Source organism: Jaculus jaculus, chromosome 17 (assembly GCF_020740685.1).
Source record: "Jaculus jaculus isolate mJacJac1 chromosome 17, mJacJac1.mat.Y.cur, whole genome shotgun sequence".
Lineage (NCBI taxonomy): Eukaryota > Metazoa > Chordata > Mammalia > Rodentia > Dipodidae > Jaculus > Jaculus jaculus.
The window spans coordinates 47,293,945-47,582,302 of record NC_059118.1 but is presented as its reverse complement, the minus strand read 5'-3'; the positions used below and the strand labels follow the sequence as shown (position 1 = coordinate 47,582,302).

The window sequence follows — 288,358 nt, the reverse complement described above, 5'->3', positions numbered from 1 at the left end:
AACTAGTCTGAATTTCCAGCAATGTCTTTAGCTGCTCTGCTTCGGCTATTTATCTAACCAAGAGACTCTCCATTATTTAGTGAAGTAATGTGATTAGATATAGTTCCCAATCAGATCAGCTTGTAAGCTCTTTCTATAGTGTGTAGCCTCCAGTAAAATCACTGCATTAACAGCCATGAACCACTCTTGCAGACCCTCTATTTAGTAAAATTACACTAAGTAAAATCCATAGTGTAGGATGAGCGACCTGACTTAATTTTTATGCAAGATTAACAAATTGCTCTATCATCTCTAATTTTAATATCATGTTCTCTCTATTTAGACTTGTGAAATAACAGTCAGGTAATTGGATATGCATTATAAAATGTTTCTAGCTTCATTTTCCCTTTTAATTTTGGCAAGCACAATTTCCTAAATGATTCTCCAGTTTACATCTTAAAACAAAGCAGAATTCTAGGTTAAATATGATCATTTTTCCCCTAGAAGTTTGAGAAAAGAGCATTCTATATCTCTTTTCTAGTAATTCTTTTTGTAAAAATATTTTATGCTGAGCCAGGCGTGGTGGTGCATACCTTTAATCCCAGCACTCGGGAGGCAGAGGTAAGAGGATCATCATGAGTTCAAGGCCACCCTGAGACTACAGAGTGAATTCTAGATCAGTCTGGGCCAGAGTGAGACCCCACCTTGAAAATCTAAACAAATATATATATATATATTTGATTTATTATTTATTTGTGTGAGAGAGAACAGGCACACCAGAGCCTCTAGCCACTGCAAACAAGCTCCAGATGCATCTTCCTTGTGCATCTGGCTTTACATGGGTGCTTAGGCTTCGCAGGCAAGGGCCTTAGCCACTGAGCCATCTCTCCAGCCCTCTTTTTCCACTAATCCTTGGCTATCTCTGTTTTCTTCTTGGATTCTACTCTTCTTCCCAATGGACTTGTTTTCAGTTTGCATCCCAAGCACCTGATTTTTCACTGAGTGAGAAGTGGATGCAGGGGAGACGACTCAGCAGATGTTGGTTCTTGCTTGAGAAGCCTGCCAGCCCAGGCTCAGTTCTGTAGTGCCCATGTAGCACCATGTGCACAGGGGGGCACATGAATTTACAGTTTGTTTATTGCAGCAGAAATTCCTAGGGTGCTCATGTGCTCACTTGCTCTCTCTCTCAAATAAATAATAATAATAATAGCTAAAATGGATCGGCCTCCCACCAAAGACAAACTATTCCCAGAGTAATTTTATCCAGATAGTATGTGCCAGAGCAAGAAAAGATGAACTCCACGTGGGCCATTCCTTTGAGGATCCTAAGTTCAAAGGTAGTTTATACTGCAGAGCAAGACCTTCGCTTCTCTGAGGAGTGGCAGCTTCTTGACTTTCTTCCAGGAATGCTCCAACAAGTCCCTGGATGCCTGGAAGCAGCAGCAAAACTCACAGGCAGGTAAGATGGGGAGACATCCATCTTGTGTACTTAAGTTCCATGGTGACCCCACCATGTAGGTAGGTGTTCTGAAAAAACTGTCCTGGTGGAGCTGCTCAGCGTAAACTCGGGAAGCTAAAGCCAGATGACTGATCTAAATTCAGCTGACAACATGCCATTGGAGGTTGGCTACCAACAGCCAGTTGTCGCATACCTGTTCAGATCTTAAAAACTGGGTAAAAGGGGGCTGGAGAAATGACTCAGCCATTAAAGGTGCTTGCTTGCAAAACCTGATGGCCTGAGTTCAATTCCCTAGTACCCACATAAAGCCAGTTGTGTAAAGTGGCACATGTATCTGGAGCATTTACAGTGACATGAGGCTTTTGCATGCCCATTCTCTCTCTCTCTCCCCCTCTCTATCTCTCCCTCCCTCCCTCCACCTCTCTTCCTGGAAATAGATAATAAAAGATATAATATATATATAATTGTGAGAGGGGTACAAGAGGGGATACTGGGCGTGCATATGATGAAAATTTTAAAGAGGGGAAAGGTTAAGGCTTCTTTCATCCTGGTCAAGAGCAGTTACATTCCTCCATAACACCTCCTTCCTTCACCCAGAGCTCTGGAGCCCCTCCCCAAGGGCTCCTCTTCCTGCATTTGCATCCAGCTGCACATTTATAGTGCGGTAGGAATCCTGCATCCAAATGCAAATCGCCTTTGCAAGGTCAAAATTCTTTTGCTATGGGACGTAGAGGCTAGCCTCTAGGAATATTTGCATGTTGACTGGTAAAATAGGGACAGTGTGGCTATAGAAATGAAGGGACAAAGAGGCCTTACAAAATCACATTAACAAACAAATGAGACATGAAGGTTCTTTCTTAAAGTGTTTACATTTTGTTTTGTTTTGGTTTTGGTTTTTCCAGGTAGGGTCTCACTCTGGCTCAGGCTGACCTGAAATTCACTATGTAGTCTCAGGGTGGCCTTGAACTCTCTGAGATCCTCCTACCTCTGCCTCCTGAGTGCTGGGATTAAAGTCGTGCACCTCCACAACCAGCTTGTGTTTATATTTTTTGAAGCAGGAAGAGACTAAAATTTAGAATACTAAAGTGCATCCAACTTAAAAGCACAAGAAATTTAAAAAGAAAACAAATTATAGTTAATTATAATAAATTGAGATGCAAGCTGAATTAGTCTCCATAATTATAACTCACAAAACAGCCAGTTTGGTGGGGTTACCTTCTAATGCTCTGCGAAAGAAAATGGCCATATTTCCAAGAAGAGTCCTATAGAGGTTGTAACTAAAGACAGCTTAGTTATAAAGAGTATTCAAGGTAACTTTAGAAAGTTTTTAATACATCTTAAGCAAATTTTTAAAAATTACTCTTTCATATAACACAAGGCAGTGGCAGTATTGTCTAGATTATATTTTTTTAAAAAGAGCTGAGCATGGTTATATATGCCAATTTCCCTGCATGGGGGAGACTGAGGCAGGAGGGTCATATGCTCAAAGGGAGTCTATACTACCTAGTCTAGACCTTATCTCTTTAATACGTCTCAACATACAAAAACAAGAAGAACAACAAGAAAAAAAGAATTTTTTTTCTAAATATAAGTTGAAGCCTTGTAGAGGTGTCTGGGGAGACGGTTCAGTGGCTGTGAGTGCTTGTTGTGCAAACATGAGGACCTGAGTTCCATCCTCAGCACTCACACAAAGAATAGATTTGAAGCTGGAGAGATGGCTTACCAGTTAATGTGCTTGCCTGTGAAGCCTAGGGGCCTAGGTTCAATTCCCCAGTACCCACATAAGCCAGGTACACAAGGCTTGAGAATGTGTCTGGAGATTGTTTACAGTGGCTAGAGGCCCTGGTACACCCATTCTGTCTCTCTTTCTGCCTCTTCCCTTCTACCTCCCAAACTCCCTTCCCCTTCTCCCCCTTCTCTCTAATAGATAAATAAATATTTTTTACAAAAATAAATGTGGCCACATGCCTGTAACCCTATAGTTGAGGGAGACAGAGACAGATGGTCACTGGTGCTCACTGGTAACCTGTCAATTTGAGAAATGGTGAGCTCCAGGTTCAATGAGAAACTCTAGCTAAAGGAAATAAGGTGGACAAACAATATAGGACACCCAGCAGCCTCCCTTGGCCTCCACTGTACACACTGCCGAACACACACACACACACACACACACACACACACACACACACACACACAAGAAGCCTTGCGTTACTTAGTACCTTGAGTAATTTCTTAAATCCAAATGGTTGATATTGAGAAGACAAGAATCTAAAGCCAGTGATATGGATAAGTGAGTAGGTAGTAAAAGGCCAAATGGAAGTGTAAGACCCCCAAAACGAGGACCCCACACTCTGCCCAGATATGGCGACACCCCAAATCACTCATGAGAAGCGATCTTGATGCAAACTGCAAGAAGATTTTATTCCAAGTGCGCTGGGGCCCACAGTCATACACCACACAGGGGTAGAGGACTGCAGAGCCCCGAATGCAGGAATGGGACAGTTTTTATAGGGTTTCTAACAAAGCCTGTGCATTAGACCAATCATTTTTTTAATATCAGGAGCCCGCGGGGTGCGAGCCAGTCAGTTTGTGCCACCCCATAGTTTCTAAGCCAATTAGTTTAATTTGTTCAAGTCCCTCGTGGACCAATCATTCTCTTATGACCTTGGTGGTCAGCATTTGCGCAATTCCTTAGGTGGGGGTAGCAGAGTATGGTATCAGTCTCCTATGACCTTGGTGGTCTGAGGCAGGCTGCTACAGCTTATGGTGTGAGCTACTAAGGCTTACAGTGTGGGCTATTAAGGCTTATGGTGCAGGCTATTTATAGAAACCAAATAAGTGGTTCACTTCATTACTTATTTCCCATCCTTGAGGGCTATCTCATGCCCTTTTTATCTAGTTTTATATTAGGAGCGGGCTCTGATATAATGAGAAGAGGGATTCTTTACTTGCTTTCAACAAAGAGTAAAGCCTGGAGTTTGAGGTATGCAGGGGCCCGCTTAAGCTCCCTTTGGGGCCTGATAGTATTTCTGGGCTTCTGAATTCTTGGGCCTTTCAGAAGTGTCATTAGCAATTTGGGATAAGAATTGCAAGTATGGTCACCATTGAAGATGCAATCTTCGTTAATGATCAGTGTCACCCACCCTTGAAATCGAAGGTCGATCTTGATATCTGTCCTCCCGACACAGATGTACAAAGCAGTTCCCTCTGTGAATCTTCATGTGCTGGCCCTGTGCAGACTAGAAAGAGTAAAAGTTTACCTGGAGATGCCTGTCTTTCAAAACATGTCCTATTAGCTTTCCAAACCTTAGAAGATGCATGATGCTGAATATGTTTTCTTATTTCTAAGTCTTCCTGAATATGAATAAGATTGTTTGTGGACAATATTAGGGTTGCTAATACAGAATCCCATAAGATATTGACTTGTCCTTTTGCATAGGTTACAAGTTTTATAAGGCAAGGGTAGTCTTCCTACTAAGCCTTTTCTCTGTCAAGTACCTGACACAAGGTATAAAGTAGACAAAAGAAGAATGTTTAAAATCATTTCCTGTGATTACTAACACATGATTATCACATTGGTTTTTCCTCCTCTCTCTTTCCTTTATCACCTTTCAGAAAGTACATCTGAGTGAAGACCCTATTCACAACTAACTATAACTGTAGAACTGTCTTATTACTAAAGACTTGGAAAGCTCATCTTTTTGAAAAGAAAGAAGAACATTACTCCTTAGCCCCTCCCCATTTTAGCTGTGAGACTGGAAGATAGTACGAAAGCTCTTATACATTGTGGCTTAATACACCTCCCTTAAACAACAGCACACCTTTTATTTTCCCAGGCAGTCCTTCTCTGAGGTCAACCTTGAGTTCAAATTTCTATTATGTTCTATGGTTTAGTGCCACTGTTGCATACTGGTATGTTGGGAACCATCAAACTCAACATCAGCCATGCATGAAGTATTCAAAAGTTCCCCATTGTTGCAGTCAAGTTTGCATTGCTGGTAGAAATCACCCAACCAAGAGCAGCTTGTGGGGGGAAAAAAAGGTTTATTTTGGCTTAGAGACTCGAGGGGAAGCTCCAGGATGGCAGGGGAAACTATGGAATGAGCAGAGGGTGGACATCATCACCACCTGACCAACATAAGGTGGACAACAGGAACAGGAGAGTGTGCCAAACACTGGCAAGGGGAAACTGGTTGTAATACCCGTAAGCCTGTCCCCAACAATACACTGTGTCCAGAAGGCATTGAGTCCCAGATCTGTCAGCTGGAAATCTAACATTCAGAACACCTAAGTTTACAGGGGACACCTGTGTCAACCCACCTCACCCACCTTCTCACAGGTGTCCTAGGCTACCCACTTTATTGAAAAAGCTACCTTGCCTTGCTAAACCTTTTTCTTTTCTGAATTTTTTCATGTGTGGGTGAGTACACATTCATGAATGGATATGAGGAGTCAGAGAACAACCTCAGGCACCCCTGACCTTTCTAAACGCATGTGTGTGTATGGGTGGATGGATGTGTATTATGTTGCAGGGATATGCAGCGAGCTTGAAAGGCAATCTCAGGGTGTTTGTCCTCTTCTTTTGCCTTTTCTTTTGAGAAGGGTATCCTGTTTTGCTGAGTTTGCATGCACGAGTACCAGGCTACCTGGCCTATAAGCTTCCAGGTTCTGCTGACTCTGAGCCACTTTTTTTATTATTATTTTTATTTATTTATTTGAGAGTGACAGACAGAGAGAGAAAGAGGCAGAGAGAGAGAGAGAGAGAACAAGAATGGGTGCGCCAGGGCCTCCAGCCACTGCAAACGAACTCCAGACACATGCGCACCCTTGTACATATGGCTAATGTGGGTCCTGAGGAACCTAGCCTTGAACTGGAGTCCTTAGGCTTCACAGGCAATTGCTTAACTGCTAAGCCATCTCTCCAGCCCATGTGAGCCTAGCTTGTATCTAGCTTTACATGGCTACTGGGGATTGAACTTGGGTCATCTGACTTACAAGACTTACAAGCAAACACCTTTAATGATTGGCCCATCTTCCCAGTCCCCCATTCATCTTTTTTTTTTTTAAGATAGATCTCTCATTGGCCTGGAGCTTAACAATTAGGCTAGTCTGGGTGGCTAGAGAGCTCCAGGAATCCTCCTGTCTCCACTTCCCCAGCTTTGGGATTACAAACACATGCCACCAAACTGTTTTTACATGGATTCTGGGGCTCAAACTCAAAGGCAAGCATCTTGCTGAATGAGGTATCTCCCTTCTGCTCTACTGCTCTTTTACGCATGATCTCACTCCTTACCCATTGTTCGTTGTGCATACAGTGACTGCTTGCATTCATCTATAGGTTATTCAACAGCATTCATGTAGTAACTTTTAGGTGGAGTACTATGTACAGCACCATCGTGAGGCTCACCCAAGTACTTTTGTGATTATAATAAGAAGGGTCAGGACTAGGCTTGAGCAAGTAACGTAAATGCTTGTCTATAAAATCAACATAATTACAGTACACATTTCATGGGTTGGCTGTGGGGAAGAAGTGAGGGAGCTCATGAGAAATGTTCAGAATAGCATCTGCCACACATTTAGTGATTTTCACTTGTTAAGTGAAAACTATTTTGATGTATCCAAAGGTGATGTGGGGCGTTTAAACCAGAAGTCCTAAAGTCTATAGCTATAATTAGCATGTTCCAAAACTTATTGAAATTACTTGAAAACTATAGGTAATTTGTCTGAAGCTTACATCCTTTTTTTTTTTTTTTTTTCTTTTGAGATAGGGTTTTACTCTAGCTCAGGCTGACCTGGAATTCACTATGTAGTCTCAGGGTGGCCTTGAACTCATGGCGATCCTCCTACCTCTGCCTCCTGAGTGCTGGGATTAAAGGCATGTGCCACCACACCCAGCCCTGGAGCTTACATTCTTACTGGAGTCTCAAAGGGAACATGAGTGAGTATGGTATGAACTAGACCAGCAGACATACAAGACAAGTCTCCCCTCAACCAACTCAGAGTATGACAGAGGATAGGGAGATAATAGTGAGCATACAATGTAACAGCAGCTATGGAGAAGTGCCCAAGGTGCAATGTGATGAGGAGAATGACCACTAAGAGCATGACACAGCAATCAAGGCTCCCCAGAGCCAGTGACATTTCTGCTAAGTCTTGAAATATGACGATGAGACAGAGGAATCAGAGGGTCCCAGGCATAGCGAGGGTCGTAGGTAGACTGATGAACTAGTGTGGGATTCCTGAAGATGTTGATTGTGATTGCAACAAAAGGACATTGGAGAACAGGAAGGCTAGTGAGACCAACAGCGGTCCAGTGAAGGGCCTTCATTGACTGCTATGCTGAGCACTTCACATTTTATGGAGAAATGCGTCATGGCAGACATACCAGTGCTCAGATATTTCCAATGATCTTCCCCTCCCCAGGGTTAGAGTTAGGGGAGAAGGGACATTGCCTTGCCCACTGCAGTCTCACAGGGCCATGTGACAGATTCTGAACTGTGTGCTGAACCATGGCAAGTGCACTCCTTGAAGGGTGTGATTTTCTAGGCTCTGCTGAGATATTGCATTGTAAGATCTTGTTTAAATATGAAGAAGTTGGAGTATGAGAAGTAGATTAGAGGCTGTCCAGGACTAGAACAATAAACTTTAGAATATCATTTTGAGGTTATGAAAATATTGTAAAAGCAACTGGGATAATGAATGCACCAGTGTATGAACTACATACCATAGATGAGTAAACTGCAAGGCATGTGAATAAGGTCTCCCCAAAGCTGCTAGAAAAACAAACAAGAATGGCAGACATAGCAATCAACTGGGCACTGAACAATGCCCCCCTAGGCTGCAGATTTGGAATGAGTGCACAACAGTTATTGCCATGGGCTACTGAGAATTGAGATTATTTATTACTATACCATCTCTTAATAAAACTACTATAATCCTGAAAGGCCATGCGATTACAGACAGGAGCTAACACTTTATGCAGAAGGTGCTTAGAGCTACTGCAGCAGCTTAGAGTGCTGCTATTCTGTTGGTATTTGGATGGTTTTGGTCGCAACACGAGCACTAGCCAAGATGGGAGGAGGTAGCAGGTAAGAAGCTGGTACGGTGGTCTTAATGTGAAGCCGCCCTTGACCATGCAGTGGTCCTCAGTAGAGGACAGTGGATAATCTCGAGTTCTTTCTTTTCTTTCTTTTCTACTCCTTTCTTTCTTTCTCTCATTCCATCTTTCTTTTCTTCCTTCCTTTTACTTTTTCTCTTTTATCTCTTCCTTCAGGAGAATATACTTTTCAATTTTTTCTTTTTTCTATTATTTATGTGTGTGTATGAACATGTTGATGTGTGAGTGCATAAGTGCAGATATGCACATGCCATGGGACACATATTGAGGTCAGAGGACGACTTTCAGATCAGTCCTTGCCTGTCCTGTCCACTTTGTGAGAAGCAGGGTTTCTCACTCTGTATTCTTGCTGTACTGTCATGAACTTCCAGCAAATTATCCTGTCTCTATTCTATCCCCCAACTTTCTTTCAGCATGTGCATGATGGGATTATGGACACCCAGCACAGCTTCTGTACTCCAGCTGGAGAAGGGAGGGCTTTAGTCACTGAGCCATCTCCTCCTCCACTACCTCTTTCTCCTTTTTCTGGCACTGGGGATCTAACCCAGAGTCTTGAGTACGCTGGCTGAGCACTCTGCTCTAAACTGCACCCCAGATCTACGAGTTCTTTCTTATGCACAAAGGGATTGCTGAGCCCTGAAAACGTGGAGGGACATGTGCAAAGCCTGTTACTCCTACTGTCCATAAAGTCCAACAATGGCCACTGATTGTTCTGACATCATTTGGGAAACCTATTAAGGAGAAAAAAGAGGCAAATTTGAAAGCTGACGTAGTTATGAGGAGTTGATTATACTTTCCTCGAGACACAGTTGGCGTGAGCTTGAGCACTCGGTGCGGGTGCAGCACAAGGGGCGTCTGTGAGCAGGTCAGTGGCAGTTACTAGCTTCACATATTCTGAAGCTAAACAGAATCGATTCTGTAGTTTCTTAATGATCTGCCCTGCGGAGCTATTATTCCTGATGGCAATTAATCAAAATGAAGACAGACTGCATCAAAGGAAGCAAACTCAAAACTCCAGCCTTAGTCAGGAACGCTTGCACACATAAATGAATGATGGGCCCTGCTTGGCTATGACAGCTGTATCAGTGTTGTAGAGAAAAGAGAGGATGGCATTTCCAAGGCCCTGAGCCTGAATGTAAGTGGAGCAAAGCCAAGTAAAACTTACAGCTACCTATGACAATGATATTAAAGTTGTTTCAATACAAGAGCTTGGGTGGTTGTGGTGGTGTGATTCAGGTGCCTCCCATAAACAGGTGTTCCAAATGCGAGGTTCCCAACTGTTGGCAATTTGGGAATTAACGCCTCCTGGAGGGAGTGTATTGTTAGGGGTGGGCTTGTGAGTATTATAGCCAGTTTCCCCTTACCAGTGTTTGGTACAAACTCCTGTTGCTATTGTCCACCTTATGTTGGCCAGGGGGTGATGTCCACCCTCTGCTCATTCCATAGTTTCCCCTGCCATCATGGAGCTTCCCCTTGAGCCAAAATAAACCTTTTTTTTTTTTTTTTTCCCAAAAAGCTGTTCTTTGTTGGGTGATGTCTTCCAACAATGTGAACCTGACTGCAACAGTGGTAGTGACAGTTTGTGTTACAGAACATCAGGCATCATGGTAGAGAACCCAAAGGGATGTTTTCTTTGTTTACTCTGGGTAGTGTCAGAAAGGAGGCCTAGATATAAAATTTTTAAATGTGCATTTGAGCCGGTTGTGATGGTACATGCCTTTAATTTCAGTACTAAGGAGGCAGAGGTAGGAGGATCACTGTGAGTTTGAGGCCACCTGAGACATAGTGAATTCCAGGTCAGCCTGGAGTAGGGTGAGACCCCACCTCAAAGAGCCAGAAAAAAAAATAATGTGTATTTATGTTTTTCTCATCTTATTCTGCTTTGGTTTGGGGTTTTGTTTATTTGTTTGCTTATTTATTTTGTGCATATGCATGTGTGTACATGCCCATGTTTGGGGCACAAGACTGCAAGTGCGTGTGGGTGCCAGAGGACAACCACAGGTATCACCATCAGAAACTCCATCCACCTCCTTTGAGACAGGGTCTCTCACTGGCCTCACACTCCCCAGTTTGGCTAGACTAGCTGGCCAGCAAAACCCCAGAGACCCTCCTGTCTCTGCCTCCCAGTGTTGAGATCACAGGCAAATGCTGCCATGCTTGACATTTTACATGAGTACTAAGAACCACTTTGGTCCTCATGTTGGTGAGGCAAATCCTTTACTGAGTAGCCCTTACTTGATTTTTGAGACACATATATAGTTTCATCCCATATTTCTCCTTTTACCTTCTGAAGTTTCCGTGGTGCTGAGGATTGAACCCAGGGCTGTGAGCATGTTAGACAAGCATTCTAGCACCTTGAATATAGCTTGAGCCCCCACACTAACTGTTTCATCAAGCCATGCCAGTCTTTCATGAAACCAGAGAGCTTGTATAGAATGTTCATATAACCATCAACTTTTGTGGGCAGGTAAGAGTCATACGACAGCTAATAGAATGTGGGCAGCGCTCCATCACCAGGACATTCTGGTAGTGTTTGGCAAGTGAAAGTTATCCAAGCCTCAGTGTTCGTGTGCAGGTTACAGATGCCACCATTTTCACAGTATTGTGTTATGAAATTTGAGGGATGGAGAGATGGCTTAGTATTTGAGATGCTTGCCTACAAAGCCAAAGGTCCCAGGTTCAATTCCCCAGGACCCACATAAGCCAGATGCTCAAGGTATCACATGCGTCTAGAGTTTGTTTTCAGCAGCTGGAGGGCCTGGTATGCCCATTCTCTCTCTCTCTCTCTAAATAAATAATTTTAAAAGAGAGCTGGTGAAATAGCTTAGCAGTTAATGTGTTTGCCTTGAAAGCCTAAGAACCTCGGTTCGAATTCCCAGGACCCATGTAAGCCAGATGCACAAGGAGATGCACGCATCTGGATTCGTATGCAGTGGATAAATAAAGGCCCCGGTGCACCCATTCTCTCTTCTCTCTCTCTCTCTCTCTCTCTCTCTCTCTCTCTCTCTCTCTGTCAAATAAATGAATGAATAAATAAAATATTTAATAATAATAATAATGTTAAAAGAAAATTAAGTGAGGTAACATAAGGGTATATTATCCAAACAATTGATAACATAGTGTTGCAGTCCGGTTTGCATTGCTGGTAGAAATCACCCAACCAAGAGTAGCTTCTGGGAAAAAGAGGTTTATTTTAGCTTACAGGCTCAAGGGGAAGCTCCACGATGGCAGGGGAAAACGATGGCATGAGCAGAGGGTGGACATCACCCCCTGGCCAACATAAGATGGACCACAGCAACAGGAGGGTGTGCCAAACACTGGCATGGGGAAACTGGCTATAAATCCCATAAGCCCGCCCCCAACAATACACTCCCTCCAGGAGGCATTAATTCCCAAATCTCCATCAGCTGGGAACCTAGCATTCAGAACACCTAAGTTTATGGGGGACACCTGAATCAAACCACCACATTCCGCCCCTGGCCCCCATAAACTGATATCCATACATGATGTAAAATACAATGCTTTCAGTCTTACTTTAAAAGTCCCCATAGTTTTTATCAATCTCAATGATGTTCATTTATCCCCATAATTCAAGATCTTTTAACTGAGCCATAATACCAAAACATAACCTCAAAAAAACCCATAATGGCACAGAATAAATATTCACACTGCAAAAGATGGCATTGAGCATAGCAAAGAAACATTCAACCAATACAAGATTTAAAACAACCAGGGCAAACATCAAACTCTGTAGCTTCAAGTCCAGCAACTCTAACCAGTGACAAATCTTCAAGTCTGATAATTCTAACCAGCAACAAGTCTCTGGCATTCCAATTCCGCCCCTCCAGCTAGGCTACTCACAGTCCTGGAAAACTTCATCGGGGCCGGCAGCTCCTCCGCAGCCATCTCATGGTCCCGGCATCTCCACTGGGTCTCCATTGCAAGCCACGGTTCATCCTCATGGCCCCATGGGGTCTCTATGCAGGTAACCAGCAAACCCACTTCACACTGCCCATGGCCATTTCCAAAACACAAGACCGTGTTGCAAACTCAATGACCCTCTTTCCAGCATTTCTTATACTCCACAATACCAGGTAGGGTGCCAATTTGTTAATCCAGGGGGGATTAAAGCAGACTTTGAAGAACAGGACACTCCTTGAGCACTCAGGCCCCTTCAAAAGAGTTGACATTCTTTTTGTTGCCCTAGCGCAGGTCAGCTAGCCCAGTCTCAAAGGTTGTAATCTCTCAGTTGCAGCTGAACGGGCAGCAGTTCACCCAAAGATTTTCCTTTCTGTGCCATATCCCTCTGCACACACCAGTTCATTTCTACGCAAAGCAACCCTGCACAACTTCTCAGAACATGGGCACAAGAGCAAGCTTCTCACACAAGGCACAAGAGCAAGCTTCTCACGCAAACTGCTAGCCCAGTCCAGGCACAGCTCTTTCTCACCCTCATAAGCCAAACCTCACAGTCCATAGTTCTTACTGCATTCAGGTCTTAGAGCTCAGACCAGAATAGTCCACTGAGCTGTACTTACAGCACTGCAAGGCATCTCTTAGGCCAAGGTTTCAACTCCTTCCACTTTCCTCTTGAAAATCAGCTACAAAAGGCTGAAGCCACATAGTCAGGTGTCTAGCAGCAATCCCACTCCTTGGTACCACTTTACTGTTGCAGTCAGGTTCGCATTGCTGGTAGAAATCACCCAACCAAGAGTAGCTTCTGGGAAAAAGAGGTTTATTTTAGCTTACAGGCTCAAGGGGAAGCTCCACGATGGCAGGGGAAAACGATGGCATGAGCAGAGGGTGGACATCACCCCCTGGCCAACATAAGATGGACCACAGCAACAGGAGGGTGTGCCAAACACTGGCATGGGGAAACTGGCTATAAATCCCATAAGCCCGCCCCCAACAATACACTCCCTCCAGGAGGCATTAATTCCCAAATCTCCATCAGCTGGGAACCTAGCATTCAGAACACCTAAGTTTATGGGGGACACCTGAATCAAACCACCACACATAGCAATGATATTATTTGTTAGTGAATACTATGGGTAATCTCTTTATAATTGCTTAGAAAGCCTCTCATATGCATAAAAAACCCAAGGGAGAGAAATCACCCAAGTCTTTTTTTAAAAGAAAGAAATCAGGAATCTGAAACACAGAACAGGCCTTGCCTCTGCTCATACAAAAAGTCATTAAAATCAGGACTCTAGCCTGTTTGTCTCATTTTAAAAAATTGTGCTTTTAAGCCTAGCTCTGGGCTGGGAGATGGCGTGGTGGGTGAACTGCTCCTCACGCAAGTATGAGGATGTGAGGTCGGCTGCTCAGAATGTACATAAAGGCTGAATGTGGAGGTGAGCACCTGCAAAGCCAGTGCAGACAGACAGCAAAGGAGTGGTCCTGCCCCCCTCCCCCAGCTGAGAGCAGACTAGGAAGCTTCACTAGAAACCGCAGGCACAAACCACAGCCTGCCTGGCTGACTACAAGCACCCATTCTGACACCTGAATGCTACTCCTGATCATGGCTGGCTGCCAACAGTGTGACAGCAAAAGACCCTTCCCAGGAGATCACTGAAGTGCCAGTGGGAATGCTCAGTGGTGACCAGCGTTCCCCATCTTTCCAGGTGATCACTGGAGTACCAGTGGGAATGCCCAGGGGTGACCAATATTCCCCATCTGGAAAGAGAGGGAGGAGGAAGAGAGAGAGAACCCCTCAGAGAGGGAGGAGAAGGAGAGATAAGAGACCTCAGAGAGGCAGGCTGAAGAGAGGGAAGACACCTCAGAGAGGTGGGACTTGAGGAAGAAAATCCCAACTGAAGGTATATAATCTATAAAACATTGAATCAACAAAGTATGTTACAATAATTTAAACTAACATGTTAATAAAAGGCTATTTTGAGAGGGAAGAATATATGCTTTTATGCCAGGCGTGGTGGTGCACGCCTTTAGTCCCAGCACTTGGAAAGCAGAGGTAGGAGGATTGCTGTGAGTTCGAGGCCACCCTGAGACTCCATAGTGAATTCCAGGTCAGCCTGGGCTAGAGTGAGACCCTACCTTGAAAAACAAAAAAAAGGGGGGGCTGGAGAGATGGCTTAGCGGTTAAGCGCTTGCCTGTGAAGCTTAAGGACCCCGGTTTGAGGCTCAATTCCCCAGGACCCACGTTAGCCAGATGCACAAGGGGTCGCATGCATCTGGAGTTCATTTGCAGTGGCTGGAGGCCCTGGCGCGCCCTCTCACTCTCTCTCTCTCTCTCTCTGCCTCTTTCTCCCTCTCTATCACATTCAAATAAACAAATGAAAATTTAAAAAAGGAAAAGAAGATATGCTTGTAGAAAATAAAATAGACTTTTGAATTTTCAAAGGGAAAGAGTCTACAAAATGGATGAAAAGGGAAGAAGGTACAGCATGGAAACCTCTAGAAGACTGACAGGGTTTAAGGCCAAATACAGGGGAAGCAACTTAATATCATAGATGGACATAGTTTCCTTTGTTAAAAGAGGACATGAGGGCTGGAGAGATAGCTTAGCGGTTAAGTGCTTGCTTGTGAAGCCTAAGGATGCCAGTTTGAGGCTTGATTCCCCAGGACCCACACATCTGGAGTTTGTTTGCAGTGGCTGGAGGCCCTGGTGCGCCCATTATCTCTCTCTCTCTCTCTCTCTCTCTCTCTCTCTCTCTCTCTCCCTCTTTCTCTGTCGCTCTCAAATATATAAATAAAAATAAACAAAAAGAGTTTTTTTAAGTGGAAGTGAGGCTGGGTGCGGTGGCCTTTAATCCTAGCACTAGGGAGGCAGAGGTAGGAGGAGCACCATGAATTCCAGGACACTCTGAGACTACATAGTGAATTCCAGGTCAGCCTGGGCTAGAGCAAAATCTTATCTCAAAAAAACAAAACAAAACAACAAAAAAAGTGGAAATGAGAAAAGTGAAAGGTACAGATAAAGGTTAATTTGCAGTTGGGTGTGGAGGTGCAAATCTATAATCTCAGTGTTTGGGAGGCTGGGGCAGGAGGTTTGTAAATTTGAGGCCAGCCTGGGCCACATAGTAAGACCCTGCTTCAAAACAAAAGTTAATCAGTAAATTTGGTGGCTGGAAGCTGAAAAGATGCCAGTGTTGTGGAGGTGAAAGGTGTGTATGAGAGGAAAATGGCAATGTCACAGGCTTGAGGACCTTATAGACAGTGACTCTGTAGAGAACTAAAGAGAAATCTAATAAGGCACAAGGTTGTGACTTCCTCTCACTGCACTCAGTTGCCCAGGCATGAGCCCAAAGAGGAGAGAGTTGGAATTATTCAAAGTGGAGTTCCAGCAGGGGTGGTTCAACATACAGAAATCTGTCAATGTAATACACCACATGAATAAGTTTAAACACAAAACTTCATGATCATTTTGATAGATGCAGAAAAGGCCTTTGGCAAAATACAACTTCACTTAATGATCAAAACACTAGAGAGAATAGGCATGGATGGTTTATATCTCAACATAATAAAGGCTATATATTAAGCTGCTAAAACCCAAATAATACTGAAAGACTGAAAGAATTCCCACGGAGATCAGGAACAAGACAGGGTGTCCACTCTCACCCCTGCTCTTCAACATAGTACGGGAAGACCTAGCTCAAGCAATAAGATGGGAGAAAGAAATAAAAGTGATACAAATGGGAAAGGAAGGAGTTAATTTAGCTCTATTTGCAGATGACACGATTCTATACATAAGAGACTCAAGAACCTCCATCTCAAAATTCTTTTTTTTAACTTTTTTTAATTTTTATTTGCATTTTCCATGATTATAAAAAAAAAAATCCCATGGTAATTCCCTCCCTCCCCAACCCCCACAAATTCCCCTTTGAAATTCCGTACTCCATCATATTACCTCCCCATCAGAATCATTGTACTTACATATACACAATACCAACCTATTAAGTACCCTCCACCCTTCCTTCCTCTTCCCTTTATGTCTACCTTTTAACTTACTGGCCTCTGCTACTAAGTATTTTCCTTCTCACGCAGAAGCCCAATCATCTGTAGCTAGTATCCACATATGAGAGAGAACATGTGGCCCTTGGCTTTCTGGGCCTGGGTTACCTCACTTAGTATAATCCTTTCCAGGTCCATCCATTTTTCTGTAAATTTCATAACTTCATTTTTCTTTACCGCTGAGTAGAACTCCATTGTATAAATGTGCCCACATCTTCATTATCCACTCATCACTTGAGGGACATTTAGGCTGGCTCCATTTCCCAGCTATATAAATTGAGCACCAATAAACATGGATGAGCACGTATTTCTAAGGAAATGATATGAGTTCTTCGGATATATGCCTAGGAGTGCTATAGCTGGGTCACATGATAAATCAATTTTTAGCTGTTTTAGGAACCTCCACACTGATTTCCACAATGGCTGGACCAGATTGCATTCCCACCAGCAATGTAGAAGGGTTCTTCTTTTTCTACATCCCCACCAACATTTATGGTCATTTGTTTTCATGATGGTGGCCAATCTGACAGGAGTGAGATGGTATCTCAATGTAGTTTTAATCTGCATTTCCTGATGGCTAGTGACGTGGAACATTTTTTTAGATGCTTATATGCCATTCGTATTTCTTCCTTTGAGAATGCTCTATTTAGCTCCATAGCACATTTTTTAATTGGCTTGTTTGATTCCTTATTATTTAACTTTTTGAGTTCTTTGTATATCCTAGATATTAATCCTCTATCAGATATATAGCTGGCAAAGATTTTTTCCCATTCTGTAGGTTGCCTCTTCGCTTTTTTCACTGTGTCCTTTGCAGTGCAAAATCTTTGTAATTTCATGAAGTCCCAGTGATTAATCTGTGGTTTTATTGCCTGAGCAATTGGGGTTGTATTCAGAAAGTCTTTGCCAAGACCAACATGTTGAAGGGTTTCCCCTACTTTTTCCTCTAGCAGTTTCAGCGTTTTAGGTCTGATGTTAAGGTCTTTAATCCATTTGGACTTAATTATTGTGCATGGTGAGAGAGAAGAATCTATTTTCATCCTTCTGCAGATATATATCCACTTTTCCCAACACCATTTGCTGAAGAGGCTGTATTTTCTCCAATGAGTATTTTTGGCATTTTTATCGAATATCAGGTGGCTATAGCTACTTGGGCTTACATCTGGGTCTTCTATTCTGTTCCGCTGATCTACATGTCTGTTTTTGTGCCAGTACCACACTGTTTTGGTTACTATGGCTCTGTAGTATAGGTTAAAAACAGGTATGGTGATACCACCAGCCTCTTTTTTGTTGCTCAGTATTATTTTAGATATTTGAGGTTTTTTGTGATTCCAAATGAATTTTTGGATTGTTTTTTCTATTGCCATGAAGAATGCTTTTGGAATTTTGATAGGGATTGCATTAAATGTGTAGATTGCTTTTGGTAAGATTGCCATTTTCACAATATTGATTCTTCCAATGCAGGAACAGGGGATGTTTTTCAAATTTCTAGTGTCTTCTGCAATTTCTCGCTTGAGTGTTTTAAAGTTCTCATTGTAGAGATTCTTTACTTCCTTGGTTAGGTTTATTCCAAGGTACTTTATTTTTTTTTTTTTTGATGCAATTGTGAGTGGGAGTGATTCTCTGATTTCATTCTGTGTGTTTGTTGTTAGCATATATGAAGGCTACTGATTTCTGTGTATTTATTTTGTATCCTGCTACATGGCTTTAGGTTTTTATCAGTTCTAACAGTTTGCTAGTAGAGTTTTTAGGGTCCTTTATGTATAGAAGCATGTCATCTGCAAATAATGATAACTTGATCTCTTCCTTGCCAATTTGTATCCCTTTTATGTGTGTCTCTTGCCTTATTGCTATGGCTAAGACTTCCAGAACTATGTTAAATAAAAGTGGGGACAGTGGACACCCTTGTCTTGTTCCTGATTTTAGTGGAAAAGCTTCCAGTTTTTCCCCATTTAGTAATATGTTGGCTGTAGGCTTGTCATAAATAGCTTTTATTATATTGAGATATGTTCCTTCTATTCCCAGTCTCTGTAGGACTTTTATCATGAAGGGATGTTGGATTTTGTCAAATGCTTTCTCTGCGTCCAATGAGATGATCATGTGATTTTTGTCCTTCAACCCATTGATATAATGTATTACATTTATAGATTTGCGTATATTGAACCATCCCTGCATTTCTGGGATAAAGCCTACTTGGTCAGGGTGAATGATCTTTTTGATATACTCTTGTATTCTGTTTGCCAATATTTTGTTGAGAATTTTTGCATCTATGTTCATGAGGTAGATTGGTCTGTAATTTTCTTTTTTTGTTCTGTCTTTGCCTGGTTTTGGTATCAGGGTGATGCTGGCCTATTAGAAGGAGTTTGGTAGAATTCCTTCTTTTTCTATTTCCTGAAAAAGCTTAAGGAGCAATGGTGTTAGCTCTTCCTTAAAGGTCTGGTAAAATTCAGCAGTGAATCCATCTGGGCCTGGGCTTTTTTTAGTTGGGAGATTATTGATAACTGTTTGGATCTCCATGTTTGTTATAGGTCTATTTAAGTGATTAATCTCATTCTGATTTAATTTAGGTAGGTCATATAGATCAAGGAAATCATCCATTTCTTTCAGATTTTCATACTTTGTGGAGTATATGCTTTTTAGTATGTCCCTATGATTTTTTGAATTTCTCTGGAATCTGTTGTGATGTTACCTTGTTCATCTCTGATTTTATTAATTTGTGTCTCTTCTCTCTTTCTTTTGGTCAGATTTGCTAAGGGTTTATCAATCTTGTTTATCCTTTCAAAGAACCAACTCTTTGTTTCATTAATTCTTTGGATTGTTCTTTTTGTTTCTATCTCATTAATTTCTGCCCTAATCTTTATTATTTCTTCCCGTCTACTAATTTTTGGTTTGCCTTGTTCTTCTTTTTCCAAGGCTTTAAGGTGAAGCATTAGGTCGTTTACTTGCGACCTTTCTAATTTCTTAATATAGGCACTTAAGGCTATAAATTTACCTCTTAGAACTGCCTTCATTGTGTCCCAGAGATTTTGGTATGTTGTGTTCTCATTATCATTTGACTCTATAAATTTTTTGATTTCCTTTTTGATTTCTTCATTGACCCACTCATCATTTAGTAGTGTATTGTTTAGTTTCCATGATTTTGTGTATGCTCTATAGCCTTTCTTGCTACTGATTTGTAGTTTAATTCCATTGTGGTCAGATAGAATGCAAGGAATTATTTCAATTTTCCTGAATTTGTTAAGATTTGCTTTGTGTCCTAATATATGGTCTATTTTAGAGAATGTTCCATGTGCTGCTGAAAAGAATGTATATTCTGCAGCCTTTGGATGAAATGTCCTGTATATATCTGTTAGGTCCATTCCTTCTATGACCTCATTTAGTCCAGATGCCTCTCTGTTTATTTTTTCCTGGGATGACCTGTCAATTGATGAGAGTGGGGTGTTAAAGTCACCCACCACCACTGTGTTTGGTGTTATCTGTGACCTTAGTTCTAATAGTGTTTGTTTGATGAATTTGGGAGCCCCCATGTTAGGTGCATATATGTTTAGGATTGTATAGTTCTCCTGTTGGAGTGTGCCCTTAATCAATATAAAGTGACCTTCCTTATCTTTCTTGACTAACGTTGAACTAAAGTCTACCTTATCAGATATTAGGATAGCAACCCCTGCTTGTTTTCTAGGCCCATTTGCTTGAAACACCATCTTCCAACCTTTCACCCTATGATAATGTCTATCCTTTGTAGAAAGGTGAGTTTCTTGGAGAGAACAAATTGTAGGATCCTGCTTTTTAACCCAGTCTGCAAATCTGTGTCTTTTCGTTGGGACATTGAGGCCATTGATATTAAGAGATATTATTGAAAGGTGAGTATTTATGTTTGCCTTTTTTTTTTTTTTTTTTTTGTGATTCTGGTTCTACCTGTGCTCTCTTAACTAGTATTTGAGTATTGCTTGTTTTTTCTAGGTTCCTTATATGTGTGCTTTTCCTTTTGTTCAGCATGGAGGATTCTATCAAGTATTTTCTGTAGAGCTGGTTTTGTCTTCAAATACTCCTTTAACCTGCTTTTGTCATGTAATGTCCTTATTTCTCCATCTATTTGAATGGATAACTTTGCAGGATAAAGTAACCTTGGTTGACAGTTGTTAATCTTTCAGAACTTGGAATATATCACCCCAAGCCCTTCTGGTTTTAAAAGTTTGTGTTGAATAATCTGCTGTAATCCCAATGGGCTTACTTTTGTAGGTAACTTGACTTTTCTCTCTAACTGCTTTCAATATTTTTTTTTTGGTGTGTGTTTAGAAGTTTTAGTATAATATGGCGAGGAGAGGTTCTTTCTGATTTTTGTCTGGCTGGGATTCTAAAGGCTTCCTGTATCTGTATTGGCACCTCTTTCCCAATTTGGGGAAATTTTCTTCTATGATTTTGTTGAAGACACCTACTATGCCTTTGGATTGGAATTCTTCTCCTTCTACTATGCCCTGAATTCTTATATTGGATCTTTTCATAGTGTCCCGAGTATCTTGAAATTCCCACTCATACTTTTCTATAAGTTTGTCTTTCTCTTTGTTGGCCTGTATTAGATCTGCCACCTGGTCTTCTAGCTTAGATATTCTGTCCTCTCCTTCATGCATTCTATTGGTGAGATTTTCTACAGAGTTTTTTATTTCATTAACTGTTCTTCATTGCTAGTACTTCTGACTGGTTTTTCTTTATTATTTCTATTTCCTTATTTATGTCTTGTATTGCCTTCTTTATTTCATGAAATTGGTGTCCTGCATCTTCTTTGATTCCTTTGATTTCCTCTTTAAGTTCCTCTTTGACTCCTTTGATTTGTTCTCTGACTTCTTTGAACATATTTACAATCATTCTTTTGAAATCTTTCTCAGGCATTTCCTCTAACTCGTTCTCACTGGAGGTCATTTCTGATGCATTAATACTTTTAGGTGGATTTATATCATCTTGCTTTTAAGTGTTTCTTGTGTTATAATGTATATATTTTTGCATCTTGGATTAGGTTAATGCTTGGATTTTCTAGCTAGCTGGGTATTCTTAGCTGTATCAATTGATTTGATGTTATATATTTTTAGGGTAGGAGCTTTAGGTGTTAGATGTGGCTCTTAAGACTCTGAGAGTATCTACAAAGGTGCTCCTAGGGGTTGAGTTTCCCTGCTATGGGGGTATTCAAGTAGGCTGGGTGGAATAAAACACAGGTATATTCTAAAAGTTAACTAAACACTGTACCCATTCAGTCAAAAACAGCCCCAAGTATGTATGCCAGGCTAGTTATTATAACAATCAGATCCTCTATCAACATAGAGGTTAAGATTTCTGGTCTGTTGAGGGATCCAAATCAGCTTGTAACAAAGTGAGACCCTTCCCTGGTGCAAACCCAGTTACCTTGGATGAGTTTTTTCTCAGTCAAGTTGCTGCCTGGGTCGTCGACTGCTGTTTTGATTTCTGGAGCTGGGCACTGGCTTTCCTGCGTGGCAAACCAAGCCTGGCTACTATGGCCCTGCAGATCAGCACCCCCACTGCTGGAACTGCTGCTGCGTAAACTGCCTCTGGTGGGTCTCTCAGCAGCTGGAGCTGCTGCTGCTGGGCCCACTGCTGCTGTTGCCTCTGCTGCTGCTGCTGTAGCTGCCACTTCTGGACTCACTGCTGCTGCTGAAGCTGCTGCTCCTGGGTCAGCTATTGTTGCCACTCCTGGGTCTGCTGCTGCTGGGACCTCTATTACCAGTGCCGGAGCCACTGATGTTGCTCCCAGACTCTGTTCCTGCTTGTGTCCTGCTGTCAGCTCAAGTTGGCGTGGCCGGGTCCTGGGACCACTGCTCTGTTCGCTGGAGCTGGGCTCAGGCAGTGGGGGGTGGGGAGGGAGCCGCAGCTGCTCTGGTTCTCTCTCTGCTCCACGTGTTCTTCTACCTCGCAGTCTGCTCCTCTGCTGCTCACTGCCGCTCTCCCTTCACGTTTCCTGAGCTGCGGAGAGCGCGCTGTGAGGGGAAGCTCCCGCACCTGGCTTTTCCTGCGGCTGCAGCCGAGCCCGGCGGTTTTCTGGTGCGCCGCCACCGCCACAGCTGGCAGAGCTGCCGGGGCCACTTTCACGGCCTGTGTGGGATCTGGATGCTCTGGATCTCTCCTACTTCTCCGCTGCTGCTTCAATTTCCTATACACCTCACTTCGTAGTAAAAGTGTGTATTTTGCTGAGTTTTTTTTGGTCTTTTTTCCCCCCAGGCTGCTTTGGTGTGGTACCTACGCTGCCATCTTAACCGGAAGTCTCAAAATTCCTAAAGGTGACTCCTTCAGCAAAGTAGCAGGATACAAAATCAATGCACAAAAATCAGTAGCCTTTTGATATGCAAAAGACAAAGATACAGAGAAAGAAATAAGTGACATTGTTCCATTTTCAATAGCAACAAAAAATAATAATAAAATACCTTGGAATAACATTAACCAAGGAAGTGAAAGAGCTATACAATGAAAACATAAAAACACTCAAGAAAGAAATTGAGGACTTGAGAAAATGGAAAGATCTGACATGCTCCTGGATAGGCAGATTTAATATTGTGAAAATGGCAATCTTACCAAAGGCAATATACAGATTTAATGCAATAGCAATAAAATGCCCAACATCTTTCTTCACAGAGATAGAAAAAAATGGTCTCAAAATTCATATGGGATGGAGAAGGCCACAGATATCCAAGCTTATCCTCAGCAAAAAAAAAAAAAAAAAGAAAAAGAAAAAGAAAAAAAGAAATACCTCTGAAGGCATCACCATACCTGGTCTAAAGCTATATTACAAAGCCATAGTAACAAAAACAACATGGTACTGGAATAAAAACAGGATTATAGACTAATGGAACAGAAACGAGGACCTGGATTTGGGATCAAGTAACTACAGCTACTTGATATTTGACAAAGGCCCTAACAATGCAGCTTGGAAAAAAGACAGCATCTTCAACAAATGGTGCTGGGCAAACTGGATAACCATATACAGGAAATGAAACTCTTGCCATGCACAAAAATCAAGTCCAAATGGATCAATGACTACAATATAAGACCAGAAACTTGCCTACTACTGGAAGAAAATATTGAATGACCTTTCTATGATATAGGAATGGGAAAAGATTTCCTGAACGAAACCCCAGTAGCTCAGAAACTTAAGCAATTACTCAGCTATTAGGATCTCATGAAGCTGAAGAGTTTCTTCATAGACAAACATACAATAAGCAGAGCCAATAGATTACCCACAGAATGAAACAAAATTTTTGCTGGCTATACAACTGATAGAAGCCTAATTGCTAGAATCTACAAAGAACTGAAAAACCTAAACAATAAAAAGTCAAACAACCCACTTACAAAACGGGGCAAAGAACTGGACAGGCAGTTCTCAGAGGAAGAAATACAAATGGTAAACACACAGTTAAGAAAATGTTCATCATCCCAAAACATCAGAAAAATGCAAATTGAAACAACTATGAGAGTCTACCTTACCCCAGTAAGAATAGCAAATGTTAAAAATCAAATGAAAATAAATGCTGGCAAGGAAGTGTAGAAATAGGATCCCTAATTCACTGTTGGTGGGAATGTAAGATGGTAACACCACTATGGAAAGCAATATGGAGACTCCTAAAAAGGTTGAATATAGAGTTAGCAACAGACCCAATTATTCCCTTATTGGGCATGTACCCTAAAAGCTCCATGCCTCAGTTCAGAGAGATTTGCTCAACCATGTTTATAGCAGTTCAATTCAAAATAGCTCAACACAGATGTCCATCATTCGACAAATGGATAACAAAGATGTCGTATATCTACACAATGGAATTTACACAGCAGTAAGGAAAAATGACACAATGAAAATTGAAGAAAAATGGTCAAACCTGGAACAGATCATTCTCAGAGAACTCACTCAGTCACAGAAAGATAACATCACATGGTCTCCCTCACTTGTGGCTCCTAACCTGAATCTGCCCAAGATGCTGACATACCTAATAACTAATCTTGAGGACTGGACAATAGGGAGGGTGGAGTGGGAGGGCAGGGTAAGGGTGAGGGTTGGGGCTACAAAACTGGACCCAAAAATGGCAATGGTACCATAAAATTCTACATCCTAAAAGACGGACTAAATGGTTGAACTTTCATCATATCCTTAGAGGGAACACCTGAATCACAGGGCCCTGGAGAAGGTATGATGAAGTCTAACCTTAATCTTCTGTTTCTCTCTCTCTCCCTCTTCTCTCTATTTCTTTTATATTACATATTTTTTCTTCCTTCTTTTCCTTGGCACTGGCCTGTAACTCCCAGTACCAGCATGTGGTTAACATCCACAATGAGCTGTTGATCAGAGAGACCCACAAGTTTTCCCAAAAGAAGACATATTTTCTGTCAAAGTACTTGGTGACCCACCAAAGGTTAGTGGTAAGGCCGTACTGCAAAAGACACCATATGTGTTTGGTGTAGAACATGGAGTGACCTGGCTGAAATTTGGAAAAGAGTCAGTCCCCAGAGAGTTAGTTCATCTGGTGCCAGAGGTGCTACATGAGCAACTGGGAGAAAATGACCAACATCTGTCAAACAACTTGTGATCTAAGCTATTCAGCAGCAAACAACCTGACATCATGCTCACACAAGTGCAATAGTGGCACACACCCATTGTGGGTAACAAACTGCTCTTGATTTGGCTAACTGATCCACTCAGTGGAATGAAATCCATAGCTGGAGCTGGGAAACCAGTCAGAACCATATCCAAAAAATGAGCCCACTCTCCATTATCAAGTTCCCACCAGTCATGGACTACAAGAGGGTCTACACCTATTAAATTCTCTCTAAAATAATAATGGTTTCCCCATCTATCTGGTGCTGACTTCACTCTCCATTGGAGAATCTGCTTCTGTTTTTCAGATGGACGCAGATCCTGAGGAGAGAAACAGCCTCACCAGGGCCCCAGCTGGAACCAAGAGTGACAGGGGAAATAAGCAAAAGTGTTGCTTTCTTGGAGAACCTGGTTTCAGCACAGGGTGAAGGAGATAGACACAAAGAACACTCAACTCCTACCATACCATATATCCAGAGACACAGAGGCTCCCAAGACCTCATCACTGAAGCACACCAAAAACGAATCAAACATGGCTCAGGGAAATTTACAGAAGAGGGGGCAGAAATATTGTTAGAGCCACATGTTGGGACATTATGCACAGAGATTTTGCCTCTTACTGATGGGTAACCCCACAATGCATGACCCACATTCCCCAACAAGGAGGGTCCCTGCGGAGGGGGAAGGATAGTTAGGAGGCTAACGATGGTACCAACATGGCTGTACATAACTGTGTACATAACTAATAAAAAAAAAAAACTTTTGGAAATGAAAGGGGATACGTTCCCCTATCATATTTTACCTTTGTTTGCATTGAGAAAAATACCATGACAATGCAGATGTCAGTTTTTCTTACTAAAATGTGTATTTAAATTTTGAAAAAAAAAGTGGCATTCCAACAAGAATAAAGACAATGTTAACCAGCTTTCCCTTGTTATGACAAAACACCTGTGATAATTAACATGAAAAGTAAAGGTTTATCTTACCTCACAGATTTTGGTCCTTGATTGTCCCCACTGGTTTGGACCTGCAGGAAGGCAGTACATTATGGGGGGAGCACATGGCAGAGAAAAGTACTCATACCACGAGCAGGAAGCAATGGCACAGAAGAGTAGGCCAAGGGCTGTAGGGACCTCGCACAATCCCCACTTCTGACAGCTTCCACACATTCCAATATCACCGCGCTGGTAACTAATTATTTAACACATAGCCTTCAGAAAATGTTTAAGATCCAGGGCTGGAGAAATGGCTTAGTGGTTAAGCACTTGCCTGTGAAGCCTAAGGACCCTGGTTTAAAGCTTGATTCCCCAGGACCCACGTTAGCCAGATGCACAAGGGGGCGCACGCGTCTGGAGTTCGTTTGCAGTGGCTGGAAGCCCCGGAGCACCCACTCTCCTTTCTCTCTCTCTCTCCCTCTTTCTCTCTCTGTCTGTCATTCTGAAATAAATAAATAAAAATAAACAACAACAACAAAAAAAAGAGAAAATGTTTAAGATACAAAGTGAAGCAGAGAAAGATGGCTGAGAAAAGACAGATGACTGAAATGACCAGAGTGGAAAATCCAAGTAGCATGAGGCAGAATGAAAGATGGAAAGGAAGTGATGGGTAAGGGTAGGGCCATTGAGTGGGTGCCAATCAAGAAATTCTATTTCCAGGGTTTCATATTTTAAAAAAGAAAAGTGTGCTAAAGAGTGAGTCTATAGTGCTGGGAAGATGGATCAGTGAATAAAGGCACTGGCTTACAAAGCCTACTGGCCCCTGGTTTGATTCCCCAGGACCCGTTTAAAGCCAGATACACAATGTGGTGCATATGTCTGGAGTTTGTTCACAGACACCAGAGGCCCTGATGTGCCCATAGTCTCTCTCTTACTCTCTCTCTTCTCTCTCTCTCTCTCTCTCTCTCTCTCTCTCTCTCACTCACTCGCTCACTTGCTCTCAGAAATAAATGAATTTTTTAAAAAGAAGGAGACTATCAGAAACCTGGGTAAATGGATAAAAGCTGGCACTGACTAGTTTGTCACCATATAAAGATAAAAGAAGAGGTGAATGAGAAACCAAAGTGAGGGAGGGGGGCAGCACAGGTGAGATGTGGCCAAGACAATGAATAGAATCAGTGACCAGACACTCACAGACTGTGTGCTTTGCTCTCCCTCTGTGTGAACTGCACATACTGAAACCCTAACCCATGACTACTCAGTTATTTTGTTTTATGATATAGAGTCTTATGCAGCTAAGGCTGGTCTTGAACTCCTAAACCTCTTGTCTCCACCTCCTGGCTGCGATTACAGGTGCGTAGCACCACTTCTGGCCCTCCATACTTTGCTTTAAGATAAGGACATGTAGGTGGGCCCTAATCCAGTATGACTGCTGTCCTCATAAGAAAAGATGACGACACATAGATGACACCGACACACAGGGAAGTGCCAACTGCTAGCAGAACAAGAGACTGGAGTGACATATCCATAAGTGAAGGATTGCTGGCAACACCAGAAGGTAAGAGAAGGGCACAGGAACCCAGAGCCTGCTGGTTAAGCTAGACTAGTTCTCCAGTGAGCCCCAGAGACCCTCCTGCCTGCCTCTCCAGTGCTGCGATTGCAGGTGTGCACGGTCATGCCTAGCATTTTACATGGGTGCTGGGATCTGAACTCAGGTCCTCTTCCATGGCAGTGTACCTACTAAGCCATCACTCTCCCAATCCTTATATTAGGATATTTAAGGCTACAATTAGTCATCATGCCAGAATATCTGGTGTTTACTGTTGTCGCTTTCAAATGAGAGTCTGCACTTTTTCTGATGACGGGACATGCCCAGTTTGTGTATTAGAACCACCTATTTTTTCCACAGTAGTGTCGACATACAGTGATTTATCATTCCCTTTTCTACTGTTGATTTGGCACAAACAATGTGTTCGTGTGCCAACAATTAAGTCAGATTGACCCTTTCCACAAACACAGAAAATACAAAATGGTGTGTCATTGTTTGGTACTGAACAGATATTGAGAAAAATATTTTAGTTAATCAATTAATTCATTAGCATTCCATTGTTCCTAAAATGCTTAAGGTCAGGACGTTAGGCTAAGACTTGAAGTTTACAGATTTTCCGCTGGCCTTCAAAGTTTGTTAGATTTATATACAACTTATTTAAAAGTTAAAGTAATGAATTGGTTTCTATAAGTTAGGGGTAAAAAACTGCCTCAGGAGCTGGGCAGCTAATGAAAAGAGCCAAAGGCATCCTGAACACATTTTGGGGGACATCTTTGTTTTCACATTAACATGCAGCTATCGAGAAATATACTTCCCCCCACTGTTCTTGAAACACAGACCCTGTTGCATTTATTTTTCCTTTTCTGGTCTTTGTATGGCTATACACTTATTCCTCCAGCTTATTTATTCTGGAATGACAACAGGGAGTGACCAGGGTGACAGGAACTCAGTGGACACTGATGGAAGGTGAAACCACATCAAGAGTAGCAGCTTTCTTGGTGCAGCTGCCTCAATCCAACTAGAAATAGAGATCAAAAGTTATTAATCAGCCAGTGTCTTTAAAGAGATTTTTTAAAATTTAATTTATTAGATTTCTTTTCAGCAAATACAGGCAGTTTGGTACCATTGTTTAGGCTCATCCATGACCTATTCCCTCCCAACGGCCCCTCCTTGTTGATGTAAATGGGTCGTGCATTGTGGAGTTAGCCCACAGTTATTGGTACGATAAATGTCTCTGCATATCATGACCCAACATGTGTGAAAAAGTCTCCAGGTGTTTACATGTTGCAAACTAGCCAGATGTAGTAAGTGGTTTATGCCTGTAATCCCAGCACTTAGGAAGTGAGGAAGAAGGATTGCTGTGAGTTTAAGGGCAACCTGTGTTACACAGCATGACTCTGTCTCAAAAAAAAAAAAAAGTGCAGGGCTGGAAGGATGGCTTAGCGGTTAAGGCATTTGCCTGCAAAGCCACTAGGTTCAATTCCCCAGGACCCACGTTAGCCAGATACACAAGGTGTTGCATGCGTCTGGAGTTCGTTTGCAGTGGCTGGAGGCCCTGGCATGCCCATTCTCATTCTCTCTCTCTCTCTCTCTCTCTCTCTCTCTCTCTTTCTCTGCCAATTAAATAAATCAAAATCAAATATTTTTTTTAAGTGGAATTAAAGGGATAGGTAGATTGCTCAGTGGCTAAAGGCACTCACTTAGAAAGCCTGCTGGCCTTGGTTGAATTCCCAAGCCATTCATGTAAGCCAGCTACAAAAAGCAGTGCAAGCATTAGGCGTTTGCTTGTAGCAGTCAGAGGCCCTGGCATGTCTATGCACACACACGCACGTGTGCACACACACACACACACACCCCACATGAGCAAAGAAATAACTAAAAAAAAAATTAAAAGTTATCGGGCATGGTGGCACAGGCCATTAATCCCAGCATTTGGGAGGCAGAGGTAGGAGGATCACTGTGAATCTACATAGTGAATTCCAGGTTAGCCTGAGCTAGAGTAAAACCCTAGCTCTGAAAAAAAAAATTAAATCTCAATTAATTAATGTCGTAAACCATTTTCATGCTTGTTTTTTGCTTTCCATTTTTGTATGTGTGTGGGGTACATGAATATGTGTATGTGTGTGGTTACACCTGTGTATGAGGGAGGGTGTGTGTGTGCATGTGTGTAGAGGCCAAAGGTAAATGTGGGGTGCCTTTGTACATACCTCTCCACTTTTATTCTTTTTTATTTATTCATTTTCGAGGGGGGTTCAAGGCAAGGTCTCGTTCTAGCCCAGGCTGACCTAGAATTCACTATGTAGTCTCAGGGTGGCCTTGAATTCATGGAAATCCTCCTACCTCCGCCTCCCGAGAGCGTGCGCCACCACCCCAGCTTCTGCTTTTATTGTTCAAGACAGGGTTTCTTAATGAACCTAGAGCTCACTGATTCAGTTTGACTAGCTAGCCAGTGAGCCCCAGGGATTTCCTAACTCCACTTCCTCAGAACTGGGATTGGAGACCCACACCATGGCATGTGGCATGTGGGTGCTGGGGGAACTAAACGCAGGTCCTCATGTTTGTACCTTACCCACTGAGCCAGCTTTCCACTACTCTTTCACAATACTCCCTTAGCCGTGGCAGGTCTTTTGGCCATCTGATTTAGTGTTGAGTTCTCTGTAGTCTCTGGCTTTCTACTTTTATATCGTTTAATTATTCTAAGTGTCTGTCACCATCAAACTGGGGCTGAATTTCGGGATAGCAGTAACAATTTCTCCTGGGTCCTGACAGGGGTGGTAGAGGTGGAAAGTCTCATGGTGGGCAGTCAGCTATGTTCTTCTCTTATCAATGGATCTAGGGTCTCCTCTGTTTTTGCTGCCATCTGTAAAATAAAACAGATTCTCCAACCACAAGTGAGGGCAGTTTGGGTTAAAGGGGTATGCAAAGTTGTTTAAGAGATTTTTGGTGTGCCAGCCCACTTTTTCCTGACCATGGAATTCTGACTTGGTTCCCAGTACCAGATATGAGTTCCCTTGTGTCCAATCAGAGAACAGAGAACCTACAGAGGCTAGAAGCCACTATTGCACAAGTGTGCACTTCTTGTCTGGCTGGTTGATTCTGTACTCTGCAGGGTCCCCTGCTCATTCCTGCTGTTGGTGACAGTTGTCCTCCAGCAGCTCCAACAGGGCTTCCCAGCACCATGAGGGCTAGCCACGAGGGAGCTAGTTTCCTCTTTGGTTCTAGCATGGTATTCCAATGTCCTGTGACCACAGCCTGTGGTGTTTTCAGCAATAGGGTCTTTCCTTTTAGCTCTAGCAGGTAATCAAGTGTTTTGGCAATGACCTACATAGTTTTGGGGTTCACTGACAGGAGTAACCCAATTCTGGGTCTCAAGTTTACCAGAAAGAATCTGTGATTGTAAGGCTAAGCTTTTTCCACCTTCTATCCAAACTATCGCTAGTCAGAATGAGGATTTCCATGGACATTTATGGCTTTTTGAGACAGGGTCTCGTTATTTAAACTGACCCAGAACTCACCATCCTGCAAATGTGAGGTACCACACCCAGTTGCTTCTCCTCCTCCTCCTTATCCTCCTCTTTCTTCTCATTTAAACACGCAATGATGGCCAAAATGGTTTAAGGCCAAATTAAACATGTCTAAGAGCAGATTTCATCAATGGTCTACCAGTTATAACTTTTGTCTCAACACTGCTTTTTAAAGAATTGTAGCAAATATAAAAATAAATAAAAATTTAAATTTAGATTTGCAGTGGTGTTCTGTGGTTGTCCCACAGAATGCCAGTATTGAAACCTAATTGCCAATGCAATGGAGCTCCCTTTGGAAGCTCAAGAAGTCGTAAGAGCAGAGACTGACAAGTAGGATTTGTGCCCCTGTAGGAGACACCAGACAGCTCCCTTTAGCCACCTCCCATCACAGAGCATACAGCAAAAATGCAGGACACTGAATCTGCTGCTAGTCTTGCCCAGGCAGCATTCTGAGCAGTGAGACATGCATTCCCATGGCTTATAGATCATCCAGTTCATATTACAGACCAAGACACCATTTTAACCACTTTTCAGTGTATAATTCAATGTCTTTTCATACAACTCAGTTACACAAACATCACCACTATCCAAGTCCAGAATCTTCTTAGCATTCTAATTAGAAACACTGCATAATTTGTTATGTACTTCCATTATCAAATTTAAGATGAAGAAACAACTTCAAAATGAATTTCCCACCCCAAGTTGTTTACTGGCTAAAAAAAAATAAACAACAAAGCCAGGCTTGGTAGTGCATGCCTTTAATCCCAGCGCTTGGGAGGCAAAGGTAGGATTACTGACAGGTCTAGGCCAGTCTAAGACATACTGACATACCGAATTCCAGGTCAGCCTGGGCCAGAGTGAGACCCTATCTTGAAGAACCAAAATAAGTAAACAAGTAAATAAATAGTCAATTAAAAAATAAACAAGGGCTGAAGAGATGGCTTAGTGGTTTAGGTGCTTTCCTGTGAAGCCTAGAGACCCAGGTTCAATTTCCCAGTATCCACCTAAGCCAGATACACAGGGTGGCCCATGCATATAGAGTTTGTTTGCAGTGGCTGGAGGCCCTGGTGCACCTTCCCTCTATCTCTCGTCCTGTCCCTCTCTCAAAAAGATAAAGAAAATATTTTTTTTTAAATAAACAACCTTTCAGACTTCACCATTAAGTGCCCTCCTTCTTCCAAGAGCCCTTTGGGAATAGTGTAGATCCTCTCCTAAAATCTCTTCTCTGTTGACTTTCAGCTCAATGTACATATTACCCCCATTGCTGGCCTTGGGTTTTGTCCCTGCGTACTCTCAGACATGAAATCTACCTCCCTTCCTTTGAGACTCATGCCACTCAGCGGAGCCATACATTCCTCTTCTTGTCCCTGCCATCGGCTTTCACCTCCCTTCATCATTTGCGATGTCAGCACCTGGCTGGCAATCTTCCAGTTCACCTTAACTGCCGTCAGCATTTGGGGCAAGTTGCACAGATTTTGAGTGACCCACCCAAAATACATTTGAAGCTGCTCCATAATTATACTTTCTACCTGGAGAACCTAGATGGAGAAAATTCTGAAAGGAACTCTTATAATTCAAGAGCCTACTCTTGCTTCTACTGTCTTTCATCTTATTAGGACTTTGGGTCACAACCCATCACTTCCTCATGTGCCATTACTTCTGTTTCCTTAGGTACATGTAATCCCTCACTATAACTCCTGTGCAAACACCATCATAATCACCTTGTTCATTCCCCTCGGCCACACACTCCATACTCCAACCCAAGATGAACCCTGCCACCTGTCCTCAGTGCACAGGTTCCAGCAGGGGAAAGCTCATAGCTGGATGACTGGCATCATCGCCACCCTAACATCGCTTAACAACTTAAATATGCATCTCTAGTGAATGTGCTTGATCACTTTCCTGGATGATTACCTGGTACTTCCAACTCGTCTCAGATCGTTCTCTCTCTTCTCTGCCAGAAAGAGTCCATCTATGAATTCTACATCCAAAACAAACCCAACTGTTCGCTCCCTTCGTGCATTACTACTCATGTCACTACCATCTCCAGCCTAGGTTACCTAGTAGTCTAGAGGTTTTCCCTACCATCTTGTTGCCCTCTCTGTAGAGCCTCACACAGTGGATAGAATGATGCTTTAAAAGTAGTATGTAGGTTATGTTGCTTGGTTATTCTAAAATAAATACACAAATTTCCCTTGCATTCTGAAAGGGATTCAAATGCCTTAGTGCAGCCCACAAACTGCAGTCTAGCCCTAAGTCTCCTTCCACGTGTCATCCATGCCACTGTCTTCTTCTTCACTCCGTTCTACACGCAGGGGCTTCCAGCAATATGCTTTCCTTCCTCCTGCCTGGGCCATTCTCTTCTCATGGTGCAGTTGACTCCAGCGTGCCTCCAAGTTTCTTACCAGCTGTCACCATGATAACTTCTATTCATGTTTAGGTCTTGTGTTTACTAATCCACTCTTAGAGAAGCCTGCCTTGACCAACTTCATCTTCAAATTTTTAACTACTTTGATCTGATTACTGGCACCTCTTTTTGTTTTTACCCAAGCCCCCAAACAGCCTACATCCAGTACTTAAAAGCAATCATGCTGAGGCCCAGCACAATTGTACAGGCCTGTGACCCCACAATCATGGTGGTGGCAGAGGAGGATCAGGAGTGCAAGGCTGTTCTTGGCCACATAGTGAGTTTGAGGTCAGCTTGGGCTAGATTATACCCTGTCTCAAACAAACAGAAACAGTAACAGTAAAAGTGAGGCAATATTACTACTATTACCACATGTGACAGACTTCATTTAAATATAGTGCAATATCTTTGTTAAAGTTTAAAAGCAAGAATAGATAATATATTCCTTACAGACCAAATTTGGCCTGCCACCCATTTCTATGGGAAACAGAAGATTTATTATCAGTCTCTTTACAGAAACCATTTACTGAATCTGGCTTTAAAGGATAAAAAAAACAAGTCTAGCCTTTGTTGTGACTTGAGTGTGTCTCCCAAGGCTCATGTACTGAGAGTTGGGTTTGCACTGTGGCACTGCCAACAGGTGTTGATATCTTTAAGAGGTGAGACCTTGAGGGAGGTTGTTAGGTAATCGGGAGTACAAGATTTCTCCCACTCAGTGAGCCTTATGTCCACCACCCCCCTTAATCCAAGCTGCTGTCACCCTTGGTTAGAGAATCTTACAGATGGAAGAGAGCTCTAGGAAGATCCAAGATCCATCAATTCAATAAGAAAAGATAGCCTATTGCTCACCACAAGATGTGCCACATTTACCAGGGTCCAGGAGAAACTGTAGAGGAAGCAGCAACATGCATACTGCTCCCAAGGCTAGCCTGACAACTGCCTCTAGAGAAATAGCAACAAACACAAAGGTGAACTGAGAAACACATTGTAATAGAAATACAGAAGGTACACTGAACCCAACACTAAAAAAAATGACTTACATACCCTGGCCCAATTTTCTACAAAATTCCCTGAACTGTGGTGGGTGTGTTTTAAGTCTACTTTAGTGTTGCACTCTCAACCACTTCCAGATTTCTGGTTGGATATGTTTTGAGAATCCTCAGTGACTGTTTCCATCACCCTGGCACTGGTTGTCAAGCTCACCATGGAAGCAGCACTCTTGCTCATCTCGCCAATTCTTTCATGAATTCACTTGGGTCCTGGCAGATGTGTGAGGGGTAATTTACCTCTTGTTGCCTTCTGAAAAAGTGAAACAGATTCTCCAGATTGAGGTCAGCATAGGTACGTGGGATAAGCAATGTTAATTAAGAGAGATTTTGATGAGGATAGCCTCTCTTTTGGCCAAAGACCAGTGGGAGTATCTCATTGGAATCCATGGTCTTGGTCTCCATAGGATTCTGACTCAGTTCCCAGTTCCAGCTATGGACTCCTTTCCACTGAGCAGATGTCTTAGCTAATCAGAGAGTCATTGGTTATCCATCTCAGCTGGGTGCCACTATTGCACATGTGTATTCATCTTGTCAGGCTGGTTGCTTTCATATAGCAGTGCCCCTGCCAGCACAGAACATTCTTGAACATTTCCCCCCGGCAGCTTATGTTGTACTTTCCAGCACTATACAGAGCTGGCTCTCTTCCAGATTCAGTTAAAGGTGATCTGTGTTGGCAACAATAGGATCTTACCTTTTACCTCAGACCAGTAATCAAGTGCTTTGACAGAAGCCTGTCTTATTTTGGGTATCTCCTGCCTCCAATCAACAGCTCCATGTGGGTTGTAACCAATTTCACTTCACTTATTTGTGATTAAGGTTAAGCTTCCTGCTTAAGCCTCCAGTAACCTTCTGGAGGAGGGATCACTGGGGGTGGATCCTAGAGTCCAGCTCTAAGCTGTGTTTTGGGGTAGATCTTGATTCCAGTTCAAAGGTGTGAAGAGACTTGTTTGAGCTCTGGTGGGGTTTGTGTTTGCTGGTGCTATAGTTTGCTTTGTTCCTCTCTGCTTGGATCTATGGAAATAAACAGCTTTTTCTACCATGCATGGTGCTTTCCCCTGGACGTATAAGCTTGAAATAAACTGTCAGGCTGGGTGTTCATCCCAGCAACATGGACAGACAGTCTGAATTGTGTTTAATCAGCTTTCTGTTACAATGACAAATATCTGATTTAATCAAGCTATAAAGAGAGAAGGTTCATTTCAGTTCATGCTTTCAGATGGTCAAATTCACAATCACTTGATCCATTTGCTTCAGGCGCATAACAAGGCAGCACATCATGATAGGAGCAGAACTGTATGAGGGAACAAAACTGCTCAGCAGTAGTAGACAAAGAGGAAGAGGAAGAGTTTTGCGTTCTACAGGCCTCTTTAAGGACCTACCCCAAACAACCTAAACACCTTTCCCTATGTCCCATCTACTTATGGTTCAACTACCTACTAAGAACACCAAGCTTGGACTAAGCCTTTTAATACATGGACCTTTGGAGGAATATTCCAGATCCAAATTATAACATATATTTCTATGGATTTTCTGTACTCAAAATCATGTCATATGTAAGTAAAGGTGGTTTTATTTTTCTAATCTTCATATATTTTATGAGTATTTCTTGCCTTAATATTGAGTAGGATTTCTAGGAGAGTACCTGAGCGGTGAGAATTGTATATAGCACTTTCTTCTAAATTGAAAGACTCCAGGCTGGAGGGAGGCTCCTTTAGACACGCCCAATTGAAACACAGGCTCCTTATATTCAGAAAGTCCAGAAGCTTAAGGCTTACATATAAACAAGGTTTAAGGTGTAAACACCTCATAACTCTCACGACTTTAAGTAATCACAGTAAACTCACTGGTTCACCAAGCTAGACTTCAGTGGAATTATTTCTTTGGTCTATTACCGGCACCCTATCTGGGCATAGATACATTTCACATCTTTGTAAGAAAAATAAAACATAAGACAGAGTGAACATTATTGAATTATTTCCTACCTCAGTCAAAAAATGTTCAAAGGGGCTGAGGAAATGGTTCAGTGGGTCACGTGCTTGCTATACAAGCATGTGGACACAGCATGGGTCCTCAGCACTAACCATGTAAATGCTGGTGTGATGGTGCATGCCTGTCATCCCAGTACTGGGGGTGTAGAAGAATCCCTTGTCCTGCTATCCAGCTGGCCACACTGGTAAGCTCTACACTTAGTGTGGGTCCCTGTCTCAAAAAACCAAGTGGAGAGCAACTGAGGAAGACACCTACCACATGCATGCACATGCACACACATCCATACATATACATACATTCCCTGTACACATGAACAAGCACACACACACCACATACAAGTGCCAAAATTTTAAAGTATTCACAATTCCATTCTGTGTAATATTTTAGCTCTCATGTTGAGAAAGTTCCATCTTACCCATAGTTTTCTGAGAGTTTTTAAACCAAACTAGATAGGAATTACTTTAAATATTTTTATTCATTTATTAATGTGGAAAGATGGGGGGCAGAGAGAGAGAGAGAGAGGATGAGTACACCCAGGACTCTTGCTACCATAAGTAAACTCCAGATGTATGATAAGCCACTTTGTGCATCTGGCTTTACATGGGTACTGGGGAATTGAACTCAAGACTGGCAGGCTTTCCAAGCAAGTACCTTTAACTGCCAAGCTATTTCCCCAGCTATATATGTGAGTTTTATCAAATGCCTTTTGTGAATTTATTGAGATAATTGTGTGGCTTTTCTCTCATAGTCTATTAATATGGTACATTATTTTGATTTATTATTAAGTGTTAAACCAATCTTGCTTTCTAGTGCAAACTTTACTCTGTTACGATGTATTACCCCTTAATTAATGTAATGCTGAACTTCATGGACTGATATTTTGCAACAATGTTCATAGTTTATTTGGAGTGTAACTTCTGTCTTCATAATTTCCTTGCTAGACTTTGGTCTTTAGATTAATTATAAAGCGTCCTCTCTTTCAGAGCCTTTTGCTGTTGTAAAGGAGCACTTGGGCCGCCTTTTGCATCTGGCTTATGTGGTTGCATTAGGAATTGAACTCCAGCCTACAAGCTTTGAAAACAAATGTCTGTAACTACTGAGCCTCTTTTTTTTCTTTTGGTACCAATGTAACAGTTATCTTCTCATTGCTTGAAGAAACACCTGACCAGAAACAGTATATGGACAGAGAGGTTTATTTTTCAGCTCACAGTTTTAAGGGTAAGTGTAATCACTGTGGCAAAAGCATTGCAGGAGCAGACAATTAGGCATTACATCGTGTCACATCCACAGAGAAGAAGCAACAAGAGGGAGCTAGCTATACCACGTGGGACTGGGCTAATAAACTTCAAGGCCCACCACCAACAAGACACCTCCACCAACAAGGCTTTGCCTCCCAAAGGGCATTAAATACGAGGCTTAATCACAAACACATGAGGTTATAGGAGACACTTCACGTTCAAACCACCACAATCAATTTTTTAAATTTATTTGTTTGTGTATGCATGTGTATGAGTACAGACAGGCCCGTGCCATGGTGCCGGTGTAAAGGTCAGAGAATGACTTTCCACCTTGTCTGAGGCAGAATTTCTTATTGCTCACTGTTCCAAGAGCTTCCGGCAAATTCTCTGGTCTCTGCTTCCCTTCTTGCCATAGGCACACTGGGACCATAGAGGCCTGCCACAGCATCTGGCTTTTATGTGTGTTCTGCGGATATAAACTCAGAGTTGTACAGTAAGTGTTGTACCCACTGAAGCATCTCCTGAGCCCCTGTATCAACTTTTGTAAGTTGTGTTTTGTAGGAAATTTTCCCATTCCCTTCAAGTTGGTAACTGACATCCAGCTGTTGCTTATTCTTTTCTTGTCCTTTTAATGTCTGTGTCATCTGTATGGAAGCATACTCAGGATATTGTAATCTGTGTGGGGTTTTTTCTTTTAATTTAGTCTTGCCACGGGTATAAATCACTTCCAAGAACCAACTTCTTTTCTCCACATCTGCTTTGTATCTCATTGATTTCTGCACTTATCTTTAAAATTGTTTTTCCTTTTCCTTTTAGCGGGTTTAATTTACTCCTACTTCAGCTGAAATCCAAATGTGAGTTCACCTTTGAAGCTAAGGGTGTTTAAGAATGTTGTTTAGTTTTCAAACATTTTGGGATACTCTGATAACCTCTTCACCGTTGACTTTTAGTTTATCCCACTGTGATTAGAGGCATATTATGTGACATGCTAGTCTTTTTAAATTTACTGAACTATTTAAGACACAAAATTTGAAAAGCAGGTTGAGAAGATAGCTCAGAGGTTAAAGGCACTTGCTTACAAAGCCTGCTCACCCAGGTTGAGTTCCCCAGCAACCCACATAAAGCTGGATGGATATTTGCAGGGTTATGAGGTCTTGGTATATGCACATGCATACACACACACACACACACACACACACACACACACACACACGTGCACACAAAGCAAGATTTTTTTTTAACTTGAAAAAGATTGTGTATCTTCTTTATTACTAATGGTAAGGAATATCCCAAAATGTTTGAAAAGATTTTATTCTGTCATTTCAACCCAGATATTTTGGGGAGTTGAGGAGACATGACTAGCTAAGCTTTTTAATTTTTGTTTTGCAGTTCTAAGGATCAAACTCAGAACCTCTTGCATGTTAGACACATATTCTGCCACTGAACTACATCCCCAATCTCTTCCTGTACTTTGGATGGGAGTCTGGTCAACTTCTGCCTCTTTCCTCCACCCTGACCTGTCCCTCAGAGGTTTGATGATGAGCTAACTTCCCTCCTTAGCCAGGTTCAAAATATGACCAATACTGCAGGGTAGCTCTGTGCTAGTTTGGTTCTGAAAGGCTTGTGCTATAGATAAAACTAAAGCCCCGGGGCTGGGGAGATGGTTCAGTGGATAAAGCACTTGCCACACAAGTATGCGTACCCGAGTGTGGATCCCCAGATCCCATATACACCTGGAAAAAGGCAAAAGCAAAAGATAAAATCTGACCAATATTTTGAAAGGGAGATATATGTACTCTCATTCTTTCTCTCTTTCCTTTCTTTCTGTATAACATTAGGTAACAAGAGGCTGGGCGGGAGTTTGACTTGTTTATTCGTCCCTCCAACATGGCTTGGTCTGCAGCTGGCTTCTCTTTGAGGCTCTACCTACCAGCCTCCTGTACTGAACTCACACTCCCAGAATGCCCTGCAGGGAAATGGCTGCTGTCATTTGTACAAATAAACTCACATAGCCATAAGGGCCTCTATATTTTCCCTTTGGCAGAGGCGCCTGCTCTTTCTATGCAAGACTCAAAAAATGTACCAGGGAAAGAAAATGGGAGTCAATTAGCTTGTGTAACAAAGCCTTTTCTCCTTTTAAAACTTACTTTTAGTTTCATGTTGTAACCTGTTTTAGGGCAAAAGTCTGGGCTCCCACAATCCCAACAGGCTAGGCTCAGCCACGTGATCCAAATGATAACTAGAGAGACAAGTGAAGGTGGAAAGCCACAACAGGAGAGATACAGCACCCCTAACTCTGTCTTAGGGAACTGACATGAATTTTATGTATAAATGGAGGAGGAATTGAGCCAGAGGCAGAAGTCTGCATCATGAAGCAGCTCTGGCCGGTGTGGCCTGGCTGGTGGTTGGTTGGGCTCTGGTTCTGCAAGGTGGTTGGAAGTCCTATCCCTTATCTCTTGAGGGTGTCTGTCTGATTCCTACAAGGTGATTACTTCACTCCAGGATGCAGCCACAGAATCCTGGATAATTGTTCTTATCTGTGGGAGGAATTGTGAAGGAGTGGTCTCTCTCTCATCATTGTCTCAACCCTGAGTCTTGCAAGGTGGTCAGATAAATGTTAATCTGTTCATCAATGTCATGTCCTGAGGGGACCCATGTGGTTCCTCCACATGACCTGCTCCAGGGTGCAGCCTCTCCAACCCTGATAATGGTCCTCCTCTTGGAGCATGGTCTTTCCTGCAGGCTACTGGGCACTTGAAAGTAGCTTCAGTCTCCTGTCATTGATGTTTGTGGATCAGTCCTGTTGTTTCTGGAACCCTACATGACTCAGGAGGAAAGGTGAAGAACAATGACTCATCTTTGTGCCTTTAGCCTCCAAGGAGATGAGGTAGTCTAGGAGGGTGCCAAGCTTTCACCAGTTTTTATTTATTTGTGGGCCCAAAGGTGGCCCTGCTTGTTAGCAAGGACAGCTTCTGTTGCTTCTATCAATGTGTAATAACTTTAAAAATACTTTGGTGACCTGTCATATTTTCCACTTGTGATAGCTTTCTGTTACTAGCACATCCATAAGTAGAAAGGTTTATGTCTCTAGTGATTTTCTTGACATTTTCTGAGGCTTATAAATAACTAATAGCCTAAGTTATTAGTAAAAAAAAAAAATACTGGCACAGCATAAAGTTGTTACATTGCAGGTAAAAAGACTCTAGTATTTATTACATTGAATAACTTCATAGGTGCAGTGTATAAATGACATAGATAATGTGGAACAAATATCTAGCACTCACTCAAACTCATGTTTCCTCTTTCCTGGGATAGAAGGAGGAGTCATACTTCTAAACAGAGCCATGAACATAGTTATGTCCAATTGGCTATGAGTCCAGTGAGTAATACATGTCACTTATGTATGAGAACAGAGGTTAGGGATAAGGGTCAGGATGGAACCAAGCACACAAGGCCCTGGGCTCATCACCAGTAACACATACTGAAAGAGAGAGAGAGAGAATATGAATCTGCCACTCTTCCAATTCCATGGCAACAAAGGTCATATGCATACTCAGCTACAGAGCCACTCAGCCTATTTCACTGAGACACTAGTGAGGAAGGGAGTCACTCCCAAGAACTGCCATAAACTTGAGTCACGAAGAAGAGAGTTTCAGTATGTCAAGTCACTGATCTCTTGGGGCATGTCTGCCTCTCCATATCATCCATCCCATCCAAGCAGGAATACCTAAATGGACACAAGGACATAATATTGTCATGTATGGCTCTTTTTATTTTTTAGCTCCAAATTCAAACTGCTAGATACTATTTTTGGACTACTAGATATAACAGGCAATGGTTAGAATAATGAAATCACTTCAGAAGGTACGAGGAATATCCTTCTAGTATGGAGTGGAGTTTCCTTAGGAGTTTTTTCTTTTTTCTTCCTCCCCTTAAGGCATATACATGAAAAGAAAAACTGTATCTATTCTGAGTTAAGCTATAACATACCTTAAGCTCTAAGTAATCTTAATGATACAATCTTGCCTATTAACATCAGGGACTTTCCAGTCCCAAGAAATTAAAGCCATATATTTAAAGAGGATAAAAAATGTTAACCTTTGGTTCTTCCTCTTCTCATATATCATACCTAATACTGTAGCTAAGAGCGTTTTGTTCAAACCTTCCCTTCTCAAAGTCTCTCCTCCTCCCCCTCCTTAATTCCTGGTGCCCATGTTCAAAACTACTCCAACTTATGGGAAAATTATTATAAAAAGCTGCATTGTGAGCTATAAAGGCCTAATCATAGCTCAACAGAATACCTTCTTGACTAACATAATTTTAATTGGGACCGATATATGTTCTATTCTAAACAAACTTATTCTACTTACTGGAGCTTTGCTATTATTTATGGGTTGGAAGGGTAAGATGTCAGAAATGAGAGCTGAAGATTTCCACATTTTGATATCAAAATACCTTCTGTGGTTGGCCACTTTTTCCAAACCAATCCATCATGGCTTATCTTCGGGCATAACTGTTTCTCTAAATTGAGGGTGGTGGAAATGGTGGTGATGGACAATGTTATGTGCCAAGTTGACCAAGCCATGAGGTGACAGGCATTTGTTGCCACATTGTGGGTGCTTTGAGGTGCTTCATGTTGCAATCTGTGGGTTGATAAAGCAAACTGCCCTCCATAATGGGGGCTTGCCCAGTCAGTGAAAGGACCGATTAGAATAAAATGGCTGATGGCCTTCCACATTTGTAGGACATAACTTCAGTCTATTTTCAAGGTAGGGCCTGGATTTTACCTCTTCACTGGTGCCACACCACTAGCAGATGTCCTGGGTCTGCAGCTTACTGTGTGTAGGCCTGGGGATGTGTCAGCCTCCATAATCAGGCGAGCCAATTCCTTATGGCTATTTGTTAACGTACTGAGGGCTGAAGCAAGCCCCTGACCAAATCTAGAGTCACTCAGAAAAAGGCTCCAGAAAATTTAGGACTATTGGCCAGAGGCTGGCTTATTACAGAATACTATACCCACTGCAAGTGTAAGAACTCACAATACTGGGGCTGCCTTCCCTGTGCTGGGACCCAAGGCCTGCACCACTATGTCCCACGGTCTGGCTAGTTTAGCTGAGGCTGGCCTGGACCTCAGTATGTAGCTCCAGCTGACCTCTCATTGACCCTCCTGCTTCAGTCTCTCAAGTGTCGGGATTAAGGGCTTGTACTACCATGCCCAACACCATCATTTGATGTGTGTGGTTTTATGATAAAGCATATAGATTGGATTTGTACTGTAGTTTAGGTACCATGTTGATTTTTTTTTTAATATTTTTATTTATTTATTTATTTGAGAGCGACAGACAGAGAGAGAAAGACAGGTAGAGGGAGAGAGAGGGAGTGGGCGCGCCAGGGCTTCCAGCCTCTGCAAACGAACTCCAGACGCGTGCGCCCCCTTGTGCATCTGGCTAACGTGGGACCTGGGGAACCGAGCCTCGAACCGGGGTCCTTAGGCTTCACAGGCAAGCGCTTAACCGCTAAGCCATCTCTCCAGCCCAATTTTTTAAATTTCATATGTAGTAGTAGTTGCAATCACACACCGGCCACAATGCCCAGTTTGGTGTCACTGCCTTCGCACTCAACATCTCAGCACTTGGGAGCTGGAGGCAGGAGGGTCCAGGTCGCTAGCCATACAGTGAGTTCTAGATCAGCCTCAACTACAAGAGACCCTGTGTCAAACAAAACAAGTCACATTATAATGTACTTGTTACACAGCAGTGTTTGAGAAAGCAAGTTAAATTTTAAGTTTGTAAGGACTAGTCTTGAGTTATCTGCCCTGGGAGCCACATAAAATGTCACTGCAGTATTAACTGTTTTTTTTTGAGACAGCGACTGAAATCTGTAGCCCAAACTGACCTCTACCTCGCTATATAGCCCGGGCTGTCCTTCAATGCATGACAACCGTCTCCTGTTTCAGCTTCCCCAGCGTGCTGGGAGTACTGGCATCAACCACCATGGCCCCCTTGCACTCCTTTTCTATTGTATCTGTGTGCTGTATGTGTATGGGATACAAGTATGGGGAATGTCGCGCTTCAAGAGGCAGCGAAAAGATGCTATACAACTTCGACACTACTCCAAACTGTCTCAAGCGCACTGCTTGCCCTGGCTTACTTGCTTCTGCATTGCTGTTCCAAGTTGGAATTTACAGCGTGCCCAGGATTCTCTTCCAGCTTGGGAGCCAGAACAGATGGTGCAGCTCCTGAGTCCCGCAGCTGGAGGGGCCGAGGCTACGCTGGGCACACGGTAGGGCACAATGGACGCTGACTGACAGTTCCAGCGGCGGTTGACAGGAAGCAGCGGCTGCCACAGTTTTCTTATCTTTCCCCTGGCCCACACCCCAGGCTGAGGCGGCTGCTCCGCAGATGGCGAGCCCCAGGCGCCAGGTGCGCGGCCCGCCCCGCGCGGTGTGGGGCACGGGGCTCTTTGGTGCCAGCCGCACCCTTCCCATCCCGAGCCCGCGAGCGCCCCCAGCGCAGTGCACCCGTGCGGTCGGCCCGCGCAGGGGATGGAGGAGGGGCTGGGCATCCAGCCCGGGTGCCAGCCGCGCCACGCGCGCCTCTTCCCTGCCTGACCCGCGCCCCTCGACGGCCAGGCCCGACCTCGGCCCCGCTTCCCCGCGAGCGCCCCCCTCGCCCTCTTCTGTGGTGCGCTTGCTTCCTCGGCCCCAGCCCGTCCTCGTACGCCCCGACGGCGGGCCACCGTTTGCTAACGTCGCGTTTCCTTAAGTGAAATCAGCCGATTCTCTCTCGGGGTTCGGAGGGTAATGACTTCTATTTGGCTGTGGGCGTGGAGGCGGGGAAGCCACGGGCGCGCCCCCACCCACGCCGCGGGCTGGGCCACCGGGTGGTTTGGGGACGCCGGGGTCGGGTGGATCCTGCTTGGACGCTCGCGCCCGGGCCTTGGTTGCCCTGGTTGGTGGCAGGAAGGCACAGAAACCAGACTCTAAAGACGTGGCCAACCAAGCTAGTCTTCCAAGGACCTGCGCTGCCCTCTCTCAGTGTCCACCTGCACGGTTTCCCTCCTCGCGGACCCCAAGTCGCCTCCTTCGCGCGCGAGGGGCTGAGTCGCCGGAACGTCCGGTTGGCGAGGGCTGTTGGCACCTTGGGGCTCTTCAGGGCCCTCACGGATTCTGTGACACCCACACCCAACCTTCCCAACCCAGAACGGGGCAAGTGCGGGGCCCCAGGCTCGCCTTCCCTTCCGACCCCGGGGAAGAGACGCCCCTCCGCTCCCCAATCACCGAGGGCCCCGCGACTGCGCGCTGGAGACTCGCCCAGCAGCGACCACACCGCGGTCCAACCGAGGAGCCGAGGGTGGGGGGGTGTCGGTTCCGGTCGGGGGCGTCCGGGCCAAGCTGGCGGCTGGGGGGGAGGAGCCGAGCGCCGGGGAGGGCGCGACCCCCACGCTGGCCGCCGCTCGCGGCCGCTTCAGAGGATGGGCGGGGCGCTGGCGCGGGCTCGGGCGACTCCCGCTCCTTCCCGGCCGGGAGCCCCCGCGGAAGAGGGGGTTAATTCGCGGCTGAAAGGGCCGCCTGGGCCATGTTTACAGTAGCAGACTTTCCTCTGCGAAGCAGGCGTTTGCAGTGAGGGCCACGGAAAAGGCGAGGCTCCGCCGCGCGACGGATCTGGGCTGCGCGCCGGCCGCCGGGCCGGGCCGGGGCCGAGGCTTGGGGGAGGGCCGCTTCTGCTGGGCGGGGAGGGCGCCTCGGGCATCCCCCCGCCACGCGCGGTGGGTCTCCACAGCCCGCTTCCATCCTGGGAGCAGGCGGAAAACCCTCATTGCTGCTCCCAGCAAGATGCCCCAGGCACGGGCGGTGCTCAGTCCCCAAGCCGAAGCGGGAGCGTCCCGGCCTTCCTCGCTTTCGGGCCAATGAACAAGGGGCGGAGGTTGGTTCCTCTAAACGTTGCTTATGAGGTGGAGAATGCCCAGAATTCACCGACCAATACTTTTCCCTACGGGTCGTTTAAACCGCTATCTCCAGAAGGTGCAAGGTGGAGGGCGCTGGTTCCGGAGAGGGAGAAAAGGGAGAAATCTGACCATCCCCAGGGCTTCCCATGGCTCCGCCAGCCCACGGAGGCTCAGCGGTGCCACCTGGCGGCCGCTTCTCTTGGGACTGGGAGGCGCTGGCTGCAGCCACCCGCCTGATCTAGGTCTAGGTGGGCGTGCCAGTCCACCCCACCCCCACCCCCGTCTGGGGAAACCGCCCCAAGCCCAGGTTTATGCCTCACCTATCTGTGGCTCGGGCAAACACTCGTTTTCTGCTGGATGTCATGGGAAAATCCAAAGGGGGGGTGGCGTGGGTATGAAGACCTGCCTTGAGCCTGCCATGAATTAGGGTGATCACGAGAAAAGAGAAAGTGGTGGAATTAGAAACTGTGTGTTTCTTTTTTATCTTTGGTCCCAGCAGCACCTCTCCTTATTCTAACAGTAAAAATAAGACAGCTCTAATCCGTCCTGTTGGAATGCTTTACAAGTAATAACAACTTAAATACTATGCTTCAGTGTAAACCCCCCATACCATTCCAGTGCAATTTCCTCAGCTCAAAGAATGGGGTGCAGGTTACAAGGGTGTCTCCTTGACTGGAAAGTAAATTAGCTTCCAGTGAAGGGTCCTTTTTCATAAAGTGGGGAACCAAAACAGCCCTGGGGCCTTTACTCTGCAGAGTGATGACAGCCAGGGCTTCTTCCCTCCGAGGAGAGTCACAACAGGGCTTCTCCTAGCCCTCTGTTGTTTTTTTTTTTTTTTAAATCTGAACTGAATACTCAAGTCAGACTAGTTCCTACAATCAGTTTCTATCGCCAAGGTGAGACAGAACCTTACAAATCATTGCAAATACAGATTTGAGAAACTAATTTCCATGTAAGTTTTCCTCCTTCTATGATACAAGAATATACTAAGCAGTGGAATTATATCTTTCTGTCCATACTCCATGCCTTTTTATGGACGTGGGGTTTAACATTGTGCAGGTGTGTAGGAACAAAAGAAATGCATTAGCAGATACTAGACACTCATGTCAAACAGATTCCATTCTGTACAATAGAACAAATACTACTCTGCCTTAATTCAAAATTTGAAGTCTAACATCATTGTCAATGAAGACAATTAGCTGATTATTCTAAGACAGGACTTGTTTGCAAAATTATCTTGGCTTTTTGTTAATACAGTTACAAGATGATCATTAAGAATTATTTCATGTACTGCAGAGTCGGCAGAGGAACACTGAGAGCTGATTCAGTAGGGGCCACCAAATAGCTGGGATTTGTGGGGAGGGGGAAATCAGTAATGGAGAAGTGATTACAAGGCATATGAAGTTTAGGTAATAATAACACAGAACTCTTATTATTTGGTATTAAGCCCAATGCAATCTGGTGTGCACAGACTTTACTCAGCTGAAAGACGACTTTAATAACAGGCCATTTGCACGTCTTGTTACATTTTATGAGCTTGAACAACTAACAACAACAGCCCGCTTCAGAAGTCTATAGACATATATATGCTATAATCATGCAATAAGGTCAGTGAAAATTACTGACCACAGTCCATCAATTTTTCAACACCTCTAGAATAGGAAGGCATCTTAACATTAGGGGGATGAGAAAGTTTTTTCTCCCTTCACCCATTGGCCGTTTTTGTTCTTGGTGGAATATAATATACTAGTGTGTCTTAATCTGTTGAATTTGTTGAAAATCACGAAGTATATCTTTTGAAAGAATTGGGCCAGGAGCTACTTTTTGGTAAAAGATCTGAATGAAGCATAAGCACTACTGTGGTTACTTCTATTTTTTGCTGAGACTCAAGGGTACAAGCGTAAACACGGTTAGTGATATCATCAATTGTATTTACACTCACCTTAACCAGACTATCAAATTTGCCATACCCTCCAATCATTACCTGGTACAAACTTCCCCCAAATATATTTATTCTCTTTCTATCGTAATGAAACTGTTGATTTCCCAGAAAAAATCTTAGGATAATGAATTTGTCTGGCTGGGACAGTGGTGGCAGTGAGGAAAAAAGTACATATTGGTCATTGTCATCACTGTGCAGAAAGGTCCTTATGTGAGTGTTGGGGGAGGGGTTCTTGGAGAGCTGTTATTTTCAGATTTCCCCTTCTAGGAAAAAAGGGATTTAACAGTAGCATACCGTCAAAGATGACTTGGTCTTGCCCACAGAAGCCTTCCTGTTGTGGTTCGTCCTCAGAGTTCCAATCACTGTCGCATCGGGTGTTCTTTCCAGTAAATTTCTAGCTCTGACACCCTAGGCCTCTTGCCAGGCTGCATGCTTGAGAACTCTGACAAGATAACTGGAAATATACCACCCAGCTCTAGTGTGGCCTGAATCCAAAGCTGACTGACTCTGTGTATTGTTGCCCTACCATAACAGACCTAAAGAAAATAAATCTGAGTACTTGGAGCCCATTTGGTCACCTTCTCCTTGGTATTCTTCATAGCATTCCTTTGTTCTGAAATCATTGGGATAGCAAGGTTGCATTACTGTGTACAGATCATATATAGACACTCTCTAATTTAGTGTGTGTGTTTCTGTTTTGTCTCATATAGCTCAAGCTGGCCTCAGACTCAAACTTGTTACCTAGCCTAAGATGACCTTGAGCTCCTCACTCCTAGCCCACCTCCCAAGAGCTGAGATTCCCGGGGTGCACTACCACGCCTTGTTTTGTGGTTACTTTTTCACATCAGTGACATTCTTTGGTGTTAGCTTCTTGACTAACATGCTGCTTTTTCCAGAGCAGGCATTTGAATTGCTGAAGGAAGGGCGCTGGCATTCACAGAGGGCTCTCTAGTCACATGCTCACTGAACCCTGACCACAACCCTCAGGACAATAGCCTCTAGGGTTCTCATGGCACACACCAGACCCCCAATCCTGAGGCTCAGCCACAGCCTCAATTAGAAACCCAGTCAGAAAGATGAGCTGCCAGGTCTAAGATGTCCAGAGGCTCTACTACTTTCTTTGGCTACTAGTTTCTCTTTTCCTTTTTTTTTTTTTAAGTCCCATTTTCTCCAAGTACCACGCATATAGGAGAAAATATATAGGAAAGGAAAGGGGAGGAGGAAAACAGAAATCCAATGTATCCTTTGGAAATTGTGGAAAACAAATTATTTAGAGTCAATTTCCATCCCATACTCACTTCGATCATTCTCTCCAAGCTACACAGAAGGTCTCCCATTGAGGCAATTGCTGAGTGCAGCCTCACTCAGTTCTAGGCAAAGCCCCTTGTTTGGCTTTGTAGGGGAGTTGCAATCACTGAATAACTAGTTAACCTCTGTTTGGCTAAGAGAGCAAGCAATTACTGAAAAAAGAAGATAAAAAAACCAGTTTTCTGCCTTCCACAAACAGCAGATACTGTTGTGGAGGGATTTCCATCTGTGCGTACCTGGCATTGTTAAAGTAATTGTGATGACAGGTGTCTAGGTACCACTTTCTTAATGGTTTTCAATATCCATTGATTTACTGATGTGGCTTCCCCTTCCTTTTACATCTCTGGCTTAAGAAGAAGCCGAGAAAGAGATTTTGCACTGAACGCTGATTCTTTATTCCAGGGCTGAAAAGAACTAATAAAAATAATCACTTAGCTTTTAAGCAGAAAGCTTCCATTTACAGTATTTCACCCTTACCCCCCCCCCAGCCCCTTGTTATCTAACATAATGGTTAGAATACATTTCCGTCGTCTCTGTCCTTAATAACTTCATGCATTAACAGCCTCTCCACACACGTGCACGCGCGCGCGTCCGCACACAGCAGAAGGAAAAAAGGCAGCAGAAATCTCAGCTGCACTTCTAGCCCTTTTAAAAAGTTTGCTCTGTAAATTGGAATGAGGTCAGATTTGGAGCTTCTCATTGCACGCGGAGATTATTATTGCATCGGGTTCCAAGCCAATGGGAAGACCGGAGGAGGGGCTTGGCACGAGGAAGCGTTAGTTACAGCGGTTGATTGGCTGCAGCCAAGTCTGTGAAAGGATAAAGAGGCGCGGGGCGGAATTGGGGTCTACTCTAAGCTGCAGCCCGGGAAACCGTGTGTGAGGGGAAAGAGGGCCGCTTCTCTCCCGCCTCTCTAGTTCCTGCAAGCTCTTAGGAGTCTGCCTTGGAAGAGGTCACCAGCTCCCTTCTCGCAAAGGGGAGGAGAAAGCATACATTTATTCATGCCAGTCTGCTGCATGCAAGCTTTTTGGCTTCCTACCTTGCAACAAAATAATTGCACAAACTCCTTAGCGAGGAGGATTCCGCCCACAGAGAGTCCAGGGCCAGAGTCGCTTTTGCTTTGCATTGTAGCAAAGGGACTAAGTGATAGAGACTATGTCGCTTTCCTGAGCGCGGTAGTGAACTGAAATCAACTGCTTCGGGGGGGGGGGGGGGAAAGAAGAAAGAAAAGACTTGCCCGGAGGCGGCGAGAAACTTATCATTGGAAGAAGCTTTGGTTCGGCCACCAGGATTCCAGAAACTCCCGGCCACGCTCATCTGCAGACTGGGAGCCGACGGAGCCGCGAGGCGGTGAGAGGAGGGGCCGAGGCGCTCCAGCCTGGGAACTACAAGTGCGCCTTCCCCGCGGCTCCCGGGACGCCTCTCCCTCGCCGCGTGCGCTTGGCCCCGAGGCCCGGAGGCCGGGCGATCGCGCCGCGCGGAGGCTGTGAGCGCGCGTGGGCGCCCGCGGAGCCGGGGCCATGGTGCAGCAAACCAACACGGCGGAGAACACGGAAGCGCTGCTGGCCGGCGAGAGCTCGGACTCGGGCGCCGGCCTGGAGCTGGGCATCGCGTCGTCGCCCACGCCGGGCTCCACCGCGTCCACGGGCGGGAAGGCGGACGACCCGAGCTGGTGCAAGACGCCGAGCGGCCACATCAAGCGGCCCATGAACGCCTTCATGGTGTGGTCGCAGATCGAACGGCGTAAGATCATGGAGCAGTCGCCCGACATGCACAACGCCGAGATCTCCAAGCGGCTGGGCAAACGCTGGAAGCTGCTCAAAGACAGCGACAAGATCCCTTTCATCCGGGAGGCGGAGCGGCTGCGCCTCAAGCACATGGCCGACTACCCCGACTACAAGTACCGGCCCAGGAAGAAGGTCAAGTCCGGCAACGCGGGATCGGGCGCCTCGGCCTCGGCCGCCGCCTCCAAGCCCGGGGACAAGGGCGACAAGGCCGGGGGCGGCGGCGGCCACGGGGGCGGCGGCGGCGGCCACGCGGGCGGCGGCGGCGGCGCCAATTCCAAGCCCGCGCCCAAGAAGAGCGCCGGGCCCAAGGCGGCGGGCGGCGCGGGCGGCAAGCCGCACGCCAAGCTCATCCTGGCGGGCGGCGGGAAAGGCGCGGGCGCCGCCGCCGCCTTCGCCGCCGAGCCCGCGGGCGCCGCCGCCCTGCTGCCCCTGGGCGCCGCCGCGGCCGCCGAGCCCCCGGCCGTGTACAAGGCGCGGACTCCCGGCGCGGCGCCCGCGCTCGCCTCCCCCGGCAAGCCCGCGGCCGACAAGCGGCTGAAGCGCGTCTACCTGTTCGGCGGGCTGGGCGCGGGCGCCGACCCCAGCGACCCCCTGGGCCTCTACGAGGACGGCGGCGCGGGCTGCTCGCCCGAGGGCCCGAGCGCGAGCGGCCGCAGCAGCGCCGCGTCCTCGCCCGCCGCCCGCTCGCCCGCCGACCACCGCGGCTACGCCAGCCTGCGCGCCGCCTCGCCCGCCCCGTCCAGCGCGCCCTCGCACGCGTCCTCGTCGCACTCGTCCTCGTCGTCGGCCTCGTCCTCGGGCTCCTCGTCGTCCGACGAGGAGTTCGAGGACGACCTGCTCGACCTGAACCCCAGCTCAAACTTTGAGAGCATGTCCTTGGGCAGCTTCAGCTCGTCGTCGGCGCTGGACCGGGACCTGGATTTTAGCTTGGAGCCGGGCTCAGGCTCGCACTTCGAGTTCCCGGACTACTGCACGCCCGAGGTGAGCGAGATGATCTCGGGAGACTGGCTGGAGTCCAGCATCTCCAACCTGGTCTTCACCTACTGAAGGGCGTGGGCGCCAGGCAGGAGGGCCGAGGGGCACCGGAGGGAGAGAGAGAGAAAAGAAGAAAAAAAAAAAAAAAGCAAAAACAAAAAAAAAAGAGGAGAAAAGGAAAAGAACAGATGAAGAGTAGGAGAAAAGGGAAAAAAAGAAAAGAAGAAAAAAGTGCGCAGGGCTGGCTTCCGCCGCGCCCCCACCCCAGTGGAAGGAGCGCGGGGCGTCGCGACCCACGCTCCCATCCCCCACCACCAGGGCCGGGGACGCGGAGGCGGCGACAGGGGCGACGTTTTATTGTTGTTGATGTTGGTGGCAAAAAAGCTACTTCGAGTTTCCTACCCTCTGCTTGGAGAGATCCCCCTCCCCTGCCCTTCCAACCGGCTTCGGAACTTGGCGCACCCCCGCGAGAAAAGAAGCCCAGTGGCTTCCAGAGACCGAAGGAATCCGCCCGTCTCGAGCTTCGCCACCGTGGTGACTTTTTATTTTATTTTATTTTGCTACTTGGGAAGGAGAGAGGGAAAGCAGCCCACCTCTCTCCCCTCCCCCTCGCCTTTCTCTGCTCTGCGTGCGTAATGGAGACGGCAGGCCGGGGGCAGCGCCGGCCGCGGCAGATGTTTGGGGGGAGGGAGCGCTGGCGCCCAGAGACTCCACGCTGGCGAAGTCCCGGGTTGGGATTTTTTTTTTCCCCTCTGCTATGTTTTCTCGTCCCTGCAGCCAGCGGAGGAGATGTGCAGGGAGGAGGCCGCCTCGGAAGTGACCTGGGGACCTTCCTGGAAGCCACAGCAGCCGAGCGGAGGGCTGCGGTGTAGATGCGACCGAGGTTGGCGGGTCCCTGGCCTCCGGAGAGGGAGAGGTGAGACTCCCCCGAGCCCAGGCGGGGAGGACAGGAGACTTTGATGTGGTACAGGGGCAGTGGAGTGGTTTTGGGGGGAAAAAGAGGTTTTTTCTTCTCTTAATCGGAATCGTGATGGTGTTGAATTTTTTCACTGGTGGGGTTAATATAGCATGTTATCCTGTCTATCTTTAAAGATTTCTGTATAAGACTGTTGAGCAGTTTTTAAAATAGTGTAGGATAATATAAAAGCGGATAGATGGCGCTATGTTTGATTCCTACGACAAAATTATCACCAGCTTTTTTTCACTCTTAACTCTTTAAAAGGATTCAAACGCAACTCAAATCTGTGCTGGACTTTTAAGAAACACAATTCAGGACCAAATTTTTTCTCAGTGTGTGTTTATTCCTTATAGGTGTAAATGAGAAGACCTTTTTTTTCCCTCACCGATGCTCCATCCTCTTTTTTTATCTTCTTGTAAATGTAATCAGATGCCATTTTATATGTGGACATATTTATACTGGCCAAACATTTTTTCTTACTTTATCCCTTTCTTCCTTTCCTTTTTTGTCTTTTCTTTCTTTTGATTTTCTTTATTTTTTTCTTTCTTTCCTTCCTTCCTTTTTTTTTTGGTAGATGTTGTTACCCACGCCATTTTATGTCTCCTTCACTGAAGGGCTAGAGTTTTAACTTTTAATTTTTTATATTTAAATGTAGACTTTTGACACTTTTAAAAAAACAAAAAAAGACAAGAGAGATGAAAACGTTTGATTATTTTCTCAGTGTATTTTTGTAAAAAATATATAAGGGGTGTTAATCGGTGTAAATCGCTGTTTGGATTTCCTGATTTTCTAATAGGGTGGCTGGTTAATAACTCACACAGTGTAAGAAATCAGCCCCTAATTTCTCCATGTTTACACTTCAATCTGCAGGCTTCTTAAAGTGACAGTATCCCTTAATCTGCCACCAGTATCCACCCTTGGACCCCAAGTTTTATAAAATGGGGAGAAATCAGTCAAGCATTGTAATGCTTTTAAGAAAAGCGTATTTTAAAAAGAAATCCAGTTCTGTCCCATAGGCTTTAAAACTGGTGTATTTACAGCGAAAAGGGATCCTGTAGCTTTAACTTGTAAACCACATCTTTTTTGCACTTTTTTTATAAGCAAAAACGTGCCGTTCAAACCACTGGATCTATCTAAATGCCGATTTGAGTTCGCGACACCACGTACTGCGTTTTTCATTCTTGTATTGACTATTTAATCCTTTCTACTTGTCGCTAAATATAATTGTTTTAGTCTTATGGCATGATGATAGCATACGTGTTCAGGTTTATAGCTGTTGTGTTTAAAGATTGAAAAAAGTGGAGAACATCTTTGTACATTTAAGTCTGTATTATAATAAGCAAAAAGATTGTGTGTATGTATGTTTAATATAACAGGACAGGCACTAAGACGTCTGCCTTGTACCAGGCAGTTCCGTTAAGGGTTTTTGTTTTTAAACTTTTTTTTTTTTTTTTTTGCCATCCATCCTGTGCAATATGCTGTGTAGAATATTTGTCTTAAAACTCAAGGCCACAAGAAAAAAAATAAAAAATATTGTGGGGGAGGAAAAAAGGAAAAAAAACTCATGCCAGCTAATCATGTCAAGTTCACTGCCTGTCAGATTGTTGATATATACCTTCTGTAAATAACTTTTTTTGAGAAGGAAATAAAATCAGCTGGAACTGAACCCTAAATCTTGACTTTTGTCATTATTATGCTTGAGGCCTGAGATTGAAGGGCTCCGTGTTGCCCCTGTGCCTGCAGTAGGCTGGGAAGAATGGATTCTCTGAGAAAAGCCAGGTAAAAGTGAGTTTACCGATAATTCCCAAGTTCCCCTTGGCCAGATTTGGCAGGCCCCAACCCTGGAAGGTTGGCGGCAGCTGAATATGTGTCAGGGCTGCACATGCCTTCCAGGAATTCTCCATGCTTACTACACCCTTTGTCTCCAAATTTTAAGGAGGGGGAGGGGCAGAATTCAGAGATGGTCCTGGCTGCTGGCTGGTATTGTTTTTTAACTTTATGTTCTAAAGCTGCTGGCTGTCTCTTTAAATGGCCAATCCTTACCATCGAGCTGTTCCTAGAATTTGTTTCCCACAAACCCAGAGCAGACAGGCCTGTTAAATTTATAGTAGATTGTGGAGGACAAAGCCTTTGCCAGTTACAAGATGGAAATGATGTACAGGATTTTTTTTTCCTCAAAAGCAAATGTCAGCCAGAGGTGGTGGCTCAGTGTGCCAAGGTGTGTTCAAGGGCAGTCTAGGCTACATGAGACCCAGTTTCAAAACAGAACGCCCAAGGTTAGCATGCTCCTAAGCTCTGGGGTGTGCCGTGGCCAGCATGGGCGTTACTCTTGTTACTTCTGGTGGTGCACCCTCTTGAGCCCCAGCACAGCCCTCCTGTGTCAGGGAGACGAAGGCCCCTCAGTGTCTGTTTTGAAGGTTAACAGTTGCCACAAACAAACAAAATGTCATCTTCCTTCCAAATGCCGTCTATTAAAAATGTATTTTGCGCATTTTCTCCTTCCCCAGTGCTGGGGAGGAAGGGTTAATCTGCAGAAATAATCCCCTGACTATCTGGACTGGTAGGTAAGGGAGAGCCCTGCATCTTGGAATTGCAGCCAGAAGAAAGCGTTTCTGGACACAAGCATTTTCACTAAAAAGCCATTTTCCCCTCCCCAAAGCACCAACTATTATATTTCAATATGATTTGTCTCTTTAAAGGTAGCTGCTGATCTATTTTTTTTCTTCCTGTGAGCTGCTAGTATCTTGAGTTTTAATTGTTTGGTCATTCTACCACTGTAACACCCGCTCTTCTTTGCCGCCCGGCTTGGAGTCCTGGGGATTAAACCAGGTCCTCCCATACTGAGACACACCCCACCCTAAAATCCCATTGAAACACCATGGCGTCTTAAGATTTTTAAAGATCTTTGCAAAAGGAGGAAGAATTCTACAGAAAAATGCTTAAAGTAGTATGTGGTCATTTTAGTGACTATAATAGGATTGTGAGGGTTTTGAATCCAAAACATTAAAACTGATACATGTGAACCTATTTGAAATATTTTTAAATGACACAAATTTTATTATTTTTATTTGATGGGTTTTCCCTGCTAAAATTATTTTTTCTCTTGACTTTCCATGTAAGAACAGATGTTTCAAATATTTCCTTTGAAAATTTTGGGGCTCAGGGTAACAGTGGCAGAACCCTTGTCTAGCATGCTTAAACCCTAGTTTCCATCTTTGCCTCTCCAAAGAAGAAAGGAACTTTGATACATGTTTAACCATTTGTTTATTTTATTATTTTGAGACAGGGTCCCACTGAAGCCCACGTTGATCTGGAACATTTTGTGTAATCCAAGCTGATCTGGAACTCGTGATCCTCCTACCTCAAATGACTACTGGGATTGTATTGTGAGCCGTTATATCCCACTCCTACCATTTATTTCTTAAATCAGTGTTATGTTCTTTCTAGCAGGTGGTAGATATATATTTCTCTTCTGAATCAGTTCTAGTTCAGAAAGATAAGATATTTATGCTTAGATGGTGCAAAGCAAAATAAACCTACAAAACCAGTTTGGTGTAACTCCAAGATAATTTGGCTCAATAGAAAAGACTAAGACTAAGAATATCAAGCAATTTTTGAAGACACTGCTGGCCCTGTGCTCCATGGGAAACCCAGACCAGTGATATTTGCATCAGTCCCTGGTTGAGTGCCTCTAAGTGCAAGCCCGGTGGGTGGGCCGGCTGGGTTCCGGGAAGGCTTTCTGCTTTCTTGCAGGGCAGATAAGCTATGAGGGATTCTGAGGAGAGCAAAGGATCTTGATGCCTCAGCAACAATTTTAAACCATTTAGGGATTCCATAGGAGTGTTCAGAGGGGTGTGTTTGTGTAGAAAATCAAACAATTGTCAAGATAAAAATTCATCTAAACCATTGGAGTTTCCCAAGGTGGAAAGCTGGTAAACTTTATTTTTGTCTCTGCTGCCTTTTGTCTGTCCCTAGTCTAACATTTACCCTGCCTGCCCTGATTGGTCAGAAGGTTATCTCCAAACACATCCTAAGGTTTTCACCTTGGCTAAAGTGGATAGCAAGGCTAGGTGGGGCAGGCTTTTAGCATCTGCATGGTGTTTCAGACTGCTAAATGTCTCCTCCCCTCATTCCTCTTTAGGAAGGAACCTCCCCCCCCCCCCCCATTCCTCTTTATCCGGAGATGGTGTCAAGATGACCTTTGTCCCATTCACTCAGGTTTCCAAAGCCCCCAGGGAGCCAAATCCATCTCTTCCATTAAGCTTAATTCTGGGAGGAGAGGAACTTGAATACTTGCTTCTCCACATTTGCTTTCTTTCCCTTTAGTGTTTTGTGCATAAAAAGTGTTTACCTCGTTTTTGTTGACTTCTAATTTGCATTGTTTCCAGGGGATGTTAAGAGCCTCCAGAATGTATTTGCATTTCATGCTGTTTGTAAGTGAAAGCCCCGAACTTAGTGAAAACATGGATCAGAATGCTGGATCCCAGGCCAGCTAGCTAGAGGCCCTTGGTCAAGCTGCTTAGCCCTTAAGCCTCAGTTCTGAATGGCACAGTAGATGGCCTCCTGACAATAAACTGCTGGGAGAACCAAGTGGCGCATGGGGAACACATATCATAATGCACTCTTAAGTCCATGTGCCTGCCCTCATGGGAAAGAGTCTGCAAGCTTAGCACAGAAAACACTGATTTCCTAAAAATAAATACTCTCAGGGCCCAGAAGATAGTACCTTCTTGCAAGCATGAAGACCTTAATTCAATCCCCAGTACCAATGTAAAAAAAAAAAAAAAAAAAAAAAATCAGGCCAGTGGCTGTGGTGGCACACGCCTTTAATCCCATCCCAGCATTTGGGAGGCAGAGAGGTAGGAGGATTGCCTGAGTTCTAGGCTACCCTTAGACTATATAATGAATTCCAGGTCAGCCTGGGCTGAAGTGAAACCCTACCTCGAAAGACAAACTAAACAGAAATGGCTCTTCCAGCCATCTTTTTGTGCCCATCAATAACGCTCAAAAAAGATCAGTGCCAGGTCCTTATTAGTCCGTGCCTCAAAGTCCCTGTCCCGTTTCTAAGTGATGATGAAACGTGGTCACGCGGGCAAGTTTGAAATCAGTGATGATCACAGAGCTGGGAAAGTGTTCTGAACCTCACAGGTAGGCTAAACAAATGTGGAGTGAGCAGCCCCAGATTTGATATACAGCTCAAAGACTTAGGAAAATGGCAAACTAATCTGACTTCATTGTACTGACAACCTCAGTTGGCATCGTAGACCTTGAGGGAGCAAGAGGAAAACACACAGGAGGGAAATCCTGGGCTGCTTTTTCTAGGAACATAAAGCAAGCATACATGTGAATAAAATGCCTCAGTGGGGAAAAAACAAACGGGAATGGTGTCATGCTCCTGTAATCCCAGCATTCAGGATGCAAAGACAGGAAAATCTCTGGGGCTTTCTGACCAGCCAGTCTCGACTAATTGGTAAGTCTAGGTCAATGAGATACAGTGTCTCAAAAGAGGTGCACAGTGGGTTCAGATGTGGCTCCACTGGTAAAATATTTACCTGGTGTGCACAAAGCTCTGAGCTCAATTCCTAGCACCACATAAACTGGCTGTGGTGAGCACCTGTAAGGCAGGAAGATAAAAGTTGGAGGCCTTCCCTGGCTATATACCAAGTTTAAGGCCAGCCTAGGCAACATGAGACTGCCTCAAAATAAATAAATAAAAAGCACAGTGGGGTCATGAGGCCCCACACCTCTAAAATGGCCACTAGACAGTTAATGGTTGCTGGGGGAGGAGGAGTCATACTCTTCAGTCATGTAGCCATTAGCAAGTTGCTCATGCTCCAGCATATGTCCTCAGTGCTCACCAGAGACCAAAGGGAATATGACTGCCCTCACAGTATTATTGTAGCAAAGTCCTCAGTAAATACACACAAAAGGGATTAATATTCTTTGTTTTACATAGAGAAATTGGATTGAGAATCATTCAGTGACCAGTCTGAGGTTACAAAGTCAGAAGAGAGGGAAAGGGGCTGGGAGTGTGGCTCAGTAGTGGGGTGCTTGCTGAGCAAATGTGAGGTCCTTGATTCAATCTGCAGGGCCAAATCAATGAATACTTTATTAAAGTGAGGCAGAGGAGGAAGAAGAAGGGGAGGGGAGGAGCACAGGGAAGAAAAAACAGAAGGAGGGAAAAAGGGAGAGAAAGGCCATTGGAACTCTTTTTCTTGAGCTCAGGAATGAACTCAGACTGGTTTGTCTCAAAGAAGATGCCCTCTGCAGCCAGGTGCAGTAATGCAGGCATGCAGTGCCTGCACTCAAAAAGCAGAGAGGATTGTGGAATGCTCGGTCTACATAGGAAGTTCCAAGCCAACCAGAGCTGCTAGTGAGACCTTGTTTCAAAACACAAAACAAACAAAAAAAGACAATGAAAATAGGTGTCTTTTCTGTTTGAGTAACGTGTATTATCCCATACCCCATCCTTTCCCTCAGCCCTCTCTATCCATTTTCCCAAGAATGTCTTCCTACCATCTCCTTTGGAAGTGTAATGAATTACTTGGAGATACGCACACACGCGCACGAATGTAGTCTAGCTCCACAGCTGGATACTAAAACATGAATGATGTAGGGTCTGGATTTTAGGAGTCACCAAGGTGGAGGATAGTAGTAAGATCTAGACAGAATGAGTGTAACTTCTGCTCTGTCATGCAAAAGGCAGAACTTGGAGCAAGTATAACAGCTGGAAGTAATTCAGAGAGGGCCTGGGGCCTTTATATTGAAGACTCTAGTCTACCCATTATAGCCTAATGAGATTGACCGTTGGCTACAGTTAACTTGAAGGGTTTTATGGTTTCCTGCATGTGTTGTTTTCCTGTTTAATGTTAAAAAGAAGAAGATGAAAAAAAAAAAAACCCATCACCAAACGATATCTCCCAGGGGGCTGTTGGACCAGACTAGTGCATTTTGGTTTATACCTCAATTATAACAATACACTTTTGTGTGTATGGCTGTGGATAGAGGTGATAATAAATTTAGCCATTTGCTTTTCTTCTTGACAGTTTCAATTCAGGGCAATTGGTTTATGGAGACCTGCCAAACACGCTAGGCCCAAGTCACGTCCTGGCAGGAGCTTTGCAGTGGGGCCTTCCTACACCCTGCAGATTATTTTTATTTTTTGTTCAGGGCAAGGTCGTAACTCATGCATACGCCAATACACAGAATTACTTTGCATTGCCCTGACACATTCAAATGATAGCCTGTCTTGGGTTTTATTCATTTTTTAAAAAAGTTCATAAAAAATAAATGAGGTATCATTTACTTAGCCTAGTTGGTTTAACTCTTCTCCCAAATGCAATGAACATTTTATTTCCTGATCCAACATGCAGTTGGAAGGCAAGAGGCAAATGAACACCCTGTCTAATAACTTTAGCAGGCTCTCTTCTTAGTGAATGCCTGGTGGCGTGGCATGATGGTTGGCCCGTGTGTATGGTGCATGTAACTGCTTGTGTAAGAGCTAACCAGCCAGGCCCTGGTTAACGATTAGTTAGCTCCTGTTATACGTGGGGTTAATTGTCACTTTCTTTCCAGAGACTTCCTAACTTCCCCAGCTCCAACACCTAAAACTTGTGAAAATTATCCCCTGGAACTCTTTATCTTTGGGCTCTATGTCTCAGCTTTCTCTTTCCCCATTCCCACACTCCCTACATGGGCCTTTTATCTCTCCTGTTTGCCAGTCCCTGAAGAAGAAAGACTTTGAATAATTGATTTGAAGTTCCTGAGAAGTTGAGGGGCTGCAGCCTCAAAGCATACTGCACTTTGTTCCTCCCCTGGGAGAAGGGAGGCTGCCTGCATGAGCTCCTGCTTGCTAAGGCACTTTGCTACGCCCCTGAAGTGGAAGAGTTGCTCACAGTTTGTTTATTGTTTTGGGAGACACCCAATGGACCTCAAACCTGTAGGAGGAAGAAAAGATGTTGGAGGAAGGAAGATGTTTCTGAAACTATGAAAGTACTTTGCATCACCTAAAGATTTTTCCCAAACAGTCTTTTAAACTGCTGAAGGAAGCCAGGCATGGGTGTGGTGCACACCTGTAATCCCAGCACCAGGATGTGGAGGCAACACCAGTCTTAGCTACATAATGGATTAGAGGCCAGCCTGGGCTACATGAGACCCTGCCGCAAAAAGCAAAAATGAGCTGGGCATGGTGGTTTATGCCCTTAATCCCAGCACTCCACTTGGGAGGCAGAGCTAGAAGGATCACAGTGAGTTTGAGGTCACCCTGAGGCTACATAGTAAATTCCAGGTCAGCCAGGGCTAGAGTGAGACCCTACCTTGGAAAAAAAAGGAATTAAATAAGTGAGAAAAGGGTTGAGGGGATTATGTGGAAATGAACATAATATATTAAATGTGTGTGAAAATATAATAAAGCCCAGCACTTTGTACAACTGGTAATATAACGATAAAAAGGTATTGATAGATGTTCTGTGAACAAATGTATGATGGGTAAATAAGGGAAGGAAACACAGGCTCAGAAGATTTCCATTTTTTTTTATTGTCACAATGATGTCATTTTATACACTTCTTTATGTGAGAATCTTTTTTTTCTTCACGTTCCTAGAAGGGAACAGTTGATGTTAGTTATAGAAATGGGCTCTGCACAGCTTTTCTACCCCAGAGGCGGTCAAGGGTAACGTGGGAATTGGGAAGGAAAACAGTTGTGTCTAAATGAGCAGGGGTTAAAATTTAAACTACATTTGGAGACTAGTTTTTCCCCAGAGAAGCCAAAAAACTTATCTCAGCATGTAAGCCAGGGTATTGCAAAGCATGCTGGGGGTATCTGCCTGGCCTCAGCCAGTGACAACTTACGAAGACAAGGCAGAATGACCACAGAACTAGCTTTGACACTAACATGGGGACAGACAAGAGGGACTTCAGTGCTACTGAGTGAACAAAGGAACTGAGACCCACTGTCTTGGGCCCTTTCTCTTCAACCATCAGAGTTCATCAGGTTGATTCCATTCTTGTGTTAGTGCCTTCGCTCTTCCCAGGCTCTCTGATTGCTAGGAACAGAGAGCCATTCAAGTCACCAGAAATCAGAGAGTCTGGGGGAAATAGCACTCAAGTTCCTTAGCAGCAGGGTGGGGAGATGGCTTGCCACTCAAACCTGAGGGCCTGAGTCTGAGTCCCAGCACTCATGTAAAGAAAGCAGGATATGGCCATGTACAACACACACACACACCGTGGCAGTCCAGATTATACATTAAACAGCTGTCAATTTAGCATCAAGGCTCTTCAAGTCTTGAGGTTGCTTCATTAGTTCTCTTACTTTGCATATGTGTTGACTTTCCCCAATACCAAATATTTTTCTCCCGATTTGCCCTTTTAAAATAACTGTGCCTGCCCAGTTAGCTCACTGACCACATGCAAGGCCAAGAATAAGCTGCTTCTGGGTTTGTAGCCACTTGTACATGATCACTGGATATGTATGCATTAACTCATTAAGTCCATTCTTCACTCTCTCATCCTCCATTTTCCCTTTTGCTTCCAGAATCTGACTACCCTCATTCTATCTTTTGTTTTCATTGTATACTCAGAGCAGGTAAGCCCCAATCCATGGGTCATTCTCTCTTCCTCGAGTACCATCCATGATATCCTGACTTCAAACAGACCTTTTTAGTGATTATTTCATTAATTGTTTTCCCTGAAGACTTATTTTGTGCAATAAGAATGAGAAATAAAAGTAGCAAGGATTACATGTGCTACATTTTAAAGAGAGTCTTCAGTGCATAGGGCTAAACATTTTATGTCATCATCCAGGACACAGTTGACCACCCACAATGTTTTCTTCCTTTTCATCCAACCCCTTCTGCAATCCAGCCCAGCAAGAGGGAAGGAGCGGACTCCCGAAGTCCTGAAACATCCCTGAATGGCTTTCTCACTCATTCCAGTGTCAGCTGGTAAGAAGGCCTGAAGGGATTCTAGAAGAGAATAGCTCACACAGATTGGGGTGCCTATAAGAAGGGGAGCTAGCATGTGTTTGTAGCCAGTCATCTGCTTAGGAAGCTAAGTTGTTCTGCCAGGGAGAGATAAGGCACTGAGGCCGGGAGGTAGGCTAGAAGGAGTGTGTTGACCTCCTTTTACCATTTGACACAGAAAGGATATGAGCCTCCATGACTGAAGTACAATAAAGTAGGAATTTAAGAAGCAAAACGGCTGTGGGGGTACGTGGGAGAACAGAAATTAAACTCAGGCTGGAGTCCTGTGAGACAGAATGGAGCTAGCAGAACCCATGTCAGTGAGGTGGGGAAACCAGCATTTGGAGGGCCACCTAACAGAAAGGTACCAATGACAGGCAAGTGTGTGTTCAGTCAACTCACAGTGACAGACTGAGCTGCATTAAGCATAGGGGTATGCGTATCATTGCCTCCCTCTTAACACATGGAAGGAGTTGGGGCGGAGGGTGGGAGAAGGCATCTTTCCACCAATCACTGAAGATGACAGAGATTAGGGCACATTGGAGGACTGAATTTGTGTGTGTATTGTAGCAGGGACTGAACACAGAGCAAGGGGTGATTTTTTTCATCTGTGTATATTTGTGTTCATATGTATGTTGTTACATATATATGTGTGCTCATGCATGTGGAAGCCAGAAATCAATATTGGGTATCTTTCTTTATCACTTCCTCACCTGGTTTTTGAGACAGGGTCTCTAACTTAACCCAGAGTTCACCAGTGTAAGTGAGCCTGCAATGCCTGGACCCTCCTGTCTCCACCTCTGCAGTGCTGGGATTTCAGACAGCACCACCATGCCAGGCATTCTATGTGGGTTCTGAGGGTCTGAATACAGATCCACATGATTGCATGGCAAGCACTTGACACACTGAGCCATCTTCCCAGCACAAATATATTTTCAATAACTAAAATGGAACAAATAATCTCATACCAAAATGTCATCAGGTGCTCTTGACTGGTTTTCTTTTTAAAAATTTAAATTTATTTATTTATTTATTTTCAAGCAGAGAAATATGGGGTGGGTATGCCAGGGCTTCTACCTACTTTATACATCTGGCTTTACGTGGGTACTGGGGTATCGAACTTGGGTTGTTAGGCTTTGCAGGCAAGCATCTTAACCACTAAGCCATCTCTCCAGCCTGATAACTATCATTTTAAATTAAGTTTTATGTGGACTGCAATGCCAATCTGGTCACAGTATTCTATTAATGAGTATATTGACAAAAGATCTTGGGTGCTTGGTTTAGGAATTCTATGTGTCTAAAACTAAGAGAGGTATTTTACTCTTATCTAGGCATCCCAGAACCCAGGGTACTGACCTCTATTTTTGTTTGACAGATGTGCTCAAAGAAAATCCACACAAACACATTCCCTCTTTCATCTATTTTACATAAATATTCTGCTTTTAAAATAGAAACAAAAAATTCAGAGCTTTAGGATGTGGTTAGAGTCGCTGACTGTTGAATTTTAAACTTCTTAGATTAAGAAAAAGCCTTAGGGGCCACTATTTGATCCATCTCTCCAGACTCGTCATAACAAACCCTCCAACCGTTACACGACATTCAAAGCTTCCTTTGCCCTGAGAAGCCATCCATGATCCACTGTGTATGGCATTATCAGAGTCAACATTAAATCCTTGTCCTCTCAAAATGGAATGGAACCCAGGGTCTTTCCTGGGGCTGTTAGGTAGGTGTATAAATTGATGAGATGTTATCTTGTGCCTATGATATATATGCACAAGTGTGTGTGTGAATGTGCACTCGCACAACTATGCCACAGTGCACATATAGAGTTGGAGGACACCTTGTGTACTGGTCCCTTGCTACCAAGTCTGGCTTTACATGGGTTTTGGGCGTTCAAACTCAGGTCTTCATGCTTGCTTGGCAAGTGCTTTACTCACTAAGCTATGTCCCCAATCTCAGGCTTGAAATATATTTTTTTTTGTTGTTTTGTTTTGTTTTGTTTTTTGATGTAGGGTCTCACTCTAGCTCAGGCTGACCTGGAATTCACTATGTAGTCTCAGGGTGGCCTTGAACTCATGGCGATCCTCCTACCTCTGCCTCCCAAGTGCTGGGATTAAAGGCATGTGCCACCATGTCTGGCTTGAAATCTTTTGACTAAAATGATTCTCTGTCTCTTAATGACTCAATATATATATTTCACATTTTAAAATGAAGATGGCAGTTAAGTTCAATAAAGCTGCTCACTTGGAGGAGGTGGGAAGCTTAACAAAACCCGGTGAGGACACTCAGGAAGTGCAGGAAGGGGTCCTTCAGCTACAAGCTAGAGACTGACCGCCATGCTGGCCAGTAGCACATAGGCCTTGGGAACCTGCAGGAGGGGTGATTCTTCTGTGATCTTTCAATTTCTTCCAATTAATTCCCTTTCCCCTTTCCAAGACCACATGTTTTCTGAGAGAGTAGGAGGCCATGGGTGCAGATGCAAGTGGCTATGGGGGCGTCTCAATGAAATGTAGTGTTTTTACGAATAGTATTATGCCCCTGTTGCAGTCCGGTTCGCATTGCTGGTAGAGATCACCCAACCAAGAGCAGCTTCTGGGAAAAAGAGATTTATTTTGGCTTATAGGCTCGAGGGGAAGCTCCATGATGGCAGGGGAAAACGATGACATGAGCAGAGGGTGGACATCACCCCCTGGCCAACATAAGGTGTACTACAGCAACAGGAGGGTGTGCCAAACACTGGCATGGGGAAACTGGCTATAAAGCCCATAAGCCCACCCCCAACAATACACTCCCTCCAGGAGACATTAATTCCCAAATCTCCATCAGCTGGGAACCTAGCATTCAGAACACCTAAGTTTATGGGGGACACCTGAATCAAACCACCACAGCCCCTAAATATTTTGAGAGTAGAAAAATCCCCAAGTTTTCCGTTTCTTCCAGGCCTGTTTGTAAGAGGATAGGCATATGCAAGACAGGGCTGCTGATCCCTTTCCAGGCATTGCTATGGTTAATGAAGGCCTTAACAACTGGTGGAAGATTAAAACTAACCCTGGCCATCCAACTGTTCACATCTGCTGTTCCTAACCCTAAGTAGGCAGAGCCTTGTCAAACTGTTCATATCCGCTGTTCCTAAAAGTGGCAAGAGCCTCTATGCCCGTGTAGAGACCCTCCCCACCGCTGCCTGCCCACTGATTCATGCTACTTTCTGGTTTGTGGGAGGGGGCACATTTCTTCTATCTTCGTGCCATCTCTGATTCAAGTTGGTCCATCTGGAAGTAATATTACCCGAATGTTTATACCCCAAGCCCAGCTCTCCACAAGTGACTACATGTCTCCTGAAACCAGCCATTGGCAGCTGTTACATAGACATTTTCTCTCTTTTAGATACCTATAATTATACCAATTATGCCAATTATTGATGTTTATAAAGGATTTAAAATTTTGCACACCCAGAAGAGACTGTCAGGAAGCTGCATCTGAGGCAGAGGACTCCCCGCAGAGGGGCCCATTTGGCCATCGCGGTTGCTGCTGAGAGCTCCTATCCTGAGAGCAGCACGTCCTGGGCAAATTAATCCCATCACTGGAATAAAATGCTGTGTGATTAAGAGCCACAAAACTCAATTTGACTTTTTGAAAGAAAGAATAATGTGTTCAAGTTAATGATATTAGGCTTTGACTTCAAACCCTCTGAACTGGAGCATGAGGATAAGAAGGCCGGCAGCCCCGCCTCGGGCTCCACCTCAGGTAGAATAAAGGACACCCATGGCATCCAGTCAGCGCGCTGCCCTGAAGAGCCAACAGTCTTTCTGGCAGAGACTCAGAATCAAGATGGAATTTGTAAAAGGAAAACTTGGGTCACATGCATTATTTAAAAATGATAGTAAAATTTTTGCTTTTATGGATTTTTTTTGTGCTTTCTTATTTTTGAGAAATAGACTTTATGAGTATAGCAGCACTTACCTATAATCTCAGCATTTGGAAGACTTAGGCAAGAGGATCACAAGATCAAGACCAGCCTAGAGCTACATAAAAAAGCCACTGTCTTTAAAGGAATATTGCCTGGGGAGGACATGTTAACACATTTAAACTCTGGATTCAATCCCTAACACACCTGTATCCAAGCACTCAGGAGGCTGAAGCAGTAGGATTGCTGTGAATTTGGGGTCAGTCTGAGCTACACAGCAAATACCAAGGCAGCCAAGGATACATAGCAAGACCCTCTCATTAACCCCTCACCCCCTGCAAACCTCACGCATTTATTATCCTTACATTGAGGCTTAGGCAGCTCACTGGAAAGATGTCTTTTTCTTGCTCTCCTAAAACATTAGAACAATTGGCTTAACTATTTGTATGCACAAGGAACATATAGGGTCCCTGTTCAAAGCATGCATGCCCAGTCTCCTTGTCTGAAAATTTGGGTTTTCCTTGCTGAGGCATAATTTGGACCTCTACATGCCTATGTTTTCAAACAAGCAAGCAAACATATTTCTGATGTAGATGGTTGAGATACTTGAGAAATTCCTTGTAAGTAGGAGACAATTATATACTGGGAGTTAGACTCTGTTCCATTGGGGGCAAAGGCCTCTATGGAGAGGGGAGGGGCGGAGATAAAGAGGGAGGAGAAGAGGGAAAAGAGAGGAAAGAGGAGAAAAAGATAGAGAAGGGGGTGGGGCTGGGGTGCCAGTGGGCTGACAGCAATCTCCAGCCACTGGAATGTTCTGATAATCCTGCAGCAACTAAAGCAGTACATGTACCATTTGGTGTCTGCAGACAGCACAGAAATTCAAGGAGTTCTTGTTACTCAGTATTTTTAGACATTTAGCATCCTGTGGAAGATGGCATTCATTCCTTCACAAGTCTCTGATCTGTCAGACTCTAAACTGAGCAGGGTCAGTCCCTGATGGAATGCTTGAACAGTATTTCTCAAGTGTGGTCTGAGGAGTATCTACTTAGCATGCAACCCACACACCTCATGCTGACCTTTCCTGAGAACATTATCTGAAGCTCCCCCAAATAAGATGGGAGGGGCTTATTAAAAGAAGCTCACACTCAATCCATGCTGGAAGGTTCTGGACATTTGGGTGGATTCTTTACGATAATTGGTTCTCCAGGAGCAGGCAGAAATTTATCGAAGATCATAGAAGCCAATAGGAAAAAGGCAGACTATGACCTTGGTGAGTAGGAACCAGATTGCAACAAGGAACCAAGACCCCATGCCTGATGGTTACCTAGAGGAGGAGCTTAGCTTCTGTGCACTTAAAGCTGTTCCTCTTCAGATAACATCCCCAGACAATTTTATCAATGCTTTCCCTCAGGACAGCATGCAGAAAGACCCATTATCAGAGTTCTCTAAATTCTTGTGAAGGGCCTTTGAAGCCTCATCCATCACTCAGTATAAAGTACCAAAATAATCTAACATCTCCCTGTGTTCTAGGAGGTTGGTCATGCTCATGCTGTCCTAGGGCTTCCTGCGTACCACCATGTGGGTTTGTGAGTGGCAAGCCCTCAGCATCGGTGCCTGATGTGTGTGGAACCCGTCACTGATCCCACTGGAACTTATTTTATAGTGGTTTTGGCTGGTGAGGCTAGTGAAGTTTGATTCTGATGCTATTTCTTCAATGGCCAAGTGTCCAAATCAACTCCCTTTTACTGACCTTCACTGGTTATGGGAAAGACTCATCCTGCATATGGGATTCTCCCACCCTTTTTTCTTTAGTTTTTCGAGGTAGGGTCTTACTCTGGTTCAGGCTGACCTAGAATTCACTATGTAGTTTCAGGGTGGCCTGGAACTCCTACCTCTGCCTCCCGAGTGCTGGGAGTCATAATGGTCCTCTCAAGGCAGATAGCAGAAAAGGATTTTGCTCTTGCTTTCCTGGAACTCTGCCTGAGACAAAGATCTTCCAGCTCTGACAATATTTGTTTTATATTTCAGCAATTGGAAATCAATTTATACCCCTTCTCTTTTCTTTAGGCAGGTGAGGAACATGGAACAACATAATGAGAGCTTGGTTTGGGGCCCAGAAATGCAAACTCAAGAATTAGCAGAAAGGTGGTGTGTGTGTGTGTGTGTGTGTGTGTGTGTGTGTGTGTGTGTGTGTGTGTTTGTGTGTGATTACTTTATATTTGCAAGTTAATGAGTGAAATTCAAAGGCAAATCTTCCAGATGTGGTGGCCCACAACTTTAATCCCAGCACAGGGGAGGTGAAGGTAGGAGGACTGCCAGGAGTTCAAGGCCAGCCTGAGACTGCATAATGAATTCCAGATCAGCCTGGGCTAGAGTGAGACCCTACCTCAAAAAACCAGAAGAAAAAAAAAAAAAAAGCAAATCTTGTGGTTTTCTCCATCCACATCACATACACACATGCAGCCCCTCCCTTCATACTATTCCCACTGCTCTCCTGTTGGAAGATGACATTTTGAAAGACATTTAATCTACCTAATGAAAGAGGAAGAAAACAGGGGGTGAGATTAGGGGATTTCTGAGAAATTCTGAAATCCAAGGGACAAAGGGGTGAGTCATCAGGTCAGAAACAATCCTGAGAGCCCAGCTGGCTCAAGCCTTTCCACTTCTCTCAGGCACATTGTTGGGTCTAGATTGGTTGGCAATGACCTGGTCAATTCCCTTGGGGGAAAGGGTCATTAGGGGCTTCTTTACCTCTGACAATGAGCATGTGTGTGAAGATGATATCCTGGAATAGATTTCTGAAGAGTCTTTGAAAATAAACCAGGTGGTAGAGAATGAAACGGACAACAAAGTAAAGTGAGGTGGCAGAAGCCTGTCATCTTCCTGGTTGGCAGATATCTTTTCCAACTGTCCTGGCTGGAAATGGCAACTACTTCATTTCCAGACTCTTGGTCTTAACAGAAGCAGTGGTCTATGTGTCCAAGAGGGTGACCTAGGGCAAGTCTGCAGGAAAGGCAAGGAGGATGGGGATATCTGAGGATGATTTTCCTGCCTGACAATGGGTGAGAGGCTATTGGTGAGTGCCAATTCCTGTTTCCTTCCTGTCTTCCATGTGCAAGACGTGAGGCCTGGAGCAGCTGTGGGGATGTCCTAGATCAGGAGGGGAAAGACAGAAAGAGCTGCAGAGAGTCTGGCCAGAGCCTGACAGCAGCAGCTGCACAGCACAGGTTAGGAACGATGCCTCTGGGCCAGCAGAACACTCTATCATGTGTAAGGCCCTGGCCTCCACCCCAACACTTCAAAACAAAAACACAAGACCTATAGAATGAAAACATAAAACATCTCAAGAAAGAAATCAAGGAGGACTTGAGAAGCTGGAAAGATCTCCCATGTTCCTGGATAGGTAAAATTAATATTGTGAAAATATCAATTCTACCAAAAGCAATATACAGATTTAATGCAATGCCAATAAAAAATAACAGCATCATTCTTCACAGACATTGAAAAAAATGATCTCAAAATTCATATGGAATGACAAAAGGACTCAAATATCCAAATATATCCTGAGGGGGGGGACACCTCTGGAGGTATCACCATACCCTATTTAAAGCTATATTATAAAGCCATAGTAACAAAAACAGCATGGTACTGGCATAAAAACAAGATTATAGACCAGTGGGACACAATTGATGATTTAGACTTTAGATCAAGTAACTACAGCTGCTTGATCCTTGACAAAGATGCCAATAATGAAGACTAGAGAAAAGACAGCATCTTCAGCAAATGGTGTTGGACAAATTGGATGACCATATGTAGAAAAATGAAACTAGACCCACTCATCTCCCCATACATAAAAATCAAGTCTAAATAGACTAAACACCTCAATATAAGACTTGAAACTCTTCTTCTAATGGAAGAACAAAATAGGAGGCACTCTCCATGGTATAGGAGTGGGGGAAGACTTCTTGAACAAAACCCCACTAGCCCAGGAAATTAAACAACCAGTAGGATCTCATGAAGCTAAAAAGCTTTGGCACAGATAAGCACACTATAAGAAGCAGAACCAATAGATTACCCACTGACTGGGAGAAAATCTTCACCAGCTATACCACTGACAGAAGCCTAATATCTAGAACCTACAAAGAACTCAAAAAAGTAAACAATAAAAAAAAAAAACCACTCCAAAAGTGGGGCAAAGACAGGGAGTCCTCAGAGGAAGAATTACAAATGGCTAACACACACTTAAAGAAAATGTTCAACAACCCTAACCATTAGGGAAATGCAAATTAAAATAACCATGAGGTTCCACTTACTCCAGTAAGGATGGTAATCATTAAAAAAAAATCTGACAATGACAAATGTTGGTGAGGATGTGGGGAAAAAGGAAACCTAATCCACCGTTGGTGGGAATGTAAACTTTTACAACCATTATGGAAATCAACTTGGAGATTCCTGAAATGGATGAATATAGAGCTACCAATAGATCCAGTTATTCTCTTACTGGGAATTTATCCTAAATGCTCCATGGATCAATACAGAGACATTTGCTCAACCATGTTTATAGCTGCTCAATTCATTATAGCTAAGAACTGTAATCAACCTAGGTACCCATCATTGGATGAATGGATAATGAAGTTGTGGTACATTTACACAATGGAATTCTACTCAGCAGTAAGAAAAAAATGATACAATGAAATTTGTAGAAAAATGGACACACTTGGAACAGATCATATTCAGTGAACTCACACAATGACAGAAAGACAAACAGCACATGGTGTCACTTATCTGTGGTTCCTAACCTAGACCTGCTCGAGTTGCTGTCATACCTGATAGGCAACTCAAGGCCCAGACTATAAGGGATGGGAGTATTTGGGGGGAGGGAAGAGGGACTAGGGAAGGGGGCTTACAAATACAGAATTAAATCCAAAATGAGCTGATACCATAAAAGCCTTTATCCTTGGAGAGAGCCTAAAAGATATAACCCTCACAAGGAGTAGGGGGGAGCACCTGAAAAGTAGAGCTCCCACTGTCAGAGGTTGGTTGTTACCCACATTAAGCTGTTGATCAGAGAGACCTACGAGGTCCCCAAATCAAGAAAACTTACTGCCAAAGCACTTGACTACCTGCCTGAGGCAAAAGCTAAGACCCTATTGCTAAAGACACCATATGCTGCTCACACAGAGCACAGAGAGACCTGGGTGGAATTCAGAAGAAAGCCAGTCCTCAGACTAGCCTGTCTAGCGCTGGAAAGTATTACATGAGCTACTGGGTGAAAATGGCCAACAATGTTCTGAGCAACCAGAGGTCTAAGCTACTCAGAAGCAAACACCCTGGCCAGATGTACATACCAGTGCAATAATGGCACACAGCCTCAGTGAGTAACCAATAGTTTTCTGATTGAAAAGTTCAGGGTAGGGCTGGAGAGATGGCTTAGCGGTTAAGCGCTTGCCTGTGAAGCCTAAGGACCCCGGTTCGAGGCTCGGTTCCCCAGGTCCCACATTAGCCAGATGCACAAGGGGGCGCAAGCGTCTGGAGTTCATTTGCAGTGGCTGGAAGCCCTGGCGCGTCCATTCTCTCTCTCCCTCTATCTGTCTTTCTCTGTGTGTCTGTCGCTCTCAAATAAATAAATAAAAAATGAACAAAAAATATTTAAAAAAAAAAAAAAGAAAGAAAAGTTCAGGGTAAAGGAACCCATATCTGGAATAGGGAGCCAGATCAGAATCTTATAGAAACAAAGATTATGTTCTTCATTGTCAAACTCTCACAAGTTTTTGGCTAAAAGAGGGGTTACATACATCAAATTCTACCTGAATTAATAATGCTAATTCCATTTAAACTATGCTGACTTCACTCTCCATTGGAAAATCTGTTCTTTTTCAGAAGGTCACTACTCCTCACACTTCAGCCAAGGCACAGCTGAAATCCCAAAGGAATTAGGGAGTTGATCAAGAGTGCTGCTTCCATGCTTAATCTGATACTCAGTGCCAGGGTGCAATAGACAGACCCTGTGGACACTCAACACCTACCAAAGTGGAGATCAAGAGGCTCCTAAGAGCTCATCACTGAAGCAAACCTAAAACTCACCCACCATGGCTGAGGGAATTTTGCATAAACCACAACCCCATGGGAAACACCTGCAACCCCACTGAGGAGCATTCCCAATGGAATAGGGGCAGGAATGAGGGAAAAGAGGGTACCGACATGAAACATTTTGTTAATAATAATATTAATAAACATTAAAAAACAATGGGGCCTGAACTTCTTATGATGTAGGAGGACAGGAAAAATGTGTATGGTTCAAGGCACTTTTAGTCAAGTAATCTTTGCTTCCAATCAAAATCTTACCTGACAGACATAGCAATGACAATTTTCACTCAGAAAACTACTGGTTGGCTTGCTCTGAGGTAAATAAAATTAAAATTTAATTTTGCTATCACTACAGTGTCAGCAATAACATTTATCAAGCACGTATTATAGAATTAAGATCATATGTAAAATATGATCCTGTATAGCAGTTAGCTTCTTGTTGCTGGAATAGAAGCAGCTTACAGGAGGAAAGGATGTATTTCAGGCCTATAGGTTTGACGGAAAGCTTAGTCAAGGTGGAGTACACTGGCTCACTTCATCATGCATCAGCCTCGGAGAGAGAACACAGCAAGCACGAGCTGGATCTGAACAAACAGTAGGGCCAGGGCTGGAGAGATGGCTTCACAGTAACGGCACTGAATGCAAAGCCTAAGGACCCAGATTCGACTCCCAGAACCCACCTAAGCCAGATGCACATGGTGACGCATGCATCTGGGGTTCATTTGCGGTGACTGTGGGCACTGGTGCACCCATTCTCTGTCTCTCTCTCTCTCTCCCTCTCGTTCTCTCTCTCTGTCTGTCTTTCTTGCTTTCTCTCAATAAATAAGTAAAACTTAAAAAAAATATAGAGCCAGGGCTGGAGAGATGGCTTAGCGGTTAAGCGCTTGCCTATGAAGCCTAAGTACCCCGGTTCGAGGCTCAGTTCCCCAGGTCCCACGTTAGCCAGATGCACAAGGGGGCGCACGCGTCTGGAGTTCGTTTGCAGAGGCTGGAAGCCCTGGCGCGCCCATTCTCTCTCTCTCCCTCTATCTGTCTTTCTCTCTATGTCTGTCGCTCTCAAATAAATAAATAAATAATGAACAAAAAAAATTTTTTAAAAATAAAATAAATATATATAGGGCCAGATTCTTCAACCTCCAAGGTCTGTCCCCCCCAGCAATACCCCTCCTACAACAAGCTCTACCTCCGAAAGACTCTCTCAGCTAGAGGCTAAGTAGAAAGTTCATATGTTATTCTACTTAATGCAAACACTACAAAGTGATTATTGTTACTCTCATTTTATATTTAGGAAAATACAATACATAGAAAAGAAGTAATTTGTCTTTAGATAACAACTAAGAAGTACACATGAATTATAGTTTACCTGAATTTATACCTTTCTCTCTTTCCAGTAGGAAGAAAACCAATATTTAAAGTATGAGGTAGGTCTTAAAGTAACTTTTGGTGTGTTTGTGTAGTGTGGTATGTGTGTGTTTGTGGTGTGAGTGTGTGGATGATAGCCCAGAGGCCAGAGGAGAATGTTGGGTGTTCCCCTACATTGTTCATTCCTGTGCTTCTTTGACAGACTGGAGCTTGATGCTTGATTGCCCCCAGCAATCCTCTATCCTCCACTCCATATAGGAGCTGATGCTTTAGAGACCCTGGGCACATGACTTTCTGTGTCAGTTCCAAGTCCATGCCCTTCCTGCTTCCAAGCCGTAGAGCGCTTGCCTAATGTGGACAAAGTCCTGGTTTGATCCTCAGTACTGAGTAAACTGGGCCTGATGTCACACATCTGTAATCCCAGCAGCACCCAGGAAGCCTAGAGCAGCCTGGGCCGTCGGAGGCCTTGTCTCAAAATCAATAATAGATAGATAGATAGATGGATGGATGGATGGATGGATAGATAGATAGATAGATAGATAGATAGATAGATAGATAGACCGATAGACAGACAGAGAGAGAGATAGATAGATGGATGATCGATAAAAATCCCAACTCATCAGAAGTCTTCTCACTCAGATTCCTTTGGTCTATCTTCACAATTTCTTAAACTCTGGGTCAGTTGGTTTTGGCTTATTTTGTTTTTCTTTTCTTTTCTTTTTGAGACAGAGTCCTATTCTATAGCCCAAGCTGGCCTCAAATTCACTGCATAGCCCAGGCTGGCCTTGACCTCATAGCAATCCTCTTGCCTCTGCCTCCAACGTATGGGACTTATAGCCTGTGTTTGCCTCCAGGTGAGTTTAAAGAGATTCCAGAGTTGGAAATCCTCTGGCTTTTTGTACCTTTTCTCATTTTCAGGGCTTTGGACCTTTGCTTGTGCACTGACTATTTGAAATATGCTTTCTTTATCCTCAGGATGAACACACTGCACCCTCCTTAGATTTTCATCTCTGTGAGGTTGTGATTCCAGTGCCTCCTTCCCACCTGCGCTCCAAGCTTATTGTCCTGTGTGCTCTACTAGAGAAGTGTCTTCAGACATGCACTCTGGTCGACAAGGAACATCCACATTCATTTGAGAAGGGAAACTCAGTTATTTTAATATTAATTAACATTTCAAAACAGGGGCTGAGGAAGTGGCTTAGCTGGTAGCAGTGCTTGCTATGTGGGCATGAGGATCTGAGTTTGATTCCCAACACCCACGGGAAATGCTGAGTCTGGCCATGCATTCACTCCCTGGTGCTGAGGAGGGCGATAGGACGATTTCTGGGGCTTGCTGGTCAGCTGAAAAGTGGGGAGCTCTGGGTTCAGTAAGAGACTCTGTGTCATGGAAATGTAGTAGCAGAGTGATAGAGAAGGACACCTAATGTCTTCCTCTGGCTTCTGCATGGGCACACACATCTGCACACATATGCATACACCACGTGCATGTGCACACAGGTGTGCATACACTCACACAAACAAATCTCAAAGAAAGGAAAACATAGGAATATTCTTTATTCTTTTAAATATTTGTTTGTTTATGTGTGAGAAAGAGAGAGAGAGAGAAAGAGGCAGGGAAAGAAGAGAGAGAGAGAGAGAATGAGCATTTCAGGGCCTCTAGCCACTGCAACCAAACTCCAGACATATGTACCACCTTGTGCATCTGACCTACATGGGTCCTGGGGAATCAAACCTGGGTCCTTTGGCTTTGTAGGCAAGTGCCTTAACCACTATGCCATCTCTCCAGCTGTATTATTGACTCTTAATCAAATCTATATTCTTCTTTCTTACTGGAATTAATATAACTATTCATTTTAGTGTTTCAATTTATAATTGTGAATCAAAATTAGGTTTGACTACCCAATATCCATGTGAAGCCAAATGCATAAGGTGGTACATGCATCCTTGGTAAGAGCCCTGCTATATCCCTTCCTGCTTGCAAGTAATTAAATAAATAAATAATTTTTTTAAAAGAGAATTTTTCCCTAAAGAATCCCCCATGTGCATATTCTGATGTCTTTGTATATATGATATACATATTACTGAACTTACAAACAGGCTACAACTTAAGTAGTGTCCTAGGACATAATAATGATAAGGAAAGTTAACTATATTTGCCTGCATTGTGTAAAACATTAAACTAGCAAGTTAAGAAAGAAGAAAAAAATACTGGAAACAATGCAGGAGAGGAGTGTCATTGTGACCATGAATTCAGTATGCTGGAAATAAAAAATTAATAAAGTATGATTAACTGTACTGTACCCATTCTCTCCCTCTGCCTCTTTCCCTCTCTAAAATAAGTAAATAAAAATAAAATATTAAAAAGAACAGATAATTTACATCATATTACTCTAGCACTTGGAGGCTGAGGCAGGAGGATATTCTGCAGCTGTGGTTAAGATCTCTTTAGTTTCTTTCCTGTGTGTGTATGTGTGTGTGTGTGTGTGTGTGTGTTCCTGTGTACAAAGGTGCTCCTCACGTGTGTGCACCTACATGTGTGCGGAGGCCAGAGGACAAGCACAGATGCTGCTGTCTAGGTGCTGCCCACCTTTTGTGAGACAGAGCCCTCACTCCCACGAGCCTGCCGTTTGCCAAGCCGGGGAAGCTGGCTGTCCCTCCCACCCCAGGGGCCTGCCTGTCTCTGCCTCCCCGGCACTGGGATTACAAGCATGTTCCACTGTGCTTCTATAAAGTGAGTTCAGGGGACTGAGCTCATATCCTTGTAAGGCAAGCCCCTTACTGGCTGAGCCATCTCCTGTCCTCACAATCGTTCGCTAGTTGAGATCCTGGCCGTCACCTCACTGTTCTCCCTGTGTAGTGTTTTTGTTTGTTTGTTTTGTTTTTGAGACAGGGTCTCAGGTAGCCAAGGCTAACCTTAAGTTGTCCATGTAACCAAGGCTGACCTTGAACCTCTGATCCTCCTGCCTCACCTCCCAAATGCTGGGATTACAGGTGTATACCACACACCCAGACGAGCTCTGACCATGTTGCTCTGCTTCAGACCCCTCATCACACTGTCCGCAGCAGGATGCACTTAAGGTACAAATCCTGGGCCAGGTGTGCAGCTCATTGGTAGAGTATGTGCTTAATGTGCATGAAGCCCTGGGTTCAATCTCCAGTTCATGCCCTTCACAATGTAAATGCAAGTCTAACCACTTCACTCCGAATGTTGAAACCATTCAATGCCTAATCAGTCTCTTCAGGCAGCTTCACGGTGCAGCAAGGACTGGCCTGGTGACCCCGGTCTGACATCCCAGCTATCCTCCCACCCCCAGGCTGAGACAGGATGATAACTAGTGAAAGTGCTGCCCGGGTTACTGTGCTGATTGGGAGGCCAGCCAGAGCAATTTAGGGAGACTCTGTCTCAAAATAAAAAAATACAAAAACTAATCCCTAATACCACAATGAATGGATGAATAAATAAATAAATTCTGTGGCATACTTCAGTAACCTTGGAACTGGCCCAGACTTAGCTTTCTGGAGTCAACTATGCCCTCCTCCTGTCCCTTTAGGATCAGCTTCTGCCGCTTGTTTCCCTGAGGTCTCTCTGAGACACACGCTCGCCTAGAACTCCCTTGTATTGCCAGGCTGGCCTTGAATTCATAGAAATTCTGTCTCCCCACATGCTGTAATTGTTTATTTTTTAAAGACAGGATCTTATGTATCTGCTAGACTGGCCTTGAGATTACAATGTAGCCAAATATGACCTTCAACTCCTGACCCTCCTGCCTATGTGCTAATACTACAGGCATGTGCCCTGTGCCCATTTCTGTAGTACTAGGGAGAATGCCCGGGCTTCATGCTGGCTAGATTCTACCAACTGAGCCACATCCCTAGTCCCGCAGCTTCTATTTCTGAATTTGGGCAGTACCAGAGTACTTCTGGTCACCATGACATTCCGAGGTCCTAAAGGTACTTTTCTGGCTTCCTGATATCCTCCTTGTCCAGTCGCTATGTGGCTGGCGGTCTTCCTTTGGGAATGGGAATGGCCTTTCTGCTTCTGGAAGGGCCTCCTGCACCGCTCTCATGGGCTCTGCCTCTAGCACAACCTCTGCAAGGCGGTGATGATCACCCCCTTCTTGTATAGCCACTTGTTCGCCTGTCATTTTACTCATGTAAGACCTTTGAGGGGACAGCCAGGCCTTCTTCTCTAAGAAGTTCAATTTTTATATGAGCACTGGACAATTCATAGATGAAAAACTGGTGAGACAGGAAATGAGTTTAGCATGTTTAGAGAAAACAATGGAAGCCAGGCATGGTGGCGCAAGCCTTTAGTCCCAGTGTTCAGGAGGAAGAGGTATGAGAATCGCCTTAGTTCAAGGCTACCCTGAGAGTACATAGTGAATTCCATGTCAGCCTGGGCTAAAGCAAGGCCCAACCTAGAAAAGCCACAAATAAATAAATAAATTAAATTAAATAAAATAAAATAAAAAACTTCTGGCAGCGAATACTTTATAGACCACAACATTCATTGTCTTTTCTGTTCTTACTTAATAGAAGACTTTACTTCATTGAGGTTAATAACCATGATATTGCAGACCCCAGGCCTGTCTTCAAACACTATGTCAATGTTTCGTTATTGGTTTGTTCTTGGATGAATGATTTACAGTGCAGAAACTATTTTTTATTATCAATAACTTCCATAATTATAGACAATAAGCCATAATAATTCCCTCCCTCACTTCCCCCTTCACAACTCCACCCTCCATTATATCCTACCTCCCTCAACCAGTTTCTCTTTTATTTTGATGTCATCATCTTTTCCTCCTATTATGATGGTCTTGTGTAGGTAGTGTCAGGCATGGTGAGGTCATGGATATCCAGGCCGTGCATTGTAAGCAGTCCTACCCTTCCTTTGGCTCTAACATTCTTACATCTGCCATCTCTTCCACAATGGACCCTGAGCCTTGGAAGATGTGACAGAGAAATTTCAGTACTGACAACTCTTCTGTCACTTCTTCTCAGTGTTTTGGTGCCTTCTGAGTCATCCCGGAGGTCAACACCATCTGAAAAGTGATGCTTCTCTTACCAAATGTAAGAGAAACATTAATACAGGGATATGAACATTAAAAAGAGTGCTTACCAGGCAGTTTGGTGAGCATAAATATGCATTTAGCCAGAAACCAGCAGGCATTATACCCCTAGGGCTCATGACTTCCTCCTTCATAGGTTTTCAGAATCAGGCATGTATTCCCTCCCATGGAGCGGGCCTCCATTCCAATTAGGGAGCAGTTGGTTTCCCCCATAACAAAACTAATTTCCTTTATCTGTTATGTGAGGACTTTATTCATTTTAGTAGTATATTGTGAAGGATAAGTGCGAAATTTATAAAAATATCTGGATAAGTTGGGCACAGTGGCACATGCATTTAATAGGATAGCACTCCAGAGGCAGAGGTAGGAGGATCGCCATGAGTTCGAGGTCACCCTGAGACTACATAGTGAATTCCAGGTCAGCCTGAGCTAGAGTGAGACCCTATCTCAAAAAACCAATATACATATCTATATTTATATCCATATCTAATCTATATCTATCTATCTAACTATGTATTTATATATCTATGGATAGAGGAAGAAATTAGTAAAAATTGATTATTTTTCCCTCCTTAAAATAGCTTAGTAACCTGGTAGGATAATAAATTATGTCCTTTTCATAGGAAGTAAACACACCATTTGGCATTTGGATAATAAGGATTAGAGAACATAAATATCTAAAATTTAGATCAATTTGGTTGCTTGTCATTTTTTTGAGAAAGGATCTCGTGTACCCCAGGCCAATCTTGCTCTGGAGCCAAGGGTGACCTGATCAAAGAATACTGGATCCCCTTGCTTCCACCTCCCTAGTGTGTTTAACTCTTTAATTATGGTAGCTTTGTAAGTTGTGGAGTAAACTCATTTTATAATAATTAATAGCATACAAATTATTTTGTCAGTATCCTAATATGGGAGAATTATCTACAATTTTCCTGATTTTTATAATAAGTAGTCTATTAGATTGGCTGGCACATTAATAAAAGTAACTTAATCTCATTCCCATCTTGAAACCATTCTAAATACATTAAGTGATATGCAAGTGTTCGGGGTTAAAACAAAAAAAATGAGTACCCATGTATTGAAAATTACAATGCAGAATGTCACACATTTTATAACATATCATGGGTGTTATAATAACATAGAACTTTGCTGACTATTCTGGAAAGTAAATTACACTAATGTAGAAATCTAGATTCAAAGAGAGACTATAATTCAGATATTGCTAAAGGTTTTCAGACAAATAAGCTATATCTATGTGGCAAATTGAACAACTTAACTAAAAGTTTTATTGCATTGTTATGGATAGAACTGAGAGCCTCTTACATACTAGGCAAGCCCTCTGCTACACTGCCAGCTCCCAAAACTTCTCCAAACATTTGAGATGGCTTAGAAGGGTCTGAGGTATTCCAGATTGGCCTCAAACTCCCTATGTCACCAAGGATGGCCTTAGACTTCTGATCTTCTTGCCTCCAGCCCCAGGAGTGAACTGCTGGAATCACAGGTCCACCGCTGCACCTGGTTTCTGCAGTGCTGAGGATGGAATGTCATGGATGCTTGCTGTACCACCTGAGCCCAGCCCAGCCCAGCCCAGCCCCAGCCTTTTGTAAGGGTAAATAATTGCTGCACTTGAAAGGCTTGGCAGAAGCAGACAGCCCTTGGTCCCAGTCCCTCTCCCTTTGTGAGCTCTTCACCCATGGATCTCTAGCAGGTTAAACAGGCTACACTTTGGCTGCTTTTCACAAGATGTGACTAATTACTTTAAATTGCTCTGGTTTATTAAGTGAAATCCAAAGTAGCTTCTGTGCCTACCTGACATTCAGTTAATGAGCACAGTGGTTCCTCCAGGAGATCCATGGGCCTTTGAAAAAGGGGCAGCTTAATTGGCAAAATGGCATATCTGGATTTCATTGGGAAAAGTGTGAGATAATCCATATATTTGAATGCAATTTAGGGTAATTACATTGTAATTTTAGTTATTGCCAAAAGATGGTTTGTCATTTCAAGTGAGAACTGGAGGTTAACTACTACATGTAATCAAAATCTATTAACAAGCTGGGCATGGTGGTGAATGCCCTTAATCCCAGCACTCGGGAGGCAGAGGTAGGAGGATCACCATGAGTTCAAAGCCACCCTGGGACTACATAGTGAATCCCAGGTCAGCCTGGCCCAGAGTGAGACCCTACCTCAAAAAACAAAAAACAAAAACAAAAAAGATCTATCAACAAATAGTTGAAATTGTATGATGCTCAAGGTTCAGGTGTATTAGGACCAATGCAAAACAACAACAACAAAAACCCAAAAACATAGGGTAGAGTCTGTTCTTAAGCAAATTGTACCATCATAAACAAATTCATGGAAAACATTACACATGTTAGACCTTGAACACTCCATATATTTGGATCATATAAGTATAAGTAAGGAAACTTTACTTATCTGTACAAGTAGGACTCTGTGTTGGTAAAATGAAGAAAACTTAAATATAAATTATTATTTGACTTACAGTCCTTTTAAGAAAAATAAGGGCAATGAGATCAAAACAAAAGTCAGGATATGAGTTCAAATAACCCTTTGTATCAGCAAAACACTTTAACATGCTTTCCTATATATCCCACATTGAAATGATTTTTTCTGGTCCTGCTTTTCCATGAAGCTACAGATCCACTTCTCTTTTCAGTCATGGTGGTAAGACTCGGCTTGTCTGAAATTCTTAGCTACATGTATCCTCCCCTGCCTCTATCGCTTCACCTTTCTTTTACCTCAGACTTTGCTGCAATTCCATTTTGTCTACTAAAGCTTTTCCTCCATTAGCCACCTATATAGCTCCTTTCTGTTTCCTTCCTATTGGGCCTGCCATGAGGCAGTAACTAGACTTTCCCTCATTTTTCCCCAGTGCCACTGCTGCTCACATCTCCTTCGTGGACAGTAGAAGGAGCTACGTGGCACAGAAGTGTAAATGGCAGCCACAGCCTTGGAGCTCCTGATTGGACTTTCTGTGGAATGTGGTCTTACGCAGAGGAGGAGTTAGACGCTGACAGAGATGTTTAAGTAAATAAAGACCCATAGCTGTGATGAGTTCCCTTGGATCAATTCCCAATACCATAGCCCACCCACCCCCGCCAAAAGAAAAATAAAATTAGGACGAAAAGGTGAAGGTTTCCCAGTGGCCATGCTTTTGGCATATTTTCCAGCACCAGCCTCAGATGTCCTCCTCCTCAGCTGCTGAGCAGCCCCAGGTCTGAGAGCTGGAGGAGCCCCTGCTGCATGGCCCGGGATTAAGTTGGGGGACGTGGGGACATGTAGCCCTGGGTTTCTCCTCTGCAGCCACTAAGAGGGGGACTAAGAAGCACTGGAATAAGGCACTTGTCCTGGGTTCAAATTCAGCTCTGCATTTCTAGGTTATGACCCCAGAGGAGACATCTGTTCATGTCAGAGCCAAGAGTCATTCATGTTTCATCTTCACAGGAGATCTCCCCATACTCCCTAGCAGGTCTGGAGCACTCTGCTCCCAATCCAGCCTTCTCAGCCTTCAGCACTTCTTATCCAAGCAAGGAAAGAAACTCTTTGTAGGTCACTTTCCTGGGTGTTACAAAATAACACGGCCAATTAAAAGTGGAGAGATGGGACTGGAAAAATGGCTTAGCAGTTAAGGCACTTCTGCAAGGCTCAAGGACCCAGGTTCAATCCCCCAGAACCCATGTAAGCCAGCTGAACATGGTAGTGCATGCATCTGCACATGTGTGTACAGCCAATTTTCTCTGATAAATAAATAAAAATAAAATATTTCTTAAGTTTAAAGAAAAGGCAGAAAAAGATGAATGCTGGTCTCAGCTTGCTATCTCCTTTTCATTCAGGAACCAAGCCATGGAATGGTGCTACTCGTTCCACGTGAGCCTTCCCTCCTCAGACCCGCAGGAAACACCCTCAGAACCGTCAGCAGAGGTGTGCCTCCAAGTGCTCTGAATCCAGTCAAGCTGCCAATGAAGAGTAACACTGACATGGACTTCACTCACACTAAACACGTGCTCTTCCACTGAGCTACATCCCAAGCCCCATGGTACTTTGAAAATTGGGGCTGGGAGTGGCTCAGCAGTTAAAGGTGCTCTTGGCCCTGATTGAATTCCCCAGCACCTACATAAACCCAGGTGCAAAATGTGGTGCATGTGTCTAGTATTCATTTGCAACAGTGGCAAGAACCTCTGGTATGTCCATACACACACACACACACACACACACACACACACACACACACACAGAGAGAGAGAGAGAGAGAGAACAAATACAATTTTTCGAAAGCTTTTAAACTTATGTAGCATTACTATATTACTTTGTTTCCTTGGTATTGATTTTATAATTACTTTTATTGATGTGGGACTGTGAGTGATGACATGGTATCATTAAAAATTATTTTAAAGCAATATTGTTTAGAGAAAGGTATTGAATACATGATAAAGTTGGTGAGGAGCTATGCTAAACTTGGAAGTGGAAGGTGGCTCCTGAAATTTGAAGAAGACAACCCTTGAGTACTTTTCAAGATGTAGTAAAGGACCACTTTGGTATTTTAAAATTTCAGCACATTGAAGGATGTTCCTGTTATAAAATAAAAATGAATTGCTGGTAAGAAAAGTAATAAAATCAATGATATTGAAAAGACAACATTCAGTTTTAAATAATCTGACTTAGTATTCATGACATGAGTCTGTAAAGTTCTTATAGAAGCTTTTAAAAAATATTTTATTTTGGGGCTGGATAGATTGCTTACTGGTTAAGGCACATGTATGCAAAGCCCAAGGACCCAGGTTCGACTCTCCAGGTCCCATGTAAGCCAGATGCACATGGTAGCAAATGCATCTGGAGTTCATTTGCAGTGGCTAGAGACCCTGGTATGCCCATTCTCACTCAATCTCTTTCTCTCTCCCTCTCTCTGTGTCTAATAATAAATAAAAATAAATAAATCTTTTAAAATATTTTATTTTATTTATTTGGGAAAGAGAAATAGGCAAGTACAAAGAGAGGAATGGGTGCACCAGGCCCCCAGCCACTGCAGGCGAACTCCAGACACATGTGCCACCTTGTGCATCTGGCTTACATGGGTCCTGGGGAATCAAACCTGGGTCCTTTGGCTTTGTAGGCAAATGCCTTAACCACTAAGCCATCTCTCCAGCCTGCTACAGAAGTTTTAAACATATTCATTTTCTCAACTAACTTCCCTGTGAACCAAGAGGTAGATGTGTGAATCAGACTTTCATTGTCAGAGAAGACAGGGTGTGGGCTGGAAAAAGGACAGTGTCTAAGGAATGTCATTGGCAGACTTCACTTCTGGTCCTTGCTTTCAATAGTCACTCATTCTTTTTTTTTTTTTTTTATTTTTGGTTTGTTTTCCTCTTTTAAATATTTTTATTTATTTGCAAGCAGAGAGAAAAAGAGAGAGAGAATAGGTGTGCCAGGGCCTCTGGCCACTGCAGATGAACTCTAGACACATGCACCACTTTGTGCATCTGTATGTGGGTACTGGGGAATTGAACTCTGGTCATTTGGCTTTGCAGGCAAGTACCTTAACCACTTAGCCATCTCTCCAGGCCCAGCTTTGTTTTCTTTTTCTTTTTCTTTTTTTTCTTTAAGTGGGTTTATTTATTCATTTTTTAAAAAAATTTGTTTATTTATTCATTTAAAATTTATTTTTTTATTTATTTTTATTTTTTTAAAATTTTTATTAACATTTTCCATGATTCTAAAATATATCCCATGGTAATTCCCTCCCTCCCCACCCCACACTTTCCCATTTGAAATTCCATTCTCCATCATAACACCTCCCCATCACAATCATTGTACTTACATATATACAATATCAACCTATTAAGTATCCTCCTCCCTTCCTTTCTCTACCCTTTATGTCTCCTTTTTACCTTACTGGCCTCTGCTACTAAGTATTTTCATTCTCATGCAGAAGCCCAGTCATCTGTAGCTAGGATCCACATATGAGAGAGAACATGTGGCGCTTGGCTTTCTGGGCCTGGGTTACCTCACTTAGTATAATACTTTCCAGGTCCATCCATTTTTCTGCAAATTTCATAACTTCATTTTTCTTTACTGCTGAGTAGAACACCATTGTATAAATGTGCCACATCTTCATTATCCACTCATCTGTTGAGGGACATCTAGGCTGGTTCCATTTCCCAGCTATTATAAATTGAGCAGCAATGAACATGGATGAGCATGTATGTGGTGGTTTGATTCAGGTGTCCCCCATAAACTTAGGTGTTCTGAATGCTAGGTTATCAGCTGATGGAGATTTGGGAATTAATGCCTCCTGGAGGGAGTGTATTGTTGGGGGTGGGCTTATGGGCTTTATAGCCAGTTTCCCCATGCCAGTGTTTGGCACACCCTCCTGTTGCTGTGGTCCATCTTATGTTGTCAGGGGGTGATGTCCACCCTCTGCTCATGCCATCGTTTTCCCCTGCCATCGTGGAGCTTCCCCTCGAGCCTGTAAGCCAAAATAAATCTCTTTTTCCCAGAAGCTGCTCTTGGTTGGGTGATTTCTACCAGCAATGCGGACCGGACTGCAACAGTAAAGTGGTACCGAGGAGTGGGATTGCTGCTAGACCCCTGACTGTGTGGCGTTAGCCTTTTGGAGCTGATTTTCAAGAGGACTATGGGAGGATTTGAAACCTTGGCCTAAGAGATGCTTTGCAGTGCTGTAAGTACAGCTTGATGGTCTATCCTGGTCAGAGCTGAAAGACCTGAAGGCAGTAAGAACTATGGACTGTGAGGTTTGGCTTATGAGGATGAGAAAAAGCTTTGCCTGGACTGGGCTAGCAGTTCGTGTGAGAAGCTTGCTCTTGTGCCCATGTCCTGAGAATTTGTGCAGGGTTGCTTTGCGTAGAAATGAACTGTTGTGAGCAGAGGAATATGGCACAGAAAGGAAAATCTTTGGGTGAACTGCTGCCCGTTCAGCTGCAACTGAGAGATTACAACCTTTGAGACTGGGCTAGCTGACCTGCGCTGGGGCAACAAAAAGAACATCAACTCTTTTGAAGGGCCCTGAGTGCTCAAGGAGTGTCCTGTTCTTCAAAGTCTGCTTTATTCCCCCCTGGATTAAGAAATTGGCACCCTACCTGGTATCGTGGAGTATAAGAAATGCTGGAAAGAGGGTCATTGAGTTTGCAACACGGTCTTGTGTTTTGGAAATGGCCATGGGCACTGTGAAGCGGGTTTGCTGGTTGCCTGCATAGAGACCCCATGGGGCCATGAGGATGAACCGTGGCTTGCAGTGGAGACCCAGTGGAGATGCCGGGACCATGAGATGGCTGCCGAGGAGCTGCCGGCCCCGATGAAGTTTCCCAGGACTGTGAGTAGCCTAGCTGGAGGGGCGGAATTGGAATGCCAGAGACTTGTTGCTGGTTAGAATTATCAGACTTGAAGATTTGTCACTGGCTAGAGTTGCTGGACTTGAAGCTACAGAGTTTGATATTTGCCCTGGTTGTTTTAAATCTTGTATTGGTTGAATGTTTCTTTGCTATGCCCAATGCCATCTATTACAGTGTGAATATTTGTTCTGTGCCATTATGGGTTTTTTGAGGTTATATTTTGGTATTATGGCTCAGTTAAAAGATTTTAAACTATGGGGATGTATGAACATCATTGAGATTGATAAAAACTATGGGGACTTTTAAAGTCAGACTGAATGCATTGTATTTTACATCATGTATGGATATCAGTTTATTGGGGCCAGGGGCGGAATGTGGTGGTTTGATTCAGGTGTCCCCCATAAACTTAGGTGTTCTGAATGCTAGGTTATCAGCTGATGGAGATTTGGGAATTAATGCCTCCTGGAGGGAGTGTATTGTTGGGGGTGGGCTTATGGGCTTTATAGCCAGTTTCCCCATGCCAGTGTTTGGCACACCCTCCTGTTGCTGTGGTCCATCTTATGTTTGCCAGGGGGTGATGTCCACCCTCTGCTCATGCCATCGTTTTCCCTGCCATCGTGGAGCTTCCCCTCGAGCCTGTAAGCCAAAATAAATCTCTTTTTCCCAGAAGCTGCTCTTGGTTGGGTGATTTCTACCAGCAATGCGGACCGGACTGCAACAATGTACTTCTAAGGAAATGAGATGAGTCCTTTGGATATATGCCTAGGAGTGCTATAGCTGGGTCATATGGTAGATCAATCTCTAGCTGTTTTAGGAACCTCCACACTGTTTTCCACAATGGCTGGACCAGATTTCATTCCCACCAGCAGTGTAGAAGGGTTCCTTTTTTTCCACATCCCCGCCAACATTTATGATCATTTGTTTTCATGATGGTGGCCAATCTGACAGGAGTGAGATGGAATCTCAATGTAGTTTTAATCTGCATTTCCCTGATGACTAGTGACGTAGAACATTTTTTTAGATGCTTATATGCCATTCGTATTTCTTCTTTGGAGAACTCTCTATTTAGCTCCATAGCCCATTTTTTGATTGGCTTGTTTGATTCCTTTTTATTAAACTTTTTGAGTTCTTTGTATATCCTAGATATTAATCCTCTATCAGATATATAGCTGGCGAAGATTTTTTCCCATTCTGTAGGTTGCCTCTTTGCTTTTTTCACTGTGTCCTTTGCAGTGCAAAATCTTTGTAATTTCATGAGGTCCTAGTGATTAATCTGTGGTTTTATTGCCTGAGCAATTGGGGTTGTATTCAGAAAGTCTTTGCCAAAACCAATATGTTGAAGGGTTTCCCCTACTTTTTCCTCTAGCAGTTTCAGAGTTTCAGGTCTGATATTAAGGTCTTTAATTCATTTGGACTTAATTCTTGTGCATGGCGAGAGAGAAGAATCTATTTTCATCCTTCTGCAGATATTTATCCAGTTTTCAAAACACCATTTGCTGAAGAGGCTGTCTCTTCTCCAATAAGTATTTTTGGCATTTTTATCGAATATCAGGTAGCTATAGCTACTTGTGCTTACATCTGGGTCCTCTGTTCTGTTCCACTGACCTACATGTCTGTTTTTGTGCCAGTACCATGCTGTTTTTGTTACTATGGCTCTGTAGTATAGGTTAAAATCAGGTATGGTGATACCACCAGCCTCATTTTTGTTAGTCAGTATTATTTTAGATATTCGAGGTTTATTGTGATTCCAAATGAATTTTTGGATTGTTTTTTCTATTTCCACTCATTCTTATTCGTGTCTTCCAGTCTAAAGTTTGTTAGTGTGTGTGTGTGCGCGTGCGTGCGCACATGTGTGTGAGTGATTTTAATTTTTTGAGATAGGATCTCATGTATCCTAGGCAACCTCAAAATTGCTATGTAGGAGAGGGTGATCTTGAACTTCTAGCCCTCCTGTTTCCATCACCCCAGTGCTGGTATTACAAGTATGTGCCACCACCGTTCCTGAGCTATGAGGTGCTGGAGATTGAGGGACACACCTGACATTGACCTCCCCACAGGTGTACATATGTATATATGCACCCAGGCCCCCTACCCTAACAAAACAAAACAAAGGCCCGTAAAGGCTTGCTGAGTGGTTATCCAGCACCTGAACTGTGTCTAGTTCAGAATCGCTTTGAAAAGTTTCAAGAAAATACTCTCTTCTTAAGAATCAGTATGCTTCCTTTTATTTCTTTAATCAAATAATGCCTGTTAAGTAAGACATCTGGTTATCTATTTCATAGCTCATCTGTGGGAAAAATCAAGGCTCGATTGAGCACCTTAGGTACTTCAGTGTTTGAGCTGTAAACTTTCCTCTTCCTTTACACAGCAAATGTTAGCTTCCTGTTATGTCAGTCCCCAAAAGGAATAGCCACTAAGAAATCAAGGCCATAATTACCTTTGGAGTGTTATTCTTCTCTTCATAGCAGAGATGAATTTTCTTAGATCTTCAGAAAATTGGGCTTGGGAAGTAACACACCAGAAGAGCACTAGCAAAGCCTGAGATTCAGTGCGTGTGTGTGCACTGAACACAAAATTAATGAACAATGAACAGAAAATAACCCAGTCCTTTTCCTATCTTTGCATATTTCTAATGTCTTCTCAAAGTTTGGGGTAAAAGCCATACATTTATGCTAATAATCCCAGCACTGAGGAGGCTGAAATGGGAGGATCATTGTGAGTTCAAGGCCAGCCTGTACTCCAGAGTGAGTTCCAGGTCAGCCTGGGCTAGAGTGAGACTCTATCTCAAAAGCAAGCAAACAAAGAAAAGAGGGCTGGAGAGATGGCTCAGCAGTTAAGGTGCTTGTCTGCAAAGCCTCGCAACCGAGGAGTCGATTCCCCAGTGCCCATGTAAAGCAGATGTACAAAATGGTTCATGCATCCGAAGTTTCTTTAGAGCAGCAGGAGGCCCTGGTGTGGCCATCCTCTCTCTTTCTCTGCTTGCAAATGAATAATAAATAACTTTTTTAAAAGTTTGGAGTAGATAAGGGCTAAAAAAACAGAGATATAAATGTGTGTGTGGTATGGTGTGTATGCATGTGTATGTGGTGTGTGTATGGTGTGTGTGTGTGGTATGTGGCATGTGTATGTGTGTGTGGTGTGTTTTGTGTGTGTGTGTGTGGTGTGTGTATGTGTGTGCTGTGTTGTGTGTGTAGTATATAGTGTATATATGTGTGTGTGGTGTTTGTGTATGTATGTGTGTGGTGGATAGTATGTATGTGTTTGCAGTGTGTATATATGTGTGTGAATTTGTGTGTGGTGTGTCTGTGGTATGTATTTTTGTGTGGTATGTGTATGTGTGTGTGTAGTATGTATAGTGTGTGTGTGCAGTGTATGTATATGTGTGTGGTGTATGATGTGCATATGTATGTGTGTGGTCTGTGTATGTGTGGTGTATGCATGATATGTAGTGTGTGTATTTGTGTGTATGTGGCGTGTGTGTGGTATGTGGTCTATGTGTGTGGGTGTGAGGTGTGTGGTCTGTGAGTGACATTTACCTCCTTCTCTGGAGACTGAAGCAGTTAGCAAGGAGGATCAGGACCCAGGCAGTCCTGTGGGTTTCTGGTCATTGTTGGTAGACTGCTAGACTTCAATCTATGCAGGATATGAAGTAGCCATGATTCATCTGGCTATGTGAAAGGGCGTCTGCCCCAGTTCCTGGAGAGATGCAGTTGTTTGTCTGCTCCACTGAAGAGGAAGGCTGGCATGGACTGGACTGTGTGATACCATGATTACTGGTCAGAGGGGAGGAGCAGAAACTACCGGGTCACCTAAAGGGCATCCAAACAAAAGGTGGGTGGAGGGATGGGAGTGGAAATACCCGGGCAGAAAAATCCTTGGCTGAAATTAGTTTAAACGTGTCTTCCTCGAGGTGTATGCCTCTTAGGTTTGGTGTGGTTTTGTCTAGTTTAGTCAGCTCACATTCTGTGAGAAGTCCAGTGGGTCTTTAATTGTCCACTGTTCTCTGTAGGACAGCTGCCCGTCTCCCTAGGTGGCTTGGGAGGACCCCATGGATTGAAGGTGAAAGAGGGCATAGGGAGATGAGAGCTGGAGGTGCCCTGCTCCCATGAGAAGGCATAGAAAAGTAGTGTCATATCAGGGTTTGGGTGGCAGTGACAAATATATTAACAATCTGTGATATTTGGATTTGACACAGTCACCAATCATGAGCTTGGATGTGTCAGTTCATTGTAACATCAGCGATCAGCCTTTCCCGGTGAAGTAACCACGTGAGGGTAGCTCGGTGGCGGTGATGAAGGGGAAAGAGGAAACACATTCCCGGGCTGTTTACTTAGGTGAAAGTCCTGGCTGCCTGCTCATCTGCAAACATACCAGCGATAACGCACCTCAGATACGTATGTGGAAACGTGTTACTCTGTGTGATTCCTGGCTGCATGGAATGTCCTTTTTTGTGGGAAAGAACTTCAATACATAGGTGAGTGTGGTGGTGCACACCTGTGGTCTTGGAAGTTGGGAAGTTGAGGCAGGAGCATTTCTGGGAGTTTGAGGCTAGCCAGAGCTACATAGGGAGTTCTGGCCAGGCTGGGAACCTAGAACACATGAATGCAGTGAAAAGCCGTGTCTGAAGGAAAAAAAAAGAAAAGAAAGGAAAAGAACTTTAGGGCTGAAGAGATGGCTTGGTGCTTGCAAAGCCTAACAGCCTAGGTTCAATGTCCCAGAACTCACATAAAGCCAGATGCACAAAGTAGGGCATGCATTTGGAGTTTGTTTGCAATTGCAGGAGGTCCTGGTGTGCTCATACTCTCTCTGTGTGTGTTTCTCTCTCTGTCTATTTGTTTCTCTCTCTTTCTCTTAAATAAATGAAAACAAAAATATGAAGCTCATGCATCTGGAGTTCATTTGCAGTGGCTAGAGGCTCTTGTGTGCCCATTCTCTCTTTCTCCCTCTGTATACTAATCAATTAATTAAATTTTAAAAATTAAAAAAAAAGTAAAAAGAAAAGAAAAAGGACTTAAATAAGCAGACTAGGAATGAGTGGTTTACCCGTGACAAGAGAGGTGAGGATGAAGATCATGTCTGTCAGCTTTCTTCGGCTTTCCCAGGAATATCTAGAACAAGACAAGAAGCCCTGGCCACTGGCCTTAGAAACCTGGAGCACAGGCTTATGGAACTATCGATACTGCTTGTCACCGACACAGGGAGACACCCGGGCAACCTCTGAGGCAGAGAAGTTAGCGTAATGCCCACAGGAACGTGAGTCATGGTCCACTGGTCAATGAGAAGTTTGGCAAATGATAGAAACATCTAAAGAAGCGAGAGTAGCTTTAATACTCTTGAAATAACATTAAAAGTGATAAATTTAAACCAGACATGGTATTCATTCCTTTAATATCAGCATGTGAAAAGGCTGAGGCAGGAGGATCACTGTGAGTTTGAGACCATCCTGAGGCTACAAAGTGAGTTCCAGGTCAGCCTGGGCTACAGTGAAACCTTTCCCCGCCTTCCCAAAAACTAGTGCATTTAAACACTTGCTGTAACTCTAGAACACTTCTATTGCTAGAATGTTCATATTGTTCAAATCTATTGGTTAAATTAAACTTAATACGTTTACTGTTACATGTCACTTTGTAAAAATGCTGTGATTTACAGTTGGGCATGGTAGTCAGTGCAGACTTGTAATTCCAGCACTCAGAAGGCAGAAAAAAAGGATCCCAAGTTCAAGTTCAGCCTTGGCTACATAGTGAGTATGAGGCCAGTCTGGGACACATGAGACCCTGTCCACAAAAGAAGAGGAATAATAAAAAGAAATAAAAAAAAATGAAAGAAGGAGGAGCAGGAAAGAAGGAAGAAGAAGAAGAGAAAAGAATGATATGATCTGAGAACATTTGAGTGTGCACAAAGCCTTGTTTGACCCCAAGCACTGCAGTAAAGGTGGGCAGATGTCATCTGGACGTTGAAAACAGCAAGATAGCAGTAGGGCTTCGGACCATAATGCACCATAGTAACAACCTTCAGTCACTCTGTGTCTGCATTCTGGTGGCACATTCCTTCCAAGCTGAAGTGTCATTGTGAGATTAGTTAAAGTACTCTTTAACTAATTTATAACTTGCTATTAGTTTGACTGCACTGATACTCTAGTAGTAAATATTTGGTCACTGGGAAATTAGGAATCCCAAAAGAAGTTACTTTCCTTTTATATTCCTTACTCTTTGGACAGATTCTTATTTATATGCAAGAAGAAAAGAGAATTCCAGTGTTTCCAGGATGTTTCCTTACATGTATGCATGTAGAGATATACACATATGGGCAGCCACAGCCACTCACCAGTAGGAAGCACATGACAGGCACTGTGTTGGGCTGCTGGGCATTGGACCCAGGGCCTTGCACATGCTAGGAAAGTTCTCTACCACTGAGCTATATGCCTCTAGCTCCTCAATGATAAAATTCTTCTCTTCTACTTTGCAAACTGTTTCCTTTTTTGGTTTTTCAAAGTAGGGTCTTGCTCTGACTCAGGCTGACCTTGAATTCACTATGTAGTCTCAGGGTGGCCTTGAACTCACAGCAATCCTCCTACCTCTGCCTCCCAAGTGCTGGGATTAAAGGAGTGCATCACCATGCCCATTTTCCTTTCTTTTTTTTTTAAATTAATTAATTAGTTATTCATTTATTTCAGAGAGAGTGAGAGAGAAAGAGACAGGGACAGAAAGAAAGAAGGAGAAAGGAAGAAAGAAAGAAAGAAAGAAAGAAAGAAAGAAAGAAAGAAAGAAAGAAAGGAAGGAAGGAAGGAAGGAAGGAAGAAAGAAAGAAAGAGAGAGAGAGAGAAAAAAAGAAAGAGAGATTGAGAGAGAGAATGGTGGTGCCAGGCCCTCCAGCTTCTGCAAAGGAACTCCAGATGCACGTACCACCATGTGCATCTGGCTTACATGGATACTGGGGAATCAAACCTGGGTCCTTTAGCTTTGCCAGCAAGTGCCTTAACTGCTGAGCCATCTCTCCAACACTGTAAATCTTTTTTCTAGACATACTTGTTCCTATAGCCTCATGGTTTTCTAGCCCCTCAATATTTAAAAAAATATATAAATATGAATCTTTAGTCCCTGAACCTTGCTATTAAAATGCACCAATGTTCAGAATAATTCTCAGTAATATTGTTCTTGGCACTGCATTCCTTTTTCTGTTATTTTCTTTCCTTTGGGTGTTTCTTATTTTCTTGTTTGGTTTTGGTGTTTTGGTTTTCAAGGTAGGGTCTCCCTCTAGCTCAGGCTGACCTGGAATTCACTGTGTGGTCTCAGGGTGGCCTAAAACTCACAGTGATCCTCCTACCTCTGCCTCCCAAGTGCTGGGATTAAAGGCGTGCGCCACCACACCCAGGCTTGTTTTGTTTTTGTGATAACCTCATGTAGCCCAGGTTGGTATCAAATGTGCTATGCTTTTGAAAATGACCTTGAACTCCTGATCCTCCTGTCCTCACCTACTAAGTACTGAGATTATAGGAGGACACCACCAAGCCCAGCTCTGTGACTTCTGATTTGAGACTAGTCCTTGCTGTGTTTTTCCCACTTTGCATCTCACTGACCCGGCAGGGAATTCATTATTTTTTTTTAAGTTTGTTCCACACAGGTTCTCTCACTGACCTGAACATCACCAAGTAGACTAGACTGGTTGGCCACAAGCCCTAGGGGGGCTCCTGTCTTTGCCTGGCCGCTTACCCACCACCACACCTAGAGTGCTTACTTGAGTGCAAGGCAAGCACTTCGCTGACTGAGCTGTCTCCCCAACCCTGTTCAAGATCTTTCTTTGTGGAGTATTTGTTAATATCGTTGTTCTTCGTTGCATTAAATATGTCCATGGACATATATCCAGTTGTTTCGGCAGTGTTTGTTGTCAGGACTTTTCTTTCTCTATTTAATTTTGATACCTTAGTATCAAATCAAGTGACTATTTAAGTGGGAGACTTTACATGGCATTTTGATCTATGCAAGTGGTCTAGTTTATATTAATACTACCCCCCCCCCAACAGTCTTGGTAATTCAATCTAAGGCCTTTTGTATTCTGGCACTGTATGCCAGAACTATATCCCCAGATCTCCGTTTTACTTTTTTTTTTTTTTAAAAAAGACAATCTCACTTTGTAACCTAGGCAGGTCTTGAACTTGCAATTCCCGAGCCTTAGCCTCTAAAGTAGCTGAGACTGCAAGCCTGAACCACTAGGCCCAGCTAATACCATGGCGTCTTGATTGTTATAGGTTTCGAATACATTTGGAAATTAAGTAAGAACTGCTCTTATGCTTATCACTTTTATTTTACCTGAGGTGTGAAATTGAACAATTGCCTTACTCTCTTCCCCTAGACAGCAAAGGCCTATCAGAAGGTTTTAAATTCATTGCTATCTCCAATATTTGATGCTATATAATTTCCTCTTGATTTAACCTCCCTAAGTCATCATCACTTTTTTTTTTTTTTTATTAGAGACAGAGAGAGGGAGAGTGAGAGAATGGGCATGCCAGGGCCTCTAGCCACTGCAAATTAACTACAGACGCATGCACCACCCTGTGCATTTGGCCTATGAGGGACCTGGATCCTTAGGACTCTCAGGAAAGTGCCTTAGCCACTAAGCAATCTTTCCAGCTCTATCATTACTTTTCTGAAGACAATGTCTCCTGTAGCCTAACCTAGCTTCAAACTCACTATGTAGCCAAAGATGGCCTTGAACTCCCTATCATCCTATCTCCACTTCCCAAGTGCATGGATTGCAGGTGTGAACCACATACCCAATTTATGTGGTGCTGGGGATTGAAGCAGGACTTAAGCATGTTTCACAAGCACTCCACCAACAGAGCCATGCTCCTAGGCTCCTTTTTATGATTACATTTGGTTATTGTTGGCTTTATTCTCTGTTCTTGGAATTTGAATCATGTTCCTTCCATCAACTAATATTTCCTTCTTCATTTCTTTCATTTACTTCCAAAAAGGAAAGGTTTGTTTTGAGAAACAGTTTAAGGGTACACAGTCCATCATGCTCTGAACTCATGACGGCAGGGGCACGAGGCAGCTGCTCACACCGCCAGCCCCACTCAGGAGCAGAAAGAGATGAATGCTGGTGTCCTTTTAATTCAGTCTGGACCCCCATCCATTGGATGGTGGTGCTCATGTTTATGATGGGTCTTTCCTCCTCAGGTACATCGCTTGGGAAACACCCTCACAGATCCACGCAGTGGTATCTCCTGAGTGATTATAAATGCAGTCAAGCTGATGATGAAGATTGACCATCGCAAGTGGGGACTGAATTCAGGGCCCCATGCATGATAAGCAAATGCTCTCGCTCTGAGCTACCTCTTTAGTTCCCTATGTCTTTGTCAGTTTGAAATATCTCCATGTTGTCCTCAGCTGAACATCACACGTCAGTGCTGTCCACTGCTCCTCTTATTTCAGTTGCCGGTTGAACTTCCCTGTTTCTCTGTGGTGCCCTGGAGCTTCCCTATGCTCATGCAAGCACGTGCAATGTACACTTGTGTGTGTGTGTGTGTGTGTGTGTGTGTGTGTGTGTGTGTCTGACTCAAAACCAGTCATAATCATCATCTCCATCCTAAGCTCCAAAACACAGGAATTGTTTTCCTCTAGAACCTAGAATCCAAAGTGAAGTAAGTCCTGGAAGTGTCAATGCTGGCACGGCACATCATTAAGCATACAGAATTGCTCCTTCAGACAGGCTGTTGCTAGAGAAGTCTCTAATCTCGCTTCTGACTTTTCTGAGCTATAATCCACCATCCTTTCTTTTTAGTTTCTTCTCATTTCCATCTCTACTGTATGTGGTATGCATGCATGTGTGTGTGCATGGCTGTTCATATGTAGGTGGGTGTGGTGCATGTGTGTCCTGGTACAGGTGCGCGTGTTTGGAGGACAGAGGTTGATGGAAGCTGTCTTTCTCCATCACTAAGGCTGGATTTCTCACTAATCCCAGAGCTCACCAGTAGAGCTAGTCTACCTAGTCAGCTTGCCCTGGAGGTTCCTGTCTCTGCCTCCTGAAGGCTGGATGCAGGGCTGCCACCATGCCCAGGCAGCATTTACATGGGAACTGGGAATCAAATTTTACCGACTGAACCATCTTCCCAGCCTAAGGATATTTTTTTTCTAAATTTATTTCAATCAACATTTTAATAGGTCCCAAGCATCTGCCACCCAGGTGACTTGAAAGTAGATAACTCAGGTTCTTGGAGGGAGCGCGCGCACCTTGTGGAGGTTTGAACAATGTACACCAACAGACTCAAATGTTTTGTCTCTATCCGGCTGGAGGAGATGTCACTGGGCATGGATCCTGGGGTCCAGCCCTAAGGTGTTACTGGGGGTGGATCTGATTTCAGCCTAAGGTATGCAGAGAGCTGGAGCTCTGCCGGTCCCTGTTGTGGCTGCAGGTTCATGTTCTTGCCTGAGGGGTTGGCTACGTGGCTGTGTCTCTCTGCTTGGATCTGTGAGAGGGGGTCAGCTTCTTCTGACATCAGTGGAACTTCTCTTGGATCTGTAAGCTTCAATAAATCCCTTCTTCCCTTAAACTGTGTCTGGTTTGGAAGTTCATCCCAGTAGTGTGGAGTTGACTACAACATACATGGTGCCTGAAATTGATTTATACATCCACTTAATGTATTAGCCTTCGTAAATGAACTTGTGTTTCAAGTGAGTTGGTATTGATTTACCCATACTGTTTCGCTTTGTCCTCTGTGTGACCCAGGCCACATGCATTTCAGAGTGGACAGGACAGCAGTCCACAGCAGAGCGTTAATGGGGGTGAGCAAGGCCCGGGCCTGCTAGGGGCTGGAAGCCCAGCCAGGGACAAGGACACTAGCGAGCTCACTGACACACCTACGTGGATTCACTTGTGTTCCAAAAATCAAAGCAGCAAGCGTTGTTTTTTTTTTTTAACTGAGATATTAAAACACTTAGCTCTGTCAAAATTCTTTATCTGGATAAAGAGCAACCATTCATGGAAGGGAGTATGAAAAGCACATATGGAAAGACATTTAATTGTACGTGCTGGGTAAGAAGGCCATTCATGTGACTAAGACCCACAGGTACAGGCTTCAAAAGTGGAAGGTGAATGGGGAGTTACTGTTTAAGGAACACATAGCCTTTGTTTTAGATGGTGAAATGTTCTCGAAACTGACACAAGTGAAGGTTATGCCAGGCTGTGGGTAGACTTATGCTACTAAATTATATACTTAAAAGTGTTTTATAAAAAAGTAAAATTGGGGCTGAGGGAATGGCTCAGTAGTTAAAATGTACTTGCTTACCACCCATGTACAGCTGGAGGTGGGTGTTCATTAGCAGTGGCAGGAGACCCTGGCATGCCCATGTACATACACACACAAAGAGAGGTGGGAGGAGAGAAAGGATAAATAAATATTGTTTTGCCTGGTATAGTACTGTACACCTTTAATCCCAGCACTTGGGAGGCAGAGGTAAGAGAATTGCTGTGAGTTTAAGGCCAGCCTGAGACTACATAGTGAGTTCCATGTCAGCCTGGGCTAGAGGGAGACCCAGCCTCAAAAAAAAAAAAAAGGAATAAATACAAATATTCAATAAACATCCAAAAAACCTCAATTAGCCAGGCATGATGGTGCACACCTTTAATCCCAACACTTGGGAGGCAGAGAAAGGAGTATTGCTGTGAGTTCTAGGCCACCCTGAATAGTGAATTCCAGGTCAGCCTGGGCTAGAGTGAAATCCTACCTTGAAAAACCAAAACCAAAAAACAAAACAAACAAACAAAAAAAAACTAAATTAATTAAGTACTAAATAAAACCTACTAAGTACTAAAATAAAACCCTAAATTAATTAAGTGGCAGAATGCTTGTGTAGTTTGTACACTTGTGCTAGGACCTCGGAGGGTACTCCAGGGTAGAACTGGTCTAGCTTGTGAGCTCACTCTAGGACTCCGGAGGGTACTCAGTGGTAGAATTTGTCTAGCTTGTGAACTCACTCTAGGACTCAGAAGTGTACTCAGTGGTAGAACACTTGCCTAGCTTATGGGAGGCTTTAGGTTCAAGTCACAAAATAAGATCTAAGTGTCAGGGTTAAAAACTTGTCTCACATATGTGAAACCGTGGATTCAATCCCTGGGCAATAAGAGCACTGATACATTCTTTCTGTCATATGAGCTACCAGCACCCATGAGTTTACCAGCTAGAAAACAGCTTTGCCTAAGCTTACCACTGTATGTGTATCTTCTCCAGTTTAAACAGATTGAAAACTTACTTATGAACTGATTTCTATGCCACATTTTATATAAATGCAAATGATGAAACTGAACTTTAAATATAATTATTGGGCAGGAATTGACTAGAAAAACTCCATCAATGGCTGGAGAGATGGCTTAGTAGTTAAGGCACTGGCCTGAAAAGCCATACGATCCTGATTCAATTCCCCAGGACCCATGAAAACCAGATGCACAAGATGGCTCATGCATCTGGAGTTTGTTTGCAGTGGATAGAGATCCTGGCACACCCATTCTCTCCCTCTATCTCTCTCTAATAATAAAAAACTTAAAATAATAAAATAAAATTTAAGACAAACTCATCAAGAATATGGTCAATATCACAAACTATTGCCTTCTCTCTTTGGAGAGGTCTGAGGGAAGAGCAGCGGAGGGCATCATGTTTCTGAGGAACAAAGTGGAGGGAATCTGCTCAATTATAAGATTTAACCGTAAGATTAAAGACAAGCTATAAATGAAACACTTGTGGATCTGAAGACCTGTGAAACAGTCCTCCTGTGGACACTTATGAAAAGGGTGTGGCTTGATACCATGAAAAATGTCCATTGTGACTCCAACAAACACAAAACAGCTTTCATGTCTCTGGTTCTTTGATATCCTTGAGCAAAGGCCAAGGGACAAAGACCAGGGCACACATCAAAAGGAGTCACTAAGAATCTATATCCTGAGATCCTATTCATGTGTAGGAAAAATAATAGAAATATAATTTGAGCTGAAATTCAATTTCAAATGTATCAAAAATGCTTAAACATTCATGAAGACCAAATGCTGGTGCCGAGCAAAGCTGTGTAAGGTATGGGCTGTGATCTCATAGGGGTCTCCAAATGAAACTGAAAATTACAAAATACTTGGCAACAGTAAGTGGTTTTTGGAACATGAAACAGCCAAAAATGAATTCAAAATCAAATCTATCATTAATGAATTCAAGGTGTTTTTGGCAGTGCTCATACACTACGCAGCACACTTCACCATAGCCTTGGTTCTGAACATGCAACCTCTGCATTTTGCAATGGACTTGCTAAGAATTGCAGTGCTTTTGCCGGCCATGCTGGCACACGTCTTTAATCCCAGCACTTGAGAGGCAGAAGTAGGACATCGCCAAGAGTTCAAGGCCACCCTGAGACTACATAGTGAATTCCAGGTCAGCCTGGGCTAGAATGAGACCCTACCTTGAAAAACAAAACAAAACAGAAAAGAATTGGAGTGCTTTTATTGTACAAAGTTTTATGCTGCTATAGAAATGTAGCAGTTTAATTATGGAAAACAAACATTTTTAATATTTCCTACCGTCATTTCTCAGCATATAAGTATCACATTAGTATGTTTTGGATTGCATTGTGCCAGACAAATTAGCATATACACTTCATTAGTATGCAGATTTGCTTTGCTCTTTAGTAAGTAGTAAAATTACATGTATACCAAGAAGTGTTCTAAAACAAATTTATCATTTATCATTGGTGTGTTTGATTTGTGTACCTATTTTATATGTTCAGTGCTGTGCGAAATTTTTCCTTGTGGAGATGTGAGCACACATCTATTCATTCCAGACAGGGCTCAAATGACAGACTAAAGCACGATTGCACTGAAATTAAGTTTTGATGAACCAATGAGTTGATTGGGGTTACTTACAGACCATGAGTGAGGTAGGGTCGCTGACAGGAACTTGGGAGAATAAAGAAGCTGCGTCACCGAATCCCACAGTCCTGGATGCTGCATTAGGGAGCCCCTCTTCCATGTACCCTCCTACTTCTATGGAACTAGCATCTCCCCATCATTGCAGCTGGGGGGAGGGACAGGGCGACGGCAGCTGGAATCTCAGGCGACTCTCCGCGCCTCCATCTGCTAGGGGTGTTGAGGTCTGTTTCCAGGGCATAGACCTGGCTACTGCTGCTTTGTTCTGCTTCAGAGTTGTCATGGCTACCAGGGCAAAGCATTCTCCACTCCAAGATGGCATGTGATGCCCAGAGGCAAACACCATCCAACACCTATTCCCCGTGAACAGGAGTCACAAATGGAAAAAGTTCAAGAAACCTTGTGGAGAGGAAAACCATCAATGGCTGAGAAAGGCAAATTTCCACTGAAGCATGCCATAATGAGTCGCTGCCAGGTTTGCCCTAAGTGGATATGGTTTAGGGGAACAGTTTATGGTGGGTCCAGTGGCAATAGATTCCAGTGGATAATTAAGCAGGTGAAATGTAAAGGTAAGTATAGCATGAATTGCTATCAATGCAGTGGGAGATTATCAATGCCCTTTGTCAGCAATCTGACCTTTATGAAATCAATAATGTGGATAAAAGCATAGAATTGATGATTGCTTGGTGCATAATATTAAATCTAAGAGAAGAAAAAAGAAAAGAATATCTCACCAGACTGGAGTGACAGATCATTTTAAGCAAGATCAAAAATCAACAAAGAGGGGGTTGGGGGTTTACCTCAGTGGATGAGCACTTTCCTAGCAAGCACAAGGCCCTGGGTGTGGTCCTCAGCACCCTCACAACATCAACAAAGGGGCTGAGGAGATGGCTCAGCAAATTAAAGGCAGTTGCTTGCAAAGCCTGATGGCCCAATTTCAGTTCTCTAGGATTACAGGTGTACAGCACCCACATGAAACCAGACGCACAAAAGGGCACATATGTCTGCGTTCCATATGCAGCAGCAAGAGGCCTAGTGTGCCAGCACAGTCTCTCTTTCTCTCTCATGAGTAAGGAAACAAATAACGTTAAAACCTCGACAGAGGGGCTGGGAGATGGCTCATCAGTTCAAGGCAGTTACTTGCAAAGCCTCATAGCCTGGGTTCAATTCCTCAATATCCACATAAAGCCAAACACAAACAATGCATCTGGAATTTGTTCTGGAGGCCCTGGTGCAGCCTCTCTGTCTCCTCCATCTCTGCTTTCCAAATAAATATTTTTTTAAAAAATAAAAAAGAAATTCACAGAGATAACTTTCTTCTTGCTGTTTTTTATTTTATATTGTTATATATATTATAACAGGTTATACTCTTTTTATCCCATTGCCCCTCCTCCCATTACTTGGGGACCCTCCTCAGTGGGTTATGGTATTCACTGTGGGGTCATGAAGGCCTCAGTCAGTCCTTGGGGGGTAGTGGGGGAGATCGTGCCTCCAGGTATTCCTACCCACTCTGTGACTCTTAAAATATTTCCACCCCCTCTTTTGTTCCCTGAGCCCTGGTAGGCCTGTTAGCAGTCTGATTTATGTTGAGTTCTCTGTAGCCTCTGGATTTCTGCTTTGACAGGTTTTGATTGATCACCGTGTCACCTGTCACTATCTCCCTGGAGCTGGTTGTCAGGCTACTGTAAGAGCAGTATTCATGTTGTCACTTCCTCTGTAACTTCTCCTGAAGCCCTGGCAGATGTGGTAGTGGTGGCACGTCTTGGTGTCGGCAGTTGGCTATTTTCCTTGGTTTTCGTCTGTTTTCTCTGCTATCCTCCCCTGGTCCCCGACATCCACTCTGGAATGGCGTCTAGTCCTGGCACTCACACCTGCACTCAGGCCTATCTCATAAGGGTGCCTCTTCTTTCTTGGAGACAGAGCCTCTCTATGTATCTCATGCTGACTTCAAGCTCATAGTCATCCTGCTTTAGTCCTCGAGAGCTTATTTAGTGTGTTATATAGATCATATGTTTTGGATATAGTACTGAAGAGGCTCTGTCCTGCTCTCCCCTAACCTTTCCTTGTCCTGTTTCTACATAAACATTGAGTGTCTACTGAAGGTCAGATACTGGCCCAGGTACTGGAAATGCAGAATGTGTGAGGCATGGAGAAGTGCCAGATAGTGTGGAAGAGTTGTAATAAAGACAGAGGTTCGTGCAACAGTGGCATGCGGTGTGGGAATGGTTCAGTTCCTGGGAGGTCAGAGCTCAGGGAAGGCTACAGTGAAGGCCAAGTGCAAGACACCACTTTCCCTGTGGCTGGTCGTATAGGAAGAATGAGCGTGATGGCAATATAGAGAACAGCCCAGGAAAGAGCATTAGGGAAGAAGTAGGGTTCAGTGTGGATGCAGATGTTTGTGTGTGGGTGGGGATGCTAGGAAATCATATGGGGAGGTAGACAAGGCCAGCGCAGGGACAGAAAATGGAGTTTGTGTTCTAGCTGTGGGTGGGGCCATGGGTAGATTTTTTTCTCTCCCATAGACAGACATAATAAACATGGCATTTTTATAAAGTTCACCCTGAAATAGTGCTTAAGTTTGAACATAAGGGAGGAGGAGATTAGCTGGGGAAGATTTTGGCAGCTCCACTATGTAACAAAAGACCACAAATTGACTGGCTTTGAACACAAACACTTATTTTCTCAGAATTCTGGAGGCCAGAACTGATGAGAAAGATAGAGAGAGAGAGAGATACTGAGACTCCAATATGTGCTTTTAATTTTTTTTAAAATTTGTTTGTTGTTTTATTTACTTATTTGAAAGTGACAGACAGAGAAAGAGGCAGATAGAGAGAGAGAGGGAATGGGCACACCAGGGCCTCCAGCTACTAAAAATATGGAACGCTTCACGAATTTGCGTGTCATCCTTGCGCAGGGACGATGCTAATCTTCTCTGTATCATTCCAATTTTAGTATATGTGTTGCCGAAGTGAGCACGCTTTTAATTTTTTAAAATTTATTTATTTAAGAGAGAGAAAGAGGCAGATAGAGAGAGAGAGAATGGGCACGCCAGCCTTCAGCCACTGTAAACGAACTCCAGACACATGCGCCACATTGGTCATCTGGCTTCCATGGGTCCTGGGGAATCGAACCAAGGTCCTTTGTCTTCGCAGACTAACACATTAACTGGTAAGCCATCTTTCCAGCCCTGTTTTTAAATTTTTTTAATTTTTTATTTACTTATTTGGGAGAAAGAGAAAGAGAAAGAGGCAGATAGATAATGGGCATGCCAGATCCTTGGGCCACTGCAAATGAACTCCTGATGCATGTGCCATCTTGTGCCTCTGACTTTATGTGGATATTGGAGAATAGAACTGGAATCCTTTGGCTTTACAAACAAGTACCTTAGCCACTAAGCCATCTTTCCAGCCCTCCACTGTGTACTTTTATCAGGACAGCCTTAGGATTTAAGCCCCAATTTTTTGGAGTCATCAGCTTTAATCACTTCCTTAGAGGCCTTGTCTACAAACAGAGCCAGTCATACTGGGCTCCCTGGGCGAGGGCTTCATTACATGAATTGGGGGTAAGACAAACACTCAGTCCACAACAGAAACATTTGCGATTGTTCAGGTAACAAACAAGTAGCAGTCTGGGGAGTAAGACCAGCAGAGACAGGGGTCAGAGATGCTCAAAAGGCCTGTGTGACTATTTTAACTATTTTAAGTAGGGAAGCAGAGAGTAGCACAGCCCCCCATCCCGTGTGTGTGTGTGTGTGTGTGTTGTCCATTCATTCATGGATTCCCAACAGTACTGCAGACAGAATGAGGATTGTGGGGGAGGGCTTCTGATAATGAGAAAAAGCTGATCAAATCAGTTTAGGCTATGTTAAAGGTAAGGTATGTATGGACTGTGTCATGGAAATGACCAGTGAGTGGTTGGGCTTATGGTTGATTGGAAGAAGGACACCTAGGGTGGAGATCCAAAAAGGGGAGTTCTTGGGGCACACTTGGCCAATCAGCCTGGACAGGCAGGTCTGCAATAAGAAAGATGGGAAGAAGACCAAGGATTGACACTTGGGGAGAAATTGTTCCTCATTAATACTTGGCATAGTGATAAATGTACGTCACTCCAGCACTCCAAAATGGAGCCCCCAGGACTTCAGGTCATTGTCAGCTACATAGGAGTTGCAGGTCTTCCTGGACTACATGAGACCCTATATCAAACAATGTAAACAAAAGAAAGACAGGGGGTTGGTGAGATGGCTTGGCAGTTGAGGCATATGCCTGCGAAGCCAAAGGACCCAGGTTCAACTCCCCAGAACCCTTGATGGAACATGTGTCAGGAGTTCATTTGCAGTGGCTGGATGCCTTAGCACACCCATTGGCTCTGTCTCTCTAATAAGTTAATAAAAATAAAATATTTAAAAATAAAAAACTAACCATAATTAAATGTCTTATGACTTCATTCTAAACCTTGGAAGAAACAATGTAGGAATACTCTGGCTTTAACAACTTGTATTTCTTCATGACAGGCCCTTGTCCTCATTATTAATAACTTTGTTGTAGCACATCCCCCCTTTTATTGCTGGCTCAAAGTGATATTTTGTCTAATAAATGTGAGTATCTTCTAGAAGGTGCTGTAACAAGCAGAGGATTATATTCAGCTGTAAATGCAAACTCTGAGACTCCAGCTAGAGACTGAAGTCACTGATGATGGGGAAGAGCTGCTGGATGTGGAGGAGGAGGTGAAGGGTGCTTTTTGCCTCTGTTTGAGGGATGATGGTGAAGACCTGCCCTAGGGACAGCTACTTAGTGGTGGGTGTTTATGTGGCCACCTGAGATTTGGGTTGGAAGGTCTATCTGGTTTCTGCCTGGCATGAATGAAGGACCCCATCTCTTAACTTTTTTTTATGAGGGTTAAGCTTGCTGGTAAACAAAAAGCAAACTAAATAAGCAATAAGACATAAGAAATTTACCACACAATGGAAGGAAATCTCTTCTGAGATTGCCATAAGCCCAAAGGAAAAGTGACTACTGGAGCACTGTTGTATAGTGGCTGATTCCCCTGCCAAGGCTAGATTTGCAGATCTCAATAGTCATCGGCGCACCATAGGTAGGTTTTACATGGCACAGAAAGCAGGTGGCTGGAGCAGGGCACAGTGGCACATGTTTGTCCCCTCAGTGACCTCACAGGCAGACTCACTGGAGGTCAGCCGGAGCAACACCAAGTCCTTTTGTTTAAGAAAACAAATCAACCCAAGGAACAGGTGGCTGGGGGAAAGCCACCTTGTTTATCTCTTACACTTTCTGATTTTTCTGTTTTGCTTTGAGACAGGGTGACATAGAGCTCATATTGACCTCCAGCTTGCTGTGTAGCCAAGGCTGGCCTTGAACTCCTGATTCTCCTGTCTTCATCTCTGTAGTGCTGGGATTTGAGTAGTGTACCCCCATGCCCTGCTCTTTGAGGGTTTTTTTTTTTTTTTAATATGGAACGTTTCACGAATTTGCATGTCATCCATGCGCAGGGGCCATGCTAATCTTCTCTGTATCATTCTAATTTTAGTATATGTGCTGCTGAAGCGAGCACTTTTTTTTGGTTTTTTAAGGTAGGGTCTCACTCTAGGCCAGGCTGACCTAGAATTTACTATGCAGTCTCAGGGTGGCCTCAAACTCATGGCGATCCTCCTACCTCTGCTTCCTGAGTGCTGGGATTAAAGGCATGAGCCACCACCCCTGGCTAAGGTCCCTTATGAGTTTTTTTAAATTAATTAACTAATTAATTTTCAATTTTAATTTTAATTTTATTTTTTTTCTTTTCACAAGTTTTATTAACATTTTCCATGACCCTATGAGTTTTGTGTCTTTTGGCAACTGGCTTCCTGGATTAAGTGAGAACTATAACAAGAAATGCCTCTCAGAGATACCACTGTGAGTGGGATGCTCCTAGGGTTTTCCTGGTTGTTATTTGTTTAGCCTGGAGGAGAATAACCAATATCTTCACCCACAAAACAAAGTATCCTCCAGTTCTCGTCTGGTTTAAGGCTATTAAATCCACTCAAGTATTTCCACGGTAAAGAAAAAGAAAAAAGCCATGGTGAAGTTCTGAAGCACACAAATGTTGCACAATGGGAAGCAAACAGGTAAGGCTATGTTCTTCCTCTGCATTGCCTGGGGTGAAAGCCTTTATCTGGGAGATGTGAGAGAATAAATGTTATGAAACCAACCAAAAACCAGGAATTAGGCCCCCACAACGAGGCCATTTAACACAGACCAGGACCTGGAGGATGTCCTTTCCCAGGAAATAAAAGCAGTGGCTGCACAAGCGTGTCAGCTGGAAGGACTGCAGGCCGTGGCGTCATCTGAGACCCCGAGCTGGCCTCAGAAGTGGTCTTGCACCTTTTTTCTGAGCCCTGGGGTGGCATCTGTGGAAACAGTAGATTACCGAAGCATGACTCCCTAGGCAGTGTAGGTTAGAGCTTCTCGACAAAGTAGGAGGGTGCTGGGAACTGGAAGACAAGGCTGGGGCATATAAAGGTGCTGGTGAGTAAAATAAATAAATAAATAAATAAAGCCAAATATAAATAACTGAATAAGAACTCTAAACCAACAACAAAAATAACTTCAGACAAGGAGTTTATCTGACTGGTTTCCCAGATTTTCTTTTCACATTTATTTCCTGAGTCAATCATGTGTTCTGTCTGTTATGGCAATTAAACCATAACAATCTTAGAAAGAGAGAGAGCAAGAGAGAGAGAGAGAAAGGAAAGAGAGAAAGAGGAAAAGGAAGGAGTGACGCTAGCTGGACGTAGTACCACAGGCCTGTGATCACAGCAGGAGGTTCATAAATTTCAACTCTGTGAGACTGTCTCAAAATAAGAGAAAAATAAAAGGATTCAAGAAAAGCCAGAGGTGGCAGAGGTGTGTGCCTATGACGTCAGTCTTGGAGGTTGGCAGAGAAAGCACTGGAAATCAAGCTCATCCTCAGCTATTTATCAAGTTTAAAAGTTCTAGACAGGGCTGGAGAGATGGCTTAGCGGTTAAGTGCTTGCCTGTGAAGCCTAAGGACCCCGGTTCAAGGCTCCCAGGTCCCACGTTAGCCAGATGCACAAGGGGGCGCACGCGTCTGGAGTTCGTTTGTAGAGGCTGGAAGCCCTGGCACGCCCATTCTATCTCTCTCCCTCTATCTGTCTTTCTCCCTGTGTCTGTCGCTCTCAAATAAATAAATAAAAAATGAACAACAACAACAAAAAAGTTCTAGACAGCCTGGAACACAGGAGGCTTATATGACACTGGAATGTAGCTCAGTAGCAACTTGTTTGTCCAGCATGTTGTAAAAATTACATAAATAAGGCTAAAATAGTCAGTAAAGACTTTAAAAACTAATTTGTTCTTAAGCATAGGATCTCATCAAGTTTTGCTGTTTTGGTAAACCAACTGAATAAAGCAAATGCTGCATTATGGTCCTCTCAGCTGCCCAATGAAGGAAAATAAATGTACTTCGTAAAATCATGTGAATGAGTATTTGTGATAGGACCTCTGATGCCGGTTTCATGTGCGCAAGAGGCGCTGTGATCTAGATGACTTAGATGGGCCCAGAGCTGAGGGTGAGGGTGAGAGCGAGCGTGTGCTGCACACACGAGCCGAAAGGAGGCTGGGCAAAGCCCAGCAGCCTGGGGGTCACTGGAGGCGAGTCGGAAAGGAAAGTTAGTTCATAAATGGAGTGTCCACACAAAGAGAGAAATGTTTTTTTTTTAAATTTTTATTTATTTATTTATTTAAGAGTGGCAGACACAGACAGAAAGACAGATAGAGGGAGAGAGAGAATGGGCGCGCCAGGGCTTCCAGCCTCTGCAAACGAACTCCAGACGCATGCACCCCCTTGTGCATCTGGCTATCGTGGGACCTGGGGAAGCGAGCCTCGAACCGGGGTCCTTAGGCTTCACAGGCAAGCGCTTAACCGCTAAGCCATCTCCCCAGCCCCAGAAATGTTTTTAAGTTGTTATTTCTGCATTGCTTACTGTGCTTAAGTATGTCCTCATAGTCAACAAGCAGAAGTATGATCTAAAACAGGGGTATTCAATGTGGCAAAAATCCTTTATTAACAATGTTCTTACAGTGAAAATGAGGAATTACCAACTTAGCCAACTTCTGTATGCAAGGTTCTATATGCCCAGGCTCAACTGTGACATGAAAATATCTGAAAAAGTTTGTGTGGAAGTTTTTGCCTGTAATCCCAGCATTGAAAGCTAAGGCAGGAGAGTCACTAAGAGTTTTAGGCCAGCCTAGGTGCATAGTGAGCTCCAGGCTAGCCTGGGCTACAGAGTGAGACACTCTATTTCTAAAAACCAAAACCAGAGAGAGGTGAAGCAGAACTTGGGTCTGTACTGAGCACGTGCAGACTGACTTGTCATTATTTCTAAACAATAGAGGAAAACAATTACAATGACTTTGCCCTGATTCCATGTTTGCAAACAATCTGGAGAGGTAGGTATACGGAGTTTGCATGCAGGTCCTGTACAAATACTGCAGTGTTTTTGGTGGGGACTTGAGCACCCTTGGATTCTGGGATTCTGGGAGTCCTGCAGGCCAGCCCTCATCTCATGATACCAAGTGGCGTCTGCGGTGCTTACAAAGTGAAGACGCTGCAGGGAGACCACGGGAGAGCACCTCCACCTCTTCCACGGCCGGGAGGACACGCTGTATTCTCCAGTGCATGTGGCCTGACATCATTGCTCCCTTTCCCTTCCCGAACTCGCTCCCTCCCCAAATCCTGCAAGGCCTCGCTCCAGCCCAGGCTGACCTGGGATTCACGTGGTCTCAGACTGGCCTCAAGCTCACAGCCATCTTCCTACCTCAGCCTCCCAAGTGCTGGAATTGAAGGCATGTGCCACCAGCCCCAGCAGACCTTTCTGAACTTTTAAAAAATATTTTTAATGAACTTTTTGAGAGAAAAAACTTATGGGAGTGCCAGGGCCTCTTCCCGCTGTGTAGGAGCTCCAGAGGCTGCTTCACTCTTACATTTGTCTGCATGTGGGTGCTGGGGAACTGAAGCCCGGGCCGGCAGGCTGTGCAAACAAGCACCTTTAATGAAGGCTATGTCCCCACGCCCAGCGCCCTTTCTGATGACACCACTGCCTGTGTGCTTTGGTATAGAATGCAAAGCCACTGTTAGGACATGCAGCTTCTGTTATAATGTATTTTTTTTTTCAGACAGACACTCATATATCCCAAGCTCACATCTAACTTAGCTATGGATGACCTTGAACTTCCGATCCTCCTGAGAGCTTGGATTACAAATTTGTGCTGCCATCCTAGGGTTATGCAGTGCTGGGAATCACACCCAGGAATTTGTGCAAACTGAGCCACATGCGAGCTCCTGATATAACTTCTGTAGGCATGGTCTCTTTGTGTGTGTGTGTGTGTGTGTGTGTGTGTGTGTGTGTGTGCAAAGGCTCTACCATTGAGCCACATACCCAGGTCCACTCCAGCAGGTTTAGATAGCTTTAGGTACCTTAAGGAAGATAGGCCCTGTACTGTAATCTAATTCCAGAATCCCATAGCTGATCAAAATCTAACCATCTACTGTTTTACTACTTTAGCTTCCTTTATACCTACTTGAAATCCTGCACACCCAATAACCGACAGCTGTGTACCTGCTTGTCAGGCTGGCATGCTGAGCACTTTCGCTTTTGATGACATTCTTTCTGTGGCAATCCTGTAAAGCAGCTAATGTCATGTCATTTTACTCAGAGTAGCAGTCTATCAGAAAGGGAAGGATCAAGGGCACACAGCTAGTGAATGACAAAGGCAGGTGAGGTCTTCTGTTTTTATTTATTTAGTTAGTTTCTTTTGAGGGTTGGGGGTTCAAGGTAGTGTAAGGGTCTCACTCTATAGGCCAGGCTGATCGGAACTCACTATGTATGTAGCCCATTCTGGCTTCAAATCTGAGGTGATTCACTCAGCTGCCAGAGTGCTGGGATTGGACAGGTTTCAGAAGATTTTATTTATTCTTTTTATTTTCCATTATTTTTATTTTTTGCATGTCTATGTGTATGTGGTGTACATGCATGCATGCATATATGGTTGCATGTATGTGTGCATGTGAAAGCCAGAAGGTGACATCAGGTGTCTATTTCAATCTCTAACTTATTTATTTATTGGTTTTTTTTGAGGTAGGGTCTCACTGTAACCCAAGCTGACCTGGAACTCACTCTTAGTCCCAGGCTGGTCTCAAATTCACAGTGATCCTCAGACCTCTGCCTCCCTAGTGCTGAGATGAAAGGCATGTGCCACTGTGCCCAACATAAATAATATTTTTGTAAAATTTTTTTCTTCATTATTTTGCTCATGTGTTTGTTGTGGTTTGTGTGGTGATGGTATGTGTGCGTTTGTGGTATGGGGTATGCCTGTGTGTTTAGATGCATATGTCCTACACATGCCCATGTAGAGGCCAGAAGTGAACATCAAGTTATCCATCTTCTTTTTTAATTTTAGATTTTTGAGGTAGGGTCTTGCTCTATCCCAGGCTGACCTGGAATTCACTATGTAGTCTCAGGCTGGCCTTGAATTCATGGTGATCTGCTGCCCAAATGCTAGGTTAAAGATGAGTACCACCTTGCCCAGTTTTCTTATTTCTTTAAGACAGAGTCTCTCTGAATCCAGAGATGCCTTTATTTTGGTCAGACTGACTAACCAGTGAGCCCTAGAGATTCTCTGGTCTCTGCTTCCTACAGAACTGCCTCCTACAGGTGTATGTGGCCATGGGTCCTGTTTACATGGGTCCTGGGGAATCAAACTCAGGGCAAATTGTCCCTCTCAAGCCCTCATACTTGTATGAGAAGCTCACAGAGCCATCTCCCCAGCCCAAATTTCATTCGCTCATTTTTTCTTCTTCTTTTTGTTTTTTGAAACAGGGACTCTAACTCAAACTGGCCTGGAACTCATCATGTAGCCCAGGCTTCCCTCAAATTCCTGGTGGTCCTCCGACCTCAGCCTCCTGGACACTGGTTCAGGTGTTTGTGTGCCACCGTGTCTTGTGCTCAGTCATTCCTGATAAAACTTCTACTACCTTCTAGAGGAGAGAGATATCTAGGATATCAAAGAAGAAACAGTTACACTAAGCTGGGCATTCCCAAAAGTCCTGTAGCTTAGAAGGATCTGATTTGTGAGTTGGGATTAGAAAAAAAGGTGTGAGGGGCTGGAGAGATTGCTCTGTGGTTAAAGCCACCTGCTAAAGCCTGATGGCCTGGGTTTAATTCCCCAGTACCCAAAAAAAACAGATGTACAGAGTAGTGCATGCATTTGGAAGTCATTTCCTGTGGCAAGAGGCCCTGGTGCACCTGTCATTCTCTTTCCCTTTCATATATAAATATAATATAATTAATATAATATAATTAAAATATAATATAATTAATATTATATATATATATATATATATATATATATATATATATATATATATATATACACATATATTCATGAAAAAGAAAAAACAAGCCAGGCTTGGTGGCACATGTCTGTAATCCCAGCACTCTAGAGGCAGAGATAGGAGGATTGCCATGAGTTCAAGGTCACCTTGAGACTATATAGTGAATTCTAGGTCAGCCTGTGCTAGAAAGAGAAAACCAAAAATAGGAAGGAAAAAGAAAAACAAGGATTGGAGAGATGGCTTAGCGGTTAAGCCATCTTAGTGGTTGACTGCAAAGCCTAAGGACCCAGGTTTGACACCCCTGTACTCATGTGAGCCAGATGTACAAGGTCGCACATGCGTCTGGAGTTTGTTTGCAGTGGTTGGAGGCCCTGGCACACACACTCTCTCTCTCTCTGAAAATGAGTAAATACATAAATAGCATATTTGTCTTTAAAAAGAAGAGAAGACAAGATGGGATTCATTACTTTAGTGAGAATAGTGTTACCTCCAAAGCAGGGCGTAGTCTGTCTCGTGGTGGAGAGGCATTCTGGACAGACAGGAAGTGAGGTGAGGAGAGAGAAAGACCCTCGTGAGCTGTCAGGAGTAGTTAGGAACAGCACTACCACCTCACAGGAGTGCACGCAAAGACACCCACCTGCAGGGCTTAGAAGGAAAACAAGATTGGGCTGGAGAGATGGGTTAGAGGTTAAGGCATTTGCCTGCAAAGCCAAAGGACCCCGGTTCAATTCTCCAGTACCCATGTAAGCCAGATGATCAAGGAGGAGTATGTGTGTGGAGCTCATTTGCAGTGGCTGGAGGCCCTGGTGTGCCCATACTCTCTTTCTCTCTCAAATAAATAAGTAATATATTTTTTTTTAAAAAGAAAGAATACAAGATTTCAGTTTTCTACATATCTTTTGGAAAAGGAAAAAGAGGAGTGATTTATTGTTTTTAAAAATATTTTTGCAATAAAATGATCATTACTTGGAATTTAAAAAATGAAAGACATTTCAGAATAGGCAAAACCCTTTAGCAATGGTTCTGACCCCAGGGAGCTTGTTAGGCAAGTCACAGAGTATTTGAAATTAAGTGACATTATTATGTGTAGCCCCTAGATTAAGCACTTTAATTTAGTATCACATTTAATTCCCATAATAAGCCCATAAAGTAGGCAATGACTTTTTAAGTTTTATTAGATAAATAAAACTAACAGCTTATTTGAAGAAATCTAGTTTAAAAAGAGTATAGTAAGATGCAGAGCTAGGCATGGTGGCACATGCCTGCATGCCAGCACTTGGAAGATGGAGACAGGAGGATCAGAAGTTCAAGGGCATCTTCAGCTGTATAGGAAGAATGGGGAGACACTGGGATAAATGAGGTCTGGTCCCAAAAGACCAAGCCAAACCAAAACAAAAACATGGTAAGACATGGACTCTTTGAACTCATAGTGTTGGTTAAAGGGCTGCCACATTGGTAAACCAACAGTAAAGACAGAAAAGTTGACTTCTGCCATTTGTAGTACACACTGAGAGGCCTTACTGAAGAGGTAGAGGCCAGAGAATGAGGGCTGGTACAGTAATGAGGTATATCTCTCCAAGCCCTACTCCTCCTTAGTGGTTGGCTGATAGTTGCTTTTCTTCCAATAACATAAACTAATAATTTCATAAAGAAATGATTTATCCAGCATAATATGTATCATTGAACGTGAAGTCCAGATAGAAAATACTGTGGGAAACTTATGTCAGCTTCTGTGTAGATTTTCAAAGATCTAAAGGCCAAAAGAAGGGCTAGAGATATAGCTCAGAGATAGAGAATTTATCTAGCGTGCACAAGGTTTGACCCCTAGCACCACATATCTGAGCAAGTTGGAATCATCCAGGTTGAGCTGTGATGACAAGCAGCAACAAAGTCTCAATGGCTGATGACAAGAGAAGTTCATTTCCAAGCACTATGTGACCGCTGTGCGTTGGCTGGGAGGATGCAGTCTGGCACCTAGACTACAGCAACCTTGTCATTTGACACTGCAATCGATAGAAAGGCAATATGGAAATCACAACCTCTCAGAACTTCATCCAAAAGACATGCATCTTCTATCCATTTCTTTGGCCCGAACAAGTCACATGATCAAAATTGACTAAAGGAGCATGGATAGAAAATTGCATTACTATTCTTAGAAAAAAGGGAAAGTTTGATTAGAGTCACTGAAGACTGTCACCAGGAGAACTCCAGGACAGCACAGCGGAACAGGTTTAGCTGAGTGAGGTAAGAAAGCTCTGCATCATCAAGGACAATGAATGCTGCTCCGCCTCATCCTTCTTTTCCTTCCCACTCCCCTTCCCCAGCTCCTTAGATCTCCCCCCTTGCCCTTCCCTTTCCCCCTCTTCCTTCTGCTCCTCATCCTCTTCCTTCAAAAAATATTTTGATTTAATTGTTTGTGGACACACACAGAGAGAATGGGAGAGAGGGAGAATGGGCATACTAGCCCTTCTTCCTACTACAAATAAACTCTAGATGTGTGAACCATTTTGTGCATCCGGCTTTACATGGATGCTGGAGAATTAAAATGGCTCTGCAAGCAAGCGTCTTTAACCATTGAGCAATCTCTCCAGCCCTCTTCCTCTTTCTTATATGGCATTGAATACTGAACCTGGGCCTTTTCATGAGGTACTTCTCTACCACTGAGTTATACCCATACCTCTTTTTTGTTATATTGAATTTATGTTTTTAAAACAGTGCTTCTAGTCAGGCATGGTGGCGCATGCCTTTAATCCCAGCACTTGGGAGGCAGAGGTAGGAGGATTGCCTAGAGTTCGAGGCCACTCTGAGACTACATAGTGAATTCCAGGTCAGCCTGAGCCAGACCCTACCTCAAAAAACCAAAAAAAAAAAAAAAAAAAAAAAAAAAAACCCCAGTGCTTCTAGTTAGTATTTTCTTTAGCAATGCCAACTGTTTGCATTAGACTAAAAGAACTTGTTTATGTCTGTTATTAATATATGCATAAAACTTTCACATGATATATGATTCTACTTATTGCTACTTCTCTTATTCAATACAGTGTCTTTGACCATAAATTGCTACATAGCAAATCAAGTAGACAACTCAGAACATTTGTTATAATGGAAGTAACTTCTCTTAAGTAAAGTATAACCTTCTATCTTTATTCTCTAAACAGAATGAATTCTTCTCTTTCGAAAGACCATGTGTGAAAGTTTTCTTAGGCTGAATTCTCTAGGATGCTAATTCTGAGGCAGGATTTGACAACACATACTGTAGTCTATTTGGGGCATGATTCTAGAAGCACCAGTAGGGAAGACAGTAAGAAACTATGGTAGAGATGAAGGAAAGACAGAAGAAAAAATGAAAGATGGAAGGGGAAGTAAGCTTCTTGTTGAAGTTAACTTTATGTTGCTAGGACAAAGTACCTGACCCAAAGCAGCTTGTGGGAGGAAAGGGTGTATTTTGGCTTACATTCTCAAGGGGAAGCTCCATGACGGCAGGGGAACAGCATGGCATGAGCCCAGGCTGGACATCATCTCCTTTCTATAACAGGTAGAAAACAGCAGCAGAAAGTGGGAACATTGGCAGGGGGGAGCTGGCTATAACACCCCTAAATCTACCCACAGTAGGACACCTCCTCCAGCAAGCTCCACCTCCCAAATTACCATCGTCTAGGACTAAGCATTCAAAATACAGAGTTTATGGGAAACATCTGATTCAAACCACCAACAGTTTCTTTAGAAGGAATGTCTCACAGCATGTCCCAAGTTAGCTATGGATGTGGCCATGTACATTTGTACATGATAACATACTGTCACAGTATCAGAAGGTTGGGCAGCCCTGCTGGAGAGAAACGATTTCACTATGGAGCTAAGGTGAATAATTGAGCAAAAGGGAACTTTATGTAGAATAGAGCTTACTATGGTCCTATCTCCCAGTGGAGAAGCTGGAGTATTTTCATTCTAACTCCTGATGGGTTAAACTCTGCTCTGAGGGGATTCACCAGTTGGCCCTTGTAACCTGTGCTTCTGCAGTGGACTCTACAGCCAGAGGAAGCTACTACATAGAAAATCCTCACAGAAGCAGACAGGCGAGAGTCAGATATCATTGCTAGAAGTCATGAATGACACAGAGCGCCAGCACTGTCAGGATGGAGGGCGATCCTTTTTGGTTTCTGCCATATCCACTTCCCAGCTCAGATAGCGTTATTTTTTAAACATATATAAAACGTTAGAAGGGTGTGTACTGACACCCCTAATCCCATCACCGGGGAGGTTGAAGTAAGAGGATAAGCCTGAGTTTGAAAGCAACTTGTGCTAGAGTGAGAGCTTGTCGTATATAGATATATATATGAATGATGTGGCATCTGAGGAAAGATTGGTCTTTTCTTCCCTCATGTAGCCCAGGTTAACCTCCAGCTCCTAGGGATGATATAGATTGTTTCATACTCCTGAGTGCTGGCATTACAAGCAGTAAGACACCATGCCTGGTTTTATGTGATGCTGGGGACTGAACCTAGGATCTGGTGCATGCTAAGCTGGCACTCTACTAGCTAAATCCTCAGCCACAGTTCGACACGGGAACAGATTTGAGTAGAGAAGCCAACAGGGATTTCTGAGATTTTTGGAAGAACGCATGCTTATTTATTATTTGCAAGCAGAAACAGACAGAAGGGGGGAGGGAGAGGGAGAGAATGAGAATGGGACACCAGGGCCTCTAGCCACTGCAAAGGAACTTCAGATGCATGCGCCACCATTTTGTGCATCTGGCTTTATGTGGGTCCTGAGAGGCTTTTCAGGGAAGGGTCTTAACAGCTGAGCCACCTCTTCAGCCCCAGAACTTGCTTCCTTCACAAGCAGGCCTGAAGAAGTACTTCCAAGGGTCTGTCGAGAACATCTGTACACAGACACCAAGGAGAGACTTTCCTCAGGCTTGCTAATTTGGCCCATCTTTGTGTTCTACAAAAGAGAAATCAACAACGACTACTTTTATTTATTGGTAATCAATCCCTCCCTCCCTCCCTCCCTCCCTCCCTCCCTCCCTCCCTCCCTCCCTCCCTTCCTTCCTTCCTTCCTTCCTTGAGAATGTCATTTACTGCATATCCCAAGCTACCTGGAACTCATTATGTACTGCAGCCTGGCTTAACTCAGCCATCCTCCTGTCTCAACCTCTCAAGGGCTGGAAAGACCAGTGTGAGTCACCATGCAGTATTAGTAATCTTTTAATAGACTTGATTATACGATGTAAGAATAATATGGGATATTATTTAGAAGACGGAAACTTCAGCTCTGTTGAGTTACCCAATAAACTTGTATTTGCCAGAGCTCATAGGACGGAATTGGCCCGGACTGTTGGAATTTTGTGACTTGACACGAAGGGAAGAGAAGGGGTTATCTGCGGAAGGATAGATGTCTCCTAAAAAGAGAATTTTGGAAATCGTCATTCAACAAAGAGGAAAGCTGGGCCAGACCCAGTGGGTGGGGGCTGTTTCCTCTTTGTGGCTGGTTGTGGTGCCTGCAGATTCCTCAACTGGGACGAGGCTTGGGCGCGTCCCCGGCCCGTGGCTGTCCCAGAAGGCCGGCCTCCGCGAGGATGCGGGCAGGTGTGGGTCCCCGGCAGGTGAGGGTTGGGGTGCCACTAGTGACATCGTGCGCTACGGGGTTGAAAGCTTGCGCAGAAACTTGGCGGGACCCGCGGGGCTTCTCTCCTGGTTCTTGCCGCGTCGGGTCCCGTCCTCCCCCCCCGAAGCTGCCGGGTCGGGCCGCCGCCCTCTGCCTGCCCACGGCCTTTTCATCCCTCGGGTCCAAACTGAGAAACTCGAGGGAGCTGGGCACCACGCGGGCTCGGGCCACCCCTGCCCAACGGCCGCCCATGGCCAGCGAGGAGTGGAGGAGGGCGGGGAGGGGGCATCCCGGCCCGGGATGCGATGGTCGTGGCCTTCGCCGGCGGGGGAGCCTCGGGCGCTAACTCGGGGAAGTTGGTTCCTAAGTTCCCGGAGGAGAGCGTGGGCGCCGGAGCGGGAGCGCAGGGTGGGCGGTGGGCGGTGGGCCCCGAGGGCGAGGGAGGAAGCGCTCCAGGGCCGTCTTTGTTCTGCCCTCGGGGTGAGACCTGCCCGTTAGAGCGGAGCGCGCCCGCGGCATTCCAGCCCCAGCGGGGGTCCTTCCTCCCGCCTCCGCGTCCCCCACGCCGGCTCAGCTCCCAGGTCCCCAGTCGCCCACCAACTTCAGCCCGCAAAGTCCCCAATCGCGGGAGCGAAGTTGTGGGTACCAAGTTGTGCGACGGGTCGAACCCCAGCTGGAGGTGGGGTAGTGGTTTGGAATTTCCTTCCCCTTCGCCTTAGCAACTGCCTCCCCACGCGGGTCCCCGCGCCCCTTTCTCGCATCTGGCTGCCTCCTCCTTCATCTTAGGGAGATCCAGAAAAAAAAAAACTAGCGCAGCTCTGAGTCTCAGCTCCCTACCACTGGAGAACGCGGCTGGGTCTAGGACGGGGGACAGTGAAGATGGTACTGGAGAATCTGGCGAAGAGACACACCTGGCTTGCTGGGGACCAGGCCGCGGGGGAGGGGATGCTGGGCTGGAGTTAAATTTCCGAGGGGTGGTGCGGGAGAGGATGGGAGCTAGGTCTTTAGGGGCCGGACCAGGTAGGGGTGAGGCCGGGTGGAGCTCTGTGCTCCTGGGTGGGGACGGAGCTCGGTCCTGGGGGTTGCTTTGCAATTTGCAAACAGAGGAAGTGTGCGCGGCCTGGGAGGGTGGTCACCTCGCTGCTCGGGAAACGCCCGGGAGCCCGGACGGTGTTACCCAGTGCCTGCAGCAACAGGTAGGCGGAAAGGCCAGGTGGAGGCTGCGCCGGACTCCTTCGGGCCTCCTCGGGTTGCTTTGAGGCTGTCCCTGGGGATGGCGTGCCGGCGGGCTGGGGGCGTGGGGAGAGAGTTTTCCTTCCTCAGGAGACCCTAGAGGGGTGCTAGCGGGCGTAGAGGAGGGCGAGCCCCAGGGGAGGACCCTGGACGGGCCGCTCCCTCCGTGCGCCTCTCCTCCCACTGGGCAAGCACCACTATCTTCCATTGTTGACCTCGACCCTTCGCTTGTTTGTCCCCCGAATGCTGGGAAACTGGCAGAAACTCGATGCCAAAGTGGACTGCTCGCCCGGATAGGCAGGGAAAGTGCGAACAAAGAGGTGCATCTCCCGGAAACAATGTTTGGAGATCCCCGGCGTGAGTGGGGAAGGAGGGCAGTCAAGACTGCGTGGGGAGGGGCCAGAGCCGCATCTCCCGAGCAAAGTTTCGAGGGGGGTCGCTGAGGGAATGGGGCAGTTGCCAGTTCTTGGGGAGCCCGCCGCCGGCCCTCCTCCGAGGTTCCCGGGGCGGGCGGGAGCCGGGAGAGGGAGGGGCGGGAGGAGGAGGGAGAGGAAGAAGGGGTGAGAGGAGAAACCTGCGGCCGCTCTCGCTCTTTGTCTGCTCGGGGCTCGGAACAAAGGGGCGCGGGATGAACTCTCGCCTCCCCGCCCCGGACGCCCGGCATCTCCCTCTGGTAACTTTGCGGACGGGACGTTCTCCGCTGTCAGGCTGCAGAAAACTGTCCAGCGGCCGTCCGGCGGCGACAATGGAAACAACGTCCCTTGCAAGTGCGAGCAAGTGGGGACGAAAGGCGGTGAGTGGAGCCCGCGGTCCTGTCCACCTTTCCTCCAGGTTGCGCGGCCCCGCGCCTGCGGAGGGCGAAGTCGTCGTCTAGTGGCCAAGTTTGCCTGCTGAATTGCCCCTTCCTTCCCGGCCCCCTTTTCTTTTGTTCTTTAACGATCTTGCAGATTGTTTATTTAAAATAGGCAAAACCGAAGCACACTTTGCTGTCATGTGCTTTATTATGTGAGGGGCTGGGGGCTCTCCCAGGGGTCAGCGTAAGCGATGAAACACGTTGATGAAGATGGGAACGAGGTCGGGCTCGCTCCCCGCCCAGCGCTCACTCTGGTCGCGGAAAAGGAAGAGATACGGAGGCGAGGATCCTTTCCTCACACGTTTTAAAACTTAACTGCGGAGCGCTCCGGAGGCCCGATATACGACACAACAAGCTTTCGACAATAGAATGCAGAAGGGGTTTGGGAGCTTTAAGGGTTCCCGAAAGCAGACTGGAGTTTTCTTGCGGCGGGGCGGGGCGGGGCGGGGCGGGGTGGGGTGAGGTGGGGTGGTGGGGTGGAGGAAGCTACAGGTTACAGACTGTCAGTAGTGCGGAGGTGAAGCCCTTAGATGGGGCCTGGACCACTAGTTAAGAGTCCGCCTACCCCCGGGCCTGGTTCAGGGTCCTGACCCACCCGGAACGCCCCATGCTATCTTTGGCATCCATCATCACTTGGGTCATTTCACAGACCCCAGTCCTATTTCAGTGTGCTTGAATACTAGGGGACCAGGAGCCTTCTAGTCTTCCCTGGCTTGGTTCTCCGCCCCGTCTTTTGTGTTTTAACCTTTTGTTTCGGCCAGCCACGCCCGCCCCAAACTGGGCTTGCTGTGACGCCTCTGCTCCGCGGAGAAGCTGCGCAGTCCCTCTTGGCACGGACCTGGGAAGATCCCAACTTTGTTTCCCAAGTATCCCAACTTTGGGATGCTTTTGGGTTGGTTCTTGCGCACTTGATGGACTGTTCAGCAACGAGACACCAGGACTTTGTATGAAATTTTTCTGTTTTTGCACTTTGCCACAAAAGTTGTTTATCCTTTACCAATCACTTCGTGAACTAAAGAAAAGACATTTTAGAGTCCTGAGTTGGGGGTTTGAGAAAGCTGGCACTGGTACGTTTGCTTTAGCTGTTAGGAGGCCTTGCAATATTACAAATGTGTCCTCCTTTTGAAATACAACCCTTTTATATAACCCTATGTCATTATCTTCACATGTTTTGTGAGATCCATCCAACTGCCAAGATAATTAATTGGTCACTTTCTCCACTCTTTCCTGTATTCCCAGTTGCTGGAGACTTTTTTCACATTCTTGGACTGATTCACTCATTACAAGACAAATGGAACATCAAACTAACTGCACTGCTAATGGCTGGATGAAACACCTACATAGTTTTTTAACTTCTTGAAGTTGGGATTCTGTATGGTGTGAGCTACATTACGTAGCTTAGAATGTTCATGTCAGAAGAAAATATATTAAGACAACGAGGAGTGGCTTGGAGCTAACCTTAAGTAGTTGCAATTGTACAGGTGTCATTATCATCAGAATCGCTGGTTGCTGGTCCGAGGACTTCCTAGCATGGCTTTCTGCATCCTGCATTGTTCTGTGGAGCTGCGTATATCAGCCAGGGACAAGGAACAGCAAGTCAATACTGGCTGGGTAGCCATCAGCTTCTTCATTTGGAGTTACTTGAGAGATACACTGTTAGCATTTTTGATGGTGTTTTCCTTATGTGGATTACTACAGCTGGATGACTGGAAGTTCTTCTCCACCTTGTGAAGGTACGATTCTTGTTAGACACTTTCGTTTGTGGCCTGACACAGCCATTAGGGAATAGTCTCCTTGTTTTGAGCTATTATTGCCTGACCAGTGATTTATAGCTCAAGATTTTCTTGTTTTGAAATGGGCTTTGTAGGTCCTTTTTCACATAGAATGATTACTTGGGCACTTCTGATAAAATTTTACTAAGTTGATAAAGTGTTCTTCAGTATTTGTGCACATAATGAATGTGGAGTAATGTACATTTTGTGTTAGGAATGGGTTGAGTGGATCCTGCAAGCTAATGCTCAATTCATGGTTGATTTTCTTAATTACAGATATCTATATCTAGATATAGATATAGATATCTAGATATAGATATATATAGATATAGATATATATATATAGATATTTTTTTTGAGGTAAGGTCTTGCTCTAGCCCAGGCTGACCTGGAATTCACTATGTAGTTTTAGGCTGTCCTGAACTGATAGTGATCCTCCTACCTCTGCTGGGATTAAAGGGGTGTGCCACCATACCTGGCAGTTATTTCTATTCTAGAAAAACATATGTGGCTTACAATATAATCAGTTCATTTTGGTAGTCAAATCCACAAGTGGCCTCAAAGAAATGGATTTCTAATGAAGGAGTCAATACAAGGTACAATTAATTCTATTAGAATTAGAATGAAAACTTTAGCTATGCAACACACCAGCCTGTAGATGTGTTTAATTATCATGATAGATATCAAGTTTTCATAGTGATTATATTACCTCTTAATTGTACAGTTCTCTCCTGCTAGCTCTGAGAATGTTGTCAGAACTCATGTACTGTTTTTTGGTGACATTCAAGAAGTTCTGTCTTCCTAGTCTAAGCATTGGTTTGCTATGGAAAGTGAGTTTTTCCTGTAGGATTTGGCTAGTTGAGAACTGGAGGTATCTTTATCCTGGTATAGTATGATTTGCTTATTTCTACTTGTATAAAGTTAGGCCACTTAACCTTTCAGTGCTTCCATTTGTTGTGTTTAAAATGAAGGTTTCACCAAATTGGCAAAATCCTGCAGCTTTAAGATTCTATGATTTGTCGATTGTGTCAAAAATTTAGATACGTCTTTTGTTGTGAAGTTTATTTTTAAGTTGTTAAACAACAGAGCTACTGGCATGGAAGCTTAATGAGAATCAGTTACAATTCTGCTCTCCTCCAAGAAGGCAGATAGAATTCACATGCTATTGATGGTAACCTAGTGAGGATTAGTTACAGTTATTTTGCTTCACTGTTGTGAAGTGTATCTTCAGCTAAGTATGCTGTATGGAAATGCCAGAGTTCCTTAAGTATTCCACTGAAAGTTTATCTGTGGGAATGTTTTCTGGATATAGAGAAAGTGGCATTGTTCCAATAAGGGTATTACCTGCCTAAAGTAATATGCTTTACTTCTTATAATGGTTTTAGGCACAGAATTTTGAATCCTGGGCCCAGGCAATTACTAGCTGGGACACCTGGCCAGGTTACTTCATTTTCTTGACTCTCAGTCTTGTCATTCATAAAGTGGGCATCATAGCATCTCATAAGGTTGATGTGGGCATGACTTTTTTTTTTAAAGCATGTATGTACAGCTGGGAATGTAGCTCAGTAGTAGAGCTCTTGCCTAGCAGGCATACAAACCTGGGTTTACCAGGCATGGTGATGCATGCCTTTAACCCCAGCATTTGGGAGGCCAAGGTAGGGGGATCACTGTGAGTTGGAGGCCATTGACCTGGGTTAAAGAATGAGCTTAAGGTCAGCCTGGGCAAGAATGAATGGACAGGAGTGAACCCCTGCCTCAAAAAATAAAATAATTAAAAAAAAAACAAAACAAAACAACCCAGAAAACCTCCTAACCTTGGGTTTGTTCACTTCCCACAATTCCCAGCCCCACAAACAACAACCTGCAACAGCATATATGTAGGAAAAAGCAGAAGACTAAGCACCTGTAAACATGCAGTGAAGGTCCTATCATAGGTTTTCACAATAGTTAGTGATGTTTTAATGCATCAAGCTTTCTGTCTTAACTGTCTTCCAAACCATGTCAAGCAAAACTATTCACTGAAATAATATGTATTTGGACCAAAGTTCATACATACTTAAATATGCCTTTCTCTAAAAATATGTTCTATTTGATTCTTTTATGAATTTATTTACTTCAGCAAACATCAGCCAGGTCTTAGTTTAAGTCAGCACAATGGGGAGTCCCTGGCTCCATCTTAGTACCTGGGCCCTTCATTCCAGTTCTGAGTATTTGTGACTTGAGATACTAGAGACTTCTAGGGTTGGTTTATTCAGATTCTCAACCTTCAGAGCTAATCATGATGAATAGACTTCAGTACAACTTTAATTTCTCTGTTTATTCACTAGACAGCTAAAAGATGAAGTGATGTCCCATGACTCATTGATCAGGAAATCAAGAAGTGTTACAGGTTTTCTGACAGTAGTTTTTACAGAGACTTTATGTACATAAAAACTCTCAGTTGGCAGAGCAATATTTCTTTCCAAATCTTGGATTTTCATGGACTGGTTAATCTCTCCAAGAGATTAACTAACATGAGGAAGACTGCATTCATTTACATTCAGTATGTTTCTGCTTAGGAATATTTAGGCATTGCTTCTTGCCTAGAAATGATAATGTTAAAAATAAAAATATGAGATTAAAGTAGAAAAATGTATTCTCAAAAATTATATCCAAGACTTTGTTGGGAATATTTGTTTTAATAGGTTATATATTATTAATATATCGGGCTGGAGAGATGGCTTAGCGGTTAAGCGCTTGCCTGTGAAGCCTAAGGACCCCAGTTCGAGGCTCGGTTCCCCAGGTCCCACGTTAGCCAGATGCACAAGAGGGCGCACGTGTCTGGAGTTCGTTTGCAGAGGCTGGAAGCCCTGGTGCGCCCATTCTTTCTCTCTCCCTCTATCTGTCTTTCTCTCTGTGTCTGTAGCTCTCAAATAAATAAATTAAAAAAAAAAGAAACAAAAAAACTATCAACCACTGATAGACTAGTTTAAGTACAGAGTTTAAAATAATTTTATTAAGGTCTCTATATGTTGTTAATCCTTAACATTATAACCAAATATACTCAATAACTTTATTATCTTACCAAATTTTATACTTTTAGGTACTTAGAGTGGCTTGTTGATTTTGGTCAGGGTGAATTAGTAGACTCAGAACAGTCTACCATATAGAAAGTGAGGTGGTTTGAACCAGGGGTCCCTCATAAACTCACGTGTTCCAAATGCTAGTTCCCCAGGTGATGGCAATTTGTAATGGTGCCTCTTGGAGGGGGTGTTTTGTGGTGGTGGGTTTATGGTGCTATAGCCAGCTTCCTCTGGCTAGTGTTTGGCATATACTCATGCTGAAGTGTTCCACCTGATGTTGGTCAGGAGGTGATGTCCACCCTCTGCTCATGCCATGTTTTCCCCTGCCACCAAGGAGCTCCTCCTTGGGTCTGTAAGCCTAAATTGACCCTTTCTTTTCATCAGCTGATTTAGTCAGGTGCTTTGTGCCAACGACAAGAAGGCCACTGCAGGAGGAAGAAAGTCTGAATTTTCAGCTGAGCCTTCATGATGACTTTAGTGCTAATTACCTTAGAAGTGGATAAAAAGCATGTGCTCAACTTTGAGTTGTATAAGCCTGGGAGGCGATTATCAGGCCCTTCGCCATGCACCGAGCTCCATTTCTACTTAGGTGTTTGTTCTGAGCTTCTCTAGGACCTTGATTCTCTTTGATTTTGTTATTTATGGTCCCAGATTTGTTGACTGGAGCTAGATGCTAGCCATCTCCAAGCACGTTGCTTGTATTTTCTTTTTATTCTTTTTTAAAATTAGTTATGGACCTACTCAGTATGTAAACAGCACATGTTGATACCATCCTTATCCTCTTCCTTGTCCCCTCCAAAGGGACCCTCCTCATTGGGGTGCTGGTTGTCCCCATGGGATTGTGGGTCATCATTGCTAGTATTTCTGCCCATTATTATTATTATTATTATTATTGCTGTTGCTTGGCCTGGAGGTTGAACCCAGGGCCTGCTGCTTGCTTAGCAGGTACTATTGAAGCCTTCTTTATTCATCTGTGGCTCTTTCCTTTGGCAGGTGTTGTCTGTTGAGTGCTTTCTGTGTGCCAAGTGGTTCTCTGCGCAGAGCACACAGCAGTGAACAACAGCTGTGAAAGTCCTTGAAGTTTTGAAGCTTTTGCTACTGACAGTAAAAGATCTGGTTAAAGGTGGATGCCAGTATGGAGAATAATGAAGCAGGAACGAGAGATGGGAGGATAGGAGAAGTTACAGTTTTCATTGAGATGGCCAGGTGTGACCTCATGGAGAAGGTGACATTGAAGGTTGACAGGAAGGTAGCCAAGCATTGAGCTAGGTTATGGCCTGGGTGAAGAGCTCTTAGGTGGAGGCAGGGACAAATGTCTGAGGCAACAGGAGAGCTCAGAGTACCTGGTGGCTGGAGAGGAGAACACATGGGGCATTGGTAGGACACAGGTGAGAGAGGAGATAGGAATGTGGTGGGCAGGTAGCAAGGGCTTTTAGAAGGACAGAGCCGTGGGCTTGCTCTGTGCTGACAGGGTCCTTCGAAGGGTTTTAGACAATAAATGGTCCAACATTACTAAAGTGGCAATGAGGTGACTCTGGCTTCTGTGTGTTTGAAGCTAGAGTAAAGGTAGGTGTGGCCAATCAGGGAGACCTTTGGGTAGCACTGCATTTGTCCCAGTGTGAAGTGACAGTGCCTTGGAAAGCAGGGTGGAAGCCGCGTGGAGGTAGGGGTGAGGCGGGAGGGATGGATGGATAGCAGAGCTCATGTTAGAGCAGTTCTAGTAGGTGGGATGGGAAATAGAGAAAGAGGAGTGATAGATGATTCTGAGACTTATCCTGAACCCATGTAAAGAATAAAGGTTGGTGTGTGTGTGTTCATATGTGTATACATGACTGTGAAGGTCAGAGGTCAATTCAGATGTCTTTCTCATTCACTTTCTACCTTATCTTTTAAGACAATATAAGGCCTGACTGAGCTAGACTGGCTGGCCAGAGACGCTCGATGGTCCTCTTGACGCTGCCAGCGCAGTGCTGGGTTGCAGGTGCACATTACCATGCTAGCGTTTACCTGGATCTTGAGGGATCTGAACTCAGTTTCTGCTTGTGTTGCAGGTACTTAACCCACTGAGCCATCTCCCCAGGCCTAGGCCTGATGGCCTTTAACTAAAAAGAGGAGTGTGCTTGCTGGAGAATGACCAGGAACTCAGCTCAGATCTGTCAAGATTTAGAGACTTTTAAAACACCTAAATAGTTTCATAGTCAGGGTTTCAAGATAGTAATCTAATAATGTGGATTTGTAAGTTGGAAGAAATAAATGTAATATAAAGCCTTAAATGAGTGAATTCCACAAGATGGTGAGTTTAGAAAGAAAAAAGCTTGAGGTCCTGAACTCAAGACACGCCACATTTAGAATTGGGGAGAATGAGAAGGGACAAGTAAAGAAAAATAAATGCCAAATGCTGATGTTAGGTGAGGCGAAGTGAGAATGTGAGAGTCATGCTCCGTGCTAGTCTTGGCTAGATGGTTTCTAAAAAACAGTGTTGTTTTTCTTAAATTGTGTGATCTACTACTCAACTTTAAAAGTGTCCTCTAGGGCTGGAGAGATGGCTTAGTGGTTAAGCACTTGCCTGTGAAGCCTAAGGATCCCGGTTCGAGGCTCAACTCCCCAGGACCCACGTTAGCCAGATGCACAAGGGGGCGCACGTGTCTGGAGTTCGTTTGCAGTGGCTGGAGGACCTGGCACACCCATTCTCTCTCTCTCTCTCTGTCTGTTGCTCTCAAATAAATAAACAAACAACAACAAAAAATTAAAAGTGTCCTCTACTTAAAGTAAGGTTGGTCAGTGCTTCGTCAGTGATAACAGTGCTTTCAGGTGCATCAGTGTTGTCTAGCCGGTGACACAGAGGACGTGGCAGGACCATGCTGAGTTGGGTTTGCAGAGGAAACTGTGACTCAGGAGTGAGGGAGCTCATTCAGAGTCACAGAGTACAAGGCAGAGGTGTCGCTTATCTTCAGATTTTGTCTTTCATAAAATTTGGCCTCAAGTAAGAAATTCCCAAAGTGTGGCTTACAAAGTAAGGGTTTTCCAGCCAGGTGGCAGCACACTTGTCCCTGTGCTCAGAAGCTGCAAGAAGATAGTAGTTTAAAGCCAGTCTGGACGATATAGGGAAACTGGCTTGTTGGGTGGGGGGGGGGGGGATGAGAGGGAGAGAGAGAGGAATAAGGAAGGATTACTTTTTATATTATTTTACTTTTGGACTCCACCATAAGGGAGTCTGGAGTAGGATTGCTCCAGACTTCACTAATGTGGTAGCTCTGAAGTGTCATAGCAAACCAAAGACAGAAAGCATGAACCTTTGATGTATTTGTGTGTGTGTGTGTGTGTGTGTGTGTGTGTGTGTTTGTGAGAGAGAGAGAGAGAGAGAGAGAGAGAGAGAGAGACAAAGAGGGAAAGAGGGAGAGAATTGGCATGCCAGGGCCTCTAGCCACAGCAGTCAAACTCTAGATGTGTGTGCCAACTTATGCACATGTGTGACCTTGTGAACATGTGTGACCTTGTGCATATGCATCATCTTGTACATCTGGACTCTGTGGGTTCTGGGGAATTGAACCTGGATCCTTAGGCTTTGCAGGCAAGTAACTTAACCACTAAGCTCTCTCTCCAACCCATGATGTATATTGTTTAAATTGATTAATTTATGTTTAGTACATACATGTTAGGCAAGCACTCCACCTGTGAGCTGCCCCTCCATCCTGATGTATATATTTTTAAGCACATAGTCTAATGATTTGGGTAGGGCGTAATGTACAAATTAGTACAGTCAATACATTACTATTTTTTTTTTATTTCTTTGAGGTAGGGTCTTGCTCTAGCTCTGACTGACCTGGACTTCACTATGTAGTTGCAAGGTAGCCTGGAAGTCATGGCAGTCATCCTACCTCTGCCCTCTGAGTGCTGGGATTAAAGACATCTGGCTCCATTACTAGTTTTGAGTCTTATTCTGGTGGTATGAATGTAATTTTCCCAAGCTTTGATTAATATTAAGCTTCTTGGGCCTGAAGAAATGGCTTCATGAGTAAGGTGCTTGCCTGCAAAACCTAAGGATCAGGTTCGATTTTTCTACCCACATAAGCCAGATGCATAGGTAGTGCATGTGTCTGGAGTTCATTGGCAGTGGTATGAGGCCCTGGTGCACCATTCTCTATCTGCTCCCATCGCAAAAAACAATAAATAAAATATTAAAAAATTAAGCTTTCTACTTAGTCTGGAACAGGCTGGTGGAGGTATAGCGTTGAGGGTGGATCTTGTGGTCCACATTCCTAAGTACAGTTGTGTGGAGGAGGAGGAGCACTGAGGGAGGATCTTGTGGTCCACATTCCTAAGTACAGTTGTGTGGAGGAGGTGTAGCGCTGAGGGTGGATCTTGTGGTCCACATTCCTAAGTACAGTTGTGTGGAGGAGGTGTAGCGCTGAGGGTGGATCTTGTGGTCCACATTCCTAAGTACAGTTGTGTGGAGGAGGAGGAGCACTGAGGGAGGATCTTGTGGTCCACAGTGCTAAGTACAGTTGTGTGGAGGAGGTGTAGCGCTGAGGGTGAATCTTGTGGTCCACAGTGCTAAGTACAGTTGTGTGGAGGAGGTGTAGCGCTGAGGGTGGATAATGTGGTCCACATTCCTAAGTACAGTTGTGTGGAGGAGGTGTAGCGCTGAGGGTGGATCTTGTGGTCCACAGTGCTAAGTACAGTTGTGTGGAGGAGGTGTAGCGCTGAGGGTGGATCTTGTGGTCCACAGTGCTAAGTACAGTTGTGTAGAGGAGGTGTAGCGCTGAGGGTGGATCTTGTGGTCCACAGTGCTAAGTACAGTTGTGTGGAGGAGGTGTAGCGCTGAGGGTGGATCTTGTGGTCCACAGCCCTAAGTACAGTTGTGTGGAGCAGGTGTAGCGCTGAGGGTGGATCTTGTGGTCCACGGTGCTAAGTACAGTTGTGTGGAGGAGGTGTAGCGCTGAGGGTGGATCTTGTGGTCCACAGCCCTAAGTACAGTTGTGTGGACGAGGTGTAGCGCTGAGGGAGGATCTTGTGGTCCACATTCCTAAGTACAGTTGTGTGGACGAGGTGTAGCGCTGAGGGTGGATCTTGTGGTCCACAGCCCTAAGTACAGTTGTGTGGACGAGGTGTAGCGCTGAGGGAGGATCTTGTGGTCCACATTCCTAAGTACAGTTGTGTGGAGGAGGTGTAGCGCTGAGGGTGGATCTTGTGGTCCACATTCCTAAGTACAGTTGTGTGGAGGAGGTGTAGCACTGAGGGAGGATCTTGTGGTCCACATTCCTAAGTACAGTTGTGTGGAGGAGGTGTAGCACTGAGGGAGGATCTTGTGGTCCACATTCCTAAGTACAGTTGTGTGGAGGAGGTGTAGCGCTGAGGGTGGATCTTGTGGTCCACAGCCCTAAGTACAGTTGTGTGGAGCAGGTGTAGCGCTGAGGGTGGATAATGTGGTCCACAGTGCTAAGTACAGTTGTGTGGGAGGTGTAGCGCTGAGTGTGGATCTTGTGGTCCACAGTGCTAAGTACAGTTGTGTGGAGGAGGTGTAGCGCTGAGGGTGGATCTTGTGGTCCACAGTGCTAAGTACAGTTGTGTGGGGGAGGTGTAGCGCTGAGGGTGGATCTTTGGTCCACAGTGCTAAGTACAGTTGTGTGGAGGAGGTGTAGCACTGAGGGAGGATCTTGTGGTCCACAGTGCTAAGTACAATTGTGTGGAGGAGGTGTAGCACTGAGGGAGGATCTTGTGGTCCACATTCCTAAGTACAGTTGTGTGGAGGAGGTGTAGCGCTGAGGGTGGATCTTGTGGTCCACAGCCCTAAGTACAGTTGTGTGGAGCAGGTGTAGCGCTGAGGGTGGATAATGTGGTCCACAGCCCTAAGTACAGTTGTGTGGAGGAGGTGTAGCACTGAGGGAGGATCTTGTGGTCCACAGTGCTAAGTACAGTTGTGTGGACGAGGTGTAGCACTGAGGGAGGATCTTGTGGTCCACAGCCCTAAGTACAGTTGTGTGGAGGAGGTGTAGCACTGAGGGTGGATAATGTGGTCCACAGTGCTAAGTACAGTTGTGTGGAGGAGGTGTAGCGCTGAGGGTGGATAATGTGGTCCACATTCCTAAGTACAGTTGTGTGGAGGAGGTGTAGCACTGAGGGAGGATCTTGTGGTCCACATTCCTCAGTACAGTTGTTTGGAGGAGGTGTAGCGCTGAGGGTGGATAATGTGGTCCACAGTGCTAAGTACAGTTGTGTGGAGGAGGTGTAGCACTGAGGGTGGATCTTGTGGTCCACAGTGCTAAGTACAGTTGTGTGGAGGAGGTGTAGCACTGAGGGTGGATCTTGTGGTCCACAGTGCTAAGTACAGTTGTGTGGAGGAGGTGTAGCACTGAGGGTGGATCTTGTGGTCCACAGTGCTAAGTACAGTTGTGTGGAGGAGGTGTAGCACTGAGGGAGGATCTTGTGGTCCACATTCCTCAGTACAGTTGTGTGGAGGAGGTGTAGCGCTGAGGGAGGATCTTGTGGTCCACAGTGCTAAGTACAGTTGTGTGGAGGAGGTGTAGCACAGAGTGTGGATCTTGTGGTCCACAGTGCTAAGTACAGTTGTGTGGAGGAGGTGTAGCACTGAGGGAGGATCTTTGGTCCACAGTGCTAAGTACAGTTGTGTGGAGGAGGTGTAGCACTGAGGGAGGATCTTGTGGTCCACAGTGCTAAGTACATTTGTGTGGAGGAGGTGTAGCACTGAGGGTGGATAATGTGGTCCACAGTGCTAAGTACAGTTGTGTGGAGGAGATGTAGCACTGAGGTAGGATCTTGTGGTCCACATTCCTCAGTACAGTTGTGTGGAGGAGGTGTAGCGCTGAGGGTGGATAATGTGGTCCACATTCCTAAGTATAGTTGTGTGGAGGAGGTGTAGCGCTGAAGGTGGATCTTGTGGTCCACGGTGCTAAGTACAGTTGTGTGGAGGAGGTGTAGCGCTGAGGGTGGATCTTGTGGTCCACAGTGCTAAGTACAGTTGTGTAGAGGAGGTGTTGCGCTGAGGGTGGATCTTGTGGTCCACAGTGCTAAGTACAGTTGTGTGGAGGAGGTGTAGCGCTGAGGGTGGATCTTGTGGTCCACAGCCCTAAGTACAGTTGTGTGGAGCAGGTGTAGCGCTGAGGGTGGATAATGTGGTCCACAGTGCTAAGTACAGTTGTGTGGAGGAGGTGTAGCACTGAGTGTGGATCTTGTGGTCCACAGTGCTAAGTACAGTTGTGTGGAGGAGGTGTAGCACTAAGGGTGGATCTTGTGGTCCACGGTGCTAAGTACAGTTGTGTGGAGGAGGTGTAGCACTGAGGGAGGATCTTGTGGTCCACATTCCTAAGTACAGTTGTGTGGAGGAGGTGTAGCGCTGAGGTTGGATCTTGTGGTCCACAGCCCTAAGTACAGTTGTGTGGAGCAGGTGTAGCGCTGAGGGTGGATAATGTGGTCCACAGTGCTAAGTACAGTTGTGTGGGAGGTGTAGCGCTGAGTGTGGATCTTGTGGTCCACAGTGCTAAGTACAGTTGTGTGGAGGAGGTGTAGCGCTGAGGGTGGATCTTGTGGTCCACAGTGCTAAGTACAGTTGTGTGGGGGAGGTGTAGCGCTGAGGGTGGATCTTTGGTCCACAGTGCTAAGTACAGTTGTGTGGAGGAGGTGTAGCACTGAGGGAGGATCTTGTGGTCCACAGTGCTAAGTACAGTTGTGTGGAGGAGGTGTAGCACTGAGGGTGGATCTTGTGGTCCACAGTGCTAAGTACAGTTGTGTGGAGGAGGTGTAGCACTGAGGGAGGATCTTGTGGTCCACATTCCTCAGTACAGTTGTTTGGAGGAGGTGTAGCGCTGAGGGTGGATAATGTGGTCCACAGTGCTAAGTACAGTTGTGTGGAGGAGGTGTAGCACTGAGGGTGGTTCTTGTGGTCCACAGTGCTAAGTACAGTTGTGTGGAGGAGGTGTAGCACTGAGGGTGGATCTTGTGGTCCACAGTGCTAAGTACAGTTGTGTGGAGGAGGTGTAGCACTGAGGGTGGATCTTGTGGTCCACATTCCTAAGTACAGTTGTGTGGAGGAGGTGTAGCACTGAGGGTGGATCTTGTGGTCCACAGTGCTAAGTACAGTTGTGTGGAGGAGGTGTAGCACTGAGGGAGGATCTTGTGGTCCACATTCCTCAGTACAGTTGTGTGGAGGAGGTGTAGCGCTGAGGGAGGATCTTGTGGTCCACAGTGCTAAGTACAGTTGTGTGGAGGAGGTGTAGCACTGAGTGTGGATCTTGTGGTCCACAGTGCTAAGTACAGTTGTGTGGAGGAGGTGTAGCACTGAAGGAGGAATTTTGGTCCACATTCCTCAGTACAGTTGTGTGGAGGAGGTGTAGCACTGAGTGTGGATCTTGTGGTCCACAGCCCTAAGTACAGTTGTGTGGAGGAGGTGTAGCACTGAGGGAGGATCTTTGGTCCACAGTGCTAAGTACAGTTGTGTGGAGGAGGTGTAGCACTGAGGGTGGATCTTGTGGTCCACATTCCTAAGTACAGTTGTGTGGAGGAGGTGTAGCGCTGAGGGTGGATCTTGTGGTCCACAGTGCTAAGTACAGTTGTGTGGAGGAGGTGTAGTGCTGAGGGTGGATCTTGTGGTCCACATTCCTAAGTACAGTTGTGTGGAGGAGGTGTAGCGCTGAGGGTGGATCTTGTGGTCCACAGTGCTAAGTACAGTTGTGTGGAGGAGGTGTAGTGCTGAGGGTGGATCTTGTGGTCCACATTCCTAAGTACAGTTGTGTGGAGGAGGTGTAGCGCTGAAGGTGGATATGTGGTCCACAGTGCTAAGTACAGTTGTGTGGAGGAGGTGTAGCGCTGAGGGTGGATCTTGTGGTCCACATTCCTAAGTACAGTTGTGTGGAGGAGGTGTAGCGCTGAGGGTGGATCTTGTGGTCCACAGTGCTAAGTACAGTTGTGTGGAGGAGGTGTAGTGCTGAGGGTGGATCTTGTGGTCCACATTCCTAAGTACAGTTGTGTGGAGGAGGTGTAGCGCTGAGGGTGGATCTTGTGGTCCACATTCCTAAGTACAGTTGTGTGGAGGAGGTGTAGCGCTGAGGGTGGATAATGTGGTCCACATTCCTAAGTACAGTTGTGTGGAGGAGGTGTAGCGCTGAGGGAGGATCTTGTGGTCCACATTCCTAAGTACAGTTGTGTGGAGGAGGTGTAGCGCTGAGGGTGGATAATGTGGTCCACATTCCTAAGTACAGTTGTGTGGAGGAGGTGTAGCGCTGAGGGTGGATCTTGTGGTCCACATTCCTAAGTACAGTTGTGTGGAGGAGGTGTAGCGCTGAGGGAGGATCTTGTGGTCCACATTCCTAAGTACAGTTGTGTGGAGGAGGTGTAGCACTGAGGGAGGATCTTGTGGTCCACATTCCTAAGTACAGTTGTGTGGAGGAGGTGTAGCACTGAGGGAGGATCTTGTGGTCCACAGTGCTAAGTACAGTTGTGTGGAGGAGGTGTAGCGCTGAGGGTGGATCTTGTGGTCCACAGTGCTACGTACAGTTATGTGGAGGAGGTGTAGCACTGAGTGTGGATCATGTGGTCCACATTCCTAAGTACAGTTGCTGGAGGAGGTGTAGCACTGAGGGAGGATCTTGTGGTCCACAGTGCTAAGTACAGTTGTGTGGAGGAGGTGTAGCGCTGAGGGTGGATCTTGTGGTCCACAGTGCTAAGTACAGTTGTGTGGAGGAGGTGTAGCACTGAGGGTGGACCTTGTGGTCCACAGTGCTAAGTACAGTTGTGTGGAGGAGGTGTAGCGCTGAGGGTGGATCTTGTGGTCCACAGTGCTAAGTACAGTTGTGTGCAGGAGGTGTAGCGCTGAGGGTGGACCTTGTGGTCCACAGTGCTAAGTACAGTTGTGTGGAGGAGGTGTAGTGCTGAGGGTGGATCTTGTGGTCCACAGCCCTAAGTACAGTTGTGTGGAGGAGGTGTAGCACTGAGGGTTGATAATGTGGTCCACAGTGCTAAGTACAGTTGTGTGGAGGAGGTGTAGCGCTGAGGGTGGATAATGTGGTCCACATTCCTAAGTACAGTTGTGTGGAGGAGGTGTAGCACTGAGGGAGGATCTTGTGGTCCACCGTGCTAAGTACAGTTGTGTGGAGGAGGTGTAGCACTGAGGGAGGATCTTGTGGTCCACAGTGCTAAGTACAGTTGTGTGGAGGAGGTGTAGCGCTGAGGGTGGATCTTGTGGTCCACAGCCCTAAGTACAGTTGTGTGGAGGCGGTGTAGCGCTGAGGGTGGATCTTGTGGTCCACAGCCCTAAGTACAGTTGTGTGGAGGAGGTGTAGCGCTGAGGGTGGATAATGTGGTCCACAGTGCTAAGTACAGTTGTGTGGAGGAGGTGTAGCACTGAGGGTGGATAATGTGTTCCACATTCCTCAGTACAGTTGTGTGGAGGAGGTGTAGCACTGAGGGTGGATCTTGTGGTCCACAGTGCTAAGTACAGTTGTGTGGAGGAGGTGTAGCACTGAGGGTTGATAATGTGGTCCACAGTGCTAAGTACAGTTGTGTGGAGGAGGTGTAGCGCTGAGGGTGGATAATGTGGTCCACATTCCTAAGTACAGTTGTGTGGAGGAGGTGTAGCACTGAGGGAGGATCTTGTGGTCCACAGTGCTAAGTACAGTTGTGTGGAGGAGGTGTAGCGCTGAGGGTGGATCTTGTGGTCCACAGCCCTAAGTACAGTTGTGTGGAGGCGGTGTAGCGCTGAGGGTGGATCTTGTGGTCCACAGCCCTAAGTACAGTTGTGTGGAGGAGGTGTAGCGCTGAGGGTGGATAATGTGGTCCACAGTGCTAAGTACAGTTGTGTGGAGGAGGTGTAGCGCTGAGGGTGGGTCTTGTGGTCCACAGTGCTAAGTACAGTTGTGTGGAGGAGGTGTAGCACTGAGGGTGGATAATGTGTTCCACATTCCTCAGTACAGTTGTGTGGAGGAGGTGTAGCACTGAGGGTGTATCTTGTGGTCCACAGTGCTAAGTACAGTTGTGTGGAGGAGGTGTAGCGCTGAGGGTGGATCTTGTGGTCCACAGCCCTAAGTACAGTTGTTGAGAGAGGCGGCTGGAGTTTGGGATGCTGGTTTTTTGTTTTCTCTCTGCTGTGCATATATCCTGATGTGAACCAAGTTCTTTCCCTCATGAAGCTTCCCCTGGAAACTAATCCTGAAATAAAAATGCTTTCTTTTCATATGCTGCTTCTGGTCACTTGTCTGTCCATGAGAAGGACCCTGTAAGCTTTTGGATAAAATTAGCATGAGATGTTCCCTGTAACCATTTTCATTCAGTTTCTGTTGGCATCACTGGTCTCAGGCAGCCACAGATGTGTTTCTGTCTCTAGAATTCACTTTACAGGACATGCCATGTAGTGCATTCATATCGTAGTGTAGTCTGTGCTTACCGTAGAGATTATAACGGCATACAAGGGTTGGCATGCGTCAGTACGTGGTTCACTCTCCTTTTAAGGAGTCCTCCACTCCATGGACATGCCCCTTCCCTCATGGTCATGTGCTCACCAGGGCACAGCCATGGAGCTGGTCCTGACTTCGTTATTGCACTGGTGCTTCCGTGAGCACGTGTCCGTAAGTCTTCACACTGATAGGCGTTTTCACTTCTTTTGGGTACATTCCTATGACTTGAATTGGTAGATGGTATGGTAATTATTTTAAGAAACTGACTCTTTTTCAGTTGGTGATAAATAAATACCATGTTACAGGTTTGAAGTTACAGCTAGCAGTCTGAAAATTTAGTTTCTCTACAACTTGGCCTTTTTATAGTTTTTTTTTTTGTACAAGAGGGAAGATTTCTCAGGAGTCCCTGAGCAGATATTGTGATATAAACACAAGAAGCTGAAGGCAAACTAGTCTCTATCAAGGTGCCCTGAGGGATGGCTGCTCTCTGAGTAATCAGCCATCAATAATGCAGCCTTGAGAGGGCAGGCTCCTGCTTTGTGTGGCTAGCCACCATGTGAAGGGTAAGGATGTTTTATTAATTTAAACATATAAAACAGGATCAAGGTCTCTGTGAATATAGCAATCATAGTTTTAAAAGTTGGCCATTAGTGTCACAGGCTTGTAATCCCAGATATTTGGGAGACTGAGACAGGAGAATTTCAAGTTCAGTGCCTGCCGGGGCTATAGAATGAAATCTATAATATGTTCAGTCACCTCCTTCCACTCCCCCCTCCCCCCAAAGCCTTGGGCTGGGGCGATGACTTAGTGGGTAAAGGCACTTGCTTACAAAGTCTGTTGGTTTGGATTCAATTCCCTGATATCCATGTGCAGCCAGATATATAAAGTGGTACATGCATCTGGAGTTCATTTGCAGTGGCAGGAGGCCCTGGTGCACCCATTTTCTCTCTCAAATAAAGTAAAATACTAAGAAAAAGAAAAGTTACTTATAAACTCACATGGAAACAATTTATTTTACTGGAAGTCAGATTATTAAATTTTATTTCTGTTATCACATTAAAAGTCTCAGATGAATAGATGAGTATGGAAGTACAGGTCTGTAATCCAGACTGTGGGAGGAAGATACAGGAGGTTTAGGAGCTCAAGGCTAGTCTTGGGTACTTGAGACCTTGTCTCAAAAATACCAAAAACCAAAAACAAGACAGAAAGAAATGAACGAAAAATAATTTACAGACCTAACCTGTGCAAACTAACAGAGTAAAAGTGCTGCTTCTGGAAGAGACAGGGGCAGTCCCGAGGCCCCAGCCTGCCTCTCTTCTGAGGCAACATGTACCTCTGTATTTCAGTAACAGGTTTTCATTATCAAGATCGAGTGAGCTCACAGGCACCCAATCCCCAGCTCAAGATAAGGATATTTAGACTAGGTTAAGTGTTGTGCAACTTGGCAGCAATTTGAGAGAAACTATTTGAACTGAGATTAGGGAAAAAAAAACAACTTCTTTTTAAAAAATATTTTCTTAATTTGAGAGAGAGAAATAGACAGAGAGAGACACAGAATGGGCATGCCAGGGCCTCTAGCAGCTGCAAACAAACTCCAGACGCGTGTGCCACCTTGTGCATCTGGTTGTACATGGCTACTAGGGAATATGAACTTGGTTCCTTTGGCTTTGCTAGCAATCACCTTAACCATTAAGCCATCTCTCCAGCCCCCAAAAGAAGCTTCTTAAGTTTTTAAAATTAATTTATTTGCACATGTGTTTGTATGTCTGGATGTGTTAGGGCCTCTAGGCATTGCAAACAAAGACCAGATGGTTGAACCACTTTTTGAGTGTGTCTTGGGTTGTTTGCAGGCAAGTGCCTTTAACCAGAGTCATCTTCCCTGCCCCACAAGAACCTTTTTCTTTCTTTCTTTCTTTCTTTCTTTCTTTCTTTCTTTCTTTCGTTCTTTCGTTCTTTCGTTCTTTCGTTCTTTCGTTCTTTCGTTCTTTCGTTCTTTCGTTCTTTCGTTCTTTCGTTCTTTCGTTCTTTCGTTCTTTCGTTCTTTCGTTCTTTCGTTCTTTCGTTCTTTCTCTTTCTCTTTCTCTTTCTCTTTCTCTTTCTCTTTCTCTTTCTCTTTCTCTTTCTCTTTCTCTTTCTCTTTCTCTTTCTCTTTCTCTTTCTCTTTCTCTTTCTCTTTCTCTTTCTCTTTCTCTTTCTCTTTCTCTTTCTCTTTTCTTTTCTTTTCTTTTCTTTTCTTTTCTTTTCTTTTCTTTTCTTTTCTTTTCTTTTTTGAGACAGGGTAGATGTTGTGGCGTTCAAATACCACGGCCACTTGCCACTGCAAAAAACCCCCAAACCAATCCAAACCAAACCAAAAGAACCTTGTGCCACTTTTTGTATCGGGCTTACATGGGTAGCTTGGGAATTGAACCCAGGGTAGCTGACTTTGCAAGCAAATGCCTTAAACCACTGAGCTATCTTCTTAGCCCCTGTAATTTAAAATGTATTTTAAAAAATGTATTTTTTGTTGTGAGTTTCAGGCTAACTAGAGCTAAGCAATGCTCTACTTAAGAAAGGTATTAATAATTTAGGCATAGCTTGAGGTCATTGTGGGGAGACATGTTTTACCTGAATCTCTGTGACTCTTGCTCTGAGAAGTGTGAGAGGAGCTTTTATGCACTGATTCCTAGAACTCTGTAGCTGTCATTTTAAATTCATTTATATTTATAAATTAGAGGCAGAGGGAGAGAAAGAGAGGGAGAGAAAGGGCACACCAGGGCCTCTAGCCACTTCAAACTAACTACAGATGCATGAGCCACTTGTGCCTCTGGCTTGTGTGGCACCTGGAGAATCGAACCTGGCTCCTTAGGCTTCTCAGGCAAGTGCCTTAACCACCAAGCCATCTCTCCAGCCCTAGTTGTGGTTTCAATACTATTTATATTTTCAATTACACAGCAATGTTGAAAGCATCCAAACAGCTTCAGCAATTTGCATTAGAGATAATTTCATGAGATGAAGAAATTTAACTTTTTTAACTGTGTGTGTGTGTGTATGTCTACATATGTAATATTTAAGTGTGATATTTGCCCATAATCCATGCGCTGCCATATGCTGAACATCTTCTCTACATTACCCAATACAGTACTGACACCATGTGAATAGTGTTTATATTGTTTAGGGAGTAATGGTGTGGAAAAGTCTCTGTGTTTAGTTCAGGTGCAGCTTCCTTTCTTTTTTTGTCTCCTCCCCCAACCCCCGAGGCAGAGTCTCATTCTAGCCCAGACTGACTTGGAACTCACTCTGTAGCCCAGGCTGCCCTCAAATTCACAGTGATCCTCCTATATAAGCTTCATAAGTGCTGGGATTAAAGACTTGAGCCACCATGTTTGGCTTTGTGATTTTTTTTTTTTTTTTTTTTTTTTGAGGGAGGGTCTCACTCTAGCCCAGGCTGACCTGGAATTCACTATGGAGTCTCAGGGTGGCCTTGAACTCATGGCGATCCTCCTATCCATGCCTCCCTTATTAAAAGCATGCGCCACCATGCCCGGCTCTTTGTGAATAATTTTGGTCTGAAGTTGGCCCAGTCTGTGGGTGGAGAACTCACGGACACCCAGGTCTGAGTATGGATCTTCAGAGGCGGTGTGCCTTCCTTTCTCAGGACAGTGCTTTTAGCTTCTTGGCCTTTCAGCACCTTAGTGGGATGTTAGCTACTCATCTTGTTGCTGAGATCAAACTCCCACCACAGAGCACCTTTCAGAAGGAAGGGTTTGTTTGGAGACAGCTTGAGAGCCCAGCCCACCCTGCCGAGGACAGGAAGGCAGGAGCACAGGTGCTGGCCAGACCCTGCGCGCCCTTTAGAAGTGGGGTGACGGCTGGCGCTCAGCTCACGTTCCCCTTGTTGTTCAGTGCCCCATCCATGGTGACACCTGCAGGCATGGTGGGTCTTTCCTCAGCTTATGCTTTCTGGAAGCACCTTTATAGACACCCTTAGGTGTATTTCCATGGTGATTCTAAGCCCAGTTAAGTTGCCAGTGAAAATTAACAGCACCAGGAGAAACCGGGCTTTCTTTTCTAAAAGCTTAGAGCAGAATTAGTTGTGTCAACCTGACCATTCTTTGCCCCTTTTTCCCGGGTCTGGGTCCCTCTCTGAACTCAGCGAGCCCAAGACAGGTGGGCACGAATGTGGCACCTGTCAGGAACCCGCAGTTACTGACAAGAAGGCTTTTCTGCAGTGCTTCCTACATTTGGCCAAAATAATTAGAATAAAAGAGATGATACTGTAACACAAAATAACAACTAACCCCCCAAACACCAGCATATGTTTTTAGCTTCTTTGATGGTTGAGATGGTTAAGTTTGTGTCAACTTGATCTGATTAAGAATCCACAGACATTCCTCATAAGGGGGTCTCTGAGGTTGCTTCCAGGAAGGATTTTACAAGTAAAGGAGGAAGCCTGTCTTCAGGGTGAGCCCTTCTCCCACAGTGGGTGGTCTGTGGGGGCTGGGGGCTTTATCTAAAGAAGCTCTGGGTAGGAAAGTGTCCCCTCCTCCCACCTGGCTGCCCTGCTGCTGCTGCTTTCCAGCGCGGACTGAAGAGCGGTGTCTCTCCAGGAAGCCTCCAGGCCTTCAGTACCAAAGTGGGGCTGCTGAGGTGTCCAGCCTCGTGGACTGAGAAGCTACGAGGAGGTTCCTTGACTCTCAGGCCCACAAATTGCTATTGTTGGACTAACATCAGCTAATCCAATAAATTCCCTTTTAATACACTTCATTCTGTTGGTTCTTTTCCTCTAGAGAACCCTGACTCATACAACGGTTTATTTTGTGGATTAGTATTGGTCAAAGGATAGGCAAAACTCACTTGCCAATCTGTCTTTAGGATAAATAGACCTTGGTTCTGTCACAATACATTTTCATCATTTAGCCGTGTGGGAATTCAGGTGAAAGTTCACGGAATGTTTTTCTTCAACAAAAATTTCTGAGCTCAGTGAGTAAGAGTGCTTGCCAAAAGCAGTATAAGCCTGAGACCCTGATTTTGATTCCCCAGGACCCATGTCAGGAGCTGAGTATGGCCACACATGCCTGTAGCTGCAACCATAGTCCTGTGAGAGCAGAGGCTGGAGAATCACTAGGACTTCTGAAAACCACAGCTCCGTGTTCAGCGAGAGACTCCATCTTGAGGAAACTAGTGAATGAGACAGTGGACAGACACTCCTGAGTGCATCTGCACATGCATGTGCATACACCCACTCCCCCACACATACAATCCCCCAAACTGTCAGTTTCTTCTTGACTCCACAGCCACATGTGGAATTCTCTTCATTACTGTGATCCGTCTGCTGTATGTGAATACTGTGTAAATACTGTATGTGGGAACAAGGATACCTGAGAAGCAACTAACCAAAACGCCAGCCAGAGGCACACTGTCAGAACTCTAGCTCCACCTACTCCCTGTGTGATCCCCGTGAGCTCTTAGGGTTTGAGCGTATTCTGGCTTCCGAAGTCCGAGATGGGTTTGCTCATTCATGCTAGTTGGTCCGATCACCTTTGGAACACAGTGCCCAGAACATTGTGCCTAGTGCTCCAATGAGACGATCGGTCTACCTTTCTTTATGAGTCTGTACATCTCCGTTTTTTATTTTATTTATATTTTTGTTTTGTTTTTGTTTTTTTCCAGGTAGGGTCTCACTCTAGCTCAGGCTGACCTGGAATTCACTATGTAGTCTCAGGGTGCCCTTGAACTCATGGTGATCCTCCTACCTCCTGAGTGCTGGGATTAAAGGTGTGCACCACCACGTCCGGCATTGTTTGTTTGTTTTTTCCCAATTGATTCTAATCTAATGCAGGTTGTGCAAATCTCACAACTTACTGCTTCTTGTGTATGTCCTGGCCTTTTGTCTTCTTTTGTTTTATACTCAGAAATTACTGTCCTTGGAACTATTTGTTTTTGAGACAGGGAGGATCTTGCTGGCCTCAAATTCATAGGCTTCCTGCCTCAGCTTCCAGCATGGGGATACCTTGCATAGCTCTCGTATACACTGTTCAGACACTATCTTGTTTTGACAGCATCTCACCCCACATTGGCCTTAAACTCACTATGTAGCTATGGGTGAGTTCGAACTTCTGATCCTCTTGCCGCCCCCTCCCAAGTCCTGGGATTCCAGCTCTCTGCCACACATGCCTGTCTTATGTGGTGCTGTTGATCAATCCCAGAACTTGATCCATGCAGACAAGCACTCCAGCCACCAAGCGATATCCTAGCCCTTGTCTTTGGTTTTTGCCTTCTTTAGACCTCAGTCCTCTGGGCTGGCAAATCCTAGTGGATCCAGGTTGGCCCACATGCTCTCACATTCTGCCTCCTGTTCCTTGTGGAATAATCTTTAAGTGTGCTGCTAAAAGCAAAAGTCATGCAAGTATTTCCTGAATCAGAACTCCTCATCTGCTATTCCTTCTGCATCTCCAGGGCTGACTGCATTGAATCTCATATTCTAAGTGACATCCTTGAAGTAGGGTGAAATACAGAGCAGACCCTGTCAATCATCCAGCAAGTACTGAGCTATGCTGAGAACTGTCTTCATGCCTCATGTACCTGAGTCTTCTGAGCCTTTGAAAACAGTGATGGATGAATCATATCTGTGCTGCTTCTTTATTAGGCAGCATTTGGATCCACACAGGGAATCATAAGCTTTGCTTAAATCCAACATGAACAGTATTTTATTGTGTCTAACTTATAAGTAGCTGGGGGTGGAAAGCCTATTCTAATAAAATTGCATGGGAACTGGGGTCAGATGGAAGGAAAGAGAATATTCAGTGTGCTCTTGTATGTATGTTGGATTCTGTGTCATGTGACTGTATTTTATCTACTTCCTGCAGGAGGATGAAAGGAAAGAAGGAAAGGAGGCAGGAGGGAAAGGAAATATTAATTAAAGGGAACAATACCTCAATTAAGTAATATGTCTAAGTGATGAGCTTGTGTAAAGTGTCTTGCAAAGCTCTTGGGAGATAAAAGCATGCAGACAAAGGAGCCCCTCGGAGAGTCCTAGGTGCCAGCCTCAGAGAATGATCTTGAAACCTGCCAGCAACCCCTAGAGTGGGCTTTGCTCTTCACATCTTGTGCATGAGGGGATTGAAACTGTTAATGGTAGAGCTAAGAGTTGAATGTACGTTTGTCTAAGTACCCTGTCATGCTGTCCCTCCTATAAGGATGCAGCATAAAGGATGTCAAGTGACCAGGGCATTCCATGTGAAATTCCTTCACCGGGAAACTGTGATACTGTGGCCTGCAGTGCCAGTGCTCTGTCCTCTCTACTGGCCTCTCTCCCTCTGCCTTCTCTCCTTTCTTCTTCTTTTCTTGGTTGTATAGAACATCTGGCTTTCTTAGTCCTTCCTCCATCCTTCCTTCCTCCCCTCCCTCCCCTCCTCCCTTTCTCCCTTCCTTCATCCATCTTCATTCATCCATTTACACCTATCCATCCAGCTGTCCACCTATTTATCCATCGACCCATCAATCTACAAATGCACCACACATCCATCTAGCCACCCACCCACCCACCCATTCACTGTCATTAGGTAATAGAGCTAGACTAGATGTTGTGATATTGGACAAGGCTATACTGTTTGTGTAACATCAGAAGAGAGGAGGCTTTGGGTATAATATTGGAGACTGTGAAGAATACCTGTATATCTGTTTGGAAGGGTCACCAGACCCTCTAATCTCATCCTATGTGGAGTCAAAGCTTTGCTATTTTTCTTTTCTTGAATGTATTGTTGTGGTCTTCATTGCCTTTCATTTTGTTTTGTTGTTTTAAATTCAGAGAGCTCATTAAGAAAATTCCATAAAGCCAATCTTTGACAAACTTACCATTTTAGAAAGACTCTGCAGGTTTCTTTCAAAAAGATACAGAAACTTTGTGAATTAATGTGTTATCCACTAAAAAACAAAGGTGGACTTGAGCCCATGGGGAGATGTGAGGAAGCATTAGCGTGGAGCCCTCTTCTGCCGTTGGGTGTGCTGTGCAGGACATAGACATGTGCGTGAGATTTTTCAGGCAGGACTCATAGCACAGGATGGCCTCCCATTCTTGGCAATCCTTCCTCCTTAGTTTCCTGACTGTTGGTATTGAACTCATGCCTGGGTTCTTAGGACTTAGAAGGCATTTGCTTTCTTCACCTGTGAAAAGATAGGCCCCGAAATGAAACCCAACAAGAAGACTGGAGAAACAGTGACAAAGAAGTGTGTAGGGGACAATGGAGAGAAGCACTCGTGTACACAATGGAGATGAAACCAACAGGACCCCAGACAACAGCCTGAGCAATGACTGTGATCCGCCTCAGAGCAGCTGCAGGGGCTCATGGTCATTGGAGATGATCAGAGGGAACCTAATGCTGCCTCTGTCATCACAGGGAGACTCTCCTCCTTTAGACAGCATAGTCCACATTCCCTAAACACAGGGGAAGGGTTTGGGGAGCACACAGTTTAGCACCTTTCATCCCAGGGAGACCTAGGAAATTATCTTTGCAGATATGGTAAAGGATTTTTGACAAGAAGACATTATCTTGGGTTGTCTGGGTGGGTCCTAAACCTAGTCACAAATGTCCTTAGAAGAGAGGGACAGGTGTGAGGACAGAGGCAGAGATCATAGTGATGTGGCCAAAAGCCAAGGAGTGCAGCAGCTAACTCCAATTAGAAAAGGCAAGTAATGGGTTCTTCACGCACTGTGGCCATGCTGATAACAGTACAGAAGAAATATCTGTTGTCTTATGTCACAAATTTAAAAAAAATATTTTTTTTAATTTGAGAGATAAAGGGAAAAAGGAGAGAGAGAGAGAGAGAGAGAGAGAGAGAATTGGGGCTTCAGGGCCTTCAGCCTTTGCACATGAACTCCAGACACATGTGCCGTCTTGTGCATCTGGCTTACGTGGGTCCTGGGGAATTGAACCTCAGTCCTTTGGCTTTCTGGCAAGTACCTTAACCACTAAGCCATCTCTCCAGCCCTTATGTCACATGGTTTTGATGCCAGCCCTAAGAAAACAGTCTGGGCTATGCACTTTCTGAGGGGCAGGCTGTGTCCTCTGCACTTGGCCACTTTGCAGCAGGCAGGCTCTGCACAGTGGCACCCACATTCTGCTGCTTGACCTGGTTCTTAGCTGATCCAGAAATCCAGAGCCTGAAGATTCATATTAAAATTTTATTGGAGGAGAAGTGAGACCAGCAAGACTGGCATTTATTTTCAAAGAAATTGATACCCCTAAGGCTTGCACTTGTCATTTCATTGCATCTGGAAGCTTGGAGTCATACAACCTGTTTCTGGGGAGCCCCTTTGCTGGAGCATGAATGAGCCACTGAGACCTCAGCTAGCAGAACAAGAAGAGCCAGTCTACCAGGGTGGTGGCTTGATTCTTCATTAGATACTGTTCTGAACTTTCTCTCCTGTACTGACAGTATCTAAATGGCAGTGTTCAGGGATTTCTGGATCACAACCAAACTGCCTTCTGTTGAAATCTTCCATGAAATGTAATTTTGAAACTGTGAGCTTGGTTCTTACTCCAGCAGAACCTTTACTGTATCTCCTGGGGCTCAAATGGGATGGGAACTCCATGTTCTTTGGGAAATGCTATCTGTTGACATATGGAGACAGCAGCGGGAGACTGGGCTGGCATGGACATTGTGCTGCCTAGGAGTATGGCCCCCATTTCTTTTTTGCTTGAGGCAGGGTCTCACTGGAATTCAGGCTGGGCTTGGAACTTCCAGAAGTCCTCCTGCCTCGGCATCCTGAGTGCTGGGGTTACAGGTTTGTGCCACTATACCAGGCTATTCCTCTCCTTTTTTTCTTCTTTCTCTCCCTCCCTTTTTTCCTTCCTTTCTGTTTATGGAGTGGTCTCCCATAGCTCAGGCTAATTTTGAATGCTCAAGGTAGGTGAAGATGACCTTAAACTCCTAAACTTCTTGTCTCCACTTCCCAAATTTTGAGGTTATAGGTATGTGCCATTGCACCCAGCTTTAAAATAAAAACATTTGGGTTGGGGGGATGGCTTAGCTGTTAAGGTGTTTGCCTGCAAAGCCAAAGGACCCAGGTTTGATTCCCCAGGACCCACGTTAGCCAGATGCACAAGGTGTCACATGTATCTGGAAATTGTTTGCAGTGGCCAGAGGCCCTGGAGCACCCATTCTCAATCTGTTTGCCTTTCTCTCTATTTCTCGCTCAAATAAATAAACGTAGTGAAAAAATATTGACAGTTGGGAGTCTAGTGTTACACCAGCCTATGCCCACATTCAACCAATGAGATCCTTGGATTCAATTTTGTCTGTATTTCAAATATCTCTCAGTGCCCTTTAGTATTCATTTTCAGTAGCTCCAGCTAAATAGTTATGAAGAATTAACTCTTGTGACAGGTCTAAAAGATCTCCCAGACATTGTAGTGTTTTGCCTGGGAAATTGCTCAAGAAATATTGAATGAATTCATGTTAGAATGAATAAAATAAACAAGTTTTGATATCAGCGAGGCCTGAACTAACTACTAGAGTCCCATAGGCTCTGAGATCAATTGATTTATTAATTCAAACCTTATTTTATTTATTTGTAAGTGGGGGAGAAAGAGGGAGAGAGAGAATGAGCATACTGGGGCCTCCAGAAGCTGAAAATGAATTCCAGGTGCATGCATCACTTTGTGCATTCACTTTATGTGGCTTTTGGGGGGTTGGACCCTGTTTGTTAGGCTTTGCAGGCAAACACTTTAACTGCTGAGCCATCCCTCCAGCCCTGCATATGTAATTTTAAGTTTATAATAGCCACATAAGAAAAGCAAAAACAAAATGTTTGAAATTAGTTTTAGTTATATATATATATATATATATATATATATATATATATATATATATATTTAAAAATTTTTATTAGCATTTTCCATAATTATAAAAAAATCCCATGGTAATTCCCCTCCCCCACTTTCCCCTTTGAAATTCCATTCTCCATCATATTACCTCCCCATCACTATCATTGTACTTACATATATACAATATCAACCTATTAAGTACCCTCCTCCCTTCCTTTCTCTTCCCTTTATGTCTCCTTTTTAACTTACTGGCCTCTGAAACTAAGTATTTTCATTCTCACGCAGAAGCCCAATCATCTGTAGCTAGTATCCACATATGAGAGAGAACATGTGGCCCTTGGCTTTCTGGGCCTGGGTTACCTCACATAGTATAATACTTTCCAGGTCCATCCATTTTTCTGAAAATTTCATAACTTCATTTTTCTTTACCGCTGAGTAGAACTCCATATAAATGTGCCACATCTTCATTATCCATTCATCAGTTGAGGGACATCTAGGCTGGTTCCATTTCCCAGCTATTATAAATTGAGCAGCAATAAACATGGTTGAGCATGTACTTCTAAGGAAATGAGATGAGTCCTTTGGATATATGCCTAGGAGTGCTATAGCTGGGTCATATGGTAGATCAATCTTTAGCTGTTTTAGGAACCTCCACACTGATTTCCACAATGGCTGGACCAGATTGCATTCCCACCAGCAGTGTAGAAGGGTCCCTCTTTTTCCACATCCCCGCCAACATAGTAATATATTTTATTTAATGCGATATACTGAAAATGTAATTTAACATATAAAGTTATATTCTTAAGTATTCATTGTATTCCATGTATTTTACACTTACAGTATGATCTCTTTGGTTTGCCTCATTTCAAAAGGCACATATGGCTAGTGGGTATCATATTGGATAGCCACATTTATACCATCTAGAGGCCCCTAGTTTAAGTAATTATTTTCTTAATTTAAATATTTATTTATGTGAGAGAGAGGGAGAGATGGGCATGCCAGGGCCTCTAGCCTCTGCAAATGAACTCCAGATGCATGCACCATCATGTATATCTGGCTTTACGTGGGTACTGGGGACTTGAACCTGGGTCCTTTGGCTTTGTAGTACTACTTGTGCTTTAACTGCTTAGCCATCTCTGCTGTAGCTCTAAGTAATCATTTTTGTTAGCTAGTTGTAAAACTCAGATATTAAAGCTATGGAGTACATGAATTTTTCTATTAGTGTGCTACAAAAATTTAAATGAAAAATTATCTTTGTAGAAATTGAGTCAAAAATATAGTGCTGTCTCAATTTAGGCCAAGCTTGCATTGCTGCGATTTAAATTTCCTTCTGCACTGTTGTGGAGCAAGCTATCCTTCTGTCTTGTCTTCCTTGTCTGTAAAATGGGGATGATGTTTACACATGTGTGGGGGTACCATTTGCAATAGCCTTTCCTCTGAAATACTGAGTGCTAATTGCTTGCTCAGTTCTTTGGGAATATTTTCTTTTTCACACAAAACTCTGGAAAAAAAAGAAAGAAAAAGGATTTCTCTCCTATATGTGTTAGAAAGTGTCACACATTGCTCCCCCAGAAAACTCCCATGCAGGAATTTGCTGTGGTTGTTTGATGTAAATGAGGCCAGTGACATGTTTAAATCAGGTCATAGGGCTGCACCATGTAGTTCCTGGTGAGGGCTCTGGAGGAGTCTAAGGAGATAGAAGTCTGGCATTTAGTGATAGGAAAACTTGTTTCACATTTTAGAAATATTGAATCAAATTTGGGGATTCTATCAAACACACATTGATAGTTAAGACAAAAATCTAGTACTTAGGAGAGCTGAACATAGCAAAGAAATGATTAGAGAAAACTGGAGCTGGAGATGTGGCTGGTGTGCCTTTCTGACAATCAGCAGAGGGCTGGAGAGATGGCAGTTAGAGTTGCTGGCTTGCAAAGTCTGCTGGCCTGGATTCCCCTCCCCACTGCTCATATAAAGCTGGGTGCAAAATAGTACATCTGGCATTACTTTGCAGGGACAGGAGACACTGGACTCCCCCTGCCCCCATGCATGCAAATAAGTAAAATTTATTTATTTATTTTGTAAATTTTTTTATTTTTTAAATTTTTATTAGCATTTTCCATGATTATATAAAAAAATCCCGTGTTAATACCCTCCCTCCCCCCCCCACACTTTCTCCTTAAGTAAAATTTATAAAAGAAATCACTGGAGATATTTGGCTAAAGTTTGTTTCCTATCAGAGCTTATATAGGTTCGGTCAAAAACTTGTTTTCTTGTTTTTAGATGATGTAAATGTGTTGAAGGATAGGACTTTTTCCAGCATTTCCTAAGAGTTCTTGAATAATTTAAATACCTTTGTCTACTTGGTCCTCATTCTAAGTAAGAAGATCTTCATGATAAGGGCTGCTTGGCTCAGGTGGCTCTTGGGTCTTATGGGTGGTCTGTGGCCTGACCCCAGCTCCTGCTGGTGTTCTCCTGAGCTTCAGGGATGGGAACAAGCCACCTTGGGTGTCCGTTCTCCATAACTTTCACTGATCATTCAGCAGCAGTCTCACCTTCTTTAATCATGTATTGAAAAAAACATATCAGGGAAGAGTTTGTAATTTCAGTACTGCTTCAGAACCCCCAGAGGACTTAGGGAAAACATTGTGATTGCTGAGGCTGGTGCTGGTTCTGTTAACATTTTAAAAAACCTTTCTTCCTTCATGTTAATCTTGGTCCATACATAGCTGGACATCCCAAAAATATAAAACCAAATGTTAACTAGTATAGTAAAACCAAGCTTGGCAACATTCGCAAGGCTCTGAGTTCAATTCCTAGCACTGGGCAAAAAAAGGAGATATGGCTTGGAAATATTTTAGTAGAAGAATATAGCTTTTGTGGGCCGGAGAGGTAGCTCAATGGTCAGAAGCTCTTGCTCACACAGCTTGACAGTCCAGGTGTATCAAACCCAGGCTATCAGGCTTTGCAAGCAAGCACCTTTAGCCATTAAGCTATCTCTCCAGGCCCCCATTTTATTTTATACTTTAAAATATTTTATTTATTTATAGGGAAAGAAGGGAGAGGGAAAGAGAGAATGGGCATGCCAGGGCCTCTAGCTACTGCAAACGACCTTCAGACTCATGCATCACTTTGTACATCTGGCTTTATGTCAGTACTGGGGAATTGAATGTGGGTCTTTAGGCTTTGCAAGCAAGTACCTTCACCACTGAGCCAACTCTCTAGCCCCCATTTATTTATTTATTTATTTATTTATTTATTTATTTATTTTGAGGTAGGGTCTCACTTTAGCCCAGGCTGACCTGGAGTTCACTCTGTATTCTTAGGGTAGCCTCCAACTCATGGTGATCCTCCTACCTCTGTCTCCCGAGTGCTGGGATTAAAGGCGTGCGCTACCGAGCTCAACCCCATTTTATTTTTTATGAAATAAATATAATGCTTCTTTTCACTTTTCGTATTTGTAAATTTAAAAAACATTTCTAAAATTTACAAAAATAGTCTGTATGGTGTTTTTTTTATTGATTAGCTTTGTACTCAGCAAATAGTCAATTTGGTACCATTATTAGGCTCATCCATTACCTACCCCCTCTCCTTGGCCTCTCCTTGTTGAGGTATATGGTTCATGCATTCTGGACTCAGCCCACAGTTATGGGTAGGATAAATGTTTGCATATCATGACCCAACATGTGGCTCTGACATTCTTCCCCGCCTCTTCTGCAAAATTTCCCTGAGCCATGTGGGTTCATTTTGGGTCTGCTTCAGTGATAAGGTGTTGGGGGCCTCTGGGTCTCTGGATCTCTGATTTGGTAGGAGTTTATTTTTCTCTGTGTTGATCTCCTTCACCCTTGTGCTGGTACCCAGTTCATCAAGAAAGCAGCACCCTTGCTTGTTTTGCCAATTGTTCTTAGTTTCAGCCTGGGCGCTTTTGAGGTATGATGGGGTGGCTCTCTCCTTAGGATCTATATCTATCTGAAAAAGAGAAGCAGATTCTCCAATGGAGAGTAAGTTAGCACCAGACAAATGAGATAACCCTTACTTTTTTATAGAGAATTTAATAGGTGTAGGCCCTCTTGTAGCCCACGATTGGTGGTAGCTTGATAGTGGAGAGCAGGCTTATGTTTGGATATGGTTCTGACTTGTTTCCCAGCTCCAGCTATGCGTCCCATACCACTGAGGGAATCAGTTAGCCGAACCAAGAACAGCTGGTTTCCCACCGTGGCTGTGTGCCACTGTTGCACTTGTGTGACCATCACGACAGGTTATATGCTGCTAAGTAGGTGAGACCATGAGTTGCTAGGACAGATACTGGTCATTTTCCCCCAGTCGCCCATGTAGCACCTTCTGGCATTAGACGTGCTGACTGTCTGGGGACTGACTCTTCCAGCTTCCAGCCATGCCATTCCATTTTATGTGTCAACCACACAGTGTCTTCAGCAGTAGGGTCTTACCACTGACCTTTGGTGGGTCATCAGATACTCTGACAGAAATCTGTCTTTCTTTTAGGAAACCTTGTAGGTCTCTCTGATCAAAAGCTCATTGTGGATGATAGCCCCATGCTGGTAGTGGGAGTTACATGTCAGTGCCCACTAAGAAAAGGAAGAAAAAGATAACTAATATAAAAGATATAGAGGAGAGAGAGAGAGAGAGAGAGAGAGAGAGAGAGAGAGAGAGTGAGGGAGGGAGGGAGGGAGGGAGGGAGAGAGAGAGAGAGAGAGAGAGAGAGAGAGAGAGAGAGAGAGACCATAGAAGATTAAGGTCAGTCTTCATCATACTCTGTCCAGTGTCTTGTGGGTCAGGTATTCCTTCTAAGGGCCTGGTGAAGGTTCAGGCATTTGGTCTGCCTTTTAGGATGTAGAATTTTATGGTACCATTGCCATTTGGGTGTAGATTTGTGTTTCCCACCCCCTCCGTTGTCCTCTCCTCCCTCCCTCCCCACCCATCCTATTGTCTAGTCCATGAGAAGCTTGTTGGGTAAGTAAGGCATTTTGTTTATACCTTGTATTATTGGTCTCTCTCTCCCTCTCTCTCTCTCTCTCTCTCTGTGTGTGTGTGTGTGTGTGTGTGGTGTCCTAGAGTCTCTTGCAAACAAACAGTTGTTGCATGCACTGCTTTTGGCGTCTTTCTTTATGTTGATATTGGGGAATTCAACCCTGGACTGGCAGGTTTTGCAGGCAAGTGCCTTTACCACTAAGCCACCTTCCCAGATTCAGTTTTTTTTGTAGGTGAACATTAGCAAGCTTAATGTATTTTCTTTGAGGGAAATCTATCCGTGGACCTCATTTGCTGGGAGGTTAGGGCATTTGATTTCTGTTTTGCTTCTTTCTTTGCTATAACCAACTGTAATGGAAGTGTTTAAAAGTCTTCCCTGGAGAGAATTGATCTGAGTGCTCTTGGCTCTTGGCCCGGGCACTGAATCCAGAGCGTGTCTGTGATAAGCATGTGATCTACCACTGAGCTACACTTTCAACTCCTTTGAGTTTGCATTGGCACATTACTTTATCCTCATGAAAAGGAAACTGCCTTGGAAGAACTTCTAGAACAAGTTTTATGTCCCTGTGGTATTGAGTGGGTGGAGATCTGAATTTCTGCTACACATCTGTGAGTACAGAGCAGTTAGCCATGCTTTGGGTATCCATCCAGCTTAAAGATGAGGTCATGCACTTGGGGAAGATAAAGGATAAGAAAGCAGTGGATGAGTTGAAAATAAAGGGACTTGGCTTTCTGTATCTATACATCTGGCTCTGGTGTTCATTTTGTTTGTAACCCCCCCTCCAAAAACAAAAAACAAAACAAAAAAAAACAACCAAAAACCAAAAACCTAAGAGGTATGCTCATGGTAGTGCTACTTCAAGCTGTCTTTCACTATGTTATGGTGAGGCTAGGCCACACAGTAACTTTCCTCTTTGAACTCCATTAATCATTTTGTAGTTGGTAAGATATATCTCTCATCATCAAAGAAGCCAGGAGGTCAGTCACAGCACCTACGATCCAAGAAATGTTATAAGAAGTTATTGTTAATTGATAGATTAGCTGGAAATCTGGGTTTTGTTAATTTCCTTCATGATAATGGGGACTCTTATCTTCATTTCTTTTCTAGAGGACTTTATTATTTTCTGGTTTCTGATCATAAATGTAAGATTCATGCTTTATAGTAACTAATGATGATGATAATGAATGCCAATTCTTTTTTAAGTTTAGTTTATTCAATGCATTAATATTGCCCATTCTCAGTAATAACTGATTCTGGACTTGCTTGCTCTTAAAAGCTTGGTTAGAAAGCCTGGACAGTAGGTGGCCAGATGCATTGAACAGAGAATTTCAAATATCTTTCTTGGAAAGGAAGCAAGGCCTTATCACTTATTGGTTATGAGCTACAGATGCACTTAAGTCGATGCAGCAGTGCTTGATATATTCTCTGAGGTATTCATTCCAGAGGTCCATACTCTGTGACAGAGGTTAGGAGCAGTTCTTCCTGCCAGCGCTAAGTGACTTGCCTAAAGGATCCTGGGGGCATGAAAGAGTTGCCATGAGGCTCTTCAGTGTTGCTCTCAGGAGGACCCTGGCTTTTTACAGAGAAGTATTTGCACTAGTACTATTGTCATCTGGTACAGACTTTGTTCCTAAAATAGAGAATCTGTAGCAAGAGCATTGACTTCATTTTGATTACTATTTGGTTATGCATAATTTAATTTTCAAAGACCTTAGAAAGTTCAGTCTATGCAAGTATCCAGAATAGCATGCCGATTTTACCCGAACTCCACTCTTTCATGAAAGAACAATAATGGTGTGGGCTCTTGGCCCGTGCTTGAAAGTAATTGAGTGTGCAGTAACTGTTTCCATGCCTGGAAGCTTTGATCCCACAGGTCTGTGGGTTCTTCTGTGCTCTACTGTATGGTGTCTAGGAATGTCTGACATCCTCTAATCTGCAGAGGATGGCTAGTGGATATGAAAAACATCTGCCTGCCAACATTGCGCAAGGCTATGATGAGATTCCTCATCTCAGTATAAACTCGAGTGTGGAGATCTGTGAGGGCCCCTCATTAATTACAGGACTTGACAGCTGCTGGACTAACCACGGGAGGTACAGCTGCCCGTGGGCCGCTCATGCTGAGGAGTCAACTGCTGCTTCATGGCACCAAAGATGAAGTCCAGCAGGGCAGCCCCATTCTCAGTGTCAGGATTTTTTTTTGCTTTTGTCAACTTGCTAACATTTGTGTAATTAAAAATGGACCTCTATACCTCTTTCAAGCAGTTTAACTTTAGACAAATTTATGTTTTACCAAAAGCTTATTCTTGACAAATTATTGCAGAATATTCTGGAAGGTCTGCTACGGTGCATTTGAGCTAAGTCTCTATGATTCATGGATGTGTATACATTTTAGGAGACAAGCATTGCACTTTCTGTACATGAAGGACACTTTTATCCTTATTCATATGAGTGGGGCAAGATCTTAGCCCTACTGTATGACTGGGTGGTGTTCACACAAGGACCAGGAACCTAACACTCTTCCTGGCAGTACTCTGTTAGGACGTAGGGGATCCTGTGAGGACAGCACCATCCATTCCTTCCTTTGTGTTTCCCTGACAGGCACTTCGTACACCTACTGTTCCAGAAGCTACATACCTTTTCATTTCTCTGATCCTTGACTCACACAGATGCAGAAAGAGGGTGTAACAAAATCATACCTTAGGAGGGAAATGTAAATTGCCTGTTTAGAACACACACACACACACACACACACACACACACACACACACACACACCCAGCAAACAGGAAACAGGACACTTTTCGCAGTGAATGGCACCTTAGTCAGCAAGGGTTGCCATCCAGAAAGCCATAGATTGGGTGGCTGAAACAACAGAAATTCTGTTCGTCACAGTTTGGGTGGCTGAATGTCCAAGACATTTTCAGAGGTTTGTGAGTGAGGGCTCTTTCTCTCCTGTCTCTTCCTGGCTGGCAGATGGTTGTCTTCTCTCTGGTTTCACCTCCTTATTCCTTTATATGAGGCTATGTAAAAATTCCCTTTTCTCAGGGCTGGAGAGATGGCTTAGCAGTTAAGGTGCTTACCTGTGAAGCCTAAGGACCCATGTTCGATTCTCTAGTACCCACAAATGCACAAGGTGGTGCATGCGTCTGGAATTTGTTTGCAATAGTTGGAGGCCTTGGCTCCATTCAATTCTCATTCTCTCTCCCTCTCTGTCTCTTTCTCAAATAAGTAAATGATTTTTTTTTAAATTTCCCTCTTATCACAAGGTTACTTGCCATATTGTATTAAAGTCCATTCTCATGTTTAACATTGCCTCTTTAAAAACTCAAAATTTAGTTGTATTCTGACCTACTAGAGGCTAAAACTTCAGCATATGTAGTTTTTATTTTTATATTTTCTGGTGCTGAGAATTGAATCCCTGACCTTGTTGCATAATAGGCAAATTCCCACTGAGCTACACTTTCCACCAGCATCTGAATTTGGTGGGACACAGTTCACTCATAGCAGATGGTGGTACTCATGTCTTGATACTAACCCACACCTCTGTTTTCATTTCCTCTAATTGTTCTTTTAGCTATCCACAAAACAAGACTTTTCAATGCCCTGATGTTTTTTTAGACCATTTCATGCTAACAATGTGTTTTTATCTTTTGCGTGTATGTGTATATACGTGTGTGCGCACGCACGTATGCATGCTTGTGTGTGTGTGTGGAGGCCAGAGGAAAACCTCATCTTCAGCAGCGCAGCCACCTCTTTGTGAGATAGGCTTTCTCCCTGGCCTGGAGCTCAGCAATTAGGCCAGGCTGGCTGGTCAGCAAGCCCAGGAATACTCCTGTCTCTGCCTCCCCAGTGCTAGGGTCACAAGCATGCACCGCCATCCGATACTTTTAAATGGTTACTGGAGGCTGATCTCAGGCTGTTGTTCTTGCAAGGTGAGCATTTGCTGACTGAGATATCTCATTAGGTATCTTGTAAGTTTTCTAAAAAATTTATGGAATCCTATGATAATCCTTATGAACGAGTCACATTCAGTGACAGCCCCTCTTGTTTCCTGATAGTCTTTATTTCTTTATGCTGAACAGGACAATGTGTAAAGGTAAGAAAAGACATTTGTGGTAGCAGAGGGAAGCCAGCGCTTAGGAATAGCACCACCATTACCACACATTTACGGACAAACTGACCCTCAAATAGTGCTGAGGACAGTGGGGCCGTGTGCTTATTTACTTTTACTTTTTGAGACTGTGTTTTGCTACATAATCCTGGATGTTTTAAAATTCTCTATGGAGACCAGGTTGGTCTCAGTCTTGCAGCCATCCTCCTACTTCTGCCTCCCAAGTGTTAGAATTATAGGCATGCCCCACCAGGCCTTGGTCAATTTTGTTTTATTTTATTTTCTGTTAACATATTTTCTGAGCTCAGAATTTGTGTGATTAAAAGAATATGAGGCATCATTTTTTGGGTATGTTTTTGATAGCCTTCTTCTTTTAAAATTTTTATTAACATTTTCCATGATTATAAAAAAATATCCCATGGTAATTCCCCCCCCCCACACACACACCCTTTCCCCTTTGAAATTCCATTCTCCATCATATTACCTCCCCATCTCAATCATTGTACTTACATATATACCATATCAACCTATTTATTAAGTACCCTCCTCCCTTCCTTTCTCTCCCCTTTATTGATAGCCTTCTTAAGGATAACACCCGTCAAGAAGCACACAGCACTTGCACATGTGTTTCCTGTGGGCTGCAGCTCAGTGAGCCTGGGGACGGGTGTTAGTCACTCCCTATGTGGTTTCTTTCTCTTGGCTGTGAACAAGTACCTGACCAGAAGGAATTTAGGGCAGGAAAGGGTTTATTTGGCAACAATACCAGAGAGTTGAGTCATCATAGGGGGTTGATGGTGGGGAAAACATGGCAGGAAGAATAGGAAACAGTCGAATAACAGCAGTGGCGAAGCAAACAGGAAGTGGGCCTGGGTCACAAAACCTTAAGGCCCCTCATCCCCCTCCCCCAGTGACGACTTTCTCCAGCATGTCTCCATCACGTACAGGTTCCACAACCTTTACACCACCACTGGCTGGGGAATAAGGGATCAAACATGACCCATTGGGGACATTTCCCACTCAAACCACAGCACTAGCCTTCCATCCTCTCAGTGAAGATGCCTCCACAGAGTTGTTCTTAACAAGCTTTTCATTACTATGCATGCAAGTTTTGTGTTTGCGAACATGCGTGTAGTATGTGGTGTGTGTGGAACATGCACATGTGTGTGCCCTTTGTTTACATGTGCAGAGGCCTGAGGAGACTGCTGGGTGTCCTTTGTTGCTCCTCCACTGTATTACCTTGAGATGGAGCCTCTCATTGAACCTGGAGCTACAGTGAACCCCAACAGTTCTGCCTCCAGTACCCACAGGAATGGGGTTACATGAATGTGTGGCAACATGTAGCTGTTGACACTGCTGGGCCTCAAAGGCCCTTTCAGGCCTTTGTGCTTGTGCAGCAAGTGCTTTTACCTTCTGAGCCACCTCCTTGCCTTACCTGCAAGTTGCACATCACCCTGTGTACCCGTGGGATGGCATCCTGCACTCCATTGCATTTGAGTTCCTTTACCCAGTGTTTTATTTTTACTTTTATTTATTTATTTGAGAGAGAGAGAGAATGAGTGCACCAGGGCCTTCAGGTGCCACAAACAAACTTCACATGCATGTGCCTCTGGCTTATGTGGGTCTTGGTGAATCAAACCTGGGTCCTTTGGCTTTGTAAGCAAGTGCCTTAACCACTAAGCTATCTCTTCAGTCCTGCTCAGTGTTTTGCTTGTGAGAGTCATCTCATTGCTGACTGCAGTGATGGTTTCTCATTGCTGTGTGCCAGTCACTTGCCTGTCTAAGTATACCACCTGCAGTGCCTCTATCTATTCTTGGTGGACACTGGGCTTGTTTTCTGTAGTTAGGAATACTGCTGCTAAGAACAATTTTCTTCTGAACTTAAAAGGATTCATTTGGCAAAAATTGTGCATACTCACAGTGTGCAACATGATGAGTTGTTAAATTGTACAATATGTAAGGATGAATATTCTTGTAAAATGGCTCTTATTGAGCAAATGTATGCATTTTTCTTATAAGTTGGAGTGGCTGGGACGTAGAGCATATGTGAAGCCTTCGTAGATGCTAACACATAGAAGTGCCTTCGCCCATCCTCACCCCACTGCTCTGTGGTAGTCCATGTGCTGCAAAAGTTTACTTATATTTCAAAGTGTCAGTCTTTAAGTTTTAGACTTGGGTAAATACAGAAATTCTCATTGTGATTGTATTATATTTACATGAATATCTTTTTGGTTGGTTCTCTTGGGTAAATACAGAAATCTCATTGTGATTGTATTATATTTACATGAATATCTTTTTGGTTGGTTGCTTTATTGAGACCGGGTATCCCATGTAGTCCAGGCTAGTCTTGAACTCAGTATATAGTCTAGACTGGCCTTGAATTTTCAGCAGCCCTTCTGCATCTGCCTTCCAAGTACTGGGACTATAGGTTTGTGTTTTTATGTACAGCACAAGTGTCTTTCCATTTGCTTCTATCCTGATAAATGAAAGTATAAATCTGGTTAAAGTAATTCCTGTCAACCTCTCCAGACTCCTTTAATTGCTTCTAAGTCTTAAGCTTGTAAATAATGAGTTGATTTTCTTCAGCTTAGTGCTAGAATGAGGATCATTTGCTTTAGACACCCTAGGTTTATACTTAAGGATTGAATCTTAGTTCATTTTCATAAGAGTCCAAGTTTGGGTGATTAATCTGTGGCAATCTTACTTGTTGCCAGCATTTCTTCTGCACTGTTAAAGGCTGAAATCTTACACACACTTATTCTGCATTTGCTGAATTCTCCTTTTTTTCCAGGTAGTGGGATAACAGGAGATATGAAGATGAATAAGGCATCTTTACCTGTAAAGTCTGCTATAATTTGAATGAGAAATGTCCTCTGTAGGCTTATGTTTGACCACTTGGTCTTCAGCTGGTGGTGCTGTTTTGGAAGGCTCTGGAACCTTTAGGCGAGACCTAATTGGAGGAAGTGGGTTGCTGGGAGGCAGCCTTCTGGGTTGGAGCTCAACCTTATCTCCTGCTGGAGTGCTCTGCTTCCGGATCTAAGGTGATGGGACAGACCACCTCGTGTTCTTGCTGCCACAGAGCCACCTGCCCCATGTCTTCCCTGCTGTGGTGACTGTATACCCTCAAACCACGAGCCAGGATAAATCCTATCTCTTTAAATTGGTTCTTGTCAGGTATTTGGTCACAGCAATTGCCGGGCTCCTCTCCGGCGGGTAGTGCTGAGGCAGAAGCAGGCCCGCTGGCTCCTCCCAAGGGGTTGAGGAGGAGGGTGAGCGGCGGACGACTCAGAACCTCGCCTAGTCTCAGGAGGAAATCCACACTGCGCCGGGAGCCTTGTCGAAGCAGCGTTATTGTTACAGGCGGTTGCCTGTATAATGTTGAGAAGGAAGGCGGGGATGCTAGGATGGGGGAGAGGTAAGGGCCAATAGTAAACTGTGACGATTGAAATGATAATTCCAACTCCTACGCGGAAGTGGCAGGCCAGAAGCCATTAGGCGTCTTGCTGAGTCCTAGCTGGCCAGAGACAGGTCGCCATACTTTAGCTATGCTCAGGAAGTTCCACTAGGCCTCGCGTCCGGGCCTCTGAAGGCCCAACAAGCAATGAGAAGGTAACTAACCCAAGGTCTTAAGTAGCACAGAAAAATAGATTAAAGAGCTGTTGTACTGGATTTCTTCATAGTTTGTAGTTCTAACTAAATTCCAGTGGAGCCGTTTTTATGCAAGGAAAATGTGTGTGCTAATGAAATGCTTGTTATGCCCACTAGCTCATGCTGTCATTTCAGATACATGCTTGTTGCCAATAGTGACTTCGTAGTTATATTTGTTTTGATCTACAAGAGAACTAGTACGTTTTTGTCTAGCATCGTGAAGTAGCTGGGTATCAAGCCTGTGGACGCTGGGCCGGGGAACAGGCGGTCAGTACAGTGCGTGCCATGCAGCCTGCGCACCTGGGTTTGATCTCCAGAACCCACATGCAGCAGTTACCTTCTCTCATTGCTGGGACAAAACACTTGACCAGACACACCTTTTGGGAGGAAAGGGGTTATTTTAGCTCACAGTCTCATGGGGAAGGTTCATTGTGGTGGGGCAGGAGCATGGCAGGCAGAGGCTGGGCACGTCATCTTGCCATGGCAGTGGGAAGAAGCAGGAAGCGTGGGCCAGGTTTAGAAGGGGAGTTTGGGCTCTAGTGCCCTAAGGTCTACTCCAAATGACACAACTCCTTTAACTTGGATCCATCTCCCTGATTCTGAGGCTGGATTACAAACACGGGGGACACATGAAGCTGTGTATTAGGACACTTCACATTCAAACTATTCCACGCCTGGAATCCCAGTACTTGGTGGTGGAGACAGGTGGATTCCAGGGCCAAGCTGGCTAGCCAGGTAAGCCAAATCGGTGAACTCTGGGTTCAGTTAGAACCATCTCAGAAAATAAGGTGAGGAGTGATGGACGAAGTGACAGCTCTCTATGTCACCATGCCTCCCCACCCATGCATGTGTGTGCCCACGTACATTTGCACATGCATATACACGTGCCCCATCGACACACATACACATGTGTGCTGAAGGTCCTATGAAATGGTACAGTAGGTGCATATAACTTCTACATTCCTTTACCTTGAGTAAATAACCTGTAGGTTCTAATAATTAGTGCAGTATGAAAGCCATGATGTAAGTAGTGTCACACTGTGGGTTTTGTTGTTGTTGTTTGTTTGGTTGGTTTTGGTTTTTCGAGGTAGGGTTTCACTCTAGTTTGGGCTGACCTGGAATTCATTCTGTAGTCTCAGGGTAGCCTTGAACTCACAGTGATTCCTCTTACCTCTGCCTCCTGCATGCTGGGATTAAAAGCATGTACCACCACGCCTGCAGTTACACTGTATTTTTGATGAATAATGACAAGAAGGAGTCTGTGCGTGTTTCACATAAACAGATTTTTTCCCCCTGAAATGCTTCTGACCACAGTAGGTTGAATCCACAGCTGCAGAACCTGTACCAACTGTCATCCCTTTTGCCGTTCCACCTATCTCAGGATCTTAGTGCGGGCTGTAATTTATGGTCTGAGAATTCTGTCATCAGTAGCTGCATCAAGCCATATTTTACCCGCCAGCCTTAAGCATGTATACTAGTAAAAGAATATATTCCTTGTTTGTAGTAGGAAGTCTTGCACATGCTAGACAAGTGCTCTGCGGCTGGGTATTATTCCTCACCCTCTTTTCACAGTTTTTATTTTGAAATTTTTCTTGCTAAGTTTCTTATCCTGATAATACATTTACTTTGCAGCCCAGGCAAGCTTTGAACTTTCAGTTCTACCTCAGCCTCCTCAGTACTTGGTAGTAGACCTGTGACATCATGCTTGGCTGAACTAAATGCCTTTAAAACATGCTGTGTGCCCTCTGTCCTCCACTGGGGGCCCAGCATTGTTAAAGAGCCCGACTGTGGTGCCTCGGAGCCTGCAGAACATGTTGCTTTACTTCTGATGTGCCTGTCATCACATCTGCCAGATGTTCAGCTGCCACTTTGCACTCCCCTGTATGACAGATCTATAAACAGTCTTGGAATTTCCTGTTTACTTGTCTATCTGCTAGATGAGATTGCCATTGGCTGAAGTCCCCATCACCTAACATGATGCCGGACACGTACAAGTTGGCTGTTCTGGTCAATAAATGCCTCAAGAATGAGTGAGAATAAACACACAATGTTGGAACCCAAATATGCATTATGTTTGTTCTTCACTCTGCTTCTTCTGTAGTAACCATGCAGCAAGACACTGGTGTGCCTGGCAGGTAGGTGCTAGGACTGAGTCATTGTCTCCAAACAGACATGCAGCTGCTCCAGCAGGCTTCCAGCAACTGTAAGGAAGGGCCCAGGCACAGTTAGCATTCAGTTGTAAACTGCGGTGTATGCTTTGAAGCAAGGCATGTGACAGGCAGGCGAGCATATAAGGAGAGATCTGCCTGGGCCAGTAGGAATTAAGAAGAGGCAGGAGGTGCAAAAGAAGAAAGCATTATTACCTAGGTCTGGCATGGGATCTATGGTGGAAGGAAGCATAGAATACTGGACCACTGAGGTTTCCAGACAAGATAAGCCAAATATTCTTTATATATATATAATATATCTTTATATATATATATAAATATGAAATAGTTGTTATTATATATATATATATAATTTTGTGGGGTTGGGGATCAAAGCAAGAGCTTTGGGCATGCTTGATAGGCATTGTGCCACTGAGTTATTTCTTTAGCCCAGAGTCACATTATTGATACACAGGTAGGCATCAGTCAAGGTGTGATCTATTTTAAGAACAACAGTTTGCTTTCTAGAGTTGTCTGGGAAGCTATAGGAGAATGAGGTCAGATTTGCACTTTATAAGGATTATCCCTGTGCTAAGAACTAGGTCATTATTTTCCTTGAAGGGACAAACTTTTAGCCTTACTGTGTAAGTACTATCTCAGAAGAACCAAGTGGACCAAGCATGTGAAGAGGAGTTTCTGTATAGAAGTGCTCACCTGGGGTTGGGGAAGTCGCTGAGTGGTTGGTTAAAGATGCTTGCTTGCAATAAGACAGGAGAAAGAAGTAAAGGGATACAATTTGGAAAGGAAGAAGTTAAGTTAGTGCTATTTGCAGATGACATGATTCTGTATGTAAGAGACCTGAGAGCCTCCGTTCCAAAACTCTTAAAGGTGATAAACACCTTCAGCAAACTAGCAGGGTCCAAAGTCAATGCACAGAAATCAGTAACCTTTCTATATGCAAATGAAAAAGATACAGAGAAAGAAATAAGTGACATTGTCCCATTTTCAATTCCAACAACAACAACAACAACAACAAAATACCTTGGATTAACATTAACCAAAGAAGTGAAAGATCTATACAATGAAAACATAAAAAACTCAAAAATGAAATTGAGGAGGACTTAAGAAAATGGGAAGACCTCCCATGCTCCTGGATAGGCAGAAATAACATTGTGAAAATGGTAATCCTACCAAAGGCAATCTACAGTTTTAATGCTATTTCCATCAAAATCCTAACATCGTTCTTCACAGAGATAGAAAAATTGATCTTAAAATTCATGTGGAAAAGCAGAAGGCCTCAGATATCCAAGCATATCTTAGCAAAAGAAACACCTCTGGAAGCATCACCATACCTGATCTAAAGCTATATTACAAATCCATAGTAATAAAAACAGCATGGTACTGGCATAGAAACAGGAGTATAGACCAATGGAATAGAATCGAGGACACGGACTTTGGATCAAGTAACTACAGCTACTTGATATTTGACAAAGGCCCTAATAATATAGGCTAGAAAAAAGACAGCATCTTCAACAAATGGTGCTGGACAAACTGGATAAGCATATACAGGAAATTGAAACTTGATCCACACATCTCACACAACAATCAAGTCCAAATGGATCAAAGACCTAAATATAAGACCAGAAACTTGGCTAATATTGGAAGAAAAGTTAGGAGGAACATTCCATGATTTTGGAATGGGAAAAGACTTCCTGAACAAAACCTCAGTGGCACAGGATCTTAAACAATCACTCAACCAATGGGATCTTATGAAGCTGAAAAGTTTCATCACATACAAACATACAATAAGCAGAGCCAATAGATTACCCACAGAATGGGAGAAAATATTTGCTGAATATCCAACTGACAGAGGCCTAATTTCTAGAATCTAAAAGTAACTCAAAAACCTAAACAATAAAAAGTCACAGAACCCACTCACAAAATGGGGCAAAGACTGGCCAGACAGTTCTCAGAGAAAGAAGTACAAATGGCAAACACACACGTAAGAAAATGTTCATCATCCCTAATCATCAGGGACATGCAAATTAAAACAACTATGAGATTCCACTTTACTCCAGTAAGGATAGGAAACATCAAAAGATCATATACAAATAAATGCTGGCAAGGAGAAATAGGAACCCTCATCCACTGTTGGTGGGAATGTAAGATTTTACAACCATTTGGAAAGCAATATGGAGACTCCTAAAAAAGTTGACTAGAGTTACCAACAGACCCAGTTATTCCCTTACTGGACATGTGCCCTAAAAGCTCCACGCCTCAGCTCAGAGAGATTTGCTCAATCTTTTTTATAGGTGCTCAATTCATAATAGCCAAGAGCTGGAATCAACCCAGATGTCCATCATTAGACCAATGGATAACCAAGATGTGGTATATCTACAAGATGGAATTCTAAACAGTAGGAAGGAAAAATGACACAATGAAATTTGAAGAAAAACAGTTGAGCCTGGAACAGATCATTCTCAGTGAACTCACCCAATCACAGAAAGATAATTGTCACATAGTCTCTGTCATCTACAGCTCCTAACCTGATTCTACCCAAGTTGCCGACATACCCAGTAAGCATCTCGAGGACCAGACAATAGGGAGGGTGGGAAGGAAGGGGAGGGTAAGGAAGGGGGGGGCAGGCACAAAACTGGACCCAAACAGCAATGGTACCATAAAACTCTACATCTTAAAAAACAGACCAAATGATTGAACCTTTACCAGGCTTAGAAGGAACACTGGATTCACAAGGCCCTGGAAAGGGTATGACGAAAAGTGACCATTATTTCCTCCTGTTTCTGTTTCTCTCTCCCCCTCCCTCTTCTCTCTCATCTATCTCTTTTATATCATTTTTCCTTTTCTTCCTTCTCTTCTTGGGCCCTGACCTATGTAACTCCAGGTGCCAGCAGGTAGATATCATCCACAATTGAGCTTTTGATCACAGAGACCTACAAGGTCTCCAAAAAGAAGACAGATTTATGTCAGAGTGCTTGATGACCCACCAAAGGTTAGTGGTAAGACCCTATTGCTGAAGACACCATACATTGTTGGCATGTATCATGGAGCAACATGGCTGGAAGCTGCAAGAGAGTCAGTCCTCAGACAGTGTGTCTAACCTACTTAGCAGCAAACAACATAACATGATACTCACACGAGTGCAATAGTGGTGCATAGCCATGGTGGGGAACCAACTGCTCTCAATTTGGCTAACTGATCTGCTTAGTGGAATATGGATCCCATAGCTGGAGCTGGGAAACAAGTCAGAACCACATCCAACAATGAGCCCACTCTTCATTAAACTCTCTCTAAAAACAGTGGTTATCACATTTACTTGGTGCTAACTTTACTCTCCGTTGGAGAATCTGTTTCTTTTTTCGGATAAATAGAGATCTTAAGGAGAGAGCCACCCTATCATACCTCAAAAGGGCCCCAGCTGAAACTAAGAATAATTGGGGAAACATTCAAGAATGCTGTTTCTTGGTGATTGTGGTACCTGCACAACAGTGAAGGAGATAGACACAGAGAATAATCAACCTCCACCAAACCAGATATCCAGAGACACAGAGGTTCCCAAGATCTCAACATGGAAGCAGACCTAATATGAATCCAACATGGCTCAGGGAAATTTGCAGATGAGGGGGTGGGAAGAATGCCAGAGCCACACATTGGGTCATGACACTCAGAGACATTTCCTCCTATCTAAAACTAAAGGCTAACCCTACAATGCATGACCCATATACCCCAATAAGGAGGGTCCCTGTGGAGGGGGAGGACAGGGAAGAGGCTAACAATAGTACCCACTTGACTGTATTCACTGACTACAAAATAAAAAAAAAATACAAAAAAAAAAAAAAAGATTCTTGCTTGTACAACCTGCCAGCCTGGGTTCAGTTCATCAGTCCTCACGTAGAGCCAGATGCACAAAGTGACACATGTGTCTGAAGTTCATTTGCACTGGCAAGAGGCCCTTGTATACATGTTTAACACACTCTCTCAAATAAGAATGTTGAAAAGGTGCATACTAATGTATGGGCCCTATTTGGGTTCTTAGACATGTTAACTAAAACAAATGAAACCATCTGTGATACAGTTTGGCAATATTAAGGAGTTATCATGAGTTATTCTTAAGTAGGGTGATGTTGTTTCGATCTGGTCTTAATAGTTACCGCAGTAGCAGCAGCAGCGAGTCCCTGTCTTTTAGAGAAACATGCTGAAATATTTATGGCTAGAATGATGACATGTCTGGGATTTGATTCCAAGTTGGTGAATCTTGAAGCTAAATGATGGATCAATGAGAGTTCAGTTTACTGTCTGCTTTTGCCTACTTTCCATTTTAAAGAATTTTGAAGAATTACAGAGAAGAAAAAGATGATCTTAGGTTTGACTTTACATTTTCATATCCTCAGTATACTTCAGTTGAAACCTTATTTCCTGGGTGTATTTTAAATGTAACTACATTAAAAATTTCACTTAGAGGGAGATGGCTGGGGAGGTGCCTCAGTGGATATAGTGCTCACTGCTCAAACTTTAATTCCTGGGTTCGATACTACCCAGACCCTGCACAAAAAGCTGGAAGCTGTGGTAAGCTTTCACAACCCCAGCCCTCTGACAGTGAGAAGGGAGGTTGACAGGAGAACTTCCCAGATGCTCTTGGCAAGTGCTGCCAAAAAATCAACAGAAACCTGCTTCAAATGAGGTGGACTGGTGAGAGCACACTCCAAAGGTGTCCTGTGACCCCATGTGGCATGCTCACACCTGCACTGATACACACTAACATATACACACACATGTATATGCACACACATACACACATTTCCACTTAAATCTTTTTAATACCATCTGGACTGACTAATTTTTTGAAAAATGAACATGTGATATTTGTAACAATTTGGATATCTAGGAAAAACAATGAATTTATTTAATGTTACTGATAATCCTACTACTCTGGTGAAAGCTATAGTTAATATTTTGTAGTATTCAATCTTAGCAAGGATATATACATATTAAAATATGATTGTAATCTTAAATTGATGAGCTTTCTCCTTCTTCTCTTCCTTCTCCTTCTTTTCTCTTTTACCCCAGGCAGGATCTGTCAAACCTGGAACTCACTCTATAGTCCCAGGCTGGTCTTGAACTTGTGGTGAACCTTCCTCAGCCTTCCAAGTGTGGGGATTAAAGGTGTATGCCACCATGCCCAGCTTAACATTCATTTTTTTTAAACAGGCCATTGTGACCAATTCCCCAGGACATTAGGAAATCTTTTTTAAGCAAAATTTAATGGCTATTTAGTATTATATCATATAGATATTGGTGGACAAATTGAATCATTTCCCTCTTGTTAAACATCATTTTTTAATAATAATAATTATTATTGTTTTTTTTTGGGTAGGGTTTCACTCTAGCCCAGGCTAACCTGGAATTCACTATGGAGTCTCAGGGTGGCCTCGAACTCACAACAATCCTCCTACCACTGCCTCCTGAGTACTAGGATTAAAGGCATGAGCCACCATGCCCAGCTAACATTAATTTATTTTGTAAATATCTTAGTGCATAGATAATAAGCTTATGACTGCCCTTACTGAAATAGCTTTATAAACATTTACTACATTAGTGCTGTTGTTGGACCAAGAGCATATATTTTTATAGCCTGTGAAAGGTGAATCGTACCCTCCATAAGGTAGCTGTGAGCATACTTGTTTACCTGGTGCCCTTGCCACCTTTGAGTGTTACATGTTAGAACTTTGCGGCCAGTTTATTGATGAAAGATGATGTTAATTTATTTTAATTGCCATCTTTGATTACCCTGGAGCTTGCCCATTTTTCCCCTATTTATTGCTCAGTAGTTTTTAATTACCTGACGTATGTCCTTTTTGTGTTCTCCTTGTGCAGACTTCATTATCGAGGCGTCTGTGAAGCTGTTGCTCTGTGCGCTGCGCCACTCCAGGGCGTCCTCAGTGGTTCTCAGTTCAGTGTGTGGAGATTTCTGACACACGGCTGTGTTCCACTTTTACATATTCAGTGGTGGATATGTCTTTCAATTCTCTCATTGGTGTTCTGGAGAATTTTCTTTTCAGGCCAAAGTTATTGTGTTTGCTGGATTTTCCTGTTGTTTGATGTCTTTGACTTTGATGTGGATCTTGTTTTACTTTGCTGCTTAGAGTTAACCCAGAAAATGAACTGTTCCTCCTACTTTAATTCTGTCCTTCTCATCTGTGAAGAATGTGATCTTGTGTGTGATCTCGAGAGCTTGTTGGGAGGTTCTAGCAGGGGAAGGGAGCACATCCTCTTGGACAGAGCATACAGCTTGGCATCTCTGGAGGGACACACATGGAGCCATGAGGGAGCAAGGGGACACCCGTCTAGCCAGCCAGATCAGCTGAATCAGCCCTGGCGATCAATGGGGTGACAGATGTCGAAGCCCGATCGCCCTCACATCCTGTATGTGATCTTTCTACACTTTGTCAATGACCTAATTTTGGGCTAGTAATAGCCCAAGATTTAAAACTTAAATTCACAGAGTTTTTGTTGTTGTTCTATTTTTGTTGTTTTGAGACAGAGTTTGCCTATAACTTGCCATGTAGACCACACTGGCTTTAAACTTGCAGCATGATCCTTATGTCTCAGGCTCCTGGGTGTGGATATTATAGGCATGTGCCACCATTACTTATTTTTTATTTACATAATGTCAGTATTTTTCTTGTAATTTTATTCTATCAAAAAGAATGTCTTCAATTCCCCTCCCTCTCACTTAGTCTCCTGAATGTCTTTCCTACTGTTGTTAACATCACTGTTGTTCAAGTCTAGTAAGGATCTTCTTCGAATATTGCATGAGATATCAGCATTAGGCCCACTGGGGAGACTTTACATCTTTATATTATTCGTTTTTCTCTCATACGTGTGAATGTTGCTCTGAAGACCTATCTTAGAAAGCATACAGAATGGTATGAGCATCGGGCTCACTCATACTGGGGATTTTGTACTTGAACATTGTAAATTGGTTCTCAGAGATGTAATGGTTTTATTGAGTTAAGATCTACATACCACATTTGGGGCTTGATTTCAAAGCTGATCTAAATACTGGATGTAAGGCACACATGTACTTTTATACCAATTCTAATTTCCTTTTGTTTTTTGACTCTGTGTGTCGGGGGGTATATGCATGTGTGTGTGCAGATGCATGTACCTCATGTTATACATGTGGAGGCCGGAGGAAGACATTTGGTGTTCTCTCGCAGTCCTCCTCTTTATTTCTCTGAGACATGTCTTTCACTGAGTCTGGAGCTCCCTGAGTTTTGGGTAGACTGACTGGCAAGGGAGGCCCATCGATCCTCTGGTCTCTGCCCCCTCAGTGCTTGAGTTACAGGTATGCACAACAATACTATAATTGTTTTCTCCTCCTCCTCCTCTTCCTTCTTCCTCTTCTCTTTCTCCTTCCTCCTCCTCCTCTTCTTCATCTTCTTCTTCCTCTCTTTTTAAAATGGGCCCTAAGGAATCAGACTCCGATCCTTATGCTTCTGCCTCAGGCACTCGGACCTGCTGAGCCACCGCCCCACCCCGCCCTCAGCTTTGTAGCTCTTTGCATGGGTGCTTCTGAGCACCTGCTGTCGCGTGCTGGTTTTCCAGATGGAAAAAGTATTCTGTCCACTGGGAGCTCAGAACTTAACACGGAGAAACAAACCTGAGCTGCTGCTTTGTCTGCGTGGTCTTAAGGACACCGCTTAACCACTCTGAGACTTTGGTTTTCTCTACGACTCTTTTTCATACCATATCTATAAATTAGTAACAGGCCCTCAATATACTGAGCTTGGGTTCTATCCCCACAAAATACCACAAAAAAAAAAATTAAACTAAGAAAGAGGATAGTATCAATGCAAATGAAATACTATATTTTGTTTCTTTCTCTTTGTACTCACTTGCCATTGTAATCTTTCAGATACTGTCAGGGTCCTGAGTCTCTCAGGTGTGATTCAGAATAAAGCATGACTTCACTCCATAAAGCCATGTTACCTTCCTATTATAGAGCTTCATTTTCACACTTCTGAGGGAGAAAACACATTTTAATTTGGGGTTTATTTTTATAACAAATGAACCAACTTTATATTTTGAACCTGGTAGGCCTTTTCTATAAATTGTTCATTTGCCACAGATACAAGGAAAGTTGGCTTCAAACATGGCGCGCAACCTGAACGACACTGGGAAACTTAAGTGCTTGGCGCTGATAGCAAAGAAAGCAGCTGGGCATGACTTTGGGACTCCAGTCCACAGGAGCACTGGGCGAGGGCCGTGTTCCTGTGGGGCGCTGCGGGTTACAGAGTTCCACTGGTTCTTTCTCTGTGTGCCGCTGAGCATCTTAGCCACTCAAAAGCCACTGAATTTGCAGAAATAGCTGATGAAGTCATGTTCTGTTTAAATGGTCTGCAGTTTTTGGAATAAATCCTCTTTTACTAGGACGATATTAGTGTATGCCTGATGGCAACTGCATTGAGGAGACAGCCTTTGCAAAACACTCTTGTCACCCATCCAAGTGTGGCTCTTTTATGACAGAATGTTGTGTGTCTGAAGGAGCTATTGTGTCAACAATGGACGTTGTAATGAGTCTGAAAATCTGACTCAATGGAACAAATGCATTTTAATGGCATGCCTTTTACTTTAAAAGGATGTACCAAAATAGAGAGGGAGTCTGAAAGCAGGGCATTATTGTATAATGAAAGACTAATATATGGGTAGTTGGAGCTGAGAGAAGACTGTAACTGGGGATGAAAGTGGACTCAGTGTGGATAAAATCACTCCTGTCAGCAAACTGTAAATGTTTCAGGAGAGCTAGCCCAGGTGACCCGAGAGAAAAATCAAAAGGGTAACATACACCTTGGAATGGCCTTTTCCAAAGAATGGACAAGATGGACATACAGAAACCATCCTAGGCTGTTGAAAGCCCTTTCCAAGCTTGCCGTGGCTTCGCAGACTCAACTCCACTCTACCTGCCCAGGTGCCCAGAAGCAGTTCTGGAGTGGCCTACTTTTCTCAGTGCTTAAGTGTGCCTTTTAAGTATGCCTCTGTATTGGGGGCGAGGTGTAGTTTTTTTCCTCTTTTCTCCCTCTCTTCCTCCTTTCTTCCCTTCCTGCAGCTTTCTTTCCCTTCTTTCTTTCTTTCCTTTCTGAGACAGGGTCTCACTGTGTATCCCTGGCTGGCTTGGAATTCACTGTGTATATACGAGGTCGGCCTTGACCTCACAGCCCCCTCTGCCTCATTCTACTGAGTGCTGGAATGACAGGCGTGTAGTGCCATGCTTGGAATTCACTATGTAAATGCCAGGCTGGCCTTGACCTCACAGTCCCCCTCTGCCTCAGTTTCCTGAGTGCTGGAATGACAGTCATGTACCACCATGCGTGGTGCACCACTGAGATAAATTTCTCACATGTTTCAGGTGGTATATTTTTATAACCAGGGAGCCAAACTTCCTTGTAAAGGTAGAGATTATATAATAATATTTTTTGTGTGTGGTTTTTCTAGGTAGGGTCTTGCTGACCTGGAATTCACTGTGTAGTCACAGGGTGGCCTTGAACTCAGGCAATCCTCCTACCTCTGCCTCTTGAGTGCTGGGATTAAAGGTGTGTGCCACCATGCCTGGCTTATAATAATAATTTGGTTTAGTATTAATGTCACTCTATTTCTAGAATTGAGTCCTAAGGACTGTATAGTTTGTATGGATTATTGTACTTTTCCTCTTTGAGATAGTGTTACACTGTAACCTAGCCTGTCCTAGTACTCACTCTGTAGCTCTTGCTGGCACCAAACCCTTCATAGTCCTGCCACAGCCTTCCTAGTTTTGGGATTACAGGCATGCCCCACCATGTCCACCTGTATTATGTCTAAGAGAGCTCAAGATTGTGGAAGCACACTGGGATGCAGTCCATTTGCCACAGATACTCTGCTTGTTAGAATGCTGATTCCAAAGCATAGGAAACCCTGCACATGAGTGCTTTCACACTGGAATATTAGGCGTGTGATGTGAGCCTTGGGATTATATTTATATTTTATTATAGTCCACAATGATGCATATTTTTTGTGCTGCATCTGCTGGCTAAAAATAGCAACAGCTCAATTCTGTCAAAAGCCTCTTAGTAGGCTGAATCCTTTTGGCAGGATGAACTAAAGGAAGCAGGAAGAATGTGAGTTCTCGATTGTCTCATAAAATATTTTATTTTCTGCACAAGGTTTCCCGTTAACCTCATCATCATTTATGTCTCTTACCATCTCCTCTTTCATGTGTCACTGGCTGAGCTGTCTCGCTTTCTTCTCTGCACTGCTTACTTCATAAGTGCAAAGGGCCGTTTTTCTCTCCTTCCCTTGGATGCTTCCTCTTGGCTACTGGCAGCTTTGTACAGGCAAGGATTTTTTTTTTTTTTTCTGGTTCTTCAAGGTTTCTCATTCTGGCCCAGGCTGACCTGGAATTAACTATGTAGTCTCATGGTGGCCTCAAACTCACAGCGATCCTTTTCCTTCTGCCTCCCAAGTGCTGGGATCAAAGGCATGTGCCAACACAGCCGGCACAAGGATGCTTTTTGAGGAATAAGCTGTGATTGACAGCTTCTTGGGCTGGAAGTCAGGCACTAGATACATAACTACTGGCATTAGAATATGACCAGCTAGTTGATTATGGCCAAGGTGGGGATCCAGACTTGGCTTGTGTCCCAAGGAAGGTGCCTAGCTCTAATGTGCAGTCTTGGGTGCCCTTTGCTATGAAACATCTGTGTGGTTTAGAGGTAAGCATAGGACAAATTCTCCATGCCCTGAAACCAAAAGACTGGTGCTAACTGTGTATTTCCTGCCTGTAGGCTGAAGGGAATGTGATGTATCCTAAAGGAGCTAACCTGGTACTGCTATTTTGGAGCAACAGGTACACACAACCACATACAAGAGTGTCACCCATGCAGTCGTTCTAATTGCACTGTAAACTGTGTAAGGAAGTGGACCACAAACCTTTCCCTCAGCTGTGAATGAATCAGTGTTTCTCCCAAAGCCAGGTGACTGGCAGAATGAAAAGAGCAGATACTCCAGCGTGGTTTGTTCCATGAAGGGAAAATAAAGAACCAACTCTCTCCATCCCAAGCTGCTGCGCTCTGCTCTTCACGGGAACTGTCATGGAACGCGCACGTGATACAAGGAAGCTGCTCCTGGCAAAGGCACGAGAGAAAGAAGACAAAGGTAAAGTAGATCAGGGAAGCCAAGCTTGGGGCTGAAGTGGCTTCCCCAGGCTGCTGGCAGACCAGGAAGGGGTGTCACCATCAGTGGGGCTGCCCTCGGAGGGTCTGTCTTCTTCAAGGCAGAACCCCATAAGTGTCCCTCTCCTCAGAATTCCAGACTCAATTTCAGTGAACTGAAAGGAGGCTTTTGTTCATTGGCAAACCGCACATTCCAGAGACTAATTTGCAAAAGCCAGATTTGTGAGTGACAGAAGGCGATGGAAGGAAAGGCGCCTTTGTTGGAAATGGAAGAGGGCACGGGGGCAAAGGTGAGGTGGGGGGTCCCGTTTTCTACCGCTGCCCTGACCTATGGTGGACCCTGGATACCTAGTTGTTGGATGAATGCTTGATGGCAATCTATGAGTGTATTTGCTCTGTGTGGCTAATAAAGAGTCATAAAGGAGTCTTTACATTTTTATGCACTATCTGGAGCCCTTCTCCAAAGAGGGACAATTAACCTTTTCAGAGTGAAGCTTGCCACCAGACAAGAGGCTGTCTTGAAAATATCCTGGAATCTGTTTTCACAGTTTGCATTTTCCTTCCTAGTTTGAGGGCATTCACAGTCCTGGGGAGCTGCAGGCACACAAAGAACTCCAGCAGGGTGACCCAGAGGTCAGCCTTGCCCAAGTTGAGGTTAGACACAGATAGAAAAGTATTTCTGAGCATGGTCACCCCCACTGGCTAAATCCTTTTCTTGATTTTGACAATATTTTACTCTATAATCTTACACACTAAATTTGTTGGTGTTGACATTGGCATCCACTGACTTGATCTTTCTTCCCAGGGCCGTGCACACCTGGCTAGTCCAGGAGGGCGGCAGAGGGAACCCTGCTGCTGAGGCATTCCTTTGAGAGCCACGAATCCTGCCTCAGCTTCCTACCCATTCCAGCGGAAGTCAGCGTGCACCAGGATAAGCTTCCAGGCACATTCCTGGCACAGCGGAGGAAGCAACTTTTGGGAAACATTTATTCACAGCTCAGCAAATGTTGAGGGAAGCCCTGTTGTGTGTTAGGCTCTCTTCTGGGTTTGGAGGGCGTACATATGTGTCAGGCAGCCCCCCCCACTTTTGTGTGTACTTAGTGTTAACTTCTCTTTCTTTGACGGAAGTAAGCTCGTGGAAAGAAACACATCTGGGAGTGACTGTGCGTGTCCACAGCGCATGTGTGGAGGTCAGAGGCAATTTCGTGTGTCAGACCTTGCTTTCACCTCGTCTGAAGCAGGGCTCTATGCTCACTCCCATGTTCTGAGTTCATCAGGTTAGCTGGCCTCTGATCTTCTAGGAACTTCTCCTGTTTCCACCTCTCATCTTGCCTTAGGCGCAGATGCCCACCACATCTAGCTTTATGTGGTTTCTGTGGACCCAAATTCAGGTACTCACACTGTGTGCTCTTCATGTTACCTACTGATCATCTCCTGACCCCTATTATTTTTGTCAGCCTCTGTGTAAGGCATGTGACATTCATTGTTCATTACTCAGAAAAACTCTGAGAGGGATTTTAATGATGTGAACTTCAGCCTTTGAGAGTTTGGGTCACTTCCCCAAGGTCACTTCAATTCCAACACATCCTCTTTGGTCCAGAACAAGTTGTCTCTGGTCATTTTATAAACCTATCACATTCAGATGGCCTTACCATGGTGGGCTTTACTGGAAGGGAAGTGGGGAATTCAACTTTGAGATTCTTTAAATTGAAGTCCTTCTCTTTTACTCCCTGCTGCTTCCTTGGAAACAGAATTGAGTAAGGTGGTGGTGCGGTTTGAATGCGAAATGTCCTCCACGGGCTCTTGTGTTTGACCATTTGGTTCCAAGTTAATGGTGATTTTTTGGGAGACTGCAAAGATTTAGGAAATAGAACTTTGTTGGAGGAAGTGGGTCACTGGGGACAGGTTTTGAGATTTTGTAGCTTGGTCAGCTCTTTACTTCCTGTTCCATCAAGATGTCCACTGGCCCAGCAGCATGCTCTTGCTGCCAGGGAACTGCCCACTGCCCACTGCCAGGTCTTCATCATTATGGAATTAATATACCCCTAAAGCCACAAGCCAACATGACCCTGTTATCCTTTAGGTTTCTTCTTGCCAGATAGTTGGTCATATAATGAGAAAAGTAACTAATCTAGCTATAATTATCTTTTTTACAATACAAATGAATTAGCCTGATTTCAAAGGAAGATGCATATTTAATTCAGGAAAATAAACCTTGAACTTAAATCACAATTTTTCTTAAATTGTTGAACGTGAGTGAGATGATTTTTAGTAATCATCTTCCTGTAGGCACTGCTTTTCTCATGTGGCCTGCAACCACTGCAGTTGAACTCCAGACAATGTGTGTCACCTTGTGTGCATGTGCGACCTTGCAAACTTGTATCACCTTGTGGTCTGGCTTACATGGGATCTGGAGAGTTGAACATGGGTCCTTAGGCTTCACAGGAAAGTGCCTTCACTACTAAGCCATCTCTCCAGCCCTTAATTCCCAACTTTAGGTGCAGAGTGAGGAGGCTTTACTCATCATGCAGTTACTTGTGAATGCCTTTCCCTAATGACATCACATGCCACATTTGATATTAGATACTCCCCTCAAAATATACTGTTCAATTTAGCATTTTAAATTGTGTATACATTGCACACTCTGTTTCATTGGAAGTAAAAAGGAAACTGCTCACATACAGTTGAAAGGCAGACATTAATGTCTGTGTATTATTGTGAACAGAATGAATCTAGCACTTGAATTCTAGCTGTGAGGTATTTGAGGGTGTAGAATTCCCTCATGATTGAAAGGATGTGGTGAATTCTTTTGAGGACTGCCTCTCATATTTCATGTGTATCTTCTTTGGTCTGGGGACTGCTCCTCAGCTCTCTGCCATCTGTAGTGGGTGGCAACTAAATCTCAGCCTTGAAGAATTCATCTGTTAATTTTCTTTCTTTCTCTAACTTGATGACACCATGGTGGTTACTTCTCCTCCCTCTCCAATCAATAACATCTCATTTTCCATTATTACATCTTAAGTATATTGCAGTGGTTGCAAGCTGTTAGACTTTCATTGTGCAAAAATGATGGCTGGAAAAATCTGTCAGGAACCAGTTGCAGGGTTCCAGTCCTCTAAATCTGGGTCGTTTTCCAGATGAACAGGCTTAAGTGGAAGAACATCCACCTGCCTACCTTTTGTGCCCTGGTCACCCCGCCTTTGCCTCCTTTCAGAGGGAAAGACTTGGACCTTCTGACTCAAGTCACTACCCACAGGGGCCAGCGGGACTCCCAGAGCTTTGGATTCCATCCTTATTAGACCAGCTGCTGTCTCTAAACGCTTCACTTTGGAAAATATCAGGGATTTTAGCAACAGTGTCTGATTTCTGTTTGAGTATCAGGAAAGAAAGACTTGATGACAAAGTGCAGTGGCAGACCTCCAGCCTCAGATTGTGAGGTGGGCTAACCTGGGCTACGGAGCAAAGGCCCTGTCTTGGAGCACCATTAACAAAAAACCGGCACTCAAAGTCCGCCAACTTTTCTAGAATGATTTTTACCTGAATGTGGGAGTGGCAGGCGGAGTCGGGTGACTGGATTTTGGCAGGTGGAGGAAACCTCCCTCAGGCGAATTTCCTGTGAGTCTTTCATACTTAGCTTGTCCTCTAATGGAAATTACTTTTTGATGGAGGGTGTGGCATTTGCCTTTTGTTAGTGTGCTTCAGGTTCTGAGAAAGACTAGCTTAAACTAGGTTTGCCTTTAATTCCTATACTTGGAAGGCTGAGGTAGGAGGATCACCATGAGTTCAAGACCAGCCTTGGGGTACAGAGTTGCAGGTCAGTCTAAGCTAGACTAGGCTAGAGTTAAGTTCCTTCTTAACCAGCAACAAAAACACACACAAAAAGAATAGCTTGTATTGGGAATCTTTCTTATAAGATAATGCATTAGTCAGTCAGCCTCTCTACCTGACAAAAAATCAGTTTACAGGAGGAAGGGCTTATTTCAACTGGAAGCCTGAGGAGGCAGAGAGGGAGCGACCCGTGCTGCTGCTCAGCCAGCTCTTTCCTCTTCTACAGCCCCGGAGCCTAGGCCATGGCATGGAGCCGCCTGCGGTTAGAGGTGGTTCCCGCCTCAGTTTATTTAATCAAGATCATCCTTCACAGACAGTTCCAGAAGCTAACCTTATCTACATAATTCCTCACAGGTGACTCCAGGTCTTGTCAGGTTGACAGTCAGTATGAACCATCAGACATTTACATGTTCAGGGAAGGTGTCTATGTCTGAGGAAAGGTGTGGTTTAAGAATGCCTGGTGTAATGTGGTGCGATGTGGGGACTCTACTGTGGACAAACCTGGACTGACATAGGCTGTTGCAGGGCCCCGTTCTTTCTGGGATGGATGTCCATTGACAGATGAGTATATGGTGAGCTGGCTTTCCCCTTCACTTTTCCTGCTGGCTCCATTCTTGGGGCCACTTCCAGGCTGTGGAGGTTCAGGCTGGTAAACACAGTGGGATGCCTGCAACCATTCATCCTTTTGGACACATAGCTACATTCCTTTTCAGGGAGGTGTACACTTTGACTTCAGATGCAAATGAGGGTTCATTTCCTTTTACAAGGTGCAATAGTATAATTCTTTTCACAACAAAGAAAAACCAACCCTCAGGTGAACAATTTGCATTAAAAGAATAGAATGAATCAATTTCTGTAGTAAGAATGGGGCCAGTCCTAAAGACATCTATTACTTCTTTCTCTTCCCTTTCCCTCCCCTGGCTCCAAATCCTGTCAGTCCCTTGATTTTGCCTTTCTGGTATTTGTGTGCATTTGTGTACATTTCATATACATAAATGGTGTCATATGTACCTGTATTAGTATCTGATGCTACTGGCGCAAAAAGGCCGAGGTCCCTTTCACTGGGTTGACAGCAAGGTGTCTGTGGTGTAACTGAACACCATTGTTCTTATCTTGGTAAGTGCAAAGCTAAAGCCAGTTTCCAGGGAATAAAAGACTGGAGGCAGATGAACCACCAACAGCAGGTAAGCAGAACACGAGAGTTATTTCCGAAGTCATACCTCCCCCAACAAAGGCAGCTTTTTATTAAGGGGACTGTACATATTCTCATAGGAAAGCACTTTAGGGGAATGCACACTCATGAGCATGCTCAGTTTAAGGTCATAGTGCCAAAAGAGAAGACAGTTGGCAGTTTTTTAGCTAAAGTCCATGTAGCCTGTGCCTGAGGAACAGAGCAGTTTTGGGCATATTCAGTACTTACCATAACTTTGACCTGAGGGAGCTGTTATGAGAGGCGGACTCAGTGGATTAAAACTTGGCTGTGCAAACTTGAGTACTTGAGTTTCACTCCCAGCACCCATGGAAAACTGGATGCTGTGGTGCCAGCTTCTGTATCTCACTGTGCCTACGTCAAGAAATGAGGCAAAGACAGGAGAATCATCCAGAATGTTATGGGCCAGCTAGCCTGGGAAACAATACCAGGAACACAGAATGAGAAGGAACTCTGCCTCAGACAAGGGAAGGCAAGGACCAGCCCCCCAAGTTGTCCTCCGACCTTCACGCACAGAGGGGCACATGTGTGCCCGCACTCACACATATGCACATACACACGTAGATATAGAATTTTAGCCAAACAAAGGGAAGGTCACTTTGAAGACTTTGGCCCTCTCCTTCAGTTTCCCATCTCCTTCTGCTGTGCTTCCAGTGTGGCTTGTTTTCTCTGAACATGCTGAAATGTGACTGCCCTTGTGGAGACGTGGGGGCGGGCCTTCAAGACACTAGGTTCTTAGGAGAGAGAATGTCTTTTTTCCACATTACCCAGAATGCATTGTTGGAAAGTACGACTGTCTTTCCTGCCATTTTGAAGTTTTCTTGTCTGGTCTGGTTTTTCCACTATTAAACCCTCACCAGATATGACTGTACTACCTGGAGTTCCCAGCTTCTAGAATTGTGAACTATAATGAGTCTTTTTTTCTAGATAAGTTAATCACGCCATCTTAGTTGTTCTGGTATAACAACAACTACAGACTATCTGGGCATGGCAAAGTGAACCTGTAATCCCAGCTACTTGGGAGACTAAGGCAGGAGGTGTGCCTGGAGCCTAACCACTGCTACTACCAGACTGTTGCTGCTGCCGCCACTGATGTGATGACATAGGACACCCTCTCTTCTGTTGATATCCACTTGTTTCTCTTTTCATGAAACCTGTGCCTGGGATGTAGTTTAGTCAGAGGGCACCGAGGCCCTGGGTTGGAGTCCCAGCATGGTAACAAAACAAGTTGAAGACACCCAAACAAGTAACACTAACTGTATTAGGAGCTTCTAGGTGACTCAGGATAATTTCCCCACCCAAAGATCCTTCATCACAGCTGTAAAGATCCTTATTTATTTATTTATTTATTTATTTAATTTTTTTTAAAATTTATTTGAGAGTGACAGACACAGAGAGAAAGACGGATAGAGGGAGAAAGAGGGAATGGGCACGCCAGGGCTTCCAGCCTCTGCAAACGAACTCCAGACGCGTGTGCCCCCTTGTGCATCTGGCTAACGTGGGACCTGGGGAACCGAACCTCGAACCGGGGTCCTTAGGCTTCACAGGCAAGCGCTTAACCGCTAAGCCATCTCTCCAGCCCCAAAGATCCTTTTTTAAAATATGGTGGCCCATAGAGTTTCTAGGGATTGAGCTGGTATCTCTGAGGCCAGTATTCAAGCTCTTATAACACTTGCCAGGCAACTTGCTTTGGAAGTCTGTGTTAGAGACTTTTCTCTCCATCTAAATTAACATAGATCTTTCTTATTTTCTGTAGTCTTCCTACGACTGATATTTCATAGTCATTTTAGATTCTGAGATTGACGGAATCATGTTTTTGTTTTACGTGTATCTGACATACAGCAGTGGTTGGTGAGGAGTTAAAGGGATGTACATGGGGTGCTCATCTTTGCTACATGTCTGGTGGGGCATTAACTTTTCATAGTGTTCCATAGGCTAGTTAGGTGACCTTCTCATTGCTCATCCAAAGATACCCCTTGCATTATAGCTTGTCTCCACTGCTACTGTTGGAATGGTTTTAAAAATAACCTGCTGTTTGGCCTTAGGCACTTATTTCATTGCCAGGGCTTTTGGTACCTCTTTTCTAAAATGGGCACAATTGTCATGCTTCCTTCCTTCCTTTTAGGAGACCCTCATCTCCCACTTAGTCCCTTTTCTACTTTTATGTCAAATATGTATGTCAATCTAGAGTCTGCATACTGCTGCATTTGCCTTTCTGGGTCTGGCTTTTTTTTTTCACCTATTATGATGATCTCCAGTTGCATCCATTTTCCTGCAAATGTCATGGTGTCATTTTATTTACATACCTGTATATTCATACTGAGTCATGTTCCAGAGCTTGGCTATTGTGAGCAGTGTCACCATAACCATGGGTGTGCAGCGGCTCTATGGAAGGACGTAGGTTCCTTTGGCTATATACCCAGGAGCCATATAGTTGTATCATGTGGTAGTTCTAGTCTTAGGTGTCTTTATTTATTTATGTTTTCAAGGTTGGGTCTTGCTGTCGTCGAGGCTGACCTGGAACTCACTCTGTAGTCTCAGGATGGCATTGAACTCATGGTTATCTTCCTGCCCCCCAAGTGCTGGGATTAAAGGCGTGCACCTCCACACCAAGCATGCTTGGCTTTTAATTTTGAGGAAATTCCACACTGCTTTCCATAGTGACTGCACTAGTTAGCATTTTCCTTCAATTGGTTTTGGGTGATAATTCCTATTTTATTAAAACTTTACAGTTAGTGAGATCCTGAGCTTGCAGTGGCATAATGTCCAAAGTAGAAAGCATAAAGAGAAAAACTACTGTAACATTCCCCTTTACCATGTCAGCTGGGTAACAGCACTTTCTGAAGTAAGTTCAGACAGCAGTATATTTCTTCTTCACTTGTGTCCAAGAATAAATGCTAAGACACCAGCTGGCTCATCTCCCTGGGTACCAAGGGAAGTTCCTGCTCAGCCCAAGTCTTCCCTTTTCCTAACCATTGGCCTTCCTTTCTGCCTACATTGAGGTGGAGTCCATGTTAGACCAATAATTCATATGGTGTCAACCCTCCTCAGAAACCCAGAGATTTGTTTCCAAAGTTGCCTTTTTGGCACATACCCTAAAAGGTTATAAATCTTACAGTAGGGAACAGTTTTTGCTAGTGTGTATGAGTGGTCACATTTGGAAACAGAATGATGTGTAGATCTTTCCCTGTTCCTCTTTTTGGGTCTAAAGCAGACAGACTTCCGGGAGGAAACCAAGACTTGTTGTTCACCAACAAGGAGATGTTTTGTAGAGAACAGATAAATCTCAGTAGATGAGATTCAGTGGGTGAGATCTTGGGTCTTAGTTTTCTAATCCATAAAATGAGGAGGAGATGCAATGAAGATTCTAGCCTTAAATATTAATAATTCTATCTTTAAGAAATTGTGTGGAATTCATAGTATTTATGGAACATAAATCTTAAGATACTAAAGCAATCAGAAATAAGGTCATCAGCCATAGAGTTATTCTTTTTTTTGCCAAGGCTCTGCCAGTCTAAACCTAGTTATGACAACAATGTGGCAAGATACAATGGTCCATTATTATTTCTTTCATTCAAGAATGCTTTGTTTAGGGGCTGGAGAGATAGCTTAGCCATTAAGGCACTTGCCTGTGAAGCCTAAGGACCCAGTTTTGATTTTCCAGGTCCCACATAAGCCAGATGCACATGATGGCACGTGCATCTGGAGTTCATTTGCAGTGACTAAAGGCCCTGGCATTCCCATTCTCTCTCTGTGTGTGTCTCTCTCTTTTTCTCCCTTTCTGGGTCTCTAATAAATAAATAAAAATAAAATCTTTTTTTTTAAAAAGAGAATGCTTCATTTGTATGCATCTATCATAGCAGTTGCTGCAGTGGTCCCTCTATCCATCAGAAAAGGAAAATCCATCACCCCTCTGACTGCTTTTTCCTCCCCAAGAAAATGATTTTTAAGAGAAAGACATGTAATGTAGACTTTACTATTCTTAAGGCATCAGAGAAACTGTGTCTGAAACAAAATCAATACATGATGCAGTGGTTTATTTACATTTAAAATACTGGATTGTTGTGAAGCACTCTATCAAAGACTTTGGGACCAAATACATGTCTCAGATTTACCGAAGTAGGACAGAACGCAGTAGAAATGCAGAGTAGTTGCTGTGTGTTGTGGATAGTTCCAGATTGAACCACAGATATCCATACATCTCAACTATGCTCATGTGGTAATGAGGTAGATTAAGAGAGTTTAAGTATATATATATTGGAGTTTGTGTGTTTAGAGATATGATGTGTGTGTGTATGCATATATATTTTATGATCCATCCTAAAATCTATAATCTTAGTTCATAAATTACTACAGTGGTTACTAGGTAATTGTGGTGTGGTGGTTTGATTCAGGTGTCCCGCATAAGCTTAGGTGAATGTTTGATTCCCAGCTGATGGAGATATGGGAATTAATGCCTCCTGGGGGGGAGTATATTGTTGGGGGTGGGCTTATGGGTGTTATAGCTAGTTTCCCCATGCCAGTGCATGGCACACTCTCCTGCTGCTGCTGTCTACCTTATGTTGGCAGGGGGTGATGTCTACCCTCTGCTCATGCCATTATTTTCCCTGCCATCATGGAGCTTCCCCTCAAGCCTAAAAGCCAAAATAAACCTCCTTTTTTCCCCAAGCTGCTCTCGGTGAGGTGATTTCTACCAGCGATGCGACCATGACTGCAGCAGTAAAGTGGTAGCAGGAGTGGGGTTGCTGCAGACACCCGGCTGTGGAGCTGTGGCCTTTGGGAGCTGATTTTCAAGAAGAATGTGGGAGGATTTGAGACCTTAGCCTAAGACATGCCTTGCAGGGCTGTAAGTACAGCTTGATGGTTTATACTAGTCAGAGGTGAAAGATCTGAATGCAATAAGCACTATGGACTGTGAGATTTGGCTTTTGAGGGTGAGAAAGAGCTTTGCCTGGACTGGGCTAGCAGTTTATTTGGGAAGCTTGCTGTTTTGCCCGTGTCCTGAGAAATTGTGTAGGGTTGCTTTGTGTAGAAATGGACTGGTGTGTGCAGAGGCACAGAAAAAAGAAAAAAAGAAATCTTTGGGTCTAAACTGCCAGGTGCTTGCTAAAAAAGCTGAGCCTAACCCTTTCTTATTTCTCCTGGTTAAAAGTGACCAACAGGGCAGAATTGTGAGTGACCTGTGGAGTGGGGGTGACTTGTGTTGAGTCACTTTATGTTTCTGAGGACTATTCCCCGTGCTTCCCCCAGCCCCTCCCTTCTGGTCATGCAAAGTGAGGTATGATAGGGTTTTTGTTTTGCATTTGTTTCCCAGGTGTGGCAGTAATTTATGTACTATCTTTTCTATCTTTCTTGAATTTTCCTTTCACCAACAACAAAAAAAGTAGACACTGAGTAATTTTGGGGTGTTAATTACTTTACATATTAAAAAATTCATTTATGGTATTGGTTTATTTCTTTTTTCTTTTTATTTATTTATTTGAGAAAGATGGGTTGCACCAGGGCCTCTAGCCACTGCAGATGAACTCCACACACAGGCACCACCATGTGCATCTCGCTCATGTGGGTTCTGGGGATCAAATAGGTCCTTAGGCCAGCCCCTGTCCACTCAGCCATCTCTCTAGCCCTGGTTTATTTTTGAAAATAGAAATATATACCAAAATCCATCCACTGTATTGATATTAAAAATATTTATTTATTGCAAGGAAAGAGAGAGAGAGAAAGAAAGAGAAAAAAATGGGCACAGCAGGGCCTCTAGCCACTGCAAATGAACTCCAGTTACATATGCTACTTTGTGCACCTGGTTTTACATGGGTACTAGGGAACTGAATCTGGATCGTAAGGTATTACAGCCATCCCACCAGCTCCTTCATTGATATTTTAACATTTTACCGTGGAATTATATGTTAATCTTAACTTACTTAATACCTTTAAGCACTTAGCTCTTTTTAATTTGATTCGTATTTTCTATTTTTTTCAAATGAGAATTGCATAGTCTTTCTCTATACATGGTAGCTCTTGGAGTCCTTTATTGATTCTAGCACTTTTCGTTTTCTGTTTCAATGTTATTTTACTAGATTTTATTTGGAGTACCAGGGATTGAATCAAGGCCTTGAGCAGGCTAGTCATACACTGAGCCACATCCTGGCACTTTTCATACTTTTCATTTTGAGACAGTCTCACTAAGTTTCCCAGGATGACCCTGAATTTACTCTGTAGCCTAGACAGGTCTTGAACTTGTGATCCTCCTGCCTGGCCTATGTGTGGCTTTGGCCTTCCATTTCCCCAGCTTTCTCTGGCATCCCACTGGCCTCTATTTTGCAATAAAGTAGGATATGGTTTGGGTATTCCTAAAAGTTCATGAACTGTAAGTTTAGTTTCCAGGGCAACAATGCTGAAAGGTGGGACCTATGGATGGTTATTGGTTGAGAGGATTCTGCCCTTGCGAATGGATTAACCTATTCATTGATGTTAAAGGATTATTGTGGGATCTGGGGAAATGGCTCAGTGTTTAAATGCACTGAAGTTTAGATCCTGTAGCCCATATAAAGCCAGATGTCTATAATCCCAATATATCTATAGCAATAGGAGGTAGACAGGGAAGTCCTGAAGCTCCCGGGCCAGCTCGTCTTGTGTTCTCAGCAATAAAGACAAAGGAGACCATGTGAGAGACACAGTGGAGGGGAGGTCCAAAACCTTGAGGTTGTCCTCTGACCCACCTGTGTACAGTGATATGTGTGCATGTTCGTGTGCTCGCGCGCGCGCGCACACACACACACACACACACACACACGATTATTGTGAGAGCAGTCTTTTGTACACTTACTTCATTTCCCATGTGATGATGTCCATCCCACCATGATGCAGTGCCCTGTCATGGACTGCCCCCTCTCTACAGATGTGAGCCCGCAGTCACTCTTTGTACTGAGTCCCCAGCTGTGGCAGTTTGGTAGGTGGTGCCTTGTCACTGGGGCAGATCTTGAGGTTCACAAGTTCAGCTTTGAGCTCACTTCAGACTGCTTCTACCCAGACACAAAACAAGCTCGTGTTCATGCCATGCTCTCCAGCCATGATGAAACCGCTCTTCCATACTGTGAGCCCAAAATAAACCGTTTCCTCCCACAAGCTGCTTCTGGTTGGATCTTTTGTCCCAGTGATGAGAATATAACTGTAAGAGGCTCAAACTTCCACTCTTTGCACACTTTCCGGCATAGAAATGACACCTGTACTGAGTAACAAGTACTTCAATTGATGCAGTAGTTTACCTGTGACACTTTGTACTTTCACTAAGAACCCCTTCAAGAGGAGCAGGAGTGAATCACAGCGCAGGGACTGCGTGGGCAGGGCCACACTGGGGATGGAAGCCGGGCTCTGCTTGCTGGGCTAGCGGCCAATGGATCTACATCCCCAGGCCTTATTTATTTATTTATTTATTTATTTATTTTTGAGACAGGCTATCACACTGTAGCTCATGCTAACCTTGCATTTGTGGTCATACTCAGCTTCCTGAGAACTGTTATTATAAATATGAATCACTAATGCCTGGCTCGGGTGCTTTTATTTTGTGGCCTGTTTTGTTGGCAGTTCAGTGTTGAGGGAGAAAGGCCTCTTCTGAAGGTTGAGGTCCTGGAGTCTGTGCACACTGCCGCAGTGTGCTAGCATGGTTACTGAGTCTAGTCTCCTCAGCCCTTTCCTTCTTCTGCAGTTTGCCGTGTGAAAGTAGGAGGGTTCCTCTCTGACTAGGGAGTTCATCATGGTAAAATGTTTCCTAATAATGTGAAAAGTTATTGCAAAATACACATAACATGAAATTTACCATGTTAGCCATTTTTTGGAAGGAAGGTATGCTACCCACCATAGCCGCAAGGCCTCTGCTCATCACCTTAGCTGTGTGTGTGTGTGTGTGTGTGTGTGTGTGTGTGCTTTCATATGTCTGTGGTGTATGTACGTTTAGGTGTGTGTGGAGGTCAGAGGCACATGTTGTTCTTTCTCAACCATCCACCTTATTCTTTGAGAAAAGGTCTTCTAGAGCTCACCAATTTGGCTAGACTAGCTGTCTGCTGAACCCCAGGGATCCTCAGTCTCTGCCTCCCAGCACTGGGATTATTGACATTTTGATTTGGGCAGTGGGGATTTGAACTTGGGTCCTCATGCTTGTGCATTAGGCACTTTACCCCCTGAGCCATCTCCCCAGCCTTACCTTAACTGTTATTAAGAGCCCAGATCAATGGCATTAAGTACACTCTGACCCCTGTAGAACCATCAATACCACTCATGTCCACATGTCTTCTTATCACAAAACTCAAACCAGGCCTGGTCAAATATTTTCCCTATGTAAATAAATGTTGACAATTGTAGAATTCTTATGGTAGAAGGTACAAGAGTGACACATCACTAGTTTAAATTTAGACCCTTTTCTTTTACATTTCAATATCCTCAGGCACCATTTATATGGTGTTTTATTATAAATATTCTTATTTGACATTCAGAACTCATGTGGGACAGACAGTAATAGTTCCATTTTGTAAACAAAGAAATTGAAGTAGTCATAGAATTTTCTATGGATGTCAGCTTAGTGCTATGAACTTTCACTGTACTGCATTTCCAGTGACTTGACTAATGTTTTGTGTATCATTGTTGTCTCATCTCTTGATTTTGTGGCATGGGTTGAGTATCAAGAGGGAGTATTCTGGAGGTTTGTTTCAAATTCTGGGTCATGCCCCGGTGACAGTCATGTTTGTAACCGTGGGCCTCTCATGGACCAGGGATCATGGTGCTCTGCCTGCACACTTAGTTGATGCAGCATATGTCTCTTCAAATGTTACTTTTAAAATGCCTGGACTTGTATTTAAATTGCTAAATTATCCACTAATTAAACTGCAGATAGTTTCTCCTGGGGATTTAGCACTAGGCTGAGTCTTTTCATTGTTTGTGTTGGACAATGATAGATAAGCCTTTTCCAGTGCAACACGGGAAAACCCTTGCTGGGTACGCAAAGCCACCCTATCCCACTGAGGTTCAAGGAAGCAGTCTTGTTTGTTTTACTTTATTTAATACTTATTTTGGCAAAGCCAAGCATGCATAGACAGAGTAGGGCTTTTGTTTCTTTTTATTTCTGCATTTGATCCTGGTATCTAAAATACCTGAAGGGGTTTGCAGACCTAAAAGAGGTCCATGTGTTCTCCTGAACATGTGAGTGTCTTTGGTCTGGGTAGGTTTCACACAATGAGATTCAGATACTTTCACTTGTGTGTTTCTCATGCCTGACACAGTTTGAATGTTTAATCAGTTTTTCTAGGATCTTGAGTATAGCAACCAATTAGCCCTGGGACTTCGTCTCGATCTTTATCATTTGTTGCTGTCTTAATGTGGCCTTTAGAAAACATTTTTCTTATGTCCTGTTTTCAGTTCCAGAGAAAAAGGGAGGAAAAAAATGAGAGAAGAAAAACAGCTAGAAGTTCAGTGGTCCTGCAGACCAAAGGCTTGTCATAATATACCCTTGGTATTTCTAAACAGAAATGCTTGTTCACTCTTAAAATCTAAATCATTTCCATTCCCCTTTTAGGAAAATAAAGCACAATTTCACGCTAATATTCACTCCTATCCACAGATAATTAAGACTTTGCTCTCTGAATAAATATCCAACACTCTGTAGCGTTGGCGTGGGGCCAGGCTGGGTCTGCACTGAGCCTTCTACATGCACTATTTTATTTGATCTTGTGATTGGTCAGGGAAGATGTGTTCCCATTTTACAGATGAGTAAGAGGTCTAGTGAGGTGTTATATTCACTTGACATAGACAATAGAGCAGGTCATGTGTCTTCTGTGATATGGGTCTTCAGAATTTTTAGGGGTGGTGGTGGTGGTGGTCCTCCCTGGACATAAAGTGCCAAGGAAGGCGGCCCAGCCTGGGGAGGTTAGCATGACCATGGGCAAATGGAAGAAATTAGCTCTGACAACAGTGTGTCACATCAGCAGAGCTGAAGAAAGGGAGGGGAGCCAGAGACATGGCAGAATGTCAAATGGAAATGGAATGCTTTTTCAACCAGGGCCTCTAGGTGACCTCAGACTGTTGGTAAGAAAATTGTGTTAACAGCACAAATAATTGGGAAGAAATGTGAGACACTTCTGAAGCACCCGAGAGGTCACCATGTGAAGATGCAGAGAAGAGAGCAGGAGTGAGAAGTGAAGTTTGTGTGTCCAGGGTAAAATAAGAGATGGATAAGAGATGACAGACCCAGAAGAGGCCTGTCCATTCTGATCCAGGCAAAAGGGTAAAAGGATGTTGGAAAGACAGACATGGTGAAACATGCCTGTTATCTAGTACTTGGGAGGTACAAGCAGGGGATCACAAGTCCAAGGACAGCCTTAGCTACATATTGAGTTTGAGGCAGCCTGAGGTACATGAGACCCTATCTCAACAAATAAAAAAATCAAGTAAATAGTCTAGCGTATGTATAACAATGAAGTTGTTGTACCAACAGTGATATAGATCAAAATGCAGGCCAAATTTTCAATGATTCTTATGTCCAATTTTCTACTGGGAGGCCCTCTCTGTCCCATATCATGTTGTGGGTTTAATATTATATATTTAATTTATTTTAAAAAGCAACCAAACCCAAACACTTCCTTCCACAGAATTTTTCATTATTAGTAGTCAAAGATTCTCCTGGTTAATTTCTGGAACAAAATGTAGCCTTTCTTTCTTGTCTTTCTGTTGGTCTTTACAGATAGTGGCTTATGTAGCCCAGCATGGCCTTGAATTCACTGTGTACCAGAGGTCGGCCTTGAAATTGTGTTCCTCCCACTGCTGCTATCTGCATGCCTCTGCCACTGCTTAGGCCATGTGGGTTCCCCCAGTGCTAGATTTGCCAGTTCATGGCAGGGGGCCATAGAGCTGTTCAGTGAATGTCTGTAGGTAGTGGTGAAAGTCAGACCTGAAGGGTGATTTATAGGTCAGTGGGAATAAAATGTTTCTGCTTATATCTGAATGTCAAGTCACAATGGCCTACTTTATTTTTCCTGATCCTTTTTCATGATATAAGGTTTTTAGACAAATTGTTTGAAGACCTTTTCTTTTAACCAAGTCTTCTTATGTAGTCTTCATATTCTGGAACTGGCTTGTTATATAATGTCAACCTTTTTAAAATATTTTATTTTTATTTATTTATTAGATAGAGAAAGGGAGAGAGGGAGAGAGAGAGGGAGAGAGGAAGAGAGGGAGAAAGAGAGAGAGAATGGGCACACCAGAGTCTCCAGCCACTGCAAACGAACTCCAGACACGTGCGCCCCCTTGTGCATCTGGCTAATGTGGGTTCTGGGGAATTGAACCTGGGTCTTTTGGCTTTGCAGGCAAACGCCTTAACCGCTAAGCCATCCCTGTAGCCCTATAATGTTGATCTTTAAGTCATATTTTAAGTTAAAAAGCATGGCAAAAAGATTTTTCTTTGTTTGATTAGACAAGTGGGGATTGCTTTATATTATATACAAAATTGTTTCCTTGATTAAAGCTAACAGAATTTCATGTAGGGTGTGTGTGTGTGTGTGTGTGATCTTCACGGAAGAGATTGGCTTCAGTGAGCTGCCTTTGGAAACTGGTTGGATGCCTCAGGATTTCTGAGAGAATAACTCTAGCCTGCGAGGACAGCAAGGTGGAGCCTTTGGCCCTTGTGGCAGAGGCCCCTACCACTAGCTTCTGAATTGCTATTAGGAGACCAGTAGCTGAACAGCTATGTGCAAATCTTTGCTTGAAAAGAATCCCCAAATGGTCACCTTAGCTTGCATTTACCTCTTCTCAGCAATATGTAGCAAAAGAACAAAAAACACAGTCAGGCCTCCTTTCTGTTATAAATTTTACAATCTCCTCATTCCATCATGAGTGTGACCACAGTGACATTGTCTTCTAGAAGCTGGCAATCTTACTCACTGGAAAGCCCTTAAGGTAAGGTCAAGGGTCTCATACAGCTCAGTGTTCCTCTTACTCTCACGGTGCTAAGGTTTAATTGTGTATCCTCCAATCATATGGTAGTGCTGTTTGGGAATGAAGTAATTGATTTCCTTACAGTGTGACAAAATACTTGACAAGAAGGAACTTAAGAGAGGAAAAGTGTATTTTGGCTTACAGTTCAAGGAAATACAGTCCATCATGGTAGGGAGGCCTGGTAACAGGAATTAGCAACTCGTCACTTTAGGACAGAGAGCAGTAGATTCTGGTGTTCATGTAGCTTTCTCCTTTTTATTTAGTGGAAGAGCCCAAGCTTGTGCAATGGTGCAGCCTCTCATTAGGGTGGGTTCTCCCACCTCTATTAACCTAATCCCCCCCAGACACTTCCAAAAGGTTGTCTACTTGGTGATCCTCCATCCTCTCAAGTTGACAGTCAGTATTAAATATCACAGGGTAGTAATTAAGATTGAGGTTAGAGAATCAGGCCCCCATGATGGCATGATTGCTTTCTAACAAGGAGCCAAGTTCTCTTGCTGGGTCTCACCCATATGACATCCTCTACCTGGCAGCGGTGCAGAGAAAAGACTCACACACATAGGAAACCATGCTGCTCAATCTGTGGAATCATGAGCTAATGTGCTTCTGTGCTTTATAAACTGGCCAGTCTATAGTATTCAGCAACAGTAAACAGCCTAAGACACAGACCAACCATGGGTGTTGCTGGTATTCAGCAAATAGTTGCTAAGCAGATGTTAAAAATGCCACAAATAGTGTGAATTACCATCTCTAAACATTCTCTTTTGGATAATTTCCAACTCTGAATCAAATTGGAACTATACTTCAAGGTTATGCTTTCAGAGGCTGTGCTGTTTTCTTGTCACTATGACAGTTGGTTTTATAATTTATTCTTAGTGTCGATGGTAGGTTTGTAGTATTTACTGAAGATAATGCACAGAACCACAATGTAAGAATTTTAGCTAATGGTAATGGATGGCCCCAGGTGTGGGCAGGGATAAAACAGGTTCATTCATTAAACAGTCATTCATTGATTACTATGATTCAGGTACAGTTTTATGCATTGAGGAAACAGACACGAATACAATGTTGTATCGGTGCGGATGGAAGCGTGGGCGGGGAGATAGAAACTGAGCAGTATTTGCAAGCTGTAAGTGCTGATGCGTTGAGAGAGACGCAAAGGAGGGACAGGGCGGAGAAGCCTTAAGGTCCAGAAAGAGTGTGCTGGGTAGGAAGCAGAGTGAGGAATGGAACTGGAGTGGCAGCATTCCAAATAGAGAGAAGAGGCTGTGCAGAGCACAGGGGAAGGCCCGGAGCTCTGAGCCACATGTCAAGATATCTGGGCCAGGGAACACCTGGAGATGAGGACAAAGGGGCTCTGGGTGGTTTGGAATTTTCTCTTGAGGACCCTGTGTGCACCCGAATGGGTGAAAGCAGGCTATGACTACTAACTTCTTTTATACTAAATATCTAAATACAGATCTAAGGCCTTGCTGAGGCAGGAGCCTGGGGCAACTAGTAAACAGAGGCTGTCATTGGCCAAAGGAACGATATTTCATCACCCTCATGCTTCAATTATCAAGCAAGCTCAAGCACGCACACTTCAGAGCAGGGTGGGTAGCTGCTCAGAAGGATCATGGAGCAGTGACAAGACACTTGTTTCCTTAAAACTAGGAGCGAGGAGGGTACAGTAGCATTTTGATCTGAGAATTGGAGTGAAACAGGTGGTTCAATCCGTGTTATCCTTTATAAGTAGGTTCATGGGGACTGCGGTCCAAATAATGGCCAGCAGCACGGGTCACCTTGCACTTGGCGGGCGGAGAACGGGCCACAGTGAGCATGCGCACAGCTGGCCTGATGGGGCCCAAATGCCTTGTCCCCTCCTTGGTGTCTGACACATAGATTTACCCAGAAAAGCTCTATTTCTGTATTCCTAGTAGTGTTGCAATAACAGTATTTGTTGCCATGTGCTACATTTTTGGTTAAATTTTTAAAAGAAAAAATTCTTTTGTACTTGTTTATAGAGAAAATACTTCCCATAGAGAATTGAAGGACTGCTTGAGTGGAAATGTTAGGTTAATTTGTTTTTTAAAAAATTATTCAGTAGATATTTATTTTTGAAGACTGCTGAAGATCCAGGTGTTGGTTTCAGGAATTTGATGGTGAACAACTTGGCCCTGTATTTGTGAAGTTCTCATTCTAGAAGGATGTTGACGCGCAGTCAGAGCGCTGGAGCTGTGCTCAGGGCATGTCAGTACGGTGCCACGAGAGAGCAGGCGCCTTCACTGACACAGGAAGAAGAGTTCTTGCACAGAATGCTGCCTATGCCTGGGTTTAATGGAAAGTATGTCAAACGATAGAAGGAAGATGACACAGGGATCATGCAGGGCACACATGTCATTGTTGAAGTGCGTGGTGTGTTTGTGTGTGTGTGTGTGTGGGGGGGCATTTGTTCTAGGAAAATTCAGAGCAAATGAAGGGCTGGAGGGATGGCTCAGTGGTTGAAAGCACTTGTTTACAAAGCTTGTTGACCTGGGGTTCAATTGCCCAGTACCCACGTAAAGCCACATGCACAAAGTAGTACTTGTATCTGTGGTTCATTTGCCACAGTGGCAAGAGGCTCTGGTATGCCCTCATCCCACTCCCCTCACACACACAAACAAATAAACAAAGATATCTGAAAAAAATAAACAGTGTAGCCTGGCTTTAGTGTGAAATGTATGGTGTGAATGTGGAGATGTGGTTGGAACACTGTATAGGTCTTGACCGTACTTTTCAGTCCATGAAGGTATTTGGAATTGATCCTCTCACATTCTAGAAGGATCAGTTAAGTTGGTTGGTGTGTGAAGACTGAGACACGTAGACGGTCAGGTGCTTCTGGCCTTTTCTGGCAGGGAGATACCAGAAGCCCAACTAGATATAGCTGTGGGGATGTGGACAAGTGGCTTGAGTCAGGATCCACAATCTTGGGGAAATGGTAAGAGGAGGGTCCTCTCACTTGAGCTGGAAGGAGGCTTTAATTTCAGTGCAATTCAAAGTGTTATGACTGTTTGATCTAGCTAGCTCAGCCATTGTACAGATGTGTTGCAGAGAGAAAGGGAATGGATTCACAAGGGTGGATGAGCTCCAAGTTTGATTTGTCTTTTTCATTTCAAATTCCAAGGCCTGTCACATGTACCTCATTAACTTGAAGGAAACTGTGATCCTATAATCTTTTTCATTTTCAGAGAACTAGGGAGATGTTAACCTTCTTGGAGAAGGTGATTTTCACAGCCTCAGGATAAAAGGATTTGTAGCAGTACCTTGACCTCACAGCCCATGGTGTCTGAGGTCTTTCAGAGGCCACCCAAGATTCCTGTGTCAATGCCACTAAGCAATTACTGCATGCCATTATTCTGAGTCTGATTATATCCAGTAGTCCCCAATGGCTGGGATTTCAAATCTCATTCTTTTGAATCTTCACATGTTTTAACTATTTAAAAAAAGAAAGAAAAAGTATCTCTTTTAGAAAAGAATATTGGCTTCATTGTTCAGTTACTACTTTTTCCTTGTTGAGAAAGATCACTAATGGAAGAATACGGTACATGATGCCGAGTTCTCTCCCTTTAATTTTTAAAAATACTTTTATTGGTTTTTATTTTATTTATTTGAGAGTGACAGAAAGAGATAAAGAGGCAGATATATATATAGAGAGAAAAAGGGCGCTCCAGGGCCTCCAGCCACTGAAAACGGTCTCCAGATGTGTGTGCCCCCTTGTGCATCTGGGTAACGTGGGTCCTGGGGAATGGAACCTCGAACCAGGGTCCTTAGGCTTCACAGGCAAGCGCTTAACTGCTAAGCTGTCTCGCCAGCCCTCTCCCTTTAATTTTAATGTGCACTGAATATAAAATATGAAAGTTTTCTGCAGAGCCTAGTAAATATATATATATATACATAAGGTCAGAAAAAGTAGTAATAAATTTTTTAAATTTGTGCTTTTCTTAAAATGTTACTTAAAAAATCTAAGGGGTGGGGGAACCTTTGGCTAGTTATAAAAGCAGATTAAAATCAATGGAGTTTCTGAATTTTTTTTTGTAATTGGAGATGGTTTTTTATAAATGAAATACCATTTCATCTGAACAGAACATTGCCAAATATATTGTACAAAAAGTGACTTGTATAATTTCTGTGTTCTGAAAAAGGTATAATAACACCCTAATGAATATTTTTGGAAAAGTCCTATACATTTTTTTTTTTTTACTTTGATCTAGTGATGGAATTCTATAAACTCAAGTTATGGCTTTTAATTGCTAAAATATAAATACACAAATGAACTGACTGAAGATTTCACTATTACCCTGGAATAAATGTTAGTCAATGTAGCCTTGAGCATCTTAACTCTATTTAATATTTAAGTGAACTTCTATAAATTTAAAATCCTTCTGGTTCATAAAAACTTAATTTCTCTCAAAAAAAAAGTTGTCTGCATTCTGTCTGGAAAATGTACAACTGGAATTTTAATTTGATGATTGTTTCCACTTTTCCCAGGCTTTCACAGGCAGGGTGGTTGTTTGAACAGCCGAAGTCTGGTAAATCTCAGTGACAAATGAAGTCAAGCGTGGTTTTGTGGAGCAAGGCACACAAAAGACTTTCCTGAGACAGACAGATTACTAAAAGCATGAAGAAAGGAAAACTAGCCAAACTGAAATTTAGCAACTGTTTTTCTTAAAATGGAGCAATTTGTTCTAATTCTTCTTTTCTTTTCTTTTCTTTTCTTTTCTTTTCTTTTCTTTTCTTTTCTTTTCTTTTCTTTTCTTTTCTTTTCTTTTCTTTTCTTTTCTTTTCTTTTCTTTTCTTTTCTTTTCTTTTCTTTTCCTCTCCTCTCCTCTCCTCTCCTCTCCTCTCCTCTCCTCTCCTCTCCTCTCCTCTCCTCTCCTCTCCTCTCCTCTCCTCTCCTCTCCTCTCCTCTCCTCTCCTCTCCTCTCCTCTTCTCTTTTCTCTTCCCCTCCCCTCTCTTCCCCTCCCCTCTTCCCCTCCCCTCCCCTCCCCTCCCCTCTCCCACCTCTCCTCTCCTCTCCTCTCCTCTCCTCTCCTCTCCTCTCCTCTCCTCTCCTCTCCTCTCCTCTCCTCTCCTCTCCTCTCCTCTCCTCTTCTCTTTTCTCTTCCCCTCCCCTCTCTTCCCCTCCCCTCTTCCCCTCCCCTCCCCTCCCCTCCCCTCTCCCACCTCTCCTCTCCTCTCCTCTCCTCTCCTCTCCTCTCCTCTCCTCTCCTCTCCTCTCCTCTCCTCTCCTCTCCTCTCCTCTCCTCTCCTCTCCTCTCCTCTCCTCTCCTCCCTTCTCCTCTTCTCTCCTTTTGTCTTCTCTTTTCTTGTCCTCTCTTCTTCCCTCCTCAACTCTTTTCCCCTCCCCTCCCCTCCCCTCCCTTCCTCTCCCCTCTCCTTTCTTCTCCTTTTCTGTCTTTCTTTTTGAGGCAAGCCCAACAGACTGGCCTTTTACTTTTAATGCAAGATAGAGAGAGAGAGAATTGGTGCCCAGGGCCTCCAGCCCCTGTAATCGAACTCCAGACACATGCACCACCTTGTTGCATGTGCAAGCTTGTGCGTCTGGCTTACGTGGGACCTGGAGAGTCAAATATGGGTCCTTAGGCTTCACAGGCAAGAGCTTCCTGCTAAGCCATCTCTCCAGCCACAGTTATTTTATAATAACCTTATAATCTGCTGATTTATTTCTTTTGTGATTTTCATGCTGAGTGGAAAATTGGTAATAAATGTTAGTAAGAAAGGGGAAAATGACAAAAAGCAAAAATTTGACAAATGGTGATAGAGTGGTGTAGTCAGTTTCCTATGTCTGTACCTTTTTGTCACCTTTATATGGGTTATGTTTGTGCATGTCACCCATGTGCTGTGGTGGGCTGGGAGGCAGGTGGGTGAGGCTTCCTACAATTCAGAGACATCAAGTTAATATATGCAGAGATATTTGAAAGAGCTGTGGAGTAGAAAAGCTTTTGGCTTTCATTATTTTACCTACAAAATAGGTGTGAAGGCATAAAATAGAGCTACAGTTAGTTCAGGGAGGCACTGACTCACCCAAATGAATAAATGATTTACCATATTTGCTAATTGAATTAATCAAACTCTATTTCTCCTTTCCAAAGAAGATTCACAGCCTGTAAAATTTATTAAATCACCAGGTGTGGTGGCGTACACCTTTAATACCAGCACTTGTAAGGTAGAGGTAGGAGGATTGCTGTGAGTTTGAGGTGCCCTGAGACTACATAGTGAATTCCAGGTCAGGCTTGGCTAGAGCAAGACCCTACTTCTAAAAAAAATGAATAAAAATAAATAAATAAGTCAACATTGTCTCCCTTCCTACCCCTCTGTCGTTTACTAAAAATAAGCTACTGTCCCTGAGGAAATAGCTCACTGAACTTTCCCAAGGCTGCACTCCCCTAGTCCACCAGCAGGAAGCCTTTGTATAGGTATAGGAATCCCAGCATCATGTCTTCTCCCCACCACCCAAGCTGAGGAGAAAAGTAAATTTTAACTGCAGTTATTTTTAGAAATAAATGGGCTATAGATGATGTTGACTTGCATACTTGGAAGCTGGCAGACATAAATCTTTTATGGAAAAAAAAAAAAACTATTAATGCCAAGAAATCCTGGAAAGTTAAGGATACTTCGAGTTTGAAAACCAGGTACTTGTGAACATTTACACCAAAAAGTAATGAAAGAATTTCAGTTTAGGAGCCTGTGATCTGGGACTTCATGTTGGGTTCAGCTGACTTTCAGTCACTACAGTGAACTTCAGCTTAGCTTGTACCTGTATTACATGAGAGAATTCCATACATTCACATTCACATTCACAGAATATACTGTACAGGGAAAATAAAGGTCAGAGTTCACACAACAAAATGCATCAAAATACTGCAAAGTGCCAAGTGACCAGCTTGACATAAGGACGTTTATAGTGCTAGGATATCCAAGATAGTACGTTAAGTTTGAGTAAACACTGGTGTTTCATGTTTTTAAGATGTGATGCCCAGATGCGAGTGTAGGAGTCGGGTCGGGATCCGAGGGTGCTCACTGTCTGTTTTCAGTCTGCCTCCCCCTCAGCCTCCGAGCTGAGCTCTTCCGGTCACCACCTAAAGTTGCAGGACCGCAGGATGCCCTCCCCTGCCTTTCCTTTCCCACACTTCCAATCTGACGGACTGGCTCCCTTTTTTTAAGTCATGTTCTCTCTAGGATATTACCCTCAAAATTTGTCTACATGCTCAATTAATCTTAATTAAAACATAAAGGTGGATTGGGCCATGGTCAAATTAGGTTCTGAATGTGCTTGGGCAGTTGGGCGACCGATTCATGGATGATTCAGTGCTAAGGCTGCTGCTCTTTTGCTCTTTTCCCACAGTGTCTTACTGTTGCTTCTCCCCACTCCTGTCCCTTCTTCCTTCCTCGACAGGATCTCATTTATCACAGGCTGGCTTCAAACTCAGTATGTAGCTGAGGCTGGCCTTGAATTCCGAATCCGCCTGTCTCTGCCTCAGGAGTGTTAGGATTCCTCCTTTTAGTGCTGTCATTTCTTAGCAGTTTTGACTCTTTAACTCCTAGACTGTTGGGCTGCCTTTCCCGCAGCATGACCAGAGGAGTTGTTAACCCTTCACACCCTTTTCAGGTGGGCTGTGGCTGTTATTTATTTCTGAATGTGATAGATTTTCACAGGTAGTGGGGATGGCTTTGGAAATTCAGAGCTTTTTGCTTTTTAAAATTATTTTTTTAAATTTTTATTTTTTATGAGAGAGAGAGAATTGGTGGACTAGGGCCTCCACTGCGACCGAGCTCCCCGACGTGCGTGCCGTCCTATGCCCGTGTGTGACCTGAGCACTTGTGTCACCTTGCGCGTCTGGCCCATGTGGAACCTGGAGAGCCGAACACGGGTACTTAGGCTTTTCAGGCCAGCGTGTTAATGATTAAGCCATCTCAGCCCCTCAGAGCTTTTTCCTAAGCCACAGGGCTCAGTTGTTATTGTTGGGAATTGTCATGTCAGCCACTTCAAGGTGAAGAGGCAACAAGGCAGTTTCTTTTTGATATTTTTAAACACCACCTTCATCCTATTTTGTGGTCAGATATGATCAAGTTCAAAGGAAAGCTTAACACTTAATTCTTGTGGATTTGGTTGCATAGTTGGCTGAACTAGATTGGTTTCTACGGGCAATCACTTTCTTATTTTTAGGTTATCCCTACATGCACATTCAGGAATGATCCAATTAGACCAGTTGTGTTGGTGAAATCCTCCTGAAACACTCACCATTCTTTCTGTGACATCTTCCTCAGCTGCCCTCTCCACTGCCTAGCTGTTATTGGCTGAATAAATTCATCGAGCATCAAGCACTAAGTCAGGACCCTTGTATGTTTTATAAAGCTTAGCCATGATTGCTTAGGTATTCACATCCTCTGCTCATATCTCCTTGCATTATGTATCAGCCATCAAGAGTTCTATGTTCCTGCCTTCCTGGCTTGAAGTACAGGCACCTAGAGTCATTCATTCTTTTTTGTTTGTTTGTTTGTTTTTGTTTTTTGAGGTCGGGTCTTACTCTATCCCATACTGACCTGGAATTCACTATGTATTCACAGGCTGGGTTTGAACTCACAGTAATCTTCCTACCTCTGCCTTCAGAGTGCTGGGATTAGGGTATGTGCCACCACACCTGGCATATTCCAAGGAAACAAATACAATGTCAGAACAGTCTGTATTAAAGCCTATGGCTGGGAGGGTCATAAATCCTGGGAGCAAAGCTATTACTGTGGTCTAGCTAAATGGATATGTTGGGCTTATTAAATTGCCTTCTAAATACTTATATTTTATGTGCATGTATCAGTGTTACTCTCACTTTGGCTTGAGAAGCTTCTTTTTGCAGTTGGTGTGACTGTTACGGAGACTCAGTCATCAAAGTGCTTAGAGTAAATGACTATTGAGTGCTTACTGCTAAATGAGGCATCTCTATCACCTTTGATTCTGGGAACATTAGGATGGGGGGATGGAGAGAATATGGAAAGAGTGCTCTGGAACTGCATCTTCTGGACTTGAGGTGGCTGTTGTAGTCATGACCTCACAGTTGCTCTTGTTGCCTGCACAAAATCTGAACAACATTGGCCCATCAGCATTCCATCGTGGGTGATGGAGGAGGGCAAAACAAATCAAAACAAGCAAAAACTCCTCAAAGTAAGAGGGAATAGTTGGAAAGAAGAAGGGTCTCACAGGTGGGCATGGTGGGGGGCAAGAGACGGTAAGGGGAGGAGATTTTGATCAAAATAAAAAATGTGTATGCATAAAAATTGTCAATAACAAGTTTTAAAGAAAGAAAAACACCACAAAAAGATAACAAAAAGACCTCTATCCTCCTGAAAGTGATAGCTTATCTGTTGTTATAAGTTATCATGTTGTAATGTATTTATTTACAGCTTTTGCTTGTGAGTCATTTGAAGTTTATGGGAACCAAAGAAATTAACATCAGCTTCTCCTGAAATACTTTAGAACTGGGGTGATAGATTAATTGGTACTTAGTTCTACATCATGTATTGTGACAGTTTGAATTATGAACTTGATTGGGGCAAGTGACACCTGAAGCACTGATCAGGCACACTTTGGATGTGTCTGTGGGTGGGTCTCTAGAGAGCTTTAAGTGAGACATGCAGACGCACCCTTGTCTGAGGTCTTGTGTTTTCCTTTCTCTGCTTCCTTGCTTACCTTGTAAGCAGCCTCCTACAGCTGCTGCCTCAGCCATCCTGGGCTCAGCTGTGGACTGTACCCTGCAGCCATAAGCTCAAATAACCTGTTCCTTCCTTATGTTATTTTGTTAGGTTTTCAGTTATAGCAGCATAGGATCACTGACATTTGGACAGACAACAATTGCGTTTAGTTTTTAGGGGATCGTATCTGTACTATGGAAGTGATGGCACTCTCATCATAGTTACTCACTGTTAATAACCATAGTGTAAGGCTTGCACGCCTCTGGCTCATTTAAGCAGTATAATACTTTCATGAGCATTTAAGGTGATAGAACGAATCTGTATTTTATGGATTTCGGCAACCTGCCCTTACAACATGAGTACTTTCCTGAGGACAGGTTAGTAAGCCGAGTGTAAGGGTTCAGATCCACTTTCCTCAGTCAGCAGCGACTGTGGTGGTTGCACAGTTCTGCGGAAATTTGAGAGCACAGTGTTATTTCTGTGTGTAAGTGAAGAGACAAGCTGGAGACGTCATTGTCTTTCCAGTATGAAAGCCCGCTCTGCAGCAGCGGTGTCAGTGGAAAGAGCCCGGCATGGGATTTCCGAGATGTGGCTCTCGACTACTTCAGTTAGCCCGCCCTCCTGCTCCTCCCCAGGCCGTTCGGGGTGCTTTTCCCCCTTGGGGTTTTCCCGCTGTCAGGCTTGCTGCTGGAAAGTGATTCCCCTTTCCTCACAATTTTGCTTGCCTGAGTGCTATACATCTTATAGGTCATGGGCCAAAACTTGTTTCCCTGGAGAAAACATCCCAATGAGAATGATTGATGTATAGCCCTAGTGTGTGTTGGAATCAGGGTCCCTAACTGTAAACACCAGAACCTGACTTAGCAGAAATGGAGTGTACCGGGAAGTTCATGGTTTCTCTAGGAAGCCTCAAGAGCTAGGCACATCCCGACAAGTTTCAGAATAGCATCCAGAGCATTGGCAGGGAGCCACCCACTGAGCAATGCCACCTTGCTTGCCCAGTGCTGGTTGTTAGGCTTGTGTGACAGTGTGGAAATCTACTTTCTTGCATCTTTTTTGTTTAAAAAAATATTTTATATTTATTTATTTGACAGAGAGAAAGTGAGAGAGAGGGAGAATGGGTGTGCCAGGGCCTCCAGCCACTGCAAACGAATTCCAGATGCATGCGCCACCTTGTGCATCTGCTAACATGGGTCCTGGAGAATCAAACCTGGGTCCTTTGGCTTTGCAGGCAAACATCTTAACAGCTAAGCTATCTCTCCATCCTCTTTCTTTGCAGCTTCTGCAGCAGTAATGCTACTTCCACCCTGGGAATGCAAACTTGACAACCATTGGGCCCTCAACTGGGCACTTCCATGGTATCCTTGCCAGTCAAATCAAATCCATATAAGTCAGTAGCTTCCTCCTAGAGATTCCCACTACAGGTGTATGGTACCGTGTGTGTGTGTGTGTGTGTGTGTGTGTGTGTATTTATGGAGAGAGAGAGAAAGAGAGGGAGGGAGGGAGAATGGACATACCAGGGCCTCTAGCCATTGCATATGAACTCCAGATGCATGTGCCACTGTGTGTATCTGGCTTTATGTGGGTACTGGGAAATTGAACCTGGGCCCTTAGGTCTCATAAGCAAATACCTTAATCCCTAAGCCATCTCTCCAGCCCGATAAATGTCTTTTTAAATTGAGTTTTTGTGTAGACTGTTGATGCTTACCTTATAGGCTTGTTACAAGAATTAAATCTGGCAATTATGGAACCGTTTAATAAATCACACAGGATGACATAGTATAAACAACTATTTTAGTTGGATTTATAACTTTAACCAAAGCTTAAAATCAAATGCTTAATGGGTTGAATGTTCTCCAATTTCCTGTGTATGTTCTTAAAAATATGAGTCATTTTAAATATTCATGACAAACTAGGTAAAGAAAGCATTCCCCTCTCAAAGTACTGCCTTGACACATGCTTTTATTTTGTAATGGAAACACAAAACAATGGCCAGCATAGAAATTGTAGGCTCAACAATTTCATTGGGTTTTCAGCTACTTTCGACTTGCTTCTGAATTTGAAGCTTTCTCCTAATCTGCTCTTTCTTCCTGTCTCAGTGTGCATGGGGCTCTCGTGTGGAGAGCAGACAGGGGCGCTCTCAGCACTCTCGCCTCTCCATGGGCTTCTAGGCATCTGCCATGGCCTCGACCTCTAACGGAGCTGTTATTGTCTTGGAAAAATGTAGACGTAACAGCTGAGTGTTAAGTGCACAGGTTGTGTAAAGGGTGTTAGTATAAGTAGTTGTAGCTGTAACACAGTGATGATCATTCGCGTGTCACTGACTGTACGTGGCCTGCAGTGTGGTAAAGTTCCTTTATTAAAAAGAGGTCAATTCCAATGTGGTTTTAGAGGAGACATAGCCTTTCAAAGTGCTATTTTTCTATTTGACAGAAATGTTTCTCAGTATGATAAATTGGAATTTTTAGTTATGCTACTTGACCCATTTTAATTTTTCATAAATATTGAGTTAAAATATTATACTGGGAGAGAAAATAAAGCATTGGCCTGAAACCAAGGGCTGCCATTCCCAGAGTGTTGAATTTTTGTCATCTTAAAGTGATATTTTCTTCAAGAATCAGGATGATTCTAATGTGTTTTCTGAACCTTTGTTATCTCATCAATGCTTCATGTAGGAGTGCCATGTCCTACTATTTCTAGTAGCTCACATTGAATTCTGAGGAGCTCCCCCCCCCCGCAATTCTGGGGCTCCTTCAACATCTTCATCATCTATACACATGTATGCACATGCTCATTTGCAGTTGACCTAAATAAGATATTTATTTCAGGACATTGGAAGTCCTGAATCTTTACATTGTATCTTAGTGAAGACTTTAGTAGAGACTCTTTGAACCTAGAACTGTAACAAACACAGTTTACTTGGAGTAAATAGCTTTTTTATAAATAAATAGTAAATCTTGGCGATTCACAATTTATTTTGATTGTCTGGCCTGCATGTGTATATGTTATATATAGACATTTTCCAGCTGTAAAAAATTCCAATTTCATCTCTGAATACATCCTGATCACGTGCCTGCCTGCACACAGGCAGCTGTCAGTGGTTGGACAGCACGCGGAACGAGGCTGAGGTGCACATGGAACGTTCAGTGCTGAAGCTTTTGCTTTAATTGGAGATGTTGAAAGTAGCCTTTGTACTCAGGAGAGCTCTCTGACTGTGTGGGTGTACTATGATTGCCTTGTATTTTATTGATGCACTAAATTCTTAGATTACTCTCTGCCATTGGATATTGACAAACTGTAAAACTTGTCTGCAACCTACCCAGGAGTGACTTATAAAGCATTATCTTGATAATATACTCAGTGTCATTTGGAATTCAAGTTTAATTAAAATGGAAAAGTAAATGATGATGTAAAGATCTTTTACTCATTTAAGCTTACATGCTTTTATTGTCTTATTGCATCTCTTCTCAATTCAAAGATACATTTCTAGCCTGTTTTTGTAAGGTGAAATTTTGTAGAATCTGCTATAATACTTCTGATATTATCTTTTGATTTAAAGATTATGTTTTTAAATTAGAAAGATTGAAAAGGAGTTTAGAGATCAAGTCTGAGAGAAGTAAAAAAGAAAATCTTGTTTTATCAAGGATTTTCCTTCTTGGAATCCTGTTTAAGGATAATGATTGTTTATGGGCAGGTTAATGTTATTTTCTAACAGTGCTGCTAGATAACAGATTAGCTACCAGGGGTAGTTTGACATTGGCCCAGCACAGAGTTATCATAAGTAGAAAGTAGAAAGCTCTCTGGAAGTTGACAATCCTTTTGGAAAAATGAGAGAATATTTTCCTTTTATTAAACAGAAAGCAGTACATGCACCAGAGGTTTAACAAAATCCTGGTACTGCAGTGGAGATGAACTAGTTGCCTTTTTGGGCACAAGATTTTTGTGAATCAAGAATCTTAGTGTAAAATGGATGCTTTTCCAGCGAGTTACATGTACCTACCAGCTACTCAATGTCACAGTTCTAATTCTGAGCTCTTTTCCATTTTCTACCTCTGACTGGTGCAACACCACCTGTTTCTGTACTAAGTCCTGAAGAGAGTTTGGGATTGAAGTAGACCCGGTATGTGACATTCCCGCACAATTTTGGCCATGTTCAGTTACCCTACAGTAACAGGCAGAATGGGCCGGGCTGTCAGGGGTCAAGGCTAGGAGCTCGTCCTGCTGACCTTGCAGCTTGGGTGAGCAGGGGTTTGTGGCTGAACGCTTCATTGCAGGCCTTCTGCCCTCACAAAGGAGATTCATGGTCCATTGCTCTGCAAAAGGTATTTGGGCAGGCACTCCTTCCCCCACTAGCTGGTAAGTGCTCTTGGGCCTCCAGCCTGCTCCTTTGGCCTCTCAGATTATGAATACACAAGTCATGATTTGGGAGTCCTAAGGGAGGGAAGTCTAGATTGGGCAAATAGATGGTTCATCCAGCCCACGTCTAGTAGTGAGCATAATACAGTGAGTGTTTGCAACCCTTAAAGAGCATGTAATTTTTCTAGCATTGGCAGAGTGGTTCTAGGAGACATTTGCATTCAAGTAGCAGAACTAGAGAGCTGCTTTGTAACTTCTGAGAGCAACAGAAACAATTCTAGTTCTTAATGGCTGGGCCGAATCTCCCAGGCACTTGGTGACTGCACAAGCTGGTGATTTCAAGCGTCTTGGAGCTGCAGTCTTCCAGACTCAGCACTTTGTAGGCGATGCTCTTTGTTTCCCATCTCAACTATCATTTATCTTCCCAATAAAAATTGATCTTGTGATGATTACAAACACCTCAGCTCTCTTTACTATAGTTTAAATACCTCACCTGCAAGCAGTGTTTGATGTAACCTAATTCAAAATCACTTTATGAGAGGATAGAAACATTCACAGAAAATTTATTTTAATAGGATTTAAACTACAGCACTCTCACCTTTCCTTCCCTTCAACTTTTATCAAGTGTTTAATTGAACACCAGGTGATTTATTTTTGAATTGGCCTTCCTCCCCCCACTTATTTGGCTTTAATGCCCAGGGACAGATGTAAATGTGTAGTTGAATTAGCTAATCAGGATCTCTATGTAAATTAACAGCCACCATAGGGAAGCCAGGGCTTTGATTTCTCACTTTTTCTAGATTGGCTATATGTGTGAGGTCACTGAACTAGGATTTGGCGGTAAGGGGAATTACGAGGCTGTGATTAGCTTCAAATTATTTTGTTAATGTAAAACAGGAGCCAGGTGAGGTGGCTCCTGTCTGTCATCCCAGCACTTGGACAGAGGAGCTTGAAGCCAGCCTAGGCTACAGGGTAAGATGTATCTCAAAAAACTAAAAAGGAAAAAAATAGTACATAGAAAATCCATTATTCTTCCATTCTCGGATAGTTACGTAAATGCTTTGGTATCTTTTATTTCACCTTTACTTTGTTGAAGTACATAAAAGTGCATGTGTATTTCTGAAATGAACACAAGCAAAACGCTGGCCTGGGTTCTGCATCTATCCGCTTGCTCTGTCCTCCAGTCATGCCCTTCCACTTGCCTCCAGTGCAACTTCTTCCTTTTTGGTTAAAATTTGTCTTTCAAAAAAATTACTATTTTGATAATGATGGATTGTTTCTTAGTACATTTTGCATGTTTCATTTCTTATGTTCCTTCATAATTTTACCCTATGTGTCCCCAGCTAATAGTCATTTGCAGTTACACGTTTTGTACTTTGACTGAGCAGGATTGCACTGTTTCTCGTGCCACCTGTATTAGGAGCATGGGGCCCGGCAGCACTGGTGCGCTTTTCCCTCCTGTGTATCATTACACTGCGTAGGTGTACCACAGCGTTCCCGTTTCTGTCACTGGACGTCTGTGCCTCAGTTGTGGAGTGGATTCTGTCAGCACTTCACCCACATGCGCTGGATCCTTTTAGCTCTCACCAACTTCAGAGGATGCTGTCTGCATCTAAGCCCAAGGGCTCTCCTCATGGCACCGCAGGAAGCCCTGCTGCCAATACACGCTACACCTACCAGAGGCCTCTGGGAGCGGACATGGGCCAGGAGCTCCCTTACCGCTGCGGCTCCCCTTGTTTCCCGACGAGCTGATGTTCAGTTGCCCTCATGGCACTTGTTTAAGTACCACTCCTGGCCGGCCGGCTTTCTTAGCTTTACTTTCTCATACCTCTGCCAGTTTTCCTGCTCAATTTCCTCCTAAATCAACTTTATTTTTATTTTAGGATCTTTTTCTGACAGAGATAGGCTGTGTGCAGCTTTGGTCACTGCAAATGAAAGAAAGTGCTGGGGGCACTCTTGAACTCGACCTCACAGAGCGTGTTTCTCTGGGGTACATTCCCAACTGGATCACAATGTGGGCATATGTTCCACTCTATTAGATGTTACTGGCTTGTTTCCCAAAGCATTTGAATAGTGAAGAAATAGCCCTATTATTTAACAACCTTGTTAATATACTTTTGGTATTGTGATAAGTATAAAGTAGTTTATCATACCTTTATTTTGTATTCCTGAACACTGGTTGAGATTGTATGTCTTTATACATAGTTATATTTGTTTTTCTTTTGTAGAGATCATATTACATCTTTTGTCACTTCTATTGCCCTGTGATTTTTTTCTTTTAGAGAACTCTTGGTACTAGTACCTCAGGTACTCTGCAGACATTCTTCGTGGGCTATCAGCTTACTTTCTTTGTGGATACTTTGGGTTTGGTTTTTGCTTGTGTATGTTTACATGTGTTTGGGGTAGGGGCATCTGTGTGTATGTGTTCATGTATATGGGGGAACACATGTGTTTGGAGGTCAGAGGTATCTTCCTCAATCACTCTTCATCTTCTTCTACTACTACTTCTTCTTCTTCTTCTTCTTCTTATTATTATTATTACTTTTATTGTTGTTTTGGTTTTTCGAGGTAGGGTCTCAGGGTCTCACTCTAGCTCAGGCAGACCTGTAATTCACTATGTAGTCTAGGATGGCCTTGAACTCCCAGCGATCATCCTGCCTCTGCCTCCTGAGTGCTGGGATTAAACGCGTGTACCACCACACCTGGCAAATACATACATACATATATATATATATTTTTTTTTTTTAATTAAAAAAATAAGATAGATCAAGCCAGGTGTGGTGGTGCACGCTTTTAATTCAAGGCCACCCTGAGACTACATAGTGAATTCCAGGTCAGCCTGGACCAGACTGACACCCTACCTTGAAAAACCAAAAACATAAAAATTATTTATACACACACACACACACACACACACACACACACACACTTCATAGAGAGGAAGAGAGAGAGAGAGAGAGAGATTGGGAGAGAATGAATATGAATGGGCACACCAGGGCCTTCAGCCACTGCAAACGAACTCCAGATGCTTGCGCCCCCTTGTGCACCAGGCTTATGTAGGTGCTGGAGAGTCGAACCAGGATCCTCTGGCTTTTCAGGCAAATTCCTTAACTGCTAAGCCATCTCACCAGCCCTCCATCTTATTTTTTAGAGTCTGTCAATGAACTTGGGGATTTGACTAGACTAACCAGCCAGAAAGCTCCATGGATTCCCTCATCTCTGGACCCCTGTGGCTGGGATTACAGGCTGGTGCCTCTGTGCCTGCCTTTTAGGTGGGTACTTGGATTTCAAACTTAAGCCTCCTGTTTGCCACTGAACCATCCCCCATGTCCCCTTTATGAATACTTTAGAAGAGGTAACTTCAACTGGCACCATTTGTTCTCTTCCAGTGGCATGTGATGTTACTTGTAGGTTTTTTGGATTTGTCTTTTTCATCTGTGCTCAGATCATTTGTGCTTAATGCAATTATATTGTGGGTTAAAAATCTACTGTATTATTATTTATTTTCTTTTGTCCTTCTCTCCCTTATTTTTATTTCTCCTCCTCTTCTTGCAGTTAATAATTTATACACAGCAGAGATCCAGTACATTAAAATTTTAATGGAGTTTTTACCATGTGGACAGCTGGAGGATTTCTTTCTATATTAGACTCACCAGCGTCTATATTATAATAAAGTGTTTCTGACCTGATGGGTTTGCAGGCCTGTCGTAGTGTGAAGAGTGTGGATGCAAAGGATCACAGGGCTGAGCCACACTCATGTCTGACTTGATTTGCTGGTCACGTGGTTCCAGAAAGCTGCATAATTGGACAAAAATGTTAGAAAGTTCCAAATATTTCACCATGATACCTGACTATGAGGTCACAGGCAGAGAAGTGGTGGGTGTTCTGTCAGTATGTGCAGGTGTTAGAGGAATAGCTGTGGTAACGACTGAGGCCGTGTCACCCTGTTGTCCCACTGGAGAGAACAAGCCTGGGCTCATTTGTTGCATCTGATGAAGGGAGGCTGATTGTTCAGCTGTACTGTGTTCATTTTCCTATAGCTTCAGCAAATCTTGATTTCTTTATTGTCAGTGTTAGTTTTTGAGGCAAGCTCCACAGATTGGCCTTTTAAAAAAATGAGATATGCATGTAAAGAGAGAATTGGTGCCCAGGGCCTCTAGCCACTGTCATCGAACTCCAGACACATGCTCCACCTTGTGTGCATGTGTGACCTTGCACGCTGGCATCACCTGTGTGTCTGGCTTATATGGAGTCTGGAGAGTTGAACATGGGCCCTTAGGTTTCACAAGCAAGTGCTTTAACCGCTAAGTCATCTCTCCAGCCCTTGCTTTTTCTTTTTTTAAAGAATCTACACTATGTGAGAGCTTTATCAGCTAATCTCTGTCTTTCACCAGCCCAGAGCAGGAGGAATTTTCTTGTTTATGGAATGAGGTTGCACAAGGTCACTGGAGTGGTGTTTGCGCTGTTTGCAGATGCTTTGGTGGCAGGTATATACTGGTGTGCTTTGTTTGGGCCTGGGTGATACCAGAAGCACGCCAGGTTTGGGTTTGTTCTTCCTAAAGCCACATTTCACTCCGTGTGTAGATAGTGTGCTGCATAGCATTTCCTATGATTTTAATAACAGAATTATGTGTAAGACCTCAAAGGGATGTTAGACCTCATCCAAGTGCTCAGTATAGAAAAACAAGTAGGGACAGAGAACTGAAAAAAATTTGAACCATAAAAGACAGGGATTTTGGTAGGTAATGTAAAATGGAGACTCATCCACCAAATATATCAGTAGAGCTTCCCGTCTGAGGCTATCAGGCTATTTGGGGGCTTGTGGAGCGTTTTTGTTTCTCCAGTGAGACATTCTGGAAAGTGCTGGTGAGACTGGGGATTTTGCACCAAGAGAGTAAGTTGTTATGTTTAGTGTCTGTTATGAAGGTCAAGCCCAGGACTATCTCAATGCAGCCCCCAAGGATGTAGCTCAGTGGCAAGAGGGCTTGCCCAGCGTGCATGAAGCCCTGGGCTCAGTCCTCAGCATGGCACTAACCGGGCATGGTGGCACATGCCTGTAATCCCAGCATGCTGCAGAGGTGGAGGCAGAGTTAAAGGTCTTTCTTGGCTACATGGTGAGTTCAGGGTTGGCCTGGGGTATGTGAGACCCTGTACTTAAAGGAAATGGAGTGAGAAGAAAGAGGAGACATTTGGCTGGTCAAGGTGGCTCCAACCTTTGATTCCACTGTATGTTAGGCTGAGGCAGGAGGATTATTGAGAGTTTGAAGTTAGCCTGTGCTACATTCTGATTTCTAGGTTAGGTTGGACTACACTATAAGTTCTCATCTCAACCCACCACCTCCACTCAAATAAAAATGGTAAATTTTATGTTACCAACATTTTGCCACAATTGAGCTAAAAATGCAAATGGGAATGAGAGAAGTGTCATGGATCTACTCTGTTCCGGAAGCCCTTGGTGAAGAGAAGGGGATGTTCGGCGTGGTTCTGCTGTGACTTTCCTTCGGGTTGTGCTCAGCTCCGGTCTGCAGGCATCCCTTTCAAAGGGAGGGCTGGCCTGTCTGCGGAGATGGCTCCTCTTGCTCTGCCTCCTCAAGTGAGGACTTGGTTCTGTTCTTGGTGGTGACCTGACTATAGAGTGTCCAGTACACAAGCTTACTTAATGTGGGTGATGTGCCAGGCAGCACACTCAAAGAAACTGTATATTTTATTTTTAAATATTTTATTTATTTATTATTTATTTATGAGAGAGATAGAGAAAGAGACAGAAAGAGTAACTATAGGTATGCCTACTGCATATGAACTTCAGATGCATGTACCACTTTGTGCCTCTGTCTTTACTTGCGTACTGAGAAATTGAACCCAGGCCAGCGCCTTTTGCAAGCCAGTGCCTTTGCAAGCAAGTACTTTAACAGCTGAGCCTCTTTGTTTTTATATAAAACAAGCTGGTTCTGAGAGGTAAAGTACACTTTCCAGGTAGAAACAGGGAGCAGCTGGATGTGGTGGTGCACACCTTTCATCCCAGCACTCGTGAGACAGAGGTAGGAGGATCTCCATGAGTTTGAGGCCACCCTGAGGCTACATAGTGAATTCCAGGTCAGCTTACACTCATGGCTGAGGCAGGGAGATGGGACTTTGAGGATATCCTGGGCTATATAGCAAATTCTAGGCTAGCCTGTGCTACATAGTGAGCCTCTGGCTATAAGCAAATAGCAGCAAACAGTAATAATAATAATAACAAAAATGGATAACTCAAAGTCAGATAACTGCAGTTTTGTTTTTGAGACAGGCTCTTATGAAGCCCAGACTGACCTTGAACTCACTTTGTAGCAGATCCTATCACTAGGTTGCTGCCTTAAAAAATTTTTTTAAAATATATTTTATTTATTTATTTGACAGAGAAAGAGGAAGAGGGGAAGAGAAAGAAAGAGAGAATAGGCTCTCCCGGGCCTTTAGCCACTGCAAATGAACTCCAGACACATGCGCCCCCTTGTGCATCTAGCTAACATGGGTCCTGAGGAATCAAACCTGGTCTTTTTGGCTTTGCAGGCAAATGCCTTAACTGCTAAGTAATCCTTCCAGTCCTTTTTTTTTTTTTTTTTTTTTTTTTGAGGCTGACCTGGAATTCATTCTGTAGCCTAGGCTGGCCTCCAATTCACAGTGATCCTCCTACTTTAGCCTTCCAAGTGCTAGGATTACATGTATGAGCCACCACACATATCTTTGGCTGTGAGATTTTTGTTAATTTATAATATAACAAAGTTTTGTGTGTATTTACTTGATATATTTTATTGATATTTATTTTGATAATAAATTTAATTTAATAAATATTTGGTCTCTCCCTATGCACATATAAATGTATGTTTTATTTGATGTATGCTGTTGACCCATTCTCACTGAACTCGTGGTCAATAGCACTGTGCCTTAGCCTCAATCCAGAAGGTCTCTAACAGGTCCTATACTTTCTTCTAAGGCCCATTGCAGCCTTCTTGCATATACTAACATCAGGCAGCAGGTCAGTACTTGGGGACTTTTTAAACAGTGAAATCACCAAGAATTTTCATGTAAAATCAGAGTAATGAGATCAGTGGACTCACTGCAGCAGTAAGCACAGTAGTAAGAAAGTGTCTGATGTTGTGCAGGGAATGAGGCAGAGCACAGGAAGGTGCCAGCCTTGTGCTGTGGCTGGGCACCAGGTGAGATGTCTCTGGAGAGACCCCCCCGATCCTGTGGGGGGAGGGGAAAGGGCGTGTGTGTGTGCCATGGCACACGTGTGGGATTCTGAGGACAAGCTCAGGACGTCGGTCTTCTCTCTGTCCTGCTGGCAGGCGGCTCCTTGCCTTGCGTGGGCTGCTGTGCTGTCTGTGCGGACTGCGCTGCGCAGTGCTCCTGGCTCCACCTCCTGCTCTTGGAGGCCTGTGGCGGTTACAGATGCATGTGCTGTTGTATATCTGGCTTGACGTGGGTGCTAGGGAGTTGAACTCGGGCACACAGGCTTGCAAGCAAGCACCTTCAACCACTGAGCAATCTCCCCAGTCCTCTGTCTCTAATTTTTTTTTAAAAATTTTTTATTTATTTATTTATTTGAGAGCGACAGACATAGAGAGAAAGACAGATAGAGGGAGAGAGAGAGAATGGGCGTGCCAGGGCTTCCAGCCTCTGCAAACGAACTCCAGACGTGTGCGCCCCCTTGTGCATCTGGCTAACGTGGGACCTGGGGAACCGAGCCTCGAACCGGGGTCCTTAGGCTTCACAGGCAAGCGCTTAACCGCTAAGCCATCTCTCCAGCCCCTCTGTCTCTAATTTTTGAGGAAAGAAGTTTCTTTCTTTTGCTTTTCAAGATGGTGTTCATTTGTCTGTATGTGAGTTTCTGATGTAGTACAATATAGGAATATGAACCACTTTGAAACAAAAAGCCATTCTGGAATTATGGAATAAAGTCTATCAGGAACAGAGCTGTATGTGTCTCTCTGAGAAAAAACATGCTGCCGCAAAGCTGGGCTGCTTTCCTTTGTAGGACTTGGTATGTATGACAGCGCTTTGAAAACTGCATTGTGTGGCACAAGGATGATGATGAATGATTTTTTTTTTAAAAGAAAAAATGTGCTTCAAATAGATCTCAGTTGGTTTCTTTGATCACACATGCTATTATGGGCTTAAATTTTTTTAACAAGCTGAATTTTTGTACTAAACACTATGAAAATACAATTATAAGTCTGTACGTCAATTAGGAATTAGTGGTTCTTAGAACAGTCAATTATTCCAGAGTTCTGTAAGCACACTCAGTCTGCATGCTAAAATTCATTTAAATATAATTAAGGACAGAAGAGATTTTAACCACTCCACGGCCAGCTTTTGACTATCAGTTAAGGCTGAGTTTAATGGGATCACATAATAGACTAATTTAGCAAAAGATCTTTTCTTTTGCTTTCCCTTAAAGAGAATTTTAATAATACAGGTACTAACAGACATCATACTCCAGTCAAGATTTACTTCTTTCACACAAACACTGTAATTTGATTAATGTATTTCTTGTGCTTAAGCCTGGGGAAGAAAGGACAGTCCCTGCTAAAACAAGCATGGGCTAGTTGGTAAACCAAGGTTGAATGTCTCTTTAAAGCACTCACACTTTACAGCATCACAGATGTGAGGGACATAATTTGGGATAAGAGACTAAATAGGAAATTGTGTCTTTGTCCTTGCCCAACTGTCGGGCACATGCCAGTCATTAAGCCCAGCACAGCAGTTTCTACTGAGAATAGTGAGGGTGGCTCCCAGAGCTGGAAAGGACACTTCAGAGCACACTAGTGGCTACTGTAGTTACACAAGAAATTCAAATCATACATACATGATGTGTATGGGAAATTCCATTGTTAACTTGCAATTTCTTGAGTAAAATACATCTTTGATAAACAAAAGAATATTAGTAGGCACACAAATTCAAAAGACTTAAAATTTTTTTAAGTATTTTATTTATTGATTTATTTGAGAGAGAGAGAGGTAGAGAGAGAGACAGACATACACACACACACACACACAGATACAGAGAGAGAGAGAAACAAAGACATACACAGAGAGAGAGAGAGAAAGAGAAAGAGAAAGAGAGAGAAAATGGGCATACTAGGGCCTCCAGCCACAGCAAACATATTCCAGACACATTGACACCTTGTGCATCTGTCTTATGTGGGTACTGGGAAATTGAACCTGGGTCCTTAGGCTTTACTTTAAGCACTTTAATCAATAAACCATCTCTCCAGCCCTTAATTTTTAAGTTACTTTTCTCGCAGAACGAGGGCTTCAGTTCAGGCTCTGTGTCCTTTTTTATGATTATTATTTATTTTTTGTTGTTTTCTTGAGACTGGGTCTTGCTCTAGCCCAGGCTGACCTGGATGGAATTCACTATGTAGTCTCAGGCTAGCCTCAAACTCACAGCAATCTTCCTACCTCTGCCTCCCGAGTGCTGGGATTACAGGCGTGTGCCTGGCTGATTATTTTTAAAAATAGAAATCTGGTATCTGGCTCACAGGCTGATTTGTGACTAGATGGCAAATGCACAAAGAAAAGTCACATCTGGCCCTTAGGGTTTTTCAATTTAAAGATCTGAGGGTGGCTCCTATGCAGAGCTAAATTAATCCTCATTTTATGATGCACACTCATGTTCGTGACAGGCACGCTTATGTCCATACCACAACCCCATCCCGTGCACACATAGCTGCACCCTATTCCTGTTACCACCCGTACCCCAGCGCACAGTGCTCACCTCCGCCTCACACATTGCCAAGATTACTTGTGTCCTCCCTTCATAGGTTTTGGAAAATCTAAACCTGCTTCCTTTATCACCGCAGTGCAAATAGTCTTTGGGGTGTTCTGTCCCCTTTATTTGTACCCCTTTCCTACTATGCTTGTCGTCTCCTTTGTTACCTCACCATCCCTGGTTTCTTTTCTCTGTGCTCTGTGAACCCAGACAGAACCTGAGGCCCCATTTCTGCAGTTTTCACATAGAATCAAACCCCCACAGTGCATTGCTAGTGGTTTGGAGGACTGAAAATTCCAGAAATACCAATAACTGACACTGTGGCAGAGCAAACATCTCACTCTTCTTGCCCGACTAGCTATCTTTCATTCTTGGCGCTGCGATTGCATGGCCTTCTCTCTCATCTTCCTCCCCTTTGTTCTCGAATTTCCGTGGCATTGTGCATGGAGAGGTTGTGATGTAAAGACTCTCTCTCTTCAATCCTGCCTCCCCTTGCCCCCAAGCAGTCCAGAGGTTTTCTCATCAATTCTGTCCTCAAGAGATTCTGAGGCCAGCTATAACAATATTTCCCCCACAATAAGTAAACTAGTCATGCAGAATACCCCCAATTTTAGAGGACTGTTAGCTGTTTCTCTCTCTTAGAGTATGTCTGTGGGTTGATTTTTTTTATATATGTTTCAGCAGGCTTTGATTACTTGTGCCATCTGCTCCTGGGGAGGGGGAGGCGCTGCTGCTCACTGACCGGGCTGCAGAGCACTCATTCAATCACTCTCAGGCTCCGCCACCTTATGGCGCATACGTGAGGTTTGTGAGGGACAGATGTATGAATGCATAGATAAGGTTGTGTGTAGCCCTTGAAGATGGCTGCCTTGGTGGGGGGGGGGGGTTCTCCCTAGCTATTCCCACAGCTCCTGGCCACCTAGACCCCATCTAGCCCATGCAGGACTGGAGGGATAGCTTTACCTACCTATGGGGATTCTCAAGCCACGGAGATCGGAGCAGGTCATTACCTGCCTGGGGCATATTCCTTCCAACTACACAGCTCTGCAATTAACAGAGCCCCAAACCTAGGTTATTATATTCTTATTACTGGATTATATTTGATGAAGTGATTTTCTAAATATATTAGGATGCATCATAAAAATACTCTTTTGTGATTATTGTTACTGTAGCATTCTATTCATTGCTCCTTTCAGTCAGTTGGACAACTCAAAGAGCTTTGGAACATTTGTGGGTAATTCACCTAAACACAGGACTGGTGGGTTTTCAAATGCCATGGTGTGGGGTCATTGCTTTCATTCAGTGTTTCATTGGACAAGTTTTGGCTGATGGCCTTGTGCACAGCAAGTCACTGCTCCTCCTTCTGGGAGCTATGAGATCAAGAGCGAAATCCAGAGACAATTCTCGGGAATTTGACACATTAAAGTTATGGATAAAAGAATTTATAAGTGCCAAAATGATAGATGTCAGTGAGAATTCCTCAAACAAGTGTGTTTGGAATGAGGGAGCACCTTCAGGGAGTAAGTATAATTTAAGTTAGCCTCCAAAGATTAGTAGAATCAGAATAGCTTGAAGCTAGCAGTTTATAAAAAAGGGCTTGTTTTAAAATCAAATACCTCCCAAAGTGAGTAAGCATTAACCTTTTTCTAAGCAAAAATTCGCACACGCACACACACATACATACACATTTTCAGTAGGGGAGAGAATAGAGAAGAAATGTTCAATAATGTTGGTATGGCTGCACTGTAAGCTGATTCAGCACAATTTATTAATCAATCTTGGCAAAGGATTTTCAGTTATTCAGATGGTGGTTGCTGGTCTGGTAATGAAAACTATGTGTCTCAGAATTGTTGCCTAGTAAAAGAGCAAATGTGAGAGCGATGTGCATTTTTTAAGGTCCTGTAAATATATTACTTGTCCATAGCTGGTACCTTGGTTGGAGAAAGACTTTTGCTACTTTTGGGACAATTTATCTTGTTAGACATGCTGAAAGTTCTGATTGATGACAAGAAAAATAAGAATTGTCCATTTTTCTTCTAGCCCCAATTCGGAGGACCCACTTAAAGGACATTTATTTTCCTTTTGTCCTCAGGATTGCTTTAGGGTCTACAATAAAAATGACTTAAAACTGGGATTTTTTTTCTTTTGGCTCCTTTGAGTTAGAGGCCATAGACTATTTCAAACTCATAGAAAGAAGCATGAGTTAGTTTTTGATGTTTTCACAAATATATTGGCCAGAAAAACAATTTTCTCATGAAATTTGAAAATTACTTCAAATGGAAAGTTACCCAAGAATTGTAGTATAGAGAGGCCAGAAATGGGGAGAGGAAAAAGGAAGAAAAAGGAGATAGCTCTTTTAATTTCATCATTTTAATTACTAGGGTAAGTGAAAAATGGAGAGTTACATGTGCCAAGCAGGTGCACCTTGCTGGGGAGATTTGCGGCGGATTCTGCTGCAGCTGGGCCTGGACATGATCCTCAGTAAGGAAGCTGTCCTTGGCCTTTGACCTTCCTCTTTGTGCATTTTCACCATTGTTTGTGGCCCTGGGCTCCCTAAGTGCTCTTCATATTCATGGAGAGAACTCTAAATCAGCATGCTTAGTCTGCAGATCCAAGGGAGACTGCCCAACAGGGGCTCCTCCAGTCAAGGCCTATTTTGTTGTTTTATTGTGAATAGAACTGAAGCTGCTTTGCTGTAAGATTAGATAGTATAAGATGTGGTCTTGTTTTTCGAGAATATCTAATTCTTTTTCTCCAGCACTCTAAAGACTGGTATTTTGGCCTGCTTAAGTACAGCCATGTATCACTTAATGGTGGGGGAAATGTTTTTAAAAGTGTATCATGAGGTGATTTTCTTACTGTGTGGACATAATTTTCACACCAGCCTTAGTTGCATGTGTCTGTCATTGACCTGCCCTGTGGTGTGTGATACATGAGTGTGTAATGCTGCTATTTAAAAACAATACCTACATGAATAATACACTTCAAACTGGTTTGTTCAATCCTGCATAGACATCATTATGGAAAAGTAATTATAATTTTAAAGATGATTTTTTTTCATGCAGCAAGTGCAATATATCTTTTTTTTTGGTTTCAAAGCTAAAATGAATGAGAAATGTTTTAATGAAATGGATTTATTATAAAAATAAATGAAGTTTTGCTGAGCAGGATTTTTTGTATGAGCTGCTTTAAAAAAGGTGAGTCACTTTTATAATCCAAGAAATCAAACCTTGCAGCGATATGCAGAATTACTCTTAACCTTTTGAATTATCTTATTGGGAGTGGATTCTTCCAGTATCTAAGACTTTCGGTGAAGTCTGATACTTTTGTCATTTGTCCATTTGGCTTCATTTTGTGTAACAGCTTTGCACAGGCCAGGGTAACCTTATACTGTATGACTCCCACTTCTTAAAAATTAAAATGAGTCAGGGAGAAGATAAAAATTTAATTTCTCTTAAGTAGAGGAACTGGAGAAAACTATAAAGTGCCCACCGAAGCTCAGATAGTTCCATGGCTTCATTGCCAAGTAATTTAAAATAGATTGGCTTATTTCTAAATGTAACATGACACTGTACCAAGATACACTTGTGAAATAGGAAGGTTCCCCAAGTAATGGAAAGTTATTAACCATGCTTATGGTCTAGAGTAAGCAATGACTGATAGTGCACAGACAAAAGGTGGACCTGGTCGTGGCCACGGTGGGGGGAGGAGAAGGTTTGAGAGTGGTTTATACTTACACACACACTGCGTGGACAGCAGACAGGTCACTCTAAAGCAGCTAGTTGAGAATATTTTTCGTAATATTATTTCACAGCCCTTGTGTCCTACATGGTCTTAAGAGATATTCACAATGATTGTTATCTATGTCTCAGAGGCTTTGGCTCAGTTAACACTGTGTCCTTTTATCTTCATGAGCCATATTCATTTCACAGGAATGAGGCAGTTGATTATAGAATCGGTTACTTTATAAGTGATGTGGCATAAGTTTTTGAATTATCAAATGTTTGCAGCACTTTTTTCCCCTAATTTTTCTACTCATGTTTTGTGTGAGATTTACACCTTAATATCGTTTTAAAAAATATTAAGTAGAAACTTTGTCTGGACACATCATTTGTTGGTACCATCATTTCCCTTTTCTCTTCCCCCAGTCCACCGAGGGCTTTGCTCAGTGGTTGCTGGTATTTGCCACCACTCTGGATTATGAGATGCGAGAGCAGCTCGCAGTTGTTGGGGGGAGTGCCCCTGTATATTCCCTCCCACCCCGTGTCTCACAGTCTTTCTAAACCCTCTTTCACAAAATTCTCTGAGCCGTGGTGGGAGTGTTTTAAGTCTCTTTTAGTGTTGAGCTCTCAATAGCTTCTGGAGTTCTGCTTTGGCGCAGTTTGAAAACCCTCAGTGTCGGTCTCCGTCACCCTGGCGCAGGTTGCCAGGCTCGCCCCGAAAGCAGCGCCGTTGCGCATCTTGCCGGTTCCTCTGCGCTTTCACCGGGCCCTGGCTGCTGTGCTAGGGATGGTTCATTTCCTGCCAGGGACTCAGCCATCTTTCCTTGTCTTATTGATAGATTTTGGTTTTCTTCAGTTCTCACTGCCTTCTGGAAAAGAAAAACAGATTCTCCAATACAGAGTGAGATCAGGATATGTTAAATGGATAAGCATTGTTAATTTAGAGAGATTTTGATGGGTAAATCCTCACTTTTGGCCAAAGACTAGTGGGAGCTTCTTATTGGAGTCTATGTTCTTGGTCTCCATAGGATTCTGACTCAGTTCCCAGTTCCAGCTATGGACGCCTTTCCTTTCCACTGAGTGGCTCTCTTAGCCAGTCAGAGAGCCATTTGTTACCCACCTAGGCTTTCTGCCACCATTGCACAGGTGTGTACTTCTTCTCAGGCTGGTTGCTTTCATATAGCAGTGTTCCTTGTTTGCTCACAATGTTGGCCACTTTCCCCCAGCAGCTCATGTAGCTCTTTCCAGCACTGTATGGGCTAACTGTCTGAGAACCGACCTCCTTCCAGATTCAGCCAGATCACTCAAGGTTCTACATCAGCAGCATGTGGTGTCTTCAGCATAGGGTCTAAGCTTTTACCTCAGGTGGGTAGTCTAGTGCTTTGACAGAAGCTTGTCTTGTTTTGGGGATCTTGTAGGTTTCTTCGATCAACAGCTCATCGGGTGTAACCTATTTCTGGTACTGGGAATTACAAGCCAGGGCCAAATGTTTCTGCATTAGGTTTCATCCCACCCTCTCCAGGGCCCTACTTACCAGAATATACCCTTATGTTCCTATTGAGGGTTATATCTTTTTTTTTTTAATTTTTAAATTTTTATTAACATTTTCCATGATTATAAAAAAATATCCCATGGTAATTCTCCCCCCCTCCCGACACTTTCCCCTTTGAAATTCCATTCTCCATCATATTACCTCCCCATCTCAATCATTGTACTTACATATATACAATATCAACCTTAAGTATGAGGGTTATATCTTTTAGTCTGCTATCCAGGAGGAAGGTTTCTATGTAACCAATTCATTTTGGATTTAGTTTTATGTGTATCTCCCCAAACCTTCCATCCATGTTATCTGTCCCCAGAGTTGTCTTCAGGTATGCCTGCAACTCAAGCTGTTCAGGTTAGAACCACAGGTGAGGGAGAACATGTGGCATTTATCTTTCTGTGCTTATGGGAGTTTGCTTAGTGATCTGTTCCAATTCTGTCCATTTTCCTACAAATTTCATTGTATCATTTTCTTACTGCCGAGTAGAATTCCATTGTGTAAATGTACCACATCTTCATCATCCATTCATCACATGATGGACTCATGAGCTTCTGCCAGATCCTCCCTTCTCACTGGAGGTATTCAGGCATTGTAGATGCTCACTACAGTGTCTGACTTTATGTGGGCTTTGGAGATATGAACTCAGGGACTCAGGCTTGTCTGGCAAAGGCTTTATTCACTGACTCATCTCTTCAGCCCCCATGTTTATGTCTATTTATTTTTGAGGTAAGGCCTTTCTCTGGCCCAGGCTGACCTGAAATTCACTATGTAGTCTCAGGGTGGTCTCAAACTCATGGTGCCTCACCTCTGTCTCCCGAGAGCTGGGATTGAAGATGTGCACCACCACACCTGGTTCATGTTTATTTTATTTTATTAAATTTTTTTTTGTTGTTTATTTATTTGAGAGCGACAGAGAGATAAAGAGTGAGAGAGAGAGAGAGAGAGAGAGAAAGAGAGAGAACGGGTGTGCCAGGGCTTCCAGCCACTGCAAACGAACTCCAGATGCCTGCGCCCCCTTGTGCATCTGGCTAATGTGGGTCCTGTGGAATTAAGCCTCGAACCATGGTCCTTAGGCTTCACAGGCAAGTGCTTAACGCTAAGCCATCTCTCCAGCCCTCATGTTTATTTTTTGATTGATTGATTGACTGTGGGGATGGAACTCAAGGCCCCATGCATGCTAGGCAAGACCTCTACTACTAACACCCAACCTTGATTTTTTTTTTTTTTTTTTCGAGGTAGGGTTTCACTCTGGCCTAGGCTGACCTGGAATTAACTATGTAGTCTCAGGGTGGCCTTGAACTCACTGTGATCTTCCTACCTCTGTCTCCCAAGTGCTGGGATTAAAGATGTGTGCCACCACGCCCGGCTCCAACCTTGAATTTTTTTTTATCTTTTTTTTTTTGGTTTTTCGAGGTAAGGTCTCACTCTAGCCCAGGCTGACCTGGAATTCTCTATGGAGTCTCAGGGTGGCCTTGAACTCACAGCGATCCTCCTACCTCTGCCTCCCGAGTGCTGGGATTAAAGGCATGCGCCACCACGCCCGGCCTTGAATTATTTTTTTTAATTTTTGTTCATTTTATTTATTTATTTGAGAGCAACAGACACAGAGAGAAAGAGGGAGGAAGGGAGAGAGAGAGAGAGAGAGAGAGAGAGAATGGGTGTGCCAGGGCCTCCAGACACTGTACATGAATTCCAGATGCATGCACCTCCCTGTTCATCTGGCTAACATGGGTCCTGGGGAATTGAGCCTTGAACCGGGGTCCTTAGGCTTCACAGGCAAGTGCTTAACCACTAAGCCATCTGTCCAGCCCCAACCTTGAATTTTTAACAAGTAGATATAGACCAGAAAAAAAAAATGTTTTATTTACCTGTTGCTTAGAGCAATGAGGGTAAACAGTTTTTCTTGTTCCCACAATGTCATCCTTCAGACTATTAATTAAAGCCACCACTGTGGAGTTAAAATTCATGGATTTCTAGGGGCTGGCCAAACACAGGTACACGACATGCTAGAAAATGTGCTTCTAACCAATAAGTTAGATTTGTATGCTGCTTTCAGGGACAGGGATGACATGGGAATTTATTTTGCTTTGGAAATGAGACCCAGGTCTGCTCTGTCCTTTTACTGGGTCACCTCGGGGTGATCCCGTTTTTTTCTGCTTAGGATCCATAAAGGTAAAAGCGGAGACGCTGGCTTCTTTCACAGTGGATGGTATTTACCCTCCTCCTAAGTCAGCCTTTCCTCCTCCTCCAGCTGCCTTGCATATGGACAGATAGGCAGAGTGAGGATTAAGATGAATTAAGAGTAGCTCTAAAGCACTTTAGCCCTGCAAGATGTTTTCTGCCTGGATTTTCTAAGCTCATATTGACTTCTGCATTCACACTGTAGCAGAGACGCCCTATGCCATCAGTCCATTTAGCTTGTAGAACGCAGCCTGTCTCAGTATTTCCTCTCTTAGCATCTCCCATCCCAGAGATCTGCTTTTCTGCATGTGTCAAACTTCCTTTTCCCTCCTCATATTTCATTCTTCCAGGATCTGTAATGTATCCAAGTTCTCAAAGCTCACTTAAAAATGGATTGAATCCAGAGGGACCTGAGCCTACTTTTCCTTAATCTGTCGAGTTTCAAATTTACAGCTTTGCACCAAGAAAGGTGGGAGAGGCAGCGAAATCGTAAGGTTTCATTCAGCTCTGTGAGAGTGAGCAGAGGCTTCTTTTTCCATGACAGGGTTCTCACTTCCAGCTCCCTCTCCCCAAGGTGAATTCTGAGCTCCATGGTACAGAGATAAATCAGCGTGGGTCTGGAGGCCCGTGACAAGATTTTGGCTAGGACCCTGTGGCAGCTTTGTAGTCCAGGAAGAATTCGTAAATCCACCCAATTCCCAGGCTTGCCAGCCACAGAGGAGGAGGAGGAGGGGGAACCAGGATGCTTGACCTTTCTGCAAGCTGAATTATAACCAGAGCCTGTTTTAACCAACACAGCTTTAGTTTCATCCTTGAAATAATGCTGAAATCAAAATACTCTCCACTCTTCCCATGTTCTGTTGGAAAAATTTATTAAATGTTAAAGTCTAATCTGAAAGACAACATTGTGTATCATGTGCTTTAAACAAAATGGTGCCATACCATTTTATAATGTTTATAACTTGAGCGGTGAGGGTCTGGACAAAATAACCCAGATAGAAGAAGGAACTCAAAGACCCTCCTTCCCAATTTGGACCTGACTAGAAGCTTTTATTTGTGCTGGGTTCCAGTTTGACCCTTGGTATTAGTGTTTCGACTCTGTGGGTCAGCAGACAGAAGGATAAATTTCCTTTTTAGGTGAGCTTTGTGTCTTTCAAAGCATACTGTAGGCTGCCCTGCTTCCCTACCTGCGGTCTGCAGGCTTTTGGGAGGACTGCTATGCGCCTAGCTTGCACTGTGCTCAGACTTTGAGTCTCTATGCTAATACAGAATCATGTTCCCTAATAAAGCCATAGTGCTTTAAAAAAAAATGACCATGCTTTAAAAAAAAATGACCATGAATTTCTGATCCTCCTAACTCTTTACTTCTTCCCCTCAAGTGCTGAGATGACAGGTATGTTCCACAATGCCGGGTTAATGTGGCATGTTTTGATCTCAGGGTCTTGTACATACTAGGCCAGTACTCTACCAACTAATCCACATCCTCAGCCCCAAAGTCATACTTAATTTTTGGGAAAATGAATCTGGCACACATTTTAGAAATCCTAAAACAGTCTATGGCACCTGAGTGCCCCCATCTTGTCTGATCTCAGAAGCTAAGCAGGGTCAGGCCTGATTAGTGTTTGGATGGGGGAAATCCTAAAATATATTTATAGTGGATTAAATGTTACTGTAAAGTGTCAGGTTCAGTTCAGGCGGATGTGTGGTTTCCTCATCAGCAAGAAGGAAAGTGAGCGTTGGCTTCTGTTCTAGGGGAAAGGGTTTGATGGAACAGGTTGGATTTGAGAAGGTCTCTGTAGCATGTGTTCAGCTGCAGGACATTAATTAACAGAGTTCAAATGGGACTTCTCATGTGGGTGCCTTATATGACTTTCAGGGGCCAATTCCCTACTGCCTGGGGTGGCCTGGAGCCCCCAAGTGGGCCAGCCCTGATGAGAACTGAGATTTCCTCACTCTGTTGCATGGATCTCTTACGTGGCATTGTATGCAGGACAGAGCAGTAGCAGGGCCTCACCAATGTAGACGTTTTGTGTAGATGGTGAAAGGACTGTAAGTTGGGTCCCATGAAGAAATGTTGAAAGGCCTTGGACTTGTGAGCTTAGAGGAGAGAAGCTAAAGAGCAAAGGTAATAGATGTTTCCAAACAATGCAAAGACTGCAACAAGTGTTTGTGCTGACTAGGCAATGTAGGGTAAGAACTGGGCCTTTGGGTAGGTGTCCACGAAAGTGCTCAGGACTCTAGCTCAAATAAGTATTTTTCTCTGAATTAAAATGCTCAGCAGAACATTGCTTTCCTAGAGAGTTCTTCATTCCTGAAAGCTTCAGAGTTGGATGCTGTATAGATGGGGTGGTAAGCTGAGACTGAGTGGCCAGCTCCACACTTCTTGATGACTTGCACATGCTGAAGGCAGCCAGACAAGTAGAAAGTATGGTGCCGACTAGGCAGAGACAATGCAGGTGAGAAGAAGCGTGTGGGGGGAGCAGTAAGAACAGCAGGTACCTGTGAGGCTTGGGAAAAGCACTAGATGGATGAAATACTTGAAGTATGCTGATAGGAAACAGTGAGCCATCTTGATTCCCGTGCTGTGGGTGTGGAAGTTGCGTTTTCTATCTTATGCCAGCAGAATGCAGCAGTGAGAGAGACTCTGGTGAGACGGAGATTTGGGAGTCTCCTCAGTGACTGTACGTTTACTGCGTTGTGGGGCAGGAACAGTGAACACGGTGGGAAAGGGGCAAAACCAGAGGTAACAGAAGAGCTGATGTACACAACCTTGATAATGGCCCTGAAATAGAACTCTCCTATATGCTTAATGTGTTAGACCAGTAGACCAGAATGAAGAATTTACATCTTGGTCTATCATGCAAGGTGACCAGAGCCCTGAGATAAGTTATTAACATTCTTTCCCTTGTAATTCTCTCCAGTGTTGTCTCAGAGCGAGTGTGACGCGGAGGCGACTGGTTCTAGTGTGATATCATGCTCTGCTTCTCTCTCACTGTCCTCTGAGCACAAGTGTGGTGGAGGCCGCTCTGCTTCCCGTGTGCCATCGGCGAGCTAGGAGCACCCTTGGTGCTGGAGTTCTGTTCTCAATTACAACACTGGCACACTTCATGGTCTACCATTGAAGGAATGCTTTTTGACTTAGAGTAGGATTCTGAACATGGCTTTCTTGGGAGATGTTCTTTGAAAACATGACAATCCAAATATTTGTTTTAATATTGGTCCACCAAGCAAATGTGAAAAATATTCAGTGTTATCATTCAGGAATTTCACTTTACTTCCTAGCTCACTCCAATATCTGAAATATACTGAAGATCCCCCCCCACCCCGATTTATAAAGGGCTATAATGGTTTAGAATGGTGCTGTCCTGGCATACTGATGTGTTTTTTGTGTAATTCTCTGAACTGGACTTTCTTGAAAAGAATACATTAAGATTACCAGAATGACCGAGAGGAGATTAAGTCTTGCAGATTCCCTATGTTGAGGGAGAGGGGATTAATTGGCAAGTCCTTCTGATCTTCAGGAATACTGAAAATTTCAAATGCTCTCCTACCATGGGAACTTCCCTCTAAGAAGATCCCTGATAGTTTTACTTTCTAGACTACAATAATACTGAGCTTATTTCATTTTAACATAGGAAGATAGATTGATCTCAAAGAAAAATTAAGTTTCTGTATACTCATTTACTGGAAAGAAGATTCCTCTCCACACACCTTTGAGAAGCAGGAAGCATAGGGCCTGTTCCCCCTCCCCCCAATAAGGTCTTTCTCTAGCCCAGGCTGACCTGGAATTTGCTATGGCCTTGAACTCACAGCATTCTTCCCACCTCAGACTCCCAAATGCTGGGATTAAATTTTGTGCCATCACTCCTGGCTTGTTTCTGTTTTCTAGTTAAAGTTCTTGCCCCTGAACATTGCCCTGGATGAGATGCTGGAGTTGGATGTAATTCCTTAATATGTGTTTGTAGTGTAGACTTTATATAAGTTAGATGCTCAACAAGACCATGCTATTTTAGGGCTGCTAAATAAATAAATAAATAAATAAATAAATAAATAAATAAATAAATAAATAAATAAATAAACAAAATGGACCAGTGTATGGGAAACCAGAGAAAGAAGGTATTCTTCCAAAACAGGCACACTTGTAGGTTTCCAAATCTTCTCCTTGCTTCCAGGGGCAGATGGGCTCGAGTGTGAGAGGTGTCTGTGATTTACAGGGGCTTGTTCCCTATGCTGTGCTCTGTAACCAGAGCCACAGACTGCTGTTCCCAGGGCATGAACTCAGTTTTTCTGGTGGTCAAATCTATAAAACCAAACAACAATCTCTTTGGGAAGCTCCTTTAAGACAACATCATGCCTGTTCGCTTCAGTTTGTTCAGTGTTTCAGAGAGGGCCACATGTTGACAAGTTCTCATAAATGTCTTAGTTGTTGTTGATAAATGAAGAGCAGCAGAGCAGGATTAGCCTGGGGCACCGAGGGTCGTTTCCCATGATAGATGGAAGACAGTTCCTGCACGGGGAGGGAAGGATTGATCTGCAGGTCAAGGGCACAATTTGGCAGAGGCAGCTGCTATGGTTTAAGAAAAGGAGGAATGGTTGACTTCGCCTGGCAGTTACTGCTCCTGAGTCTTTGCTAGGACACATTCATGGCTTGGAGGTATCACTGTGAAGCGTGTCAAAGGTCATGTGCAGCTCAGCTCCCCCCCCCCCCCCGGCTGTCTCCCACCCCACCTGGTCTTCATTCAGCTTGCCTCCCTTTCCTTTCTTTCTTCCCCACTCCTACTTCCCTAGCTCCTGCTTCAGTTTTCCTTTCCTCAGCCTGTTTCTCTTCCACACTTACCAGATCTCATTTCATTTCCTTCTTAGAACTGGAAACCATTCAGGAAAGGGGCTGATGTTTCAAATTGTAGAGATGGGCAGAAATTGGAGCTTGTGTATGTATGGAAGGTGAAGGTTACAAAAAGTTATTTCTCTTTCTTACTTCTCTGCCTCCCTGTTTTCTCCCTTTCCTCCCTTCTTGTGACTTGTTCGCCTGTAACCAAGGATGACCTTGACATTGATCTTTCTGCCTTTGCCTCCCAGGTGTGTTCCATCTCATCTGGCTGCATAAAACATTTTCCAGGGTTTAGTTGTATTGCCATATAAGGAAAAAGGAAGCACCATGTAAACAGTATATCTCATCTGTAGGGTGAATATAACCTTTAGCAGGATGGCAGTTTGTTTGTTTTGCTTATACTATATTTACTTACTGCTTTTTGTTGTTGTTGAGCAAAGTAACTCAGTGTAGGGAAAAGATGAGAGTGAAATTCAATATAATAAAAAAGATGTAATTCAGTATAACTACAGTTATACTGCTGAATGAGTCTTCAAGTGGCCTGAGAAATGAAACTTATAGGTTACATAGTATATTGCAGCTGAACTGAATTTCCATTCAGCACAAATTAGCCCGTGGGAAGTTGAAGTAATTAAACATTGACAATCCTGGATGCTGCTAAATTGTTAGCCTAAGTCTAGTTTGTGCAGACAAGATGATTTCTAATAGAAAGGAGAAAACATATACTGGATTATGCTTTAGAAAATTTGCATGAAAAGTGGTACAGTTTAAGGTTTCTTTGTTACTGATTGGATGTATCAGCCAGAGCTTTGTGTGATGGAAGCTATATATCATATGCTCATGATGTCTGTAAGTAGGTTAGCTGAGGTCTTAAGCATGGAGCTCCCTTTATGGCTTCATTGGAAGAGGAAGTGAGACTCCAGCAGGCAGCTTGTTCGGCCTTGCTATGAGACACTGTCCACCATGTTTGATGTAGCATGACCCTCTGCAGATACTGATGCTCTCGGACTGCAGGCCTCCAAGCTGTGAGTCAAATAAACTTCTCTTCTTACACATCCAGATTGGGCTATTCAGCCCTAGCAGTAGAAAATACTAATAGATGTGCCTTTATTTTTTCCTTTCTGGATAGCTATGCCCTTGTGTTAGTATGTTATGATGTTTGCCAGGTTTGAAGCAGACCAGGCTTCTAGGCATGATACATTCTGTCACTGAAGTTGTCCACATTTTGCTGATGACCTCAGACTTTGTCAGAGGCTAAGTGGAAAGATGTTATCACTTCATTAATGTGGTGGAGGATATTTCAAGGCAGCACCACACTCAGGCTGCTGCATGAGCATTGCTGGTTCAGAGGAGAATTGGCATCAAAAGGAAGAACAGAAAGATTTGTAAACCTTGGAGTTTGGTTAAAAAAAAAAAGTTGGAGTAAAGTTGGGCTAAAGAAGACATGACTTCTGAAGATATTATTTTCAGTCAAAAGGAGCCAAGGACTTTTACAGCAACAAAGAGATGAAACTCTGAAAGCATCTCAGAAGTTGGCAAGACCTAACCCATTGAAAGCTCAAGAGCATAAAAGACAAAACACACTAAAAGTCTCCCTTCAGAAGACACTGCCTCTGGGACACCCTACTTGAAAAGGAATGCTTGGGAATTGTTTCCCAGAATTCATTTCACTAGGTTCTGCTGCTCTGGAATTCAGAGGTTCTAACAGCCATGGTTCAAATGAGTCTGTTTCCTGCCAGAGCTGATAATGCTAGACCTTGGCATTGTCGATGTGACACTGGTTGTGCAGGCATGAAGAAAAATGATTGTGGGGGCATGGAGAGTTCTACCCAGATTTCACCGGAAGTCCTGGGAGCCCAGGAAATGGGTAGCAAGGCCAGAATCCCTTTGAGCAGTCTCTGAGATCTATGAGAATACACAAACACGAAGCTATGAGAATGAAAAAAAAAAAAAAAAGATGCCAAGAGTATGGACTGTCTGCCAAGGAAAGCATAATCAGTGAAGAGAGGGTGCTATGGGCAGAAGCAAGAGTAGGACTGCCCATGTCCTTTGAACACATATCATGTTATCACATGTTATAATGCTAGATGTAGAAGCATAATGGTTAATGATTGCCCTCTTGGGTTTTGGCAAGACCCTACTTTATACATGTTTTTCTTGGGGCTGGGGCGATGGCTCCTCGGGTAAGAGAGCTTACTGCTCAAGCATGAAGACCTGAGTTTCATCCTTTGCACCCACGCAAAATTTTGAGCATGGTTGTGCAAGCCTATATCCACTGCACCGAGGGGGGGTCCCTGGTCAGCCACTCTAACCAGAAATAGGGGGTTCCAGGTTCAGCAAGTGACTGTTACAGGGAAGTAAGGCGGTGATAGAGAATAGCCCATGTCTTCCTCTGGTCTCTGCATGTGTGCAGACATGTACACACACACACACCACACAGAATGTTTTCTTTTTTATCTGCTTCGTAGAACTCTGTTCACTGAGGACCTCTTTGCTCTGTGTTGACCAGCACATACATTGTGCACAGACCTTCAAGAATAAAGGCTTCAAGCCTAAGTTTTGTCCCTGCCCCCAGTGTCTCCTTTCTAGGGGTGATTTTAGCTTTGTCCCTCGTGTTATATGGCATGGGGCCTTCCATGCCACAGTGGAAACATCATCCCCAGCTTCTTCACAGCCCTCATAGGTGGGATGGTTTCCCTCAGTCCCAGCAGTTGATGTGCCTTTGTTTCTGAAGTGTGTAGTGACATTACAAATGTGTCCTTCCTCAGAGTTGGCTTTGCTGTATGTTCAAGTGCCTCCACATTGCTGCTGGCCAGGACCCTTCCCAGAGGTACCTGTAACCCTGAAAAACTGTCCAGGGCACCTCCCTCTCGAAGGCTCTCTGTTTGTTCCTGAGGTGTCTCCTGCTATGGCTCAGCTTACTTTCAACACTTTACAGAAGGCCTTTTGTGCTCAGGGTTCAACCAACTGCACATAGAAAACATTCAGGAAAAGAATGATTTCTGCACTGAACAACTACAGACATTTTTCTGTCGTTGCCCCTGACAATGGAGTCTGATGGCTGTTTACATAGTGCATACATTGTATTAGGGACCACTCACAGCCTAAAGATTAATTTTAAAATATGGGGAGATGTGCACAGGTTCTATTAAAATGCTTTTTTTCCTTTTTTTATTAATTAGTTTTGTACTCAGTGAATACAGTCAAGTAGGTACCATTGTTAAATGCCTGGGCATTTTTAACATAAGCGCATTTTCTGTGAGTGTCCAGGAGCCAATACCTTATGGATTGAACACTAGGGCCAAGTGTCCTATTGTCCTGGGGAAGAAAAGACATTTGTAGAAACTTGGCAAAGTGGGTTTACACAAGTAGATTTCTGACTGGGAAGTGAATAGCAACTAGACATTGACGAGGATAATTGTTTCTCACCTACTTTGTGTTAGGTTCAGTTTAGACTTGGGGGTTTTGGAAGTGGCAGAAATAATCACTACACTGAAGAGACATTCGGATGGAGCCTGTTTTCTTTGTTTTGTTTTTTTGTTTGTTCGAGGTAGGGTCTCACTGTAACCCAGGCTGGCCTGGAGTTCACTGTGGAGTCTCAGGGTGGCTCGAACTCATGGCAACCCTCCTACCTCTATCTCCCGAGTGCTGGGATCAAAGGCGTGCACCACCATGCCCAGCTGAGCCTCTTTTTGTTTAATTAAATTACATTAAATGTAATGTCACGCAAAAATAAATGCTATGAAGAAATGAAGCACAGTGTAGACATTGAAATGTTGCTGGAAAGGTTATTTTATTTTATTTTTTAAATATTTTATTTATTTACTTGAGAGAGAGGGAGAAAGAGAGAATGAGCATGCCAGGGCCTCAAGTCACTGCAAACATCCTCCAGACACATGCACCACCTTGTGTATCTGGCTAACATGGGTGCTAAGGAATGAAACCTGGGTCCTTAGGCCTCTCAGGCAAGTGCCTTAGCAGCTGAGCCATCTTTCCAGCCCCGCAAGGCTGTTTTAGATACAGTGGCCAGTCAGTGAACACCTCTGAAGAAGTCATATTTTATCATTATGTTAATTATGTTAATCTATAAGTTTATATTACATAATGTTATATGTATTATATTAATCTAAAAAGAGCTGGAACTATAGGGATAGCCTCCTTGAGTTCCCTCTAATAATAATGGTGGATCTTAACACAGTGAAAACTTGGAACCTTTTGAGGAAAAAAATGGCACAACACCCCCATATCCACATGGGGTACATTCCCACACCCTAGTGTTTGCTTGTGCTCTATATCTACATATCTATTATAACATTTGTTTCTTAGGCACAGTGAGATATTAGCAACAGTAACAATAAAATAGAACAATTATAACAATATGTGATCATAAAAGTTATGTGAATGTGCTGCTTCTCTCTGGGAAGAATCAGGACAGATCTTAATATTTTCAGCCTGCTGGTGACTGAAACCACCAGTGCTTAGCACAGCGTGGTGGCAGTTCATCTTGTCATCGGCTGCAGTGAACCTGTGTTTCATGGCTTATCTCTGCTCCCAACAACTCCACACCCTACATTTTCTTTTTTGTTCTACTACCCAGATCATTTTTGATTATCTTACAGGTTCCCAGAGGGCTGGGGAGATGGCTTAGCTGGCAAAGCCTAAGGACCCAGGGTGTGCCCATTCTCTCTCTCTCTTTCTCTCTCTCTATATATGCATGTATGTATATATATATAGCCTCTCTCCCAAATAAATAAAATATGTTTTCAAAATGTCAGGGGGGGTGACATGTCTTCCATTCCAGCATTGGGGAGGTAGAGGCGGGAGGATCCCTTGGGCTGGCTGGCCTGCCAGTCTGCTGAACTGGTGAATCCTGCACTCAGTGAGAGGCAGTGAAGAAGACAACTGACATTGACTTTCCGTCTCCACATGTACACACATGCTCCTGCACACATGTGTGTACCCACTTGGGCATGCATACACAACACACACGCACACACACACACACACACACACACACACACACACACACACACACAGGTGCGTGCACACACACAGAGGCACGGACACAGACAGACAGACACACACACACAGGCGTGCACACCAAGATACCCCGGAAAGGTGCGGGGGAGGTGAGCGTTGGGCGGCCGCGGTCAGGAGGTTCTCCCCAACCCCCGCTCCCCCCAGAGTCCTCAGCGGAGGGAACAACCTTCACCCCATGCCCGCCGAGCTCCGGGCCGCGCTGCTGGAGGCTCCGCTCGCCACTCTCACAGACAGATGGCGGCGGACGGACAGTTGCCCGCCCGGGTCTTCTCAGCCCGGCCAGGGCCAGAGCGTGTGAGCAGCACTTGGTAGGGCCCCACTCAGACCCGGGGATGGGCAGCTGCCGCTGCAGGCCGGGCTTTGAATACATTTGTACTTGGAGTGAGTTAAAAGACCCTGGGGTTGAAAATGAATGCTAGTTCAAAGCAGATTCTCTTTAAAAATGATACTTAAGTTTTCTAGTAGGTGAGAGCACGAATGATGATGTAGCCAAGATGTGGTCCATCCCGGCATTGTGGGAATTAGTCTGTACGTGCACACAGTAGGTCAGTATCACTTACTCACTGTTGTGACCAAATACTTGACAAGCAGCAGCTTCAGGAAGGAACGGGTTTCTTCTGGCTCATAGTTTTGAGGGGTTACAAGCCATCGTGGTGGGGAGGCCACTTGGTCACTCTGCAGCCACCACCAGGAAGCACAGGGCAAGCGGGAAAAGGAGGTGGGCGATAAAACATTGAGGGCCCCCTTCCTCCAGCAAAGCTCCACAGCTTTCCCAAACAGCACCACCATTTGGGGAGCAAGTGTTGAGACACAGGAGCCCAGGGAGCACCGCTCAGTTCAGACCACCACGCTGCCCTGCAGGGGCGGACATGTGGGGAGCTGGAGCCAACTCACGACTGGCCTGCTCTCTGGGTCTCTTTATCTAATCATCCATCAATGTGTCCTTCCACCCATCCACCTCACTTGATGATCCATCCAGTTCATCAATTAAAATTCATGATGTAGGAAAAGTTTCTATTATTAATAGTGTGATTATTTTTCTACTGTTCATTTGGATTATTTTCTTTACAAAACGGTAAGCCATGTCTAGATTAATTAAGGTATCGTATTGATTGAGAAATCCTGAGATATTTTCAGTTTACATGAGTAATACATTGAACAGAATGCAAGCATGGATTAAACTTGAGTGTTGCCCCGAAGACCCACAGTGTGGTAGGTGTGCTGACATGACCCATGGTGAAAATGACAGCAGAGAGCAGCCAGGTCCCAAACACGGCTGCACTTGACCTGTAGTGCAGTGTAATACAGAGAAAGAGGGGTTGATGCAGCCACTTTGTGCTTACAGCCAGCTCACATTTCCTCTTATCCCCGTTTTGTGGACAGAAAAACTAAGGCAGGGTCTAGGGACATAGATCAGCGGATAAAGTACTTCCAATACAAGCCTTAGCACCTGAGCTTGGATCCTCAGGAACTACTTCAAGCACATGCTACAGGGGCATCTCTAATCCCAGCATTCATGGAGGAATGGGAAGCAGAGACAAGAATCCTCCCAGAAGTTTGTGGCCAGTTATGAACAATAAGTTGCCTTGCTTCAAAGAAGGTGGACAGCAAGGACTGACATCTGAAATTGTCCTCTGACCTCTATGTGTGCGCTGTGGCCTGAATGCACTGGTACTCACACAGGAAAATACACACCAAACAAGCAACAACAACAATAATGGCACACCAAACAAAATCCCAAAACACTGAGGCAGGAAATGAGATCAAAATAAGTGTCTCAAAATCACACAGCTCTCTAATGGCAGGTCTGGGACTCAGGAAGCAGCACATCAGCCTCATTCACTCTTCTGTCCTCTTAAAAATGGAGTTGGTGGAAACACAGCCAGGCTTTTGCAGGGGAATTAGCAAGCACACTAGTGGAGCCAGGTGGAGGCGTCTCCTGCACTTCAGGATCAGCAGGGCTTCTGGAGTGCTGATGCCCAAATGGTAGCAAAAATAGAGCCTGAATTGGATGCAAGAGGCCCCTTTTTGTCTGGCTCTAAGGTCTGGTCTTTATTGGGTCCAAATGGGGTTTTGTTCAGAGGAGAACATCTGAGGATGTTTATGACTCAAAGGCTTTCTTAAGACTCTAACACACCCTTCAGGCTCCTAAGCTCTTCCATGTGCTGCTGAAGAAGGCCGCTCTCCAGATGGCTCTGAGCTGCACCCATGGTCCCTGGGCTCCCTGCATTCCTACGATTCAAACCTCAACACCTTTGAAATGCTCTCTTCCATTCTGAGGCTCATCTTTCTCCCCTCCACTGTTTCCTGGATTTTAAACTATTTCTCTGTGATTTCAAAACTTCTTTGTCCAATAAATGAATGATTAGCTCTTTGTGGGTTTTGTGAGTGAAGAATATAGCATAATATTTAGATTAAAACAGTTGAAAAACACATCCTGACTACATGATGAATTCAGCCTTTTTCTTTTTATTCCTGGTATCCTGGGGTGGCCTACTGGAGAAAAAAAATACTATTTGATTCTCCCTGGGTGGTCAGGGAGGACGTGTGCAGAAGCTTGTTTGTTTTGTGCGAGCTTCAAAGACAGCAGGCTTTCCTACAGAAAGATGCACTAAGGAAACAGGAGTGTTTGAAGTCGCTCTGTGTCAAGGCAAATGCAGAGCCACCGTCTTCCCTCAGAACTGTGCTAATGTGATCAGAGGGCTCCTTCCAGCCGCCTTTTGTTGTTTCTGTCTGTGGCCATTACCACCAGTGTTACTGGGGGGGTTATGCTCACTAAAACTATTCCCCCCGTCTTCCACACCCATACACACATGTTCTTTAATTTTAAAGTCTACATTTATTCTATCCATCTAAGTTTTTGAAAGAAAAAAACCTAAGAAATATGAATTTAGAGAATGTGCCTGCATGTTGCGTGTTCACGTGTTTGTGTATGTGAGTAAAAGTGTGCATATGTATGTGGTGTGTCAGTGTGTGTATTTGGGTGAGGATGAGTGTGTATGTTTTGTATTTGTGTGAGTATATGTATCTGTGCATGAATACATATGCATGTACACGTCTATGTGCATGGATGCTTGTGTGTGCATTTGTGCGTGTGCGCTCGTGGCGCGCGCGTGTGTGTTGTCCAGGAGGCTCCTGAGGCTTGTGCTACTGAAACAGATTTCAGGCCAAATGCTTTGCACATTCCAATTAGTGAGGCCCTCCTGCTGTGGTGTAGGAGAAGTCTGAATTGGGGTTCTGCCTGGCTAAGGTGGAATGCTTTCTCATGTAGTCTTTGCAGAACTGCCTCATTAGCACCTGGAGGTCAGCGAGAAGCGGCCGCCCTGTGCACAGCTTGTATTTTCTGCAGTGTATGGTGTGTGTCAGCCATTTTCCTTTGCCCAAGTTTGCTGTCTCCATGTCAGAACATTAATTCTACTTAATAGGGGAGGTTGATAATGCTGAATTCTTTCCAGCCTGGAGTGGCCTGTGCAGCTGTGTCCTAGATCTGACCACTGAGTTTTCTAATAGGTGGTCTTTATGCCTGGGTTACAGGATTAGTGTGCTTTGTCAATGAGGCACATCCCTGTGTGGAGAGAAGGGTGACCTTGAGTCCTGAGGAGCAGACAGTTTCTTTATGGGATGCATTCACCTGCTGAAGGCCTGCCAGGAATGAGCAACCTTCTAATACTCGGGGAGTTCTTTGTCCTGAGAATAGCCAGTCTCTGTGAAATAGTTGAACCAGCCACAGATGCCAAGAACTTAACTTTTGGAATTGGGTCTTCCGAAAATGGGGACTACAGGATGCTACTGAAAGATTCAAGAAGAACAGAACTTCCAAGAAGAACAGAACTTCCTGGTTTCCTCCAAGTGTCAAGACAAAACTTCTAAAATCGATGTGTGTTTAAGATGCATAATAAGAAAATGTACACTGTTAAGTAAAATAGTTTATTTTTAACGTGAGGGTGTGTGTGTGTGATGGGGAAGCATGCAATGGATTGTGTGGCAGTCTAAGACCAGCCACCTGCGCCCACCTGTTTGAAGAAGCATCTCACTTATCACTGCAGATGCCAGGCTAGCTGGCTGAGCTTCGGGATCCTCCTGACCGTCCCTTCATCTCCCCACAGGAGAGCTGGGATTACATGTGCTACTGTGGCTGCCTTTACATTGGTTCTGGGGATCTAAACTCAGGCCAGTGTACCCGCACATCCAGCACTGTCCCCCCGGAGCGTCCCGTGTCTGCGCAGCCAGCACCGACCCCACAGAGCGTCCCGTGTCTGCGCAGCCATCACCGTCCCCACAGAGCATCCCGTGTCTGCACAGCCAGCACCGACCCCACAGAGTGTCCCGTGTCTGCACAGCCAGCACCGTCCCCACAGAGCGTCCCGTGTCTGCACAGCCAGCACCGTCCCCACAGAGCGTCCCGTGTCTGCACAGCCAGCACCGTCCCCACAGAGTGTCCCGTGTCTGCGCAGCCAGCACGTCACCATGGAGCTCCCTTTTTATTTGTTTTGAGCTGGGAGGTCATGTAGCTAGGTTGCCCCTAAGCTCACCGTGAACTATGTACTTGAACTCCTGAATCTCTTGCTTCTACCTTCCCGGTGCTAAGACTTAGCGGTTTGTGTCACCATGCCTGGTCAAAAATGTCACAAGCTATGTAGCTATGAAACAGTTACTTTGTCATTGGGCTGGGGCAAAACACCTGACCAGAAGCAGCTTATGGAGGAAAAGGGTTTATTTCTGACTTAAAGTTTTTAAAATTTATTTATTTTATTTATATAAGGAGGGGACAAAGAAAGAGGCAGATAGAGAGAATGGGGGGCACACCAGGGTCTTCAGCCTGCTGCAAAGGAAGTCCAGACACATGCGCCATCTTGTGCATCTGGCTTACGTGGGTCCTGGGGAATCAAACCTGGGTCCTTTGGGTTTGCAGACAGATACCTTAATCACTAAGCCATCTCAGCAGCCCCCGACTTACAGTTTTGAGAGGAAGTTTCATCATGGCAGGGAAAGTATGTCAGTAGCAGACAGCTGGCTCATATCTTCACACAGTAGTGAGAGCTAAGTGGGACAAATGAGGCTGTAATTTCTCAACCCCATCCCAGTGACCCACTTCCTCCAGCAAGGCTTCACCTCCCAAAGGCTCTACAACCTTCCCAAACAGCACAACACTACCAATTGGGGATTAAGTATTCAGGTACATAAGACTATGGGAGTCATTTGCAGTCAAACTATCACAAGCTTCTTTTGTTCTATTGAGTAAATATTTTATAATCAAATACATGTTTAAAATACTAGATTTAAAAAAAAAACACAAAATAGCCTGAGACTACGTAGTGAATTCCAGGTCAGTCTGGGCTAGAGTGAGACTCTATCTCAACACCCCCAGCCCCCCCCCAAAGATAAACAACAAATGACCTTTGATATAATCTTTCACTTTTTTTTTTTTTTTTTTTTGAGGTAGGGGTTGCTCTGGCCCAGGCTGACCTGGGATTCACTATGTTGTCTCAGGGTGGCCTCAAACTAGCCGCGTTCCTCCTACCTAAAGGTGTGTGCCACCACACCCGGCTCACTTTCACTTTTTTTAATGTCCTAGAGTCAGTGTTCGCCCTGGCTTTGATGTGGCACCAGCAAGATGTCTGCCATCCTGTGGCCCACAGCATGGTCCAGAACTGTTGTTTTGGGTTCATCCAGCTGGGTTTGACTGGAGACTATTAACTGCTTGTTCTGTGATGGGGCAGGGGACTAGTTATTGCTTCTTCTCAGCCATCTTTGGAACTTTCTGTTGCTACTGATGCTAGGAATGTGTGTGTGCGCATGTGTGTGTGCGTGTGCTCTCGCAGATTCATGCGCCCTGTGCACACATTTGCAGAGGCAGGAGTACACACCTGTCACTGTTCTGATTTGTCTCCTTCGAGATGAAGTCCTTCTGTGAGCCCAGATCTGACATTTCTGATCAGACTGGCTGACTGTGGAGCCTTGGCAGTCCTCCTGTCTCCACCTCCCACAGATTCAGAGTGCTGAGGATCAAATTCATGGTGAGTCAGGCTCTCATGGCCCTCATGCTTGCAGAGACATCTCCCCAGCCACTGTTTTTGCCAGTTTTACAGGCCCAATGAAGTAAGCTCTATGAAAGCATGCATGTGTGTGCGTGCCACTCCCCCTCCTCCATGCTCACACATGCACACGTGCATACACACACACACACACACACACACACACACACACACACACACACACACTGGAGCTGGCTCTTATTTTCCTCTGATTGTATCACAGGACTAGTAATTTTCCCAGTGTAGTGACATGTTCTCAGCTTTGGGGTCTCACTGTCTCTAGTTTTCACATTGCAAGCTTCATTTTCCAGCCCATCAAGTCTACCCAGAGTGATGCAGCACCTTAGTGTAGGAGTGGTAGAGCTGGAGGTGTGCCCACAGCTCATTAAGGCTTCCTGCTCGCTCCAGGACTGGGAATTCAGCAACCTCCCATGAACGCCTGGCTCTAGAACTGTGTTAAGGAGAAATTTTAATAAGCAAACAATCTACTTTCTTCAAAGTAGACTGAAATGTGTACTGAAACCCCAGCCTTCTGTTGGCTCCTTCGTTTCTGCTTATAATGCTTGACTCAGTTTCCCTTTGTTGATAGTATTCTTAGGTGGCTACAGAAGCATTCATGCCCAGTATGTTCAGGTGAGAATGTTTGTGGATGGGAAGTGCCTCCAGACCGAAGGTCTAACCCCTCCCCCAGTGGCCCATGGCTGGCTCTCTCCTAGCTGCCCTGTGTCCACCACTCTTGTTCTCCTTTCACATTGATTTTCGATGTCTTATCTATGCTATTAGAGATTACAGTGGTTTTATGCTTGTGTATTCACACATGCACCTCATGATGACATAAAACATACATGGTTTCATTAACATTTATGAAAAACTAACCTCAGGATGAAGGTGACTTCTGAGAAGGTGGACCACAGGTCATGGCCATTGTCAATTCTAGCTCTAGTGCTTTGAACTTCTTTTCAGTATGAATTTCTTTTTTAAAATTTTTATTTATTTTTATTTGAGAGTGACAGATATATAGAGAGAGGCAGAGGGGGAGGGAGAGGGAGAGGGAGAGGGAGAGAATGGGCACACCAGGGCTTCCAGCCACTGCAAATAAACTCCAGACACGTGCGCCCCCTTGTGCATCTGGCTAATGTGGGTCCTGGGGAACCGAGCCTCGAACCAGGGTCTTTAAGCTTCACAGGCAAGTGCTTAACCACTAAGCCTTCTCTCCAGCTCCAGTATGAATTTCTTAAAGATAAGAATTTCTTTGTAAACATAAATACCAATTCCTACCCTATAATAGGTCAGAGTAAGTCCTTCCTATCCAATATGCAGCCAGTGTTTAATATTCCCATTATAAGGAGGGCTACTGTGAAAAAAAGTTTCTGTTTGATATTTCTAACGTTTAGAGGTAGTAAAAGTTGAATCCAAAAGTACTTGTTTTCAAAACAACTGGTCCCGAGACCAGTAGTAACAGTGTCACTGGAAGCTGTTCTAAATGCAAACTGACAATCAGGGTGGAGGAGATGGCGCAGTTGCTAAGTGCTTACCTCAGAAATAGGAGTTCAGATCCCCCGTATACACATAATGGCAGCTGTGGGGAGATGGAGACAGGTGGATTCACTTGGACCTGCTAGTTTAGCCAAATCTATGAGATCCAAATTCAGTGAAAGACATTCTCTCAAAAATGAGGGTGGAAAGCAGTTGAGTTGAGTTGATCTCAACCTTTATCCTCCACATTCACTCACACATAAATGAATGTGTTAAACTAGATGCTAAGCCACTGAGTCAATGATTCTGGGAATGGGCTATTAGGATACACCTTCCAGGTGACTTTTAAAAAAAATAATTTTTATTTGCAAGCAGAGAGGAACAGACAGACACACAGAGACAATGGGTGTGCCAGGGCCTCTAGCTGCTACAAATGACCATCAGATGTCTGTGCCACTTTGTGTATCTGGCTTTATATAGGCACTGGGAAATACAACTCAAGTCATTAGGTTTTGTAGGCAGGTCCCTTAACCACTGAGTTATCTCTCCAGCCCCCAGGTACTTGTTAAACAGTTTAGAACCACTTGTCTAAAAATAGTATATACAGTTCTTTTTTTTTCTCCAGATAGAGTCTTCACTTTAGCCCAGGCTGACCTAGAACTTACTCTGTAATTCTAGAGTGGCCTCAAACTTACAGCAATCCTCCTACCTCTGCCTCCCAAGTGCTAGGATTAAAAAGTTATGCACCGGGCTGGAGAGATGGCTTAGTGGTTAAGCGCTTGCCTGTGAAGCTTAAGGACCCCGGTTCAAGGCTCAATTCCCCAGGACCCACGGTAGCCAGATGCACAAGGGGGCGCATGCATCTGGAGTTCATCTGCAGTGGCTAGAAGCCCTGGCGATCCCCCCCCCCCCCCGCCCTCTGTGTGTGTGCCTCTTTCTCTGTCTGTCACTCTCAAATAAATAAAATAAAATAAAAAAGTTATGCACCAACGTGCCCGGCTACACTAATATTTTTTATGCTTTACACATCTTGTGTTTATGTTAACATCACAGCAATATATGAGGTCCTTAAAATACTCAGATGATATACAAACCTGTGTCACCGGAGTGGGCTCAGTCTTCCATCTCCTGTTGTACTAAGCCAGCTTTTCTCAGCTGTGGAGCTATGAGCTCATCCTGCTCCTGATAATGATGCAGAAGCAGTGGCCATGACTTTCTGGGAAAGGACACACAGTGAAATGAAAGGTCCGACAGGATTTGACAGGGAAATGGTATTTTTCCTGCATATTTTAAAAACTATGACTCTCATCTACTGATTGAATATTTGAACCACCTGAGAGTGTTTTGGTACTTGTGTCAGTCCTTTCTTGACCTCAAAAAATTCTGGTTTTCATTGAGTAAGTGGGGGCATGTGGGGCCCTAGCCCCAGCAGGGTTTAATTGTCCTAACTGCAGGCATGGTTTCAAATCATTAGGAAGGGCTTGACTTTGGTCTGGGATTCAGCTGGGAAAAGACATGGAATTCTCGGCCACTCTACACTAGCTAGGCCTTACCCCCACATGAGAAGTGGTTTGGAAACCTGTTGTTAAGCCATGGGGGCCTGATCTCAGATTTTTGGTGGGTTTTTGTTTTGGTTCGAACTGTCGTCCACCCTCCTAGTTTGTGTTTAGGTTAGGAGATTTTTCTAAAAATTAGTTTTGTACACAGTGTATATAGTCAAGTTAGTATCATCGTTAGCCTCCTCTCTGTCCTCTCCCCTTGGGCCCTCCTCGTTGGGGAATGTGGGTCGTGCACTGTGGGGTTAACCATCAGTTATGGGTAGGAGAAATGTCTCTGTGCATAATGACCCAACATGTGGCTCTGACATTATTTCCTCCCCCTCTTCTGCAAATTTCCCTGAGCCATGTTGGGTTTGTTTTAGGTCTGCTTTTTTGACTATGGTTTTTCTACTTACCTGTAGGCTTCCTGGGTAGAAGTACACATTTCTGTAGTGTGCAAATGGCCCCTTCCCTTTTCCCTTTGTTCTTTCTACTGCTAGTGAACATAGTTTCAGGAAGGGACTTCCCAGACAGATTCTGCTGTTTGTCGTGGGAGGCATTTTCATTTTCAGGCTATTCTTGGGATGTCTCTAAAATTATGGAAAGGAAAAGTCGAGTGTTGGTTGGTTGAGAGCTGAAGTAGTCCATGGGAAAGCACTCTTGGCATGGTTCACCACCCCTGCCCTGCATTTTTTGAGGTCAAGAAAGGACTGACACAAGTACCAAAACACTCTCAGGTGGTTTAAATATTCCGGGCAAGCAGGGTTGGAGATTGCCTTGCAGGATTTGCGCATAGTGACCTCTAAGACTGCTTGCTTGCTGCTGACACTCACATGGGTCATCCCAAATCACAGAACTCATTAGAAATAAACAGCATGAATTTGGCTGGTCACATTTGCAGGATTAGCCAGATATAAATCTGAAGATTTCATTTAAAAATAATCAGAACTCCAACTTTGAGTAGAAACAGGTTAAATAAGAAACCTTAATGGAAAATAAATTTTATTTTTTCAATAAAAATATCCAGGTATGGTGGTGCCTACCTTTAATACTAGCACTCAGGAGACAGAGGTAGGAGGATTGCCATGAGTTTGAGGCCAGCCTGTGACTACATAGTGAATTCCATGTCAGCCTGGGCTACAGTGAAACCCTACCTCAAAAACCAAATACCAAAAAACAAACAAAAAGAAATGGGGCGGAGGTGAGCTTTATTTTGTTTCTTATAAATCAGTGCTTGTTTCATTTTGTGCCCTCTCCTGCTACCTGCTGATGGCAGATGGGGCAGAAATAAAGATCCAGTGTCATTTTCCAAGATGGGAAAAATTTATTCAATTCAGGAATTGACTTGTTTGTAATTGATAGCAGATGTCTGAAGCCAGATAGAATCAGGTCTGCCATGTCATCCCAACTCTCAGAAGGCTGAGACAGGATTGTTGAAGGCTCAAGGCCTGTTTATGCTATAGAGTTAGTGCAAGGCCATCCTGGGCAGTTTAGCAAGACCCTGTCTCAATATGAAAAGTAAAAAGTAAAAGGAGGGCTTGGATGTAGCTCATGGGTAGAAAGCATGCCTAGCATGGGAGAGGCCGTGGGTTTAATCCCCATTGCTGCAATTTAAACAAAACAAAACAAAAAGGCTACCTGAGTGGTCTTAGGCAACCATCTCCTTGTAGGAAAATCCATATACTTTTATGTATTTCCCAAACCACTACAAAGAGGTTACTGAAGGTGTTAGTCTTGTCCTGCTTTGATCTTTCAGCCTATTCCAAAACATTCTCGGTCCATGGACCTGCCATCTTCTCTGGGATGGTTAGAGCACCTGGGTCCTTTCTGAACCCTCCCTCCCCTTCACCATGCAATGCACAGGACCTGCCATCCTGACTGGGACCGAGCTGTGCTTAAGTTCTAGCAGTTGGATTCCATCAGAAATCCTTTCCCCCATATCCAGTGGGATCATTCCTCCCACCACTGGGGGTTGGACCCCAGCTGAGATCTACCATTCAGATTGCCTTCAACAATCCTTAATCATCCATGGTCGGAGTGTGGGGGCACCAAAGCTCTCTCATCTGGGAGCAAAATGCACAGCAGCAAGTGAATGGAAACCACTGCCCCCACCAAGCTGTAGACAGCAGCCCCAGGGCAGAACTCCAAGCACCACAAAGCCGAGGATAGAAAGAAAGAAGCTCTGTTCCAAGTGCTCAGCATAGGCACGACAGACAGGCCTGACCACAGTGTTATTGCCAGATGGGGAAGTCTTAACATAACATGAGAAAACAAGTCAATACATCTCTCCCAGCAAACACTAAAGCCATGGCAGAGGACACCCGTGCGATCTGCTTGGAGGAAATTCCAGACAAAGCTCACAGTATGTACAAAGAACTCAAGGAAAACTGGGGTGAATGCATGAAGGAAATCCTTACGAGTTCAAACAGGACACAGGCAAACAATAAGATGAAATGAGCAAGTATAACCTGGATATGAAAATGGAACTCAAGAAAGAGATAGAAATCCTAAATACAAGAATTCAAACAAAAAGCTCCACGGACAGCCTCACCAATAGAATGGATCAAGTGGAAGGCAGAATATAAGGCCTTGAGGAAAAAGAAGAGGCATTATATCAATTAGCAAAATTTAGTGAGCATTTAAAAAAAATGAATGGGGGCTGGAGGGATGGCTTAGCGGCTAATGTACTTGCCTGCAAAGCCTAAGGACCCAAGTTCGATTCTCCAGGTCCCATGTAAGCCAGATGCACATGGTGGCACATGCATCTGGATTTGATTTGCAGTGGCTGGAGGCCCTGGAATGCCCATTTTCTCTCTGTCTCTGTCACTGTCTCCCTCTCTCTCTCTCTCTCTGTCTCTAAGAAATAAGTAAATAAATCTTTATAAAACATAGTGAATGGAACTTGAGAGATGTGTAATGCCTTGAAAAGACTAAATGTCACAATTAGGGGCATATAAGAAGAAGAACTGCAGGCCAATATCATAGAACATATTTGAAATAAAATTTTGGGAGAAAATTTCCCAAATCTAGGGAGATAGATGCCTATCCAGATACAAGAGGCAAACAACACCAAAACAGACTTGGCTGGGAAAGGAATCTCCCACGTCATATTGTCAACACCATAAAAAATACATAGAATAAGGAAAGGGGAATGAAAGCCGCAAGAGAGAATTGTCTTGTCACATACAAATATAGATCCACCAGAATGAGAACTGATTCTTCACTGGAAACACTAAAATCCAGAAAGGTGTGGAATGATATATTTCAAGTTTTGAAAGACCAGAGCTGCTAACCCAAACTGCTGTACTCAGCAAAATTATCTTCCATAATCGAAGAAGAAAGAGAAACATACTATGATTTAACAAAACCAAACAAACAAGTTAAAGAAATCTATAAGCACTAAGTCAGCCCTATGCATGAGACTCAATGAAATACTTCACATTGAAGAGAAGATTAAACATAGTCCAGAAGCTACAGGACAAATAAATAGTAACCAAAGAACAACATTTGTTAAGTAACCACCTAGAAAAACAAAACTCTTCAAAATCATCAACATCAATGTATCATGGGCCCCACTAAAATCATCAATATCACAGGGACCAACACACTTTTCAATAATAAATCTGAGTGTTTATCATCTAAACTCTATAATCAAAATACGTAGACTAACAATCTGGATCAGAAAACAGGATTCATTGCTTTTCTGCCTTCAAGAAGTCAAAGTCAAAACTACCTGGGGTGGTTTGAATGTCTCCCAATATACTCAGAGGTTTTATTAAGAAGTTTATCTCCAGCTGCCTGGCTGGGGGAGGTATCATTGGGGGCAGATCTTATTTCTAGCCCAAAGGCATGCAGAGCACTTGAGCTCCTCATGAGTCCCTGCTATTTGGCTGCTGGTTTTGGGCTTGCTTGCTTATAGTGCTGGTGTGTGGTTGAGTGTCTCTGCTTGGATCTGTGAGAGGGGGCCAGCTTCTTTGGCCATCAATGGAACTTCCTCTGGATCTGTAAGTGTCAAATAAATCCATTCCTCCTATCAGCACTCTCTGGTTTGGAGGTTCATCCCAGCAGCATGGAGCCGACTACAACACTACCTTAGAATGAAAGGGCAGCAAAAGATATCCCAAGAAAATGGAACTAGGAAGCAAACATATGTGCTTATTCTAATATGTGAAGAGATAAACATCAAGCCCAAATTAATCAAAACAGATTGTCACTCCATATTGGTCAAGGGAATAGGTCACCAAGAGGCCATTATAATTCTAAACATATATGTACCAAACACAGGTGTACCTACTAGATATATACTCAGAGAAAAATCCAATCACAATAATAGTAGGCAACTTCAGTGTTCCACCATTTCATTAGACAGGTTATCTACATAGAAAATAAGTAGTGAAACAGGGGAGCTGAAGGACACCATAGATTAACTGGACCTAAAAGACATTGACAGAACATTCCATGCAAACACCCCAGATTACACATTCTTCTTGGTAACCCATGGAATTGTGTCTCAAATAGACCACCTATTAGGACAGAAAGTCTTAACAAATTTAATAACATTGAAATAATTTTTTTTTCCTGACTACAGTGCCATAAAACTAAAAATCAAGGCACACTACAGAAAATACAAAAATTCCTGGAAAACACACTTAAAAAATTTTATTTATTTGAGAGAGGGAATGAGGGAGAGAGAGAGAGAGAGAGAGAGAGACAGAGAGAGAGAGAGAGAGAGAGAGAATAAATGGGGCTTCCATCCACTGCAAACAAACTCCAGACACATGCACTGCCTTGTACATCTGGCTTATGTGGGTACTGGGAAGTTGAACCAAGGTCTTTTGGCTTTGCACCCCATCTCTCCATCTCCAAAACACACTTTTAAACAATAAATGTGTTTTTGAAGACATCAAGAAGAAAATTGTTAAAAAAAATTCTTAGAACGGAATGGAAATTAAAATACAACTTACAAAAACCTATGGGACACAATGATGTGGTCCTGAAAGAAAAGTTTGTAGCTCCAAATGTCTACATTACAAAAAATTTTTAAAAAGATTATACATAAATAAATAAACCACCTGAAACCAGAGATAAAAAAGAACAAACTAATACCAAACATACTAGTTGGAAAGAAATATTCAAGATCAGGACAGAGGTCAATAAAATAAAAATGAAGGCAATAGTTAAAGAATCAATGAAACAAAGAGTTGGTTCTTTGAAAATAAAAACAAGATTGAAACCTTTAGCCAAATTAACCAAATGAAGAGAGATAAAGGAGATATTACAAAAGATCTCAATGCAATTGAGAGAACCATTAGAACATGTTTCAAAATCTATATTCCACCAAACAGGAAAATGTATAAGACATGGATGAGTTTCTTCCTTACCACATATGATCTACCAAGGTTAAACTGAGAGGAGTTGAAGAATTTAAATAGAGCTGTAACAAGTAATACGTTATAGCAGACATCAAAAATCTCCCCACTAGAAAGTCCAGGCCCAGGGCTGGAGAGATGGCTTAGCGGTTAAGCGCTTGCCTGTGAAGCCTAAGGACCCCAGTTTGAGGCTCGATTCCCCAGGACCCACGTTAGCCAGATGCACAAGGGGGCGCACGCATCTGGAGTTTGTTTGCAGTAGCTGGAGGCCCTGGCATGCCCATTCTCTCTCTCTCTCCCCCTCTTTCTCTGTCTGTTACTCTTAAGTAAATAAATAAATAAATAAAAATATATAAAAAAAAAGAAAGTCCAGGCCCAGATGGGCTCACTGCAGGATTCTGTAAGACTTTTATGAAGACCTGAAGCCACTGCTTCTCAAGCTATTTCACAAAATTGGAAAGAAAGAAATATTACCTGAATATTACTACTTCTGTGAAGATAGCATTATACTAATAGCAAAACCAGACAGAGACACAACAAAAAAGGAAAAGCAGAGATCAGTATCACTGATGAACAGACACAGACATCCTCAAAAAAATTCTTTCAAGTTGAATTCAAGAGCATATTAAAAATCATCCACTTCAATCAAGTAGGTTTCATCTAAGGGATGAATGCAGGGATGGGTCATATTGTGAAAATCAGTAAATGCAGTATGTCACATAAACAGACTTAAGCATAGAAATCACACGATCATCTCAATGGATGCAGAAAGTCCTTTGACAAAATACATCTCTTCATGATAAAACCTTTGGAGAGTCTAGGGATGGGGGGATTATTTTTCATCTTAATAAGGCTATATATGGCAATCCTAAAACCAATAGTATACTACATGGATAAAAACTTGAAGCTTTGTAGGCAAGCACCTTAACCACTAAGCCATCTCCCCAGCCCCCAAAGATCATTTTTAAGAAGCTCAAATATCATAAACCATCAGGGAAATTCAAATCAAGACAACTTTCTGTAAAAATAGCAATTATTAAAAAAATCAGCCGGGCATGGTGTCACATGCCTTTAATCCCAGCACTTGGGAGGAAGAGGTAGGAGGATCACTTTGAGTTTGAGACCAGCCTGAGACTATATAGTCATTTTCAGGTCAGCCTGGGGCTAGTTTAAGTCCCTACTGTGAAAAACAAACAAGAATCAAACAAATCAAATGCTGACAAGAATAAAAATAGATCTACCATATAACTCTGCTATTCCTCTGCTATTCATATACAATGAGGACTGTACACTGTAACGCAGAGATATTTTCTAAGTCATGTTTGTTGCTGCTTCATTGATAAGAGCTAGGAAATGGAATCAACTGAGATGTCCATCAACTGATGAATGGATTATGAAGATGTGATACTGTGATAATTTAAATTTATATCCCTGGTAGACACAAATGCTTTTTTTTTTTTTTTTTTTTTTAAAGCTGTAATTTAGATTTCCAGCTGCCTGGCTGGAAGAAGTGTCACTGCGGACAGATCCTGGGGTCCATCCCTAAAATGGTACTGGGTGTGGATCTGGATTCTGGCCTAAAGGCATACAGAGTACTTAAGCTCTATGGTGCTGGTGGTAGTTTCTTCTCTCTCTGCCTGGACCTGTGAAAGAGGAACAGCTTTTGCTGTTATAGGACTTCCCCTGGCTCTGTAAGCCTAAAATCAACCCCTTCCTCTCATAAACTGTGTCTGGCATGGGAGTTTTCCCAGCACCATAAAGCTGATTACAGTAGGGACTTATACACAATGGAGTTTTATGCAGCTATAAAGAAAGATGAGGTGGAGAAAGCCTTACCATGAAGTCTTAGGTTGTTGCAGGTGAACCCGAGTCCCAGGGGTGGGTCTGTCCCTAAGTAAGTGGTTGTTTAGAGAGGCCCATGAAGGACCCCAAGTAATACAAACTACTGATAATGCCCTTGGTGACTCACCTGAAGTAAATAGTAAGATCCTGTTGCTTAAGACACAACATGTAGTGGTTACAGGACACTGAGAAGTTAAGCAGGAACTCAGCTGTAACCCACCTCCTTGTGGGCTGTCTTAGTGCTGGAAGGTGGTGTGCAAGGTGCTCAGGGAGAAAAGTCATCAACAGTCTTAACAAGCAGTGGATCCTGAAAGCTACACAACCAAACAGCTAGGCAAGATGTGCCCATGGGTACAATAGTGACACATAAATTATTGGGGTAACCAATTTCTCTCTGATTATATTTGATGCCTACTTACTGGGGGTGGAATTCATGCCTTATACTGAAAACCTAGCAAAAAATTCTATGGCTTGGAAGGCCCAGGCCCTAGAGGCATGCTACCTCTGTTCTTGGGCAAAAATGGGTGTGCTGAGTCCTTCAAACTGCCTTCTCACTTAAGCACACACATACACACTTGCTGTGTTTATATCCATTGATTAAATCACTTTTGGTTAAAAAGCTTCTTTATACAGATGTGAGTAAATACTGGGGAGATCCAAGACTCATCAAAGTGATAAGATATAGAGAAAGCCTACTGCTTATCACTGGAAGAGTCATCTCTCCCACACCCTCCAGGGTGGAGAACAATGCAGAGGAGGTGCATGAAAGACATCAGTGCTGTTCTCACTACCGCCCAGAGGAGCTTCTCTAAGCAGGTGGTCATAGACACTGAGGACACTCAAACCCCATTCAAGCTGAAGATACAAGACTAATAAGAGGTCATCATTAAGGAGATATCTCTGTCACCGTCTCCAGTACTCGAGGAATATTGTGGAAGGTGAGGAGGAAAGAATGTTAGAGCCACAGGATGGGAAGAAGTACTTTGAGACAGTATCATTGGATTTATTCATGAGCTCACAACGTTTGTTGAGTTCCTCACAAGACCTGCATAATTCTGAGCCCACCCACATTTTCACATAGAGGACAAATGAGGGTAAAAAAGGATACGTCAAGACAGAAGAAGGACTGCTTGGAAAGAGGAGGACGTCTAATAGAATAGGGGCAGGGGAGGGGAGACAAAGGGGCTGGGAATATGATCAAATTACAGTGTTGTAGTCACCTTCTTACTGCTAGGATAAAGCACTGACTCAAAGCTGCTGATTGGGAGGAAAGGATTTACTTTGGTTTTCATTCTCAAGAGGAAGCTTCATGATGGCAGGGAAACCATGACATGAGCAGAGGCTCAGCATTACCTCTGCCGCATCAGGTAGAAAATAGCAGCAAGAGCGTAATCCAAAGTTTGGCTAGGGTGAATTGGCTATAACACCGGAAAGTCTACAACAATATTCCTCTTTTATTGCCAGCAAGGCTCCATCTTCTAAAAATTGCCATAATCTGGGGACTAAACATTCAAAACACCTGAGTTTTGGGAGGCATCAAATTCAAACTATATACATTATGTTCATATAGTAAATTCTCAATAAAAAGTATTTAAGGGGATGAACAGATGGCTTAGCGGTTAAGGTGCTTGCCTGCAAAGCCAGAGGACCAAGGTTCAATTCTCCAGGAATCATAAAACCACATGCACAAGGTAGTACATGAGTGTGGAGTTCATATGCAGTGGCTAGAGGCCCTGGTATGCCCATTCTCTCTCTTTCATTCCTTCTCTCTGCCTCTTACTCAAATAAATAAATAAAATATTTTTTTAAAGTAAAGAAATTGCCTGGGGTTGGGGAGGTGGTTCAGTGGATAAAGCATTTGCTACTCTAGCTCATGATGCTTTGGAACTCACTCTAGTCACAGGCTGGCTTTGAACTTAGAGCAAACCTCCTACCTCTGCCTCCTGAGTGCTGGGATTAAAAGTGTGAGTCACCATGCCCACCTTACCTTTAAATGTTTTGAAGTGTTTAGTAGCTGCAATATTTTTGTACTAAAGTGAAACAAAGGGAACTTTTTTCTGCCCTCCCTTCTCCCTCCCTCCTGTTTTAGAAAAAGAATTATCACTACTTAGTTCCTGAGCAGTTTCCTTGCTCCCAAGTGTCTAGATGAATTGTTTCTTTAACCCGTGGTTATTGATGATAACTTCCTCTTCCCTTTCCTTTGCACAAATTGCAGGAACTGATTGTCTAATTGTTTTTTTCTGAAATAAGATCTTGTGTTTTGTGTTCCCAGGCTGGTCTTGAAGTCTTGATCTCTCTGCCACCACCTCTAACTGCTGTGATTACAGGCATGTACGCCCCACTCAGTAATACCGTTTTAGCGTTTATAATATACGTAACATGAAGCTTTCCTTTTTGGCATGAGCTTCACGGACACTGTTGTGTGGCCATTACCATCTCCACCTCAAGAACGGTGTCTGATTTCCAACCTGAAGCTCCACATGGACTGAGCAGTAACTCCTAGTTCCGTATCCTGCCAGCCCCTGGAGAACACTCCCCTACTTCCCACCTCCATGGGTTTGACTTTGGGCTGTGAAGACCCCCCTGGGCTTGCGCGGCCTGTGGAGGCAAGTACACGCGCGGTGATGAAGACCCTTTGAGAACCCATCTGACTCAACAGCATCACTCACTTACTCTGGCTATTATCTACTTGGATAGCCTTTTTGCTTAAGCATTTGATTTATGTTTATCGATCCATGTCATGAAATCCTTACAAAGACTGAATGTTGTGTGAAACCCACAATGAGTAAATTATAAAACTTGCAAAACTAACAACATGTAATTGACCAAAATCCTAGAGCCAGAGGATAAGTGGAGATTTGTGATGAGGCACACCCCTAAGGCTTATCTTTTACCCTCTGAGCCCACTCTATCCAAACATACACATCCCACTGTGACATTTTCTCTGCCTTATCTACATCCTAGAACAACCCTAAGGTTATCATGCTTTGAAATAGCTCAGGCTTACCTAGTCATAGACAAGCCCCTCCCTGCAGCTAATAGTGTTTACTGAGGGCATGGGTCAGAGCCGGGAGGACTTACAGAAGAGTGCCGACTAACACTGTAGTGTTTGTAGTGACTTATGTGATCCTGGACATTGCTGGCATCTCCCACTCTAGCTTCATTTTACAAGTGATAACCCCGCGAGGTTCACTGGTCTGAGGCCCACAGAATTTGCAGAGCTGTACTTGACCTTAAGCATAAACTTCAGACTATAGATCTCTGACTGCTTTGCCATGGTGACCTGGCACTTTACTGCTGACCTAATGGATAAACACTAGGGACAATATTCTCAAGACGACCCATCGTCTGATGGACATAACAGCTCTTCAGGTCACTGTTCTACATCCTTCAAGGAAGTCATGTTATACTAAATGGTCACTAAGTGGCTTTGATGTTTACTACCATAAGATAGAGTTTTCCTTTGAACATTCATAGAGAAGGAAATTTATAAAACCAGGTTTAGTTTTTTAGTAAAAAGAATTTAATGTATTTTCAGGTATTGCTTCTTATAAAGTTGCTTCATGAACATGAAAGGATTTACTAATAGTATTAGAAATCAGACATATTCAGAAATTTGGTAGTTAAGAACTTGTAAGAAATGTCTTTTTTTCTTTTCAACTTATTTTATTAACAGCTTCCATGATTATAAAAAACATACCATGATAATGTCCTCCCTCCCCCCACTTTCCCCTTTGAAACTCCATTCTCCATCATATCCCCTCCCCCTCTCAGTCTCTCTTTTATTTTAAAGCATAGTTTCTTCCTCTTACTATGGTGGTCTTGTGTAGGTAGTGTTAGGCACTGTGTGGTCATGGATATATAGGCCATTTTGTATACTGGGGGAGCATGTTGTAAGGAGTCCAACCCTTCCTATGGCTCTTACATTCTTTCTGTCACCTCTTCCGCAATAGACCCTGAGCCTTGGAAGGTGAGGTAGAGATACTGCAGTACTGAGCACTCCTGTCACTTCTTTCCATCACCATGATGCCTTCTGAGTCATTCCAAGGTTACTGTCATCTGAAAAGAGAAGATTCTCTACCAAAAGTGAGAGCACCATTAATATAAGAGTACGAATATTAAGAGCAGTGCTTACTGGGCAGTTTGATAAGCATAGTACATACATTAGCCAGATAGCAGCAGACATTACACCCCTAGGGCTCATGACTACCCCTGTTTTAAGTTTTCAGTATCAGGGATGTATTCCCTCCCATGGAGCAGGCCTCCAGTCCAATTAGAGGGCAGTTGGTTTCCACCATGACAGACGTGCCACTATTGCATCTGTTGGCTCATTTGGCCTGGCTGGCTAAATATAAGGCTTGCAGTGCTCATTGTTGAGTATCTTCACAGGTGATTTCTCTCTTTCCCATTGAACTACATGCAGAATGTCTTCTTCCAGCTTTCTGTTAGCTGGTCTAAATGGAGGAGGTTACCAGCTCAGTTCCAGCAGGATTCCTCAGTGGCCTAGTAGCCCAAGTATGTGGAGTCTTCAGCAACAGGGTCATGCCATTTATTCCTGGTGGGAAACCGAGGGCCTTGGCAATGGCCTATAATGTTTTGGGGCATCAGGGACCTCCCAGGCCAACAACTCACTGGAAGGTATCCCATCCCTGGCACTGAAAATTTTCTAGCAACAATCTACTGCTTCTGAGTGTTCCATTGTCCAAAACAGTAGGTTTCTATATGATATATTTATATCCTCTTAGATTTTGATTAGCCCTCCCCCACCTTTCCTTTACTCAACCTCTTCCCCTGACCTCACTTGAGCCTTTTTACCCCCATTAATCTATTCTTCTACTTACATATATGCAATATCCTCCTATTAAGTACCCCCTTCCCTTCCTTTCTCTTCCCTTTATATCTCTTTTCTAGCTTACTGGCCTTTGCTACTGAGTTTTCTTCCTACTCACACAGAAGTCCAATCATCTATAGCTAGGATCCACATGTGAGAGAGAACATGCAACACTTGGCTTTCTGGGCCTGGGTTACCTCACTTAGTATAATACTTTCCAGGTCCATCCATTTTCCTGAAATTTTCATAACTTCATTTTTCTTTACCACTGAGTAGAACTCCATTGTATAAATGTGCCATATCTTCATTATCCAATCATCAGTTGAGGGACATCTAGGCTGGTTCCATTTCCCAACTATTGTGAATGGAGCAGCAATAAACATGGTTGAGCATGTACTTCTAAGGAAATGAGATGAGTCCTTAGTATATATGCCTACGAGTGCTATAGCTGGGTCATATGGTAGATCAATTTTTAGCTGTCTTAGGAGCCTCCACACTGATTTCCACAATGGCTGGACCAGATTGCATTCCCACCAACAGTGTAGAAGGGTTCTTCTTTTCCTACATGCTTGCCAGCATTTATGGTCATTTGTTTTCATGATGGTAGCCAATCTGGCAGGAGTGAGATGGAATCTCAACATAGTTTTAATCTGCATTTCCATGATGACTAGGGATGTAGAATATTTTTTTAGATGCTTACATGCCATCCATATTTCTCCTTTTGAGAACTTTCTATTAAGTTCCATAGCCCATTTTTAACTGGCTTGTTTGATTTCTTATTATTTAATTTTTTGAGTTCTTTGTATATCCTAGATGTTAATCCTCTTTGAGATGTATAGCTGGCAAAGATTTTTTCCCATTCTATAGGTTTCCTCTTTGCTTTATTCACAGTGTCCTTTATTGTACAATATCTTTGTAATTTCATAAGGTCCCAGCGGTTAATCTATGGTTTTATTGCCTGAGCTTTTGGGGTTATATTCAGAAAGTCTTTGCCAAGACCAATATGTTGAAGGTTTTCCCTACTTTTTCCTCTAACAGCTTTAGAGTTTCAGGTCTGATGTTAAGGTTTTTAACCTTTTGGAATTAATTCTTGTGCATGGAGAGAGAGAAGAATCTATTTTCATCCTTCTACAGATACATATCCAGTTTTCCCAACACCATTTGCTGAAGAGGCTGTCCTTTCTCCAATGAGTATTTTTGGCATTTCAATTGAATATCAGGTGGCTAGAGCTACCTGGACTTACATCTGGGTCCTCTATTCTGTTCCATCGATCTACATGTCTGCTTTTATGTCAGTACCATGCTGTTTTTGTTACTATGGCTCTGTAGTATAGGTTAAAATCAGGTATGGTGATACCACCAGCCTTATTTTTGTTGCTCACTGTTGTTTTAGATATTCAAGGGTGTTTTTTGTGATTTCAAATGAATTTTTGGATTGTTGTTTCTATTTCTGTGAAGAATGCCATTGGAATTTTGATGGGGATTGCATTAAATGTGTAGATTGCTTTTGGTAAGATTGGCCTTTTCACAATATTGATTCTTTTGATCCAGGAACAAAGGATGTTTTTCCATTTCCTAATGTCTTTTACAGTTTCATGCTTGAGTGTTTTAAAGATTTCATTGTAAGGATCCTTTACTTCCTTGGTTAGGTTTATTCCAAGGTACTTCTATTTTCTTTGGTGCAATTGGGAATGGGTGTGATTCTCTGATTTCATCATCTGTGTGTTTGTTGTTAGCATATAGGAAGGCTACTGATTTCTGTGTATTTATTTGTATCCTCGTACATGGCTGTAGGTTTTTATCAGCTCTAGCAGTTTTCTGGTAAAGTCTTTAGGGTCCTTTATGTATAGAATCATGTCATCTGCAAATAATGATAACTTGATCTCTTCCTTTCCAATTTGTATCCCTTTTATGTCTCTCTCTTTCCTTATTGATATGACTAAGACTTCTAGTAGTATATTAAATAAAGTGGGGACAGTGGACACCCTTGTCTTGTTCCTGATTTTAGTGGAAAAGCTTCCATTTTTTCCTCATTTAGTAATATGTTGCTTGTAGGCTTGTCATAAATAGCCTTATTATATTGAGGTATGTTCCTTCTATTCCCAGAACTTAAGCCTACTTGGTCAGGGTGAATGATCTTTCTGATATATTCTTGTATTCTGTTTGCCAATATTTTGTTGAGAATTTTTTAATCTATGTTCATGAGAGAGATTGGGCTGTAATTTTCTTTTTTTGTTCTATCTTTGCCTGGTTTTGGTATCAGGGTGATCCTGGCTTCATAGAAGGAGTTTGATACGATTCCTTCTTTTTCTATTTTATGGAAAAGCTTAAGAAACAATGATGTTAGTTCTTCTCTGAAGGTCTGGGGAATACAACATACCAAAACCTTTGAGACATAATGAAGGCAGTCCTAAGAGGGAAGCTTATAGCATTAAATGCCTATAGTAAGAAATCGGAAAGGTGTGAAGTAAACGACCTAATGCTTCACCTTAAAGCCTTGGAAAAAGAAGGACAAGGCAAACTGAAAATCAGTAGACGGGAAGAAATAATAAAGATCAAGGCAGAAATTAATGAAATCGAAACCAAAAAGCAACCTAAAGAATCAATGAAACAAAGAGTTGGTTGTTTGAAAGGATAAACAAGATTGATAAACCCTTAGCAAATCTGACCAAAAGAAAGAGAGAAGAGACACAAATTAATAAAATTAGAGATGAAAAAGGCAACATCACAATAGATACCAGAGAAATTCAAAAAATCATAGGGACATATTATAAAAAATATACTGCACTAAGTATGAAAATCTGAAAGAAACGGATGATTTTCTTGATTTATATAACCTACCTAAGTTAAATCAAGATGAGATTAATCATTTAAATAGACCTATAATAAGTACGGAGATCCAAGTAGTTATCAAAAATCTCCCAACTAAAAAAATTCCAGACCCAGAAGAAATGTTGTTATATGTTCCTTTTTAGTATTTTTAATTTTTACAAGATTTTTAATTGTCATTTTTATTAGCATACAAGTAATTAGGTTTCATGATGTTTTTTTAAACACTTTTTTTTTTACTCTCCCTCTCTTTCCCCCATTTTCTGTGCTCCCCCTTCTACTTTCATATGACATTGTTCCTTTAGTTCCCACGCCCTCTTTCTCATCACCTCTTGTTTCCCCCTTGTGGTCATCTGTGTCTATTCATTGTTAGTACTCACTCCCATATCCCCTTATATACATACACATAAACATTAAAAGTTCGGACCCATATAGGAGAATGATTATTTGATTTTGTTCTTTCTCGGCCCCACAGCCCTTCCACCCATTTTCCTCCAAATTTCACTGATTTGGTTTTCTTTATAATCGAGTGCAGTTCAGTTGTGTATTGTGGTTACCATCTCATTGCTGAGACAAAGCCCCTGACCAGAAGCAGCTGATGGGAGGAAAGTTTTTATTTTGTCTCACAGTCTTCAGGGGAAGATTCATGATGACAAGGGAAAGCCTTGCATGAGCAGAGAGTGGACATCACCTCTACCACAGCAGCACAAGAGAGTGAACCAAGTTCTGGCAAGGGAAAGCTGGCTGTAACCCCCCCCCAAGTCAGCCTCCAACAACATGCCTCTTCTGGCACGCTCCACCTCGCAGATACCGTCAGCTGGGGACCAAGCATGGAGAGCACATTAGTTTATGAGAGACATCTTGTTCAGACCACCACACGTATGTACTGCATTCTCATTATGCAGTCATCCATTAATGGACGTCTAAGCTGTTTCTGTCTCCTAGCTCTTGTGAACAGAGCAGCATTGAACATGGAGGTGCAAGAGTGTCAGTGTAGAAGGAGGGTCTCACTCTAGCCCAGGCTGACCCAGAATTTACTCTGTATTCCTAGGCTGGCCTTGAACTCACAATGATCCAGATCCTCCTGTCTCTGACTCTGAGTGCTGGGATGCCTAGCTTTGAGTTAATTTTTACATATAAGATAATACATTTTCATTGTTCGACATGTTGATATTCAGTTTTCACAGCACCAGTTATTTTCTCATTATTTTGAAAGGTTTTAAGATATTTGTGTTTGTGTGTGTGTGTGTGTGTGTGTGTGTGTATGAGAGAGACCCACACAGAGATATTAAGATGGATGTGCCAGGACCTTCTGCCACTGCAAAGGAACTCCAGTTGCAAGTACAACTTTGTGCACCTGTTTTTACATGGGTACTGGGCAATCAAACTCTGGCCAACAGGGTTTGCAAGCTAGTGTCTTTAACCACTGAGCAATCTCTCAAGCCCAGCATCATTTAGTGCAGAGGCAATTCTTTTGCACAACACTGTGTACTCTTGCCTTCCTTGACTGTATCCTCATAGGTTTACTAAGATCTGAGATTTCTATTCTTTTCCACTGGCTGCTGTGTCTGTTTTATGCTCATGCCATCCTGTGTTGATTATTAAAACTTTATTATATTGTTTGGAATTGAGAAAGGGAATTATTGTTTATGTAAGAAATGATGGGTTTTCAAAGTATTTGCAGCCACTTTTATTTACAAATGTGGAAGGGCCATCATTTCTATCCAGAGCAAGGTGAGTGACGTTTTAAGCAAAGATTTTGAGTCCTCTGAACAGTCACAGTGAGCTTTACAGAGTTCACTGCAACCAAAAGACTATTCTTTGAGCAACAGCAGAAGTTGCCATTTTGCTGGGTTCTGGGGATTTAAAGATAAGATGTAATTGTAATACCAGATGCTTATCTGGGTGAGGTATACAGGGAAGGCAAGGAGAAGAATTATTAATTCTGTTTAGAAAAGAAGTTAGGAGAAAAAGAGGCATGTGTATCATCCTGAAGGTTGAATGGGAGCTGTCACAGAGTAAGGTGAAGGTGAGAGTGTTTTTAGGCTGAGGTAAACCCACTGAGATGTATCCTGCCATGGTCAACAACATATAAATGGAAAGGAAACTGTTTACAACAAGGTCTCTTTTCCACACCTCCACTGGCTTGATTTCATCAGCTACCTCTGGTTAACTGTGTTCTAAAAATATTAAATAGAAAAGAATTGGTGAATTTTAAGTATTTTATTTTCATTTATTTATTTATTTATTAGAGAGAGAGAGAGAGAGAGAGAGAGAGAGAGAGAGAGAGAGAGAGACTGGAAGAGGAGAGAGGAGAGAGGAGATAGAGAATGGGGCACTCCATGGCCTCCAGCCTTTGCAAACTCCAGACACATGGACCATCTTGTGCATCTGTCTTACATGGGTCTCGGGGAATCACACATGGGTCCTTTGGCTTTACAGGCAAGTGCATTAAGCTCTAAGCCATATTTCCAGCCCAAATGGTGAGTTTTAAATAATTCAGTACAATTTGTTGTAAAAGTTATTTAAAATAAAAAAAAAATGTAACAGGGTCTCATGAAGCCCAGAATGGCCTTGAACTCCTAATCCTGTTGCCTTCAGCACTTCTCCACTCTACAATGCAGGGACTATAGGTGGGCACCCTCCTGTCCAGCTTTATTCAGCCCATTTTATTACTACTCATCGTTAATCTTTCTGTGTGTACTTCATGCATGAAAATGTTTCATGAATATGTACTCATGGGTAGGGCTCCCTTTGTCTGTTGTTTTGGGTATGGACTATGATCCTGGAATGCCTCTTCCCAGAAGACAGAAACTACTTATCCTGGACAGAACCTGGGCTGTGGCAGCCTCTTACATTATCTTGGTTTTACCAAGATATGTATGTATGTATGTATGTATGTATGTATGTATGTATGTATGTATGTATGTATATCTGTCTGTATGTATGTGTGTATGATATATGTCTTGGTTTTACCTTTTGTGATGGGTTCTGAGGCTAGGCTGTGGTGTTTTTCAGTTTGATAAAGACACTAGTAAGCGAGTCAATACATTGTTTATTCTTCATTCTGTACTGCGGTTTGATCTTTTGGCTTTGCATTTGTACGTTTTAGCCTCCCTCATTAAAAATCTGTCCCATTTATCATGGCGCTTCCTCTGTGAAGACCCCCACAGGTGACTAGTGTTCAGAGCTTCTTGTGTGCTCTCCCATAACCATTTGTTCTGTGGGAAGTAACAGTGTCAATTCTGTCAGCACTTTACACAAGACAGTGCGTGCATTCTCCCTCAGCTCTGCACCTTCGAAGTCTCTGCAAGCAGTGATGAGGAACTTCCACCCCCTTGTCTCTAAAGCACAAGGCTTAATGCTTATGTTGTTTCAGATGCAGGAAATTTCAGTAATGGGGCTGTGGTGGTTTGATTCAGGTGTCCCCCATAAACTTAGGTGTTCTGAATGCTAGGTTCCCAGCTGATGGAGATTTTGGAATTAATGCCTCCTGGAAGGAGTGTATTGTTGGGGGCGGGCTTAAGGGCTTTATAGCCAGTTTCCCCATGCCAGTGTTTGGCACACCCTCCTGTTGCTGTGTTCCACCTTACGTTGGCTAGGGGGTGATGTCCACCCTCTGCTCATGCCATCGTTTTTCCCTGCCATCGTGGAGCTTCCCCTCGAGCCTGTAAGCCAAAATAAATCTCTTTTTCCCAGAAGCTGCTCTTGGTTGGGTGATTTCTACCAGCAATGCGAACCGGACTGCAACAGGGGCCAAGTTCCCAAGTTCTCTTCTTCACCCAGCACCCCAGTGGTAGCACTTTACATCACCACAGTGCACAGTCAGACCAAGGAGACCGATGTTGTCAAGTGATTGTGAACTCAGAGACCTTACTTGAAGTTGAGAAGATTTTTTATGTACTTTATTTTTTTATCATTTAGTTTGGTTTTCGAGGTAAGGTCTCATTCTAACCAAGGTTGACCTGGAATTCACTATGTAGTCTCAGGGTGACCTCGAACTCATGGCAATCCTCCTACTTCTGCCTCCCAAGTGCTGGGATTAAAGGCATGTATCACCATGCCCAGCTTTTTATGTATGTTCTCTGTCTATTTTTAAAAATATTTTATTTTTATTTATTTGACAGAGAAAGAGGGAGGGAGGGAGAGGGGGTGAGAAAGAGTGGGCACACCAGGGCCTCCAGCCACTGCAAACAACTCCAGATGCATGTGCCCCCTTGTGCATCTGGCTAATGTGGGTCCTGGGGAATCAAACCTGGGTTCTTTGGCTTTTCAGGCAAGTGCCTTAACTCCTAAGCCATTCTTCAAGCCCTCTTTGTCTATTTTTGTGACATTGGATCATCCTTATAGTCTATGGCCTTTAGCATCAGGGTGCATGCATATCTGCTCCCCGCCAGGAAGGAGGGGCTGCTGATGTTTCTTCAGTCATCCATGCTCTTTCCCCAGCCCAAACGCTGTCAACTACTGTGTGGAGTGTGTTGTACATGTGTGCACCCATGTGCGTGTGTGTGGATGCCAGAGACGAACAGTGGGTGTCCTCCCAGCACTCCCCGTGGTTTGCCTCGCGATGTGGCCACTCACCCACCCTAGACCTGTGTTTTCAGTCACACTGGCCGGCCAGCAAGCCCCAGGGGCCGGCTGCTCTCTGCTCCCCGCAAGGCTGGGGTTATAGGCCTGCGTGGCCTCATCCAGCTGTTTCTGTGGGGGCTGAGGCCCTCTCAGGCCTTCCTGCTTGTGCAGCGAGCACTTTTACCTGCCGAGCCATCTTCCCAGTTTCTCACCCATACTCAAAAAACAATGTTTTGTTGTTATTTTTTGCAGCACTGGGAAGTGACCAGGGTGTCATCGTCATGAGCTTGTGTCCTTTCACAGAGCTGCTCTCCTGATCCCAATCCACACACTTGATTTGTTGCGTGCCTGCTTTAGGACAACCTTACTCTATGTTGTGCTATTTACAACTTGTTAACACCTCCATCTGTATGAGGATTTAATAGTACTTAATAATGACTTGTTGGAATACTGAAGTACAAACAGAGCTGTGTGTGGTCACTCACACCTATAATGCCTACACTTGGGAGGCTGAGGCCGGAGGATTGCCTTGAGATTGTTCCAGCCTAGGAGAGAGAGAAAGAGAAAGAGACAGACAGACTGACTGACTCTGAGATACAAAACAAAACCTAACACATCTAAATAAACCAGTCAGACTGGAAGAGCAGCTGAATCAGGAGAATTTGCAAAATTTAAAAATGAAAAAAGATCAGACTTTGCTAATCACAAATTCTTCTCTGTGAATAAATGATTGCTTACTTATTATTTTCCTCCATAGACTCTGCACACTCAAGTGCGAATGAGCAGAAGTAAAAATTTTCCAAAACACAGCCTTTACCTTTCAGATGTATTTCCATTTTTATACTGTTTCCCTCCTAGGAACAGGTTGTTGAGCTTCTAACGCGCTATTCCATCGGGCCCTCCACAGTGCCTTGTCGGGCAGCCATTGCTGTTCTTACCCTGCAGAAGGACACATAGACGCTTTAAGATTCATGATTCACTTTACATGGAAAGATTTCACTCCCCCACCACCTCACTGCTAGTCCATAGCCAACATTTTTCTTAGCACATAAGAACTAAATGTAGTGGAAATGGTATTCCAGCATGTCACCCTTTATGAACAACACACCGCAGCCCTTTGTAGCAACTGTTAGGGCTTTGGAGGCTGCCCAAGTGCAGTGCACATGGCACTGCTGAGCCTGACAATGCAGCCATTTCCCCGACTGGCATCATGCTCATTCCCAGTCCAGTGTGGAGCCAGAGGATCCAGTAAGCAGGGGATGTGCTGACCAGCACATGCATCTTCACACACTTCCCACTTCTGGGGTGAAAAGTGTGGTGGTTTGATTCAGGTGACCCCACAAACTGAGAGAACCCCGACTAAACCAGCAAAGAAGAGTTTGAAATCAGGAGATGTGAGTTCCCATTTACTTAGGCACTGTTTGATTTCTTTTTCTGATGTTTTAGTAGTTTGGGGTTTACAGGCTTTGTACTCCTTTCCCTTAACCTATTCTGTCTAATTTCTTCTTTCTGGTACCATAGTAGAATAGTTATTTTCTTTAGTTCATTTTCAGATTATCTTATACACATGGCTAGCATATAAAAATAAACCCGGTCTGGAGAGATGGCTAAGCAGTTAAGGCACTTTCTTGCAAAGCCTAATGATCTGGGTTTGATTCCCCAGAGCCCATGTAAAGTCAGATGCACAGAGTGGTGTATGCATCTGGAGTTCATTTGCAGCAGCAGGAGGCCCTGGTGTGCCTCTGTCTTTCTCTCTCTTCCTTTCTTTCCCTCTTCTTTCTTTCTTCCTTTCTTCTCCTTCTCTTTCTCTCTTTTTGCATATAAATCAATAAAAGTAAACTAATTTTTAGCCTTAAAAATATTAATTGAAATATTTAAACTGTTATAAACAAAAATGATGTGATCTTGATGGTATTAAGGGAGGTTCTCCATAATATAATTTTTTAAATATTTATTTGAAAGACAGAGAATGACTATAGGCACACCAGGGCCTCCTGCCACTACACTCCAGATGCATAAACTATTCTGTGCATCTGGTTTTATGTGGTTGTGCTGGGAGAATCAAGCCCTAGTCATTAGGCTTTGCAAGCAAGCACCTTTTAACCTCTGAGGCATCTCTTCAGCCCCTGATTTAATTTTTTAAACCTTAACAACATATAGGAGGAAAGTGTAAAAGCAGGAGGAAGAGGAGAAGATCTGTGAAGTGCCGTCTTGTAGATGTGACGTGACCATTACACTCATGAACTTGCAGCAGCTGTGGCTTCCTGCACAAGGCTGAGCCTGTCCTCATTTTGTGATGGATGGGGCAAGAACTCCTAATGTCCCACAGCACTCCGCATTGCTCACGGTGGTGATAGCTGCCGGGGGAGGAGGAGTCGTGTTCCTCAGTGCTGTACTGCTGGTAAGCTTCCTGCTCTGCCCTTATGGCCACGCAAGCAACACAGACTTAACTCAGTGGGTCAAATAATAACAATACTAAAAACCCAATGAAACTAGGACGCAGATGATTGGGAAGAACGGTTTTAGTGGGAAGGGGACAGTGATAAGAGAGTGCAGTTAGGGGAGATAAGATCAAAATGCATCATATCTGTGGAAGTGTCAAAAATAAAAAATTGTAGGCATATATGTAGGCATCTTGCCCATGAGATTTTTTTTTTTTTTGTAATTCATTGTTAAAGTTGTAGTTTCAATTCATTTTTATCTTTTTTTTTGTTTTGTTTTGGTTTTTCGAGGTAGGAGCTCACTGTAGCCCAGGCTGACCTGGAATTCACTATGAAGTCTCAGGGTGGCCTTGAACTCATGGCAATCCTCCTACCTCTGCCTCCCAAGTGCTGGGATTAAAGGCGTGCACCACCACGCCCAGCTTGTAGTTTCAATTCTTAAAGCTGCCATGTTTTCAGAGTTCCTGGTCTGCTAAAAACAGGTTTCTGAGACTGGCGTAGTGGCTCACACCTTTAAGCACTCAGGAGGCAGAGGTAGGAGGATCACCGTGAGTTTGAGGCCACCCAGAGACTCCATAGTGAATTCCAGGTCAGCCTGGGCTACAGTGAGACCCTACCTCAAAAACAAACAAATAAACAACAAACAAAACGCTTCTGAGGAATGAAGGATTTATAGTAGAACTTAGCAGGCACTTAGTGGTCTTATCCTTGTGGTTCACTGCCAGGCAGATTTATTCCTAGGGAAATGGCCTGGGGGAGAGGCAGGTGGTCCGCAATGAGCAGTGCATGTGGGGGGTGTAGGTGCGTACTGGAGGTAATCGAGCCCAGCCAGGCTCTGTATTTGCAGTCACATTTCAGGAGTGACGCCCTCTTCTGCAGTGTGTCACGGTGCTTTTCCCCATGCTACAGAAGGCTCAGAAACTGGACAGGACTTTCTGGGAAATCCTATCCTGTGTCCACCCCTCAAGATGAGCCTGTGACATCATCCATAAGCAAGGCAGCGAAGGTGGGGTGGACACTGCCATGTGGGGTGTCAAGCCCTGTCTACTCACACGGCCACACAGAGCACCAGGCATCATGGAATATGCACTCACTTTCCCAAGAGCGCAGCTTGCATTCTCAGAATACAGCGGACAAGAGAAAGGAATGCAAAGGCAAAAAGGAAAGGGACAGGGACGCAGGATGATTTTCTTGGCAGTTTTCATCAAAAGCCTAAGTGACATAGTTTAGTGTTGAATTAGTGAGATGGCACTCAGACAGTGAGAATAGAGCTCACCTGTCAGTCTCAGAGGCCCCTTGCAACAGTCAGTACACACACACACACACACACACACACACACACACACACACACACAGAGAGAGAGAGGGGGGGGGTATTCTACTGTGCAGCTGGGCTAAAGAGAAAGAGGCAAAATGAAACAAACACCAACAAGAATGTGAGTGTAAATAAAAATGAACACAAAAACCTCCAAACCCGTATTAGTTGAGTGGGGCTTATGTTTCCAAGTGAGACAGTTGGTTTTCTTCTCAGCTGAACTTTTTGTCACCCGCTGAGCTTGGGCTTCCCTGGGCAGGTGTCCAGCTGCCTTCGGCTGTGTGCAGCTTGTTCTCCAGCGTGAGTGTCCCTGTCCCCTGGGAATAAGTTCTGAAAACCTGAGGCCCCAGGCTTTGAACAGAAGCCTGGGCTGTGTGTGTGTGTTTTTTTAAAATAAAAATCAAACTTTATTTAACATAGGCATAGATGGATTTTCAAATTATTTTTGTTTTGTAGCTGTTCTGTAAACCATCTGGTTCATGGACGTTCCTCTCATATAAAGATGCTTATACATTTTTGTCAAGTTTGTATTTTGTCTCAATTTTATATTCACAAACATATATTTAATTCTAGATAGGAGCACTTGTGATTGGATGACTAGAGCATGGTAATGCATGGTATATACACTGCTCAAGCTGGTGATAAAATATCAACTGCTCTGCAGCAACTTTCACACACATGTACAAATTGGAATTTTAGTGAATATTTTGGCTTTACTCTCACTTTTACATTAGCATAACTGATGTAAGTTACAGGCAGTCAAGTACTTTTGTTTCCTACCTTCCAACTGAACAGAAATACACAATGTATCATTTTCGTTGGGTTAGACACACTTTTTACATCTCAACAAGAATGCCATAACCCTTTTTTGAACAAAATTACCAGGGTACTAATGAAACTATCTTTGGAGGAAGCTTAATAATCATACTTAAAATACATCCTCGATTGGCAAGCTCACTGCCTTCTCCTAGAAGGTGGCTATGTAAATACTTGTCTCTCAAATTTATGTGCAGTTCAACAACATTCTGGGCTGTGTTTTAAAGGACGTTTATTTCAATCTTAATAATCGGTTTCTTCATACAGGTGAAATATTGTATAGGAGGACATAATCTCTGACAAAACCGTGTGCTTCATGTTTACTATTCACAAATTTTTCCCTCTCTTTCCTTCTTGAAAATCGTGCTTTTCCTGTGAAACCCAGAAAGCTTCCTCCACTCCCCCTGCTCACTGCCCTGGTGCTGTCTTGGAAGTTCTCCCGGGGGAGGCTTATGTTCTGGTGGCATGTAGGCACTGTTTTCTAAGAAAGTTCAAAGGGCATTCTCAAATTTTCCATATCAGTTGCCTGTCTTTTCTCTCTGCAGCTTCCTGTACTAGTGTGATGTCACCCTCATGCCTTTGGGACACCCCGTATTTCATTTTGCAAATGGAAACTCCAGAAGAAACAATTGTATGCAGAGAGGGCGTTTCAGGACCTCCAGGTCTGAGCCTGAGGCTCTGAATTCCAGTGTTCGCTGGTCACGTGACACCATGCTTTGCATCATGGGACACACCTGCCTTTTATGAAACACATGGGCGAGACACTCATCGAATTTCAAGAAGGGTTGGCTTTACCACCAGCAAGTCAAAATGATCAACCGTGCCCCTCAGGTAGGGCAATACTGCTTTGGTATTGTCTTATCTGGAACTTTGCTCCTTAATTTCTATTTCAGTAAAGAATAATTCCTTTCATGCTAGTAGCCATAATCACATTCTAGGGGATTTAAAATCTGTTACCAGCTGCATTTCTTATGGAGTAAGTAAGCACTTTTACTTAATGTCAGGTGGCTTTGCTTCTTTCACTTTTTCAAAGACTGAGAGATGACATCAGCTGATGTTGGGATCTCTTAATTTTAAGAGGCAAGGGCACCTTCTGATACAGTAGACAAGTGAAAATGTGCCCACAGGTAGTCCTGGGAGGCAGGAGGTGCCTGGACACTATCTAAGGGCTGGAAATGGCTCAGCAAGTGAGAACACTTTCCATGCAAGCCTGAAGACCTGAGAGGCCTATGTTGAATCTTCAGCACCCGCATGCATAGCTGAGCCTGGCCACATACGTGTGTGGCTGTGACTCTAGCCCTCCAGGGCTGAGACAGGAGAGAATGGCTGGCTAGCTAGTGAGTCTGACTGAAAAACAGCATCTCTGGATTCAGTGAGAGACTCCATCTTAAGAAAATACAGGGGTGAGTGACTGGGTGTGCCCGTGGGGCATGTGCATCTGCACACTCGTGTGCATGTACCACAGCACAGATATACACAGACACACACAGTAAAACATAAAAATAGTATCTGACCATCTGAGTGTGGCCAATAAGAATATAGTGACAAACATGTGTTTTTGTGTCTTCTGAACTTTGGACAAGCAATAGCCCATCTTGAAAGTTCAATAGTGCCCCATGAGTGGAGAGGACCTTCATAGACATCTGTGTTCAACTTCTTTCATGCAAATACTGCAGTAGTACAGACAATGGAGGTGGAATTTTAATAAGCTACATTTGAAAATAGTAAATTCTTGGGTAACTGAGCCATGGCCAACCCAAAGCCCAGTGTATACAAGAAACATATCAGACCTCCTGCTCCTAAAATAGTCCCACTGAACTTTTTATCTCTAGAAGCTGCATTTCAGTTCTTTCTTTTGCACAGAATTTGGTTTGGACACTGGTCATAGAACCTTTTGGAGTTTCCGAGTTATACTTTGTTAGGCCCTGCTCCATTGCAGACTGGGCATCGAAGCAGAGCTCTACACATTGGTTGAATATGTGACGTTGTTCATTGGTGAATCCTGTGGCCACTGCAGTTTGGATTGACAGTCCTGTGAAGAAGAATGATCCTGTGGTTTAAACCAGCAAAATATTAACATCAAATGTGTTCTGGTTCATCAACTAGACTTGTTACAGAGATGTCAATAATTTTTAGGAAAGATAAATTCTAAGTATAACTTATTTATATGTATGAGTCTGATCCAATGGTAAGTGCATCAGTAAGCATAACATGACTGTAATGAAATGCCCACGATAACTTATAAAGAAAGAAGATTCTAGTTCATGACTGGGCTGGGTCGTGCTCATTGCTTTTAGGCAGCAGGAGTGCCTAAGTGTAGGGTAATGGCATGGAGAGCTCTGCAAAGCAGATTGCTCAGCTCATCGCCAGAAAGAAGAGAGTAAGGGGCTGGGGTCCCCTAATCCACAGTGGGGCATGTTGCCAATGACCTGGGGACCTCCAACAAGCTTCTCTTCCTAAAGGACCAGTCCATAGAACTGTCCAGTAATGCCACCCTGGAGACCAAGCCCTTAACACATGGGCTGTTAGTGGACAAACCACTCTAACAAGCATTGTGGATAATTCAAGCAATGATATCATGGTGCTGGGCACATGAAGCAAAGGGACTCTAACTGCATAGAAACACCTGGAAATGTGGCACTCAAAGCTTTTTGAACATACGCTTTTATTGCCCTGTTGCAGTCAGGTTCGCATTGCTAGTAGAAGTCACCCAACCAAGATCAGCTTGTGGGAAAAAGAGGTTTTTTTGGGCTTACAGGCTCAAGGCGAAGCCCCATGATGGCAGAGAAAATGATGGTATGAGCAGAGGGTGGACATCACCCCTTGGGCAATAGCAACAGAGAGTGTGCCAAACGATGGTATAGAGAAACTGGCTATAACAACCATAAACCCACCCCCAACAATACACCGCCTCCAGGAGGCATTAATTCCCAAATCTCCATCAGCTGGGAACCTAGCATTCAGAACACCTTGGTTTATGGGGGACACCTGAATCAAACCATCACATGTCCCTTTATTTATTTACTTATTTTTTTTGTTCATTTTTTATTTATTTATTTGAGAGCAACAGACACAGAGAGAAAGACAGATACAGGGAGAGAGAGAGAATGGGCACGCCAGGGCTTCGGGCCACTGCAAACGAACTCCAGACGCGTGCGCCCCCTTGTGCATCTGGCTAACGTGGGACCTGGGGACCCGAGCCTCGAACCGGGGTCCACATGTCCCTTTATTTAAATTCATCTCTCCTGATGTTTTAGGGCCTTCTTGTGATACACCTGTTTTATTTATTCATTCTTTGTTGTTCAGAGACAAGGTCTTAGTTTGTAGTCCAGGCTGGCCAGGAACTTGTGGTGATCCTCCTGCTTCCACCTGCCAAGTGGTGGGATTGCAGGCATGTGCCACCATGCCTGGCTACAGTTTTAGATTCTAGTTTCTCTTTGAAAGCCAGCAAACAGTTCAAAACCAGTTCCGAAACATCCTCCCCTATTTAGACTGCTGGAGGCATGGAGATGTAAACCAAGCAAGCCACAGGCAGGGAAGGTAGGACAGGGACTTCGAGGTCTTCTGAATGGTCTTCAGTGTAGTAAAGGCAGATATATTTTCTGTTTCCCACAACTTGGTGAAGTTTTCCATCAAAACCGATATAGAAGTTAATTGGTTTTTCTTCCTGAAATGGTCTCTGATGGACAAGTCACAGCTCAGCTATAGACTCGCCTCACCTGCAGTATAGATTAGGAAATTGAAGTGTGTACAGACAGGCGTTTCTAAGTCATGTTTCATTCCTTCCTGACCCATCCTCCTTTTGTGCTTAAATAGTCCTGGAAATGGAGAGGGAGGGTCAGCAGAACAGAAATCGGATTTCCAGCTCAGCTCACACAGGTTTGGATGGAGGAGTTGTCTTTGCTGAAGCTTCTCTTCTTTTCTCTTTTGGTTTTCCAAGGTGGAGTCTCACTCCAGTCCAGGCTGACCTGGAATTCACTGTGTAGTCTTAGGGTGGCTTTGAACTCACGGAGATCTGCATGCCTGTGCCTCCTGAGCGCTGTCATTAAAGGCATGTGCCACTGTGCCTGGTGTTTTCATCTCTTTTTCTTAATTAGAAGAAAAGCAAAGGTCATTTGTATGGGGAGCTGTAGAGAACAGGACCTGAATTGTAGCAACAGTGTAACAACTTTTTGAGGCTTCGTTGTATGTAAGAAACATTGTTTTTGTGACAACAATAGTTATGCTAATTGTATATTTTTAAAAAAATATTTTATTTATTGGAAGGAGAGAGAGGTAGGTATGTAGATAGATAGATAAATAGTAGATAGGTAGTCAGATAGATAGATAGATCAATAGAGAGAGAGAGAGAGAGAGAGAGAGAGAGAGAGAGAGAGAGAGAGAGAGAGAGAATGGGTGCACCAGGGCCTTCAGCACTGTAAATAAACTCCAGACGTTTGTGCCACCTTGTACATCTGGCTTATGTGGGTTGTTGGGAATGGAACCTGGGTCCTTTGACTGTAGGCAAGCACCTTAACCACCAAACCATCTCTTTAGTTTAGGTTTTTTTTTTTTTTTTTTTTTTTACGACACACATGCATGTGTGCGTGTGCATGTCGAAGTGTCCTTCACTTACTCTCCCCTTACTGTTTTCAGACATAGTCTGTAGAGGAGCCTTAAATTCATCCATTCAGCTAGACGAGCTAGCCAGCGAGGCCCAGGCCCTCCCTGACTCCTCTACAGCACTGGGACAGCAGGCAACTACCTCAGGGCTTGTTTGCTGAGGGCACTGGGATTTGAACTCAGGTCCTTGTGTTTGTTCAGCAAACACTTTACCCACTCAGTTGTCCTTGCAGCCTTTATTTTTTTCTTTTTAAAATAATTAACAGAATTGTGTCATTAACATTGATTCACATTTTTTTTGGTTATTGTTTGGTCATTTAAGAATGATTTGCGTGACTTTTCAAAAGAAAAATTTATGCATAAACCAAAGCTGTATAGTGCATATGCATAGTGCTCTCATGCATTTGTATGTGGTCTCTAATAACTAACCAGTTCACGCAAAGGTTTGAATTTCAATGGACATGCCACAATAATAAGACAAGGATGTGGTAAAAGTCAATTTACCAAATGACCTAGAAAACCCTAAAGGAGTTTAAAAAAGCCAAGGCCAGCTGGGGACTAAGGGCAATTTTGGGTTAGGCTGGTGCTCTGGCTGGCAGAGTGTCTGGGCAGCTGGATGAAGGTTGCACCCTGTATTTTCTCTTTCCATTTGGACAGACATGGAGGTGTTGGGCTGTAATCTGGGCCTTCCTCAGAGCCAAGTCAGTGTTATGCAGTATTTCTGTTTTGAACACATTTGTCCTTATTTCCCCTCGTCTCTGCCAATCCAACTGAAAGGGAAAAAAGTACTCAGAGGTGCTGTGCGGGGTGCCCTCTTTGATTGCCGTGCCCCAGGGGTTTGTAGGTTAACAAATTGGAGCTTTGGGGGTGGCTGAGGGAGGGTGGCTGCAGCTGCTGTCTCCAGCCTTCTCATGTTCCTTCCCCCTCCCCACTGCAAGAGGCCAGGGCCCAGGACAGGCTGGTTTTGTAGGTTTGGGGCCATTGCCAACAGCTGTGTCATTTTGTGTAGATTCTTGTAAGGTGTGGGGTAAGAAATGCTTTGCCATCTCTGTGCCTCAGAGCTGGCCACCTAGGTGGAGGGTGAAGAGGAGGTTGAAGCTGTCCTGAGCAAGGGGAGCTGGCATCAACACCAAAGAGCTCTCATGAGCTCTAGAATGGGTTAGAAGTGACCTTGGTCAGTTGCTTGGATGTGGATAGAGCCAGCAGGATTGTCTCAGAGGAGTAAGATTTCTCCTCCTGCGTCTTTGCTGGGGGTGCCAAAGACAGTGCAGGAAGTAGGAGGATTTCTGCTGGAATTTATGGAAAAAACCTCTGCTGAGTTCCTTTTCCCTCCCTCCCTCTTCACCCCCAGCCCGCCCCATCCTCCCTCGGTTCAGAATAGGGTGGAGCAAGCTAAGATTTTTTTCAATATATCTTTGTTTTGGTATGGATCTGTTAGTTTAAGGCTGTAGGCAGCGGGTGGATAAACATGATACAGTCATTCTAGAATGGTTTTGCGTTGGTCCAGAAAACGGTCAGAGATCTACAGTGTGAGCCTGAGTGAGCGCAGAATACAGACTCCAAGCAGCTTGCCAGGCAGATGCTGGAACTTGCAAACATGTTTACTCTCATGTTATTATCATAACCTCTTGAACGAAAGTTGCCATTTGAGACGATGGTAAATGCATTTAGGTTTATGACCTAGTTTTCTACCCAGAGCACTTAGGGGATTGATGGGCACAGGGAAGAGCCAAGAGTGTGGACACCACTGGCCAGGAGTTTTTGCAAGTCAGGAGCGGGGGGCTAATTAGAACCTCCAGACGTAAACACCAGCTGCTTTACAGTATGAATTTTTGCATGGAGGGTTCCAAGAGGCGAATATCCTTGGAGTGTCTCTTTCCTGGACCTAGTTTCATTCTTCAGAGGCCTATTTTCTCCGAGTGTGAATGTTGTGTGCCAATCCTAGTCATGACCTTGAAGCTCTGGACTGGCGTTCTGGGGGGTGTGCAGGGCCAGAAGCTGTGAAGACAGAGGGTCTCCGTAAGCTCTGTGAGTTCCAGGCTTGTTCTCACTTCAGACCTGGACTTGAGGAACTAAGTGTTGTAGAGAGAAAATGCCACTTCGTTCCTTTTTCTCCCCCTCCTTCACTCAGGCTTCCCTATGGACTCTTACACCCATCCTCCCCCTTCTCTTAAATGTGAACTCTTTTCTTTTTCCACTTGACATGTAATTTTTTGTGGAAAATTATGAGAAGTAAATTAAGATATAGCTAAAGTTCATTAAAGGTATAGGCCTTGGGATATAGTTAACCAAGGCTGTTTTCTTTTCTTCTCTGCCCACCCCCTTGGCGTCACAGTTGTTTTTCTTTTTATCTTCTCCTGTTCAACTTGATTTGCTTTAAAAGTGAAGATGGTGAGCAAAATATCTTTCGTTATGTTGGGGAAAATAAAGTCACTGTCTTTAAAGAGTATGAAGGCCAGGCATGGTGGCACATGCTTTTAATCCCAGCACTTGGGAGGATCACTGGGAGTTCAAGGTCACCCTGAGATTATATAGTGAATTCTGGTCAGTCTGGGCTAGAGCAAGACCATACCTCAAGAAACTGGGGGGAAAAGTATGAAGGCATGAGACTGGCTGGGATACATGTGAAGTGGTAGAATTTTAAAAAATACAAATTAATAACAGTTTCATATTTTGAGTGCTGGGCCTTGTTTATTCTACGCAGGTGCTCTATCCTAGACCCTGGCCCCAGACTGTGTCCCCAGACTACAGAATTACTAATTTTTTGTTAGGAATAGAGTTATTGTTTCAAGTCTGTTCATATCTGCAAGGCATTCAATTATATGTGTAACTTTGTCTTTCAAGAGAACAGGATATTTCTTACCTGGAAAAAACTTCATTTTCATACACACATTGCTATTTCAGGAATGCCTGTGTTGCATACCTCAGAAGATGCACTTATGGCTTGGTGGTTGGCACGTGTTGTAATCCTGTTGTTAATATGTGACGGCAGTGAGGAGAAAGGGGAGCCTCCAGAGGAACCTGATCAGCAGGTGGAAAGCCCCAGGTTGGAAAAATCCTACAGTGCCAACTACCTCCTGACGCCCTTTTGACAGCTACCTGCCCATCCCGGCAGCAAAGCGCCCTTTCCTGGCCACCGGTGATGACTGCGGTGCTGGTGGGAGTCCTGGGTGACTTGCCACAATCCGCTGAGCGCCCCTTCTCAGCTGACACCATGGCAACATGGGAAATGGAGCGGCCATGTTTTGGTAGGGGCATTTCCTGCCCAGGTTGGCCAATTCTCCTGATTGCTTTCCATATTTTTCATCTCATTTGTATGCATCCAACCAATTAGGGTCCAACCGCCCCTCCCCTCCAACATGCCACAGACTCTCAGGCTCCTGAAGCAGGAAGAGACCTGCCGTGTCATATGTCTCTGGAGGCGCTTGCGCTGGGGCAGTAGGCTCTACCTGCCTGTGAGAGCAGAGCTGCTTGTGGTGGGGTGCTCAACATGTATTCCCACCCTGTCACAGCTACAGGGGTTCTGAGCCACAGGCCCACCACCAACCTTGTAGTTGCAGCCTGCCATGACCAGGAGTCAGAGCTGGAACCCCCACCTTTGCACCTGGCTGTGACTGAGTCCCCTTTCCCATCCCACCTATGTTCCCCTATGTGTAAACAAAGCCAACCTGGTGTAAATGAGTCCCCTCAAACACTCCCCAAACCAAAATGCCACTCATTTCTGGTTTATGGATGGACACATGAAATCTATATGCAAAAATACTCCAAATGGGAGAGAAAAGGAACATCTTACTTTCTACTAATAGAAAAATAATTATGGCAGTGAAAGTGTGTAAGAAAATATTAAATATTAAAGCTAGGTTTTTATGTTTAAGCAATGTTTTAAATTTACATTTAAATTTAATTTACATTGGAAATGTAACACAGCATGGTGCAATATTATCTCTGTAAAACATAACTTGTGTGGACAAAAATGTCATCAGTAGGTAACTGTACATTATGACCACCTAAAATTGTTTTATTTCCTCTGCACAGGTTTTCCACATCAAGTAAGCAATGATTTCAGAACACCTAAGCTTTATTAAGGCACTTTAATGAATAAATATAAGACTGACTTCCTTTGTTCAACTTTATGTTTTCTGACATGGTTCAGATGACTGTAAGAATTCTAAAACTTCAAAAGGTACCGGTTTAAGTCTGTTCATACCTGGGAGGCTTTCATTTTGAATATGTAAATCAGCCCTCAAAGAGAACAGGACATATCGTGCCTAGTGTGGTAGGTCCTTTCCCCTTGGTTTCTTTGTTTCATGTGTACATGTTTGTATACATGTGTGTGAATGCATGTGTATGTGTGAGTGTGTGTGTGAGCACATGCAAACATGTGGGTGTGTGAGTGTATGTGTGCTTGTGAGTGCATGTGTACATGTGTGAGTGCGTGTTAGGTCACAAGTCCATGTCGGGTGGACTCTATTGTTCACCATGTTACTCTAGGAGGCAAGGTGTCTCACTGACCCTGGAGCTCATTGACTCAGCTGGAGTGGCTGTCTAGCTTGCTTCAGGAAGCTTCCTGTTTCTGTCTCCCCAGCGCTGGAATTACAGGTTTGCACCATCACCCCTGCCATTTTGTATGGGTACTGGGGATCTGAACTCAAACCTTCAGCATGAGTGGCAAGCACTTTACTCGCTGAACCATCTTCCCAGTCTTCTCTGACTTTGTAAAGTATGGCTAGATCAAGCTATAGCATAGGTCTGGATCTTTCCATTCTTGTTGTACCCACGTCATCCAGTCTTATCTCGCCATGGACAGGCTAGGTGAAGAACATGGTGTGGGAGGGGATAAGTAATTTGACACTGGCTGATCACATTTTCTGGCTTCAGTTGAAGAGCTGAACACCTCTTTTGTGGTTCTGGGGAAGGAATTAAAGTGACAGAGTTTATGTTCAGTATCTGTGAATCAACTCTTTGAAAAGAAAGATCATTTGTTCTCCCAGGTTCTTCTCCAGCACATGTGGAGGGCCAGTGCTCAATGCATAAGTGCTGGCGGAGTTCCGGAGAAGTGGACACTCTCCTCAGGCCTCCCACCTCTCACTATCCGTGGTACCTTTCTGCCATCACCACAGTTTTTGGAAAACTCTGGTAAAGCCACATGCATTTGATACATCTTATACCCAAAATAATTTGTTTTCATTTTGTTTTGTTTGCAAATATTTTCCCCATCTATCTGTGTGGCCTCCTCTCTCCAGCCAGTAAGGCATATTTACTATTGTTGGCAAATCCTAGCCCAGAAGCCAAACCGTTCTGAATACACCTACAGTGGGTGGCCCATTCTCTTGGTCTCCCCTTTCATGGCCCTTCTCCCCTCCACCATCAATGGCCGCTAGACCCCCTTGCTGTGCACAGCACGTCAGAGCCTGGCATGTCTTCGGATGTGGAATGTCCTTTGTTCTAATGGAGGAAGTGCAAGCCTGGAGCAGGCATGCGGCTGCTTGGATGGAGTATCAGGGCAGGTGGGGTATAGCATGCTGGTGTCATGTTGGTGGCAATCACGATTCCCTGCTTGCATCTTTGAGCTCCCATGGACCTGAGATGAAGCTTATTTCCAGATGACTCTGACAGTCCTTTCCCCTGACACCAGTCATTAAGAGATTAGGTTTCTTGAAGTATCAGCATTTGTTGGCCTCCTGGCTGAGCAGGCTAAGGCAAAAGAGGTTTCAGAATAGATGTTTTTAGCATTGAAGAGGTGCTGAGTTTTAAAAACAAGCATTTCACTGTGTGACATGTTCTTCTGCCTACCGTGAAGGGACAGCTGTGATTCTAAACCATATTTACGGTCAAGGGCATCTAGGGGTGTTTGTAAAGGGAGCGAGGAGTTCTTTTGTTTCTTATTCTAGCTAGTCGTCATTATATGCTATTTAACTACTTCAGTTGTTATCCTCTCCTAACCTTTTTATTTGAATGGGATTGGCAAAATTGCTTTGAGACTTATACTCTCCTTTATCGGTGTTTATCAGAAGAATATTTTTTATGATACAACTCACTGTGTAGTCCTGCTGGCCTCGAGCTCCTTAGTTAGACCAGGCTGGATGAATTTCAATGATCCTCTGGCCTCTGCCTCCCCAGCTTTGGTATGCAATGCCATGCCTGGCTCTTAGGATGAGACTTTGAAGACTTTTTTTGTGAACAAAGGGTTAATCACAGGAATTTCTGGATTTTATGAGTGATAGTACATTTATTGAAGTGCATATTAATGCCAGAAGAAGGACTGAAGTACGGGTGAGGATTCAAACCAGTAGTAACATGTAGGAACAAACTGGATGCAAACCACATTCAAACAGATGGATGTGACCACTTATGTCATCTTCAGTAAGCTTTAGCCACCCCTGTCAGGTAGTTTAACCAAAAATGGGATTACAAAGAGCCTGTGCCAAAATGGATAACAGGCACTATACTTTTCTAATGTTGTTATCTTGTCTGTAAATCGCTCCACGGTCAAGCAATCATTTTCGTCAGCGTCTTGACTTGTCTGACCAATTAAACAAACATGTCTCTGCAGCGAAAGCCTCTTAACTGTGAAGGGCTGGGCTCTGCAGGTATAATTATAAGAAAGAAAAGTCCATCATCTGTCTTTTTTTGTTGTGCTAAAAGAAATAAATATCCCAAGTAGAATAAACTCATGATTAAGCAAAGGGAAACATTTACCTCTTACTCCAAGCAGATGGCATCAATATCAATATGAGGACTTCATAGAGGCTCTTTTCTTCCTTCTGTGGGATCTGTGATTTGAAGTAACATTGGCAGTCCAACACTAGCTACTCAGACGTATAAAGGCTATCTTGAGCTGGAATATAAAAACACATGTAATAATTAATATAACAGCAGCTCAAAGTGCCTGAGGTCAGTAGTTGGTACATCATAGCTGCATGTAAACAAAGTATTAGCCAAAATGACTTTCAAAGGGCCCTAATTACATGTGTCTTAACTTAATCTAGTTGGATTGAATGATACTTTTTATATGAATTTGCTTCATGCTTACTCTGTTGATTGCAGTTTCCTTTCTGTGAGAAGAGTGTACAAGGCAGCAATGGGAATCAACTTTTTTTAACCATTTAGTGTTGTGACTTAATGTAGAAAGGCCATGGTGTCTTACGGCAGAGAGTCTTCCATCAGAAGAATGTGATGTGTATAGAGCAGTGTAAGCTTGCTTCTGGTTTGGTTTACATAAGAAATTTCTATACACTGAAGGACATGAATGTAATCGCCTCATTCTTGAGGGGTGTGTGTATGTGTGTGTGTGTGTGTGTGTGTGTGTGTGTATAATGGTGGGGTAACATGCATATGAATGATCCACGTGTCCATGGAAATGCAGGCATATGCTTGCCAACACACACATGAGGAAGCCAGAGGACAACTATAGCTGGTGGTCCTGGCCTTGCTCCTGCTTTGAGGTAGGATTTCTTGTTCTGTTCTGTTGTTCAATGCCATGTTCACTGGGCTAGCTGACCCATGAGCTGCTGGGTGAATAACCTGTTTTGACTTCCGTTTCTGCCCTGGATGCATGCTGGGATTCCAAATGCTAGTGCTCGAGTGTCTGGCTTTACATGGGTTCTTGGAGTCTGAACTGAGGAACTCACCTTTGTCCCCCAAGCCGTCCCCCAGCCCAGTCCACTGGGTTTTGACGAATTGTTTCCAGACTCATAGTGCAGTGGAGAGTGCACTGCCCCCACACTAGTTCAGTCAGTGCCACCTCTCCAGACCTATAAGTTGCCATTGTTTTGACCAGCTATGTGTCCTTGTTCTGTTAGACTTTCCTACCATAGACCTTCATGAAAATTGGAGCTCATCATTCCTACTTCTAATTAGTCATCTCAACATTATATGTCGTAGAAGTTATGTAATAGCTGATCCTGTGTGTGTGTGTGGAGAAACAAGTGGTCTTGTTTCAAAGAAGAAAACAATAAAATTAATGTTATTTTAAAGTAGCTAAGTTAGCAAATACTTATTAATCTGATTTTAATAAGTTGAAATCATAGGCTGGGCATTGTGGTGTACACCTTTAATCCCAGCACTCGGAAGGCCAAGGTAGGAGGATTGCTGTAAGTTTAAGGCCACCCTGAGACTACAGAGTCAGCTAGAGCAAGACCCTACCTCAAAAAAAAAAAAAAAAAAAAAAAAAGATTTGAGATCATAATAAATTCCAAGTCGTAAGGAGTAATATAGGTTTTACCCAACTTTCTTTAATGATAACATTTTGCACAACTATAGCACAGGGCATTGATATTGATAAAATTCATTGGTTTGATTCCGGTCTCCAGTTTTGCCTGTACTCACTCGTACGTGTCTTCAGTTCTATAGATCTTTACCTCATTGGTGGGTTTGTATTTTCACCACCACTATAAAGATGCTAGAATAATCCAAGCGTACCAGCATCCCACCTACTGCCCTGTCATAGCTACAGTCGTCTCCCTTCCTCCTTCCCTTTATCCCTCTCTCCACCTCCCTTCTCTCCCTCCTCCTTTCCCTCCATTCATTCATCCATCCTCTTCTCTCTGCCCATGGATACCACTGATGGTTCCCAACTCCCTAAAATCATTATATACATAAATGGAACCATTCTTACTCTTTGGAGTTAGATTTTTAAAATCCTCCTACTTCCCTGGACAGCCATCCAGGTTGCACCATTATTTCATTTATTGCAGAGCAGAGTGCTATGGCTGTGTGTGCATGGTGTGTTTAGACATTCACCTGTGGAAGGTTACTTGGACTGTTTTCAGGTCCTGGCCCTTATGCATGAGGCTGCTGTCAATGTTTGAGTACAGATTTCTGTGTGAAGATAAGTTTTCATTTCTCTGGGATAAATGTCCAAGAGTACAATTACTGGATCATATGATAACTACATATTTACATTTTGTGAGAAATTACCAAGGTATTTTTTGGAGTAGCCACAGAACTTTATACTCCCACTAGCAATCTGTAAGTGACCCATTTTCTCTTCATCCTCCCCAGAATCACTGTTTTTTTAATTTTTTGTTTATTTTTACTTATTTATTTGAGAGCCACAGACAGAGGGAAAGGGAGAGGGAGAGGGAGAGGGAGAGAGAGAGGGAGGGAGGGAGGGAGGGAGAGAGAGAGACAGAGAGAGAGAGAGAGAGAGAGAGAGAGAGAGAGAGAGAGAGAGAGAGAGAGAGAGAGAATGAGAATGAGAGGGCACACCAGGGCTTCCAGCCACTGCAAACGAATTCCAGATGTGTGCACCCCTTTGTGCATCTGGCTAACGTGGGTCCTGGGGAATCAAGCCTTGAACCGGGGTCCTTAGGCTTCACAGGCAAGCACTTAACTGCTAAGCCATCTCTCCAGCCCAGAATCACTGTTTTTGACTTGGGGTTCTTTGGTGAGTGTGGGGTTCTTTGGTGAGTGTGGCGTGTGTGTGTGTGTGTGTGTGTGTGTGTGTGTGTGTGTGTCGGGGCTGTGGAATATGCATGCGTTTGCGTCCTTGTCGCATCCTGAGGACTAATCTGTGGCAGGGTGCACTTGCCTGTGGTGGCCAGAGCAGAACCTCCCCTGGGTGTCCTGTTCTGTTCCTCTTGCACCTATTCTCATTGTGAGCTGGAGTCTCTTCCCAATACCAGAGCTCGCTCTTTTTCATAAATCTGGGTGATTCTCTAGTCTCTGCTCCACTTTGCAGCGAAGGGCTACCAGAGTGTGTGTCCACACTCAGCTATTTATGGGGAACCTGGAGATTTGAACTCACGAGGTTCAGGCCCGCTCTGGCCCTCACACAGGAAATACACCCAACTGCTCCAGCCTTTATTACAATCTTAATTTGTGTTTCTCTGACAGGTAATGATGGTAAAAATCTTTTCACATGCTTATTTGTGATAAATAAGTCCAGTTTGGTAAAATGTATGATCAAATCTTGTCTTCATTCCCCAGTAATTGAAAAAGGAATCTATGTTTAAAGATAGGTTATATAAGACAGCTTTTGAATTGTTAGTCACAAGTTGGAACATTATTCCCAGACACCTTGCCTCTCCCCAATACCTACTTCCACAGTGCACAACCCACAACCTGTGACCCCAATGAGGGGGCCACCTTCGGAAAAGGGGCAGAGATAAGAGAAAGGATGGTACCAGGTACCAATACATGCTGTTTCTATACTTTATCCATAATGTATAATAATAAAAATAACAGCTTTTTACACTGTGGGATGCATAACTGAATGTTGGGGTTGTGAACAATTTGACAATAGTAAGAGAGTTCTGAATGTGGAATGACCACAGATCAATGCACAATTGAACGCGCAGTGACTTGGGTGACTCTGGCACTGCTCCCGCATTGCGTCGCCCGGCAGCACTGCGCCCTGGCTGCGCACAGCACCCTTTGTAGCGTGCATGAAGCTATTTATGCCCTGCAACACCAGTGAGTGCTGTGGAACACATCTCTGTCCCAGTTAGAAAGTGCTGTGCATTATCTTTTGCAGTATTTTTGCTACATTTTACTGCTTTTGTAGGAACATAATGGTTCATCATGGAAAAGAAAGATTTCATATTTTCTTACTGCTGTTTCTTAGCATGTATTAAATTAGTATGCCTGGGTTATACATTATTAAACAAAGAAGCATTTCTATATCATTTGTTAGCAAATTTACTTTCACAAAAATTGTTTAAGAATAAATTTATGTTGTATTTTCAGTAATTATTTGGCTTTTTAACCAATGTGTGCATGTATATATTACATTATAGAATACAGTATATTATATTTATCCTATAAAATATAATATACATGCCCAGGTTCATGTAAAAATTTTGTAAGTGTGTAAGTGCTTAAATATGTATTAAGTGTGCACATATGTACAAGTGTGCAAACATGTATGTGTAGAATGTGTACAAATATGAACAAGTGGGAAAGTGTGTCAATATGAACATGTGTCCAGAAGTGTGCACATGTGTGCAAATATATGTGCCATGTACACATCTCACAAATGTGCAAACACAGTATAGTGTTATACAGGTACAGTTGTGCACATATGTGAAAATGTGTAAAATTGTACAAACGTCATTTTGAACATGTGACCATGCAAAAATGTCATTATGGATGTGTATCAAGAAGTGTGCACATGTGCACTGGTGTAATGTGTACAGATGAGCATAAATGTACAAAGTTGTGTGCCCTGTGCCAGCATGTGCAGTGTTCAAATGTGTATGTATGCACAAATGTGTACCAGTGTACAAATATGTTTACAGTGTACAAATGTACAAGTGTCTACAAGTGTTCAAAAGTGTATTGTATGCTAATGTTTTCATGTGCACAAATGTGCACAGTGTACAAGTATTTGTAGAGGATTCAAATGTATACATGTGTTAAAATGTGTGCAAGTGGGCTGGAGAGATGGCTTAGCGCTTAAACGCTTGCCTGTGAAGCCTAAGGACCCCAGTTCAAGGCTCAGTCCCCAGGTCCCACATTAGCCAGGTGGACAAGGGGGTGCACGCGTCTGGAGTTCATTTGCAGAGGCTGGAAGCCCTGGCGCGTCCATTCTCTCTCTCTCCCTGTATCTGTCTTTCTCTCTGTGTCTGTCACTCTCAAATAAAATTTTTAAAAAATGTGTGCAAGTGTGCAAACATGTCAGTTTGAACATATGTACAGAAATGAGGAAGCATGTCTATGTGGACATGTGCACACATGCGTACAAGTGTGCAAGCAAGTGTATACATGTGCTATATCTGAAGTGAGTACACATTTGTCATTTCCTCAGGAAAAGTCCCCACACCACTTGCTGTGCTCATCAAACTTGAAATTTGTCTTTAACAGTGTTTCCAGGTACCTAATGGATAGTGTCACAAAAAAAGAACAAGTAGACTTTCATTGTAGACTCCATCCACTAGTATCACTGTGCTCCTGGAACACACAGTCATGAGTCAAATCGTTGTCTGCTTTGACAAATGTTTAACAATTTAATTGTGTATACTGACAGTTATAAAATTGTCCCTTAAGTCTGAGAGAACCGATGCAGTGGCTTCGGATAGTGTAACAGAGAGAATCTTTATTTAATGGAAACAGAGCCAGAGATTAGATTAGGTGACAGGAAGGGGGTCAAATGGAAAATGGGGAAGGAAGTGCATTGAGTCACTATGCTTTTAGCTCCAGTGTGTTTTTACAGTTCATTCTGTGAGTGGTATGTTGACTAATTCATTACAGCTTTTAAAGATTGGTTTCAGATTAAAAGCATGAGTGATTGAAGTTTGCCAAATTCTAATCTCCGCTACTAGACAGTGATGACTTTACTATAACTTCTAATCTGAAATGGATTATGACTTTTCTGTAGCTTTAGACTTTTCAAAATGTCCATTTCTTTTAAATGCTAAAGACTCATTGCACTCTTTTCTTCTAAAGTAGTTGCCTCCTGACCTTTAGTATTTTAATTTATTATTTATTTGTTTATTTTTTGTAGTATTGGGGATTGAGCCCAGAGTTTTATGCACATTAAGTAAGCACTTTATCTCTGAGTTACATCCCCAACTCAGGTATTGGTATTTTTTAAAATGTGCATGTTCACCTTTTATTAAAAATAAAAATTATATCTGTTCATAATACTTTTTTGTTCATTTTTTTTTGAGGCACAGTCTCACTCTAGCTCAGGCTGACCTGGAACTCTGTAGCACCAGGCTGGCCTTGAACTCATGGCAATTCTCCTACCTCTGCCTCTTGAGTGCTGGGATTAAGGATGTGTGCCACCATGTCTGGCTTCATAATACTTTTGTAAAAATCTTGTAACTTTTATTATTTTTACTTGAATTGGATGGTGTCATCAATTACATTGCCATTTCCTTGAAAAAGAAGAAAAACAGAACTTTAAAGAAATAAACAATGGCTTCCAGTGAATTCAGTATTTCTCTTGGTATGACCAATGTCACGCAGCCCTCCCTGTGGAAGACATATGGTGACTTTCTCAGAGTGGGCAGCTGGAGGACATGCCTGGGTCTTTCCTGTTTGGTTGACTGCTTTCCTGGAGTTCAGCTTCATGCCTTTCTTCTTTCTTTCCTTAAATTTACATATGTGTAAGCAGGCTACAACTTTTTTTGCATGTGTATGCATATGTGCATTTGTATGTGTGTGCACATGTATGTGTGCACATGTGTATGTGCACAGGTGCACATGTGTATGTGCACAGGTGCACATGTGTGTAGAAACCAGAGGCTGACGTCAGGTGTCCTCCTCAATCACTGTATCCCTTGTTTACTGAGAGAACGGCTCTCACTTGAACTCTGAGCTCTCTGATTCAGCTCCTCTAGTTATGAATCTGCCCCAGAGAGTCCCTTGTCTCTGCTGCCGACGTGCTGGGAGTCCAGGGGGGCTGCCACGCCCATCTGGTTTTTGTGTGGGTGCTGGGGATCTGCACTTAGATCCTCACTTTGCCAGTTAGCGTTTCAGTAACTGAGCCATCTCCCCAGCTCCAACTTACAGCTTTTTTGTTTGTTTGTTTCTTTGTTTGTTTTGCGAGGTAGTGTCTCACTCTGGTCCAGGCTGACCTGGAATTAACTATGTAGTTTCAGGGTGGCCTTGAACTCTCAATGATCCTCCTACCTCTGCCTCCCAAGTGCTGGGATTAAAGGCGTGCGCCACCACGCCCGGCCAATTTACAGCTTTTCATACTGACAACTTTGTCAGTAATTAGAGAGTGGGGTTGCTGTTATTCTCACTGATGGATTTAGCTTAGATTTAGTTGAAAATCTGTAGAGATTTTCTCTGGCCATTCTATTTGAAATGTGAGTTCTAGCTCTCACTTTCTCCTCCTTTTAACCTGTTATGGTTTCCTTCATAGACATAACACGTCTAGTCCCACAATGAGGATTTGTTTACTGACTGGCTTATTGATTTTCTTTTTTTACCAGAACGGAAGCAGTGTATGACAAGGGTGCTGACCTGATCTGTCCAGACCACACTGCGCCAGTGGGTACACAAACGTGTTAGACTCATTTCTCAATGTTTCAGTGGGAGAGCAAGGGCTAGGGAGATGTCTTAGTGCTAACAGGCTTTCCTACAAGGCCAAAGGACCTGGGTTTAATTCCCCAGGACCCACATAAGCCAGATGCACAAGATAGCACATGTGTCTGGAGTTCATTTGCAGCCGAGGCCCTGGAACACACATTCTCTCCCAACCTCTTTCTCCCCTTCTTCCTCTCTCTCTCTTTTTCTCTTAAATAAATAAATATTTTAACAATAGTTCAATGAGAGAGCAAACTAATAGGACTAAGTGATGTACCACCTAGGCTCAGTAGTCAAACTTATTTCAGACACTCAGCTTGCTGTCTTTGGGACTAGGCTTATCTCTCTTGGGCCTTCCTTAGTGATGCTATCTGTTGTCATAGGCAAAGGTAAACTCCTAAAAACCTGATTTGGGGAGGAAGAGCGGCCAACCAGTATGCATGCCCAGTTATCCAGTAAATATTGGAACAGTTTCTAGCCTGTTACTAGGACTCTGTTTTTTTCTTAATGGGTATTTGGTCTGAACTTGTAGTTATTTATGAAGCTGCCTAAATGCTAATGAATGCTAACAATGTGGATTCTGTGCCGAAGGCACTTAACATATATGTTAGCCATATGTTACAAAATAGCCAGTGCATTTTCAGCTATTTTTGGATTGTGGAGGGGTTTGCCTGATGTATTGACAAGAACTGGAAATGTGGAGGCCTAGGTTTTGTTTTTCTTCCTACTTTCGACAGTCTTTCATGAAATGCCTGTGTTTAATAAATGTTGAATGGGACAGCAGTCTTGCCTTATAAAACAATCCCTTTCTGCACTGAGGCTCTTCTTGAACTCAACTGTCTTGGCTTTCATTGAGATTTTGCTCTTCAGGTTTTCTGCTAAGTGCCCTACTTCAGCGTCCGTGTGCGATGGGGCCTGTGTTCGATTCTTTTTTTTTTTTTTTTAAGCCAGTGCTTCATCATTGTCATTGCATATTTTTGTAATGCTTTTTTTTTTTTTCTAAAAAGTATTTTATTTATCAGAGCAAGAATATGGACATGCCAGGACACCAAGCCACTGCAAACAAATTGCAGGTGCATGCGCCACTATGCACATCTAGCTTACATGGGTTCTGGGGGATGGAACCTGGGTCCTTTAGTTTTGCAGGAAAGCGCCTTAACCACTAAGCTATCTCTCCAGCTCCATCATTGCATTTTTTAAAGATAGCTTTTCAAACTTCATTCATCATTGCATTTTTTGTTTATTTTTATTTATTTATTTGAGAGCAACAGAGAGAGTAAGAGGCAGAGAGAGAGAGAGAGAAAGAGAATGGGTGCGTCAGGGCCTCCAGCCACTGCAAACAAACTCCAGACGTGTGTGCCCCCTTGTGCATCTGGCTAATGTGGGTCCTGGGGAATCGAGCCTCGAACCTGGGTCCTTAGGCTTCACAGGCAAGCGCTCAACCGCTAAGCCATCTCTCCAGCTTTTCAAACTTCATTCATTTATTTATGAGTGAGAGAATAAGTATGGTTACACCAGGGCCTCCTGCAGCTGCAAATAAACTCCAGACACATGTGCCACTATGTGCATGTGCCTTTAAGTTGATGCTTTGGAACTGAATACCAGGCCACGGGCTTTGCAAGTAAATGCCTTTAAATGCTGATCCATCTCCCCAGCTCCATTATTGTACTTTTTATACTTCATACCTACACAAGATTCACCTAAAAAAATACATGTGGTACATAAAATATAAAATAACTGTGCATAACAGGCAGGTGTTATCTATGTGAGTATTGAAATGGGTCTCACTAAATTGCCCAAGCTGGTTTCCAAGTCATTCTGTAGCCCAAAGCAGCCTGACCTTAGTCTCCTGAGTGCTGGGATTCCAGGTGTGCTCTACCACCGGGAATACATATTGGAAAGAGGAACTGGGCAGATTTCAATGGGAAATAAAGAAGGCCATTTCTGATAAAAAAGCAGTCAAGGCAAGAGTCTCCTTATCTGGAGAGCTGGAGAGCCTTCACTTGGAAACTTCTTGAAGGAAGACCGAGAGCCCTACTGAAAGAATCTCATTTACCTTGGTGAACCTTATCAAGGCTCTGATGTAAGCCTTTTTTCCGTCTGGTGAAGTTTTAACTGAATAGGCTTTACACTTGGAGCAATGGGCTAGACTATAAACAATTGCACACCCACTAGAGAATTCCAAAGGCCTGGCTCCACTCCCTCTCCTGTGGTGCTCTCTGCACTTTGCTGAGCTTTCTTGAGGTGTGGGCCAAGGACCACCAACATCTGATCACTTTGGACTCTTGATCAAACTTCTGGTTGATAGCTTCCACCTTAAACCTGTTGAGTCAGAAGCCCCCCGGGGAAGCACAGACATCTTTTAGCAAGTCCAGTTAAGGTCATTCTCAGGCCCGTCCAGGTTGAGAGCTCCTGAGGCATTTCCAAGGTCATCCATTCTGGAAGGGTAGACGTTGACTCAATTTCCTTCTCCAGAATATATCCTTATGTGAAAGGAAGGTCAAGACCAAAACATAATACAGGGAAAGACCTTTTCCCTTTGCATTCATTAATAAGATGTAGCCCAAGCTGGCCTAGAACTAACTATGTAGACCAGATTCATCTGAAATCCATGGAAGTCTTCCCACTTTGCCTCCCCAGTGCTGGGATTACAGGCATGAGCAACTACATTTGACTTTGATCCAATTTCTTAGTAAAGTATGTAGGAGAGTAGAGAACCTACACACCCTTACCCCCATGTGCCCGGTCATTAGTAGGATTGCTTAGATCCACTAAATTTTAACATATTGATGTACATGAGCAAGGGAAACCTAAAAGGTTTTTTAGTGTGTGAAATGTGGCTTTCTCATGTAAAAGGACAATCTACTCATGTCTTTTGGGAGTAGGGCTGAGGGATATGGTTTTTAAATTAAGTAAGTAAATGATTTTTTAATTAACTAGTTAATTTTTTGTGTGTGGTGCTGGAGATGGAACCCAGAGCCTTCTACTTGTCAAGCAAGCACTGCTCTACCGCTAAGCCATTCCTCAGCCCTGAGGACATGGTAAACCCAGTAATGAATTCTAGAGATTGCAACCAATTGTGGAAAAACTGAGTTTTGCAATCTTACATTGAGCACCTGTGATGAAAGGGGGAAAGCCATTTCGCTGGCTTTTGTAAGTCATAAAAGAAGGCGGGGAAGGTACAGCTTCCATTGCATCATTTGCAAAGCATTTGTGGGGGAGCTTTGAGCATCAGGCTCCCTTCTGGAGGGAGGGAGAGAGGGAAGAGGTTGCCTCATTTGTCCTGTGTCCCACGCCATTACTGGTTTGCCAGAGATGAATAAATCCAAGTAGAGTGTGCAGGATCAACCCTGTCCCCTGTGGTACTCTGAAATGAATCCAGGACCCTGTGCAAGCTAGGTAAGGCCTCCAGCTCCGAGCTGTATCCCCAGCACAAATTAACATATGCTGATACAGACAGGTGCTTAGGCCAGGAAAGCTTGTTGGCAAAATACTTAACTGCTACTGTAGCTAAGGTATCATGAGTGTGTGTTCTAATAAATCTTTATTTATAAAAGCAGTCTGTAATCTTCAGTGTGTATGAACCCTGATGAACATCCATTATGACTTTGCAAGACTGGTAATGATTAGGTCTGCTTATTTAATATGTAAAAAGTAACTATATATGTTTCTATATCATAATTATGTGGCAATTTAATATTTTTTATCATTATAGTCCTATACATTTTACATTGTCCTTTTAATAAAAGAATTAATAAACATTTAAGTTAGAATATAATTTAACAGCATCTGTACCATTATACCTTGTTTTTATTCATTTCTTTCTCCTAACCATTCTCCTCTGCCTCCTCCATTCCCCTCTGCTGGCCCCCATCCACCCCCATTCCCTTCTAGCCTTTTCATGCCCTGTTCCTATTTGCTCATCCCTTTTCCTTCCACCCTTGTTCGTGCTGGCCCTTACTCCTCCATTTCCTTTGAGTAGTTCTCTTCCTCTGCTCTCCTCTTCTGGCCAGCCCCTTCCTCCTCTTCTGTTTTTATGATATAGGTATTCCACTATCCTCTCTTGTTCCCCTGTCCCTTAAGACTTTTTCTTTGCCTCCTATGGCCTTCTACTTTTGTGTCATACACATATGCATCTATATTAGTTTTAACCCAGATTTCGCTTAGTAGAGAAAATACGTGCTATTTGTGTGAGTCTTGCTTATTTTTCTTTGTCCACTTATTTTCCAACAGATGTCATAATTTCATTCTTATTTATGGTTTGATAAAATTCCATTGTGTCTGTACCACATTTTTATTATCCATTCTATATCGAGTATTTGTAAAAAATATGTAGTAAAAAACATGGGCAGTCCCAGTAACTTAGTAGCTATACTTTGGTATTGTGATGTGACAGACGTGCCCAGAGCAGGATGACCTCACTTGAGGATTTATGAGTGGAACACAGCCAGTCTTGGCAACTGAGCCCTTGCAAGGTGGTGGTTTCCCTCCTTCTATCACAAAGCAGGCATAACATATGTGGATTGGGAACGTTGCACATTGAGAAGAGATGCAGTGTTTCTTGATGTCTAGAGTTAAGTTTCCATAGCTGCTTTTAGCATATGTACCTCTTCCATCCCAGGTCAAAAGTGGGATACTCTACTGCTTTTTAAAAATATTTGCACTTATCTCAAGGAGGAGGGAGAAATAGAGGGAGGGAGGGAGAATGAGAATATGTACGTGCATGTGAATACGGGTGTGTCGAGGCCTCTTACCACTGCAATGCATTCGAGCTGCATGTGTCCCTTGCTGCATCGGGCGTGTGTAAGGACGGGAATGGAGCCCAGGCCGTGAGGTTTTGTAAGTAGCACCTTTAACCACCAGCTCTAGCTTTACTGCTCTTGTGCTTTTGCTGGTTGGTGGGAAGGAGAGTTGTATCAGTTGCTGTTGTAAACTTTCCCCCTACTTGGTGTGGAGACAGTTCTTAGAAAACTGAAATCCCCTTACCCAATGGGAAATATATATATGGAGGAAAAGGAATTATTTCAGAGCCACTGAAGTCCTGTTGCTGGTGGGGAGGGGGCTTCTTCTAATGTTTCCCCCGGTGGGTAATGCCTCACCTGAATGAATCCCTTGAGAACTCTTCTACCCTTCAGCAGTTCATACAGTTGCCTGGAAGCCAGACTTTGGTGGTCACTCTTCCCTGTGTCCTCGGATGGTGAACCCATGGCACCTTCCATGAAAGTGGGGCTAGATGGTTGAGATGAGCATAATCTTTCCCTTGTACTTATAACCCTGTAACAACAGCAAAATTTAGTCTGATCAGAGCCACTTCATTCCTTGTAAGCTAAGAAGTAAACTGCCACTCGCACATGCTAACAGAATGGATCCATGGTACTTTTACCCCTTTGCTCTGTGGTTCTTCTCAGTTTCTAGGCTGAGAAGAGAACCAAGTTGTAGAGGCTCCATGGACTATGTACTTGAGGTAACCTGGGTGCTAGGGAGCTAACCCCGCATGTGGTGATGAGGAGGAATGACCAAACAGATAGATGTTCCAGGAGCTGTGGCTGCACTAGGAGACACATGCGGGGTGCTTCTTGGGGGAAAGGCCCAGCTTTAGCTCTTTTGGCATGAGCTCTTCGTGCTCTGTTTCAGAGTTTGGACAGGCACAGCTTGACTAACATTAGCCAAAGTGACATCTTAATTGAACAGTCTCTCAGATAAAGGAGTTAACTTGGATGCCTTAGAGTTTTTTCCTATCCTTTGGTTGCTTGCACTTTGATCCTTAATGATGCATGCACATGATTTACACAAGAAGAAAGATGTCTGTGTTCATAGTAAATATTGCCAGACCTTTCTTCTCATTTAGTGCTGGGACATTTTTACCTCCGGAGAGACAGGCTGATAGAGAACAAGCCGTGCTCTGCTAAGGATGTTTTCGGTAATAGCCAGCAACATCTCAGCTCAGGTCAC

General features: G+C 43.7%; 1 protein-coding gene, 1 long non-coding RNA gene and 2 other non-coding genes across 4 annotated transcripts; 2 read left to right on the top strand and 2 right to left on the bottom strand.

Moving 5' to 3' along the window:
- The first annotated feature begins 49,819 nt into the window (after positions 1-49,819).
- On the top strand, positions 49,820-54,388 carry Sox4 (SRY-box transcription factor 4). The gene has a single exon (XM_045136750.1). The coding sequence runs from the start codon at positions 50,516-50,518 to the stop codon at positions 51,827-51,829; it is 1,314 nt and encodes a 437-aa protein (XP_044992685.1). The 5' UTR covers positions 49,820-50,515; the 3' UTR covers positions 51,830-54,388.
- Positions 54,389-103,231: 48,843 nt separating this feature from the next.
- LOC123455728 lies at positions 103,232-103,338 on the bottom strand. The gene has a single exon (XR_006634103.1). It is a non-coding gene; the product is annotated as a U6 spliceosomal RNA (small nuclear RNA).
- A 2,482-nt stretch (positions 103,339-105,820) lies between these two features.
- On the bottom strand, positions 105,821-105,927 carry LOC123455629. Its single transcript, XR_006634019.1, has one exon. It is a non-coding gene; the product is annotated as a U6 spliceosomal RNA (small nuclear RNA).
- Positions 105,928-119,165: 13,238 nt separating this feature from the next.
- On the top strand, positions 119,166-276,506 carry LOC123455547. Its single transcript, XR_006633979.1, has 4 exons — positions 119,166-119,395; positions 120,695-121,188; positions 264,370-264,655; positions 271,331-276,506. It is a non-coding gene; the product is annotated as an uncharacterized LOC123455547 (long non-coding RNA).
- Positions 276,507-288,358: the final 11,852 nt, after the last annotated feature.

Excerpts from the sequence above, each read along its gene's own strand:
- Sox4 (XM_045136750.1), top strand. The coding sequence starts at position 50,516 with ATGGTGCAGCAAACCAACACGGCGGAGAACACGGAAGCGCTGCTGGCC.